General features: G+C 41.1%; 3 protein-coding genes, 1 long non-coding RNA gene and 1 other non-coding gene across 13 annotated transcripts; 4 read left to right on the forward strand and 1 right to left on the reverse strand.

Moving 5' to 3' along the window:
* The first annotated feature begins 67,791 nt into the window (after positions 1-67,791).
* Positions 67,792-199,849, forward strand: LDAH (lipid droplet associated hydrolase). 7 transcript variants are annotated; one of them, XM_068937072.1, is made up of 8 exons: positions 67,792-67,948; positions 84,846-84,998; positions 99,520-99,680; positions 104,888-105,022; positions 128,644-128,813; positions 159,280-159,520; positions 182,955-183,037; positions 196,527-199,849. In XM_068937072.1, exons 3-8 carry the CDS (start codon positions 99,545-99,547, stop codon positions 196,716-196,718), a joined length of 957 nt encoding a protein of 318 aa, XP_068793173.1. In that variant the 5' UTR covers positions 67,792-67,948; positions 84,846-84,998; positions 99,520-99,544; the 3' UTR covers positions 196,719-199,849. The 7 variants fall into 7 exon arrangements, with proteins under 7 accessions (XP_068793173.1, XP_068793172.1, XP_068793176.1 ...); XM_068937071.1 differs by having other exon boundaries at positions 67,794-67,948; positions 99,511-99,680; XM_068937074.1 differs by lacking the exon at positions 67,792-67,948 and adding an exon at positions 68,136-68,401.
* Positions 199,850-212,565: 12,716 nt separating this feature from the next.
* Positions 212,566-216,027, reverse strand: GDF7 (growth differentiation factor 7). The gene is made up of 2 exons (XM_068936431.1): positions 215,691-216,027; positions 212,566-213,529 (listed from the first exon to the last, which is right to left on the reverse strand). Exons 1-2 carry the CDS (start codon positions 216,025-216,027, stop codon positions 212,607-212,609), a joined length of 1,260 nt encoding a protein of 419 aa, XP_068792532.1. The 3' UTR covers positions 212,566-212,606.
* An 8,223-nt stretch (positions 216,028-224,250) lies between these two features.
* LOC138066546 (uncharacterized) lies at positions 224,251-229,544 on the forward strand. The gene is made up of 3 exons (XR_011139857.1): positions 224,251-224,311; positions 228,044-228,108; positions 229,453-229,544. It is a non-coding gene; the product is annotated as an uncharacterized lncRNA (long non-coding RNA).
* A 7,415-nt stretch (positions 229,545-236,959) lies between these two features.
* Positions 236,960-237,041, forward strand: TRNAS-AGA (transfer RNA serine (anticodon AGA)). Its single transcript has one exon. It is a non-coding gene; the product is annotated as a tRNA-Ser (tRNA).
* Positions 237,042-237,111: 70 nt separating this feature from the next.
* Positions 237,112-285,794, forward strand: HS1BP3 (HCLS1 binding protein 3). Of its 3 annotated transcripts, XM_068937078.1 has the most exons (8): positions 237,153-237,272; positions 237,689-237,867; positions 243,652-243,817; positions 252,344-252,551; positions 254,484-254,694; positions 274,866-275,017; positions 275,515-275,650; positions 284,459-285,794. In XM_068937078.1, exons 3-8 carry the CDS (start codon positions 243,722-243,724, stop codon positions 284,688-284,690), a joined length of 1,035 nt encoding a protein of 344 aa, XP_068793179.1. In that variant the 5' UTR covers positions 237,153-237,272; positions 237,689-237,867; positions 243,652-243,721; the 3' UTR covers positions 284,691-285,794. The 3 variants fall into 3 exon arrangements, with proteins under 3 accessions (XP_068793181.1, XP_068793178.1, XP_068793179.1); XM_068937080.1 differs by lacking the exons at positions 237,689-237,867; positions 284,459-285,794 and adding an exon at positions 283,895-284,024 and having other exon boundaries at positions 237,112-237,272; XM_068937077.1 differs by lacking the exon at positions 237,689-237,867 and having other exon boundaries at positions 237,114-237,272.
* The last annotated feature ends 2,564 nt before the right edge of the window (positions 285,795-288,358 follow it).

Raw genomic sequence — 288,358 nt, forward strand, 5'->3', positions numbered from 1 at the left:
TAGCCTTCCATAGCGACCTGCAAAGAATGTAGCCTTTGAAATAGCTTCACTAGAATTAGTAGCCTTTCAGGAAATATTACTATTGTTCTGAATTCCACTTGAAAATTTAATTTGCCCCCTGTTATTTTCAGGCAAATTCCAGCAGAGCTTTATTCTATGAAATCTGCGTAGGTGCATAAGGAACACCGTCTTGGCTCAGGAAATTCATATTCCTTCATTTGCAGAATGAACTATTTATCATGTGTTTATTTGCTCATGAAGAGAGAGCTTTTGCAGATATAACACACATTTAGGTATGTGCGTTATGTATTGAAATCACATGCATTCTGTAACTACGTTGTGTTATACTATGAAACGGCTAATTAACTAGCAAGTCTTGAAATGTGAAACTTCAAAGTTTGAGCTTAAAAATATGCATAATACCAACAGTGCAGTATAGAAAAAAACCATGACACTATGCAGCTTTCATATAGGCAGCATGTCAAAAAAACAATTGCCTACTGACTAGAATTTAGCCTTTAATTTTGAATGGGCTTGCTTTCAGGAGATTAAATAGGTACCTCTGAGCTACCTTCATCTGTGGCTAAGACATCGTTAGCCAGACGTGATGTAGGCACGGCTCTGTGTCCTTCCAGCATTATGCCAGAAAGCAGAAAGTCTGGCTGGCAACTGGTCTGACAATCGAAGTCAGTACGGCAATCAAAAAGTGTGGCTGACCTGCAGAGACCTGCTCAAGCTCATTTCGGTAGCTGCTCGCCGGGGTAGGAGGGCTGACGTGGCCCCCGTGAGCTGCAATGCAGGCGGCCCTTGCTGCTGGGAAGCCAGGGAGCACGGGGTCACGTCAGCTCTGGAGCACGTCCCCCTTGCTGGGATCACGTCCCCAAACTGCAGTGAGGACCCAGCCGGGTTTTCAAAGCCAGTTGTTTTATCTGATTTAAATGAAGGGCTTATGCGTGCACTACTAGTTTGCAGTGGTCGTGGTTGCAGATGATGTGTTGTTTTACTTGACTCAGATATTCCCTGAGCTCAAAGGGAAAAAAACCCAAAACTGGATTTGTAACTCATTAGCAGCCATCTATTAAAGACTATTTATTTAGCTTATGAAGTTGACCTCTTTTAATACTATGAAAAATGTATGATGTATGTTAAACACACAGATTATAATTTGGGAAAAAAACTGTTTTATCTCTGCATTGACGGATGCTACTATTCAATTAAATGTGTCCATAAAAATGACGGTCTAAGCATCTGGATCATCTGTTTCATTCTGAATCTTACTATTTTACTTCAAAAATATAAAACCGATTCTGGATTTAATTCTGATGACATCAGTTAAACAGTCAAATTTGTCACTATAGCTAAAATTAAAAGTGATGATAGGATCTTCTATTTAGTCTGTTTCGATGCAGTATTTATTGTTCATTTCTTTTCTCCAGAGAAATACGCAGCAAACATCATTTTGTTCAAAGTCATCATCTAATCTTAATTAGTGGATTTTTATTTTAGGGTCATAATGACTTATCTTTTTGCTATCTGAAGTAATCTTCAAAAGGAAATATGAAAAAGAGTCTGTTCTAGCCTGTTGTATAACTTTTCAAATTGCAATTGGCTGCCCAAAATCATGTTGTGTTATTTCATAATGCCATGTCTGGCAAACTGTAACAAAATATGGCAGAATACAACACGTGTCAGAAATCCAGGAGCTCAAATACACATTTCTGAAAAAAGAAATACCAGTTTTCTCCAAAATCTGTCCAAACGTGACCAACTACTTAGCAGCTATTTTACATAGACCACTTCCTTCCCTGCCTGTACAATTAGTGGGTGAGAGGGGTCTGTCCAGAGGGGAAGAAAAATGTGAAACTAAGGGCAAGAAAGTCTGTAAGAGTTGCCTACATGGCCTTAATTTTGTTTTGGGTTTTGTTTTTGTTTGTTTCCTTTTCCTTTTGACTAGATAAATTAATAGCACATGGCATTTTTTTTCTGTGAAAAATGCAGGTCCAGAGAGACTGGATATTTGACGACTTCTGCTCTATTTCAACAAATTGTTCATTAACAAAAAAGAGCAGGAAAATACCTAGAGGTTGAAAGATTTCTGGTTTCCCATTTGAAGTGACTTTTAGCTTTGAAATGTATTTCAAACATATTTTTTAAAATGTCAAAATGTAAAATGTGCTAGAAATCAAAATAATTAATTTTAAGTGAAATAAAGCATCTTTTGCATCAAAATATTTTCAAATTTTCTAACTGAATAAAAATCAAAATAATTCAAACTGCCTTCATGCAAAATTATTTCCCTCACATGTTTTCTGATGTGCCAAGCTAAAAAAAACCTACCATTTTCACAGCAATGTATTAATATATGCATTAATGTATATGGCTTTTTGTTGGATGGCTGTCAGGAGAAGGAGGTAACTAGAGGTTAGAAACCTCTAGTTTCTAGGTAGAAACTCAAAGCCAGTCTCTAAATGAAAGCAATCTAAGTGGAGGTCAACAGTTATCTTTAGTAGATAATATACATGAACTTTGGGGAGCATAACTTGGAAAAGAGCTTTTCCTCAAAAAAGCTTGTTAGAATTATAGATAGCAATGCTAGAAAAAAGCAGAGCACTAAAGCAGAATTAAGAACTTCTTTTTATGATTGGATCAGAAAAAAAAACAAAATGGCAATATGTTAGAAAGCATCGTACGTGTCGGTGGGTGTGGGTGTGTGTCTTAGCTACACCCCAATTTTAATTTCTACTAAGTTTGACTCTAGCACAACTACAGGGCAAATTTCCAGACACCTGGGGAATCATGCTTAGCCTTCTCTCTTTCTCTTGTAATAAGGTCATTATTCACTCGTCACTACAACAATACTGCTATAATTGCAAGAGAAATAATACATTAAATCTTGTATAATCAGAGTAGACAAAAAACAAAAGGTAATTTTTAATAACTTGTATTTTCATTTACTTCACTGATAGAGAGCATATTTACAAGTTCAACCATGGTTAAGTCTCCTACCTGAAGATGAGTCCTGCAGCTTGTCAAAACTATGAAGAATTTTTAATAGTGAAACTTTTCAGTTTCTGATATTTGTGTATAACTGATCAATTTTCATTCTGAGGTTTGTGGCAGAACAGGTATGATGTGTGCATGTACAGTCTAGTCATAGTTAGTTTGATAATAACCAATAGAGTTACCATCTACCAATAGAGTTTTCAAGACCAACTTCCCACTGACTTTGGGATCCATGCTAACCTTAGGACATGTCTTCCTTATGCAGTAGGCGACAAGATAGAAGTCTCCAGAGTGTGGTAGTTCCAGCAGCAGTTTAGTAGTGTCAGGCCAGTGCTATGCACATGCAGGTGAGCCCTGAATATCAGGGGCAGAAACACACAGAGCTCTAATACACTCTAATCTGCTGCCATTGGGTCTGATCTGTTTGATTTGCATGGCACTATGTATGATGCACACATAGCAGACGGCATAGGTGCTAGCTTGGGTGTCTGCACATTGCTCCAGTGTCTTTATACATGCCCCGTGTGAGACAACTTCAGTTCTTTTACCTAGCTTCCTCTTCTCGTGGGCTTTGCTGCTGATCAGAAAAGAGCATCCTTTTTCTCTGTGTGCCGTAGTGCTGCAGAGACACAAAAGTTAATGCTGACCCCGAATGCTTCATGTATGCAGCCCACTTCCACCATGCAGGCATACTAGCCCATTCCTAAAAGCAGTGGGGCTGTATCTGTGCTGCTCTCTGTCCCAGCTCCCTCTCAGTCATGTATATGAGCTCCCTTGTAGCACCAGGATGTTATGGTGAGGCTGCTTCCAGTTGGCCTGAGTCGTAGCAATGCCAGAGGCCATGTAACACTTTGGCAGTATGGACATCCCAGTTCCAGCCCCCAGAAATGTTCCTTAACACTGATTAATTTCCTAGTACGGACGGAGCCAGGGAGTTCAACGTGCTGTAGTTTTGCGGCACTTACACAGGCAATCTAACACATCGAATCCATTAGACAAATGTGAAGTGAATTTGTATATCTGCAGTGGCCATTTGCTCAGGATATCTGAGTACAGGGCAGCTTCACTGGAGCTACTGCAGCTTCTCCAACAAGCCTGGCAATTGCCTGGAATTCCTAGACTAACGGCCAAAAAAGCAGCAGGACAGTAGATGATGTATAAAGATTTGCTGCCAAATGTGGTGGAGCTGGCACCTATGACTTTGGCTCAGTACTGTAGTTCTCACTGTGAAGATCAGTGATTATTGCTTTAGTAAGCAGTTCTTAAGTGAGGTACCTGATATCTGTTGTTGCAAGAACTGGAGTGCCAAAGAAACAGAAGATGGGGAAGTTACTAGAAAACTAATCCTTGGGCCTCACCATTCAATTTGCCTCACATTTTATTATCCTTAAAAACAAAAAATCTCTGAGTTGATTCCTCAAGAAACAATACACACAAAGAGATTTCTTAGTGGGTTGTTTATTGGGTGAAATTTAAAAAGTTGCCAAAAGCATCCAAATTTCTGAGCCCCATGTACAAAAACTGCAGACCAGTCTCCAAAACTTGATGCTAACCTGTTTGTAATAGCACAAGACTGTTCTCCAAAGGAAGATATCACCATGTGGGCAGTTCATAACTCACTGATGCCAGCAGGACTGAAAAGATTCTTATTCACATGCCTTCATTAAAGCCCACGTCTCTTTAAATATCAGAAGTGGACACCTATTTACATAAACCTATGATAAGTAGGTCAATTATGGCTAATGTGCTTGTAGTTGCTCTAAGTTACATCAATGTTAAGAGAAGAAGGATGAGGAAGACAATATAACTTTCATCAACAGGTAAGTTGTTTTGCAATTAGAACAGAAACATTAATTGGGCAGTTTGAAACTCAGCCAAATTAGTCCAGGTGTAATCAAAGAATCTCTGTCCTTGAAATTGTGTGCTTTGTTTTTGTGTAAATGTACCTTAGTGAAATATTTTACACAGGATTCAGAGTATAGTGACTGGCCACATATTCTTCAGTTAATATAGCTACAGCTATAACATCAAGCTTGGAGAAAAGCGTAAAAAGGTCTATGTTGTAAAAAACCTGGTCCTAAAAAGTGGGGGTTGGATCTCTCAAGATTATTCCAATTAAGGTCTCTTTCTGAAGCAAAGAAAGTCACATTCTGTAGTCAAGTGAAAGTTTCAGAATAATGTGACTTGTGGCCTATTCAACTATTATTCCCCGGCTCTGTTCAAAAGTCTTTAAAGAACGTTTTCATTACTAAATGGGGAGCAGAAGTTCACAAGCATAGGTCTTCTTAGGTTTACCAGCAGGTGGGGTAGAAACCAGGATCTTGATATACATCATTGTCAACATGCGTAAGGTTGTTTTCTGGAATAGCAGCACATGGCTGGTCTATCAGTGACATCTCAATTTATAATAAACCAAGTATGCAAGAGAGAAGTGGAGAGAGATTTTCATTCAAATCCAAGTGAGAAAACATACTTGAGAGGCTTGGAATCTGTGCTAAAATGGCTAGCACAATGTGGAAAAGGCAAGGAGAAGGACAAATAAAACTTCTTCCAGCCACAGGCAACTGACAGCCATGAAAGTGATGTATAAGACTAAAAACTACTTCCAGAGAAAGATAGCTTACGACAAAAAACACCGTGCCGAAGAATACATTGTCAGTGATTCTTGTTAGATATTGTTAAGTATTACAGCGAGGTTTTTCTCTGACTTATCTACATTAATAAATCCAATAACAAAAAAGTTACCTGAACAGTTTGGGAGTGAAAACTGTGAGAAGTTATGTAATGAAACCAAGAAGTACCAGAGATTTGAAACAAAGATTTACATTTCTCCTCCTTTCTGCTCCATTCATGGTGGTTCAGCTGTAGGTATAGATACTTCTTAACTAAAATAATAATGGAACAAAGAAGCTAATTGCTTCCACTTTCATGGAACGTATGAAACAAGACTCACCCTCTGACTGTTATATTTTGGAATGAGGACATTCCACGAGTCTTTACATTGGAAGAAGCTGTTCTGATTGCAGACCACAAACCTCGTTAATATTCTTGGAGCAGAAACTGATTATCTGGCTGATACGTTACAGAAGTGGACATTAAGGCAAACTTCTCATGATATCATGGCTAAGATATCTGAAAAACAAAGTAAAGTTGTGCTTTTCCTTTTGACTATTAGAGATGAAAAGCTTGCCTCAAAGAAGCCTTTCCCCATGATCCTCCCATCTCCCTCCCTCTTGGGGGAAGCGGGACCATGTACCTTAGAATGAATCACAGTGGAAATGGAAAAAATCTATCAATCAGCATGATTTCCTGCTGCCCTGCAGCTTGTGTAGGCTTTAAAATTTGGGCAAAGTAGGTGAGAAGTGTTGCCATCTGGACTGGTAGTTTTTACACTCACTTTGTACAGGTGCAAATGGTTACAAGGTGTTGGGCAGTGAAGAAGCAGGCATCTCCAATTCAGAAAGATTCAAGAATTTGTGCAGAAATGGGTCAAGCCATCCTGCTTACTGACAGGCTCACCGGGAACTCAGTCAGAGCCACCGCTGCATTATCTCCTTCCACATGTTCTGGTAAATAGGTAGGAGCAGGGCAGGGACAAACACAGAAGTCAGTGAATGCCCACCTTGGTACCAATTTTTCCACCTGAATGGAAATTTCTCTGACCAGCTAAAACTTGTACTTACTGTCTTCTTCCCAGGTGCTTTAACTGACCACAGGGAATGCATGCTGTCACTAGGCAGAGCAGTGAGCTCTTCTCTAAGTAAGTGGCATGTGGCAAAATCCAGGGGAAGACAAATCAGCTTGCCATTCTCAGGTGAGTTAGCTGGTTGTATTCAACATTATAGTGAAGACTTCAACATGGTCTGCTAAATCATGTTAAAACTACATGTCTCTCTGTTTTCACTCGCATTCTACTTGTAGTCTGGTGTTTCCCCCTCATGATAAAGCCTGGAGTGAACTGTTAGTTTGTTCTCTGTGATCAAAAGTCACACAGGCGCATAGGTGCCTACAACATTTGCACTGAAATCTGGAGCCTGCATAGGTGCTTTGTAAGCCTGGCAAGGCTCAGCAGTGGTCCTTTTCTGTTTGTCTAGCATTCAGCTTCTGCACTGGCCCAAGAAAGGCCTTGAACCAACAGGGTAAACACATAACATGACTCTCTCACACCTCTCCTCAAATGGGTTTCATAAATTAGATTTTTTTTCAGTGAGACTTACCTGCAGTGTTTAATCCAGAAGGATCAATATGGCTGTATCTATACTAGTTCCTTAAGCAGCACCAGGTCACAGGCATGGACAAAGGCACTCAATTAGCTGTCTTGTGAATTTATTAGAGCAGTCCCTGGCACATATCTTGCCGAGGCCAACTAGCCTTCTCCCAAATTCCTGGGCACAGTTCGGAAGTTAGCAGAAGCCAAGAAACATTCCCAACAGACAGTTTGCATTTGACCATCCCGTTTAATATGAGGACATAGCGAGACTGTGCCAGCTGGCCTGCAGGGCAATGAGCTGGCCCTAGAGCTGTTAAACTTACAAGCTGAGATGTAAGCTCAGAGCTCACCTACAAGACAGGAATCCAGTCAAAATATTGCAGATTAAAACTTTTCTTTAAAGAAGGACAGAGCGGAGGAACTCTTCTGTTCATATTCAATTGCACAGGGGCAAAAGCTCACATTCAGAGTATGGGAAATCTGGGCAAATTCCCTATTTACTAGGCTTTCAACTAACTTAGAGCAGTCACTTTTCCACATTGCATTTCTTCTGCAGAGAGTGAAGAAAAAATCTAAGTGTTGTGAGACTTTGAGAGCCATTAACTGGGTGTCAACACCTCCTCACATGCTTACATTTCCATGCACCAGGCACTAAAGAAAGACGATACAAAGATCCTCGGAGGACTGGAATCCAGGGCTCACCCGTATGCGACTGTAGGGGACAACGCTCACTTGTGGTCCTGCTTAGTATGAGAAAGCTTAATGTCCTGTATGCAAAGTAGCACAAATTAAACCATCCCCACTGCAGAACCCAGCACATGATTTTTTAAAGTTACTTTTCAGGGGAGGAGGAGCACGGATGTGAATCCCCTTGGATCTCCACTCTGCGGTGCTCTGCACTATGCACACATCTTTGTTTCCAAAGCAAAAGGAGAGCTCTTCTATTTTTTTACCAAAAAAAACCAAACCAAACCCAACCAAACCAAAACAAAAAAGAGGTATTTCAACAAAGAAAACCAAAGCATAGATCCTGAAGGAAGGGTTTTCTACAACTAATTTCAGAAACATCCAGGCATTCAGCATTTGACAAGCAAAAGCAGCTTAGAGTGCTGCATACAGGTGTCCTTATTGCTGTGCACCTACCTTCCCTCCAGCACCTTCCTAAAGCTATCGAACCTCTTCAGGATGCCAGGCTCCTGCAAGTGAGTTAAGCATAGCAGGACAGTGATGTGCTTTCGTGGACCTTAAGCCAACACTTTTTTGAGATGTACTCTTTTCTGCAAATACTGCCTATAAGCTCATTTGGATATTTTGCAGCTCCACATATTGCCATAATGCATCCTTTAAAAAATGACAGTCCTAGTCTTTTCTCATTTACGTGAGTATAAACCTTGCGCAATTGTGTGGAGGCCACTGAAACAAAAATATACATAAACAAAGGTAAAATCAGGCTCTGCATTTGTTGATTACAATTCTTATATGTGACAACTGATTCTGGGGGGTCTTACGTTGGAAGCACCTAGCTTGAAACAGCTTTTCAAACTGCAGTGCTTAATACTGTCTAAAGATCAGTCTTCTGCAGGGCACCCACAAATGAAGTTCCCAGCGTTGCAAGTCACTCTTTAAAATTTTGGCCATTTTTTCAAGGGATATGTCAGTATCTCAAACAGATGCAAAAGAAATGACCCCTCAAATAGTTTGCTGTTTACAGATTCATCAATCAAAAAGAAGCACTTTGATCACCTAACATGATTCAAACAACATACTTGATATCTGATACCAGACCAAGATCATACAGATCTAATAAACTTTTGGCTCCTGCAAATTTCTTTTAAAAAATATAAAAGAGGATCAGTTATAGAGAAGTTGATTAATATGCACTCTGCTCAAACAGCCTTGAACATCTGTGTATTAAATTCATTTATTAAATTATACCAATCTGTATTTTAATGAGTAAAAGATACTTATTCTGCCATCCATCAAAATAAACTCAGGAAATACTTAACATTATAATCATTTTTCTTGTTTGAACACGAGTTATGAAATATGAATCCCACACTAAGAATGCTGTACTTGCCATTATGATCAAATATGTTTTTACAGGTGCACCAAATATTCTGTTTTCATTTCATTCTCAAACTGTTGAAAATATAAACCATGTTTTATATTTCTTAGGTAGGTAATATTGCCTTTTTCCCCCCACATGGCACCCATTATTAGTGAGTTATTACCATGTCTTTTTTCAAACACACACTACATATCCTAAAGTTGCTTAGTAATGAAAATACAGATTTATGTAACATCTAGTATCAAATAACATTTAGGGTACACTTTGGTATTGAAAGGTTTGGGGCACTAATAACTTTCAAGTGCATGTTAATATTGCCAGATAAGGTGTATACAATCTGTCGGGTCAAGTTCAGCCTTTTACCACTCTGCCTTTTTTTTTGGCTGAGGAAGGTTAACTTTTAGGCATAAACATATAGCATTTAATATATGCAGGCATTGAATTTTTGCTTCTTATTGTTCTGATAGCTGTGATTTTTATTTCCATTTTCTTTGCCTCCTTTTATTAAAAAAAAAAAAAAAGAAGAGGAGGGGGGGAATCCTGGCAGACAGACAACAAGCCCAGCTGGGATAGCAGGTGAGCTAAGCTATAGACTTCTTCCTAGTATCAATTTGACACCGTATCAAAAACTAAGTACATTCATTTAAAAAATTCCTTCCTTCTATTTGTACAAACTGAATAGCTGGTTAAAGGCAGGGCTTAGCGCTGGAAACCAGATTCACAAAGAAAATATTTGGGGGAGTGCAATGAATAGAAGCAAGATATGACTGCAAGAGGCAGAGATTCTCAGCTGGTATTGAATCCACATGCTACTGGCAACTTCAGTGGGGCTACAGGTCCAACACCGAGATTTGGCACCAGGATTCTAATATATAGATAAAATTCACCATATTAGCAAGGGAGACTACAATACTACTTTCAGTAAAGAAATGGGAGCTTTTCCATTGATTTCAATGGAAATTTATGGTTCAAACCATAGAAGAGCATACGAGCAGTAGAGCCGGGACACTCTGAAAAGGGGGTCACATTCTGGAAAGCAAATGTAAGCACACATTCATCCATTTTTTTGTAAAACAAATGGAGAGGGTAGGAAATCACTTGGCATTTTATTGGTAAAGTGGAAAACCATTCAACAAAGCCACCAGTTCATACCACAAGTTACTGCCATGCCAAAATTACAGCTGAGGCAATGTCAACCCTTTTCTTGGGTACATGGAAAACAGCTGATATGAGGAAAGAGGAAAAAGGTGTATAGGAAAACCTGTAAACAGAAGTCCTGTGGTGAGAGAAAGAGAGCAGTAGCTCTGTCATAGCTGATTATGTCCAAAAATGAGCACTCACATTGGTAGAATTTAACACTTTTAACTTAAGGAGAGAATTTAGAAATCTAATTTTCTTTAAAGAGTCCTCATTATTGCCTCTGCATTTATGATTTTTAGTCACTGTTTTTCTGCTTCATCCATATAATGCATAATAATAATGCATAATATTTCTCTTGTTGAGAAACCCATTTTTTTCTCCTGTACCAACAGTCTGTTTAGATCTAGAAAGCCAAGAAAAAGTATTGTGATCATGTGGTCTGAACTCTTAAAATATGCAAGCCAAACTGTTTACCCTTAATGTACCATTCCTAGACAGATGTTCAGTCTCGTTGTTCAGTCTCGTCTGAAAGACTCATAATGATGCAAAAACCTTATCACACCCTAATCTGAGTTATTCCAAATATTATTTATCTGCATTTCATCATTTCCACCTTATTTTTAGGCACAATTAATCTCTCATTTTATTCCAAACATTAGATTCCCTTATGATCACTTACAAATCAGTCTTCAACTAGCAGAAAAAGAGATCATATCTGATATAAGGACATAGCCACCACATAGTCTACCAGAAGCAGCTGGAAATCTAGCAAGTCCTATCTATCGCACATCTACTCTAAAAAGTAGGCAAACCCCTCCAGTTGGAGAAGCCCACATCCTTTGTTGACTTTTCTATACTATACTGAGTAAAATAGGTGCATATATACATGCATCAAAAACCCACAAAGAATACTTTATTTAATCAGAGAAGGCATTTTTCCTGGCATAAAAGTCATATACTTCTTGACTTCATTATTTGAAAAGCACCTTTCTTACTTAGGTTCTACAGATAGGTTGGAAATATTTGAATTGTGACATTTATTAATCATTTGGGATGATCAGAAGAGATTCATACTTAAATTCAAATAAATTATTCATGGAATCTTCTCTCCATTTGACTATCTCCAATCAATACATCAAAAGGAAATATTTTACTATGAATCTAATCCTTCAGTGAACTTCTGTGGAATGACCCCTGCAACCCCACGATCCCAAATGATTTTAGGATGAATCCCTATCCATATAGAAATCAACCCTTAACAAAAATGAACAGGGCTTTAACAATCAAGATTCTTATAAACATTGAAAAGAATACACATATACAAAAACAAAACTGTATTCAATAGCAACTCAAAAAGTGAGCAAAGGTTGGGCACCTACCCAAGATAACATTTAGCTAAATGCTGAACAAAGTTATGTCAGAAGTCTTAAAGATGCTTTAAGTTAATTACTCAAGTCAGAGAATTTTTTGATGGAGTGTCCTTGACTGCAGGCTTCTCAGTGTTCATCTCCAGCTTTGATTATTTTTTTTTCATGGACTGCCAGATATATATATAAATATAGCAACTATTTTATGACAAGCAGGAACCTCACATGCCTCTATAAACTTGTGAAAGCTGGATTAGTTTGGTAATTATTTCTCTCCCTCGGTCCCCAGCCTGACTCATAAACCTACTAGCAAAAACATAATGTTTCAGGCTAAACCAGTAGAAGATTCAGTGAACTATTCTTGGACTGTTTCTTACCTGGCCAAAACCTGGAAGTTAAATTATCTGCCTGTTCCTAAGGGGATTGTTCAACCTTCTGCCATCATAAGGAAATTCAGGTGGAGGAAAGTTGTACTTCTGAGTGTTGGTGGCTATGCTGTTCATATGAAAAATTGGCAAAAATTTTTATTCTTTTACTCAGGAGGAAGTCAGATGGCTGCAAAAGATTTTTCATGGGAAGAATTTGTCAATTGAATTAATTTTTAAGACAATAAAATAAGAGGAGGAAATAGCAGGGTATTTATCAGTGCTCCACAGAAGTAGTAACTTCAACATCTACGTGCAGAGGAATGCCATCAGGCCAGAACTCATAGACCGAAACACTCAGACACATCATCCCCACTCAAGAACTCAGTTAACAGTCTTCAGAATCAAAAATGTGACTCCTTTATTGTAAATTGAATGGTTTGCATCCTTAATGATATTTTGAAAACATCATAAAACTGCATTTATTGTCCTATCACTTTCAAACTCCTCCTTTCCATCCTCTTCCTCCTCCCCTTTCAGGCTATCATAGGTATCTGGGAGACTTTGTCCGTTCTGGTATCATGAAGTAAATATAAGTTTTGAGTACAGAGAAAACACAAGCTAAGATTTGAAGTGAATTGCCTGCCACCATACTATTACATACTTGGGGGGTTGTGTTTTTTGTATATATTTTTCTGCTTTTTACTTTTTTTAAAGTTTGAAGATCCTATTTATTTCTTTTTGAAAGACAATTTAACTCCCCTATTCCCCAACATATGCTTTGCCAGATTTCCATTATTTGTGTACCTTTTTTCAACAGCTATTGCAGGTCTTCAGTAAGCAATATTTTACTGAAATTTTCTAAGCATCATATTAAATATCAATTTTTTAAAGCCTCTCTGAACATAAGTAATTAACACAAGGGTATTGTGGAAAAGGAGAATCATGCTAAAATATAAATTCAGCATAAGGCAGAGATATTAGTTCAGATTAAGGAAGATACCTAGCAAGTAGTAATCTTCAAAGACCTTCAATCTTCAAAGATCTTCAATCTTCTTAGTATGATAAAGGAATGAAAATATAATGCAAGTTTACAAAGTTATATGGCTGTAGAATTGGCAAATATAAGGAATTTTCTTTTGCCTTTTATCTCCTCGAGTTTTCCATGGTCTTAGCTACCTTGGTCCTTGGAACTTACTGAAAAATTGGAAGGAGTTCATAGGAATGTAAGTAAATTAGCCAAGTTTTTATAGTAGTTGATTTAAAATGAATGTGTGAAGAACGTTAAAAGGTATAGCGCTTAGCAGAGAGGACATAATAACATCATATAAACATTTGAAAGTCCTAAACATTGAAGTTGTAACAGAATTATTTAGGATGATATGAATAGTTTGAGTGGAGGAGCAGGATGGCAGTAAGAGAGTAGGAATTCAGGCCAAATTAACTGAGACCTTATTTAAACATGGAATAATTTACAAGAGAAATTACAAGAAGCTTCAAGACTCAGAACTTTTAAACAGGCCAGCACAATCTATTCAAAGTTAATTTTTCAGAGAATAACTTCATTTTTGCAAGGAAATAAACTAGATCACTGGTATCCAACCATTCAGGCTGGGTAAGTCACATGTCTTCTTTCAGCAACATTAGGAGAGACGTATGCCTTATCATATAACAAGATTTATTTCACATGTTAAACGTTTATATGTGTAGGTCCAGAGCTCCCAGAAAGCAGCATATCTGTTAATCATTTGAACCATGCATGTGTTACCGCATACTTGGATCCTACGGTTATGCTGGTCTTGGAACCAGGAGACTTATTGCATTGTACCTTACTCAGCATAAGTGCACACGAAAGTCCCTGGGATCTCCTAGTTAGTAACTGAAGATGGTATTTGGGAGTGCATTACTTCTACTATGAACAGCAACACAGACTATTCCTGGTTGCTTTTTTTTTCCCAAGGTAACTTGGGAGTATATATGCTTTGGTGGCAACCTCAACTTCTTCCTGGCCATCACGTTTTTTTCAAGAAATATCTTATCACACCATCTCTAGGGAGAGAAACATTGCTACTACTGGAGTAGATAATATAAACATTTCCATATTTATTTTTGTTTGTAATGTCTATCATATTTTCATACATATAACTCACAGGACATACATTGTAATATGTAGCAGCTAATGAAGCCATTATCCCTTATTTTCTGTATTTTGTCTTTTTTATTTACTACACAGTGAAAAGCAATTACAGAGCAGTAGACGGACAGCAAAGATAATGCAACACTAGAGAAGACAGTCATAATGGATAGATATTATTTACCAATTTGCCCTAAATTTTTTTAAGTGAAATATCAACTGAAATTTGTCTTAGGGATAGTTGAAAATAGTCCCTTAAGACAAAGGAGTAAGAGATTGTTTATAAGAGCTGGTTCTCAGCAGAGGTTTTGGGAAGGAAATAAGCATTCTTCACCAGTTGCACAGTATATTGCCTTAGGCAAAGTACATTGATACTAAAACAGTTTGTCTTATTATTCATCTCTATTCACTTCTGCAGTTGGTTTTGGTGTTGACATGAAAATAAATGAATAACAGAGTATCTAAACAAATGTTTTGTCTAATGGAGAACTTATAAATGACACGCCAGTTACATAAAATGTCAGATTCTCTTCTGTCGCTGTGTTTTGCATCAAAACAGAGTATGTGATTTATGAGGAAAACAATTAAATACAACCCAAAGAGCATGGAAGGACTCTCCCTAAATTCCACAGAGCTTCAAAATGGATTTTTTTGTGAAGAAATAAAAGTTACTGACATAAACATTTTAACCTCAGAAGGCACATGGGGATATTAAGAAACTTACACTACTCTGAAAAGAAAGACCTAATGGAAGCTCCACCAAGCATTTAAAGAGGGGGATGGCAAAGCAAGGAACTCCAAAAAAAGATACTTAGAGTAGTACTCTAGTATCTAGAAGTAGATACTTTGAGTATTTAGATGTTCTTCAGTAATGTAATCCATTAATATGCTGAACACAAGAGCAGGGTACCCCAAAACAGACAATTATAGTTATGAAAAGCTTTTAAGTAGACAGTATTTCTATCACCTAACTTACTTAAAGATACCTGACATAGTCACCAGCCAGACTACTCCAAAGAATGTTTAAAAGCACCTAAATTAGATTTCTGCCCTGAATTTTTCGGCGAAGTGTAGAGAGACTTGGGCAAGAGTGGATTTGCAATGCCTAATCTTATGTATCTATACTGTTTGCTATCATTCAGAGAGTGAGCCCCAAAGGCTTCTGGTATTGGCTGCTGAACATCTGTTGGATGCTTTTAACTTCAAATTTTCAGTAGGCTTGAAATCAAATGCTATAAATTCCCTTACTGTGTCTTGTTTACTGCTCTTCCCAGGTCTGTTTTGCCCACTGGTCACCAGTTGTTCCCACCAGCCAGCGTGGACATCACAGATACTCCCAGCATCCTATTCCACTGTGCCAGCCCACGGTGCTACATATCCATCGATCCATAAATCACTGCTTCAGAAGGCGTTTCTAATTCTTGCTCTTCCAGGGACTTAGGCTTGCCCAGACACATGATTTAGCTGAACAGTGAATTTATTACATAACATTTCACAGAGCTTGGTGCCTACAGTTACGTGGCCTGAATTCCCGCTGTGAGACCAAAAAGGAAATGTTTTTGTCTGACAGAACCATGACACCTACAGATTCATTCAATTTATGCCACTCAAGATGAAGTATGCATTTCGTTCTGATCTGTTCCCCTCAGCTTTTCAAAGGGAAGATGACATCTGTCCCCCCAGATTGCAAACATTTGATGACTTCCACAAGCCTATGAAAATGTTCTGGAACAAGTCTGGAAGTGAGGTCAAGCGGCTGGATGCTGAGAACTCCTCTTGGGATGAAGCAAAGATTTTGGAGCAACACATTTGTTGGAGCACATATCTTAGGTTCAAATGTGACTCAGTTTTAGGCATTTGGTGTTAGGGCCCTGAATGCACTAATAGGCCTTAATAGCCCTGACTGGCTTCATCCGGGGCTTCCACCCACACCCTCTGCTCATGGGCCCAGGAGCCCTATTTCAGCTCAGTACAGAGCCTTCAGTTCAGCCCTAAGCTGTTGTAGATGTACCTGTCTTCAACTCCAGCCCTGCCCATGCCTGGCCATTGGCCCCGTTTATCTTGACTCTCACCTGCAGACTGATCTCCTAGCCTGACTTTGGACCTGGCTTGTCACTATGGACCTGCCTGTAGATCCCTGGACTGTGTCTGACCCTGGTTACCACTACCAGACCTGATCCTGATCTTGCTTCGCTGACTTACACTCCTGGCTTGAACTTGGACCTGCCCCATCACCATGGACTTGCCTGGTGAACTGGACTCCTGGTTGACCCCAGCTGCCAGCCCCCGACCTGCCCTGCTCCCTCACTGGGGACGGTGGAATTGGATAGGCCTGGCGTGGTATCCCTCTTGGCCTCTAGCCCCCTGCCCCTTAGGGAGCAGCTAGCTCTTGCTGCTCCCTGACATCTCACCTCAGAAGACTGATCCAGTCTTCTTATCCTAAACGCCTAAGTTACATTTAATTCAGGCCCCACTGAAGATCTTAAAAGAGAAATCTTCTGCCCAACTTGTTCAACAGTGGCAGTATTGTTCTCCACTAGCCTTTACACCCTGCTCCCATACACATAATTACCTCTTGCACAGAAAACTTGCTCCTATTTTTAACCTGAGGGGGCTTGAAGTCTAATTTCCTATGTTTCCAGAGAACTCCCCGTTAAGCAGATTGTTGGGAATTTTCCATGCCTCCTGCTGGAGCTGAGTCAATGTACAAGCAGAAATGCAAAAGTCACAAGGTCAGCAGAGCAGAGGAGAGGAAGACTATCTCTCCCCTCGGAAGAGGCACATCTGGCATCTCAGACCCAGTTCCCCAGGTCATCTCTGGATAAAAAAGGGAAGCAGTCCAGAGATCAGACATCTTCTGTGCTCCGCATTCTATTCGTGTCCTAATAGCTAGATGAAAATAACAGTACCTTTTGCCTCTTTTTTCTTCATTTTTAAGACATTTGCATTCATAACTACACTGCTGGCCAGTTGTTCACATTTCTTCACTCTCAGAAAGAAATCTTTTACTCCCAGGTGAGTTCCCGAAGCAGTACCATGTTATGCAGAAGACTCGCCAGTGACTTGGGTAGAGTTTGAGTACCTCCATTCTACGAAGGGTTAACTTGCTTATTTTAAGATAGATACTTTTCAGAAACTACAGAGCAGAATTAATAATTAATTTATAAGTAACACGTTAATTTAATAAACGGAATAACTGGAGAAAAATGAGTGAAGAAAATGTTACACTAACTCTGCACAGTGCTTTTGTAACTATAAACTGTATTTACATTCAAAGACACATAAAAACTGTATTACAAAAATGTACTGCTGGAAAAAAACCCACATACTTGCAATAGCTGAAAGAAAAAAGAAGCTTCAAATAATGGTGAGATTTATAAACTGATGTGTTGCCAGCTGTTTTAAAATTTGATCAAATAATTGAAAAGCTATATCAAACTAAGATTAGAGTAACGTACTGCTAGCAGTTATACCTACCAGTGAGTTTAAGAAAAGCAAAACAGAACGAAAATCAGAATTGAAAATAATTTTTAATCAGGAAGAATATAATATGGACTTGTTTACCTGGGAAAACTGAGGTGTAGGCTACTATAATCGTTCCACATTAATTCTACTTATGCATTTTCTATTCTTGAAAGGTGGTGATTTTATTCTCAAGTAACTTCTAAGTAGATTCATTTATTCTAGAATTATATTCACCAAAGGTCTTTAACTAAATTATCACTGAGCAGCTACAAAAGAATAATACATTCTAAATAACTATGCTGAGCATGCAGAGGCAAAACCTTACAATAACTGTGGGCTTTTGTGTCTACAGGAGGAAATCCACGGTGATGTATTCTTATCATCTAAGAACGTATATTGGAAATTATTTAAATAGTTTAAGTTCCTAATATTTGATCATGAGATTTCCCTTTGAGTGAAATATTTATGAGATCACTGATAGTCCCATAAATTCTAAATACTTTAAAAAAGCTGCTGGCAAACTGAATAACAATTCGGATGGAAGAAGACAGATTTTAAGTTTCATCTTGATATGAAAATTGTTCCTTTAGAATTCTACAAAAATAGAATAAATATACCATTGAGCTCTGATGCTTTAAGGAATTGATTTACTAAGAGATATGTCACAGACAAAAAAAATCTTTATTTTACTTTACATTGTTTTTATTTATCTTTAAATTCTACTTTGAATTCATGTAGCTCCAATATACTTAAGCTGAAACGCAAGTAAAAATTCAAGAAATTCATAAGAAACATGTTATGGATAATTGCCTAATTAAAATCCCGAAGCAGTATGGGTTTTTTGTACTGCATTTACCTTAATATTCTCACATGCACGTGTGTTCATTAATCTTGTTTTATTTGATTCTGCAGTTTCTCTCTTTTTATGGGTTATATATTGCGAAAACAATTTTGCTAGTGCTCATGTACATAGACAGAATATACTGTATTCCCATGATTTGTGCATTTCTCTTCTCTAGCTTGATGAGGTTATTAAAATTATAGGCCTGAACATGGCATGATGATTGGTGAAGAGTACTTTCAGAATGACTGTGTGCTAGTTAGAACTGAAATTACCATTTGTTTCAAAATGTTCCAGGGAACGATTGCCCACTGAGATAATGCAAGTTAAGTAAAGAAAACTTCAAACGGAGTTTAACGATGAGGTTGCATTATGTGTATTTAAGGGAAATTCGACGTATTTAATATAGTGCCCTATGTTGCAGAGTGCAATATTAGTTTTTAAAAAGCTTTTTCTTCCCATTTTTTAACTGTAACATAAAAAATCATGGTTACAATTCATCATTCCGAATAGTCAAAGCTAGTATTTTATAGAAGCACAATTATAAGAAACGGATATGTTATAGAAATAATAAAATCCCGGTGTAAAGGTCCAGCTATGTGAAGTAGAAAGCTTATATTAAAGAACCTGTGGTTCTGATCTAGAGACCCTCAAACTCATTATGATCGCCCTTACCTCTGCTAAAATGAAATGGACAGGTAAAGAAATATATTTTAATATCTTGAGCACAACTTTTACTTAGAATGCATTCCTGAAAGATCAAATCGTAACAACATAATGGGAACGTGTACCAAAAATCAGTATTTATGAATAACAACTGCAACCTCTCTCTCTCCCAATTAATGTTATTCTTTGTGCTTTCAGTCCTTTATTTTTGAGAAGGATTTGAGGCAACATTTAGTTTAGTCCTTAAACTATTGAGACAAATTCAGTCTGGATTAACCTTTCTATATACTGTCACTACAGCAGATAGAATGTGCAACTTTGTCAAAATGAACATGATAAAACCATATAAACCACGATAACTGGAACAAAATCCTAGTGTTAGACAAGAGATGATAAGTAAATGGTCCCAAAAGACAGAGAGCATAAAGTAAGAGTGAGATGATTATGGTCAGAAATTGCTCAGTGATTGTTCATATTGGATTTGCAAAACAGTGTGTGATCAAAAAAAAAAAAAAAGATACATATGTGTATTTGAAGATATCAAAAGACCACAAATGAACATAATTCTCTGACTACAAAAGACAACTCATTGACAGTTTAGCATATGTTCTGTATGATCTTCCCACCTTTCCTGGGTGACACCTGGGAAGGATGACATCATCTGTCAATTTCTATGCAAAGTATTTTCAGATTTCTTTTCTTTGCTATTATTTTAACTCCATTTGTTTCCAGGTAAAAGCCAAGGGAAAAATATTTGCAAATTTTAACTGTAAAATCTAAGACACTTATAACAGAGAAGTGTAATTTAAACATGACATAAAATGCTGGATGAGGTGGAAGCGCACAAATAAGTGTGTAACTGTGAACTTGCAGTCACTTTTTTGTTAAGCTCTTGAAAAAGCAATATTGTTTAGGAAGTCAGCTTGTCTTCACTGAAACGCATGTTGATCTATTATGGATGTGGAAAACTCTAAGGCTGGGCTTTTTCACTATTGCCTAAAAGGTTCAACTGTTAATGAAATGAATGGGAATGTCTCGTTTTCATAAATGGATTTCATTTCAGAGTGCATTGCTCTAAATGTACTTTTCAACTAGAAATATCAAGCATTACTATGACACAGAATGGAAATCTTTCCACGTTCTTCTCTAGGACTCTTAAGAGAATGTCATTCCATGTTCTCCACTTTTCCATATCCACTTTATCCTTCCTCTCCATGCATAGAAGCTCTTTTTCAGCATAACCTCAATTTTTTTCCCTAACTTTCTATATTTCCCCCATCTTTTCAGCTCTATTGCTTATTTTATTTATTAGCAGGTGAGCATATGTTTTTATTGAACATGCGTGTATAAAAAATAATGTGAAAAGAACATTTTTAAGTCCCACATTCAACAGTGAGAGCATGCCAGAAATAACCTTGCCCATGCAACCTCAGTTCATTTATCTTGGGTATATACATTTTGATACAGCCTTTAATTACATGATCACAAAGTATGTTTTCCATAGCACCCCAACCGCTTTCAGTGCCCAGATTAGATGGTGCTTACTTAATGAACAGCTGTTCAATATTTAGTTCATTGTTCAATGCATGGTCCCATTGTTCAATGCATGGCCCCATGCCATCTTTGTTGCATGCTCGTCAAACCCTTCTGTAAAGACATTTAGCTTCCCCATGAGTTTTCTTTTATGATGCTCATCAATATAGTTTTGAAAGCTTTACAAATATTAATTATGTCCACAATACCCTTGTGAGATGATGGGTTTTATGACCATCCTACAAGTACGGAAGTGAAGCACAGGGAGATTAAGGTTAACAACATCCATGAATTTTTAGTATCCAGTTTGAAACGCCTTGGGTTTGATTTACAGCTCCCATTGACCTAAGTTGCAGCTGGGAGTCTTCAGCACTTCTTCAAATTTGTTTCCACAATCTCAGGCTGGGCACCAAGCAAATGAGGTGCATTCTATTATCAGCAATCTATGAAAAGTTTGTTCTAAGCTACTTTCTCAGTATCACATATCTGGGGCTGAGCAATTCAATTGTCTAGCTGAGCATTCGCATGCCTTCATTATGAGGCTGCACCATTCTTATTGAAATTTCTTGCTCCAGCTTTACATTCCTTCCCACTTCTGCAACAAATGGGTGATGAAGACAAACTTTGCTGTAATACAAATCCCAAGGAGATAATCTGTCCTCTCTCCTCTGAGGCGGACAGAGATCTCCAGAAGAAAAAGCTACAGAGATATGTACTTAAAAATTGTGCCATGATACATAAGTATTTCCTTAAAAAGGAAATTTCCAACTCTTTGAAGCCCTACATTTTCAATCTTAATAACATCTCACTTCCGACCTGCAGTTTCCCCTGTTAGTCTTAGTTCTAGACTCTTTGCCCAGGTAATCTCAATTTCCTCCTTCCAGTTTCCTCTGTTTCCTTCAGCTCTGCCTTTCACTCCTGAGTCCTTGTTTCCCTAGATACATCATTTCAGGCCAGTCCTTACTCATAGATTCAGCTTTTGATTCCACTGCATTTGAACACGCAGTTCCTCCTTCAACTTTTTGTGCTAGAAGAAAGGTTGCAGTGAAAAACAGAATTGTCATAATGAGCACAATGCAAGACCTGTTCCCTGCTCTCCTTTTAGTGTCCATATAAGCTAGAAAGTACATCTTTGCACACTCGATCACTTGGCGAAGGATGGTGCCTATGGAGAGAGTAAAATGTAGGAACATTCAGATGCCTGAGCACGCTTTAGAAGTTTAATCCGTAAAACTCAAGGCTTTTTAACTGCATCTTCACTGAAGCAGCAAAATAACCCCTTGAAGGTCTATCTTCTCTTGCCTATCTACCTCACTGAGAAATTTCACTTTTCTCTCCTCCGGTTTGGGAGCATGGGTACATTTCAAAGTAAAGTTTTCAAGAACTTTAGTGACATGGGCAAAAATATATATTTTTAACTTGCATCATTCCTAGAAATGGCTGAACTGTTTTAGCTGGAGTTTTCCAGAAAAGTACAGCCTGAGACAGCTACTTGGCATGGAAAACTTCAGTCAAAACAGTTACAGTGTGGCACTATTATAAGTAGATGAAATCAAGGTTTCATAATAGGAAGCATTAGGTAATTTTAATAATAGGCAGTTCTATCACCTATAAAACCTTAAAACATAACACAACATTATGTGTGTAAAAAACATTAAAATAGTCCTATTAAAAAGTGTCTCAATAACATGAAAAGGAGAAAAAATACCCAAACGTGCAAAAATATGAAATATCACATCCTGACCCTGAAAAATAAACACCTTAACATAGCAAGTATAGCTTTCTTCACTTCAGTCCAAAAACAGAATAACAGAAAACATAGCTTACATTTGCTTCAGCCGGGAAAAAAAGAAAAGTAAACATTATGATAGAATCCTTGAGCCTCCCCAATCTTCCTTGCTTCCCTGTACTAAAGCATGGTTATAGTCTAGGTTTAGCCTTTGACATTCCTTTGGCTGCTTTAAGGTAACATAATGAATCTGCAGATAATCTCTTTTCCTTTTCTCTTTCTGTATTACAATCTGGTGAAGCCTCCTTATTCTCTCTCTCTCTCTCTCTCATTTTCCCATCCGATTGATGCCCAACATATGGAAGCACATCTGAATCCCCTGGATTGCAATCTCATGGGCCAAGACTTAGCTCGGAACTTCAAAATATCTTTTGCTGATTTTTTATCAACTTTATTATGAAACACTATCCTGGAACGATATACGGTAGTAGTATTCAAAGAAAATCAGTCTCCTGTAGTGTCTAAGGTAGTTAAAAATCACATTTATTCAATAGTTCTTACTTTTTAAAGAAAAAGAAGGTTCTATCACTGCCCAATCTGACTTGCATAACACTGCCAATGTTCAACAGTAATTCCTGCATTATTGACATAATTTTTTATTTACTACAGAACATCGTTCAGAATCATATTCACACTTGATTCAAAGTCTTCACGTGATGGCAAATATACCATGCCTTTGGAAAGGTGGATTTAGCCATGAAAAACACAATCAAATATTAGTCCTCCACTGAAAGAAAACCCACAGACTCCTTTCTGTTGTACTGAATGCAGTGAAGAACTGAGTTGAATAAAACCGATCACAGAGTAATGAAGAGTTCAGAATTTGAATCACCAGCAGAAAATCCCAAGAAGGAAGGAAGAGTTACCTAAATTAAAGGGTAATATAGATATTTACAATGCAATATAACTAGTAAATATTGCTTCTATTGTTTACCATAATCCTAGGCCATACATTCACAGGGCCTTGCTGCTTTAAATAAAATGCAAGAAGGAACTGACTGAAGGATACATTTTAATAGCCCTCTGTCAGAGAGAGTTAACACACTTGCACCTCTAACAACAGCATTTTTATTAAATCTTTATTATGTTGTATTAAAAAAAGAGTCCCCTTAGCCCTCAGGTAGTTGGTTGATGCTGACTTTTCAAATGAAATATTTATGAAGTTCTTTATTTAGAAGTTTAATTGTATCTTTAAATGACTTTCATATGTTTATATGCTTTACCCTCCAATATAAATGCCATATGATGCTCTATCATACTGTCCGGAATAGTCATTACGCATTTCACCATCACAACTGTTACATAACAATAAGCAGAAAAAAAGGACAAAAGGATAACTAAGTTAAACCAGATCCTATACATACTTATTTTGTTGGTAACACAGATCACATCTCCAGCAAAATGTGCTTCCAATCATGTACCATAGCATAGTACTGTAATACTTTCCATATTTAAACTCTCAGTCAATGTGTAATACTATAAAAGATGCTAAAATGTACTCTGCAATGACCTTTCAATTTCTTGCTGGGGGGGGGGGGGGAGGAGAAGACTCAGGGATAAAGAACAGGGGTAGAAGGAGAAGACCTAGGTTCTATTCCTTAAATGAAATTCAGATAGATTTCCTTTTAAGGGTTGTAGAGATATATTATTTTTCTGATATAACATTCAAAGGAAAAGAGCAATTTTCAAGATTTATTATCTTTCCAAGTAATGGATGACAGTTTCGAAACCACCTAGCTGATTTTGGAGCAAAAGCGACATTTCAAAAAGGAATGAAAGTTAGAGATCTCTGTCACTTCATGTGAAAAAGGGTGCTACACTAGCTCTGACCTGACTGTCTTCTACAAGGCCCTTCAGCTGTCTCTTGTAAAGAAGATTTTGGACATCTGTTTCAGGCAGTCTCTACAGTTAGCCTTCAAGGGGTTTAAGCCAGTTAGATGACACAACAGGAGATCCCAACCACATTTCTCTATAGTTTCACATGAAGATACGCTCCCATGTGCCAAGCACCCCTCTTCTGACCCACAGCTAATAGTACCATGATATTATCTGAATATTGCTGCACAAACTGACACCTTTCTCCATATGTTAGGCAGGCTGGCAAGTACTGAGGGACTAAGAACATAGAAGAGAAAAACATATGAGGCAAACTTGAAAGAATAAAGGAAAGACTAGATTCAGTAGATATAAAAGGTAGGGTACTGGATTCGGACGTCACCGGGGGGACAGCGAAGGATATGATATCTATGGCTTATATTAACCATATATGCAATTATATTAGCCATATATATATACACCATATAACCATTATACTACTATAGATACTAATCCAATAGGTTAGATCATGATGTTACTTGAATACACTCTGCAGATTTTTGATTTGTTCTTCAAGCACCTACAATAAAACCCTTCAAGAGGAGTATCAGTTCACAAGCCAGGAAAACTATTAGTGTTTTAGAAAAACGTTGATAATAGAAGATTGTACGCAGCATTTTTCTACAAAAATTTGACATGCAGTTTTATAAAAATATTTCACCAATTTCAGTAACTATTCAGTTAGATGTATCACATACAAAACAGAGCTTTTTTTCCTATTTTCTTCTCATACTAAGGCTGGATCTTATTCTATTCTCATTGATATAATTCTATTTATTTCACAGTCATTGCTTATTAACACCAGTGGGAAGAGAAACAGATCCATTAAATCAGTTTCCTACTTGATGCAACCTGATGCTTTTTGGTTTACCGTGGAACAGTTGCATGGTGAGAGCAACAGATTTTTTGTGTGTTTTTAATAATATATTCTCTTTAGAGAGAACCAATATGTACCCCTCCTAGTCTGGCTGGCTTCACTCAAAAACCCTTTATTTCTGGTTAAAGAAGATTGGCGATGGTAAAGAACACACTCATTAGCTCATTGCTGCCACTGGAAACATGTGACTGAATGGGTCATCCGTTCTGTCACAGGGAATTATATCATGTAATTCCTTCTGCGAAGTGAACATGTTCTACCCTAAAACTAAGTGGGATCCTTTACTTCTTCTAGGAGGTCATCCAAGAATGTGATGCTTAAAACCCTTCCAATTCTCAGTGTCAGATTTCATGATCATTTCATCTCCATTTGCTCTTGTGCCAACACTGTCCAATAGTTTAGATAGTTATGTTCCTTGTCCGCATTCATCCCTTTCTGATACACTATTAGACAGCAAACGTGCACTCTGCCTGTTTCCTATACTGGATAAGCCTTGTACGTCCATCTCATCTGATAAGAACTTCACTCCATTTATCGTCCTGGTCTTTTCTGCTTTCTTGAAAATGGTTAGCAGAACAGTACACACTATTCCAGATAAGGTCTTATCAGAGTGCTGTATCAGGACAAATAGCCTATCTTTATGGACGAACTGTTTTGGAAGTATTTCAGTTGAAACTTAATGAAAATACCATTAAGCTTTGTTTAGCTTTGTAAAAGGTGACATGAAATACTCTGAAGCAGCGCAGCTGAAAAAATACAGTCCTCAGTGATGCTCACTGAGAAAACAGAATTCCCTTCTGAGAGGACTTGGCTAATTATTTTGCTTATTTGTGTCACAAAATGAAAAGAAAAAGCCAAAAGCACTGTCATTACTCATTATGTACACAATTTACCACAGAATAATACAGTTCTGTCCTTTGCTTATTTAGCCTCTCGCAGACATTCTTTTGTGTTCTGGGCTTCTGAAAAATCCTTCAGTAAACCTGGGGCTACCTAACTGAATCACTGTAGTCTTCTGCAAGCCTTTGAGCTCACTGCTATTTTCCAGCCAGTGTATCAAGGCTCATTTGAGATTTTAAATATTTCATTCGGAGCTTGAAACAAAAGAACATTATTCATGCATCATGTGTTTTACTGCCTTTTTATTATGAAATCAAAATAAAAGTATTTTAATAATTTGTACTTCTTATTATATATAGGTCATTGCATTTGGGCAGAAGGGGACTTCCCTGCTGACCTGGTATCTGCCAGTGCAGTCTTCGTTTAGTGGAATATTACACATGAATGGGCGAGCAAATGTAACACATTCAAATGCAAAGGATTGCTTGGCTTTTTCTTTTTTTCCCTTTAGGATTTACCAGGGCAATTGCAGTCCTCTGCTACTCCAGTAGCGTGTAGGTCTGTTGGAAAGCTCCAGGTGGGTTGTGTTGATATTAGCTGGAGAGACAAAGGCTAATTGCCCGGTCATCCTTGGGAAACCATCGGGGCAGGGGGGAGTTAGAATCGGCAGTCAGCACGGAGTGCAGCACGGGAACAAGCCTCAAGGGTTTTGCAAAGGGGAGAGCAGCCAGAGAGGGAGTTCACAGCTGTACAGCAGGGAGGCTCTGTTATTGCTCTTGTTCTTTCTTCTGCTGGAAAAAGAGTATTATTCCTCTATAACTTTTGTGCTTTAAATAAATCAGTCAGCCACGCTAGCCTTTTGGTTCATCTCGGATTGTTACGCTCGAGCTCTGTGCAGAAAACAAGGCTGTGATTTTCAAAAAGCCTAAGGAATCTGGACACCCGGAACTCAATTAAAAGCTGTGATATTTCAGCTCAGCATCTGTTGAGTGGTTTTCACATCCTTGTAAATGAAACACAGCCTGAGTTTGCAGTCAGCGATAGACAAGTTCGCATCCCCTTTCCTCTGCCCTACTTCTCCTTTACACTGCAGAGAATAAACAGAAGGGAAGGGCTAAGCTGTGTTGCATCAAGTAATGTTTGTTTTCACTCTTGTGCTTGTCCCTCCCTTTTTCCTGCCATTCCAAGAGTGAAAGGGAACCTCTTCCTAATGCCACTTCCAGGGTGCAACGGTGATAATGCAGTTTTTGCTCATGGTTGACGTGAAAGGTTCAGTTTATTTTTTAATTTGCAATTAGTTAAACGCAGTTCTCCAGAGTGACAAATCAGCAAGTCGGAGGCCTAGATCACGGGTGTGGAACAGCTCAATCAGCCTTATCGGCTTTTCTCACCCCCAACTCCTTGGGCATGCCCCAGTGGCCGGGCCACAGGAGCCCTACTCAGTGGCTCAGCCCTGCAAAGCGGTACAGTTCTGCCAGATCATGCCTGTATTTCTTCAGGAACAGCTTTGTATGAATGAATCTTGGCATTTGCCCCTGAACAGACTAGCACTAGATAGAAGAGGTGGTATCAGGTACTAGTGAACTGCTTTTAGCAGCAGTAAATAAAATCTAAATATAAATAGCTTTGCTTTGCAGGGCATCTGTCTATTGTGATAATTTTTGCTGGGTGTAAGCATGCAGATGCTGCATTAGATTCCCCCATGCAAAGTGACACTGACCCCGGAGGCAGCTAGTAAGGGCTATTCTATTTCTAGCTTCTTAGCAAGAAGGTAATGAACTTTCCTCGTTAAATTTTTCCTCTCATTGTTGTAAGCCTCAAGCCTCCCTCCCCCCCGGCTCTAATCTTTTTTTATTCGGGAAAACAAGAAAAAAATAGAGAGGAAGAATACCTTTCTGATGGCCTTGTATGGTTAAACATCATAAGCAGGAAAGAACTCTACATACTAAGGTTCCAACAGAAACAGAAACTTGGCTGACTTCTGTAATCTGAACTTTGCATTAATTAAGTGTTTTGAATTTGATTAGAATGAATTAGCCATCTCATTTGGTCCAGCATTTGCCCCTTTCCAGCCATTTTAAAAAACATATGCAAGATTCCAGGCTCCTAATAGAGAATGAAGGGGGAGAGGGGAGGATGGGGAATCAAGGAGAGGAAGAGAAACAGGGATTGAACAGAAAAAATAGTTGCCATCTGCTGGCTTTTGCATTCGGATTGCCTTTCCCTATTTTGTGTCTGTCTTACCTTGTGAGAGCTGTACTGACAACACTCCCAACTTAATACTGAATTCACATGATACCTTACACATGTATTTTTTCATTGAAACATTTTATGAGCCTAAGAAACATCAAATAAACATGGTAACAATTATCAGTGCTTTGTTCCTGCTTTTGTTGGATCTTTGAGAGGCACTTGACAACTCAGACCAGGGCTACTTTTACAATGTTTGAAGAACCAGTTCAGCCATAGGTTGATGTCAACTACACTAATCAAAACCCTATCAGTCCGTAACTGTATTCATATGTTGCATTACACCACTCAGAAATGCATGGCAGGCTCCACTGGACACACAGGCTCTTCTACACTGGCTTTCTTTTCTAGAGAATTTATTTCACAGAATCACAGAATCACAGAATCGTTTAGGTTGGAAGGGACCTCTGGAGATCATCTAGTCCAACCTCCCTGCTCAACCAGGGTCACCTAGAGCATATTGCCCAGGATCACATCCAGACGGGTTTGAATATCTTCAGTGAAGGAGACTCCACTACCTCTTCGGGCAACCTATTCTAATGCTCTGTCACCCTCACAGTGAAGAAGTTTTTTCTCAGGTTCAGATGGAACTTCCTGTGGTTCAGTTTCTGCCCGTTGCCTCTTGTACTGTCGCTGGGCACCACGGAGAAGAGGCTGGCCTCATCCTCTTGACACTCCCCCTTCAGATACTTACAGATACTCCCCCTTCAGATACAGATATTTTGAAAATATCAATTCAGTTGTGATGTCACTCCAACTTTCCCTTCAAGTACAGATTCACCCATTTCTGATAATCCACGTATAAACACGACTGGCTCATTCTTTTTGAAGCAGGCACCTCAAAGAAGAGTTCATTTTATAGTCAGAGACTATAGCCTCGTAATGAGAGCGCAGAGGCAGGCAGAACGTACCTGGCGTTCAGTTCCCACTCCAGCTAAAGAAAGTCTGAATCCACAGGGCTCTGAGCAGCAGGCTATGCACCATGCTTTGTTTGTGCAAGCATGCAAGTACGTAGGCACAGAGGAGAGGGGGAAGGTGTTGAAATCTGCTCGGTGACGCAGCCAGGAATTCAAGATTCATGGGGCCAGACAGACGCTTAACCAAGTGTGATTGTGTAATCTGCTGGGCCCAGGCCTGGGAAGTAGAAGCAGAAGCTGCTGATTTCAATTCCCTGTCTTCTCCCTCAACCTCTTATTTTAAATGTAGCTGTGACTGTTATGACCCATATTGGATTAACATTGTCTTTACGCATCAGGCAGCTCCGGTACCACAAGCTATTTACCTGTAAGAATGCTTCCTCTGGAAAGGAGGATCCTTCTTGGACCATGGTTTCAAGGGTTTCATGGTTTCACTCTGCTGCAGCAAAGGCTGCCTCCTAGCGCATGCTGCAACAGAACTTCAGGGCCCCCACGTATTTAGGAACCTGTAGCAATGTGGGTACCTAAGCATTTTATCAGGATTTATTTGACCATTCGTGGATTTAGCTGTTCCACCTGCGTTGCATTCTGGGCAACTTAGAGTTATTTTGGATCTCATCTTAGTCACCTATACCTGAACAGACCTTTAGGTCCACATGCAGACGCTCCTGTTGTTAACTCCTACAGTACCCCAGTTTTAGGTTTTCTGCTGAGTTGTGCTGAGAGACTTCTGAGCTGAATACAGCAGTTTCTCTGTGGTGCCACTTAGGAAGTATGCGGTGCCTGTATTCACATAGGAATTTAAACACTGAAAGGAATAAAATTAGGTACGTTGCAATATTTCACTTCGCTTTCAGACATTCAGAATGTTTTTCCAAATGTTATCCATAGCTCAGAAAAGTAATTTTAAGCTAAAAAATGCTGCTTTTTTAAATGTAGAGGTGAAATATAGAACCTGCAAATGGTTTCCTTTCCAAAAAAGTGCATTGTCTAAAAATGCTATTCAGCAGCTGTTGGATCTTAGTTCTGTGGAGCTTTATCCCCTTCACGATCCATCTCATGGGAAGCAAAAGACCCACAGAATAGGGTACACTGAGCAGAAACTGGTAATCACATGGCTGTTGCTGTGGCAGCAGGAGTTGCTACCCCTGCCCCTCCAACTCTGTTGTCAGGGCAGTGGCAGCAGAAGAAAGACACGCTCTCCAGGTTCCTGACTCAGCCATGTCCCTTTCTCCTCTGCAATAAGTTCCTGAGATGGGTAGGGCCTAGGTCTGGTTCACCCTCCTGTAGTAGTTGCTCTTGAATTACACAGGAGGGTTTGGCAAGGTTTGTTAAGTTACCTTCTGTTATTTCCTTGGGATACCCTAGCATTCTCATGCATGACAAATATAGAAAGCTTGAAATTATTACTGCCTTGGAAAGCCTTAGGCTCGGTTCATGCCTCAATAGCAAAGGTAGATTGCTGTAAACCTAATTTATGTCCAGTACGTTTTGTGTAGTCTTCTGAGCCAAGACAATCCTTAGAATCCAGAAAGGGCTGAGCACAGCAAACGGATCCACCTGAACTCTGCACGTCACCATCCATGCAGTGCACAGTCCTCAGTACACAGACAGTGAGGTCAATATATCCAGCACTGGACCTGCTGCACGTCCTGGTTGTTACATTCCCTCTCAACATAAAAGAGAACGCATGCAGTTTTATTTCTATAAATTATCTACATTTACTATTATATATTAAAATACAATTACTATGTCATGCGTACGACATGACATGGCCCTAATTAAGGTCCTTGTCCTGGCCCAAGGCTTTCAGCAAAGCTACATTTTATTCAGTAAGCCTTATTCTAGTGTGTCTCAGAATGCCAAAAACGCCAGAACTGTGTTTGCAAGACAAAGCTCACAATCCCAGTGTTCTATTAAGTTCTATTAAGTTACTCGTCCCATTGCTACACAATGAGGAAACATGGTATCAGTACTTTTTAAATGGATTGCTCTACAATTGTAACAGACCACAAAAAGATTTTGAACACCCTGTTTATAATAATAAACAAGAGTTTTGTTTCCAACCACTATTTTCCATGATGTCTACTAAACACTCAACGATAGTGAGCATGCTAGAGTGCTGAGATCACTATTTGTCATAATGACCAAAATTATTTCATAGTTTCCCTGTGCTCCTCCATTTCTCTATATCTGTTCTCTCTTGCCTTATATCAAGACTGTAAACTCCTTCGAGCAGATATTGTCTTGCTGATTTTATAGCATTTAGCACAAGAGGGTCCCAAGTATCTTAGACATTATGGCAATACTGCCACTAATAATGAAATCTTCTGTGTTCAATCCAGTGTGTTTTATTTACAAGGCTGTAAAGCTAGGTAAAGAAAAGAATTATCCTTATAGTTCATATTTTCCACCTCCTTTTAATACTGTTTACATAGTTCATATTATTAGGGTTGGGTTGTCCGGGAAGTCAGACCAACGGTACAGTTTTCTCTAGCTGTTGCCTGCTATACAAAGCTGGGCTCAACAGTAATTATCAGGGATGATACAGGCTTTGGCATCTCCTGCTTCTCTAGTTAAACTGTAACTTTTTTTTTAAATTTACCTCATTGAGAACACCCACTCATCATAAATCAACTCCAGTAATTCCTCTGTTTGAACTAAGGATCCTCTTCAGTACCACAAGTATGAGGTTACACCACCTGATCTACCAGAAAGCATCCATGAACTGGATTTCCACACTGAATAGCCACAAGCAAAGGTAAATGATCTCTTCTACTGCAGAATAAATCTCTCCCCTCTCAGACACAAAATATGCTTAAGTATGGAGAATCCAGAAGAGTTCTAGGTTACACCCAGGGAGGAATAAGAAGTACAAATGTCATTTCTGTAACGTCAGAATATAGCCATACCACTTCCGCTGCGTCATTGACCATACTGGTGGACCATAAAACTATTGGAAAACACATTTGGAATGGCTTCTGTTATAGAAAAGGAAAAGAAAGCAGCCTCTGAGGTAATATTTTGGCAATTGGTTGAAGAAGTAGGAATGATTTTTGAAGTCACAATGAAGAAAGCAATGACAATAATCTGTAGATGGAAAATAAGAACAATATCCATCACATGAGTACAGGCATCAGTGAGCAGGTGCTATTCCAGGTGCTGACAGGTGGGAAGGAAAGTGAACGGTTAGGTTTGTGCTGATTTTACTGTAAGGATGAAATGTTTAGCTGTATGAGTCAAAAAAGAAGTGGGATGAAAGGAGGGAGATGGCCAAGTAAGAGCAAGCTTGAAGCATATTGCACTGAGAACCAGAAGGCAGAACAAGGGGAGGAAAAAGGGGAAGGGCAGAGGAGGAAAAGGAGAGGGAGAAAGAGGAAAAGCGGAAGGAGGAAGAGAAAGGAAGGGAAGGGAAGGGAAGGGAAGGGAAGGGAAGGGAAGGGAAGGGAAGGGAAGGGAAAGGAAGGGAGGGGAAGGAAAGAGGGGAAAGGGGGTAGCGCTGAAAAGCATACAGGGAAATTTGTAGATATCATCAGTGCACCGATCCGTAACATCAGTAGCCTCAGGAACTTGCTATTAAAAATCTTTCCTGCAGATGGAAAGAACTGAAGAAAAAGCTAAACAAGCTTCTCATTTTAGGTTTGCTTCCCTATTTTTCGGTCAGATTTTCTTCCATATTTTTTTCCATATGTCCAACATGGGTTTCTTAAATTACTCTGTTTAGAAATAAACATATGGAAACAATAAACATTTAGGACATTAGCTTGCATATTTCCTTAATGTATGCATATTTCTCTGCGATTTTCCACATGAAATGAGACTAATTCACTTAAATTTCTTGGGATCCACCCTTTGTTAAATTTTCCATGATTTCAGGGTTAGCTCAGTAGTTGATTAATACCTTTGAGAGGTAATATGTGGAGTTGTGGAGTTAAAAATTCCAAAAATCAGCTGCTCAGCTTGTGCATAGCAGAGTATTTACATGGAATTCAGCTGACCTATGTCAATTTACACATACGAAAATTGGCCTAATATTTCTTTTTCTTATCATGAAGAAATAAGGAGAATACTATCCCTGCAGAAGTTACTCATTATAAAGGAATACAATCAAGATTTTCTCAAATATTTTTCCACCTTGGGGTAATTTGTGCCACATCTACTATAAATTCTTACGTAAGTTAAGTCTGGTGGTTCATATGCTGCACTCATTTACAAGGGTAAATTAAGCTGCCTCTACTGATTTTGAAGGACTCTCTCTAGATTTATACTGAAAGCAGAATTTTCAATTAGTTTTTCCTCACTATTTTTCTTTTGCATCCCTGGATGCAAAAAACTTGTCCTCAGACCATCTCACCCAGTATTCTGTCTCGGACAGTGGATGGATGTGACTGTGAAGGAGATGAATGGGAAAGCACGTGATCCTGGCCACTTCTTGGAAGTACATTCCCCTTAAAATCTCCCATCACCCACAACCACCATATGAGGGATGCTAGAGAAGACTTACCTGTCTGGTCCTTTTAATACCTTTTTATAGATAGACCTGTTATCCATTAATTTGTCTAATCTCTTTTTTGAACACGCTGACACTGCCTGCCTCCATAGCCTCCTGGGGCAGCAAGTTTCAGAAGTTTATTACCCTTTTTATAAAGAATAACATTTTCTGGTCTGTTTTCCCATTTTTCATTTTTATGCCCGGTGACAGTTCAGATTCCGTATAGGTGACTCGTGCCAAATTCCCACTGATAACCTGTATGAATTAGCAGACCAAATTCAACCCAGAGAGATTATGGCTTGTTTTGCTTTTAATGTTTTAGTGACAACAGATTCCCTGGTTGGAAGGAGAGCCTGACCTGGTCATCAGAAGGTAAAGGGAGAACCCGTGAGGAGAGCACGAAGCATTCCGGGTACCATGATCTAAAAGAGTAGGTCATGGGCAGTAGAGAAAAGCTATTGGTATATTAAATTATTCTCAAGGACTAGTTTAATATATGGTTGGGGTCAAGCAAAGACAAAAAGACCCAGAATTAGAGAGTCCTTCTCCTGTCACTTATATTTTCACAGAGTTCTTGATATTACAGAAAAAGATTTTACGCTGTTGTAATACAGTGGTCTCCATCCATTACTGGCCCATATGCAACAAGACTGATTAGAAACAACTTTGCGTGCACAACCTGTTTCGGACTTACTGTCTGACTGAATTTAAATGTCTTAATGTCCTGCAAGCATGAACAATATCTGAAGATAATGAATCCATCATATTCCAAAGCATGGCATTAAGATTTCTGCTATAAACTGTTCTGTTGAATAGCACAGACCACATATCTCACAACAAGAATTCTGGAGCACCAGATACGTTTACCAAGCCCCATAACTTAGCAATGGGCAGAGCTTATCTGTGAGAAAGACTTCCATTATTTATTTATTTAACATGATGTCAAATCCATTGCAGTCCTCACTGTGCAACACTCTCTGTGAATTGCATCGCTGCGAAAATCATGCAGCATACTTCCAATCTTATTTTTTCTGGTCTTCAAATTCCAAGCTATTGTATCATTTTATCCTTTTCTTTGTTACACTGAAGAATACTGGAATATTAAATATATTGTTCTCTGCACGCACAGATGTGTGTCTTATTTGTGAAATCTTGAATCACTCTTTTGGCTCTTCTTAAATGTTTCAGCTTTATAAAATATGGACATGCAGAGTGGGCAGGTATGCCAAAAGTGCCTGTGTTAATGCAGAAGCTACATGAGCAATATAAAGAAAATATACATCCCCACTTCTGCCCAATGTTTGGCAGAATATATTTGTCTTCTCCATGCCACCTAAGGGTGTGCAACGCTGCATGTCAGCCCTCCCTGGGATATGTTACTGCTTGTTGCTATGGATTCATCATTATGTATACAACCTCTTCAGCAATGATCTTCTATGTAGGAGATTCCCATTGATGTTTATTTTTAGGCATTAAGTTTATTTTCTTATGCTCAGTTTAAACTAGCATTTTCTTCACATGATACCTTCTTTTTCTGTGATCAACTGCCAGTGGTCCTCCCATAGAATCTTATCTCTCTACTCCACCATACCCTTAAAGGTTGTTTCATGTGAAGGCTATAAAAATGTCAACATGGATTAGCTACATTCATATTTTAATTATCCAATCATTTGTGAAGGACCTGCTTTCAAATGAATGGCTTTGCAATTGCTTCATTCCCTTCACTCATTTCTTTTATTAAAAACAACACACTATGCAGGCTGTTTGACAGCCACACACTAATCACGCAAAGAGCAGACAATGAGCTGACAGTGTTTCGCCCAGGTGTTTTGACATCATCCCGTCATATGCACATCTTTGGAATACACAGTTATGACTTCTAGGCCTACTGCAGTATAATCAAATCTGTCAGATCACATTTCTTTTCCTGCTCCTGCTTGTATACTCTCATAAATGGAAAAGAGATTTGTTCTGTTTAAGATTTACTTAGTGAATTTGAATACAGACAGATAATACTTTCCTGTAACTGAGCTACAGCTGAACTTACGAGAATGATCCCACCCCATTTTTATGATTTCTATAACTTTTAATTTGCTAGTTATCATTCTTAATGTCTCAAAAGTTAATATTTCAAAAGTTCCCAAGTTCCAAAGTCAAAAGGGAACACTTAAAACCACAAACTATGTTAATAGGTAGGTAAGCTCTTTTTTGACAACATACCTACAAATAAGCACAAGCTGAGGTCAGAAAATTCAAATTAGAAAAAAGTGCTCATTTTTAACAAGAAGAACAAGTATTCACTGGAATAAATTACACAGCAAAATTATCTATTTTTTTCACTTAGTATCTTCAGATCAGGACTTTTCCTGTAGCCATAACTAACCACAAGGTATCAGACTCAAGAAACAGGCTCCTGAAAGAGTAACTGGGAGAAATTCACCAGATACATTCTACATAATAAAATTATATTTAATAATTTAACAGATTATTCTGGCCATGAACTCGGTCACCCTGGAACCAGAAGGTACTATTGCAATTTATGATAATAACAATTCATTTATTTTGAACTTCATATGTCATTCTGGTGAAACTATACTTAAGAAGGACAAGCACAGTAAACCATGAACTTCACTTGCTGGGGGAAAATATTCCTTCTTGACACACTTTAATGATATTGTGCCAAGATGTTAAGGTCAAAAATATTCCAGGTGGGCAGAGGCGCAGGAAATATTCTCAGGTGAAAATCTGCTTCTACGATATGCAAAGTTGAATCTCAGCTGAGGAGAAGAGAAGAGAAGGCAGGAGGCAATAAGGGCTGCATTCCTATGTATGTCTCAAGGGAACAGCTTACAAAGGAACAATGCTTACAAAGGTCTGATAAATTGCAATGAGCAGAGGATCGGGGAGGAGGGGACAGACAGTGAATGATCTTTAACCACCTTCCCACAAATGTAAGCATCTCCTATTCCACAATTACAGAACTGGAACCCGCCCAGCCCAGTGGTTGTGGAGAAGGTACACACAATCAGACTTACTCCATTCATTCTATGTGAAAAGTGCATGAGACGGTATTGTTATCTTCCCTTCTCACTTCCAGCTGGCTGTTTCCTTTACTGTTAGCACATCATGTTTTGTTTTGGTATTCTCGTGATTACATATTTCCTCTGAAATGAAAGCTGGAAATCAACTTTAGATACCTTGAAATTAGTCTCTTAGCAAACAATCCCTCCTAGCCCTTTCATACTCAAAAGTAAATGTTGGAGTTAAAGTAGAATTCTTCAGCTCCACAGATTCAATACAAAACAGATTGTAATCTATAGTTTGTATTTTTGCTGGTAATGTGTAGTAAGATACTTGGTATCTTAATGAGCAGCCATTCTCAAAACAGAGTCAGGAACAACAGATTTCAGACAGACGGTAGGCTAGCGTTCTGTAAGCATCAGTAAGCGTAGTATCTATTCATGCAGTTTGTTTTCCCTTTCAAACAGGCAACATGCAAATGGATTTTTTAGGGCCTTCTCTGAAGGCAATGTGGCTCAGGAACTTCAGTTATATCACTTTGCAGAAAGCACATTAGTGGCTACATTTACAGCAGAAACTAAAATGAACCATGGAACATTCTCTGGCCAACTGACATGGCACAGCTTTTATCCATACGACTAAATTCTCTTACTCCAAAAACCAGGTGACTACCTCCATACTGCCTTCTGGACAGCACCTCTGGAATACGCCATTACTCAGTCTCTCTTTAAGCATCATCTGGAAGAGAAGTTGTTAGCACAGCTGAAAAGCAGGCCAGGGACTATGCTGACAAACAGTATGGATGACCATGCGGCAATGCCTGGGCCCACGCCAGCCCTAATTATTTCATTAGCAGAGATGGAGACAATGTATCTAGCTGTAATCCTGTAGTCATGAGAGCCCAGCTTGGGCTACCTTCAGTTCTACATTTGGGTGCCTTCTCTTCTAAGCTTCCAAAAAGTAATACTGCAACGAATGCATAGCAAAATGTCTAGGATGAGACCAGTTTATCAGAGTGAATGGCCAGGGGAGATGGGCTTCCAGTAGTTTTTGTTGTTATAGCTAAACCCAGTGGAGCAGTATTGGTCAAACAGCCCATCCATCCAGCGTGCTGTAGAGAAAAGAGACTCAGATGTCTTTTGTCCATGGCAATAATTCTTCCACGGTAATACAATGTAGTTGAATGGGTGCTATCCAAATACATTCTACACTACTCTTACAGGCCTGGAGAGCTTTTATTTATCTGTGCACAATGCTTGTTTTTTAATTGGACATTATGGAAACTCTGACAGCAAAGTAAAAGATGATTAGCAATAAAACAAAATATAAACCAATGGCTTCTAAATTTAATAATAGGCTAAATGTCTACATTCAGACATGGTTAATCAAAACCAGTTTGTAAACTTCATTTTATTCAGGTCAGCCAGTCAACAGTACATGTAAGGCATACTATAAAACTGATTTAGGGTTTTTGGACAACCAAGCATCTACATAAACCAAGCAAGGATTAACTAGGTCTGTCTACTCATAAATTACAGCACATTGTTTTTAAGTGAACAGGATAAAAAGCAACATGCAGTGAACCATCTACATCATGCTTTTTTCTCCTTTGACCAATTTCCCAGTTACTCTCTCAAATTATCACTCCAGTTCCTTCTTTGTTCATCCTTGTATTGTTTCCATATAACTGTCCAAACCCGCCTGCAAGGCAACTAATCAAAAAAGGCTGAAGCAAAAGAACATTGACCACTTGATAGTTTGCCCAGCTTATTAAAAATATGAGTTTGACATCGTGCAGCATGTTTTAACAATTCATTTGCAAATTACAGCACGGCTAAATACAATTAAGTTCATTCCATTGTACACAATAACTATTTAACATATGCTGTGAATCTTGTACACAGATCAGAACTCTGTAGTGTTTTTTCTACAGCTGTTAGTCAAATTTTGTTGTCTTGTGCTACAGTCCCATCAGATCTCATAACATAAACAGGCTTGGGCTGGGTCATAGCTTGGTTGGGATTTTAACAAAACAATAACAAAAAAAGCAAACAAAAAAATCAAAAACTCATTCAGACGTTTTAGGAAGTGGTGATGGTCTTCCCTAGGCAATGCTCTTCACTTCTCTGCACCCAGTGAAATTCAGCCCTGGGCTAAGTCAGCTCTGTTTTTGTAAAGATGAACCAGCTCTACCAATTGGACTAGATCCTTGCCCTCCTCTTTAAACATCTGAACACATGCAGAGCTGTAAGCACTTATCGCTTATTCCAATTGCAGATTTTACCTAAGTTCACGGTCCTTTTCCTCCCCTTTCAGATAGGTTGAACCTGTATAGTATATATTTTAACCAGTGCAATATATATGGTAATACATTGGCTCACGTGAACTAACATGATATAGTACCTGTCACACAGAGATATTACATGCCATTCCATATGTACCGTCTCTGAGAAGCATGTGACATACAACTCTCAGGGGACATGAAACACATGTGGGTCTGATTCGCCACTTTGTTAACCCAACTGTACACCCTTGCAACTCTAATGAAGTTACACCGGTGTAAAACTGTTGCATTGAAGAGGAGGATTAAACCCATATGTCTTTCTATATGTGCCAAATTTATGGGACAAAGTTATTCAAATAAATTCAGTAAACATTCAGACTTCTTCAGAGTCCTCTACCTGTTTAGTCCACAGACAGCACTTTTTCTGCTTCAAGAAAAACTTTATATTAAAGAAAGCAACTGCTATTTGTTAAAAGGATGTCAGCAACAATCCCAATTATTAAAAAAAAGCAAAAAGAACAAGATTTGTGATCTACAGAACACTTAAAACAAGATGGCATTTCCTCAGACTCACTCAGCCAAGATTAAAACCCCTTTGTGCCTGCTTACATGTATGCCTCTTTGTGTAATTAAAAGCACGACCCATCATCATTTGCAAATTCTTGTGATTTCACTGTGCAAGTTTTCAAGTATTTTTTCTGGCTTCTTTCCATCTAGTACACCTGCATATTACTTAGCAATATTTTACTTCAACTGAATATTAACTAATTCTGTTTGATTTGGATTTGTGTAAAATTCTGAGAACTTATAAGCTATATGTTTATATACTAAGACATATTTATCCACCAATGTAGGACTGGTTCTTGTAATGTGACATTTAGAAACATGGATCTATGTTAGAACTATGCGGGTTAATTCAGTTCAATGGACAAAATAAACAAACAAAAAATTAATTCCACATATATTTCTTTGGAACATTTCACAGCATTCAAAAAGTCAAAATTTCTTTCTTGCTGAAAAAAATGATTCATTTAGCCCCAAGAAGTCAGGCTTAATTTCATTTCACAGTATTGTTTATTGCTTTTTAAGCTATGTATAAAATATTGACATAAATTTAATACTACTAATAATAACTTCTGTGAAAGACATGATAAAAGGTGTAGTAACTTTTTCTATTTTAAATATATTTCACAAGTCACAAAAAATAATTATACTTCCAAAATCTTTCTGTCAATTAAATTCTACATTCAGAGAAAGTAATAGCTTTTCTGGAAAAAAAAATCCAGCTCCAGTCCCACTGTGTTCAATTCCAATACTACTGAACTCAACTTGATTACTTGATGAGTAATTTTTGTCATGTACTTGATGACTACAGGATCATTTCATTTATATCATCTTCTGAGAAGTTTTACTATTAAAAAAATTCAGAGATATTGTTTCAGTGTCAATTAAATCCTTCTAAAATAATGATGTAATAAAACAATCCTTATGTATTATTATTATTATGTATTTTAATTTCAAAAAGTTAAAGCCCAATTCTGGCTATATGTTATAAATTATTTTAATTTATATTTTTATTTCTGCAGTTCTCTTTGATAAAGGCTCTTGTTCATTTGTTTTGATGATCTTTGATTTAAAAAAGTATGAAATTAAAATACTCTGGTTCATATTTTTACATTCACACATAAGGGATAGACTCATATTCTTGACTAGTATCTTTCATTTTGACAGATCAGTTCCAAATAGGAACAAATATGCATAATTGCAAAATATGCTACATATACACCTATTTATATCTGTAATGTGATTAGGTATGATAATTTCTGAAGATCTGCATATCTGAACAATTTTCTTTTATCAATAAACAGTACTGACTTCACTGGTTGAGAAAAATAAATAATATCTCCTAGAAATATTATTTATGAAGTAAGTACAACAGAACTAGAAGGGGATACCCAAATGCCATAATATGATATGCCATCATCCATGATATGAAAACCGTAGTCAAAATAAAAATTTCAACCAAAAATACTTTTCTGTTTTTTAAAGAATTAGAAGTCCTACTACTTACTTACGGTGTCATTCCCCTCACCTAATTTTAATATTCTAAAGGTCAGGGAGTTGATTCAGTCACTTAAATTCAGGTGTCCTATACTTAAGAATAGGTGTTGGACACCTAAGGTACACTAGGGGACCCAATATATCCATGCAGAGCTGGCAGCTCCAATGTACAGTTTACACTCTTCTGGAGCAGCAGCTGGAGGCTGGGCAGGATAGAATTAAATTCCCATTAAAACCAACGGATTGCATTATAATCTGAATTCCCAGTATAGTCGGTTGAGTTTGATTTGTACAGTCAGTGATACTGAGAGAGCAGTTCAGCTCACCCTAAACACCTAGAGTAGGATTCAATTACCTCAACAAAGGCATCTGCTGCCATTTGGGATGCCTGAGAGTCCTTTGAGAGTCCTATTCATCTCATCCTAATAGAGACAGGTAAAATAGCACAGACGAAGTGACCATTGCTCTCCACTGAAAATAAAAGAGACTTTCATAAAGCCAGATCAGATGCTGACGCCTGGGGTTCTATTCATTTGCCTACACATAGGTGTCTGGCGTCTGTTTGAGATTCCCCTTTGCGTCTGAGATGGCCACATGATGCTGGAAATTATGACCTAAGATTTAGGGGGGGGACATAAGCCTTCTGCAGCAGGAGCTAGACAGCAACTGAATCAAGATCTTATGGAGGGATCCAGGCGTTAGGAACAATTTTAGATGCCATTGTAGATATCTGAAGCATCTGCATGCGGCTGACAGATATCAAACAGAAGCTATGGAAAACCCACATCTTTCAGCAGCTGAAAACCAGGTGGGATCTCACCTATGACACCTCAGATACCTCTGTTGATGCACCTGAACTATTCCCCTAAAGTCAGATGAACTGAATGATCTGGACCTCATCCATATAATCTAACACCATTCTTCCATCGCTACTTGGGATTTGATCCAAAATCCATTAGCCAGTGGAAACACCAGGACTGCTGGCAGGAGCTTTGCCATATGGGAATCTATTCTACATATTTGACCAACAAACCCATTTCACCTCCTCCCTAGTCTCCTCTATGCTCTCACTGGGATCATTCCTATTTCTAGCAGAGTTCCCACAGCTCTCGGGAGGATGACCGGTCACTTCACATGTGCTGCTGTGTTTCTCAGAATATCAGTCTCACTAGCTGCTCTTTTGCAGTATTATGTTCCCATGGATGAAATCTTACAACTCATGCTACCAGAAATGAATTTTGTGCAGTTTCTCCTTTAAGTAGAAATAAATTTTGTGTCGTTTCCCTTTTAAGATCTGCAGACATTAAGCCCAAGATTTTTTTTCTGCATTTCTGAGGCTTCTAATTTTTTATATAACATGATTAAGCACCACTAGAAGTATTCCAAACCTAACATATTACAGAAATAGGTAAAGATGGCAAACCTTTCCTAGCCCCAAAGATCTAGAAAAATGGAAGGAAATACTGTGATATATTTCACAGAATATGGAGATCTGAACTGAAATAATTTCTTTTTGAAGGAGATTTATGTTATAAGTACTTTTAATAATACTACATACAGCATGAGGCAGCACAAAATACGAAAGTCTTTGTGAAGCTTTGGAAAAGCAAGCAGAATTTAAATGAGATAGAAACCAGACATCTTTTAATCCTTCCTCAAGTTGTGTCCCTTCTTTTCTTCTTGTTCACGGCTTGACTCAAGAGGGGCAGATCCTCACCTGATATAAAACAGTCAGTCTAGTTTTATCAACGTCAGAGGAGCTACACTCACACCAAAGAAAAGTCTGGCATGGTGCATCTCAACTCCAGATATAACATTAACCGTGACTAATTGTAAATGTAGTAGATATTTCCTTCCTACGCACATTTATGTCTTTACCTGAATATCTTTCTGTTTTTTATTATTAGGCTTAAATAGGACATCAAAGGTAATATTTTTTTAAATCTGTAGAGGAAAATGTCTCTCATTTCCATAAGACTTTCTAAACTTCTCTTTCTTACTTTAATTTGCTTTTGAGGACTTCAAAACATCTTATTGTCCGAAGTAGAAGAAACATCTGTTGAAGTCATACTTAGTTTATTGGCTGGGATCAGTGATAAAAGACAGCATAGACACTCACCAAAACATTTCATTGCTATCAGTTTAAAACAAAACAAAAAATTACAAAAAGAAAGCACTTTTTTAATAAAAGAAACATGGAGAAAATTTTGCAAGCCAAATAGACAAGAAAAACTGTGACTTTAATTCATCAAGCCTCACACGACTGGATATTGTATGCCAACCAGCTAATGCCTAACTGCACTGCAAAAAATGTTCTTTAATTAGCCCAGAAAGAGAAACAATCTATGTACAATGGTACATCTCTCTACAGGATTTCGTTTCTTTCTACAGTTTAGAAGAATTGCTTTCCATCCTAGAATTGATTTTGCTGTTTCTGTCTACTGATCAGTTTTACCACTTGCCTGATATTAATTACTAATCTTTTTTTTTTTTTTCAGAAAATAATAACAAGGACCCAATGTCATTTTTCAGATCTAACCCAGCCTCCTTTTCCCCTTCTTTCATAGGAAGTGAACAGTACACACCGTGAATGTAGCCCTGTTGTATACTTCCCCTTTTCATCAGTTTTTGCCAATGCAACACCTCTCTGTGTTAGGCACAGAGAATATGTGGAAGAGGACTGCCTGGCAGGCTTACTTAAATCTGACTTTCTTACTGGCATTGCCATACAAAGGCAAATGATTTGCATAAAACCTTGAGTAAAGAGGAGGAAGAATTGCAAGGCTACTTCTGAAACTTTATTTTATAAGTTACACTTCACTGGGAGGTGCAACAGTGACTGAGTCAGATTCTTAGCAGCTCTGGCCCCATTCAGATATTCTGCCAATTGGATAAGTTTGTCTATATAATTGCCATCTACTTAGGGATCTTCAAGTGAGTTCTAGTTCTAATGCTACTGCTCACTTATTCTTTATTCTTCTGTATTTTGACTTTCCATTTCTTTTCTAATGGCACCTTAGGGTTTTTTTTTGCTTTTCTCTTCTATTAACCCTCAGAAAATTCAGTTCTGTCCCTATTATCCATTCTCCCCTTTTCCTTTTTGCAGATTCTCTCTACTTTGCATCATCTTACTTATTCCCGTGCATCATTCTGTCTAATTCTTTTTTTCACCTTCCTCACCCTCCTATGTTTTCTCCTTCTCTATTAGCACTCCCTATCCTATTTTCCTTTTCTTCACATTCTTTTTTCTCTACGTTCTTTTTTTTATTTTATTTTTTCTTTCATGCCTTTTTTTTCAGACCATTCACTCTGCCTTTTACTTTACACATGGGCACTAGGCAGTGTGGAATAAAGAAATGAATGAAACAAAGCATACTGGTCAAGGCATTGCGGATCTGGCTCTCTCTCACACCCTTCTTCTACACATTCCTCATCAAGTTGACAATCTCTATTCTTTGGTGTCCTTCACACTTTCCCAATAGCACTAGTTGTTTCTGCTTGAGGTAAGCCCTGTTTATTCAACTAAAAGTGTTTTGCTTCTGCATATACAATTGTGGAAAAGGCACAACTATTAACTATGGATGAACAAATAGGCTTTGCCTTTGTGTGCCAGATTTCTTAATTCCAAAGTTCAGAGGTTTATGACTTGTTTCTTGTAGTTCCAGATTTGCGGTCAGGATGCCCTAGCATTCAGCTGGCAGGATCTATGGCTTCTTTAAATATTTTTGTATTTCTGCTATTTCAGACAACTCTGTAACATTTATGTCAAATACAGATATTTTAATAAACCTGTAGGAGCCATGAAGCTCTTCTTTATAACCTTTTTTGTAAAATAAGTAGGCATTCTGCCTCTTTCAACGAAGCATCAGAATATCACAACGATACTAGATAGAGAAGGAAAAGCAAATGACCATGACTAAGGATATGCAGGCTCTTTACCAAATAGTATTTAACAAGGTAAGAAGTGATATGGTATAGGTATCTGCAAAATGAAAAGCATAATCTGTAGTAAACAGCCATTGCTACTTGCTCCTACTTCTACTCAGAAAAGTTTATTTCTGAGCTTAGATGCATCCAGACATGCTAGAAACGGCATGGAATGTCTGTTTCTATACCTATGTTCCTAACCTCTTTCCATAGTCATGGAGAAGAAAAAAGTCTTAAGATACTATGTATTTAAACATCATGAGATTATATTCCTCTGCAGAAGATGCATACTTTAATGGAGCTTGTGTTTTACGATGCTTATGGATTATGTGACTTGATGAGCAGAAGGCAAAGAGATACTATCAAGACTGATGGCGTTAGAGAATACAACCGTATTGTAACTTTGCAATGAGTTATTTTAAACTACATTACTGTTCGTTCTTTTTAAAAATGTGTCGATTCTCTAAGCAGTGTGGCATATTTTGTAGTGTAACATCTTGCTGAATTTCTGTAGATGAACTACCGAGAGGTATGCTAACCAAACTAAGTAACCACGCAATCTTCTTTCTGTAGCCTCAGTCTTCTTTATTACAAGTCCCTTGGAGCATAGACCTATCTTTTACATAGATACAAGCGTTCAAAAGGTCAGCTAAAGCAATGTACCCATCTGATGCTGCAATAGAGAGACATATTTTTGCTGAAGAAACCAGAATCTTGAAGGGATTGCATAAATACAATAGTAATGGAATAAGTTGTTTTGAAATACTGATATATTAAATGCTGCATTTTTAAAAAAAATTAGGATAATTTTACCAGAGCTAAGGAGGCCTGTGGAAGTATAAGCTAAGCAATTTGTGGCTGCTGCTTGACAGTTTTTCTGTAGCCTATGTAAAATGGAAAAGTAGAGTTAGTCCTCTTCTAAGCACTGTAGACCATAACATTTCATTTTGTGTTAAAAATACTCTTTTCATAGAAACTAAAGGTGTGATTTGTCTCATCCAGCTCTATGGCTCAATTTAGTTGCCCATATATAGGAGTCCAGTCTCATTTTGCTATGTCTTGCGGCATCCATCTAGCCTCTAGCTGGGTCTACTGTACATTCCAGGCTGCTCCAGGAAGGTGTCTGTCTCAGACACCGTAGACCATCGGCAATTGACACCTATGTTTAGGCAACTGAATAGTTACCTAAATCTTCACTGACTACCACGAAAGCTTAGACACCCCAATTACAAGCAGATGCCTAATGTACTGACATCCATTAAAGTTTAGGCTCTGAATTTGAAATTTGGTTCTGAATTTAAAGCTGAATTTCAGTCCCTAAATTAAGGAGGATTAATCCCATCCATAAAGTTATTCACTAGCATTTACATTTTATAATGTTAGACATTTTAGCTATAAATAAATAGCTATTGCTATCCAGGCACTAGTCTGCAGCCTCTGCAGTTCAATTCAGTTGCCTAAACATACACACTGGAGATGGCCTAGGGTATCTGGGATACTCACATGGCACTGGTCGCCGAGGGTATCTGGGATACTCCCATGGCACTGGCAGAGATGGCTCAGAAGACAGAGGAGGTCCATGCATTTCTGAGGTGCCAGTTTCAGGTCACATGGGTATCTCAAATAGCACCACACGGTGGGAGATCTGAACTGGGCTCAGAGAATGATTACCTCACTCCAGAGAGCGGTTCTGCAAGGTCAGAGATGAGGCATGCTAATATGGAAATGCCTAATGGTGTTTATGATGCATTTACTCAATAAAAGGATGACCTGAACAAGCATAGTTGCAAGGTTTCTCAAAATTGAATAAAAAGTAGGCTACAACAGGAAGGAAGAGTTAACGTCCTCTGGGTTCAAGATGTGTTAAAAGAGTAAAAGTAGTGGACAGAATTGTATTCAAGGTTATGTTCTTTCATTTGTTCCCTAAATTATTCTCCATATCTTTGCTCCAAAAGTGCTGATATTTTTCAAGTAACTGTGGCTGATCTTCAGGGCCTGCAGCCTTTGCAAAGTTGGTGGCCTCCACTAATTCTTTGGTTATGTAGACCTAAAATGTCAAATATCATAAAAGGCACATTATTTTTATTACAGAATGATGGAAGTGAACTCTTATGGAAGTTTCAGTGGGATATACTGCCAATAAAACAGTTCAGAAAAGGTAAGATAAAACTTCCAAAATTTTGGAACCATTGATCTAACAAGCTCCATATGTATGTCAAAATATGATGAGAAGGTTGGCAGATGATAATGTGGAAAGGCACTCAGTTATGTTTAGTTGCATCATAAAATGCTAGTTCAAAGAATTAATAGTAACAGTTGCTGTGCTTGATCCAGCACTGGTAGCCAAAAAGGAAGATTTGCTTATGTTGCTCTTAAGTCAAAGCCTTACCATATTTCAATTACTTAAATCAATAAGTCATTGATTCTGCTAGGGCCAGAATTATGCCTTTTTTCATGAAGATTTATTATCAGTGGTTCCTTGATTATCAACAGTTGCCTGTAACAATGGGACTATCACAGGTACAGCAGTCCATATTTTTGTGTTTAAACAAGTTAATGATCTCTTCTATGAAGAAAGGCTGAGAGAGCTGGGACTGTTTAGCCTGGAGAAGAGAAGACTGAGAGGAGATGTCATCAATGTCTACAAGTACCTGAAGGGAGTGTGTCAGGAGGATGGGGCCAGCCTCTTCTCCGTGGTGCCCAGTGACAGGACAAAAGGCAATGGGCAGAAACTGAACCACAGGAAGTTCCACCTAAACCTGAGAAAAAACTTCTTGACTGTGAGCGTGACACAGCCCTGGAACAGGTTGCCCAGAGAGGTAGTGGAGTCTCCTTCCCTGGAGATATTCAAAACCCGTCTGGATGCGATCCTGGGCAATATGCTTTAGCAGGGGGGTTGGACTAGATGATCTCCAGAGGTCCCTTCCAACCTCAGCCATTCTGTCATTCTGTGATTCCAGTGCCTTATGCGACACTGTGCAACAAATTAGTAAAACTTGCTTTTTCTGGTAAATGAATTGTAGTCAAAGTATTATAGATATTTCTATTTGTTTTGATTTTTTGATAGAAATTTTCTTTGAGCTCATATAAATGGCATTAATTAAATAACAGAGGCTCATCTATTTAAGGGCATGCCTCAATATTCATTACCCTCACAAGTAATCACTGGAATACTCAGAGCTCAAGGTGCAATATAGGATAGATATAATTCACTGAATTTAGTATCTCTTGTTTTGGTTAGCCTGGACCTGTTTTAAAGACTACCCTGAACTGACCGTTCACTTTATCAGGATTATTTGCTTTCTGGTAGTGTCAAAGAGGTCAGCGTATGGACTGAAACCCCATTAAGGCAGCCACTGTGTCTTCCTTCCTTCAAGAGAGAGAGGATCTCTGCAACACTGCTTCTAGAAAGCGACATCATTTAACTCTTCTTGTAAAATAGGCCAAAGTCCACCCAGAGAGTGTAAAAACATGTAAGATTGGATAAAAACTGACAAGATCTTCAGATGTACCGTAGGTAGGGAAAGAACTCTGACAATATGAAATACGTGACTGAGAGTGGAGCCCATAAAATGCTGCAGTTTTGCCGACATAACTTTCTCCCACAAACCTGGAAACATGCAGGAAATTTAAATACGATAGAACAAAGCTAGGGTAAAATGAACCCCCTAAAATCACGATTTTATGCACTTTATGGTGAATTATATATTTAGGATCAATCTAACTGACAAGTTTCCAAGATTATACAATGAAAGGGTTCCTACTTAATTCAAGTACTTAATTGGCCAAATCAAAGAGAAGTTAGTCAAACTCCTGACTCTGAATTTTTCCAAGAGCTGGACAGCAAATAAATCAATAAATATTCATTCAAGCATAACGTTTGTAATTTGGAACTGCAGAGTATTTGAACTGCAGTAGTTGGTGAATTGTAGAAGGATGAAGGGTCAAGAAGGGTCCAGTATAGGGAATTCACTGATGCTCCCATTCCACAACAAGCTGCATGCTGCAAGAGCTTCACTGACTCCACAGGAAAGGGAGGGGAGAAGAAAGTAAAGGGTCTCATGAAGGTGAAAGATCTCATCAGCATGAGGTTTATTACACGACTGGCAATTATTTCCACTCAGTGTGGAGAAAGGAAGGAGAACGTAATGCAAGAACGGTAACTAAAAGTCTGACAAACAATTTCTTGAAAACTCTGTAATATGAGTAGTATGTAGAAGTTCTTCCTTATCCTGGTGAAGAGGAATTAGTCAAGCTAGCAAACCAGATAAGTTATTTCAAAGTTCTTCCAGTTTGGAATGCTGTTTCCATACTTCTAGGCCACAGTCTCTGCTTTTAGTCCTGTTTTCTGATACTAAGTAGTGATTTTCTTTGCATTAGTAGTTCCCACAGAGTCCCAACCACAAGTGAGCTCACACTCCCACTTGTGCAAATGTAAATGGATTTGTAACCTTGGGAGTGGGCTTTTACACAAAAAAAAAGTTTGGAACCTCTACTTTGGTCTGGAATCCATTCAAGTGCCACAGAGGATAAACATTTTGCCATCCAAAAGGAGGTTGGGGGGGGAGGGGGGCAGCAAAAAAAAATCTTTGCTTTGATGCCCTGTACCTCAAATCATTCTCTTCAAGAACTTGGCTTACCCTATTGTTAATGTAGACTGTTTGGTCACTGTTTTGGATTTCTTGCTATCCACAAGACGTTTTCTCACTATTTTTTGTAAACTCTTCCAAGAATTAATCTGGCAGGGTGCTGACCATTCTGGCCTGATCCAGAAAAACACTTAAGCCTGTCTTTAAGCACCAGAGTAGTTCTAACCAGATTGAGCTCATAATACTATTGTTTTACAAGATGGTGAAATATCTGTTTACTCATTAAAGTCTGAATATTAAGATTCAAGATTGCTCGTGATATCCATTACAGATGTTTTCTCCTCATAAATGACAATCAAAATTTCATTTGTTTGATGTTTATATCTTTGTTCAGTCCTCTACTCTATTGGATAACTCACAGTGAAAAATTCCAGGCTCTTCTTGAACAATTTATTGTTCTTTTCTCTTTCTTCATTATTATTAATGGGAAATTCCAAACTTTGCAGATAAGATTTATACAGTCTTTCAAATGGGTCAGAACAAGGGAATATCAGAAATGTTAAAAAGCCTGTTTTGCAATTTATGGCTTTATTAAAAAACCCAAAAGTTTCAATTGCTTTCAGAAGTATAAAATTGCCAAAACCTCTGAGATTGATGCACCACAAAGGCATCTGTCTTGCAAACATTTATGTGCCCAATTAATTTTAAGCACGAGTAGTACCCTATTGTATACTTTCATTAATGACATAATAGAAGACAGAACATGATTATTTTGTTTTCAGATGACACCATGAGAGAAGGGGAAATAATAATATCATGTTGTAATAAAAAGTTATTCTTTACATTTCTTGCATAATAATAGATTTATTTCAGTATTAAAGGGAACTTTCTACTTTTAAATTAAATGTACTTAAATTGGGGACCACAATGATTTCTCAACATGGAAAAACTCAAAATGAGTATTTTTGAACAGCTCACACCACATTTTAGCAAAAATCAATTAATCTGAGAAATCCTGTTCAGCCCTAACCTTCAACGATTATTACTCTTTTCAGCTGAGCAGAGTTCACCTCCCATCCTTATTCTCTGTCAGGATCAAAGTCTGCATGGTCTTGACTGATACTAGATATTGTGGTGCAATGATATTGTGGTGATAGCAATAAGGCGGTTTTTTTCTGCCTCTTGCAAGATTTTTCTGACTATTTCTCTAAATATTAGATTATTCATGATTATTCATAACTTCTTATCTAGAAATTAAACTGCTGTTTAATTTTGAATAGTATTAAGACCACTTTCAAGTTCCATGTCATGAACTTATGTCGCATCTTTTGAGATTTCAAGACTAGAAGGAACATCCTGAGTCACCCCAATCAGCTGCCTGGTTGATACCAGTGGAATATCACCAATTCCTTCTGTAAAATTTTTGAAATGCGGAACAGCAGAAGTTAGCTTATTTATCCTAACTACCTGCAATCTTGAAGACTGCTCTGTATTCTTGACTCTTGCAATGGGCCAGGAACCTCTTTTTAATGCCCAGCCTATGTTTAATCATGGTTTGTTTATATCCAGTTGTCTTTATGCTATTCTTTAGCTTAATTAGTTCTTTTCTCTCTTTGGTCATCACTTTATTGATATAAGATAGCAATCATGCCCTTTTCCAGTCTCTTTAGTTGCTCCTGTAATTTATCATCTTCTCATCTTATTACTGTGCCTGCATTCCTAATTGTTCTTATTTTTGTTAAACATACATGACTAGAGCTGTATAGTGTTCCAAGTAAGTCAACTGTTTTTTTCTGTATGTTATTCTGATTATCCTCTTTACTCAGGACACTTCTCAGCTTTGTGTCAGTTATTAGACATTTCCATGTATTTGTCCTGTATTCACCAATCTTTTTTTTTTTTTTTCCCCTCCTTGGAGAGTCAATTTAGCCAAGGGATGATTCATTAAATGATTTTTTTTCTGGGTCCTCTGGTTAATTTTTTTCTCCCGGAAGAATTGGAGGTGTTGGCTTTCAGATACAAAACAAACTATGGCTTCCGTCCTATAAAGCTGATGGATATTATCTCTCTTCAAAAAGATATTATAATAGTCCATCTTGGTTGCACTGGATAACATTACAGCATAGAGATTAAAACATTAGAGTCTATCAGCAGTATGATATCCTCAGTGGTATCCTAGGATTCTTCATCTTTTGTTTACTGACATTTGGGACAGAGCATGACTCTTCTTAAGAGTGAAACTTCTATACAAAAGACTGCTACTACTCCATCAGATGATACATGGGGAGCTTAGGATACTAAAATCTTCCTGAGTCCTGACTAAGGAAATCTGAATCAAACCGTAACTAGATGTTTACTGTCATAGGCCAGTGCTCTCAGGCTTTGTGGTGAGTTATAAGCTTACAAATCAGTTAAGTTTTTTGAAAAATTGTTCTCTACTGAACGTATATACTACACCAAAGAAACTAATAGTTCAAGCATCAGTCATAAGTAAATGATATAGGAAATATGTGTATATATAATTACAGTTTGTGTCCTGCAAAGATAATCTCTGTTATGGAACAGTGAAAACAAACATAGAATCAAAACCACAAAAAAACAGAACAGGCCAGAGAGGAAGAGATAACAAGTAAGATTAATGTAATCTGCAGTACATTAGTCTACCATCTGATACTCAACCTGAGAGTATGTTCTGTAACACTAAGCTATGAATGGCTGGCATATCCCATGACTAGACTGATCTGATTGGAGTAAGTGGGTCAAACAGTCAGTTCGTGACAGAAAGAGCAGCCATAACCGGTCTTACACGTTCGACTTATTTACACTGAACTGGTCTTCTCGTGTACAAAGCTTCTGGTAGAAAACCTTAACTTTTGATCATAAGAAGGTATTATTTTGATCGTATCTGCATCATATATGTGAATATTCTTCACAATCAGGAAAGTAAAATAAAAAGACTAATCGGTGTTTCATTTTTTTCTTCTGTAGGTATCACTAACGCTCTTGTAACATAACATTTTACAGAAAATATTTATCTTTTTTAGCTGTTAACTTTTCCTTACTCAAGAATATTTGTCAAAACATGTCTGGCTAAAGACAAAAGACCAAGGGTATCGTTTTCCGAAAGTGCTGTGTTGTACAGCTGTTTGGAAACAGCTCAAGAATCTCTAATACGGCGCTGTGAGATAAAAGACAAAAACTTTAGCCTAGAAGTGCAACATCACCTTTGAAAACAGGACTCAAATCTACTTGCTGGTTCCACTAGAGCCACTAGTAGATTTTTTTTTTAATTGAAATCTATAGGGCAGCTATTGATTCCTTCAGTAGACAGATCTGTTATTTTACTAGAATATTAGCTACATTTCACAGCTTCCAACTCTTAACTCTCAGTCTAACTAGTAGGCATCGTGGCATGGCTCTCCTGAGGACCTCAGATATTTTTCTCTATATGGAACACTTTAATTAGTTAGAAGTAATCTTTCATACTATGCTCAGGTTTTGAGGGGAGACTCTATGCCTTTGTTTGCAAACTGGGACTGCTTTAATAATGAAAACATTCATGTTTATGTAAGCATTAGGGACTGGATTCAGTTGCCCACATACAAGCAACTAGTGCCAAATTAGCTGTAATAGGGTCTACTGTCTGGTATGCAGATGCTGTCCGGGTAAGGCATGTGCTTTCCCTATACTTTGTCACACCTGCCAGCCTCTGGTAGTTGTCTCAGATATCCTAAAGTATCTCAAATAGCAATATATAGGCATTTAGGCAACTGACTGAAGCTCAAGCAATGGGATTTAGATTCAGACATCTCAGCTTAGGTGTCTACCATGTAAAGATCTACAAGCGAGTTGGATGTCTAAGTGCCTATCATAGCCAGTGGAGACGTGCCCTGTACAGCCACTGCAACTGGAGTAGTCTCCCCTTGGAGTGGCCACCTCTCTGCTTGGCAGCTGGCTCAGTTGCCCATGCACCGGCACCACTTGGGATGACCAAGGCTATTCCACCCAGCACCAGCCCCCTCCCCAGCTGGTCAAGGGTCTCCCATCACTCCTCTGTCATAGTCGTCAGTTAGGTGCCCTTAGGCACCAGTTAGGTGACCTGAGGGCATGTCAAATGGCCACGCACACCTCAGTGTGGAAAACCAAATCAAGCCTCTGTATTTTGTAGTTAGATATCTAGGTCATACATAGACACCTATGTTGTAGACATTTAAATTGAGATGCCTGTGTCTGAATTTGAAACCCATTTGGAGGTTTTGGCTTGGCATCACTAGCAGCTCATCTAATATTAGTAGGGATTAATCTCCACAACTAGCAAGAAAGTATTTTCCAAGACAATTTAACCACAACTACAAAAAGCTTAAAAGGGAATCAATAAATTTTTACTAGATACCCAGAACTAGATACCTAGAAGCTTTCAAAAATCCAGTTACGTGCATATCTATGTCTTTTGGTCCTTAGGTACATTAAATGATGAGGTCAAATGACTGCGCAAATGAGAGTATGCAAGGGCAGGACTCAAAATATCTCCTGCATTCTGAATAAAATAAGCTTTAAAAAGGAAATGCATTGGCATGAGTAGATGATTTTGGTGAAATACTTTGGAATTTATAAGCAAGAATACTGACATGATGACTACACAGTATCATTACTATACAGTGCAATTGCATATAAGAATTTTTTTTTTGCATCTCAGTCATTATACTAAAATAGCACATTTTCTCTTATATCTATTTAATATGTAAATTTTTAATTTGTTAACTCTTTCTTTCTGTACATCAAATTATTCCAGAAAATGCTTGGTAACATTTGGAAGAACCAAAAATTTATTTCATATTGAAAAATTGCTTCCATATTTTAGGAAAATAATTCCTTTTATTAACTGTGTTTCAGAGTAACTAAACCTAGTAAGGAGAAAACTGAGGTTCTTCCTCACATGTCTATAGTTGGCCAAAATTTTGGTTTTCAGAGCAGAAAAGCTCTAGCTGAAACTAACAGGAGACTGTGCTCATAAATGAAAAATAAAAGCTAGCATGAGAACGGAGAAGGTAGCCTACTGGTGTTTTGGGATTTTTTTTAATAGGCCTCTGCGACGATTTTTCATTTTGGAAGTTCAGTATTTAATCTTTTTTTTTTTTTAATCAAACATACTTTAAACAAAACCACCATGATTTTCAGCAGTCTATTTATTGTATTACACATTACAATTAGCAATTTAGAAAAATTAACAGTTTCTCCAGAACATATTATCAAAGAATAAGTGTAACTCTTATTTACCAAAGGGATTTTTTCTCCCACAAAATCAACTGATGCACATCCAAGCAACCCCTGGATAGAGCCTGCTGAAGATCTTTTGCACTTCATGTATAAGACCTACTCAATTCAAGTAATGTGTGCAACACTGAACCTAAAAGGCATTAATGCCAGAAACAACAACTGCACTATATCAAACCCAGGAAAAAGTAATGGGACTAGAAGGGGAGATTTTCCAAAAATCAGAGTTTTTATTTCATCTGTAATATCGTTGATAAATTGAAACGCTACCATGCAAAATCTCAGCACTTTTTTGGCTGGAAAGGCTCTCATGCTAATATAATGAGTCTGGATTACAGCAGTTTGCCAAGCTTAGATCATGTATAGATTAATAACGATGTCTTTTAATGTCTTAATGATCTCTTAATGAAATACATTTATAATGCTATGATTTGGAGAGAACTCACTAAACGTTTTTCATATCAGAACATGATGTTCAAAGCTAGTTTCTTAATAATAATTAGCATATGTACTGTGCTTTTTTTTCTTCAAAGTGCTCTAGGAACCTTAGTAATTATTTAAAAACTCATGCGCTGAGTGTACGCTATCTGTTTAGGCTCTAAGAGGCCCATAACAATCAGACTGGAGCTAGTCAGGAAAGTTCAAGCAGGAAAAATAATTTCTTCTGTGCTCTGAAGAATTTTAAATTAACGGAGGAAGGACACGCCACAGGATAAATTAAATGCAGGTGTCAGCCACTTCATACAAATACTTGTACCTAAATAATACAGACATAGACTATACTTTTAAAATGTATACAGAACATTATACCTTAATTAAGTTCTTCTCTAAGGAAGTGAAGGAAAAGCCTTAGAAACAGAAGACTCTCCCCAACACCATCTGACACCTCTTACTTTGCTAATTTCTGATCTCAGCACCTAAAGTGAACATTTTGACATACGCAGTCAGAGGCTTGTGTGCTAATCTGAAACTTCCTAATACTCAGTATCTGCAACCTACAACCAGGCCATATAGAAGCCATACTCATTTGCTCCTGTGGCTGATAGCTGGCAGTTCAGAGACTTTTTTCTATTCCTGGAAATATCACAGAAATTTGATTTTCACAAATAATTCAAGTATACCTTTGAAAACTCCTGTAAAAATCAGCTGTGCATAAAAATCTGGTCTTTTCTGGTCGGGCTGGATCTTTAAGGTTCTTTCAATACCTAAAGTAGTTACTGTGCCTCTGTTTTCTTTCTACGTAGAGACGAGAGCAATGTTTGCCTTCACAGGGATGTTGTGAAGATAAACATTAAAGATTCATCAATAATAGGGTTATATGCCTAAAATAAATCTGTAGCTAGATTTACTCATCTGAGATTGTGAAAGATCTGGTTGTCTGCTCATTATCTCAATTTCAGGAAAAAAAAAACTGTAAATAAATATTCCTAAAGTTTTGTGCTGAGTTTGAATATCAGCAGTTCAAAAAAGTGTTAATTATTGCTAGTTCTAATTTTCCTTGCCATTTTCCATCAATGCAAGATTTTAAATAAACACAAGAGATACTGCAAGCTTAGTTAATATGAAGCCTTATGAAAAAATTCTTATATTGAAAACCACTATGTTTTGGCAAAATATACATTTTTTGTCTCTTTTATTTGACCAAGGGGAGAGAGGAATTTGGTGATCAAAGGAATGGCGTAAGATATTCAAATAATAAAAAACTGGTTGTAACACAGGAAACACCTTTAGTAAAGGGCAGAAGCTGAAAGTGTGCTGATTATTTACACATTGCACTCACTTGGACTTCTTCCAGCCCAGTACTGGAATTTCACTTTATCTTATGCTAATTTCTTGGCAAATGACAGTGTGGCACTTGTGAGGACTTGAGAAATCTGACCTAGAAAAAGCTGATACCAAATTCTTGAACACCCATGATCTATTTAGGTTATACACGTGATACAATCAAAATAAAAGGGAGGGGGAGAAGGGTGAAAACTCCAGAGCAAGGCTGTCAAATCTCAAGCTGCTGACTTCTGAGTTGAAGAAAGAAGTGACCAATTTCCATTCTTTTTCTTGGAAGCCTCAGCAAGGCCAAGTTTCATGGAACAAGCTTTGCCCTACCTTAGCCATCTCCCTTCTGTCTACTGACGAATAAGTCCACCCAATAAGGCAAGAAATTCCAATAGACCTCTGCAATCTGAGGCAGGAAATTCCTTTCAGCGCAGCTTTCAGCAGTGGAACGGACTGTCAAAACATCTTCCCAGAGGATTACAGAGCTCCTCCCCATGAATTGGTAGAGCAAGTTCGGCACTTGTATTAGTACAAAACATCCAGCTCCACTGCACGCTGAACAAGCACAGCTTTAATGTACGTTTACGCTGAGGCTACTTAACACTTCCAAATTCAGCGCAACAGTGTCACTCTTGTACTACAGGCTATTAAGAACTTCAAGAAATGTATCAAATGTAAGAAAATGCTTTCTCCTGTCAGAAGCACAATCTAGTGTGTGTCCTTCCCAGCTCGTAAATGGAATTAAATGTTTTCTTAATTAAAAATGCAGTCTTTTTAATTTCTGTCCCATGTCTTACCTGATTTTATTAAAGACCTCTTCATAGTCTTCCAAAAAAATCCAACACATATGCAACCACATTCTGCATGTACAAGTGTCAGGGAGCATGAGGATGTGTGTATATACCCGTCTCCTACTCTCTTTTCCCCATAGTAATGTATTGTCCAATAATATATAAAATAACTTACTGTCCAATTCTGAACAATTTTTAATTCTAGAGGCTTTCTTATTTCAATTCATAATATGTTGCTGCTCTTTGGAATTTACTTAATGATGGCTGATGGCCAGGATATGAATCAGTTACATAAACATATGGGCAAGTGCTAACTGCGATGTCCTAGGGTACGCCCCTAGTGTCGCTTAGATGCCCAGATACCAGCTGCCAGTCCAGAAAGGAGTGAGACCCCACAAGTCCTGTTTCACCTTTGCCAGATCCCTGCAGTTGTCTAGATACACAAGAACATCTCAGACAGTACTAGATGCCTAAGTTTAGGCAGCCGAATGTAGTTTCTGATGATGTGACAAATATAACGAACAGCATTACTGCGACAACAGCAAAGAAGCTGACAGCTGAATAGCTGTGGTAACAGTCTAACCCTGCTATTTCAAAAAATCATTGTGTCTTGAAAATAACTATGTGAAGCACACCAAGCAACCCTTCCCCTCCAAGGTTCCCAAAGACTATAACAGAAAGTACCTTAGAACTTTAACGTGTATTACTGAAAAGGAATTTCCCATTTTTATTTTCTCAGTATACCTTATTACTTAACAGGAGTTTCTTTATAATCTGAAGACAGCAAGCCGTAGACTAATATTTATATATTTGTTACGTTTTTCTCTTTTAAAATAGACATGTATCCCAGAGCAAAACCCAGTCACCCCTGCCACACACCCTCTCAAATCAAAAAGCCAGAAGGAAAGCCTGCCATCTTTTGAAGTTTGTCAAGAAGAAACAGCAGTAATGTTAGAGAGAGTAAGGTGGAAAAGATGGAGCAACTAATCCTAGAAACCACTTCCAGACACTTGACGGACAAGGTGATCAGGAGTAGTCAGTATGGATTTACAAAGGAGAAATCATGCTTCGCCAATCTGATAGCCTTCCACAATGAGATGATTGTCCCGGTGGAGGAGAGGAGAGCAGTGAACGTTGTTTATGTTGACTTTAGTATGGCTTTTGACACTGTCTCCCAAAACATCCTCATAGACAAGCTGATGAAGTGTGGGCTAGATCAGTGGTCAGTGACGTGGACTGAAAACTGGCTGAACTGTCAGGCTCAGTGGGTTGTTATCACCCCACTGCACCAAGTCCAGCTGGAGTCCAGTCACTAGCAGTGTCCCCCAGGGGTGGATCCTGGGGCCAATACTGTTTAACCTCTTTGTTAATGATCTGAATGATGAGATAGACTGCACCCTCAGCAAGTTTGCTGATGACTGGGAGAAGCGGGACATCAGAGGGACCTTGACAGGCTAGAAAAACGGGCATAGGGGAACCTCATGAAGTTCAACAAAGGTAAGTTCAAAGTCCTGCACTGGGAAGAAATAACCCCATGCACTTGTGCGAGCTGGGGACTGACTAGCTGGAGAGCAGCTTTGCAGAGAAGGACCTAGGGATCCTGGGGAACACCAAATTGAACAAGAGCCAGCAACGTGCCCTTGTGGCAAAGGTGGCCAACAGCATCCGGGGATGCATTAGGAAGACCGTTGCCAGCAGGGAGGTGATCCTTCCCTTCTACTCAGCCCTGGTGGGGCCACATCTGTAGTGCTAGGTCCAGTGCTGGGCTCCCCAATACAAGAGAGACATGGACATACCGGAGCGAGTGCAGCAAAGGGCTGCAAAGATGACTAAGGGACCGGAGCATCTCTCATATGAGAGAGCTGGGACTGCTCAGCCTGGAGAAAAGAAGGCTTCAGGGAATCCTTATCAATGTGTACAAAGATCTGATGGGAGGGTGTAAGGAAGATGGAGCCAGACTCTCTTCAGTGATATACAGTGAAAGAACGAGAGGAAATGGGCAAAACTGACATACAGGAAATTCTACTTAAACATAAGAAAAAACTGTGAGGGTGGTCAAACACTGGAACAGGTTCCCCAGACAAGTTGTGGAGTCTCCGTCCTTGAAGATGTTTAAAAGCCATCTGGATAAAGCCCTGAGCAACCTGCTCTAGCTGACCCTGCTTTGAGCTGGAGGGTTGTAGTAGACAATCTCCAGAGGCCCCTTCCGACTTCAGTCATTCTGTGAGTCTGTGACTCAGAAAGTGTAGTTTTCAAGGCAGTTTGAAAAAATGAAAAACAAATATTTTGCTTTGTCTGTCCTGTGCTTAACCTTAAGAGGAAAATGGTATCTATCAATGTACACTCATCCATACACTATATTCAACATCTGTGCAACATTCAGAAATGGACAGGTTGACCTACTTTTCCTGTGTCTGTCTAAACTTCATATTTGCTTTGGAACTATGTATATTTCCTAAATTAAACAAGGAAACAGAAAATCAATGTCACCAACTCTGCCCTATAAAGTACTGCATCAATATAATGGTAGCATGGAACGGAGAAAGAGGATTTGTAACTGCATTAAAACTTTCATGCAACATCTTTCATACTGATGTTTTTAAAGTGAAAATTATCAGATATCACAAAACTAAACCGCAGTGGCCACAGGTTTCCACCAATGAAATGCAATTTTAGAGTACAAAGGCCATACGTTACCATATGACATCCCTATACAAAAGCAGTATGGGCAAGAAACCTAGTGCAAACTTTTTTATCTGTCTTTTAGATAAAAGCTACATTTTTATTTTTACTGTGTCTTCTTTCTATTTGATTTATAATTATTAATTTAAATATACCAGTTGATATAATTACTACATTATTACCTATGACAGACAAAAAATACATAGCTTTTGCAGGGGGTTAACCTAGGAAAACTTGTGCAAAACCTCTTGTAGTACAGAATAATTTGATTTTTTTTTTAAATTGCTGGAGCAGAGAGAGAGTATTTTAACTGACTACCTACTGAGGAACTTGAACCAAAACATCATCACAGTAGGTCTTTGCTGCATATTATCCTCAAGGGAAAAGTAGTTGGTCCTGTCAATAACAAGAATGAAAAAAGTGAATAAAGGTGTTTGGAACATTCATTACTTATTAGAACTTTAGACTTTCAGGGTTTCCCTTTGATTCTGTACATGGTTCTGTGATTGCTTCCTGGGAGTCTTATCTTCCTATGTCGATGTACAGTAAACCATAGATAACTGTTCAGAATAAAGTTCACTACTACGCAAAGGCTAAACATGAAGTGATTCCTAGGGCTTAGGCAATGCTTAGGGCTAGACCTGACTTTCTGAACAGAATACATTCAAAATCTGAGCTGAAATCTGCACTTTCTGAAACATCAGAAAATCTCTGATGAAGACTCTTGGCCAAACCCTCATGTGATTTATGACTTATGGTTCTCATGGTCAGTTTTAGATAGCAGCAAGGCAAAGCAAGGAAAAAAATAATTATTTGACTAGTTCTCAAATGTATTTATAACCAGAAAGTATTTTCATGAAATTCAGTGTTTTATTTCATATTACAGTTTGCAGCTATTAAATATGAGACAGTTGATGTGTGAGTTGTTCCAGTACACACAGCTGCATTAACAACTAACTACAAATACATTTTACACCATTTGGTACTTTTAAGAACCAAATGTCCCTTCAGGAAGATTTACTAGCAACTTTTTTCACAAATTCACCTAGTTCCAGCTAATTGTGTATGTTACTATCCACATATGTGCACTTTTCTTTTCTTTCTTCACTGTTTGAAAACTAATTTCCACTCATCTATGGGGCAAGATTAACAAAGACACTACCATCTGCTCGTAGACAGGGTTTGCTATCATGTAACTGTTGACATGTAAAGGGTATTTTACATTTTCCTTGGACATTAATTGTGCTTTCTTTGGATTAAGTATTTTAAACTGAACTATGAAAATAGAGCTAAATATATAGGTCATAGCAATTATTGTGTTATTTACTTTACCAAACAAGTATGCAGCAGATGGCCTCCAGGGCCCTGGCCAGAAGAATCTATCTCCTGTAGATTTATTTGGTGTTTTGAGATACTACCAACTAAGTTCTAAACCCTTTTTGAATGCCATTGTGCCGATGGTTTGCTGCCAGGAACAATATTCCAGGCTCGTTTGTTTCAACACCAATATTTCTCAAGACTTTCCTGGTATCTGAGAACATAAAACTTCCATACTTGGGCCTTGTCACAGTGGCTATGCCCCTACTGTTAAATGAAATAGCACCCGGGACCATTACCTAGACAAGGGGCTAAATGACACACAAGGCTATATCTGTACTTCATAGTAATTGGCTCTGGTCTCCTCTTGGACCCAGGTCGTACCTCTGTGGCCTTAAGACATAACTATTGCATGGTGTGTGTGGGGGGGGTGGGGGGAGGTGGTTCCTTTTAAAGTGCCTGAAAAATAGGAAGGCTGTGATGCAGCCGTCCAGCGTAATGTTTTCATTTCATGAAACTGAGGGTGTATGCAGCATGAGAGCATGTGATGGTGGTTGAGAGCGCAAAGCCTGCTAGGATAGGCTTTTGGAAGACTACATGCAGTGGAAGATGCCAAGTTTGGAGCAGTCTCGTCCATATTTCCAGTTCTGGATGATTTTTGGTGCACACTGTGCCCTGAACTGTGGCCAGGATTGTTTAAGCAAGTGCTTAAAGACACAGGCCAAAACCACGCCAAAGAACAAGCTAACAGTTAACTAGTTTGGACAATCAATGGTCAAGTGCTCAAACTCACCCACTGAGCCTGTTTTATTTAGAGGTAAAAACATAACCAGGGAGTCATGCAAAATACTCAGGAATACTGGGCCTTATAAAGCACTATCCCAAACTTCCATGACGTTAAGTTCATACTTTTTTCTACCCTGGAGTTAAACAGGTCTTTAAATGTACTTGTTCAATTCAACCCCGGTCCAGCAAAATATTTATGCTTGCAACCTCCTCTAAGCCCATAGCTTCAATAGGGCTGTTTGCAAGTCTATGCATGCTTGGCAGCTTTGGGACCATTGTTTTACGTGAGACTATTCACATGCTCAAAGTTTTGTACATTGGCCGCGCTCTAACTTTATATGCTTCGAAAAGAACACGCACATGAAAGCAATGCTATATACGGCATACATAAGAATACATAACCTTCCATTTCAAAATGCTTGCACTTAATTCTTTAGCATACATACTAAAATATTATTGCTGCCATTCGCACGACATGAACTTACCCACTCAAATGCATACCCCAGTGTTCTCCTCTGTCCAAACATAAGAGCAGGGTAAGCCAATCAGCGCTGTGTCAAGTCCATTTTTCTCTATAGTGATATGGAATAATAAGCCTTTCCTACTTAATATTTCACTTCTTACTTTAACTATCCGTAAAGCTAGTTTAGTCCTCGGAAGAATTTTATTCATTTACAATCTCTGTCTCAGCTGTTTTGGAAACTCATGAAGCAACTATTTTTAAAACATTTCACTGCCTCTAGTACTTAGTTTTCTAACTTATCATTTCCAAACACAATGCCTTTCTATCTGTTCTGAAATTAAAAAAAAAAAAAAGGAAAACTTGCTACTAGGAAAAATTGTAAGAAATCTGTAACAAATTATGTAGACCAAATTAGCATACACAAAATAGCTGAACTGTTACCGTGAAATTTACTGCCATGAACAACTAAATATTTATATGATCCACATATACTTTTAACATCTTAATTTTAAGCTCTTGGTTATACAGAGAGTCAAGATATTTAATTCTGGGCTTATGAGTAGTTCCACTGAAAGTCTCTTCAGGATCAAAATGTTACAATCTATTGTTTTGCTTCCCTGTGCAGTCAAATTAGTCTATTTAGCTAGTGCAGGGTGTTTTCACAGAACAACAGGAAAGATAATTAACTTTTTAAGGAAAACATTATTGTATATAAACAAAAACTGGCAAGAAAGCTAAACAGAAAGATGTAAAGAAACTCTTTTTTCACATTGATTAAGCAGGTAGTTTAAAATGTTAGCAACAGTTTGGACACATGGGCTTCTTTAAATAGATTTGTATCAGTGTCCTGAAACAGACGCTACTTACGTTTACTGTAACTCTAACTTTAGTAAAAATATGAGAATCCTCACAATCCAATAGATAAATTGTCTCCAAAAGCACTATGCTAAAGCAACATGACAGCTGATGTTTCAACTGTAAAAGAATCACTGAATTCTTTGTCTTGTCTCTAGGCTCTTCTCATAGCATCACCTTTCTCTCTGTCACTCTTAATGTACTGTATTCATTTATGTATGTGCATCAAAGAGGAGCCACACACCAGAAACATCTTTCCATTGCATTCAAGGCACCAGAGAACAGAAGAAACGAATGGCTATAAAGGCATTTATATAATTTGGTGAATATTCAAGTTAGACTGCTTTTTCATATTTACAGAAAATGCACTGAAAATAATAAATCGTAATGTGAGTTTTATTGATAAGTGTGGACGCATACATACTCTTTTTCACTTTAGCAGTAAACTTATAAATTACACAAAAAGAAATAAGCAATGATTTGTGACCTTCCCCGAGAATATGTTCTCCAAATTGAATCAGGATGCCCAAACACTGCAAAGACAGCAAATAACTGTACATAATACGTAGAATTTTGGCCCTGTGTACACGTGGACAACAACCCCCCAATTATAAGGCTTAAGTGAGAGCTGAGTGTGAGGATTTGACAGTGGAATTTGGCTTAAGGAATAAGTTCATAAACTGAAGAACAGATGCTTCTAAGGGTTTTTTCCCCTTACATGAGGATATAAGTGATGAAAATACATATCAAAGAATCAATTAGGAGGAAGAAAGGAATGACTGCCTAATAGCACAGGTGACTGTACAGTGGCTAGGCAAGGGATAAGCTGAGATGATGAGCTGTTATGCAAAACATATGTTGCCCTCAAAACATGCACTTCATTAGCTTTATTTACTTCTTACATCCTGCCATTAGATTACTGATTCTTTAGCGCAGAGATTGTTTTGATTGACCTTTATTATTGTTATTTGTTTACTACCTATTAAAACACCCAGACCAACTAAAGGTCTGTAATCCGCAAAGTTAATGTGTCATAAATAATTGTTAATTTAAAGAACACCAATAAAAAATGGTACATTAAAATATCAACACAGAAAAAAAGACAAATCAACAAATAACTGCCCTACATTGAATTACTCTTATTATTAATAATAAGGGTAATGAGGCATATGAGCAATGCAAATGGCTCACAGGACCCTGTTTGAATAAAATTCATGTGTAAAATCCACGACAGAACCGAGGAGTCCTGACTCCTTTGCAAGCCCATTCAAAACAGACCAGAACAAACTTCACTCAGTCTTTTACAAAATTCAAGAAAATAATTTCTGTGACTTCACTGCAGGAACTTATCAGGTTCAGTTGCTACAAAATCCAGTGTACACTGTCATGTGCTTACTTTCTGCTGATAAACAAGTTTTATAAACAGTGGAATAAAATTTGGTACGCTGATCAACAGTATCTTAAGTGCCTAGATCGCCCTTTGGTTCTTTAAACACATATTAGATGAAGTGAGTTCTGGAATAAAAAATTGCCTTGACATGGCAAGACTTGATGTGGATATCAGAAAGAGCAATGTAACTCAGTATCAGTTGTAACTACGAACATTAAAATAACCTTATCAAATCCAACCAAAAGTCCATCCTTCTTCTGACTGCATGCGACAGCAGATACCAAGGAAAGGGCAAACACCCTGGGATATTTCTCTGGTACACTCAACCTTCAAAAGACTGATGGCTCATGGGGCTTCCCGAGCCTTCAAGCAGTATCTTCATGTGTAATAGCCCCTGGGGGATTTCTCTTCCCTAAATTTGCCTTATCTTTTTTTCAAACCCCAGTAAACTACTGGGGATCTATGACATTCCCAATGCACTCCATGTTTAAGAATACGTTGAAATAACTTTTGTTAGGTTTGAAATTGTTACCTACTTGTTTAATTTCCTTTCCACAGTTTTTGCATCAGAAAAGACAATGAGCAATCCAACTAAGTTTCACCCTTCATTGTACAGACTTCTGTCATATTTCCCCAACCTCCTTCTCTCATCACCTTGTCTTCAAAAGGGTTACTTTGCGTTTACGTTTCTTTATATGGAAGAACTTCATACTTCTGAAAATTTTTGTCACATTTTTCTATACCTTTTGTAGCTTCACTATATTCTTTTTGAGAGGAGGCGGCTGGAACTGCACTCCACGTTCAAGAAGCGAGTGTATCACAGTCATGCAGAGAGAATTAATTATGGGCTTTGTTTCCAAACGGTTACTAACTCTTATTTGTTTTTTGACCACTACTGTCCACAAAGCACTGAGATTTCATAGAACGTTTACTATAATTCCAGGGTCTCTTGAGCAGCAATAAATGGTTAAGAGTCTGTTATTCTGTCTAAACATTCAGACTCTTTTATCTTATTTATCGGCATTAATCAGTCACAGAATCACAGAATCGTTTAGGTTGGAAGGGACCTCCTGAGATCATCTAGTCCAACCCCCCTGCTCAAGCAGGGACCTCTAGAGCATATTGCCCAGGATCGCATCCAGACGGGTTTTGAATATCTCCAGCGAAGGAGACTCCACCACCTCTCTGGGCAACCTGTTCCAAAGCTCTGTCACATTACTGCTGTGTCAATTAGAATTCAGAAGTCCTTCTGCATTTCACAATTATTTTTACTAACTAAATAACGCAATATCAACAACAAATTTTGCTACCACGCTACCCACCTCCCTTTTCAGAGTATTTCTCAGCATGTTGAAGAGCACTGACCTTTGCACAAATTCCTGTACAACCCTACTGGTTCAGCCATTTCACCAAAAAAAAAAGGTAATTTATTCCTACCTTCTGCCTCCTTTCTTTTCACCAGCTACTACTCATGTGAAGATCTTATCTCTTATCCCACAACAGTTTAGTTTTTAAGAGCCTTTGATGAAAACTCTTAAACGTCAAATGTCTTGGAAATTCAGGTAAAGTACATCAACCAGGCTTTCCTTGTCCACAGGGTCATGTGGCTCCTCCAAAAGATTGTACAGGCATGACATCCCTTCATAAAAATGATTACTTTTCTCCAATGTATCATCTTTATTCATCTTCCACTCGTTCTAGTCTTCATTATTCTTTCCACCAGTTTGTTCAACATATGCCTCAAACTTACTGGTTTTTCGTTCTCCAGATTCCTCCCGGAACCATTTAAATTCCTGTCACATATGGTGCTCTCAGTCTTCCAGTACTAAGCCTGTCTTAAGGAAGCGGTTATATAGCACGGTTAGTAGTTCAACTACTTCATATTTGAATTTCTCTATAACTCTTGGATAAACACCATCTGATCTTGCCAACTTCTTATTACTCAATTTAGTCATTTTGTTAACTTCTCTACCACAACTTCAATTTGAGACAGCTCTTCCAACACATTTCTCAAAAGCAGCAGCATTCTAGCATGAAAACCTCCCTGAGTTCATCTTTGACAAGACAAACATGGAAGTAAAAAACTGCATTTAGTCTTTACGTTATAGCCCTGTCTTTCCCGAGCCCCTTTCATACCTTGAGCATTTACCAGACACAGAGCCTCTAGCAGGATCTTGAGGTGTTCGAGAAAGGATTTATTGCTACTTATGTCTTGTGCAAGCTGATCCCCGAAACCGTTTTTCTGGGCCGCTTTACTGCAAATTTACGTTCCACGTTTACGTCCCGATTTTCCCCATGCGGCTGCAAGTTTGAACTTTTCGAAGGACGCCTCCTTGTTTCTGGTGCCCCTTTCTCTACCTTTGCAGCGCGCCAGCTTATTCTGCGCTTTCTAAATTCGTTTATATATATATATTTGTATATATATATATATATATATTTTTTTTTTCTTTCTAGAAGTGCAGAAGCGCACTAGGACACTGAGGGTACCGCCAGGGAGGGTCGACCCCCGAACTGGAAGACATCCCGCCCGACCGCTGTGGCGGGCTCCTGTTTGCCTCCACCCCGCCCGCCGCGGGCTCCTGCCCAGGCGGGCGCGGGCCGCCGCCGCCGGCCTCGGCCGAGCGGGCACCTGCCGCGGCCAGGGCGGCGCCGGCGAGGCGGGAGGCCGCGGGCGCCTCAGCCTCAGCCTCAGCCGCAGCTCCCGAGGCGGCGGGCGGGGCTGCCTCGGCTGGGCCCGCCCCGCCCCGCGCGGCCCAGGCGGAAGGAGCGGCGCCCGCCCGCTCTCCTCCCTGCCGCCGCCGCCTGCTTCCGCCCGGCTTGGGCAGCCGTTGCTGGCGCCGGCTGTTACCTCGCCGCCGCCGCCGCCGCGATGCTGGCTGCCGGGGAGCCCGTGCGGGCGGAAGGTAGGTGCCTCCGCGGGGCTCCCGCCTGCCGGGGCGGCCCCCTGCCGGCGGGGCGCTGAGCGGAGCGGGGGCAGCGCGGAGGGCTGCGGGGCCGCCGCTGCCGCCCCGGCGGGACGGGTGCTGCCGGCCGGGCCCCGGCGGCGGCTGGCGGGGGAGGGAGGGGAGGAGGGAGGCGGAGAGGGGTGTCGGGGGGCGGGGGAGCCTCGCGCAATGAGGCGCTGGGCGCCCGGGGCCGCCTCCGCCCTGCCGCCAGGCGCCGGTTCCTGCCCGCGCCGCGCCGCGATGGCTGACGGAGCCCGGCCGCGAACCTGGCTGAGCCGCGGCGCTGCGCCCCTGCGCAGCGGCCGGGCGGAAGGCGCGCTCGCGGGGTCGCGTTCCCGTGGATAACGTTGGGAAGCGAGGGTCGTGCCCAGGGCTGAGGCTGGGATAGCGCGGCCCGTGCAGTCATGCTCCGTATGTCCTCCTTTCGTTTTGTTTTGATTTTTTTTTTGCCCCCCCCCCCCCCCCCCGCTTTGGATTGTGATGAAACTTCAAGGAACAGTTCCTAAGCAGCGTTTCTGTTTCCGCAAAATAACTGCAGTAGAGCAGAAATGCTACTTGTGGTGTTTTTTATGTGCCGGTGCTTGTCCCTGTGAAGCATCTCTTGCTGCGGGTCGCTGATCCTTGTCTAAGCAGCGAGTTGTAAAGCAGGTAGGGTGGAAAAGTCTGTGGCCTGGAGGGCCTATAAACGAAGAAAATGAGGTTAAAAACCCTTAAAAACTACAAGCAAGGCGAGATGTATACGGGGAAAGAAGTATCTTTTATGAGAATGGCTGATGGGATTTGGAAGAGCAGAGAAGCCAGCAGGTATATGCACGGCCTGCCTGTCGGTGCTGGTGGTGGTATCAGCCCCAAAGCAGCATCGTTGTCGGTAACTGTAAGCTTGAAGGTAGCTGATGCAAAAGAGAAGAAATGCTTGCGCCAGGCAGGAGGTGAGCGGCAGGTCCAGGATGCAGCGTAAATGATGATACGGAAATGCAAAAGGAAATGAAGATGATGATGATGAAGCATCGTTGAGATATGACAGTTGTTGAGGGCTTTCTTCCTGGGACTTTTTTGGTGGTATTCGCAAAAATAGCGAAACAGCTTCTTCTTTTGCAGGTTAAGTATAATATTGAAGCTATGTCATTGAAAGACTTGAACTACTTAAGTGATTCAGGCCCTTTTTCTTTAAGATGCGACACACCCTCAGGGCCTTGATGATGTGCAGTTAAGGTCTGAGAGGCCATCTGCGTTGACCTGTTGCAGAGTCTGGATATGAATTTGTGTCTTGTGTGGCTCAGAGACTTATAAGCCTTCAATTATTAATTAAGATGACTGCAGTTCTTTATTAGCTTAGTGTTATTTTCTTGAGGTGCTTGCTTATGATGCCAGCGAAGGAAATACAAAACTGCAAAACTTGCTAAGTCATAGCACTGACGTGTAATATAGTCCATCTCATGGAATTATTGCAAAGAATCGAAAAAGCAATCGAAGTTAGGGGTCTGTCAAGAATCTTATCTTTAACAATGCCCTAAGCAGGTGTTTCTGTGAAAGAGGCAAACGTGCCTGTTTTTGCTTCATGTGCCCCCACCCGCTAAGTATCCACTCTGCTTCCGACACCTACAACCCAGGAACTCTCTGGAACAGATGTACTACAGACATCGAATTTCCCAGTAGATTTCTTCTTCATGAATTTCTTCTCTCCTTGCACCAGTGTAAACCCATGTTCACAGCAGCCAACGTCAAGGAGCTACATGGGTCAAATACCTCTTTCTGTTTTGAACTCACCTCCTCCTACTTGTATCTGATATTTCCCGCTTCTTATATTGGAAGAGACACTGATCAGTTATTACCTACTCATCTACTCCATGTGATTCATGAAGGCAATTCCAAAAATTGTGTACGGGCAATCGTAAAACAAATTTTCCAATATGACTGTCAAGCCGAAAGTTTTGCTAGTAAAGTTGACAAGATTTAGTCTAAAGCTTCCCAGCGCTGATCTTACCATTAGTTTTGTTGATACCTTTGTATTGTTTCTTCCCCCCCCCCCATTATTATTATAGGTCCCTTTTTTGGAAAAAGGGGAGGTTCCACATTTTGCATAGTGTCTAGGTTATATGTGCCAAGCATTAGGAACAAAATTTCAAGGTTTGTGTTTCGGTGGTATTTTGCGTACATTTTTACAGACTACGTATATGCAGGATGTGAAGGTTAGTTAGTATTTGCTTATATAAATCACGCACACAGTTAATAGTGGTATAACTGTGTATTTCCTGACTTTGACAGTCTGCTGTGTAATATTGTGAGTTTTCATTAAAACGCTTGACGAAGTTTGATTGCAGTTTGCACTTTGAACGATAATGTTTAGGTGCGCGCTCAGGTTCGTAAGCAGGTTATGGCGGGGGGAAGTCATTCCTTTCGGTGAAAGAATGTTTATAACGGAAAACGAGTGTGTAATTTGAAAGGACTGACCTTCACAGGATTGTAACGTTGAAACAAATCTGGAGTTTCACTCTGAAATACTGGCCTGAATGTGCGGTGGACTAGTGAAATGAATGAGAGAACTGTTTATTTCCCTAGCTAGGGTTGCACAACCACCTAACATAGCTGTGCATCGTGCAGTAGGTGCTTTTTTTTCCTATGTTGGGTAATTCTGATGTGCCAGAACAATGTTTAACTAGAGATACTATAAGTCTTAAGTATGGCAGGATGTCTTCTGAAGGGAAAGACTGCATAATTTACGTTTGTAGCTTAATATGAACAGCCTGAATGACAAGTCAGCATAAAGCAAAATATAATTTAGCAGTGGGCTGCTGAAAAGAAGGAAATGCAAACTTGGTCACAACAACAACAAAAGAATAATGACTAGAGAAGGTGAGAGTAAATCGAATTGAAGTACCTAGACTTCCTTCAATATCCTCTCTTCCTACTGTTTCGTCTTCTGCTCCTAATAACCCTTCTGTTCTTTTGGTCCTTTCGTTTTTCTGTCTCATCCCCTGCCTCTGTTTAGAATCTGTTCCTCTTTCTTTTGTTTAGACAGATCCTTCACTCAAATCTCTTATTGAATTTTTTGTGGAAATCCAGTCTCCTCTTCACCCTCACCCCGCATGTTACCTTTCAAGAAATTAGAGCGCTACTTGGAATTACAACAGTTGTCAGATGATGAGAACTGGATCGTTCTTTGAGTTTATGAAGAACAAAAGCTTTGTATACATATTTGTATTTAGTCTTGTGTTGTCAGACTTTGCCGGGGTTATTTTAGTGAGAGAGTCTAGGTCCTTGTGCGAAACAGGGATGTTTCAGGGGTTACTCTTGTTTTGGGGAACAAGTTATTGCTGGAGTTGCAGTGCCTTCATGGTGAGTTGGCTGGGATCTTCCCTTGGTACCAGAACTGTAAGTCTGCATGTCAGAGCACTGGCATGTGCAGGTCTTCCTGTGGCACTGGTGGCATTTTTGAGCTACTTTTCAGTAACTGCTCCGCTTTTTTCAACCTGTCTGTTCAAATCTGGTCTCTATCCCTTCTACCGGATCAGCAGAATGATCAACTTCACCATCATGTGTTATAAGGCCTGGAATCCAAGTCCTTCGCAGTATCAACAGTGCAGATAATTGTATTGTAGTGGCTCAGAAAGAGATCAAATATTATCTGATGTTATTCTTTGTAGTTTCTTGCTTGTTATGTCTCGTGTTCATTGATTCTCCTGTTTGTTCTTCCAGCCTTTGCTCAGAGCTCCCTCCCTGTGGCCTATTTGCTTTCATGTCTCTGACTGCTCCTTGTGCCTTCGTAGCCTGTTTATCTTAATAAATGAACATCAGGCTATACAGCTGCTGCAGTAAACATAGAAAGGAGGTGGTAAGCAGCAAATAAAGGTTGAAAGGTAACTGGAGAATGTTGTTGAAACTAGTAAGTTGGTCCACTGTAAATAGAAGGTATCTTGACTAGTTCTTTATGACCCTGTCAGAAAGCATGGCTACCAGCAGTACCTAGATAGGGGGCATCAGTGAAGATGAAGGCCAGAGAAGCAGTTGGTATAAGAAGTCATGCAAGTTGAAAGAACAAAACAGGTAGAAAAGAAAGCCTGCAATGTGAGCTAGCTAAACCTGCTTTGATATAAGAGGCAATGCTGGGCTGAGAGAGAACAAGTAATGTGAAAATGTGGAAGAAACATGTAGCAGTAAAGGTAGATACATGTAGAAATAGAGGAAGGTTGACAGCATAGCAGAGGATTGGGGAACCCAGTCAAGGAAAGCTTACTGCTAATTGGATGGCCATATGGCCTTTTGACTTTGTTATCTGCTTCCAGCTAGGGCTCCTTATGCTCTTTGAGCTTTACTTTATTTAACAAGGACAAAGGAAGAATGCTCCCCTCCATTAAGCAGTGAGCCTTGTTCCAATAAGTGGTGGACAAGGAGTTATTTGACATTAGATGAAGCAGCAACTGCTTTTTCTTCTTTTACCTGTCATTAGCACTGCTGAAAGATGGAAATTTCTTTAAAGGTTCACAACTTTTGGATGCTATGGTTTGCATGCATACATAGCTTACCAATGCTTTCTTCATGCTTGAATGTTTTCTGAATTGCCTGTATGACTTAAACAGCTGTCCAACAAAAATATGGATCTTGCAAGTTGTTTGATATAGTAAAGAAATAAAAAGTATAGCATGTATAGAACAGAGACAAGACTTTTTTTGACTTGATCTAGTTTTTTGTTTTTGTTTTTTAAAGATTGTGCAAAGTTCTTTTTTCCCTAGATACGGTAGAAATGAAACAGCAAAAAGCACCACTTTTATTTAGTGAGCAAGCTTTTGTTCCCAAATCCTTAGACCACAAGTGTACCTGCTTGCACATTCGTTCTCTCTCTCACATGCACGTACTCGCTCTCTGACTGTCTATTTTCCTTAATGCCAATGTCACTTCTTTCTAAAGTCTATGTCCTAAATTTTCTGCTGTTTCACTTCTTCTGCAGTATGTTCTGCTATTTTTTCTCTCTCTGATATGGAAGTAGTACCCTTTGCTTCAATACTTGGAGAAGACCCATGCCAGCTCTTCTCCCACATAGTTCACATGACTGTTCAGCTTCAGACATGCTTTCTTTTGAGTAGTCATATGTGCTGGTATTTGAAGGCCATTAATATTTCATTTTTCTACATTGAAAAATGAGCTTAAGGGATTTTTGCAACTCCTTTCATGAATTGTAGCATTCCTACCTCTAACTTCAGTGAGATTGTAAGCCAGTCTGTAATCATGGTGTTTCATCTTAGTTTTGCCCAGCAGTTCCCAAAATGTTAATGCTCTGTCCAACGCAATTGATACAGAAATGAATAATTAAACAAATTACAGACTTTGGAGACTTTGCCATTTTTGTGATTTTCTTATTTTTCATGCTATCCACTCCAAAATATGATTTGTTTCCCTTTGGCTTTCTATAGTAGAATTTTTGGTTTTTTTTTTTTTTTTACTTGATTTTCTTGCAGGCAGCTGGGAAAGCTCATTTACAACATGCTCTTGACATAAGTCTGCTCTTTCTGTAAAATGTTTTGCTCAGATGAGACCTGGCATAGTTTCCTCCCTAGAAACCTTCTCTACTGTGAAGACATCGCACTTCAGCTCCAGCTTTTTGCATTCTGTCATGTAGAAATACTGTCTACTTGATTGAGTTTTTTTGCTAAGATTGCAGCCTAATCCCAGATCATATATTTAACATGTATTTATTAGGTGCACTGGTTACTTACCTCTCTACCTTCTGTTTATTCCTTAGGCGGACTTCAGTTTTAAAAGCCAAGATTTTCCTCTGGGGCCAGAATACTCTTAAAGAGATATTCAGAGAGAAAGATAGCTTTGAAAGTGACTTCATCTGTCCAGTAGTGTGTGTGCTTGTTTCTTTAAGCAACTAATTTATTATTTGTTTGTTTTTAGTTCATCAACGTTATTAGCTTTAGCATCAGGCTTGCCTATTAACTGGGAAATGAGGGAGCTGCTAGGAATATAGCTACTGCTTTTTTGTAATCTATGAGATTTTTCCCACTTAATGATGCTTATAAAGTAAATACGTCTGTTTTTGATAAAACAAAAAGAGTTTGTGATGTTTTAACCCTTTTGAAAAGGTATTTTCAAATGGAGGTTACCATGTGGGTATGATTTAGCAGACTGGTTGGGCATCGCACGTAGAGCCTCTTCCACTGTAAATGCATCAGATAAGCCAAGTTCCAGTTAAAATTTTTTTTTTAATAGCTATGGGTCTGTTTATAGTTGCTAGCACTATATGGGGTCTCAAGGGACCCTCAGGACCCACAGCAGGGTAACTTATCATAATTTCCTTGGCAGCTACCTGGGCTCGCTGCTGTGCAAACACTTGGTAGTAAGACTGCGGTGCTAAAGGGAGGGCCATGTGGTCTACCCAGTTACAGGGTACAGCAGCTGTGCTGTTTGAGCACTGTGCAGGCATAACTGGCTTTTTGAGACCTCTGTAAAAAGAATGTCAGCACAGAAATACCTGAGGTGTGTGATTACCAAAGGAGAAATGAGATCATAAGTAAAAATCAATGTCTCATTTGCAGAAATACAAAAAGTGAGATTCCTTTCCTTATTGTGTAGAGTGCTATAGCCCAACAGTTGATGCTTTCACAACTATGACTGCTCTCATAAGAGTTGTGATTGTGCCTGATTATCTCAAGTCTTTCATTGGCTCTTTCCTCCTCTTGAGAGTAGTGTGGAAATCAAGACTGTATGTGTTATAATAGCTGGATTATAGTCTATTTATGGTAATTAAGAAGAACTTAATTTGATTTTTCTATGGTCACTATCACATTCTAAATTTTTTTTTAAGCCAAAATTATCTATGAGATCCAAAAGTTGATAAGTTATGGTAGGCCTTCTAATCCATTTCCTCAGGGTGCTGGTTACTCTCTTCATTGCTAGTTTTGTATTGGACCAAGGTAGGCTTGTATCATTGTGGGGTCTGAAAATGTTTTCCGATTTCTTGATTACTTGCCCCCCAAACTCTCCTGAACCGTTTATATCGCTGTGAAGTACCTTGCTGGAGCAAGGTTGTTGGGGGATGTTAGGGAAGCAGTTTTTTTTGTTTTTTGTTTTTTTTGCAGTTGCTCTGTACCACTACTTTCATCACTGGTCCACATTTGCAGCCGTTGATCCCCACTTTTCTCTTTACTGCTTGTCAAAAACATTAAACAGATCCATCTGTTCCTCATTTGAATCTACATAATCTGGATCTTTTCAATGTAAGACTTCTTCAGTTCTTGGGTACTACTCTGCTTTGCTGAAAAGTTATCTCAGTAATTGGTGGTATTACAGTTTTTGGCACTAACAAGGGACCATTTGTCCAGTACAAAATTAATACCCAGAAATTCTTCTCCTCCCTGCTACCCTTTCTCCAGGGGAGTGCACTTTTTTTTTTTTTTTTGGTGTTCATCATATGGTTATTAACCTTAAAGAACTACAAATTTTATGATGTTATTGTAGGTCCAGTTCTAAAAGGAGGTTTCATACTTCTTAGCTCTATCCATGGTCCCCTGTACAGGATTCAGAACTGAGAACTGCTTCCAGTTTTCATTCTGCATTTCTTTAGCTTTTTTTTAATCATTACAGCTCTAACTGTGAGTAACTTGTAGCCTGTACCCCATTCCCACACGTTTCACAGATACTTTTGCCATCACCAGTGAAACGTCCTTAGCTGTTTTACTGCTCAGAGGACGGGTGGGGACAGGAGCAAAACTAACTGAAAGCATCAGATTGCTAGATCACTGAGCAGTCCCTGAATATGAGGCCTCCTAGTTATTTTACTTGTTTTAGATAAATGCAGCCTACTGTTATGAGCTGTCTTAGCTATGCAAGTTTGTTTTTTATGGCATTTTAAAGGACCTTTCATGTAACTACGTTGCTTCATTTGTTTTTTCTACAGTGTTAATTTTGTAGTTTTGCTTGCGTTTGCATATAACGCTTCTCAGTTTTTAATGCTTCAGAACTGGCTCGCAATGGACTAGTGTGTCCTTTCCATCATATGTCTGACACAAATTTGTAGTTTAGAGCATGAAGAAGTGTTTCTGTTTTATCTGCTACTGGCTCACGCTGCTTTTCTCATGCAGAATGGTTCAAGATTTGTGACCAGTGTCACAACAGCTTGCAGATTCTTTGGCCTACGTTTACTGTTTTTCTGTCAGAAATCTGGCATTCACTGTTTATATTTTGTCCAAAGAAATCCTTGATGGCAGGTATTCATCTTCCCTTCCCCCCTGCCCCTTATTCATCTTTGAAGGTTTTCAACCAAATCAGTCCATCTCTTCCTTCTACTTTCTAGTTCTTAGCTATGAGCAGATTAGTTCCAGTCTACAAACTAAAGACCTTTTCAGGTCTGGATGTTCTGTTCAGGGGAAAACGTTTTGGAAATTGTTAGAGCTCAGCATCTAGCAGTTAGCTGGAGGAATCTCGCTTTCCGTATATTTTTCCAGTAATTCATTTGCATTGTGGTGTTGATTTGAATCAAATAAGCTCCCCAGTTAGGGTGTTGTTTTTTTTTTTTTAAACTGATGCAGTTAATCTGTGGAATACAAGTACTTTGATTTCCTGGTTTTCTGGTCTGATTTTGATCACATTTGTTTTCTGATCTATATATAGTTATTGTTATCTACTGTAGTCCTGAAGACCTCTGCTGCCTTTGCTAAGGGACTAGAAAAATTAGCTGAGATCCTTGTTGCAGCTCACCTTTGATCCTTTCTGGTATTTTAGGGACATAAGAGTTGTAAAGCATTGGTTTAAGGAAACTTCTAGATAAAATTGAGTCCAACCTTCTGCTTAGACCAGAACTATTGCTTTGTCCAGCTGAGTCTTGAAAACCTCCAAAAATAGAGATTCCGCCACCTCTCTGAGATTTATCTTCCAGAGCTACTTTATCGTCCTAGCAGAGAAATTGTTTGTAATGTGTGAACCTCTCAAGGTATAACTTATGGCCCTTGCTTCTTATTTTACCATCTGATATTACTGAAGAAAAGTTTGGCTCTTCTGTCTTTTGGTTCTCCTTCAAGTAGTAATAGGTTGCTATGAAATTACCCCTTATCCTCCTCTTTGCCAGCTTAAAAAAGTGCAGTTCCCTCAGCTTTTCCTGAGAGGTCATTTGCTCTAGGCTGCTGACCATTGTGATAATCCTCTGCTTGACCAGTCCCATTTTCCCAGTATCCTTCTTGAACTGGGGAGTGGGGAAGACAGGACAAAACTAGACTCAGTATAGCAGGTATGTCCTCGTTACTGCTGAATAGAAAGGAAGAGTATCTTCCCTCAAATTCCTGGCCATGCTTCTCCTGATTCAGTCTGATATACAGCTTGCCTTATTTCTGTTGAGAGCGCATTGTTGTTTTTCATTCAGTTTGGCATCCGTCAAGACAAACGTCTTTTTCAGCTGGGCTACTGCTCAGCCAGTTGCTTCCTAGCTGCTACTGAAGCACGACGCTCTGGACCAGGTGCAGATCTTTTTACTTCTTCCCATTGAGCTTCATAAGGGATTTTTTGGCCCAGTCCTTAAGTTTCTCGAGGAAACTTAACCCTCTGAATTGAAGCTCTTCTCTGGCCTCATCAGCTGTCCCAGCTGAGGTAGCATTGTTTGCTGAGGCTTCATTTTTGTCTCATCATCCAATTTTTTGGGGAAGGTGTTGAGCTATATAGGCCCCAGTGTTGACATGAGCGTGCTCCGCTGGTTTGACATCTAGCTGACCACCAGTAATTGACTACAACTTTTTAAGCCTGTTGATTCAGCTAGTTTTCAACCTATATAAGTCAGTTTATTTAGCCTATATTTTCTTAACCTGCAAATGAGAAGTGGGAGGTGCTGTCAAAAGTCTTAATAAGTCAGTGTGCGTTACATCTATTTCTTCCGTTCATGTAGCCAGTCATCTTTTTGTAAAAGGCAAACACATTAGTTGAGCATGATTTGCTATTGATAAGTCTGTTCCTTATTCTTTTCCATCAGGTGGTTAGAAAAATACATGCTCCGGTGACCTTTTCCAAGACTGAGCTGAATCAGACAAGCCTGTAGTGCCTGGGTGTTTCTCTTTAGTTTCTTTTTCAATCAAGAAAGGCAAAGTTATGGCCTGTTGTTTTGTTTCCGTAACCATCAAGAACCTCCTCTGTTTGCCATAATTATTTGATAAACAGCAGCCTTGCAAATACATCAATCAGGTTTTTCTTGGCACGCTCCACTGTATTTTGTCCAGTCTCGTGAATACATTCATCTTCTATAAGTCATCCCTAAACTGTTGTTCCCACTGTTGCCTGCCGCTCCCCTCCTCTAGCAATACTAGCGCACATGGAGGTTGGGATGCAGGCTTGGTCTGTAAAGACTGCCAACAAAAATGGTGATGACCACTTCAGCCTTTTCCTCATCTTTTGAACGGTTGACTCTCCCATTAATCAGCAGACTTACATAGTCTGTAAACGTTCTTTTGCTTAGGCCAAGTGTAGAATCCCTCTGTGTTATCCTGTGTCCCTAGCTAATTGCTCCAGCTGCGCCTTGCCTTCCTAATTTTATCCCTAACGAGGAGAGTAACAGCACTGCTTATTTACTTACCCTGTGCTTGTTTCTCCATTTTTATATGCACTCTTCTCCTATTTTAGTTAAGAAGCACCTCTCTTTAACTCAGTGGGGTTCCTGCTGATTTTCATCCTCTTCCAGCCCAACAGGATGGTTTCTTTTTGAGGATTCAGTATTATTTCTTTAAAAATCAACCAGTTGTCCTGGGTACCTTTTCTTCTCTGGCAGCTTCCCAAGGGGATTTCGTCTAAATAAGCCAAAGTCCTTTCTCCTTAAGTTCCTAGTCCTGACTGCTGCTTATCATCCACACCTTCCTCTGGATCCTGAACTTCAAGATTAACTCATGGCTGCTGCACCCCAAGTTGTCCTCTGTGACATGTTCACCAAGTTTCACAACTTAATTATCTTTTCCTGGACATGTCATGTTGTCTGAAAAAAATAAAAAAAAGAAATTATTAAATCCTTTCATCTGTCTTTCATGTGACTATCTCCTTGTATATTGGCCTGAATAGACGTTGTAGATCAGACCAAAGAGCTCAAGTGAACAGAGATGCCATTAAAGATTTGTCATTGTTAGGTAACACTTAACATAATCTAGATTAGAAGGGGGTCTCTGGAGGTCCAACTGGTTGCTTAGCTAGGTCAGGTTGCTGAAGGCCAGTCAAGCATTGAATATCTCCAAGGCTGGAGATTCCATAACCTCTCTGGGCAACTTCTTTCAGGGTTTAACCCCCCCTCCTCCCCACACAATGGGTGGAGCAGGGAAGAGAAATTGGAATTTCCATTGCTATAACTTGTGACTGCTAGTCCTTGTTCTTTTGATTGAATATCTCTAGGAAGGGTGTCTCTGTCTTTACATTCCCATTAAGTAGTGGAAGACTGCAGTAGGATCCCCACTGAGCCTTCTCTTCTTAAGCCTGAACTAATGCTGCTGCTTCAACCTCTCCTCATATATCACATGCTCCAGCATCCTCGCCATTTCCTTGACTCTCTCTAGCATGAAAATGTTTTGCTTGTACTGGGGAGCCCCAAACTGGACACAGTACTCCAGATGCAGTCCCTGAAATCCCGCACAGAGGGCAATAACCGTGTCCTTCAACTTGGCCTTCACTGTTCCAAGGGCACACTACTGACTCTTGCTCAACTTGTCTGCCGATGGCTTTCCTGCAAACCAGTTTTTTAGCCAGTCAGCCCCCAGCCTATACTGCTACGTGGGATTATTGCATCCCAGGTACAGGATTTGCCATTTGCCTTTGAATTTCATGGGTTCTTGTCAGTCTGTTTTTCCAGTCTGTTAAGGCCCATCTGAATAGCAGCCCTACCCTCCAGTGTTTCAGCTGGTATCTCTTCCTCCTCCTCCCAGTTTGGTATCATACACAAACCTCCTGAGAGTGCACTCTGTCCCATTGACCAGGATTTTAATAGTATGACCCAATATCGATCCTTGAGGGACACTGCTAGTAAGTTAAATTTTGAAATTGCTGATCACAACCCTCTGAGCCCAATAGTCCGGTCAGTTTTCCACCCACCATACAGCCCATTTACGTAGTCCGTATCTCAGCAGTTTGGCTACAAGAATGCTATGGGAGACAGTGCTGAAAGCCTTGCTCAAATTAATGTAAACAGCGTGTGGTGTTCTCCCTTCATCTGCCGAACCATTCATCTCATCATAGCAGGCGATACTGTGCCCTTGCTGAATCTATGCTGGGTTCTCCCAGTCTTTCATGTCTTTCATATGCGTGGGAGAAACTTCCAGGAGGATTTTCTTTGATATTTTCCTAGGAACTGAGATGAGGCTGACTGGCCTGTAGCTCCCTGTATCCTCCATCTTGAACGTGAGCATAATGTTTGCCTTTTTGCGGCTTTCAGGCACTGCCCTGACTCATCATGACCTTTCAAAGAAGATAGAGAGACTCCTAACAATAAAATGGGCGAGCTTCCTTGGCACCCTAGGATGCATCTCATACGGTCTTGTGGACTTGCATTTGACAAATTTTCTTCAGTATTCTCTTCTTCTTTATTTTGGTTCCACAGCTATTTGGTCTAACTTATCTTCTCCCTTGTGATACCACTACATCTATGACCTAAACATCATCCCCCTGACAACGTGCACCAACCTGTTTGTCCTGTTTTGTGACTGGATTGTTTGTAGGCCAAATTTTAATTCACCATCTGGAAAATGTGCCCACACCAGCAATATAAATACCTCATTCAGATTACATTACAAACTTAGTTAACACTGCATAATAATTCTTCCATTAAATACTATTTTGGATACATATCAAGAACTTTGTGATTTCCAAATGTTCTTTCAAGTTAAGCCTGAGTCCAAGTAATACTGTAGGACAGAGCAGTTGATACGCTGCCGGGACTGCTGCATAAATAATTAAGCCCCATGTGTGCAAAGGAAGGTTGACTTTACTATTACTTTGGAGCAGCGTGAAACAAGGATGTATACCAAGAGCCTAGTCATATGGCAGAAGTAACCTGCTCCTTATGGATAACTGTTTCCAGAATATTGTCATCTGAAACAATGACAGTAGGTGGAATCCAGAACAGTCATAAGACACTTAAATGTTAGTGTGTAAATGCCTGTATGTCAGAGGTGTGTGTCTGAGTTCTCATTATAGGCTTTATCGACGGTGATTTGTCTCATCCTGAGGTCGAAACCTAGGGGCTGATCCCATGGATTGCTCACAAATCAGACCATCTACTGTAGCCTAGATTTCTGTATCCTGGAGCAGGAGCTTACCCTTAGGTCGACCTCTACATTAAGAGTGTGTTAATCTAGAGCTAAGGCCCTAACCAGTAACTTGTGGTTATGTATTATAGCAGAAGTTTGAGCCATGTCTGTCTTTACTAGGCCTTTCTTGTAATATTTTTCCATTGTTTAATGAGTTTATGGGGCAGGGCTTGTAGAGAAGGGGGAAAACATGCTATGGGAACTAAAGGGGCCTGATTTCCTACAGTCGCATCTTTCTCTAGCTCTGTTCCCTTCCTCTGTGATAACCCTGGTGAAACTCCCACCGGTCAAGACTGACTCACTGTTACTGAAATGGAATCTGTGATTCTGAGTTCTCCTTAACTTTCTTTCAACAGAGGCGTGGACTGTGGCCTCTTTACTAGCTGGCTAAAGTTGCAGGAACTTCCTCTCTTGAGACCTCAGTCTGTTAAATACGTTTGGAAATTGATAGGCCATCCTAAGATATTTCCAGGGACATAGAGGCAATTCATGCCAAAGGTAGGTGCCTGTAGTGGAAATATTGTTATTCAAAGCATCACTTATGAAGGAATAGGCATTATAGGGGTATCATTCACTTTCTCTTAAAATAGGTCTGATGAGTTGTACTCTACAAATGCCTTCACTGTCTTCTCTCCGTGTTTTTCTCTATTTGTGTTACCAAAGGCAAAAAATACAAATAAACTCCCCCACAATAAATAAATAAAGCACCCTCAGCTACTGCATGGAGTTGACACTGGGAAACTTTGAGATTATCTCAAGAGGGCAGTTTCCTTCAGAAACTTGGTAAACATATATTTGCAAGTTTTTTAACTCTTCAGCATTTTCCCATTGGAGTTCTTCAGTGAAATCAATCTCAAATGAGACTTTGTAACTGATTTTATTGGTCCATGATCAGAAACTTCATGTGAAACCTGCCTTTGTAAATAAAGACTTACAGATTTTGCATCCTGGCTTGTAAACACCTCAGAAAAGGGCTGACAGATTAAATATGTACATTAGTTGTTGGCATAACTGGGTTTTTCTGTCAGGGATGTTCTTGACTTCTTTCAGCTTTAAGTAATGAAGAATTAAATAAAGCAGGAATAATGCATTGCAAAATATACCTTATTCTAGTTTGACAACATTTGCTTCAATTATTTATCTTCTAGTCACTGTAAGCTAAAAAAAAAAAAAAAAGGTAACATGGACAATAATGAAGCAATAAAGATGTCTCCTATGCAATTAAAAGAGCTTTTTTGGAGGGGGATGGAGAAAGGAGAGAGATGAAAAAAGGCTTCATCCAGATAGTTATGCTATAATTGAGAGTATTAAACTCCCTTCCCTCCAGAAGCATTCTCCTTTTGAATTGTACTCACTTTTTTCCAAGGGCCTTGAAGCTTTGTTTTAAATCAACAAAAGCTGGCTCCTCTGTATCATCTGTTTTTTAGCTCCTACCTTTCAAAACTTCAAATGCAAACTGAGGGAAGAAAGGAAACGTTATTTCAACAAGTGCAATTTTTAGGTAGTTGAGCATCATTACATGCAGCTTCATTCAGGTCTGCCCCTGTAGCACCAACAAGTTTCCGGTACCACTGCCCTCCTCCCATAGCTGCTCCTGGAAACTTTGGCTGTACAAGCAGTAGAGATGCTTTGAGAGTTTCTGTTTAAAGTGTGGTGTTTCAGTACAACGGTTGAGTAGACTTGTTATCAGTAACACTTTGTACTTATTGTTCAATTTTCATGCCCAAAACTTCACAGAGCAATTAGGAAATAGAACTTGGATTCTTGCACTCAAAAATGAACGGCCCTTTTTTCATTTAGCAAAGAAATTTGAAAGGGCTAACATTATCCTTAGCTAGATATTTTTGATGCTTTAACGATTATGGTACACAATAATATTATCCAGTTTTTTGCAAAATTATTTTCTCTTGCACGCCATTTGATCATATTCTTATCTTGTCTGAATTCTGTCTCAGAATTCCATGTGGTTATGCATCGCTCCCATATAAATCATAAACTAAGCAGTGGGTTTTGGACTCAAGGAAGATAGCAGTCTTCTCCTTAACTAACATTAAGGTGATTGTACTTCCGTCTGCTCGTTTCAAAATTAGGCTTAGGAATAAGTTTTCCTGCAGTGGCTGCATGTGAAGACCTTGAGAGTTACCCTTGCTGGTCTATAATTTAGTGGTTTTTTGTTTGTTTGTTTTTTTGCTTATTACCTTGTTCCATTTTTATCTTTATATAGCATGTATGTTTCATTCCACTTTAATGTCTTTACCCAGTACACCCTGAAAGTTAGGCTTAATCATTTTTATCATTTATATGTGATTTGAATTCAGGTTGAATTAAATCAGAAACAGATAGTTAAATTGGACAGCCTGTTTGTTTATAGATGGTCAGTATAGATGGTGTAGATGGCTAATTTTAGATTAAAGTGCATAGCCATTCCTGTAAAATTTAACCAAGCTCTTCAGCTCTGTTTTAAGCTAGACCTGTTTCTGTCAGAAGCCTGAAATATGGCTCTTGTCAGATTAGAGGTATTTTATAGAAGTTAAAACCCTTGAAGTTGTTATGAAAAGCTTTGCTGACTTACCGAGCACCAGTCTCGGGTGCAAGTGGAGCACGTGAGTAATCGTGCAGAAACAAGGGCAGGCTTCTGACTCTTTGTTTGCTAGCTGCAACTGCTACCCTTCGGCCTTCGGTAAATGCTTATTTTAGCAGATGCTTGTGTGTGTCATGGCTTATCTTGATGGCATTTTAATTCACAGCTAGTCACCTGAGGAAGAGCCTTTTTTTTTTTTTTTTTTTTTTTTTTACTAAAGGGATGATGAGGGAGTTTGGTTAATTAGCCAGTTCCAAAGTGATATCCTAGCAGGACATGAGCGTTTCGTGTGTGATAAATATATGAACTGATGAATCTCCATTGTTTTTCTTTCTTTTTTTAATACTGTAGTGTACTGTTTTATTTCCCAGCACTACAATTGGGGCAACCAAATAATTTACGAAGAGCGATAAGGATAGACATAAAAATATGCCTGAGTTGATCAAATCCTGTTTAGCTTTAACTGTCAGAGACTCTTCTTTTAATCCTTTGCAAATTTCTAGGGAAGTAAGTTATGCTGGAATTAAGTCAGAACTCCCACCTGCAGCTGGGAGACAACCTAGTGACTAGCACACTTGCCTGTGGCCTCAGACCTTTGTTGTTGTTCGTTAAGGTACTGTGCTCCCATCATTGGGGCACGCAGCGCTTGCGAAGCCACTTGTGCCGTAGTTGTGCTTTTCGCTTCTTCTTTGCTTTCAAATCATTTTCAATTGGATCTTTTCACTAGACGGAGTAAATAAGAAATATAAAATTACTTCATTGCCACGTATTTCTGTGAGAAAATACAAAAAATGCTTCCCCTCACATAGACATTTATATATGGCACTACCACAGCCTATTAAAAGCGTCAAATATTGAATTAGGCTTCTGTTTACAAGGGATGAGAGCTGCTGTGGGGACAGTTCTGGTCTTTGCAACTGTTCTGTGGTTAAATGGAGGAAGGTGTAATGATAGTAGAGTAAGCTATGTAAATATTTGCCGGTACATTATAATATTATCTTACTCTGTCTAACAGCAAACATGAAGTCAGAAGAGCCAGTCCCATTACATGAAGAATTCATTTACTGTTGTGGAGCTGCTACCCATGTCTTAAAGTGTGGGCCCTGGAAGGACCTCTCAAAAGATGAAAGTAAAAATCTACCCAGGCTATTATTCATGATTATTCCTGGTAAGTGGGTTTTTTTTTCATGTTTTTGTTTGTTTTTAAGAAGTTTGGAAATGTGATGAAGTGGAATGGGAATGCTCAATTTCAATGTGTTTAAAAAAAAAAAAAAAAAAACTAGATAAATTGTAAAATTTGGCAGATGGGTATGCCTAGAAACCAGTTGCCTTGTAATGATGAGATTTCTTTGTTATATTTGATTACTACTGTTATCTGTACCGGTGCCTTAAGTTAATAAAGCTGAGAAATTAGGATATCTCATTTGTTTGCTCTGTGGTGTTTGTTCACAGACAGCCTCACGTTCTCCACTGCGGTCTCTTTCCTTTATCTCTTGTACATTAAAGTGAAACTGCAGCGTCAGCCTTATGCCTACTTGAAGATGAAAGCTGCGATATTTTAGAGAGAATTTTGGGTAATTTTTTTAAAGTACAGTAAATGGTTATTAACTTAAATTGTTGCACCTGAATTTCCATGATAAGCCTTTTAAAATCAATGAGTGTCATATGCTTCTGAGTTGCATTTAAATTTTATCATCTTAATCTGGAAGTTCTAAATTTTCGTATACCATAGGTTGAAATTAATGGGGAAGTCCTGAATTCATTGAAGTCTGTAGGAGTTCTGCCGTTAGCCAAAGTAGGCTTGAGCCTAGCCAAAGCACAGATATCCTGAGTATTTCACGGGCTTAGAGTTTATAGATTTCTAACGCTTCATTTCTGATTCAATAGTTTAGATATTCTTGTTAATTGCCCAAGAATTAGTGGTGCAATAAATGCTTTTCTGGTTATCCACATCTTTGGCTTGTTGTTTATATTTCAGTATATTCTGTTGTTGTATATAGGCTGCAGTATATGGGCTGATCCTTGTTTAGTGGCAAAAGGGTGCACAGGTTCTGTTTTTCAGTTCTTTTACACGGTTTTGGAAGCCCCGTGTAATTCGTTGTTTGTTGTTTTGTGCACAATTGTATTATGCCCTTACCCCCTGGAGTTGGCTGATATTGTAATTTTTAACACAGTTGACAGTGAACTTTAAATTCTTTCCCTGAAGAAGAAATATGACTCCTTCCAAGAGAAGACTACATCTTGCTATTGTTCTATGGGAATAGCTTTCTAAGCCAAATACCACATAGCATAACTTTTCAGCAGAAAGACTGTCCGTGTGGATCCAAATTGTCAGAAGCACTTTCCAGAGGTATAAGACTATTCTGATGCTTTTTGTTCACTGCTTTCTTTCAGTTCAGGCGTTTCTGGAAGGCTTAAGTGAACTGCTAAATTAAGTAGTGATTTCTTTTTTTCTTGAGTTGTGGAACCTTAGTCAGTCTTCAGGTTGTGATGTACCTGTGTTTGAGCTTGTGGTAGAGCCTGTAAGCAGGATAAATCTGTAACTTTTGGAAAAGCTGATATACGTTAGTGGAAAGACTTGTAGAGGAAGAGTGCAGGAGTCAAACCTATTCCCGGTAAGACGAGGTATCTCTGCAAGACGTGTAAGCGTGTTCTGCTTGAAATGTTCCGGGATGCATGAACCTTAAAAGCTATATACGTTCATCACAGGAAACTTTTAGCATATAAGAAACTGTAGCGGTAGCACTACATGGATCGTGTTGATGATATGTTATATTAACTAGATGGATATCCAGAAATAAACATCAGGGAAATGTTCATAGTGCTTCTGTCCCTGTAGTCTGGAACCTTTAGAAAACAGCTGATTCATGTTTTTGCTTTTATTTTCAGAATTATGTTGGTAACAAATTAGAAGTTCTCTGATTGAGAAAACAGTTAGAGAAGCTCAACAGCAACAAAACCCCTAAACTGCTAAGAAACTAGGTTAGGAAATAATGAACAGTGGTGAAGGTACTTTCTGGCAGGCAGTAACCAACTAGAGTAGCTGAAGCCTCTTGGCTTTCCCCCAGCGCTTAACAACCATTTAGTTTAAGGGACTAGTAACAGGAGATTGTTGTTGCTAGCATAAACCAGAAAACAGAAAATCAAATAAATTCTTGCGTGTAAAAGTAATAAGTTGAGTGACGCTATTGTGGACACAGTGTTTTATTTACAGTGCTTGTCCTTGTCTAGCAACTATGGATTGAGTAGAGAACAAAGATGTCATTTTAACCGTTCATTTACTGATTATATAATAAGTAGGTATTTTCTTTCCCACTGAGAGCTAAAAGCTTTTCTTTTAAGGAAAAAGAATTCTGCCTCCAGGGGCTGGATTTGCAAGAAAAAAAGAAAGCCCCACCAAATACTGTGAAATGTATTAAAAACTAATTTGTGGCAACATTGCTCTAAAATCTGAAATGCCTATAGCTTTCTGGTACAACTGTGCATACTTTCTTTAATGTCATTTTCCTTTTGAAATGGCAATAATGACCTGGGGTTGTCTGCCTGAAAGGCCTGCCTTCCACTCCAGTATCCGTGCCTGCCACCTAAGGTTTGCTTTGGCGTACAAAAGATTAGGCAAGAATTTATTCTGTCCCAAGAGAGTATCTTTGTGTGGCCTGAACATCCTTGAAGGAAGAACTCTTAAAAGCCACTGAAGCAGGCAGAGCATTTGACTTGACTTCTAATTTTTTTTATTGGTTAATACTTAAAACCACTCAAAGAGGGTATGTGGTGAAGTTTGGAAGAGATACCGCTATTGTTCTGAAGGAAGCTTCTATTAGCTGACCCATGTAATTGTTGTTTTTATTTCTGATTCCTCATCTTTTCTGCTTTTTCCCCGCTTGCAATTTGTTGAGGGTTCTAGTTGTGTCATTTCAGACTAGGCCATAAGCCTTTTTAGGATAGAGGCTGCATCTTGCATACAGGCTCCTCATCCTGATCAGGAAGAACTGAAATAGCACTGGCAACAATGAATTGATGGAAAGCATAAGGAAAAGAATTTAGAGCATTAAAATGTATTCCTGGGAACCATGTTTCTCTCTTTTATGTTTTCTTCCATTTATTTGCTAACAATATGTAAATACTAGAAGCTTTTTAAAGCTCTTGACTTGGGTCATTAAGGTTAGGGTTTTTTCCTCTCTTTGCATCTTTGCTGTTCTGTTTCATTTACTGGCATGTTTTTGGAAAAATCCATATACTGTGTCTGCAATACACTTCACTTTTATAGATGAGTTATCTAGTAATATATATTATTACTGGTTGATATTTAATTTCAAAACTGTATCAAGAGAGTTGGCTCTTTTATTTTATTTTTATTGTTTAAGGTATTTGCCTGGAATGACTTGTATTAAGCTCTTTATTCTTATGTCTTACTGTGAGATGACTGCCAAGTCACTTACAGTTGCAATGTCTCAGTTCCTTATTAGAAAAGCAAGCCCAAACCCCCTCTTATCTCAAAAGTGTGCTGAACATAAAACCACGACATTGCAATTTGCATTGTAGATATCCAAATTCATGAGTGAATCAAGTCAAACATAAGACCCAAGCACCTCGCTTTTACTTGCGGTGAGTTAACTGGGAACTGGCATAAAATACTGCAATTTTGCTTCTCATAAATCAAATGCTTATGCCTCTCTCTTTTTTTTTTTTTTTCTTCTTTGGTGTATGTCTCATTTCTAGCCTTTAGGCAAGACTTTTATCAGCTGGACGCAGCCCTAGGAGAGATCTGGACGTTTGGGTTATCTGGCAACATATTCTTATACCTAAATTGTAAGAATTAGATAGCATTCCCCTCATGCTTTTCTGACTTCTTGAATATGAAATGCAGAGTCCTTCTAGAGTAAGGCAATTTTCACACTTGAAAGGCATGTATTCCTGGTCATAGTTCTTTGTGAAATGAACTAGAGAAGGGTAAAAAGATAGCTCCATACAGGTCAATAGCAGAAGAATCCAGACTAGGACAACTCTCCCTCAAAAAGGAGACTGTGGGCAGCCAAGTATTGACTGGTCTGAACTGAGCATGGTTAGTCCTACTGTATGCCATGGGCTATTCTGCTTATTAAAGTGATCTAGTACATTTTTTTCCAGTCTTAAGGAAGTTCATGAACATGATTTTCTTTACATACAATGATACAGTGGTGCTGGGGAGGGTCAAAGAAGGGAAAAGTAGTAAAAGTCTCTGCTTCTGCTGGTATCTAATTGTTACAAGAAACTTGAGAAGATCTTCTGTGTATTTGTGTGCTTTTCATTGTTTAGTCAAATTTGTTCATAATGGGAGAGATTTTTTGTTTCGTTTTTTATAAACCAGAGCAGAAAAAAGTGGCGGCTCCAAAACGTTCTCTGACTTGGAAACTGATGGCAAAATTTCCATTGACTTTAAATGAGACAGGATGCTACCTCCTGAGAACTGATAGCTGACTATGCCTGATGCAACTAAAATGCAGAAAGTTCAGTGGAGTTTAGTCTCATTTAGCTACAGCAAGCTAACATCTTTTTTTATATATATGGCTGTCTCTGTATACACTTACAATAAAATTTTACTCAAATGGTGTTAGTTAAAATCTGCTTAGTGTGCGTTTTTTGGCTTAGTAACTTTTTTCCTGTGTAAGCAAAATCTCTGCATGTTTGGAGTGGTAATGTGTTTACTAATTAATTACTGTGTAAAAGGCATGGTTTGTCCTCAGTCCTGAATACATGTATATACTTACCTGTCTTTACTAATACAAATTCTTTTCTGTTATGACAAATGAGATTTATTCATGAGAGTAAAATTAAATGTATGCAGTTGAAGGATCAGGTCCATGGTTTTCTGGAAATGTAGGCGTTACGGAAAGGACAGGTATTACTTTTTTCCCCTTATGTCATAAAGGTTTATTTTTTCCTTTTGCAATGTTTGCTTAGGGTAAAATTAGCAGTGAAGTATAAAATCTACTACAGCAGTGTTTAAAACTGCTTGGGTTCTTTGGAAACCAGGATCCACAGAGCGTAATGGAATTTTTTTGTACTGTTTTAAGAGTATCTGTGTATTTGTGTCTGTGTATTTATGAAACATTTAACTTTGTAAATAAATATAGTACAAATTTTAAAACCACTGTGCTGTTTAGCTAAACCGTCACAAAGTTTTTCTTGCATTTCATTGCGGGAGTGCATTGCAATACCATCCTTCCAGACATCATAATTTTTGCTTCTATTACTGTAAAGTGTGCAATTTTGTTATAAACAGTCTTTGTACTCAGGAAGCTCAGTTCATGGTTGATCACGTGCAACGTAAATAACTTTTTTTTGTGGTAAAGCATGCTACACGAGTTTAGTTCATCAATATAGAGAAATCTTTTCAGAATTTAGTTCTTTGGCATGCATGCAGAGTGTTCCCGGTGCATGCCAAGTTTCTTGATCTGCCTACTTGCAGTTGGATTGCTGCGGGGTTATTGGATCATTGTACTGTTTTACCAACTCATGCAGTGACTTGATGTTTTAGTCCTCATAGTCTTTAAGCACGCTTTTTTTTTTTTTTTTTTTTAAATACAAAGATTTAATCTCATGAGCTAATCTTGAGTCACTTATGTTTTTCTGCACAACAGAAGCTTGTAAGTCACTGCAGCTGTCTTTTGGGACTTGGATTCTCATCTTCTCCTAGTTACATGTATTTCAGCAGAACTACTGTCGCTTGAAGACTACTTAGCTGTCTTTCAACAGTGAAAATATTGCAAACAATTTGCCCAAATTATGGCAAGTATCTTTAATGTGTCCTCCTTTGAAGACTTCCTGCTTGCTTTAAAGTCTTTGAAGTTCTGTTTTTGGCTATAATGTAAGGACTCTGAAAAATTGTTGATACATTATCTGGCTTTTTTTTCCACCTGCTGTTTTGATCTTTTAACAATCATCTGCATCAGCATATGCACAAGAAGAGCTGAATCAGTGTATAATAATATTTTACATTAAAACTAATTTCATAGCCCTGAAGCTGAAGACTCAGGGATTTGCTTATTAATAGAAGGTTTTGTTGCCTGATTCTACAAACCGCACAGTGCATGCATTTACTCTGTATTCTTTCTTAAGGAAGGCTTTAGGACATGCTTTAATTTAAACAGAATTAATGTGCTTAAATGTGCTTGTTTATATGTAATCTGTGTATTGTAACTATTTGTCCGCAAGGACTGCATTGGATCTAGTAAGGGGTTGTAGTATCAGTAAATTGGGTTGCAGTATCTAGCTTCTGGATACCTTGACCAGAATGTAATCTAGAATCCTGTATGTTGAATGTTGGTACCTAATGCATGAGCAAACCAACAAGAAGAAAAAAGAGCAGAACTGTGTATGTAAAGTGTAATCTGATTTTGGAGTAGAGACCATTGAGTCACTTGAGGAAGGTGTACCTCCATTCTCTTAGACTCTAGTTTTTAAACCAGGTGCCATTACATCCCCCCCAAAGCAGAGCAGCATTCACCATTTGCTTTTAAAATACACCTGGAGGAAGGAGGAACGCTACTGGCAATGAATAGAGTGAGTAAGAGGAAAGATGACTTTTTACTTCCTAGGCACAGGAGTTCTGGGTTCTGGCTCCTGTTCTAGTGCTGCATATGCTTCATGCTACCAGTCACTCAGGAAAATATAGAAACAGTTTTGTAAGGAAAAATAAGAACCTGGTAAGAACACTATTCTCCCTGAATGCGTTAGGCAGTAAAAGCTTTAATTGCACAGTGGCAGAGCATCAGCGCCTCTCCACCTTCACCTGTACCTTTGCAGTTCTGGCTGTGAAAGTTGTGGGGGTGTCTTTTGAATGATCAGGCTGGGTCCCTGTCACCTTGCCCAGAAAGGGACTCTAAGGCCATTTCATCCAGCCTAGTGTTAGACACTTAGCTAATACACTGAAGTAGGGAGGATAAACCCCTTGGTGCCTTGTGTGGTCAGTCGGAAGGGATGGGAGCTGCCACAGAATGATCCTGTCTAGAGAGGAGTCTGACTCATGGGCTGGCCTTTCAGGCTCCCTGTCCAGGCAGGGATTCTGATCTTGAGTGATTTTTGGGGTGCCCTCAAAAGGTAGTGTTAAAATATGGATGTTCTTAGGTAAGTACTTGAATAGATCTATCTGCTCTTTCACAAGCTGTAATTTAAGTTGCTCTCTTTCTTTTGCCTTCATAGGTATACTGCATGGTAAGTACCTCAACAATGAAATTACGTTTGGGTAGTTAGGTACCAAACAGAACTACAAATCGATAAAGAATGAAGTATGGTGCATGTAATATGGAAAGAGTATGCCAGAAGATGGAGCTGTTTTAAAGATTTGAATGAATGTAATATTGTCTTTGGAAGTTTTTTTTTGCTGTAGTAGCCAGCTATATGATGTAGTAGGCAGGCTTCAGGTGTTATCTGAAAGCATAAGTAATCATTAACTCTTTCTCTACTGTATGTATATCATGAAAAAATAGCAGTTTTGTAAGGTCTTTCATGTGACTGAATGATTAACTGGTTCTATTGGTTGCTGAGGGTTATAAAAATGCTTTTTACTTCTGTCATAGGTAGTGAAATATAGGAAGTTCAATTAGAGAGTATAAGGGCTGGAATGCTGGGGTCTGTTCCTAGCCTTGCTACTGGGTTGCTTTTCAACAGATGTGCCTTAGCTATTCTCAAATTTTGTACCAAACCACCAAACGGAAATCTTCTTTATTCACATTTGCCAAGTGTATCTAATTTATTACCTAACTCTCTAAGCTGGCATTCAATAACAAATAAATGGCACTGAGTAAATAGCAATAAAAGCATAACTCAGTGAAGTGAAACAACAAGTACTTCCTCTCCTAGAATGTTTAAATCATTGACCGACTCTATGGGCAGCTCTACTGTATTTCCGCTTTTGTGAAATTCTCGTGCCAGGACCTACATCGTCTTTTGTTTATGCAGCACTAAATATACAAAGGACATTAAGAAAAATAACTCATCACACTTAAGTACTTCATCTCTTTATTATGCAAAATTGGAGTAATGCTTTTCCCTCCTTGGCTCCTGGTGGCTTAAATTAACTAATGTTTTTAGATGCATTGAGAATTTTCAGGTGATAGTTGAGCATAACTGAACTGTTCCTGATGTTGATGCAGGTTGCACGTATCTTCTGTAGATGGGCAAATTTGCACTCTGTTCTGCTTAGATCCTGTGCCATGTAGGAATGATGACCTGAAGCTGACACTAAGAAATTTTTCTATATGTATGTGTATTTTCAATCATATTAACACTATGCTCTATATATTTATCTTAACTGATCTCCATTAGTATAACTTACAAGGAGTTGCATGCACATTCCGTTACCTATGCTTATTTTTGCCATACCTTTCCAAGTAGTGCGATGCTGCTATTATAAATCCTGAATTGAGGAAATGAGATGGAGAGGCAGGGGAACTTATGTGTTCAGAAATTAAGGTGATGTTATTTAATGCACCTGGTCCAGGGAATCAACTGGAGAACCTTGTTATGGTGAAGTCTTGGCTTCCTTGACAGGTTGTGAGGAATTAAGCAGCTCAGAATAGCAGCTAATCAAGCTGGCACACTTAAGTTGTATGCGGAGCTAATCGGCAGGAAACAGAGAAGAAAGTCTTGTATCTAGAATCCTCTCCGGAGGGGAGAGAAGTCTCCTGAAGGGAGACGTCCTCTCCTGAGGGGAGACATTCTCTCCCGAAGGGACATGTCTGTGCTCAAAGAACTGAGCAGAATCTCCTCTTGTGTGTGTGCACAGGTGGTGTTTTGGTCCTGCATAGCTATATCAATGACTTGATGCCTGAATGTATTACTTTTCTGCTGGGCTACTCTTCAGGATGGCTCTGGGGAAGCTAGCTGCTATTCCTAAAACTATTAAGGGCATCTTTTCCTATATCCCACCTAATGATCTTGGGGGATCAACATTAAGCAGTCAAGTCCTTCCTGACAAGTTTCTGCCATTCCTTGTTATATTAGCAAGCGCGACTTTTAAGTAGTTGAACCTCCGCTGGGGTTCATGCAGCCTGTAAGGAGAACGTGGGTGGGTGGCAGGACTCGGGTATTGACAGAGCTCTTGCCTTCAGATAATTTCTAGAACCATCAGCTAAGCTGTAAAGTAGACATCACTGAGTCTGCAGTAGTGTGGAAGTCAGAAACTATTTGTATATGAAGTGTATATTAAGACCCACCAGGCACTGGAAATCTAAAAGCCAAATGCTTGGAGCACTTGGAGAACTTCCTTAGGCCATAATTTCACAATCTAAACTATTTGTCAACAATACTGGCCTAAGGTATTCCTGTTCCCACCACAGTGTGCCACTCCACCCCTCGGCTATGCCAGAACAATAGTTGGAGAGATCATGCTGTGAATTAAATACATACATTTATTTCTGGGGTCTTTCTTAAGCTGTAAGAGTTCCCTGTTTGGGTTCATAGCACGGCCCCACAGGGTTGTGGCAGGGTGATTCATGAGCTGTAGAGCCATGGTAGGGGGGTGGGAATGACAATCAAGGAAGAAGGTGGGAGTTCCTTCAACGGGACTTATTACAGAGCTTTGTGTTGTTGAATTATGGTTTCAGTCCACAACGTGCAGACCATGTGTGTGTGCTCACATGCTCAGTCCTGAGACTCCTCTGGAAGGAGCTGGTACCCCACCAGTCACACCAGGTGGTAGTAATTCACCAAGAATGCCTCTCTCTTGTGGCTTCTGCTTTCGTTTACACTATGGCTCTGGATGAAGAAACTAATTCTTTGGATTTGACTCTGAGTTCTCAGATTTTGACATGGGGAATTTGTATTTCGCATTGCTTTAGAAAGTTGTTGCCTAAATTAAAAAGTTGACAGTGGGAAAGAGGATTTTCTTACCCTCTGGTACCAGATATATGTGATGAAAAAGCAATCAATGAGAACAGATTTCATAGTTCACATTGTGTAGCAAGCCAGGTAAAATGGTGTATCAAGTTAACATGTTTTTTCCCTTTCCCTACAGTAACAGATCTATAAAGCAAATACAGTGATAAGAACACGGCCTTCTTTTACAGTGAGATATAAATATAGCAGAACACTTTTGATTGACATACTTGTATGGGATGTATGTTGCACATGACCACATTTTATAAATTTGCTGTTGAACATGAGCAAAAATCATCAACTCCCTCCACTTTCCTAATGCTTCCAAATCCCCTCTTCCAGCTTTCCTAGACACTTATTTATCACTAATGCCCTTATTCATGACTCTGGGCTTAATTACGTGACCAGTCATTTTTTTAGGTGCCCATGCAATGTACTTTCTCAGATGACAGTGCGTATAAGGTACTGTTAACTTTCTGTCATTCTAATTTCACCCAGGCTGTTTTGGCAGACCTCAGTAAGTGGAGTTGCTAGTGGTTTGTGATGCTTTAACTTTCATGTATAGACTATTTTGTCTGTTCATTATTTCTGTTTTCTCCTTTTTCTAAAATGAGAATAATGAAATCTTCCTATGTCAAGTGCTTGAGGAATCGTCAATGAGATGTGCTATCTGGACTTGACCCAAAGATGCCATTTATTTCAACGAGCTAAATCGTTTGACTTCCTGAGAAAACTATTCTTGGGAGGTAACTTTGATAGGTATGTGCCTATCGGGTTTCTACTTTTAATCCCCATAAGACTTTGAACACATCGGTCAATATTAGCCAAATCTTGCTGAGAGAAGGGGGACTCAAAGACTTTTTTAAAAAAATAAGAGTTTGGGTAGAAGATAGATACAGTGACAGAGTACTTTCTGAAGGTGGGGTGTACCACTATGCCATATTAGATATCAGAAAATGCAGTTTTTAAGGTATTGGACTCCATTATTTTTGTTGCTTATGGGTTACTTGTTTGCGGGTAATGTTTTAAAATACGCTGACAGTTGTTGTGCTTTGTTTACTGGGTCAGCTCACCAGTTTCCATTGTCTTTGGAAAAGAAAAAAAAATGTTTCATTAAAAATAAAAACTTCCTCATGCGAAGAGCAGCCTGTATGTCAGATCCAGGCTTGGGATATGCCACTTTTGTTGAATTTCCTAGTGCTCCAGAAGTACCTCTGATGAGGCCTTGGCACACTTGAGGTTGTCAAGTTTGAGGAGGCAGAGTAATGACAGGATGGCTGAGGATCCAGCTATGCTTGACAGTATTTGCCTCTACTAAATCTGGGTGGCAGATGTTATACGTGAAGTGACTTACTGAAATTTCTCAGTCTATAATCTTCTCTCAATGTCGTCTTCCTCTTAATGAGGTGCTCTTTTTATACTGGGAGAATTCTCTGGAAACAGCAATCCTTTTGGCTTAACTGGGCCACACAGCATCGTCAGGACAGGAAATAATCCCTCTCCTGTAATATTCAAAGCTTGAGTTGTCTTGAGTTATGGAAATATTATGTTATAGGGTATGTAGTTTCATTTGGCTTTTTTAAAAAGGATAAATTTCTAATCATGTGAGGTCTAAGGCAGAAGGGAAGAAGGACCTGCTAAAGGACCTGTCTGTGAGGGGAAATTCAGTTTTGCCATGTGCATTATGTACAAGTAATTCAACTAAAATTTTTAAAGCAGTATATCATGTACTTCCTTCCTTCCTGCTAGTTACTGATAGAAGTGCCTGAGCTGATACCAATTTGTAATGATATTAAATACTTTCACCGAGTGATCTCTTTAAGGTTCACAAAAAGTCAATACCTCCTTTGAGGTCTAGTTAGCATGCAGACTCCTTTACATCCTGAGAGTAGCCCCTATGCATCACTGAAGTTATATCAGAGATGGACCCATTGCGTTCAATATCTAGGTTAGGACAAAATAGTACAGGTAGAAATTTGGTAAGTCATAGCTGTTGATGTGTAGTTTTCTTGTACATGTGTGCTGTAGTATTTTGATCGTTGTACTGGTTTCCATTTAATCTTTGGCCATTCCTGATGGACTCAAAAGCTCCCGTAATATGTGGGAAAAATATGTGCTTACGTAATGCCTTTCTACCTTTAAGCTTTAGATCTTTAATTACCTGTTATCACAACCTTCTCTTTTGAGGCAGAGGCTCTTCACGGTAGGCCTTAAAGGGCTAAACATCCATGCTTGTGAACAATGACATACTCTTCTTGTGTTTATGAAGCAGGAAACAAAGTGAGTTGAAAAAGACTTCGCAGAATATCTGCTCGGGACCAGTCCAGATATCCTTGTTGCCAGTTCTTTTTCCTCAATGAAAAGTACGGTGATGTTAACGCTAAGAATTTTTTTCTGAGTTTTGTGGATTAGTAAGTCTTGGGTTTACTGCTTGTTTTATCATATATTCTCTTACTATTTCTGAAGACTGATAACAAATGCAAAATCACCTTAAACTCTTCTTTTCAAATGTTGCATTTTCTTGACGTTCTTGACCCACGCAAGGAAACCTTTTCTTTCTGCAAAAATTGCAGGAATATATTTTCAGACCTTTTTTCTGATATTAACTGTATTCATATTCTCCGTAGCTTTCTTTACTGTTTGTAAAATATTTAGATTAAAATCTGTCTCAAAAACAAACAAACAAAAAAACCCCATAGTCTCAAACGTATTTTTTTTTAGTACCCCTGACCAATGGTACAGGGTAGACAAATTTCTAACATAGGTTTGCAATTGTAACTTTTGGTGCCTTTTGAATTTGTTTGCTGCCTACTTGTATATTATTCAAGAGTGATAGAATCTGCAGAGTTATTTATCTGCGCAAAACAAATAATTTGTGGTTATCTTATTTTTGCATTGTTTATTTTTCTCCTCTGTGTCTTTCCTGCTGATGTTGCCTCATCAGGGTTTTATTCTGTTTTTTCGGATGTTTCAGAGGCTTCGTTGTGAACCCATTTGACACCAACTCCCATATCCCTGTTCTGTGCTTTTCCTTTGTTCTGCAGTTTTCTTTCACGAGAAACTTGTTCTCTCTTGGTTCAGTTCTGCTTCTACTGAAGTCGACTACAAATTTCCCCCTGGGCCTCACTGCAGCCTCTTCACGAAGATCAGTTGTAGTACCTCTTGGATCAGACAGGCCAACTGCATCTAGGGATGTTAAGAACAGTTAAATCTGTTTTCATCTGCATAAACAGATACTTAAGAGACTTTGCATGGGGAGATGTGCACCAGGAGATCTAATTAAATGTTTTAAGTTTTCGTCTCCTTTGGAGAAAATGGAAGCATAATCTTAACTCTCTTCCACAAACCAGTAGTTTACAGGAATATTAAAAAGGTATTAATAAAACTAGGTTGTTTCTGTGTTTGTGTATGCATCTTACCTGGTTGAGATGCATTAGAGGGTAAATATTGAAATATGTCTGTGTATTTTATAACTGCATTACACCATTGTAATATTACTTAACCGCAGTCAAAGTCCAGCAGGTCTGCAGTGGCAAAATCAGGATTTCAAACTTTACTCCGTCTAGATAGATGCTCTTAATCTTTCACATGAGAAATTAGATATGTGCAGCCCTGTCAGGATTTCTAGCTGGGAATTTTTGTTCACAGTCTTCCAGCGCAATTGTCACTTTGGTGCGAGCAACTGTGGTGTTAGTTTAGTTCAGGTTTATTAGGTCCTGAAAGGTAGAACAGTACGCAATGGAGAACAGCAGGAAAGATGTTTTGTTCTGTAAAATGTATTTAAAGAATGTATATTATAAAATCCTATATGCAAGCTTTATAGCTCTATCAGACTAAAACCTACAGATATAGTGGGAAAAAATGAGATCTCTCCTTGGAAAAAACACTGTAATAAGCTATGTTACAGCAGGCACCTGGTTGAATCCTTCTGAGAGTCCCTGTTTTCACAATTCAAGCAAATATATTAAGGCTCTTTCCAGCCAAATTCATTATTCCAAAGTTACAGAGGATCAAACAGAAGTTTAACATATGGTTCTGCATAAGGTCCTTGTAACTGTTTGCTCTTTGGCTGATGTTGTTCCTCTGGTGTACAGCCTATAAACAGAATGCACAACGAAGAATTTCAGTCCCTGAGATGTGCAAACAGGTGAAAGTTTAATTGACGTGAGTTTATCACGATCATTCAAATGCTATTTGACATGTTTTATTTGAAATTCCTTGACCCCGCATGTCATGGAAACCTGCATGTTTCCTTTTAAGGCCTGATCATCAGCTGTGGTGTCAGTTTCTGCAAGTTTTTCCCAAGTGTGAGAACATCATTGTGTTTTGTGCTTGCTCCGTTTAAATCCTTCTGACATCTGCATGGGCTGCTTTCCATTCATTAACGTAGGGGAGTTGCATCTTCTTCCATGGTGGCTGGTCAGAAGCCAAAGACGGATTAAGTTTCCTTGAGCAAGGAACTTGTCATTTAGATTCTTCAAGTTGGAGTTGGAAGCTTTGGCAGCTCTGCGAAGAGGCAGTTAGAGTTATTGCCACAAAAATGATTTTTTTTGTGTGGTCCTGCTGGGCGCCCCTAGATTTCGAGCTTGATTTATTTATTTAAAAAAAAAAGTCTGCATTTGGTTTTATTGCAGCAGATTGTCGTGTAAATACTGTTGCGTACGTATTTAATTCTGAAACTGTGGATTATTTCTAAAATTACACTCATGGTAATTGCTGGCATATTTTCCAGTTCCTCAAAGTTCTCTGTAAACCCACTATTGGCTGTGTATTTTCCTTCTTCTATTCATGTAGCTCTTTGTGTTCTTTATGATCTTGCTGAGGTCCCAAAGGAGACAGAAAGCAACTGTTAGAGCCATGCATGAAGCACCACAGCTGAATGCCAGCTACTGCTGCTGCAGATGGTCAGACTTCTGGAGACACGACCGAAGACCCTGGGGAATGTCTCACAGGAGGAGAGTGCAGAAAACCCAACAGCCTGATTTTCAAGAAGGTGCAAGAAACCTCGTAGTTAGTTGCTTGGGGTGATTTAGCTACATGTAATTTCTTTTCCTTTATCCCCTTCCCCCCTTAGTCGTCACTGTACACTGCTTAAATCCTTTTCCTTTTAGACATCCTGTCCAGAACTTCTAAGACTTATTTTCATTTTGTGTTTTAGTCTCTATTTCATTTAATTAAGATATATGGGGGTGTGTATGTGTTTATATGTGGTACATATATACACACACACACATATGTATACATATATTTATGATCTAACCCTGCCTCGGGGGGGGGAGAGGGGGAAGCGACAGGTTCCTGTGTATTTTGATGTGTAACTTGATTTCTAGCCTGAAGAGTTTCACAGTTGTGGTTTACACTATACATTCCTCAGTAAATCTGGGGTGTTTTTTTTTAGCATAAGATTATTTCATACTAGTGCTCTCTCAATTAAAGTTTACATTTTACGTTAATATTTTCTGTTGCAAAAGAATTCAAAGTGCTTTAGAACTTGTAAGCCACAAAAGCTGTCATTGCTCTGTGGATTATTTATGGTCTATGACTTTTTAATGAGCATTACGTATTTGTTGTTTTGCATTAAGAAATGCACAGTTAGATTAAATTGCATTGATGGCATACTGTATTTAAGTTTATGTTTTCTGAGTGCAGATAGCTTCTTTTTTTGGAAATGCAGCAGCTCACATACTAATATACATTCCATCTTAAAAATGGACCTAGTTTGTTTTTATGACGCTTTCTAGAGGAAATCATGTGAAATCGGGGAAAAAAAGTTACCATTTATCAATCATATCCTGTGTCAGATGCTTATTTCGTACAGATTGTCATCTCTCCACCGCTATCTGTCTTCGTGAGAAAGAAGTGGTGGGTGTTTAAAATCTCAGTTTAATGCAGGAAGACCTAACAAGAAACTATTTGAAAGTGAGAACTAGTCAAATTCATGTTATGTTCCCATTTTTAGCTGTGCGAAATAATTAACCACAGATTTCCATTTCTTAGTATCTTCAAACTAAAAGCAGAATGGCTTTGGGATTAATGCAGAGAACTGCATGAAATGGCTTATGCTCTTTGGGAAAGCAGAGAAGATGAAAGGAGTTTTTTGAATCCTGAAATTTATAAGTACACCAAACAAAGTGCCCCGGTGTTTTCTGATTCACTGTAGATTCTTCACTGCCCGTTTAACTTAGTCTTCACATGAAATGCTTAGAAGTCTTTTGCAAATTAAGATAATACAATAAACTGTGTATTTGTCTTTTGTGTTCTCTACTTACAGCTATTGTTTAAAAGATTCCTGAGCAACATAAACACAGTTTAAAATTAAGCATATTTGAGGGTAACTGCTTAAGATGGGCTTCTTGGTTCAGATGACTCTTTGCAACTTGAGATTTGCTGGCATGCGTGAATGATTCTGGTGCCCTGAGGTGCCTGAGGATTGTTCTGGTATTCAAACAACTGAAGTAGCCTGAAGGCTACCCTTGCATTTGCTTATGGTTCCAGTTTTTGACACTTAGTTGCTGAGTGGAAGAACATTGTCTTGTTGTACTGGGAGGTCCTTAAAAAGCACAAAGCAGCACTGGAGCACAGCCTCTGTGATGAACCTGGTAGTTCTTTTCCTTTAAAAATAAAATAAATTTGTTTAATTGAACACTATTTTGATTGCAATAGACAAGTGCAAATTATTGTTGATCATAGACAACTGTAGAATTATTTGAATTTTAATATGCAATAGTTACTATTGCAATAGGAAAAAATCTTTTTTCTCTTTTGTTTTTTTCTTTGCTCCACTTAAAGTCTTTCAGCAGAGAACAACTAAAGTAACATCATATAAAACAACTGAATTTGCAGAGATACAAGTTTGAACTATATTAGTAGGTAAACATTCTCCACATAGATACAGGCTTTTGAAGAACAGGGACCATTATGCTGCATTTGCTTAAGTCAGTGCAAATCTGGAACAACTCCACTGAAATTGGAAATTCAATAAGAAATGAATTTATAGGTGCTGGTAATTTTTTTTTATAAAATCTTTACTTTTAAAACCTTTATGTTGTTGTTGTTGTTTCCTATTTGTGTCAGTGGTTCTCGGTCATACCTCTTCAAGGCATTTTAAAGTATCATTAGCCATTCCAGCAGTTGACTCCTCAGAACATCATTTACTCGGATCAGATGCTTATAAAGAGTGAGAGGAAGAAGTTTGTTTTGCATTTATGGATCTCCTCTTTTACCTGTTTAAAGTATACCTCCTATTTATCAGAGGATAAAAGTATCCTTTCCTCAAAAAATATTAGAGTGGTTTGAGCTACATATAGCAGTTGATATCAACTACCTGTGCAGCTTTGTAAGGACTTCTTACTTTCACAGTGCCTCAGCTGATGACTGAATCATGAGACTAGTTGTATTATTAGGTAAATCTAGCTGAAGATGGGAAAGAGAACCCTGAAACGCGAAAGATAACTGTTGCTCTTTGTTTTGCATTATTTAAAAAAAAAAAAGATTGAAAATGAATACAGGAAAAATGTAAAGAAAAAAGTCAGTTTTGAGATTAACATGATTCCTTGATCTCAGAACACCTAATTGCATTGTATTTCAGGAATGAGATAGTGCCAAAACATCATAACCAGCTATACTACAAAAGACGTACTTTCTTTTGGGTTGCTGCTACTTCTATCTTCTACCTTAGTGAAAGACAGGTGTCTTTATCTAACATCAATTCAAGGAGCTTGCCAAATGATATCTAGATTTTTTTTTTCTGTGTGTGGAGATCTGTATATGATATATTTTTGAAGTACTAAAATGAAAAAAATGGAAATGAGAGGGAAGTTTTTATGAATATATGTTAAAAAGGGGGGATGTTATGAAACATAACTGTATGATCTCTGTGTGTTTTAAATTGTTCTTCTGGAAATCAACTTGCAAAAACTTAATTGTGCATTCTTGTGTTAGTATATACAACAGTTTTATTTTATTCTCTGATTTCAAGCTTGCAAAGAGATGCTTTCAAACATGAAATAACTGATACTATTCACTTTTTTTTTTCAAAATCTATATACTTCAGTGTAAAAAAAAAAAAAAAAAACCATTACTTTAAGAACAGGAATTTAATTAAGGTCTAGGAACCATCAGATGCAACACAAACACTGTTACATATGACGAATGAGGCATGCATAATGTATTATCTAGAGTGGAAGGCTTCCCTATTCTTCATATGTATCACCATTACTGTCAGCAGTGGCATCAGCTTGAGGTTGGAAGGGACCTCTGGAGATCATCTGGTCCAACCTCTCTGGGTCACCTAGAGCAGATTATCCAGGACTGTGTCCAGCTGGGTTTTCAACATCTCCAAGAATGGAGACTCTGCAACCTCTCTAGGCAACCTGTTCCAGTGTTTGACCACCCTCACAGTGAAGAAGTATTTTCTGAAGTTCAAGTGGAGTTTCCTGTTTTTCAGTTTGTGCCTGTTGCCTCTTGTCCTGTCAGAAGAGTCTGGCTTTGTCGTCTTTACACCCTCCCATCAGATATTTATACACACTGATGATACCCCCGAGCCTTCTCTTCTCCAGGCTGAACAGTCCCAGCTCTCTCAGCCTCTCCTTGTGTGAGAGATGCTCTAGACCCTTAATCATCTTTTGTGGTTCTTTGCTGTACTCGCTCCAGTAGGTCAATGCTTAGCCTCTGTTATTGTTATAATCATGCTGATACAAAGGAGCCTAAGGAGTCTACATAATTTTAGGAGATTTTTTTTGTTTTTCGTGTATGCATATATATATATATATATATATACACACACACACATATATATATATATACACACACACACATATATATATATATACACACACACACATATATATATATACACACACACACTCTGTTAGTAATACATCTGTATTCTTTTTGGATGTCTTTGTCTTTAAAAACTGAATGCATTTTCACATGATACAGCTCTTGCTTCTGCTGCTGCTGATATCCAAACTAAGAATTGTCTGGTGTGCAAATGAAAGACAAGAAACTGAGCAATTCTAATAACGATGGTGGGCTTTTCTGATATCTGTGTGATTATTGAGAAATCAATAGGATTTTTTTCTTGAAAAAGGAATAAGCAAACAGAAATTGTGGGGGATTTTTTATTTGATTGATTTATTTTATTTTTTAATTTTTTTACATATAGGTGGAATTCTTAAGCATCCTGAGGGTATCAGGAACCAAAGTCAGCTTCATCTACATTGATATTTATTCTTCAAATTCAAGTCCTTTGGTATTTTGCCACTGCTGATATCCAAAGGAAAAAAGTAAAAGGAGAAAGAGATTGAAGTTTTGCTTGGAAGTCTTAGAATTCCTACCATGTATATATTTTGATCTTTAACCTGTGACATAATATGTCAGTTTCCACTTCAGCGGGGGTACCAGACGATAAATATTATGTCACTGTTGCGTAATGGATTTATAGCAAGTTGGCCAACTCTTTCAGGGCAAGCCAACTTTGAAGAAGCCTCTACGTTGAGAAGTTCTCAGTAAAGCTGATGAGATGCCGTAGGAAGGCCAAATTCTGTAATGGATTCTAGAGCAGAAGGGTTGACAGGAGAGAGTATCTAAAGAGGCTTGGAATAGGGTAGAGAGAATATTCTCTTGCTTGTCGAAAAACTCAGTTTAGCTTAGCAAGTTTGAGGGGAGTGAGGGGGAAAGCATCCTCTTTTTTGGGTCAGTAAAGACTTTTTATTGACAGTTTACCACATACTGATTTTAAAGTGGTGAAGCTGGTATGTTCTAGAGGACTGAGTATTTGAAGGACAGCTACCTAGCTCAAGTGGGGAACATAATACTTTTTTTAAATAAAACTTGTGGCTTTCTTTATATCTGATTAATTTTCATGAATTTGTAACGTGTTACAATTAATATAACCTGCTGGGATAGATAAGCTTGAGCTGTAATGGGAAAAGACAATTTCTTTTGTACTGGGCTTCAATTGTAGCTTCTGTAATTTCAAAGTAATTCTGTAACGTGCTTGTCTTAGGTGCCATTGATCAATGGAATTAAAACAGTTCAGCAGTACAACCCCTAAAATTGGGAGAATAAAAATTAGAAGCATATTAGAGAAAAATAAATTTAAGAGATTTATGAATAATGCTATTTAGTTTGCTTTGAAATATATTGCTTCCTGTTGAATAGTTAATATTGACTGCGCTTATGTGTTTCTTTTGGCAGGTAACCCTGGATTGGCGGGTTACTACAGGACCTTTATTCAGGCCTTATATTGTGGACTAAATCAGCAGTATCCAGTTTGGGTTGTGAGCCATGCCGGACACTGTAAGCCTCCTAGTGGTATGGAAATGATAGAAGGTACAATACTGCAGCTTATAACTCTCAAACCTTTGTAAAACCCCTGATTTCTCAAGCAGAACTTTTGACTATTAAAAACAGAATGTTTTTTTTTTTTTAAATGCCTACAAATATTTCCACAAAACAATTTTATGAGAAGAGAAGGTACTAAGGACAAGAGCATTTTTAGATGCCTTAGATTTACCAGTCAAAGATGGGCTAGTAAGAGAACAGGTGGGTTTGCTGATTCGTATCTTGAGAGGCAAATTATAAAGAAGGTCTAGAATATATATATGTTGAGAAGAGTAGATTAGAAAAGGAATCTTTTTTAAAATAAAATGACCAATTCAGAGATTGATTACTTGAAGAGAAACTTATTGTCTCTGAATTTCAAAATAATTGTACTAAATTAGTGAATTTTTAGGAAGCAAGTAAATTTCTGAGAGTGAGTAAGTTTCTGAGAGTGAGGCTTTTATGGGTCTTGGAGGGGGAGGGATTGCTTATGTTGAGAGCCTTTTGAAGTGCCAACCATGAGCAACACATGATAGCCAGCTCTTAAGGGGATATTGTTAACAGTCAATTTTCAACATTGTAAGATGGGGGGAGCCAATAGTGAATCCATCCTTAAAGCTGCTTAATATGAGAAGACCTCTGAACTTTGTCAAGTTGTGGAGATGTTGCAGAAAATCAGTACAGTTTCTTAGGAGCAAAAGGTTCAGCAATATGAAGCAACCTGAAAATGCTGAAGAAGAAACCTTTCAGCTGTTCAGTGTAATTTTCTTCCAGTAACCTTTGCACCTGAGCTTTGTGAGCTTTTGCATTGGTTTATTTAATTCCTAGGTTGAAACACGAAACTTGTATTTTTATGGGTCAAACTCTTTTCAGTCATTTCAGTCAAGCATCAAATGGGCCAGTGCTCACACTTTTTCCCTGAGACATGAGAAGTCCCTAGGCTTCTAATTTCTGGTATGGTATTAAACACGGGATGCAGGTAGCAGTCCAGCAACTAAGTGGGTCTACTTAGTTTATTGCACTGAATGGTTATGTTGCCCTGTGGTCAAGTCCGTACATGTTTATTCAGTGCAAAGAGCTCCTGGCAGTGACAGATGCTTTTGGTGGCTTTTTTGGTGGCTGAACTAGAGGAGGTAAGTAAAACGGAGACGCTTACAGATGAGGCCAACAGGGATGTTGCAGAACAGTCCCACTTCTGCTGTGGTGGATCTTGTGCTGCTAAGTAGAGTGTTAATCTGGGGGAAGGAAGGCATCCAGTGGGAAAGAGGGAGCTAAGTTGAAACCAAACCCCCAGCTGCCTTCATGGTGTCCTTTCTCACTGAGAGATCCCCTCTCCTGTGAGAGAGAGGATTCTCAAGGATGGTTCATTTATTAAATGTACAGATATCTGGACTTAAGATGCCTTGAGGACTGCACGTCTGACCAATGCAAAGGCAGCAGACCTCACAAGGGAGTGGAGGATGGGGATCTAATAATCCTAGTAAAAGCCCGAAGAAACAAACAAATAAAAAAACCAAAAAAGGAGCAATCCAAAAGGCAAGAAGCCTTCTAGCAGCATGCATGCTCTTTTTTTTTAAAAAAAAAAAAAAAAGAAAAAAAGAAAAGAAAAAAAGAGAAAGAAAAAGAAACAAACCCCCAAACCTGCATTAAAAGTGCACGTAATATGTTTGCCAAAGTTCAAAGGAAATCCAACCTGTCAAAACCAAACCAAAACATATATGACTCAATAGAAAATCTTAGGAGGCTGTCAGAGGAAAAAATTGAAAACTTGCCCGGATGAGAAAAACAGGAAAACCCGTAAAAGTGGTAAATCAAATTTGAGCAAGATGTTAAGAGGGCTAATTTGAAGAGTTAATTGGAAAGGTAGTTCAAGCTTGTCATACAAAGTTATTCAAAAGCACGCAAAGCTGGGAATCAGTGAGATTGCTTGATAATAAGCAAGCGTAAGAGTGGCATTTGCAGTGACAGTACCATAAATAAGCTCAATAAATTCTTTGTATTGATCTTTACTGTAGGATATTTCCATACCCAGGGCATTCTTTATGATAAGTAGGTCAGAGGAGACCAGTTTAAAGTAAATATGCAGGATGTGTTTGAGTCTGATTTCTATGCTTGGTGCAATGGTAAGAGTCTGTATCACAGAAGGATCACCTAGCACTTGAACAAACACAGTGTCTTGGGAAAGAGCGGCTTCTGCAAAGAGAAATCAAACCTCACTTACCTTCTGGAGAGCCTAAGACTGTTAATAAGAACATGGATAAGGGTTCCAGGGGACATAAAATATCTAGAGTTTCAAAAAGCATTTGAGAAAGTTCCTCACAAAAGGCTACTGAAGAAATAAATTGCTGTAAAATTGGAAGAAAAGTCCTTTTATTACTTGAAAGCTGTTTACAGGATTGGAAGCAAAGGGTAGTGTTTCACGGTAGTATTTTAGAATGGAGAAGTCAGGAGTGGAGTACCCCAGGGACTGGTGCTGAGACAAATTTTATTCCCCGTCTTCATCTGTGATCTGGAGGATGAGAGTACACAGTGAAGTGTCTCAGTTTGTGGCTGATACTGCACAGCGTTGGATTACTGGGAAGATAGTAGATGGCAAGGAGCTCCAGAAGCACCTGACAAAACAGAATGAGTGGGCAAAAAGGAGGCAGATGAATGTCAGTATAGATAAGTCTGAGTGAATGCATCTGACAAAAAAAAAAAAAAAAACTCCTCAAACTGTTCCTGCATGATCTTGAGCTTGAAACTTGCTCTTAAAATTCAAGAAAGATCTTAGTATCATCACTGATAGCTCTCTAACGTCATCTCTTATTGCACAGTTGCAGATAAGTGTTGCACATAACTTGTCTTATTTGTAATGCTGATTATTTTATTACTATGTAAGACGATGGTGGACCCACGTTTCGAATGTTAGAGTTTAGTTCTGGTGTTAGAATATCTGAATGTTTGAGTGCAGACTCAAGGACAACACATCAGAAGTGAAATTAATGAACGTATGGAGAAAGGCAGCTAAAACCAAGGGGATGAAGCAACTTCCTTACTAGGAGAGATTAAAATGCTTGGGACTCTTCTGTTCTGAGAGCAAAATACTGAGAAGGATCATGACTGAGATTTACAAATCATGAAGACAGTACCTAAGGTAAATGCAAAATAAAATTCACCAGAGTCTGTAACAAAACTAATGGATGCTTAATGATTGTCGTCGGTTTAAAACAGCTAAAGTATTTCTTTATGCAGCAGGTAACAAACTTCTGGAACTTGCTGCTGAAATTTTGTAGGCAAATAGTATGAACAGACTCGAAGCAATTAAAAAATTCATGGACAATTGGTCCATAAACAGCTGGAAGAAGTAGGTTCTTTGTTTTGTAAGTGCTTAGCCCCTGTTACTTTGGATGCTCAGGCTCTCCGCATTTGCTGCTTCTGATCCCAGTGCCATCTTGTGGCAGGGTTGGGACCCTGGGAGGTTGAATATGAGAGGAATAGATGCAGAAGGTGGCCAGGCTTGTGTTTCCTCACTAAATAGTGCTACTTTTGCCACTGTTAGGCTTGGTGGGCCAATATATATAAAAAAAAAAAATGCTTGTTAAAAACACGTCTCAATGAACAGTTCTTGAAATTATTCATTACTAATTTGATATTGATTGCTAGTTCAGTGCTATATTATGAATATCCCATTTTAAAATGAGGCCTGAAAGACTGGATCATGTCCTGAATTTCTTTAAAAGTCCTAGAAAAGGTAAGATTAATATGGAACCCTTGAAACTCAGTCCTCCTAACACATACCTTTTCAGCACTCTGGTCTGCTTTCATTTTAACCCTGGTTTTGCCAGTAAAGGCTGTATAGTCATCAGATGACCACAGCCATGTATTAGAGTAGAGTAGTTCTGTGAACTTTTGCTGTGGTTTAATGAGAAGTAGTAAATACAAGATCTCAGACCAGAGTAAGAGTAGAAGACCACAAGTTTGGGTGCATTTGTCCTCAAGACCCCCAATATACTTTTCTTTGTAGCAATGTAAGACTGAGAAGTAAAGTGAAATGAGATCACAATGATTTACTGATTATTGCTAATATTCTGTGTATGCCAAATTCTATAGAAATATGAAACAGAGTGATTCATAGCTTAATTGAATAAAGCAACACAGTTAATGTATAAAAATATTATATACCTCATCAATAAAATGACTGGTGATCAGCCATGTGTTAATAATACATATGTGGGTCGCAGGATAATTTGTATTAAAGATAAATCTGTATGATTTTCTAAACTATATAGTCAAGTATTGAGCTATACAAAATCATAATACTTTTTTTTTTTTCTTTTGTCAAAGTGCAGTTATCCTTTGGAACAGAATTTTCTGCCTTTTTCTTTCTGGATCAGTATTAGATAACTTCTGTATGGCAGAGAAGCTTGAGTAAAATTCTTAAGACAGAAGTTACAAGATCAATTTCTAATTGATCTTTCACATTCCATGGGCTGTAGAAGATAATACTGTGTCTTTGTGTCCTTAAAATAGTTAATTTATAGCCCACTGAAAGATTGATTTCATTGCTTTCTCTTTATGTGGGGAAGAGTAGAGTCTTTGCACACCATTCCAGAATTGGGCTATATCCTTAAGAAGCAATATGGACAAGAAGCACAGAAAAGGTGGAGGGATATTAAATAATCTATGAAGACATTCATTATGCAATCCAAAAATGTTGATGTGCTGCCAGTGTGCAGTATTGATATTATTTTGCATCTAAAAAACCCATTTCTAATGTTACGGGGAAATTTGGAAGCCACGTGCTGCATGATTTTTATTTAATTAATTGCATCTTAGCTATGTTCTTTTAGTGGTACTCTTCAACTGAATGGAGCTTGCTTTTCCAGTCCCCTGACTTGTAATGAAACTGCAAAATTGACTTTAAGTGAGATTCTCTGTCCAGCTACGATGATGTAAATCTACAGAAGTGATGACTGAAATCATTTGGGTAACACCAAACTTACACTTGAGCAAGCTAATCACCTCATTGGTTGTATAATATTCTAGATAGTTGTCCATCAAATGACAGACTTGAGTGTGGGCATGATTACCAGCAATGAGCCATAAATTTCTATAACCATATGATCTGCTGGGCTGTTAGGAAAGAAGCTAAAATAGTAGCCTGAGTAAGACAGGGAACATGGTGTGCTATAATGAAAGGGTTATGTGTTATTTAGGACAGTGATTTCCAAACTGTGGTCTGTGGGCCACTCATGGTTCCCAGGACACTTGCTTGTGGTTCATGAAGAGCTGGCTGATCAGATGGAGTTGGCTCTCTCACTAGTTTCCACTTGCTCAGCTGAATTAATGGCAGCTAAGAATATATTTCTAATAATACTTTTTTTTGTGTAAGCATTTGCTGTGGTGGTCTTACCACCATAAATGGGAATGAGATTGTGGTCTGCACTGCTGCAAACAGGCGAGGAGATCATGCAAGGCAGATTCTCTTAAGAACTGGGGTCCTAAAAGGAGTGACTTATCTTTAGCTAATGTCCTCAGTATTCTGTATAAGGCCAGAAGAGAGAACTTTGCACAAAGGTTTGGGGAGTCAATATTCATTTGGTCATTTTAGCTATCTTGTGGCTCTCATTTATTTTTAGTAGTACAGATATTTTTAATGATTGCTGATTTTGAATAATATCTATGCTGCTTCTTTAAGGTGACCGAGAGCTGTTAGCAATCTGTTCAGCTGGTATTACCTCAACGTTAATGTCTTCAATCAGTGAACCCTTATCCAGGCTTCAGCACTGTTTGATTAGATATCAAACAGGATTGTGGTAGTAATATTAGGTATCTGGACAGATGCAGAGGTCAAAACAAAACAAAGGTACACGGTGATAATTACTGTGTATAAAAGATGTTTACATCTTGTATTATGCAAGCAAAGGGAAAAAAGCAGAGAAAAGGCAATCAAAATGGCATCTTAAACACAATTTAAGCTATGCTATATATGCACACACATTCCTTTAACGTTAATTTATATTTTTAACAATGTAATCTACTTCCGAGGCATAAGCAGTAAAATATCTGGGAATTGTTGAAAGCTGGATAAATTTATTCATACCTTGCTTTTAATATAAGTTGTTTCCAGGTTTAGTCAGTTGCGCAGAAGTATTACTGACTCCGAGGACTCTGTAATCGTGTGCGTGTTCCAGAACGCTTAGCACTGCTTAGTGTAGGACTACATGGCAAGATGTCTCTCTGTCCAAAAGTGTTATGCCGTAGATGCGTTAAGAAAACAAGTTACAACCATGTCATCTAGGTAGAATTAAGCTAGTTGCATGTTAATTGTAGGCTTTAAATTTATAGAGAGGAGAAACTTCCTGTTTACGTAGCTGGCCTCTGCATTGATAAATCATATTGCGCTCTTCATGTGGTGTTCTTCAGCAGTGAGATATCCCGAATCAGAGTGTATGTGGAGGAACAGGTGATTTTCCCAAAACAGGGTAGTCAGTGCTGAGTAGTCTTGCTGCCTCTGCTGATGCAGCAATTGCTGCTGCCCAGGGACTTTATTCCTTCCTTGTCTTTGGAAGAGGCAGCTTAACGAAGGAAGTGTGCATGCGTGTGCACAGGTAAGCAGAAGATGTGGTGAGGCATTAGTATTGATATAAAAGCTGGCGTTTTTGTCATTGCCTGCTAAGACCTGTATTTCACTGCATGGTTTTAGTGCTTCACTGCATGGTTTTAGTGCTGGGTGTCTATTTTAAGCAAACGAATGAATGATGCATGTTGTGACCCCACTGGAATGTTTTAAAACTAAATTTGTGAAAAGCAAATAGTGCTCGTGATGCTGCAGTGTTCTGTTTACTGTAACACTTCTTTCCGTTGAGCCGCATTTGGTTAATTATTCATAGAGGCCCCATAATCATGCAAATAGATCCTTTGAGTGAAATCTTGTCATATCTGTTGACTTTATCAGTACTTTTTAATTTTAATCGTGTTTAAAAATCTTATTCAGTTCAAAATAAAAAAGGGAAATAAAATTTTGCCATATGCAAAGTATTTCTAAGTTACCCTATTATTTCTTTTTCTGGCCATCCAAAACCAGAAATTTTAACAGCTGATAGCATCATACCTTAATAGCAATGTATTTATTGATAAGGTTCACTTAAACACTATTAAGCAGATTCTGGACCCACTGAATGCTGAGCTCTGTATTCCGTTGACTTCAGTGGAGTTTTGACCAGCTTGTGCTGATGTTACCAAGAATCTGATTTTGCCCTTACTTTTGGTATAGCTGTATGAAAAATAGGTTCCCTATATTCTCTGCTTCTCTCAAGGTTTTTCCCTCTCATTATAATATCTATAGGCATTTTATTAACGAATGTCCATCAATAGCTTTTTAATCCAGTCTACTATTTCATTTGACTAATCTCCTTGTTAAAAGAATGGGAATTTTTAATTTCTATCTACAGATAAAGTAAATAGAGAGAGTTAATTGAGACCTGCATGGATGAGCAAGGAGCTCCTGGCAAAGTTCCAATAGAAGAAGGAAGTCTACAGAATGTGGAAAAGGGGACAGGCCACTTGGGAGGAATATAGGGACGTTGTCAGAGTGTGCAGGGATGCGACAAGGAAGGCTAAGGCCCAGTTGGAATGAAATCTGGCAAGGGATGTCAAGGACAACAAGAAGGGGTTCTTCAAATACATCAAGAGCAAAAGGAAGACTAGGGAAAATGTGGGCCCGCTGCTGAATGGAGTGGGTGCCCTGGTAACGAAGGATACAGAGAAGGCAGAGTTATTGAATGCCTTCTTTGCTTCAGTCTTGACTGCTAAGGCCATTCCTCAGGAATTCCAGACCCTGGGGACACGAGAGGAAGTCTGGGGAAAGGAAGACTCTCCCTTGGTTGAGAAGGATCAGGTTAGAGATCATGTGTGCAAACTTGACATCCACAAATCCATGGGCCCTGATGGGATGCACCCACGAGTGCTGAGGGAGCTGGCGGATGTTATCGCTAGGCCCCTCTCCATCATCTTGGAAAGGTCCTGGAGATCAGGAGAGGTGCCTGAGGACTGGAAGAAAGCCAGTGTCACCCCAGTCTTCCAAAAGGGCCAGAAGGAGGAGCCAGGAAACTACAGGCCTGTCAGCCTCCCCTCCATCCCAGGAAAGGGGATGGAACAGTTCATCTTGGAGGTCCTCACTAAGCACGTGGAGGACCAGAAGGTGATCAGGAGTAGTCAGCATGGATTCACCAAAGGGAAATCATGCTTGACCAATCTGATAGCCTTCTCTGATGGAATGAGTGGCTGGGTAGTTGAGGGCAGAGCAGTGGATGTTGTCTCCCTGGACTTCAGCAAGGCTTTTGACACTGTCTCCCATCACATCCTCCTAGGTAAGCTCAGGAAGTGTGGGTTGGATGAGTGGACAGTGAGATGGCTTGAGAACTGGCTGGATGGCCGAGCTCCGAGGGTTGTGGTCAGTGGTGCGGAGTCAAGTTGGAGGCCTGTGGCTAGCGGTGTCCCCCAGGGGTCAGTCCTGGGTCCAGTCTTGTTCGATATATTCATCAGTGACCTGGAGGAAGGGACAGAGTGCACCCTCAGCAAGTTTGCTGATGATACTAAACTGGGGGGAGTGGCTAACACACCAGAAGACTGTGCTGCCATTCAGAGGGACCTGGACAGGCTGGAGAGGTGGGCGGAGAGGAACCTGCTGAAGTTCAACCAAGGCAAGTGCAGGGTCCTGCCCCTGGGCAGGAATAATCCCATGCAGCAGGACAGGCTGGGGGTTGACCTGCTGGAAAGTAGCTCTGCCGAGAAGGACCTGGGAGTGCTGGTAGACAACAAGTTAAACATGAGCCAGCAGTGTGCCCTTGTGGCCAAGAAGGCCAGTGGTATCCTGGGGTGCATGAGGCAGAGTGTTGCCAGCAGGTGGAGGGAGGTGATCCTGCCCCTCTCCTCAGCCCTGGGGAGGCCTCACCTGGAGTACTGTGTCCAGTTCTGGGCTGCGCAGTACAAGAGAGACATGGCGGTACTGGAGAGAGTCCAGTGCAGGGCTACCAAGATGATTAGAGGGCTGGAGCACCTCTCCTATGAAGAAAGGCTGCAAGAGCTGGGCCTGTTCATTCTGGAGAAGAGAAGACTGAGGTGGGATCTCATCAACGTGTACAAGTATCTGAAGGGGGAGTGTCAAGAGGATGAGGCCAGCCTCTTCTCCGTGGTGCCCAGCGACAGGACGAGAGGCAACGGGCACAAACTGAACCACAAGAAGTTCCGTCTGAACCTGAGAAAAAACTTCTTGACTGTGAGGGTGTCAGAGCACTGGAACAGGTTGCCTCCACAGAGAGGTTGTGGAGTGCCCTTCGCTGGAGATATTCAAAAGCCGTCTGGATGTGATCCTGGGCAATATGCTCTAGAGGACCCTGGTTGAGCAGGGGGATTGGACTAGATGATCTCCAGAGGTCCCTTCCAATCTTGGCCATTCTGTGATCCTATAACAGAATTCTATTTTTAAAAATATAATTTAAAGTAATAACTTGAAACCTGTTAGAGGCTTCTGGATCTTTATCCAGAAAACAAGAGATTTAAGAAAACTTGACATTCATCCATTGGAGAATATAATGTCTTTGCTGCCTGCATTCCAGGAAATTTTGGATAGGTTTTAAGATTGTTTATGGATCATTTTCCGCCTTTCACCCCATGACATAGGTATTCTCCAGCTGATACCATCACTTCTAATTAGATGCAGATGGATGTTGGTAGGGAAAAAAGCATTCAAGAATTTGAACCTTATGAAGAGGTAACGTTTATATCTTTTGGTATCTTGACTTTAGAAGGCATGCCACAGTTGACTGAGATGAGCAGCTTTGTGATGTCTCAGTGTAACTTATTTGAATGTTTATCATACTATTGAATGCAAAGTAAAAATGTGAAGTAATTTAATAAGCAAAATGTTGAAATGATTCTGATTCCCCAGGGAGAATGCTTAAGAATCTTTTAATCCAAGTCAGTTTGAAAAAAACATTTACATCTGCCAACAGAATGAAAACAGCCTACCCCCATAGCAGGGAATAATCCCTTGTCTGAAGGTGTAACGGGTCTGATTTTATTTTGATGCTTGAATCAAAAAGTTTATTCACTGTGTAGGCTGGCTGTAGGAAGAAAACTGATCAATAGTTTTTATTTATTAATGGTAATTTCTTTCTAATCTAGACCTCAGATGACTTAATTTTGATGCCAATGAAGCCTGCAATAAATGGTACAGGTCAGTTCAGCAGTGCTTAATAGCAGTTTAGTTTTAATTCACTATTATTTACAGTCATAAGACTGAAAAAATACCAGCAATGTGCAACAAAATTCCAGATTTTAAATGTAATCTGGTTTGGAACGTGTCTATTTACATGTCTTCTATTTACTTTGTCTTTAGGAGTTTCCCTTTCTTTAAGTGACAGTGTAGGCATATGAAATGTAGAAAGATACGATAATACTCAGGAAGAGGTAACTGCTAGTGGGCTCATTCTTAGGTAATCAGTTTCATTTGTGACTTACTCTTCCCTCTAGTGCATCTAACTGGATCTCTTACCAAGATTAAAATTTGGCTATCTTCTTTGAGAAATGATAAAGGACAAAACGATAGCAGTGACATGGGCTCAGGCTGAATGAGGGAATCTCATTGCTGCTTGTTGGATGAAGAGATTTTTCCTTTTGCCTGCTTTTCATACTCCATAGACCACAGGCTGTTCCATAGACCATAGAATAGTCCACAGACTATTCTTTAGATTTGTTAGACGTATTCTTGTCTTTCTAAAGGTTTTGTTTTATGCTTTAATACATATATTAAAATACTCGTAGTTACTACAGCTATTAAATGACTTCCAATGTCCGGTGACTTTGCACAGTTGACAAATTAACCTCTGTTGGCTTCAGTGATAGAATAGACTACTGAAGTTCACTGGAAATGTCATTATCAGGTCATTTTTCCAGAATAAAAATGTATTTTTGAACATATTACCATTGACTCTTTGCTTTCTGAGAATCCATTGATCTCTGTAGTAGTGCTTAGGGGATTTGGAGGAAAAAGTTTGATCCTGCAATTAAACAGGAAGAGACCAACCTCAGTATTCTGAATGCACTTTAGGATATTTTAAATTCTGTGTGATCATATTTGGATCTCTTTATGTGCAGAGCGCGTGTTAAATTCAGTTGCAGTCTTTCTGTAGAAATTGAACTTTAAAGCCACAGGCAGTTTCCAGGAGTTTGTAATGAGCTATTACCCGGATGTCTACTGATATGAATAAATGAAAAAAATCTGCCGTTGCCTGACTATGACCCTAGCGCCGTTTGTGATTCATAGGTGAGTTGATTTGTTTCCTGTGTAGTACTTTTCACCTATGTAAAGTGAATACCAAAAAAATCCTTATTAATCTCTAATGAAAAATCAACTTTGCAACAGTAGCACTTTCATCTCTTTCAGCTATAATGCAAAACTCCGAGAAAAATAGGTCCATCACAGTATCTTTGGCATGTAGCCATACCTGCTATGCTATATCGTTCAGCAGAGCCTTCTGCATTTTCTTCATGAAGGTTAAGAATGAAACTGCAGTCTTGATAACAGGGAAGAAATCATCCAATTAGTTTTTAAATAATGTAATAGAACAGTGTAGAAGGGAAGATATAAATCATAAGTTGAAGTAATTAATTTGACAACACTGTGTTTCTTCCCCAAAGGTATATAGTTTGCACTATTCAGAGCATGCAGCTGGTTACAAAAGCATCACCAACCTACAGTATTTAAAGAAAGTACAAGATGAAATAAATACTAGTCCCTCTCCATAGTTTTCTCACTGATTTTAATAAATTCAGGCTTTTACACATGGTGCTGTCTTCACTTCTCTTTTGCCTTATGCTATGCATTAGTACAAGTAATGAAAAATGGAATATTAAATGCTCCTCAGTCAAAACAGTGGTCTTTTTCCACTGATTTTGTACAAGTGCAGGTGATGGCAAAACGTGAAACTCAGTGAAGAGTGTCGGACCAGAGCACTAGATTCTCTAGTCTTCTGAATTTGCTTTACGGCATGTGAGCCAGCAGCAAACCCCCTGGTGCTCTGACTTCCAGTGCAGGAGTCACTGAGTCACGACTGGTTCCATTTGCTGTCACTTTGCACTGCTTGTGCAAAGAGCAGACCACACAGTGACTCGTAATTAGGCTTTTCAGAAAGGTAATGATTAGATTCGGGGATTAAGCGCTGTGAGGTAGCATTGCAGTACTAAATATATTGCATACGTTTTACGCTCTGTAGCCCACAGTGCCAGTAACATGGGCTCGGATTCTCAGCTGGAATCCACTGCTATAGCTTTTCTGAAGCTAGCATTGTGGCACCAATTTACCGTATCAGGTAATCTAAGATATATTTTTGAAAACTTCTTCGACTCAATCAGTCTTGAAGGATACTGATTAAAGACAGAAAAATGTTAGGGTTTCAGATGTGGGTTGTGTACTCAAAAAGGATGCTAGACCGTATTGTTGTATAACTTGCACTTGTTTACTGCAGGTAGTTATTCTAGATATTATTCTAGAGCTTTTTAAAACATTTTTGTGGACAAATGAAGATGCAAACCTACTCTTTGCTGTACAGTTCTATTAACATAGTATCCTCCTGTGTGAATATTTAGGAAAGTAAGGAAAAAAAAGCCTTAAGTTGTACTGAATGCTATGCTAGTGCCATTATACTAGCTAGTTAAGTGGGAAGCACCTTAGTGTTATTTTAGCATCACTCTTAAGACTTTTCTACTTATTTAATGTTACAGTCTTTGTCCATTTCAAAGCTCTAAATATGATTTTGGGCTGAATTTTCAAGGAAAATCAGCACTGATCTAACAAATTAGGCCTTATCCTGAATTCAGTAGAAGTATCGAGCAATTCAGGAAGTATCTTCCATTGATCTATCCACTTATCTTCCTATTTATTGCTGTAACGAACAAGTGATATTGTTACTTGTGGTACTTACACGTGCCCATCTAGCTACTCTCTGAGCTGCTTGCTTTTTCCCTTTCGCCCCTCCCTACACTGTGGTGCACTCCTTGCCGTTTTCTCCCACTATTTATTATGATTCTTTTTACTCCCTGTCTGTAGAATAACATGGGTTGTCTTCCTTGGCCCACTGTCGTACTTCCCACCAAATCTGTACTCTCCTTTGTTTGCTCTCTCCCTCTCTCTCTCTCTCTCTCTCTATCTCCCTCCTTATATCTATTTAAACTTTTCACAGTTTCGAAGTGCTGTATTCAATAGGTGAGATGACTGGCCTTGCCTGCTGTGGCACAGTGCCTTATTTAACATGCAGCTGCTGAATCAGTTCCTGTGAAATTAAATTCATAGGGTTTTTTTGTTCATTTGAAGACCCATACGATTGCCACTCTCCTCTCTTTACTTCTTAATGTCATCTGCCCAATCTTGATTACGTGCAGAGCATCGTAATTTTGTTTTCCTTGCATTGTTAAACTGTACAAACATGAGTCTTTGTTTAAGTGGGCTACCTACTGAAGTTGTTCTTTTGTTACTTCGTTTAGTAACAAAGTTCTGTGTGTTAGTTTCAAGGCCGAAATTTCCCCTTGCTTTATTGGGAGGTGTTTTATCTGGTCAAACATGACGCGATACTGATACTAATATATACTTTTCACTCAGGAATTACCTTAAGGAACAATGTACTGTGTGTGTGATTCCTGGACAGAATCATTGATTGCATGCCTCAGGCTGATGGTGCATGATAATTTAAATACCAGGGAAACACGTTTGCCCTTGTGAAAGTGGATGATATTATTTCAGACTGTATGTGAACTGAGTATTCCTGAGAGAAACTCACAAGGTGGAAATTTGGAAGGATGCCACTTGCCAGTCAAACAAAGCAAGGGAAATATGACATTTTGGAAAGTAAATGTGAGATTTCAGAGACCTACATTCAGTGTTGCAGCCTACCCCTTCTGTGGAGTAAATTGAGCAAATCGGCAAGATAGAGAAAATCTTGCAATTTCCACTCTGTTGGTTGGGCGGACATTATTGGTACCGTAATAGCATCCAGAGGCTCAGGCTGAGGGTGGAACCCTTTTATGTAAACATGGTAATAGACTGTCTTTTTCTTGAAAAATCTTTTTATTGACTTCATTTCGTCAACCACCGTATTTTCAAGTAGTTGAGCTCTGCTTTTTATCATTATCTATAAAGTCAATGCCAGTGCAAAACTTTCATTGCTTTCTTCCAAATCTCTCTTTCTACCTTGTTTTTTTCTGCGATGCCTAAGAAGCGCACTTCACTTCAGCAGCTGATATGGAAAGGCTGGGACCTGTTGTGTTGACGGTTGTTGCCTTCGCATGTCTTTGCTACAGTTATCCTGGAATGTCCAGAGGTCTAAGCACCCCAATAAGGGCAATGTGTTCTGTGAGTCCCACTATATCGGTACCACTGTTTTGTTTTGTAGCTGTTTGCCTGAATGTAGTCCTTAGCGTTTCAGGCTGTGTTCGGTGATTCTTCCTTAATCAACCTCGGTAGAGTTTATTTTATGATAGCGTTTATTTTGGTATTACTGAAAGTGGAGAATCACTGGAAGATTTTGAAGGACTGTCTGCACCAAAATTACTTGTTATCAATTATTTTGCAAGTGTAAACATGCAAACCCAGACTTGACTGTAAAACTGGGTAAAAGCTTACCTTGGTAAAGCCCAGATAAAAGCCTAGGTTATGGTAAAGTCAGGACATAAAATTGTTTTCTTGTGCTCCTTCTTGTTATGAACGGTCTTTAGCAGTCCAAGTTGTGTGCTGATGTCAAAAGGAGTACTGCTTTGGAGCAGCATGTAAGTGAGAAAAGTATGAGATAAATAAAATCCTAATGAGTTTTATACTCCTGTTCCTATATATTTAGATATATCTGACTGTGGTAGTCTGCCTTAGCAAGGAAGTCTCTTCCAGTCTTGTTTGTGTGGGCAAATGATGAAGGGAATTCAGAATTCACTAGAATTCAGAATATCCAGAAGAAAAGAAGCTTATCGGAACAGTCCACTTCACTCCAACTCTTAGCTTTCACTTCTGGAGCTGATTCTACAATGGAAATTTAGATCTGGTTCTTCATAGTGATGGTTCTTTAACCCCTCCCCAGCCAAGCTTTTTCTTTATTAATGTTTTGTTTTGCTTTTCTTTTGGTTATGTTGTGTTAATTGAAAATTCTTGTAACTTGCACTTTCTGTAGTCATACAGCTTATTGACTGTAAAATGCAGTCATCCAGATATGGTAAAATTTTCCACCTATGTTATGTAAAACACTTATCTTAGATTTACTTTAAGCATATAAAAGTGATTATGCTGCACGTAGGATGGCTTAGATCTGCACCATAAAATCACCATCCAGTAGTGCTTGCCTTGCCATAATTGGGCACAACCACAAAGTTTTGTCTCAGAGCTTGTACTGTTATCTTACTATACCTTGTTAATAGTTGCCCTAATCTGTTAGCAGGAAGCAAGATTGGGGGAATGTGGAATAAAAATAAGTCTTTCTGAGGTCGTGACTTAAGAAGTTCAGGGTGCTCTTGTGTGTTTTTAATCAACAATTGTTTTTAGTATTTGTCATGTTTATTAGCTCATTCTGTCAGATTATGCCAGTAGTGATTTAATTGTAATGCAACTTCCTTTGAAAAACAGATTAGGTGTTAAATAAGTGTCCCAGAAATAGGAACATATATAGCAAAGGATATCAGTAGTTTAATGTGTAAATTAAGGTCTCGTGTTAGTTTTCTAATAAAGAAAATAATGCATATGGCCACTTCAGTTTCTTGAGTAAATGGTAATTTATTTGTGGAGGATACCTTTACAAAAAGTAATTACTCCAGTAAACACTAATGAGTGGTATGTTTATCTTAAAAGTTGCATGAACAGTTCCTGAGGGTACCAGGGCCAGATTAAGGTCTGGAGGTTAATCTAAAACACAATGCTTTAAGACCTGGTTCCTTGTGTCATAGGAGTTCTTCAATATTTATTGAACATTCTTTCATGATTTCCATCCCATTACTTTGTCATTTTATCACTTGCTGATACAAATTATCCAGGGCTCAAGAATCAGATGAAAGTTTGGGTGAAGCGTTTAGGCTTTAAGCAATATATCTTTAGGGTCTATACTTTCTAAATGATTTACCATCTTAGACGTGCAAACCTGAAAGCCCAGTTTTTAATTTTACAGTTCTATTTAAGCATTTTCATTTGGCGTCGTTCGGTGATACAGAATTACTATGTTTTGCTATAGAGCAAAAACAGATGGATTATTTAATTTATAGAATTAAACTTCTGACTCTGCAACCCAGTTCAGCAAGTGTTCCTTTTAAGTAATTTAGGTATGGGACTACTTTCTGCCTGTTGCTATGTGAAAGCAAAGATTAAATTTTCCACAGATTGCCTCATATAGAGAGTAGTTACTCAGTCACAATTGCTGCTTCTGTCACCAGTGTCGTATATAGGTACAGTGGAAAGAGAAGGTGGGGCATAAAGTCTACAATACTTGACCCTGTATGCTGGATGCACTTACGGTCTTTGGTGAGAGCACTGTGCACTTAACCTCGGATTAGCTCTCCTGAACTATTCAGTTGACCTTGCTTGATATCGTGTGCCTTACCCTCTCTTCCACTCACCACCTTTTGATAGCATCACTTACCTTTCAGTACCTTGCCTAATTTTGCTTTATTTCCTTTTGATATTTTCTCATGATGTTATTAGATTTTCATCTGTTAAAACTTGTTGCTTTCCTCACTGTTAGCATGAGGGGGTATGGTGATATATCATGCAGCTGAAATGAGTGGCATATTGAGAGAAAGAGGTGAGTCTCCTTCCAGTCCCTTCGTTCAGTCTCCAGATATTTACTTGTTTTTATCTTGTACAGGATTCAGTTCTGAAAATTCCTGACACACGATTTGTGTGCTAGGTTCATTAGAGTTTGTCATTTGCTATCCTGGCACTGCCTCCTCAGAGTAAATGACTTAGTGAAGGAGAAGATACATTGAAGGTACATTAAGGATTTTTTTTTTCTTCCCTTTCCTTCGTGACATATAATTGCAAGTCACCTTTTCACGCAGATCTTGATGCCAGCTTCATTGATGCTGTTCACTACTTTGATATGTCAGCTTCATGCCACCAGGCTGCATATAACATTTTCCTGCTGGAATGGGTATTTTTCTCTTTTCTTGGATTGTTTCCTTCATTGTAGACCACAAATCACGAAATGCCTAGTTTCAGATCTTGGAATCTTGTCGTGGCTGAGCTGTGACTCTTGAGTGTACTTAAAAGAATCCACAAAGGTTTATATGCTTCTTATGTAATAAAGAAGCTCCTTGGCTTTATTCAAGAGAGGCCACATCTCATTCCTGTGATCTGCAATGTATTGAGAGTCTAGCTAGCAATACGATTTTGGCATATGTAGCCTGTGACCATGGAACCCATGCCTTTTTCAGTGTAGTATGTCCACAGAAGCAAATTAAGAAATCTTTTTTCAGTAGTTTCCTGTTCATTCCCCCAGGTACTTGTCAGCATTCATGGAAAACTTAGCATCTGCCTTTCTCATTCATGCCTTTCTTTGTTGTCACATCTGGGCCATTTCCAGATGTCTTCAGATGTTGTTTCTGAGCAAGATATGGAGACTCGTGCCCAATGCAGAAATGATGTTCTCACTGTAATCAGCATTCTGCATCTGCATAGTTTGTGATGCCTGTCAGTGGTACCATTTAGAAACTTACATTCAAATGGAAATCCTTATCTTTTGTCCTCTTACTGTGCTCAGGGCAAGGATTCCAGATGTGCACCATGTATCTTTTTCTTTTTCCCGAGGGGGTCTTGACAATCCTAAAGTTTCCAAGGGGGACAGAAGCATTTAACAACTGAGCGTATTTGTTGTCTTGCAAAAGACAGTGTGTAATTACTGTACTTCCATTAATTCAGTCTTGGCCATAACAAACTTAACTAATGTGCTGTGTAGTTTTGTTTATTCATTGTATACTCACTAGATATCCTGCAACAATGACTTCATTTTTTTAATCCTTTGGTATTTTGTTAATGAGATGAAGACAGTGATGGAGATCCTTTTTTTAGAGGATACTAGCCCATTTGATTGGAAAACTGATGAGGCTGCCTTAAATTCATAGCTTTGTGCATGTGCTTTGGCACTTGTTAAACCTAAGCCAAGACGACAGGGGAGGGAGAGATTAATCTCCACATTCAGTTCCTGTGCATCAGAACATTAATATTTGGTTGAGAGAACTTTTGCCCCTTGCTTCTAAGGTGTTAAAACCCCAACACACAGACGTTGTTTCAACTAATACCACATCTCCAGTTCTGGTAAGCATGTGGCCTCACTGATATCCAGGTAAGATCCTAGAGACCTATTTTTCTGTGTGGGCACCTCTTCCCCTTCTGTCTTTGACCTTCCCTTTCTCATCTTTTGAAAATCATTAGCTTTCACTAACATATGATTCACTCTTTCCTCCAATAAGTAGGTTATCAAAATGTCTAGTCAAGATAATACTGTCCAGTTTTGCCTTTTTCTGCTCTCTTTTTTTGCCTTAATCCTTCTCCCCATTCCTTAAAAAAAAAAAAAAATGTATATATGCTTACAATCTTCTTAGCACTTTACCAAGGTCGTGTTTGTAATCGTGGCTCATTTCAAGAGAAGGAGGTGGGTGGCCTTTACATTTATTTATACAATTAGCTGTTAAGGGGCTCCTCAGGTACCCTGTTCGTTTAACAGCCTGAAGATAACATTCCAGGACCTTTGATTCATTAGGGGTTTCATGATGTACTGGGACAAGTCCACTCCTAATCTGAATTTATTGTTTTAGACCTTCTTTTCCAGGGCTAGTTTGCTTGTAATATCCCACCAGTGGCATAGGGAAAGCAGTCAACATCTTATTTTCCTTTCTCTGGTTAAATTAAATAATTTTTGGAAAGAGCAACACAACTGCACTATTCTCAGTGTAGTCTGTGTATCCCTAGCTGTGTTCCTAGCATCTCCAGGACACACTTTAAAGCTTCTAAAGTGGCTCTTGAGGTGATTCCTTTTTTAATGTATACATTAATTTATATAAATTATAAAAAATAAATTATATAACTTTTCAGTGTAATTTTATTGTTTTATATACTTTGAATATAGTATATATTCAAACATATTGCCACATTTTTATTTCCTTTTATAGCATGGTGGTATGATCTTTTGCTACCTTTCAAAATACTGAATTTCTTCCTAAATCAAGAACACGCTGTAGCATCTGTATTCTGCTAGAACAGATTTCTTGACTGGCATACAGGTATGACCACAAGGGAAACAATTCATAAAAGCCAGGCTATTGGACTGTAATAATAATGCACTATTATAAAGAGAGGTACTGTGCTGTCTTCAGAACCAGATATAAATCTAAATCCTACCATTTTGTCCCCTGTTTGCCCTATACAGTTATCATCCAGTCTGTGATTAATTTGTTATATAAAAACAAAGCCAAGAAAGTTAAACTTTCTTTTTTATTTGACGGCTTTGAATATGGAGGTCAGGAAGAGACATGAGACTGAGGTGAAAAGATCTGTGGATCGGACAGTTTTTCAGATTCGTGATAACCAATCCAACCCATTTTGTTAGGTTATTTCAAATGTAGTTTTAGTTGTTATTGATTTGTAATTAGTATATTCAGTTTACTTTAAACAGGGAAGATTTTTTTTCTGAAGAAGCTACCTGTAGCAGTGCATGTTTATAGTAAGTCGGTGATGCAGTTAGTCTCTGTCTTGCCACAAGAAGTGTTAAATACATTTGTGCTGAGAACAAAAAACAGGATTTTCTATTTTTCTTTTCTGCTCCACAGCTTGAAGGATGCTTGGTCTTCTTCCTTTTTTAAAAAAGCAAGTTGTGTATTACTTATTCATGAGCAATTTGTTGGCATTGTAGTATTTCTGTATAAAGGAGCGTATGGAGTGGGTGTCCTGGGACAGACTTTAGAATTACTCTGCAACAAATGCACACAAATGTCTGTATGCATCGCACTTAAACGTTCGGTCACCCAATGTGAGCAGGGTAGCTGGGAAGCTGGACACACAAGTGTTTTTTTGGGAAACTGAGGAAGGACAAAGGCATGCAGAAATTAGATGCACAAATTTGAGTAGTGTAGGCAAATCTGCCCCCATGCAGTATCTTTTTGAATCCTCAAGGTAAAAGGAATCTATGATTTTTGTAGAATTTTAAGGAAAGGCTAAATCTTCCTCAGTCTAAAGTCTGCTCATATAGCTGATGTTCTGGGTTTTTTTTTCCTGCTTAAGAATTTTACTTGCACACACATCAGAAAAACAAACAAACATAATTTTCTGTTATTTTCCTGAAAACCAGGGTCCTCTTTCCTAGCAAGATTAACATGTCGACTAATCTTAGAGCAAACACTTTATTTTAATCTATCATTGTTTTCTGACTGTGGGTTTAGCAGAGGTCAGAAAAAGAGATTCATTAAAGTGATTGCACATTTGTTTTTCTGAAAGCACATCAGAAGATTAATGCTTTGCCAAAGAAAATACAGAAATACAGTATTTCTTTTAATGGACATCAGCTAAATAGAGCCTTAAAATCACATGCCTGGGCCCAGATGGGGTGTTTGCAGCATAAGGTACAACTCTCATAATTTCTAATATCTGAAGGCTGCTTAAATGAGCTCTCTTTCAGCCATGCCATTCATTCCACACCTGAGGTGGAGTAACTCACCCTCTGCTCCCTTCTCTGATGTAGAGCCATTGGAGACCTAACTGCCAGTGTGTTTGTGCAAGTCTATTTGCTTATATAAAGATCCCATTTAAACTCCTCCACCCAAGAAATTCATGTTGATTTTGGACAATCCCTGGACGATTTTATTCCATAAAATAAATAAATAAATCTTTCAAACCTGTGACACAGCCCGGCTCTCACATATTTTGGACTATTATAAGTGTAACGTTTGTGTTGGGGAGATGTGAACTGACATGAGACATGGGCAATTTTATATTTGTCCAGAAATAAAATAGAATATGTATTTTTACATAGAATATGTCACATATGAGTTTCACTTGACCGAAGAGTGCTGGATGAGTCTATGATGAATAGAATTTAGCGTCTGGATCCCAGAACACTCCACCGTGTGCTTATCTTCCAGTGTGGCTTTTCCAGAAGTCTAACCAATATGATTTGATTTGGCAACACACCAGAAGTTGAGAAGGAAAGGAAAAGTTGCATTAAACTGCTGAAACAATTCTCTTGGGTCAGCATTGGCTGTCAGGACTTGCTTTCAATCTAAGAGAGATCATGTATGTATGTAAAACAGGCCAAAAGACTTGGGAATCTAAATAAGTAAGCTTTTTTGGAATGGTGCTGAGCAGGATTGTGCATAAGATGGTTTGGCCAATGCAATTGAACTGGTGTCTGTAATCATAATCATTCATAACTAAACTGGCTGTTTAAAAAACATTTCTAGCAAACTCTTTTCTCGCTAGAGATGGCAATGCCTGAGAAATAAAGAACGGAAATGACAGCAAATATTTACAAAGGAAAATTGACCTGCTCAACACAATATATGATGACATACATATACTCAACATGACATACCGCGTCACTTGTTGCTGTATCCACTGGGCCATTGTAATTCTAGTATTCTTTGTTTTATGTGGGTTATATATACCCTTAATTAGACTTGTGATTTAGACAGCCCACTCCTGCGTGACGTTAAGCTGCTGTACAAATAAATGAAAAGTAGGAAAGGCAGTTTTTGCTAAAAATAGAAGCTAAGATTAAAAGCAATGTTTTGGCCTTAGGCCTTTATTTAGGGTTTTGGAAAGCAGAACTAGCGTTTTTGTTTTCCATTACCTGTAGAAAACCTAATAGGCAAAATGCTACTTCTCATCTCATTTTGCGTTCCTTGAGTGTGTTTTATAATAAACCCCTTTTTCATTTAAAGTAAACTACTGTAAATTACACTGGAATGTGATCATCAGTGCTTTTAGTAGAAATATTGATTAGGTTGAAAAAAAAAACTTTCTGTGGTAATTGCTTAAGATTCAGAAAAAAGGCATCAGAACACATTCTTTAAAAATTATTTTGCTTCAAAACATTGTATTTTACACAGATGATCAAAAGGTAATATTTTTGCCAGCCCAGACTGCCAGTTAGTACTTTGGCTGCTATATCCCTGATAACTTCGGTACGTTAATATTAATAATTTTAGCATGTGAAGTTACTGACCCATTGCTATCAAATTCACTACCTGGACGTTCAAAGACTAGGTAGCATTAATAATACGATGCTCATAGTTACAGGAAGAAAGGTTTCTTTTAGCACTTTCTTCAAGCAGTCACAAAACCAGCTATATCTAAAATAGGCCTAGATAGCTGGCTAACTTTCTCTTGCAATAGTTTCTGAATGCCTTTCACACTCCTTAAATGCATCTTTACAGTATCTGCCTGATGGATGCTTTATTCCACCTCTGTTTTTCAGATGGGGAGCTAATGCACAGGACCTCGAAAGAAGCTGAGGAGGGAGTTAAGCGCCTAATACTTAGTGGGCCAGTTAGGGCTGTGTGTGTGCTAGACCCGTTAGCTGTTCCTGAGCTGTTAGAGGTGGGTGGCTCTTGTTAGGAACCTGTATGCTGTCTCAGGACCGGAGCTCAGCGATGAGCCAGTCCCCATCAGATGTCTGAATTTTGCTGCCAGGAGATTTGGCTCATTCCAGATAAAGCTGCATTGCAAGTCATCATGTAAGGAGTGTAACAGATTAGGGGTTTAAGTTCGAGTATGAAAATGACCCCCTGGATTTAAGAGACCAAGTAATATTAGTTCCAGTGCATCTCCTCTAAAAAAGCTAGAGGAATATGTTACTTTGTGATTGCTTTCTCTCTTTCATTCTTTTTTTTTTTTCAGTGTTTCTTCTTGTAGTCTTTTCCATACAGTGGTCCAACTTTAAAAGGAGGAATGGTATATCCCTCGTATAGCTTTTAGTTTAGTCGATAGAGCACTTTCCTAGGGGATGAAAGAGCTGTGAACCCTCTTACATCGAGGAAGTTTAGAGCCGTCACCCACTTAATGAGCTAAAGGTGCCCGAGTTCTCCGTAAGTTGTGCTCCAGTCACTCAATTGTCCTTGTCTTATTAGTTGGCCAGGAAGAGAGTAGTGAAGTTCTCATCATAAATTATTTACCCAAGTTTCTTTAGGAGGTCCCTGGCAAAACAGAAATGAGTTTGCACAGTAATGTGGAACCCTGAAGCTCTAACCTGATCTTGCTCTTCATGGCTGGATTGACAGTGATAAGTCCTGATGTCACAAGGTAACATTGCCTCTTTCGAAGAGGTTGGATTGGTTTAGGTTGATCCAATGCCTTTGAGGATTGAATGAAAGAGAACATAATGCTAGATGACGTGCTGTCAAGGTGCATGTATTTCCGTATCTTTCCCTGCTTCCCCAGTTAAATGTAAGGCTTCACGTCCTGAAGAGGTGATGCGTCAGTCTGTGTTTACCAGTGGTGCTAATATAAGATTAAAATTTATAGCTCGCTATTTATTTATTTATTTTGGAATTTTCCAAAGAAGTGAAGAAAAATGAAGTGCTTGACATTTCTAATATTAAAACACAGGATCTTTTTTTCTTTTATGTTTCAGACACAGATATTAAGGAACTAGAGGATGTTTTTGGACTTAATGGACAAGTAGAGCATAAGCTGAACTTCCTCAAAAAGAATGTGTCAAAAGATATAAAGCTGGTACTGATTGCTCATTCTATTGGTTGCTACATCACACTGGAAATGATGAAGCGAGCATCAGAACTTCAGGTACATCAACCTTACACCCTGAAAGTTGCATTATTAGCAGAGCAGAGTACGTGCCTAGCCTATGGGTAGTGCCATGTCTTTCCTGCGGGAGCTGTATTCTGCTATACAAAAACTTTTAAGTCTCAGTTCTCATTAAAGTAAGATAAAAAACATTAATGATTAACCTTAATAAAATATAGAAAAGTTATTTAATGTAAAGTTCTTATTGTGAATTTGGACCTCCAAATGCCATTATAATATAAAAGATTAACAATATAAAATAATATGGTAATATAAGAGATTGTAATATAAAATATTAATAATGGTGATGAATATATTCAGGACCTTCTTATTGTCTTCTCATCTTTAAATAATTTATAAAAAGATCACTAGATATTTGGTAATTATATTGTGTTACTGCACCAAAAGTGAAGAGTGGCTATGATTTTAATAGCATCTTCTTGCCTCAAGACAAGCAGATTATTAACTATATATGGGGATATATATGGAAAAGAATAGTAATATAGATTGTGGTGTGTAGTAGTATCAAGGATATTGTTTTTAAGATTTAATACATACGCATAGATCCTTGCTTCCGTAGATCAGCCTTGGTTTGTGTAATCTGAAGAGAATGCGAGGGGTTATTGCATGTTCTTGTTATTGTGCATCAACGTTTTTCTTTTCCCCTATGAAGCAATATGAAGGCTGAGGCAGAAGAGTGTCCTTGCAACTCTGGAAATAAGTACCAAACTCTTAGTGCTCAGTAATAATTTACTCTAGTAGTGGATGATGAATGAAGAATACTGAATTGTTGTTATTTTTTATTCCCTCTTTCTAAAGCACTGCCTCTTCTGTTACATTATACAGTCTGTGGTGGAAGGGAGTAGTACAGTGTTAGTGTAAGGTCTGCATTTAATATATTCATGAGTAGGTTCTTCCATTTCTTCATAACCATTTCCGCTGCCCGGCTAACTTTTTCTTTCCTTTAAAGGAAACGGCAACTAAAAAAGTGAAACATGAGATTAACCTGATCTATTACCACAGGCTTATTTAATTTTGTGATTATAAACAAGGGCCTTTTTGACAGAACTTTTATTACTATGTTTTATCTTTTCAATACGGAAGGTTCTAGAAAATATCATATGCAGTAATTTGTCCAAAAATACCAATTTTTCTCTGGTCAACATCTGTACAGTCTTTATTACACAAATGGTTTTATCTGGTTTCAATTAAACTATGAATTGTTGTGTAATTTTTTTACACCTGGTCCATTTGATGCTGGCAACATGATATTTGTCAATGTGTTGAAATTCAGGCATCTTTGGGACTCTCTTAGACGGCATGGTGCACTGCGCGCGTGAAGTTAACATATGACACGCTACATTTAAGATGCATTTAACAATAGAAAATATTTGTGTAAGCCAGAGTGTTGTGCAACCTTTGTCCCTTTGCCAAAAATAAGTTAACTGTTAGGCTTTATAACATATGAAGTGCGATAATAAGAAACTTGTGTTTCAATCCGTCCCTTTATTTTTACTGGAATATTTGATTCCCACAAGATTTTGAGCACATATGTGTATTTTAGTAGCTAGATCATTTGATTTTATTTTTGTGTAGTTCTTATGTGATGTATTTATTGTTCAAATAATTCAGTAAACGTTTATATCTGAAGTGTATGTTTAGCAAATTTGATTTTTTGGTACTCAGTTTAAAGCCCTTTCATAATCTAACCGAGTATAGACTAGATTGTCCCTCTCACGAGTGATGAGGGAACCTGACAAACTAGGCTCACAGGCGTGAAACGGAGAGAGTGCTATGTCCTCTTCTCTCCTTCCTGGTTGCTCTTCAGCTGTTATTTTGAATGGTGCTAATTTCTTGAGGCCTCCTATCTTCTGCAGATTAATTACGTACTGCATTTTGTTTTGTTTTTCTTAAAGTTTGTTTGCTACCTTTCTGTTACATACTACTTTATTCTTTTATTACAAGAGAAACGATGAATTGCCAATATACCCGTGGGATAAATTCAATTTTGGGCCCTATCCCTATTCTCCTACTGACTCTCAGAGAGAGTTTCTTCTGTTAATGGTTTCCGGAGACCCCTTAACAAAAACTTACTGTCTCATGTTGCCACCTTTAATTAAGTCTAATTAGTAGAGAAGCGCCACACGAGTTATGAGTATACTTTTAACTAACTGGGGCTACAGCATGGGTTTTAATACTGGTAAACAGCCAACTACGCAGTTAAACTCTTGGACTAGTCCCTAAGACGCTTCTGGCCCCAAACGGTGAGCTTCTCCCAAACAACACCCTAGCCTGACTCTGGGCTTAGCAGAGGCCAGAGGCCCATTCCCAATGGTTCATTTGGATGCAGACAACCTGTTTGGAAGGAGGTGGGTATTGTGAAGAGGGCCATGTGGACACAGGCCATCCCATGCCAATCTGCTTAATCTCAGGACCGGCAAATAGTCCCTGGCTATTCTATTTGCTGGTACAGATGTAATCTTGGAGACTTCTTAGTTACTGTGGTGGATATCCAAACCTGATTAGATTCACCTCTTCGTGGGAAGTGAAGCATCCAGAGTTTGTCAGACCCCTCAGAAATTTTCTCACTGGGAGACAGAAAAATGCAATGTACTCTTCAGCTTACTTAGTACTTGTTCTTAACCTCTTAATCTCCTTTGCTATTTATTCGCCTACTAGAACTGAGAAATGAAGCTAACTGACATATTGATTTTCTCCATTTTTGACACGGGGGCCTAAATCATAAGTAGGCTATATCGTCCGGGCGCTGACTTCCAAAATACAAATCCTTATTTGGAGCCTTTCTGTGTGCGTTGCTGGGGACACTGCTAAGTATTTTCTAAAGTACTCAGGTTGATCATTAATTCAGTCAGAAGACTGACATGTTACCTGCTAACGAAATTCAGTCTGTTACAGCATTCATTTGTGGTGTTGCTTTTGAAACACCCGCACCTTTGTGGGCATCCCAATTAACACTTGCTGATAAACCCATCATATGATGCAATAGTTCTTGTAAAACTCATTAACGAATAAGAGTGTAAAACCTCTGAGTATTTATAAGCTTAAGCAAGTAACATTTCTGTAACGTGCAATTCAGAATCATGCATTGTATCTGTGTCTCAGTGATACCAAAGAATACGGGATAATGCTAGAACTTGACTGATTTTAGACCTAGTAGCTAACAACATATGTGTTGGAATAGTTGTGTATAAGACCAGTTAACACCCTGGAAATCCCACCACATCATTTTGTGCTTTGTTCTTTTACATCTACCATCTCTCTCCTTCACCGTGTTCTCTCTCGTAAACAGAATTCCTTTTGGTCTATACCTTTCTTTTGAGGAGTATGATGAGCATAACAAAATACCATAGTTGACGTTTAATGATTCCAGAAATGTATACAGTGGCATAACCATGTATGTGTGTGTTTTTTTTTTTTAAATCTGTACACAAATTGCGTTCAGGACTTCCTCTTGAGGCGCTACAACTGTTTCAGGATTCAGTAATGTGTGTGGCTTAGAAAGTTTTTTCCATGCATCTTATTCTTCATAAAACGGTAGACTTTCACCCATCACAAGATTTTCCACTAACTGAGATATCCTGAGTTAAGCAAACATTTCTTCACTGCTAACTAATTGGAATTATTTATGCCATATAAAATGTTGGTGCTATTCATTCCCTTTTATAAATAAGTTAAAGATGCCTAGGAGGAGTTACTGCGCGTTTCTCTGTTAACCTTTTGCCATACTAACATTGCCTGTTTGTCCCTGCTGTTGATTTCTGTGTCCTTAACCGGTTTCGAATCCATATAAAAATACTTCTTTCACCCGTTGTTAGTATTATTAATGGTTTCATGGATTAAATGACCACAATGTGAGGCATTTTGCCAGAGCTGATTGGCGCATAAATGCATATTAAATATGTTATTTTAGGTGATGCTCCTATGTGTGCATGAAAGCTGTTTTTCTTTCTTCTTTTATACATTCTTCAAAATATTTAGTAAAAAAAAAAAGGAACTTTCCCCTATAAAAAAAACTATTACCATTATTTCTGATATTAGTAAAAAAAACCAGGAATATATTTTATCATTCTTTATTAAATTTAGCTGATACTAGAGTATTCTCTCTGTCCTGTCATTCCAAAGCTTCTGTTGCAGTATTGTTAATAATACGATTTTTCACTACCCTCTTTGCTCCCCTAAATCACACCTTTACTTTAACATATGTAGTCCTCATTTTCTGGTTTCATGCCTGAACCAAAAGACCATGTTCCATCTGTTGTGAACAGCTTGCTTAGAAACATTAATGGCCTACAGATACACAACAGAATGACAGATGTCACAGTCCTGTTAGCTTTTTTTTCCTTAGTCTAAGAGTCTACTTCTTCATGATTACCTGCAGCGCTTTGCAGCACATCTTAGTGGAAGGAGACATCTTTGCACGTGACCCTTCTGACAAAGATATTGGTTGGGATATAAGGTTTCAGAAACTCTACTCTGCCATCTCTTAGCCAGGAAATTACCTGTATATGTAGTCAGTCTGTTTTAAAAATGTTGTTTAAAATATTGGTTTAAAAAATATTGTCCAGGGTCATCCTCATGTAGCCTCCCCTCTCTCTCTTAACAGTGTATGTTGGTCTATCCATTAATACTGTTTTGCAGTTAGACAGTGAAGTTTAAATTGAAGTAGCTATTGCTGCATAAGTCATATAAGAACCTTCTGATTCTGAACTGAATACCTTTTTCTGATATACCTTGATCTATTTTCAAAATATATTAAGGTAACAGTTTTAAATGTATTCTAGATTGACTCTGGACTAAAGTATGCAGATATGGAGTTTTTCCTGTAGTATTTCCATGTGTAGATATTCTTTACTCAGGCTTTCATTTATCAAGTCTCTTGGTCAACATCAACTGTATAAGTTATCAGAATTTTCCAAAGTTTATTGGCAAAGACAATCTTCCTTTTCAGTTAAAGCTCCCTGAAGACAAAAGCTTCAAATAGTTGCCTTCCCCCCCTCCCCCCCCTGTTTTTTAGAGATGTTAGTTCTCATAAGAGCTGAGCTAGGCAAGGAGAAGTTATTTTGCTGATATTGGCAAATACGTAATTTGCCATCATAGCAAAGATATCCCATCTGCTAAATGAGCTCTTTTCCACATCGTTTTGGGTTGATTAGAATAGTGACTTACGAGGGAGAGAAGAGAAAGAGTGTCGCATGGTTTTGCAATGGTTTAAAATCTTACTTGGACAAGTATAAGAATCTCTCCTTCCTATATCTTTACGCCTTGAATGGAGTTGCTTCTTTTGTGTCTGGTTAATACCTAGTTCCTTTCTGCTGAAGTACTTAGAAAACTCCCCTCAGCTTCAGTTAAAGTCGAATTGGGCCATAAGAGAGACAAATATGTCAAAATTCCTCTGTCAAGTGATTTATTTTGATACAAAATTCAGTGACCCTTTCAGATTAGTAACTTAGTTTCAGTTGTTTTGAAAGCTTGATCATGAATTTGGGAAACACTTTTTTAATGACAGGAAAGAGAGAAGTCACCATAGTTTTAAACAAGGGTCCCCTACAAGAAAACAAAATTCTTCAGTATAGAAATACTGGAAATCCACAGAGACTATGAGATTAAAAGAGGGAGATTTATTAACAGTACAAGAACTGCTAGAACTATCCTTAAGCATGTCTGACCTTTGAGATGACAAGAATGTTTTCAGCTGCATTAACAGATGAGGGAAAAGACTGCATGAAAGCCATGACATTTATACAATATCTGTTTTGCTGTGATTAGTACCTAAATATGTTAATCAAGACAGGTGTCGTCATTACAAAAAACATGTTTTGAATGGACAGTAATTTATCAGATTTGGAAGTCTGTAAAAGTTATAGCACATTTTGGAAATAGAAAACAAATGAAAATCTGAAAGCACCTGAGATAAGCAGAAATATATATTTTGATTCTTTTTTGAGGGTTTCATTTAGCATTGTATCATCTAATGGAAATGTTGATTATCGTTTACCTAAATTACCTCTCACAGTACTTTCAGCAAACTCAGTTTGTGTTGCTGCTGTCGTGGTAAAATCATTTCTGATGAGCACCTGACTGACAATTTTAAAGTTTAAAATATGCTCACTGAACAAATATATTTTTTCTCACCTTGCACTTTTTCCCTTACAAAAGTAATCTTGCCTTAAATCTTTTGAAGAGCGTAGGGCGACTTCGTGAAGTCAGAAAATTACCCAAACGATTTATGAAGAGAGGTGGTATGTGTTCTCATATAGAGAAGTATGCGTTGTAGACCTGTGTCGTGTGTGGTGTGACCGACAGTACAGTAGAAGTGTGAATAAATGTCCTTGGCTTGTGGCAGCCTTGTTTTGATTTGTCCTCACTGAGAACTGCTTGTTGTTCTTATTTCGTTTATGGATTGCAGGGATAGGTGGGGTATGGATATGTGGTTATGTTTAGCAGCAGCCACTCATGATCTGGAGAAGCAGAGTGGAAATACAGTATTTTTATATAAATTTTGTGTTACTTGCCTGCTTAAATGATAAAGCCCCCCCTTCCCCCCCCCCCCCCCAAAAAAAAAAACCTATAAGAAAATAAAATTGGCAAAAGACTTACAGTAACACAAACCCAATGAGAACATGCACAAAATTATTACGGAGGGAAAAAAAATGGAAGGTTGTATTTAGCTTATCTCGCAAGGGAATTGATGCCTATTTCAAATAAATACATTTCTTTTGAAGAGAGCTGTGAATTGTTAGACTATAATATAAAGCTAAACTGTGTGGTGTATTTTTCTTCTACTTCAGTCTATCCATTCCAAGTAATTGAACTTTATATTAAAAAAATAAGCAAACTTAGTGTTCAGCTAATTTCATTTATTTTCATCCCCCTTTTACTGTTGAGAGTGTTAAAAAAAGACGGAATCAAACATCTTTTTCCACTGATTTAACCCGGAGTCTAAGTTCCACTGCCTTCATTAAGACTTTTGTGCTAATTTAGCTTTACGCATGTCTTAAGCTAGTCACTGAATCGGACTCTTTCTATAATATGTATTTTTGGCAGTTCTCTTCATCAATTCTTGGTAAATAGCAGGGCTTTGGGAGCATGTAAAAGGAGGCGCAGGTGGTCTAAGCCACCAATTAGACTTAAGTTTGCTTTAGTTGACAGTATACATATCGCAGGGGCTGCGTAATCTACCCTGGAACAGATGACAAAGTTCTGCGGAGTATCTTCTCTCAGTGAAGCCTCAGGCAATACCAGTAAATCTGGTGGAAAAGCCAGTAAAGCAGGCAACAGGAGCTTGGTGCATATGCTAAGATTATGCAGGTCTGTCATTTGGAAAAGGCAGGAAATAACATAGATGATTTATTAAACCTGACCAAATAGAATAAATAAGATAATATGTCTTTGAAGCATCAAGGGAATTTTTACAAAGATTTGAGGAGAGATCTACGGTTGGAGGGGAAAGAAAGAAAGGGAAAACAACCTTCATATGAAAGTCTAAAATCTTTTCTCTTTTAGGGAGGGGGAGGGGGATGCAAAGCAAAGAGCAATAATGGGTGAGTCCATGGCCAACAAAGATTTGTTAGAGAGATAATAACTTTTGGCTGAGAGACACTCATAAAAGCCCACCAGCCTGAACTTAACAGCTCAACAAAACTCCAGAACCTTATCAGCAAAAGGTCAATAACTATGTAACTGGTTTGAGAGTGTCAGCTCACCCCAGAGACCCCTAGCAACCATTATTTTTACTGGCCTGATGACAAACTCTGTAATCCTAATGGTCCCAGTAATATTCTTTTCTACCCCTCCCCGCCAAAGAAAAGCTTTAAAAATGTAAACTCCATAGAAAATGCAGCAATCAACTGGCAGACAGGATTTTTGTAGAAACCTCACTGGACACCACCTTTGTGAATAAGAGCAGACTGGATTGCCAGGTGCTGTGTATAGGTCTGCCTCAAATTACTCTTTGCTTCATAGACAAAGAAAATATTGCAATTTGCAGGAGGAAAGAATGTGAATTGTCTCACGTATACAAAAAAGTATAGGAGACTTGTAATGAGAAAAAAACTGTTGAAGCTGACATAGCTTCAAATGTAAAAATGCCTGAAGGCAAATTAAGGAGTCAAATCTGTGTCTTTTGCTTTCACTGGGGAGCAGTATATGCATCTTTCTTTGCAATAAGAATACCATTTTTATAATGGAGAATTGGCTTCAAGGCCAAAGTAGCATGATCTATTAATTGTCAGCAAGTAACTAAACCTATCAACAATGAAGATACCATCAAGAATTTCAGAAGAGCTTGCAGTCATACTCTATGAAGATACATGAACTTTGCGTTGTATCTGTCTGCTTTTTTACTTTCATGTCTTAAGCAGAGAAATTGGGTTTTATTCATACATTGTGTAGTCTCTTAGACTTGTACCAACTTCTGAATCTTATGTTGACAAAATATGTTATGATCGACAGGATATAACTGCCTGCTAGTTAATATTAGATTTCTTTATTAGACATACTTTAAAGTTACTAAAAGAGAGAGACATATTGATTTACTATTTCAGTTGTGGCAAACTATAGATCAGAGACTTTCAAAAAGGAAAAAAAAAAAAAAAAAAAGCATCTCCTTTTCCTTTAGTCAAGCACTTGGTTGCTCTTCATGGGCTTGTTTTCTATAAATGGTTGTTTCCAGACAGAACTACTGAGTCGCCCCATCTACCTGCTTCTGGAGAAAGGAATTTAAAAGTTTCTGTCTTTTAATGTTCATCTTTCTAGTTTATGCTCTCAGGTTTTCTTCCTCCAGGATTCCAAAGAAAATTAAAATTGATGTCTGGTGCAATTAAAAGACTGGTTTGGGAAAACTAGCAGTGGTATGTATATCCATCAGAACGTAATTACCTAGCATACGAATATAGGTTCCTGTGTAATGTTGATCACATTTTTAAGAGAGAGGATTTAGAGTCAATAATATGCTTGCTTTGGGGTTAACTTGTTTAGATCATGAGCATGTGATAAGTAGGCCTGAGGAAAAAGGGAAAAATGAGGTCCCAGAAGTTTCTGAGGAAAATCATGGTTAGTTCGTAACGTTCAACTTAAAGCTTTGGTCACCTTCCTAACATGTTTGGCATACTGCTTAATTGAGTACAGAAACAATACGGTAACCAAGTGTTTTGTCTGTGGTGATTCAAAGTAGGGAAACATAAAAACACTAATTTTGATTTGAAAAGGCTCTTGAATTTTTAAAAAAGCATTTCCATTTATTTCGTTACTAATGAAACGTCTGATTTCTTTTCAAATGTATGCAGTCAGAATTCAAATAAACCTATAACAAATATTTTTTCTAGGAAGTTAAAAGACACTAAAGTAGCCAAATGTACAAACAAAAAAGGAATAAAAATAAACTGAAAACCAGAATCTGTGATCATTCATCAAGAATCCAAAGTAAAACATGAGAATGAAGAGGAAATGAAGGACTAAAAATAAAAAGATGGCTAGAATGGTAAATAACAGAATAACAGGATTTATTAAGTACTGTGGATTTTTAAAGATTTGTTCATATAACTTTGTTATTTTGCATCTCCAAAAATTTGGTTTCATATTGTAATAGCTAAATTAAATGGTTCTATAAAAATGAGAGAATCATAAACACATAACATAACAAGAAGTGAATTTCAAAAACAATTAGGATTTATAGCTGATATTTTCAAAAGAGCTCAACACCCTTTTGAAAGCCGGATTTCCCAAAGAACTTTTTATGTAGGGTGGTAGGTCTTTTGAAATTCTGGCTGCAGATGTGTATGCAGAGAAATACTTGAAAATCAGACTCCCAGCTCCTAGGAAGAGTTGGACCAACTGATCAAAAGTCAATATCAAGATATGTTGCACATACCTTGCACTTGTTTGTTATTTTTCTCCTGCATTTAAGATGCTGCTATAGAATACAATAGAGCTGGAAGTGAGCAGTTTTCATGCTAATTTAATGTTGAATACAGAAAGGAGGAAAGCAATCAAGGCATTAAAGAATTATTCTTGAAAGGAGCATGTGAAGAGATTTTGTGGAGACCTTAAACACAGTTTTTATAAACACGCGGGTAAATTTTGAGTCTGGCCAGTATCTCTAATAGCTAATATCTGTTCCTAGAAGCTCTAGGTTAAACTGCAATTCCTCCTGCAATCCTGAGCCTTTAACAAAGAAGTCGAACTGCTGCTTCAACTCTTGCATTTCATCATGTGTAATACAATTACCGAAGCTGTGGAGAAGAGCTTAGTTTGAATCTTCTAGTGAGAAGAAATTGCCTAGGGTAGAGATAGTATTGTAATTAAAAACTACTGTGCTGTACTGTTACTTTTTTCATTCTTCATGGTTTACGGTGAAGTCTAGGGATTCTTACTTTGAAAGCGAAAGAGAACGTGGAAGAATATATTCCTCTGCCTTAGCTGTTATATTTGTTGAGAATGTTGTGTCCTGTTTGAAGAGTTTACTACAGGAGTAAAAGGAATCAGAAACAGGAATAAACTTTGCAGAAATCAGTTGTAGGACTTCTGAGCTTAGTGTGCAGCATTCACTGCATTTAGGGAAGTTCTAATATACTATTGAATAAAGTTTAACTAAATACTAGATTCTTTTCCTAGCTTGTTAGTTATTTCTTTTGTAACTGATTATTTTAGGGGATTTTTGCCAGTGCCAAAACTGGCACTCAGATATACCTGAGTATATGTCAAATATCTAAACACCTGTGTTTAGAGAACTGAGTCAAGGCCTAGATTTCTGGGTTGAACCACCTTCTTTCCCCTTTTGAGTGAGGTTATGATTCGTCTGCCTAAACAGAGGTCTGGTGCCATTTGAGACATGCTGTGTTATCTGAGGCAGCCGAATCTGGCAGATGTGGGAACACAACTTGTGGGATACCTGTGCTCTACAACCTGGAGCAACAGCTGGAGGCCAGGCAAGATGCTGTGGGTTGTCTAAAATGACGCTGGACACTGACATTTTAACATAACTAAGTCATGCCCTAGTTCTTCCTTGCCTCTAATGGGAGCGTAGCCACCTAGCTCACGCATGGACCCCTACGTTGCAGATGCTGAAAGTAGGAGTCTGACTCTGAAGCTGAGTTCAACCCTTGTTTTTTTTCCTCCTGCTTTCTTAAGCTCAGTATTTCTCAGAGGATTAGATGGAAAAAGTACAATTTCAGACTGAGGTGCCTGCATTTGTGTGGGAACTATGGATATGCTGGGCATTGTATTGTAGACTCTATAAGGGGAGTCCTGTGGGATTGCAGCTATGATACTGCAAGAGCAGGCAAAGGAAAACAACCAAGTGGCCGAGGTTTCTTAGGAGTGTTGCTAATTTATTATGTTTCTTTGAGATTCCTAGACATTTTTATCAATAAAAATAAGCAGTAAATAGGGATCTTCTAATTGAAATGCAATAAAGTCCATTTCCTTTTCCAGTAATTTCAGTCTATAAATATTTCAAATCTTGATTTCTGTTATTTGGAGGCAAGTCTACTGAACTGTGACACTTTGAAAAAAAATCATTGGAATTTGCCCTTTTATGTGGAATTCAGTATTAAATATACATTTAACTGGAAATCCAGAAACTATAAATGTATTTATTAAACTTGTTACCTTTGGAGTCTTGTAAGAAAGTTCAATTAATGATCATGAAAATGTGCTTCTAATAACTTTGTTACAACATTTCTAGTCAGTGGAAAATTGTAAGGACAATTCACTCCATTTCAGCTTCCAAAATGCAGAATAATTCTTTATAAGAAATAGAATTCACTGAGTCCTAAGTGTTTTTGAAAGCATTAGAGTGAATTTTTCCTCCTCTGGTATATTTTGAAGAGCTATATGACCACTGTAAGTGTATTTCACTGAATTGAAAAATAAAAAATCCAGATATGAATAAATACAATTTGAATTGTGACCTTTTTAGTGGCAGCTGGCAGAGTTTTGACTTTTTATCTGGCATTAGCGATTGAAAGGTATTCTCCATATTCATGCTCTCGGTTGCATTAAAGCTCTTTCTACCTGCTGAACAGTTGTATTTACTGATAAATTAAATACAATGTGTTTGCTCTCTTACTGTATTCCTACGCATATACTACTTGTCATAGTAATTAGTGCTAGGAGTAGTCTGTAACATGAAGTAATGAAGTTTGAATTTTGCCATATTATTTAAAATGCTTATAGTTCTAGGAAAATCAATGGTGTGATTGAAAAAGTAGTTGTCTAAGAGAATTCCTTGCTACTTCCCCTCTCTTTTTCTCTCTGATACTGTGACAATACCAATGTGTACAAGGTGTAAGTTCTGTCTTGAACCTCAATACCTTGTTTCTTTTCTTTCGTTGTTGAAAATACAAAGCAGATGGTTCTGCTTTCTACTCTTTTTCTTCCCAGTGTATAGTTTGTGGCTCACCGGTACTATTTTCACAGGCGAGAATTTGTTCTGCTCTTCTTACTCCACAGTAACATTTTTATTCATTTAAAATGATTAAGAGGAGTAATGGACTTCTTCTGACTTCTTCCAACAGAAAATCTCAGCTCATTTTTCCTTATCTGTCTGCTCTCCTCGCTGGTTGAGCAGAACTGTGGGTTTGGGGTGAATGCATGCTTTAGTGAGGCCTGACTTCAGTAAGTGGTGAAGTATACCTCTTCAGAGTTTGTCAAGTGGAACACTAAAAGACAGAAGTCCAAAAATCTTGAGGGACTTCTGGAAGATTATGACCTTCCTTTTTCATCAGCGGAGTGAGATTAAAATTGTGAGACTGGTTTCTCATTCACCTTGTTCCTCTTTTCCTTAAACTGAATACATTGTCACTGAGATTTGTTAGTAGGTATTGCTCTAAGCTAATGGCTGTGAAAGCAGTTGGTTCAAGACAGCAGAGAAACTGAATCTTAATATTTTTGTTATGATGAGCCATCTCTCCATTATACACCTTAAGAGCATGTTATTGATTCATCTTTAGTGGTAAATCTCCTAGATCAGGGTTCTCAGTGATCGAATTTACCAGTCCATGAACCATCAGCGTACCTGCAGATGCAGTGCAGTGATCTTATGGGAGAGCTACACTAAAAAAAAATCCCACCCTGTATTTCCAAAATGAAAGTGGAAAGAATTTCTCCTGGAAAGTGGCAGCTGCTTTCTGACATACATGTAATGGGAGCAACTGAAAGCTTTATGGTGTGTAACTGTGACACTGCATTCCAACATAAGCTTCTCCCTGCCCTTCTTCCAACCAATAAACTATTCTTCCTTTCTTTTCACTCTCACCCCTCCTAATCTTCTTCTGTTTATATGCTTTAATCATAATAGCAACAAATCCATCCCTGCCGGTATTATCACGCTGTTGCAAGTTTTGGCTGTCTCCTTTGGCAATTCCCTGGTAGATGGAATGATACTGCCCACTTTGATGGAGCTTAATTCTGAATGTAAAATACTGCTCTGTCAATGAACATTTTCTCTATTAAACTATTTTCAGTCCAACAATAAGATACAGATTTTTAGGAGAACAGTTTTCTCATTATTACCTTAACCCATAAAAAGGCTTTTCCTTTTTTTTTTCTTTTTTTTTTTTTTAAACTTTTTGGGCAAGTCTTCAGTTACCCAAATATTTGTAGTACAGAGTAATTTGCATTTCAATCCTGTGAGACTTGTAAATGTAATGAACAGTCTATTTTTAATATTTTTAAATATTTTTAATAATCCACAAATAGTTTAGTATGTGTAGCTGACCTGTACAGAAGTATTTTTTAGTATCTGTAGAGTACAATACTGAGTTCGAGTCTTTTGTATGCCTAGCAGAATTCTGGAGTTCATCTGGAAAAAGCGGAGGAATACTTTGTTTTAGAAAACGGCAGATTTTTTTTCCTGTGCCGTGACCCATTTGTAAGGTGTTGTAAGGTGATTCTTCTCCTGTTGCCATTAGCCAGGTTTTAGCACTGTAAGATGGTGTAATAACAGGTACTGACAACCTTTTGAAAGGGACCTGCAACCAAGAAACCATGGTATGATTGAAAGCCTGTTGATTTCAAAGGGAATAATCAAAGGTCTCAATTTACTTCTCAATCCAAGATGATCTCCTAGAACTACTGTGACAAGTGTTTTACAGCAGACTTGGTCTTCATGTATTTATTCTTTGAGAGCTGAGAATATTGTGTCTTTGGTGAAATCTACATTGACTGTAAACTATTAATATGTGATAAATAAAGCCTTTAATCAGAATTTGTTTGTCGGGCAGAATTAAGCCCCGTTACATTGATGGAAATTTTACCACTAGTTTAAAAAGGAGCAAGCTCACATTCAGCCTTACCATAGCTGGGAACACACAGGACCAGAAGCATTCGGGAGTCTATCAGATATGCTATACCTTCAATTAGGGCTCTCCTTTTCAGTTACTCTGCTGTGACCAGCCACACTGCTAGCAAAAGTAATTTCTTACAATTAGCAGCTGAAGTTAGGTAATATTAAGGTTTCCATGCCCCTGACTTTCTTCCTACTGAAAGATGCCTCCTGAGTTATTTTCATTTCATTCTAGATCTTCTGTGATTAAACTCTACAGAACAAGGTTTAGTATACTTTTAATAATACTACGCAGATTGAAAATTAGTACTGTAGAAGCCTGATTCTGATTCACATTTTAAAAGGACTCTTCGTATGCCTGGTGCAATGAGTTGGGTCTCAGGATTCCAATACAGAGGACCCAGATTTATAGCAAGTCAGTGAAAAGTGGCCTTAAAGCAGACATAAATTTGGTCACAGCTTGGTGCAAGTGACACTCAGGCTTGCATACCTTCAGATGTAATCATTGTATGCATTGCTGTGCTCATCATTACCCTGAAGACTACAGTTTGAAATACAGATACATCAAAAAAAAAAAAAAAAAAAAAAGCTAGTCCTTGAATTACATGTCCATCCAGGTGAAACTGCCAGGAAGCACTGGAGCCTTGAGGCATAAAAGACATACTTCAAATAAAATTGAATAATATATGGTAAATAAGGAGGGTGCCAGGATGTGGAAAACCTTATGATCGCTGTAGAGTATTTTAAACAGACGAGAATATTTCCTACTATTTATATCATCAGGTAGATTCTGAAAGGAAATAGCACAAAAATAAGCTCAAGTTTTGCAGTCATTAGAAAAATGTTATATGACATGTATTTGAACAAAATGGGTCAAATTCAGATGTCCAAGGTGGTGTAGTAATTTATACTGTAATACTGAATATATTGAATGTAAGGGAGTATGAGTAATACAGTGAAGAACTAGGAGAAAATATAAATGTAAAAGAGGTATGGAACCCCTTGTTGTCATCTACAAAGTTTTCTGTATTTTAAGGAACACTGTATGCACCGCCAGTGTCGCTTATCTACCTGCAATCAATATTTGCTGTTTTGAAGGAAGGTGATCAAGGCTGCACAATTTAGACCTTGAGTTAGGGAAAGAAATATTTCTTGGACAATGGGAAAGTCCACAAACAAGAGCCTGGGTACTAAAATGTAAGATATATTATGTACTAATAAATAAATTTCAATTCCAAAAATTATACAAAAAGTACAGTATAGTATAAATATATATCTGCATACATACAATTACGCATGATGCAAAAACTATAGCAAGCCTTTCAAAACATAGTCTTGCAGTCTTATCACTTTTTGCAGCCTATTTCATGAACTCAAATTTCATGAACTAAAAACAATGTAGTTTCCTTATTCCTAATTATTTGGAGGATTATTCCAGACTTAATTTTTTCAGGTCTAGCAACTGGATTCTAATTTCTGTCTAAATGTATTTATATCCATCTAATCCTGCATAAGTATTACCTTTTAAGCCAAACTATTTCTCTGGTATTTATTCTTTGTAACCTTAATAAAAGGTACTCATATGCTCATTGTCTGTTTCATGAGCCAAGATATCCTTAGCTCCTCCCTTAATTTTCTTGCCTCATTACGTGCCCAGGTTTTCCCTCTACCCGTTTCAGTCTGAATTCCTCTTTTTTGAGCGTAGTTGGCTAGGAATTGCCTCTTACTCCAAAAAAGCTTTAATAAGCCCTTGTACAATAGCACTATCACTTTTTTGTCCTATAAACTGTATTATGCCTAGCTAAAATTAGGGTGAGTTCGTTCCATAGTGACATTTGGCACTGGTCTTTTTAAGCTCATGGATGGAGAGCCTTAGCCTTTACTGTACACTTTGTTACTCCACAGATACAGTGAGAAAAGCAGGCTTTTCTTAAACCTTAATGCTGCAGATATGACTCATGAGATGCGTGAGAAGTGGCAAATATGCAGAATATGAAGATACCAGGGTTTTTTTAGTCTCTTTCCTGCACACCCAGTCTTTTAATTCTTATGATAAGTGTACAATGGACTAGGCTCTCTCTGTCAGTGCTGTGCTGACATCGTTGTCTTCACAACCTTCACACTGTTGTTCCTTGGCTAGGTTGTCACTCAGAGGTCAAACTAGTGCACAGTCAGCAAGAGCTGAAGCAGGGGAGAAGTGGTAGCCAAGCTCCAGTCAATGTCTCCTCTAGAGATCTGCAAAGCAAAGCAACTAGAAATTCATAACATACTTTAACAAAACAATATTGCTTTCATATTGTGTTGCATCACATCCTAAGCTCAGGTTGGCTGGGTGACAAGGGTTGTTTCCTGTTTGAGTGCTGTTTTCCGTTTATCTTTGTCTGATGTCAGGGATGTCTGTTTCTTGGCTTCTGATATATTCTCCTTGTCCATTATTAACTTCACGTTTTTACAGTTAGAGTTACTTTTATCATAATCTAATAGATTAGGCTAGAGTTTGAATTCAATTCCTGTTTTGAATTTGAACAAAACGGGCGCAATGAGAATTATCCAAGCGTGAGAGACAGAGACCGCTCTTGTCTCTCTGCGAGCACAGGTAATGCGGGATCGCCTCTCACCTCTATAAAACTTCACAACCACACAGACCTTAAAGGGAGCTGGTTAATTTATATCAGGTATGTCTCTACTGCTTTGAATTGCAGAAGTGAGACTTCTAACTTTGGAGAATTTTGTCCTGAATTTTTTGTCCTGCCTATTATTGCAACAGGCTGGATTCAGGGTAACATACATTCAAACAAGCATATATCCACAGTTTTTTAACTAAGTCTCTCTCAACAGGCACATGTTGAAATACAAGCTGTATTCTTCAGGAAATAGTATACCTATACATATACATTCCCTAGAAGGCTTCTCTAAGAAACAGTATGCATACCAATCTTCTTGCAAACCACAAAATATATCATTTTTGAATATTCCACCAGCGTTAACCTTCTCCGGGAGACAGGCTAGGGAGAGATACAGGGCACACTGATATTTGTCTTGTGAAGTCATGCACAGTCTTCACAACTTCACAGTCTTCTATATGTGAAATTAACTGTTGTAAAATATAGGGACATATTAAGATTTTTTTTAAAGGAAAGATGAAACATATGTATGGATAATATTGTCCTCAGTGATATTAGACCACATCATTGTTTGTAAATGGCACATTTGTTGACATATGTGAACCAAGGAACAGTTGAAGAGATTTAGGGGGAAGATTTCTTTTTGAATATGCTTTTCCCATGATTTTCCCAGCCATCAGACTTCTTGAACCTTCCCTTTGAAGCTGTCAAATGTAATGCAATGAATTACACAAACCCATTTTTCCTTCTCCCCACCCTACAGTCTGATTTGCTGTGCCAAATCCTTTCCTAACTTTTCATGGTTTAGTCAGAGAAATATTATTAGAAAAAACTTAAGGAGCATGAACAGCTTTCATATTGTATCCCCGGTATATTCTTTGCCCAAGGTACGTCACCATTTCTGGGAGAACTTAGCCTAAAGCATTCTTTCAGCGGCAATCCAAACGCTAGCTAGGAATAGCCCTAATATTCCTTAGCAATGAAATACAGAACCAAAATGAATATACCATCGTACCTTGTAGGCAGCTGACCTGCAGTGTACTTTTACATGCTGTCCTGAAAAAGGGAGACAGAAGTAATTTAAGGTATGAGTCGATGTTAAACCTTTAGCTGATGCTATTCAGTGACTGCAAAAATGGACAAACTCAACTTCCTAGCTGATGTAAAATGTCACAGTTCCATGTAAACGCACAGAACTATGACAGCCTTTGTCAGCAGTAGAGATTCTCTTCAATTCAGCTGGTTATCTAGCATAGTTTAGGTTCTGCTCTATGTAGTAAAAAGAGAAAAAAGCAGAAAAAGCAATCAGTAGGATGCCTTAAAAATTCAATGTACTTCATGTGGTGACCTTTTACACAAAAGGAGGGAAGAAAGGAAGGAAGAAAATGCCATTTTAGGTCAGTGCATTTACTTTTCATTCTTCCTGACATACTAGTTTAGTCAGTGTATGTAATATGCGGTTGTCCCAGGAGAGTGCAGTTCACAAGAAATGAATGTATAAATAACGTTATCAGGCCTTATGTTAACTTTTTCTACAGCTTCCTTATACAGTGTTCTGGTTTTGCAAATCAGAGATTGTTCTGTCACATCTCTATCAGAGTGTTAAGATGGCATTTTCCTCTCTTGCACCATTCCTATTGATGAGTAGTCTGCTCCTGGAACCTGATAGTTTTGTGCATTGTAAAAGGACAGAATTCTGATGCCCAGGTTAAGATTTGAATTTGTTAATTTCTTTCTGTCACAGGTAGTTATGTCGCTTGTCCTACCCAAAATATTATTGCTTATCCTTCACTTTACACCCATGAAATATTTGTGTAGTTACGGTTCTCCACCCTGTTCCCTCTTTGCTCCTTCTTTGCCAAGCTATTAATATTCCTCTCTCTATATATGAATTTCTTAACAAATGTAATCCTCCAAACCCTTTGTTAATTTTATGCTTTATTTGTGGATGGCTGTTGATTGAAAATTTTCATTTTAGGATGTACAGAATAGAGTGCAATCTCCATAGTCTCCTAGGTAAACAGAAATTCCTCTGGAATTTGCAATGTATTTCCTTTCTCTATGTAACATTAATCTGCAGAACTTATCTCTTGCTCATTCTCTCCACCGTATCGTATTGCAGACTTACCTATCATTTGCTGATCACCATCACCCATGCATCCTTTCAGCTATATTACTTTCCAAGTTTTTTCCCACTCATTCATACTTTAGATTATTTTTCCTGGGCATATTTAAAGATAATAGTAGCTTCTGAGTTGGTTCCATGAGCTGAGTGATTAAAATACCAAATCTAACTTAACAAAACCTCATTATGGTACCTCTTTTTTCAGTTTTTTGATATACTTCCTCTTGGAAAAATTGCCTTTAGCATCTTGATCCAGGTTGGATCTCAGAAAGCTGGTTTGGTATTTACAACCAATGGAAGTACTACATTTGTTGGAAACTGAAATCTGGCTACAGAAGCTATTATGAAATTCTTCTGTCTTATCTTCTTCTACTCCCTATCAGTAATTTGCAGACCATGTCTGCAAACATTGACCAAATGCAGAATATGTCTCTGATTTTTAAGCAGACCAGTGTCAAGGTTCTTTGGTGCAAATGCATACATTGCTTGACTAAAATGTAATAGGAAAGCACTACACAACTTTTTCCATATTTGACAGTGAAGTTATGCTACGGCTTTTCTACTTCAATGGCAGAAATAGCCTGGAGCTGAGAGACTACGCAGAAATTCAAATGAAATGAAATACAGTTGCAGATGTGGTGCACTGATGTCAATAGTACTAAATGCATTTTTTATGTTGGCATACACTTTATATAGACACTGTAGATGTCGTATGAAATGATGTTTAATGGTTCTGAACCATTCAAGACCAGATCCTGGGAATTAATTAGTATCTTCAGCTTTTACAGAAGTAATTTCTAAATTCAGATCTTTATACATTGCCATGTTAAGTCACATCAGTAAATTTACACGGCGTTTTCACAATAGAGTGCTTTAAATGAGCCTTTTTAGAGAGCACTTACTCGATAATGCTTTACTGTAGCATAGTAGTCAGCACGGATTCACCAAAGGGAAATCATGCTTGACCAATGTGATAGCCTTCTCTGATGGAATGAGTGGCTGGGTAGATGAGGGGAAAGCAGTGGCTGTTGTCTACCTTGACCTCAGCAAGGCTTTGGACACTGTGTCCCATCACATCCTCATACGGAAACTCAGGAAGTGTGGGTTGGATGAGCGGACAGTGAGGTGGATTGAGAACTGGCTGAATGGCAGAGCTCAGAGAGTTGTGATCAGTAGCACAGTCTAGTTGGAGGCCTGTAGCTAGCTCTTAGAGAAGGCAACTGTAGCCAACTTAGCTTAGCTTAGCATAAGTCTTACTCTTGCTTAGCGTAAGTTCCTAAAGTAGGTGAAGCCTGCAGGCCGCAGGACTGAACTGTAACCTGAAGAACATTGCTGACGATGCGACTGCAAAATCAGCTAGAACCAGCCCTCAAGGATACGGAACAGTGACCCGAATGAACAGAGGTAACAGCTGACCTTTGGATAGGATAAGGTACTCTGCAGCAGGAACACAGCAACCATCTAGCAACCGTCCTGGGATATAGACGTGAACCAGTCAGAGACCACCGACTCAGTAAAGAAGATTGGAAGAGACTTTCACTGGCAGGCAGAGAAATAAGACTGTAAAAAGTGTAAGTACTTAAGAATTCTTTTGTTCTGGATCTCTCCCCAGAGGCACCCAGCTCGAGCTGTTACTTTATCGTACCATGATTTAAATAAATAAATAATTTAGCTGTTGTACCTGTGTGAGACTCTGCTCCACGGAAACCTAGGGTCGAACTGTTTCCACAACACTAGCAGTGTCCCCCACGGGTCAATACTGGGTCCAGTCTTGTTCAATTTATTCATTGACCTGGATGAAGGGACACAGTGCACCCTCAGCAACTTTGCTGATGGTACAAAACCAAGAGTGGCTGACGCACCAGAAGGCTGTGCTGCCATTCAGAGAGACCTGGACAGGCTGAAGAGTTGGGCAGAGAGGAACCTCCTGAAGTTCAACAGAGGCAAGTGCAGGGCCCTGCAGCTGGGACAGGTTGGGGGTTGACCTGCTACAAAGTAGCTCTGCCGTGAAGGACCTGGCAGTGCTGGTGGACAACAATTTGACCATGAATCAGCAACGTGCCCTTGTGGCCAAGAAGGCCAGTGGTATCCTGGGGTGCATTAGGCAGAGTGTTGGCAGCAGGTCGAGGGAGGTGATCCTCTCCCTCTACTCAGCCCTGGTGAGGCCTCATCTGGAGTACTGTGTCCAGTTCTGGGCTCCGCAGTACAAGAGAGACAGGGCCCTACTGGAGAGAGTCCAGCGGAGGGCTACAAAGATGATGAGGAGACTGGAGCACCTCTCCTAGGAAGAAAGGCTGCGAGAGCTGGAGCCTGGAGAAGAGAAGACTGAGGGGAAATCTCATCAACGTGTACAAGTATCTGAAGGGAGGGTGTCAAGAGGATGGGGTCAGAGTATTTTCAGTGGTTCCCAGTGACAGGACGAGAGGCAACAGGCACAAACTGAACCACAAGAAGTTCCGCCTGAACCTGAGGAAAAACTTCTTGACTGTCAGTGTGACAGAGCATTGGACCAGGTTGCCCAGAGAGGTGGTGGAGTCTCCTTCGCTGGAGATATTCAAAACCCGCCTGGACGCGATCCTGGGCAATATACCTTAGGTGACCCTGCTTGAGCAGGGAGGTTCGACTAGATGATCTCCAGAGGTCCCTTCCAACCTCAGCCATTCTGTAATTCTGTGATTTTCTTCCTGAAAAGTACCCGATGAAACGTATGCTCCGCTGCTTCTGCTGTGGAAAGGTCTGACTTGCTTCTGTGTCGTGAAGCACCTAATCAGAAGTCTCGGGCCCGAATAGCTAGTGGGAAGCAGAAAACTCTCCTAGAAAGTGATTTCATTTCATCTGACATCTTCCAAGTATCTGTCTGTGACTGTTCATGAACTGACTTCAGTTGGGAGTCTCAGATGATTTAGGCGTAGGGGCCAGGAGTGAAGTTGAATGAAACTGAACCAAACTTAACTCTGAATAGGGGGAAGGTTTATTCTTATTCATTTTCCTTGGGTTTAATGATGGGATTTCAGCAGCTTTTGTTAACGATATAAATATAAATATATGTGAAGTTCGTGGCTGGATGTTCTTTTCTGGCTGTGCCTCTAGTGGAAGTTCTCTTGATAACAGAAAGGGAGATCTCTGTGTAATGGCCATAAATGTAATCCAGTGTGTTAGAATCTCACCTAGACAAAATCAATTATTAAATCCCTCTGAATGATTGGAGGTATTTCTGATTAAATGAATTAAATATCCTAAGACTAATGTTTAAAACTTTTATTCTGTGCTAATAAATAGAACAAGCCAGGGCCCATTCTGAGGCTTTTGATGACAAGGAGCAAAATGCAGCCTACATTCAAATAGTAAAGCCTTCTCCTTTCCCCCTTGCCCAAAACAAAATTGCCTTATGCATAGCGTCTATTAAGAAGACTCCCTGGCCTGTGCTTTTTTCTAAACTGTGCCTAGGCATTGTCTGGGAGGGTGCTAGCTGGCCTTGGCCAAAATCATCCCAGAGAGCATGCAGAAAAGTGTCAGTTCTGGAGCCTAAGTCCTAGCCCGGTTTAGTTTACCAGTACTAAGGGTACGATGCAAAGTGGGAGCCATAATAGGCAATGAAAAATTCATTGCCATAGGCAGTGAAAAATTTTCCGCTAGTTTCTATTTACAGAAGGGGATGCATGGGGGAAAATTATGCTTGGTTAACAATAATTAGGGCCTTGGATGTGGCAAATCTTATCTTATTTCTCTAATGATGCCATGAAGAAAACTGTCATACTCTTGCTTTGGCCAGCAGCTCAACTCTATGTATATAAGCTTACTTAGCTGTGTTTAATTATAAATTTGAATTTTTACTGTAAGCTGTCATTAATATTCATGTAACCAGTGTGCTAGATGGAGGTCTCTAGATTTTAGTACGTTTATTCAGCGTAGAATTAAAAGCATGTACCTGAGTTGTGCATGTCTGTGTGTGTGTTGGACTTGGCAGGTGCCCAAGATGATGACTAGGCCTAATGCCTTACAGCGAACAACACAGAAGTTGTCAAGCAAACTTCAGTCCAAAGTTTATTTGGTAAATGGGTCTTGTGAGCTGCTTGCAAGGCAATTATGCTTAGTCCTTAAAGTACAGTTGATATGTGTATATTAATGATTCCTATCTTAGGCACTGTTGTTTGGATTCATATGTTTATATATTTAAAAGCAAAAAATCTTGACTTTGTAAATAACGTTCGTCTTTGAACACACTCCTCTATGCTGTTATCTTGTTGCACTCATACTACTCTTGCTTACCGATAACTGCTGACTTGGTCATTGTTTTCTGTACGGATGGCATCTAAACAGTTCTGCTCAGCTGAACCGTACATTCCTCAGGTACTCTGCAAGACGTTCTGCCTTTGAGGATCTATGCATCCTCCATTTGCCTTCAGAGCCGTGAGTGTGTCTGTTCACTTGAAGGAACTTAAACCTCATCAGTATCCTGAGTATGACTACGAAAACTCTACCAGAAGGCCCTATGATCAAGAATATTGATACAATCTATGAAATTATGAAAACTTGAATACCCTTTTACTAAAATGAAGGAGCTGGCAAATGTTGCCATGATGCTGATAATGGCACTCAGAAAGTTTGTTTTTCTAGGGAGCAAGAATTCCTTGAGCCCATCAGAAGAAATCTGAAGTGTATCATTTACAGTTTTAACAGGACGTTCCCAGAGAGTTGCTTATGTTCACTCTGCCTTTGTTGGGAAACAAATCATACTCTGCAGGGGGGCAAATTATGCTTCTCATATTCCAAGGATTTTCTTAGAAAATTCAAACAAAATCCTTCTTTCTGTCACTTAGTCATTCACACAGAGTATATGTAACACAACCAGAGATCTAGAAGAAAAGATGGATTTGGTGCCAAAATGGAAATTTGGTACTAATAAATAGAAAGTGCGGAAAACTTAAATTCAGAGTGTGAAGTCAAGTTCATTATATCAGAAGTGCCACTGCCTCACAGCAGCATCTTGGGAGGGGACTATGCATGGTAATAGAAGGCTCTTTTGAACCAAGCAGCTACTAAGCCCCCAGTGGCATTCACGTTAAAAAAGTATACAAACCCTTCTACAAAAGTCTGGTCGTTTGCACGTTACCCCATTGATTGTTTTACAGAAACAATTTGGTAGCCCAGAGAAGTAAGTTTTTGATTAGAGCAGAATGAGTTGCTATACAGTTGTTTTACATCCTTAATAGTGTATATGTTTATGTGGAGTCATTTCCCTTTCTAAATTTCACTTTACTCACCCATAAAATAAGTATAGTAAGACTTCTGTGTGGGGCTTAATTTTCATAAACCACTTCAAAATTCTCAGTTAAAAAATTCTCTGTTAACTGTGTTTGCGATATTTGTTCTGTCACACGTATAATAATATTCAACAAATAGCCAAAACATTCATGTAGGGTCACAAAAGATCCATAGGGAAAAAAGAAGAAAGTGCACACTTCGTATATTATTACTGCACACCAGCAGTGAAAGAATTTTTTGTATCTTGTGTTCATTCTGTAGTTCTTTTCCTGTTACAAAATCTTTTGGGGTTTGCATATATTGAGTTGTGATAAAGAGCTAGCTGATAAAGCATACAAAATAGCATCTTACACTGAATGGACAGTTGAGGAGAAAATCATTAGAGATTTTAAAACAGACCTCATTGTTAATGTGCGCAGACAAAAAAACCCCAAAATGTTGGAGTGTGTTTACAATAGCGACGAAGCAAACAAATGGCAAGTCTAGAAAGTCTTGCTTTGGTGAGAGGAAAGCATAAGCAAATGCTGTCTGTTTTGTCATGTGCGTTTTCTTGGAAAACGTCTCAGCACAGCTGTGTTAATAAACCAGGGTATACTTGCATGACCCTGGTTGTTTTGCCTGCAGGTTTCTGCATACTGAGTAAAAGAAATTGTGATTAATGTGGCACTCCGTGTCAAGGGTAGACCGTAGATTACCATTAAGTGCATCATTATGTTATCTTTGAAAAATTTACTGGGTTTCACCTGACAGATAATAGCTTTTCCTCTGCCAACACAACAGATGAATAATAAACTAATAAATGGGATGAACTAAAATATATCAATATAAGTGTTACTTTTGACAGAAAAACAGCTTTTGCTTTTCAGAGGTTTTTGAAGGAATCAGCGGTCTATTTAAAATAAAGCTTCCTCATTCATTTTCTTTCCAACCCTGTGATCTGAAATTATGCCTTCTTCCCACATACTAGTGGTGTTGATACAGCTCAAGGATGCGTGTCTGCATGGAGCTGCATGTGAGTTTTAGAATTGTGCGTGGACACTTCTTTGCTTAACATGGGTCAGTGTAATGGATCAGTTATAAAAAGTAATAGATGGCTTCCTGTTTCTGCCAGCTGATTTGATCTCTGGATCTCTGTTATGACGTGTGAGTTACGTGTCTGGTGTGGGATCGAAATCTCACATTCTTGTTGTTGGTGCTTGTTGTGTTAACCATTTGTACACCTCCAATGATTAAGAACAGATTATTCAGCAAGAGGGAATACTTTCCAAAATATTTCCCACTCGAAAGTGGAAGTGAACCACCAGCAACCATTGACTCTGTCATAAGAGCAGAATGAGCCAGCAAGTCATTTCTGATCTAGTTTTACTTTCTTGCCGTGTAGGAGGGATATTTTTATCCACGTCTTAGAGTATTGTTGTTTTACAATTTCAGTAGAAAGATCTAAATGCCTGGGAGGTATCGTGAGCAGGGATGATCTGTCTGTTGAGAGTGAAGGTATGCGACCATAACTAATGAATTCATCTATTTTGGATCTCTTCTGAAAAAAATCTTTAAAATAGCTCCCATGCATTTCTTTGGTTCAGTATCTGTCTTTTCCTTTCCTGCCTGCTTTTTTCTCCCGTTTGGTTTCTCTTATAAAATGTCGTTATATATTAAGAGCAAACAACAAGGCATCACAACTGCTGACTCTCATTTGAAATGGCTGTGTAATCTCAGGAAGTTATACCTGACATGCCTGAATTTGTAACTGGTTTTTCTTATGTGTAATCAAAATTCCTAATCTCAAAAATTTTGAGCTCCTATAGTTTTCATCACAGAGCTACTACCTCTGAGAATCATGTCACCCTTTTGAAGGCTGATTGTAGGTGGTAGCCAAGTTTGTAAGAATGGTGTTATATCCTCGGTATTATAGTTTATCAGTCCCTAAAATACGTAACAGTACCCACGCAAGCTTCAAATTGTAGCTGATACACATTTTCAGTTCTTCCAGTAGAAGACATTGGTGCATAATATCAGTGTTTTTTTGTCTTGATCTGATTTTCATACTTTTATGGGGTTTATATATAAATTATATAAACAATTTACAAAAATCCTTTGCTAGTGTGCTTGTGATTAATAAATTGTGCAGTGATAAACAAGTTTGTTGTAAATTTAATTGGCTTTTTGTTTTTGTCTCTCAGTTTAATCAAAACAAAATATTTCAGCTGTTTCTGCAAATCCAAAAACATGTTGAAATAACCATTTTGCAGTCAAAACTTGCACATACTCAGTTGTCACTGTAGACCCTGCTTTGGGCAGTGCCCTGAACTTCTGGAGGTGCTGACCCAAGTTCCTGCCCGTGATTCCATAATGAAAAATGTGTGTACTGGATCTAATAGGGCAGTTACCTGAATGTGGATCTCTTAGCCAGTGCCTCAAGTGCCCAATGTGAAAGAATCTATGGGTAGGACTTTTTCTTGTTGTACAAGTGTATGTTGGAATTTCAACTGGTTACCCCAGTGGAGAGAAGTAGAGAAAAGTAGATATCCTCTGTCTGTGACAGCTGTTAGCTTTCATACTGCCATCGCCTTTTAAGGTAGGTTAAGCTGGATAGAAAGCCAAGATACAGAAGAATATGTGTGTTCCTTATATATGTAGTTTGCAGGAAGCATTTGTTTTATTCTTTAGTGTTTATATGAAGCTGTGATCACATGAAGTGAATCATAATATTCACAGTGGTTCGTTTAGAGATCCTGCCTAAACAAAGCTCCTCACTCAATGCCATGCTGCCAGGGAATGGGCATTTAATATTCTTGGCCTTCAGGGCTCACTCTTTCTATTAAATAAGTAGTTTCTCTTCTCTCTATTTTGTAAAATTTACTGTGGAGATCATGAATACCTGAAGTTGATGAATCGACAGCTCTAGACACCAAAGTGCATAAACAGTGACAACTGAAACTCTGAAGGTTCCCACACCTCCCTGCTGGTGTGTGTACTGAACGCATGAAGGGTACGATATATTTGGGTTTTAGGCCAGTTTGTTCTCTGGGCATACGCAAAGGCTAGTATCTTGTTAATCTTTTTGGTGTTATGTAAGCACCTGAGCTGCCCTGGGGCCAGAACTGCGTTATGTGACGAGCTTGCAGGTATCGTTAGCTTTCTGTTGTTACCAGGGTCCAAAACACTAAAATGTGCAAGACTCTGCGTCCTATTGCAATCACTTGAACCCTTCCGTTCTTGAGCCCTGCGTAATTTAGAGAGTTAAAAGTTTATAATGAAGATACGAGAGGCTGCCTTTGTGACAAACTACAAGAGAAAATGCACTTTATACATTTAATTTTAATTGTAAATGTATGCATCACCTTGAGTGTTGAAATCTTGCAATGTAATAGCATGTTAATTAAATAGCTATTAAAGAAGGTAAATAAGTTAAGTAGCTATTCTACAAATATTGCTTATTGTCACAACAGTTCACTATAACGTAAGAAATATTCATACTGGTTTTTAGCAGGTTGACCAAAGTACAGAAAGGGTAAGTGGTATAACCTAAAACGCTCAGATAATCATTAGCATGGGGCACGTTTGCCTTCAGTAGATTCACTGACGAACATTCAGAAGTCCCCAAATCCTCTTAAGTCTCTGCAACTAGTGTTTCTAGCTAGCCAGCTCTCTACCCTCCTAAGTGCTTAACCAATCAGAATCACTAGGCTTTGAATTAGGGGTAATTCAAATCAGGTGAATCTGGATGTGACATTTTTGGGGTTTTGGCTGATCATTATCAGAAGAAATTTGTATCATAACGTGTGGGAAGGATATACATACGTACACAAAGGGGTAATTAGCCTTTAAACATTACTTAATGATATATACAGTGGCATTCATAACAGTGACAATACCTAATGCTTTATAACATGTAATGTTGTCCATCTTCAGACTGACCAGTTTTAAAATATTTATACAAGTTGCAGCCTGAATACACGTCTGGGCCATCTAAGTGATTTCAGCTAGTGTAAATTGCGTATAGATGAAGCTGTGGCATGCAACAGGCAAAAATTACTAGCTGAGGTTAGCTGTTTGAACCTCATAGATTTCCTTTGTTATACCTGTGTGTTTCCAATTCACTTGTTTCTAGGCACAAATATGACATGCTACTTTAAAGAACATGTGTATCATTCTACTAAAATACTTTAAAACTGCTGTATCCACAGCGGTATTGCAAAGAAGCTGAACTACATCTTTAAGCAATTCTGCAGGCAAATGCACATTTCAAAATCCTGGCTCTGCAATCTAGCAGTAAACTAAAAAATAGTTGATGGGTGTTTGAAAAATGTATGTTTTACATTTCTCTTTTATTATCTGCAAAAGATTAAATGAAGAAAGAAAGTAAATTAAGTTTTCCTCCATCTTACCATCATTTTTTAAACTTGTGTGCCATGATATTTTTTTAAAAATGCAGGAACGCAAGGGACGTTATAACAGCTTTCTTGGTTTGTCCTTCTTTTGCCTTCAAGGTTTAGCAACTTCCCCCAGTGGTTAGTACAGCACTCCAAGCAACTAATCCTGTATCTATAAACTGTAATGTCAAAGGATTAATGTGTGCCTGGGAATGCAGGTCAAATCTGCTTTAGATCACAAGAGTCTGAGTTCGGCTTCTAGCTGAAATATCACGAAACTACCATATAATTCAGTGGAAGTCTTGCATTCCTATGCTTCAGCTGGTGGTTTTCTTTCATAAAAAGGGGCCCAGGACTGATCTCTCTGCGAATGAATTTTTCTTTGTCCAAAACCAAAGCAGTATCAGCTGGAAAGTGGTGGGATTTCTTAAAATAGTTCCGTCTTTGATATAAATAGCACTTTCAACAAAGCCTGCTTTTAAAATATTGTAGAAAATACAGTATGGCAAGTTACTGATATTTCCTGTATTTCTTCTGTGTGCTACATTATAATGCCCAAAGCTTGTAAGAATCTGTTCATGGCCTGCCCAGGTTTCTACCTGAATACCTGCTGAGACCAGTGGAGCTACACACAGATGCAGTGACATTCATTTGCTGAGTCTAATTTGACAGCAACAACAATTATTTTTAAATCTAAAAAAAATTAATAAGCTACTTCAGGCAGTACATAGAATAATATGTGCAGTAAGCAGCAGCTATGACTGCCTCTTATTTTCTTTATGCTGAGTTGTCGACAAAGCATAGTCATTTGCACCTAATTATCTGCAACTGTAATATCCAGAATATCTCTTTCTTTGCTTTCTTGATATTTCTGCCAGCTACTGTAGTCATGTATCTTTGAGGGCTTTTCCTATATGGATTCTTGTAATATGCTTTTAAATGCCAGGCAGAGGTGGCAGGTATTCTTCAGGAGCGTTTGCTTGTGCTTATCGTTGAAGTACAATTGAGGGTAGACATGTTGTTTCACTTGGGGTTATTGTGAGTTTTTTATTCATTTCGTTTTACTTTAAAGCTAATGTGTGTGCTGTTATCGCATAGTATACATGTGATAACATAAACGTTTTATGTTATAACGTAAAATAATTACCAGCTTTAAAACACGTCTATATTATTATAACATATAAAGGGCAATATTGTGGAGCGCTGCACAAATCCTAGTGAATGGGCTGTGTGCCTGTGCTCCTCTTCTGACCGGGTATATATCTACATTGAACTGCCGATTGAAAAACCTGTGTGTCGTCAGACTGGAAAGACACTAATGTACTGGCTGAAGTTTTAAAAGGGGTTTTACTTAGAGAAAGCAGTTTACCGGGTGAAAGGAAAATGCAGGTACTTTTGCTGACAGAACGAAGCCGCATAGAACTGCAGTGACTATTTCTGCATGCTGCCCTCTTGTGGGATCACCACCTTCGTGTCACAGTTAGCTGCGGGCGCGTTGCCGGGCGCTCGTTTCCAACTCCGGCTCTGGGGTCTCGCTGGGAGAGCTGAACGTTTTGTTATCAGGTTCTTACTAGCTTCCTCTTTTAAAAAATAAAATAAAAAGCGATCCGGGCATTCCCCAAAGCCCGTCCGCGCGTGTGAGATGCGGTGCGGCTGACCAGCCGAACCTGGTTTCGAGGGGAGACTGGCTGAAGAACTCAGGCTGGCAGGTGGGGATGCTGCGCTGCGGCGCCCGGGGACTTTCCGTGACGCTCCTGTGCTCATGCCCTCGCAGGTTCTCCGCTCGGTGCTGCTGTTCCCAACCATCGAGCGTATCGCTCAGTCCCCGCAAGGAAAACTCATGACGCCTTTGCTCTGCAAACTTCGTTACATTCTCTACATGCCCGTCTACCTGCTGTCGTTTCTACCGGAGGGAGTCAAAGCGTCCCTGGTGCGGTTTGCCCTGCGAGGAATGAAGTCCTGTGATGAATCCTCTATAACAACCTCCGTGAATCTCTTCAGCGTGGATTGCATTGGTGAGCGCTTTTGTTTTGTTTTTAATTAAACCGACTTTAGTATTTTTCTCATTTGGCAAACGATGATGTAATTTTGTAGACAAAAGCTTAATACTGAAACGTGGTGGATATGTTTTTAAGGAGGGAGGGGTCCAGTATTTTCTCAAATTATGACTGTAGGTACAGGAAAATTTAAAATCAGTCAATCTTTAAGAAGAAAAAATCTTAATGGGGAAATAACAACTGAAACATTTTCCCAAAGAATGTATATATATCCATTAATAAAACTCTGACCTGTACTACTAATGATGTCTGAGGTGATTGAAAGCGTTTTGCATTCTAATTTATGTCACTTGCGATTCCTTACTTTTTGCATTTCATTCATACTGGATAATGAAAGTGTGTCAGTAATCAGTTTCACAGAGCATTCTTCGCATCCTCTCTTTTTCTTTTTGTCTATGATTTAGCCAACTGTATAGATTTCATAATATGCATTTGAATATTGATAAATTTAGAAGAGGGCCATAGGCTTGTAAAGGCATGCAGAAGTTACTTTATGCACAGGAAAAAAATCAGTGGTTCTTTGGACATACAAATAAAAACAGAAAATTAAAGTTCTTCCAGTGATAAGGCACACTGCATGCCTATTTTGCATGTTCCAGCAACAGAAACAGCTTTAAGACAGGGAACAACTTCAGATAAATTATGCTAGATGTAAAAGGAAAACCAGGATAGGGATTGTGCTATACTCCAGGTATTTTACTTAAGTCAGCAGTCGAACACAATTTGGAGTACAAATTGAGATGCTAACATAGTAATAACAAGAAGAAGAAAGTTTTGATTACACTAATAGTAGTAAAAACACATTCCTAGATTTCCAGTTGTGTTCTGTCTTCTCTCAGTTAATTCTACTTACTAATCGTCCAAACAGATGTGCCACAGTAACTCTGTGATTGTACTGAGTTCCTTTAGCTTCAGTGGCTATCTGTGAATGTGTTAGTCTGTATTGGAGACTCATTTGTAGGACTGTGCAGAGACTGTAGGCAGGATGGGCAGTGAGTGTTTTTATTGTCAAACCTGGACAGTGCTTTTTATGTTGTACAAATTCACCGTAATATTGGTTGTTCCATTGCAATTCTCTGTACCCTGACAAAATCAGGCTCCTGGCTGATAATTTAAGCACCTGATGCAAGTCATATTGTCTGCTACTTGAGTTTCTATTGATATATTGGAGTTTTATGATGACTTTGAAAAAATATGCATATAGTCATATGTACTTTGACAATTCGGTCTTGGAGAAAGTTACATGAAGACCTGCGAGATCGCAGCTATACAAGTCAAGAATCATTCTTTGGTCCACACAGACAAACTCTTACTTCCCAAAACAGGTTAGCCCCATCCAGGCTTGTATTGGAAATGGTCCTTGGTCTGCATTAACCTCCAAAAAAGCATGGCCAGGCATTTTTCGTGAGTGCTGTTTGTCCTAGACCACAACAGTGCCAAGAGTACTTCAGCACATAGATTGTGTGTGCTGGTATTCAAGTCTGAGTCTTCAACCTGTTTAGTCCCCTAGCGTAGGTGTATCTTGTTCGTCTGTGTGTCAGCCTGTTGTAATTTTCTGTGTGCAGCAGTGTCTGATCTGCGGCCAAGATATTAAGTAAACTGAAGCAAGAAAGCAGGCTGAAGGGTCTCCTACGATGTGATCTCTGTCTATGTTCAATTTATTGACTGAATTCATTATACAGGAATGAGAATTCCTATGAGTCTATGTCTTGTAAAACTTGCATAAATAGGCCTTACTGGTTCCTTTGGGCTTGTGATATCATCTGTTTTAAGCAGGATTCCTCTTCGGTTTCATCTTTGGAAACTGATGATATTTTACAGCCCAGTGACTCAGGACCACATGCATGGATTAATAATCTTAGGGCTCTCCAGATATTGCCTGTTAACCTTCTCTTCTGTTCTGTTTAGACAATAGAAAATGTAACCGTTCAGCAAAAGTTGCTAAACCTCGCACAGCAACCGAGACTGTTTTATGGAACTGCTCAGCTGTGAGTTAGGGAAGCCTATGAACTTGTGGTAAACATTGTTCTGATTGATTCCTTGTCCCATAATAAACTACTAGCTGTGGATCAGAAATGTTGAGCAAATGAAGTTGTTCCTCCTCTCCAGGAAGGTTGCATGTCAACTCATTAAAAATACACGTATTGCCTTTGGCATGTACATCTGTTGCATTACTGTAATTGTAATAAAAGCTGTGATTAAGGGCAGAAAAGATGGTAAAAGTTTCCTTAAAACTAGTATGTCCGTTAAAGCAGACCAACCTGCCAGGGATTTGTTACCACATCCAAAGCTTAGTCACAACAATATGTTTTCTCTCCTCTGAAAGGAAATGAGATTTGAAAACTTAATTATAGTGGGACTGTAAGACCTAGTGCTACTCCCATTGAAATGAAAAAGCTGCACTCGATGGGAACAGAATCAGGCCCTTAATTAGGAGAGTCAGTCAGAGAGGTTAGTGTGTTCTGAAGGAAGAATTATATTACTTCGGTGTCCCCCTGGTACTTCCAATTTTGTTTGTTCCTGCTTATTACCCAAAATAATCTTTCCATTGTCCTAACGCTGTAACTGATGCTATGTGGAAGCCCCAGTCAAGCAGCAGAACCCATTGTGGTGACATTGTACAAAAAGGTCACAATATAAAACCCTGTCCCTGAGGGGAAGTAATACAGAGGCCTGAAGAGGGACTGTAGTGACTGAAGAAAACTGAGGGTAAGGAAGGACAGGAAGGCATAGTATTAAAAAAAAAAAAAAGGGGAGCTATTAGAAGCAAGTAAAGGGGTCTGAAGACGATTTGATTACCTGGATTAAACTTCTAGCAAAGATATCTTTGGGCAGCAAAAGTATTACAGCTAGCAAACTAGTGTTTGGATACTTGTGTTCATGAACCTATGAGATGAATAGACAGCAAAATGAGACGTTAGTGACGTTGAATTGTCTAAAACACAGTCATTCTCTTTGTTCAGCCTGTGAGAGGAAGGTATTCCTATCTAGTGCAGTAATGGCTATTCTAAAAATTGTGTATAGTCCTTTAATACGCGAATACTTTGGCACTGCAGCATGTTGAAATCTATAAACATTCCTTCAATGACAGATGCCAGTAGCAGACATACAGTGACAGTAAACCATTCTATCTACATAGGACAGGATTTATTGTCCACCAGTTTGACTGGCAAACTTCCTCCATTTGTTTCTGTAAAATTTCCACAAAAGCACAGACATTACATAATAGGTAAACACCGCAAGGCTTTTTCGAGAGGCAGGCTCATGGGTCAGAGGTTAACGTCTGGATGACAGTGAAGATACAGATAAGCACAATAGCAAGAAAAACCTCCAACTGGCCCAAACGCGGCCGTCCTTTGTGATCTTGAACCTGTGACTTCCCTGGAGGAATCTCCCTGTTTGTTTAACCTCTTCACAGAGCAGGGGAATACTGAAGTCTCTGGGGGCCGGGGGAGAAGGTCTGCACTGTGGAATTTAGACAGGTTGGGAGGGAGGGAGAGAACTCAAAAACTGGAAAAAGAGGGTTTCAGATGGGTTTAAAACGTCATACAAACGAAAGCTAGAGACAGTAGATTTCCTTTATATTTTAAGAATCCAAGAGATGTTGTAAGAAAACGAACTAAGCCTGCACTTTAGAACTTGGATTCAAATTTTATCTTGTTCTAAATGAGGAGACATTTGGGTTCTGTGTTTAGATTTCACTCATTTTGCACAAAAAACAGTGTTAAGACCGTTTGAGGCGTTCTGCTCTGATACCTAGGTCAGGAAGCTGTGTACAGTCTGCAGTAGTGTATAGGAAGAGGTAGACTCCCACTGGCGGTATTGGGGCTTGTTTCCCAGCAACAGCCACTTCTCTCCGTTGGCTGTATGGGATGTCAAACATAATACGTCAAGTGACACAGGGAAATAGCTCTGTTGTAGGATAAAATTTTCAGAAGTGTCAAACAGCATTTGGGAGACTAATTTGTATTGAAAGTCGCTACAACTTAGGCTTCCAGTTGCTGCTGCTAGCTATGACAATGGAACATAAAGTTTTGAGTTAACTAAGCTATTTTAGAATTTCATCTCCAGAGAGCTAACTGAAAAATTTCATTCTCGATCTGAATTTTCCCATCCTTGGGAGTTGTCATGTCCTATATCTCTGCTTCAGTTCTCTTTCTTGAACAAAGAGATGTTAAATATGACATTATGGGTGGGTGGTCTTGGTCCACATGCAGACATCATACTGTCCAAATAGTTGGCATCTAAAGCAGGTCAGATGAATCATACTCTACAGATGACTGTTTCTCTCTGCTGACCACAAATGAAGCCTATCTCTACTAGATATCTAAAATTAGAGGAGTTAAATCCCACTGTATTTATCTACTGGCAGTTCGTTTTGATGAAGACATCAGAACACAACATGAATCTGAGTTGCACATGCGGTCTTCACTCATGTTACTAGAAGAACAGCCAGAATATCCCATGCTTGGAGTGGATTACAATTTACAACTGCTGATTTATAGTGATAGGCCTGCCACTTGTTTCCTATTGAAAATACATTTCCTTATTTGAAAATACATTTCACATCTCCACTTCCATTTCCTGATGGGGAAAATGGGAAATATGGAGGGAATTCCTTTTTGGGACTAACATGCTGTAGACGTACCCATCTAACTGAAATGCTCGGATTAGGACAGTGCACGGTGTTATTTTCCTGGCACTCAACAGCTGCCCCTCCTGTTTGACTGATATTTTTCAGAATGTAAAATGTTTTTGAAAAATATTAAGTAAGCAATTCATAAAGAAATTTACCTGAAATGGTGAAGTAGGAGTGCTTTGCCCCCATGAAGAGTACTCTAAAAAGCTATGTAAGCACATAGCTAAAATTTAGCTTAGTTTTCTTTCTTTATTTTGAAATTAAAATGCTGTTCCTTTCTTTACTGAAATTAAAATCTAATTCCTAAAGATTAATGTAAGTTATAAAGAGCATCTCTAATTTCAGCACAGAAGGTAGAGCTCTTTCTATATTAGTTTTATGGAACTGAGTCTCTCCATTTATGCATGTCAGGTTAAGGGGACATTGCGCCTTATTCTGACGATATTTTTTATAATGATTAGGGAACTGTGCTTTTTATTTACTCTTAGTTTCTGCAATATTAGACAAGTTTATTTGCTTGTATTACATTAGTCTTCTCAATCCTACTCCCAGTCCTATTGTTTCAAACACTATACTAGCACATTGTAAACAAAGAACTTAACATTCAAGATGAGCAATGAGGAGAGAGAACAAAAAACACAGGAATATAAAGTGGATTCCTCATCATCCATAGCTGATCAGCAGCAGAACTGTACATAGACCTACATCCGAGAGCAATAGTTTGTCTATTGAACCTGCTCAACCATTAGTTTAACCTTATATATATGTGTTAGTCAGGAGCAACTTCCACAAAGCATGTTGCTTAGACAGGCTGAAGTACATGCAGTGCATTTTTAAGTAGAGACAGAAACTACTATCACAGAGGATTTCAAGAAGCACTTTGCAAACCGCCACCTATGTTTTTCATAGTGAGCACGGGAATAAAAGCTTCCCCCCCGCACCCCGAATAGCTGTGCAGATCTTTGAACCTAAACTAGTAAATTTTCAAGTTGATTTTCCAATCTCACTCAAATCAAAGCCCTGGAAATAAAAGCTGATTTACTTTATTTCTTCAAATGATAAGTGTAAGTTTTAAATCATTTCTAGTTATAACGTAGAAATCATTCCAAAGCTATTTTTCTACCTTTATAACTTAACATACAGAATTTCAGAGATGATGTTTAGCTAGACAAAATGACATGGAAATGACATGGAAAACAGAAATTAAGTGCATAGTTAGCAAATTGTGTCTACATAAACTAAACAATGTTAATTCTAGACAGTACAATGTAGTATATCACAGGTGGGCAGAGGATGAAACTCAGCAGGTCTCTTCTCTTCTTCCTGTATGCGTCCTTTAATACTCAAGCCAGTATTGTCACATTTATTTATTTATTGTCACTACCCGAGACAAACAGGGCATGAAGAGGTCAGAATGGTCCAGCAGCAAATTTCCCTCCCTGTCACTAGCTTGTGCTACCTCTCGCTAGCTTCTAACCAACTTTGAGAGGAAAAGCCTTTCCTGGAATCAGGCAAACTCTGCAGCTGTCTTTTACAAGATGTTTGTTGCCTGTCTCTGAATTTGCTACTGCCAGATATTGCTAGGGGTCAGCGGGCAGCGCTGGGTAGCCCACTGCCGTGGCCCGGTGTGCTGAGTCCTCGCCTGCTGCAGAGCTTCTCTGCAGGCTCCTGCGCGCTGTCACAGCTGAGTCCTGTCCACCGCTGACGTTTTAAGCGATGATCGTAATATGTGTTTCGGCAAAGTGTTTAAGAGAGTGTTTCCTTACCTGTGGAAACAGTAATATTTTATCACCTGCCTTGCAGGAAAATGGGCCAAAGAATAACAGCCTTTAATATTTTCATGTTTCCTCTGCTACTGTTTATTTTCCTGTACGATGCCTGACTGAAATGTTTGGTTAATGTTGTCGGACAAAGTCACCTTACCAAGACAGCACTTAAACTGATGGAAAAGTCTCACATCTGATTTATTCTTTTTGTGAGTGAACTAATGTTTTCCTTATTTAAGAGTAGGATGATCATATTAAATTACTGGAGGAAGGCAATGACGTTTATGTATTTATGTTCCTGTTTATTTTTCAAAGTCAATTTGCTTCATAATTTACCCCATTTCCAAAAGAAAGAAAGAAAAAAGTTTAACAAGGGCTTTTATTACTTGCAAAAGCTTTTACTTTCCTGTGAAAGCCTTGTGAAAATAATATTAATAATGTGGAAATTTCTCAATGGGTTTATTTCTCTTACATACTCTTTTTTTTTTTTCTTGGGGAAAAACCCAACATAAAAGACTCCCATCATAAATATTACTCATAAGGCGTGAATGTTTTGATAGCAGAATTGCTGATCATTTCCATGAAATGTGAGGCACACTTGGGATTTGTTTGGAGGCAGGGAGGGATTTTTATTCACCTCTGCTGGGGTTTCATCTCCAGGGATATTATTTACTCCCACAAACTTGCAATGAGTCTAACGATGCATTGCAAATAGCATGAAAAAGGAAGGGATAATGTCAGCAAAGCAGAAAGGGTGTTGAAAATAGGTATGTGCCATTAAATGCTAGCAGCTATAGTTGCATTATGTGAGCCAGTGTCAGATGTAGTCATATGCTCATTGGGACTTAATTTGCCCTGAGCGCAGTACAAAGGCCACTGAATTCAGTGGAAAGGTTCCCTTCTGCGTTAGGATCGTGCCTTCCATCTCAGCTCCTCTAGGGAGTATCTCAAGCAGAGCTTGTGGCTCTGCCATAGTTTATGTTTACTGAATGAGAATTTAACCAGATTTGTCTAACTCCTTTGTCAAGTGAACACAGACCCTCTGCAAAAGTTTGTTCCAAGCAGTTCCAGCAAAGCACTTAAGCACGTACTGTATCAATAGCCGTGGTTTAGCTACAGGCATTTGTGTTTTGGAATGAAGTTTTTGGAGAGTAATATTTACAGAGGTGCTAACTAATGCAAAACCTGTCATTTCATACGAGTAGAGCAACACTAGTCTGGGTTGTGATATCTGCGCTCATCTAAAACAGTATTTCAGCCTGCTTTACTGCTGCTTCTTTCATGAAAATTTCCACCAGCTCTCATGATCTCCCTTGCTTAACTCTTTAACCTGATGGTACTGGAGAAAAGTCCTATAGAGCATTTATGCATCTGTGGGGGAAGTGCTGGCTTATCTTGAGCAAACCCAATGGTGCAGGAGATTGCTTAGTGCAATGGTCAAGTATATTTGAATTCAGCATTGAAAACAGTGGTTTTATGTTGAAGGAAATGGGACAAAGAATGGGATTACAGCTGTACAGAATGTAGGAATGGTTTTTGCAATAATGGATGGAGGGAGGTGTAAAGTTCACCTTTTGTGCCAATTACACGTACTCTGCCTGAGAGGGTATTCGCCCTCGTCAGCAGAGGTGATGGTCCAGGCATTGCGTTCCATCTGGGCTCCTCAAGTAAGGGTCAGTTTAGGCCTTAATCCAGAAAAGCACTTAAGCTGACTTCAGTAACGCTAGTCACATGCTTAAACACTTGGCTAGACAAGCACAGTAATTTATAGCAGAGTTCAGGCAGGAACTGTGGTGTGGAGGTGCTAAATCACTACACTCACTACCCGTCCTGGCAACTCCCCACAGGGCTGAGCACCACGTCTTTCACGTCAGACCCCTCCATGCCACTCCTGCAAAATAAGAGAGCAGACACTTTCCACTACCAAAACCCTGGACCCTACCAGAACTCCCATCATCAAGAACATCTGCCAGGGTATGTGGAAGTATAAGCCAGAGATGAATGTCTCCAGCTAAGGGATAACTCTGTCATTTGAAGATAATGGGAATTACTCACGAGTAACTTATGGCAGGGTTAAGTCCATAGACATTTCAGTTTCCCTCACACTCCTCACTTCACCTGGGCGTGCTTCAACACAGCGTGAAGTAGTATTATTCACACCTCTCAATAAAGTATGCGTTGTTTGTAAAGCATCTGGAAATAACTGTTGAATAACTTTTTCTTTGTTTTTGCCTTCAGCCCCTAGTATGCATTTTCAAGCGCAGCTGACTGATTTTCATGTGTAGTTCTGATCTTGCTGAAAGCAAGCAGACTGCAGAAATCCATCATAACAAGTGCCGCTATTTCTGCCTATTTGTGTTGATGATGATTGTATATTTATTAATATATTTTAATTCTAAATTCAAGTGTAAACTGGAGCTGAACCCAAAGTCAATGTTTGCATCTTGTAAACCCCTAAACATCAACATTTTTTCTAATGTGTATGTGCATGTGTGTAACCACATGTTCCTACTTCAGTCATCTGCGATACTAAACATCTGTTTGATGTTGTAAACAATAAGTTATAAGATATTTCCAAGATTGCTGTTGGCAATAATTACCAATAGAAAATGTTTTCCCCATAGGAGATTATGCTGCTGTTTGGTATTATTACTTTTTACCACTGTGTTCTGAGTCTTTCTGAGGAATGACAGTGATTGCTTCCTCAAGAGCAAAGCATAAACTGGAAAGGAAACTTGTACACTCCTCTGAAGAACCTTACAATAAGATGGGCAACTTACCAGGAAGAAAATGAGGTGATAGTAGATTCCCTAAGGAAAACACATTTTCAAAAGTGAAATCTGCTTTTTACAGGGCAATTCAATGTAACCTGTGAGCTTAACCTAGAATGAATTAATAACCTTACAGTTTAAGTAATTTAGCTTTAGACATGAGAGGGCATTTGAAAGAAAGTCATATAACAGAATGTTAAAGTACAACTCTGTGGCTCGTGAAAATAGTGGCAGTAATCTTCCTGCTGAAATTAAATTATTTTCTTCTTCTTCTTCTTCTTCTCTGCCCTCTGCTTGTGTTCTCCCAAAAGGATAAACAAAACTTTGCATGCAGATCAGCAACTTGATGTTGTACAGTCGTGGATTTAGGAATGGCTTGTAAAACTTGGGGCAGAAAAGATGTTTTTCCTGATAGTTTGGATAGCCTCTGGCACACTGAAGCCAAACTCCTGACCTTTGGCACTCCCATACGGTACAGCTAATTCTTAGTAAGAAAAAGAATGCAATCAGGCAGTCTTGTATGGACTCTTCCCGTTTATTGTTACATTTACCAGCAAATTGTCAATTTACTTGTATATTGTTCAGCTTACCTTTAAAAAGACCAGGAATGGGAATTAAAACTTGCCAATGTTTTGCATATTTTAAAATATTTCTCAAGCATTTCATAATACCAGATTATTGTGAAATTGTTCTGCTGCCAGCCAGATTTACTAAGGGAGGCCTCAGCGAAGCATTCTGGGAGAGGAGGATGTAAGAATTTGTGCAGGTTCTGTGGCAGTCCCTTGTGTGACATAAGAAAGCGTCATTTCAGGCTTTTGTTTATGTACGACTGCCAGTACCTGACAAAACGTGTCCCCAGTCTTCGCTGTGGTCCTTAGCCAACGCAAATAATAATCTAAAGTAATAGCAGTTTTAGTAATTAAGTACCGAATGGTGAGCTAACATACACAGTCTGAGAAGAAATTAAGAGTAAATGGTAGTCTTCCAAAGCAGAGCATCAGAAGTGTCCTGGGAAACTGCACTGTCAAGGTGAGACAGCAAGCCGTATGGAAACAAACTGCAGCGAATGAGAGAGCCTGTGTTGCAGCTAATGACAGCAGGATGAAGTTGCTTAGTTTTACGGATCATAAGACATGGTTGTTAAAAGCACTCTGCTTCCTCCAAAGAATATTTCCAAGTATGCATGGGTGTGCAGAGATGAGATCGCTGTCCGTTGGAGTGACCACACGGGAGCTTTGGTCTCCTCAACAATGGGAAGGTGATTAATGACAAAGCATTTAGCAAAGAGGGCGTGAAACTGGATTTGCAGGGAAAGATGCCAGAACAACCTATGTAATTATGAGCTGAAGCGCCCCACTGAAGGAGTTAAAAATAAGGTAAACAGAGAATTCATAGCAGGGCTCAAAGGAATACTGGAAGAAAGACAGTAAATGAGCTAGATGATGTGCAGGTAATGTAACGTAAATGCTAAAAGTATGGAAAATAAAGTGGTCTTGCAAGTCTTTATAAACTACCAAAACGGTTAGTTAATTGGTATAACAGGCATAGGTGGGATAACTCACAAAATTGCAATATCAATGTGAAGGGTTATAACTTGTTCAGGAAGGAAGGGCAAGGAGAAAAGAGGAGGATGCATGTATTTTCTCTGACATCCAGATGTTAAAGTTAGGGAGACCTGCTGAATATTATGTCCACCAAATCAGGACGGTCCTATTCATGAACTTGTTCTGAGAAACTTCTGAGTCATCCAAAGTAGAGTATTTGGTCTGCTTTATGTCTGTAGAGGAAGGAATTGGGCAACATATAGACTGTTCAGCTAGTTCTTGTAATTTGTAAGTTCATTGCCAGCATTTTTATTTTGATCCAGAAAGTGGAGAAAGCAATTGGCAGACAGCAGTTTGATATAGAGAATTTGAAGGTGAAGGGGCAGATTGGCTGAATATATTCACAAAAAGGTAGCATTTGTGCTAACAGAAATACTTTACATGTCTAATACATAGATCTCTATTCATCTGGACTAGTCCTCTTAAAATCCTTTTATGTTCAGTGCATCTGTTTAGATGACTACTTGAGGGTGAGATGAATCGTGTTGTTTCTGCTGACTGTAAAGGCAGAAAAATTCAGCTTTAGACATATACATTTAATCAGGTGAATCCCACAACAGAAACCAAGAAACAATGACCTTCAAAGATAAATAAATTAGAATTGTTTAGACTAAAGAAGGGACAGCTGAAGGACATGGTAATAGTTTTCAAGAAAAAGAGAATAATTTAGTCTACATGTCCATGGTAGGCAAGATAATGCATAATGGAGCAGATTGCATCAAAGCTGATTCAGACTAGAGTTTAGTTAATGATAAGAATGGAATTTTTGACTGAATTTCCAGGAAAGATGATGAAACTTTCGTCATCAGAGGTTCTTAAGAACAGGATGGACAAGTATCTGCTAAAAATAGCACAATATCATTGGCATTCCTTAAGGCAAAAAGACCATCAGAGATCACTTCCAGCCCGGTGATTCCGTACGTTTTAATTAAAGATTCAAGAGTAACATCCAGAATTTCAGAGTTCTCAGAGGGGACAATTCAACACAGTGAGAACCAAGCAAAAGATGAACGCAGAGTACAATACAGAGTGTCACAGGAGACCAAAATATAGGCAAGAATGTCAAGCAATTGTTAAAGCAGATCTGAGGGTACAGAAAATGTCTGAATGCAGATATGAGTGAATCTGCATCTGTAGATTGAGTACTAGGAGCTGAGTACTACTAGATTGCTAGTGCTAGGAGCTGCCAAAGGTAGGTATGGTTACCTCTAGCAATATACTAAATGAGTGCAGGACTCACAAGGCAGCATTTTCTTATATGGTTTTGGCCTCCACCAGCTAGCATTCTCCCAAATATTCAAGCGTGGTTCCGGAGTTAGCATTGAGGAAGACCCAATAAACAGTGTGGTAGAAGAAATGTTTAGCTCTGTGAACTCAAGTCATGCTATTCGAGTCAGTCTCAGGGCCATAGAATGGTTCCTGGCTCCATTTAGTGTAATGTTACGCATATGTATGTGTATGTAGTGGCAGTTTGATTGCTGGAAAGCAATTATGAGAAAATTAACTGTGGATATTTGACTTGAGGATTATCAAGGGAGAAACTGAGAAATAGGTCAGACAAAGCAAAAGACAGTACACTGAATGTGTTCGGGAGTAAGATAGAGAAGGGTAGGCATTTTACAAAGTTCTCATCAGCAAAGAGAGGAAAGGCTACCAATAGCAAGCCAGCGTGGAAGTGCGTTAGTTGCGAAGAAGTGTTCAGAGAACAGTAGAGCAGATAGATTGTTCTATGATGAATGGATACTTAGTGATGAAATAGATACAGGCAGACAGTTAATGGTTATTTTCCAAACCATCAGGCCATTTCTGGAAGAACTTGCAGGATCTCAGAATATGCAAGAGAAGTGCAGGGAGTACCCCCAGCCTCACAGCCACTAGGAGATCACTGATCTCTGTGGACTACGTTGTGCTGAGACATTTATTAGGCTATAGACTGAGGAGAAAGGTACAGATACATATAGCTAATGAATAAATGCTTCCAGAAATATCCAACTGATCAGCCTGAGTATCCAGTGCTTCCAGGAACCTGGCAGTCTGGTGGGGCATGCAGTTCCAGCAAAGCTGCAGGTTCTTCTGAAGTCTTATACAAATTTACAAACCTCTCCAGTTCTAGCTAAAGAAAATTTCTTAATTTCTTGATGAAAAAAAGAAGACACTCTCCTATACAGTAACGTTAGTAAGACAGTAGAAGAAGTTTTTTTTTTTCCACTCTGTTCATCTGCTCACAGGGTAGGTCAAAATATAGTAAGAGACCAGTGGCACCAGATTTCCATTTGGGAAGCATGATGAAGGTAAGACTGTAGTCTCCTTTTCTGCTGAATCGTCCACTCTGGAAGACCATATAGTGTGTTCTTCCAAAGTTGCTTTAATGCTGTTCAAATTGCTCTTTCTGGACCCTGAAGTAAAAAATTGGCTTCATATGTCTCCTTGTACCCATTCCAGAGCGTAGCTCCTTCTAACTTACAAAATAGAGCAATATTTTGCTGTGTGGGACTTAATAAATTTACACCTACAGCCACAATCTTGTTGATAGAGTCAGCATAATGTGAAGCCAACAGCAGTAGGGAAATGAAATGGCCTTGGGTAATCCTTTGTAGTCCTATGTTTATTTTAGTCTGAGGGAGAAGCTATTAAAGAATATGCATGTGCATCCATTAAAGGATCCGGACTGGGGTTATCTTCATAATCACTCATTTTTGTTGGAAAAGAAACTGTTCTGATTATTTCCTTAACTATTTAGCTAATGAAGTTGGAAAATTTTTTCTGTATTGTCTCTGCTGTTTCGTAAGTATGGCATTTCTTTCTGTCTATTCCTTCAGTCACAGTAAATTCAGCTCTTTAGCCAAGCAAAGAATACAATGCTGTTCTTAAGTAATTAAGATATTGACTACAAAACAAGACTACATAGACAAGATCTAGTCATGGCACTAGTCTAGCGAAAGGAAAGTTGATTTTAACATAATTAAGGGCATGTATGTCTCTCAAGGTTTATCAGAGTTAAGTCTGAAATACTTAACCCTCTTTATATTTTATGGATATGGGTGACTATGTGTAGGTCACTTTTTTCTGTCCATATGGACGTATTTCAAACTCATCTTGAATTTCCAGAGACGGCATAATGTGACCCCTCAGTTTCCAGTGTGAGTTTACAATTAATCTAGCCTTAATCTAATCTTTTTCTTGCAAGCAAGCACATGTTCTTTGGATATTCAGTAGTCACACAAGAAGTTTAAAGACTTTAAGAAAAACACATATTTCAACCCAAGTACAGGAAATCTCTGTATGGCTTCAAGAATCAATTATAAGGAGAAAGTTTAGCTCTCGAGTTAGGATCACGTTTGTTCCCTGAAATTAGCACAGCTTTCCAAGTTCCAGCATAGATTTGTTAATATCTGTAGAGTCAAATGACAGCACATCAGTTCAGGATTTAGTTCTAAAATCTTTTAAAAGTAATAATAATGCTGCTAGCCATGTGTTTCTTCAAAAAGAGGAAATCTTCTGTTTCGTATTTTATTTGCTCAACTTCATTGTGAGCACATCAGTATATTTGAAATTCAGCTCAGTGGACACAGGTATTCATCTAAAAACTGGCTAATTGAATTGGTGGTTAAATAACCCTAAGTGCTGAAAAGCTTGATTGATTTCAGTCATTATTGTTTGTGAAAACTAATAATTTAGCTGAAGGATATTAAGTCTTTGCTGTGACACTTTGGGTTAAAGAGCTACCAATGATATAAAGCAGTCTTTTCTTTTCTGGATCCTTGATTTGAGCCCAATCAGGGTTCTTCTATCACAAAACCACCACAAATAAATCAAACACATTTTGGCACAGTTTGTCGTCTCCACTTAGCAAATGTATGAGACTAAACTGACACTGATCCTTAATCACCTTTAATCCGTGGAGGGAGAACGATCCTACCAGGGCAGGAGAAAGGTCATTGGCAGGATCATGGGGAGAAACTAACTTGGCAGTTAATTTCATAAACCTGACCTGGGAATAAATGAAGGGCTTCCATTTTCAGGTTACTCTGTGAAGCAACGTACATAAAAGATCTGCATATTAAAAGTTAGGATATTTTAAGAAGATATTTCTCTGTTAAAAGCATGATAAACATGATATTTCTCTGTTAAAACTTTGTTTTCACTTTTAAACTGAAACTTCTTAACTGTTTAGGATAATTATGTAATTAACGGTACATTTTTTTCATGACGAAACTCTAATGAGTTGCTTATGAATTACAAGGGTTAGGAGTAACTTGAAATGGAATAAAATGTATTTAAAATGATTTAGGTTCTACAGTTGTCTCAAATTACTTTGGCATGTTTCCGTAGGTTTGCAACGACATTTAATGAGAAGTGCTGGAGAAGGGCTTTCCCTTAGGTGAGAACTCTATATGAAAAAGCCTCATGAAATACTAAGGAGTATTTGCAGAGGCCCTCATCCTGCAAAGACGGATGTGGCATGCTTCACTTTCTGTGCTTTGGATTATCCTACTGACCCGGACAGACTCATAATGTCCTGCATACGCTTAAGTGCAGATTTGAAGGAATGGGACTAGACCGAGAAAGTGTAGAAGAAAAGTGCTAAAAATGGCTTTCAACCATTAAACTGGATTAACAAACAGAATAGGCAAAAATATATTGGCAGAAGAAGCTGAAGAACTGCTATATCTTCCTCTCGTAGTAATCCTAGACTGATTCAAGACTAGAGTTTCTAAAATCTTTGGGATCCTGCCTCTGTTAACAGGATCCAGAACTTAGAGGTACAGCGCTTTGACCATGCAGGCAGAGGGTAAGAAAAAAGTGAATTTTGTTCCTTTCTTCCCATGTATCTTCAGCAAAGGATTGCAGTTTCCATATCCTCAGTGGGTGGAGATACCTTCCTGGGCAAAATCTCTGTGAGCCAGGATTTAGGATTCAGCCTTGGTCTTGATATTTTAAACTGTGTGGTAAGTGAAGTGGTGTCAATTCATAGTGTTAGTTTCAGAAGAGGGTTCTGAAGTGCTCACTTTCGTCTTCATGAGAACTTAGTTCTTGTTTAGGGATCTGAGTATCCAGGTTACCAAAGGAACCGATATATTTGGTGTTCCTCTCATTTACAAATCTCATCATAGCAGTGCTGTTGTAGGTTTTGCTAAGCAATGAATGTTTTCACAACTTATCACTGGTTAAATTCCTCCATCAGAAAGGAGACAGAACTATCTTGCTTTCGGTAAACGAGTGGTGTCACCTTCTCATAAAGCTCATACAAACACTGATTTATATGCCTTTATTTTGTGATAAGATCAGCTTATTTCAGTTGAACCAAATAACAATTATGGATTGATTGAAGATATATCTAGGTCAAACTGCAGCAAGGTTCTGATCCTTCACATATTTAACATTGTCAATTTAAGTTGCTGATAAAAGCGAAGGGGGCAGTAGGTAATATGCAGAAGTGAATGTGTGTTCAGGATTGTGTCCTGACAGCTTTTTGCATTGGCTTCACTAAGCCAGTTTGAAGTAATATATTAAGTGTAACAAGTACAGTTTTCTCAAAGAAGAGCTCTGACTTTGGATACTTACAGTGTCGCCCTTAGCTCTCTTTCTAGTGTATTCTTCACAGGATAAATTTGAAGATTTTGCTATTTGCTTACTGTAAAATGCAGCTTTTAAGGTAATAATGGCCAATTCTAAAGGGCTATAGTAAATGCGTTGGGCTCTGTAAATTTAATTCTTGTTAAAGAAATATATTTTTCAAGTGCTAATTAATAATTCTTATCTTTACACAACGCTTTTCACTTCAAGTGTTTTCAAAACAATCTACAAACACTGCGTCATTGTTATAGCAGCCTGAAGGATGTTTTTAAAATGAGGAGATTGAGACATACAGATTTTGTAATTTGCACAGGATCTCAGGGGAATTCGGTGATGTTTCAGAAAAACTGCAGGCCTCCTGACCTTTCATCCCACGTTCGGTCTTGTCTTTCACATGTAATGATTTTTTAAGACTTATTTCGATTTTACTTTGCCTTTACTAAACACCCATAACTTCTCTCTTCACTAATTAGTGAGATGTAGCGGTGAATGTCAAACAGACTGGAGCTAGGTGTCTGCTCCTGACTCTAACTTCGGCGTGGACACCAAGGTCACAGCTATGATACAACTTCTGCACAGTCCCAAATGGGAAATCCCTCGTTTGCACTGGTGGGCCAGGGTCCTGCAGGCTCCTGGACATCCTTTATTTTGTGCACTGTGCTTTCGATGAGGTTCATGACGTTAAGTTTTTTGGGCTCTGTTTTGCGTTTTACATTGTACCTGAAATCAAGGCAGTCCACTAGTGAACAGTGTTCCAGGTTGTAGGATCCTTGATAATGATTCTGGCAACTAAAAGAGGCTTTCAGCTGAAGCGAGCGTTAGCACTTGTGTGAAGCCCTTCCAGAGGCTGTAACACCAGCTAAAACAAGCACTGCTAATGTCATCTCGCAGGACGTGCTTCCTCTGCCCAGCCGGATAAAAGATTTCAGTGGCCATTCATTTCGCATGTCTCAGCTTCTTGTTGCCCAGTTGGCAGCCTAATTTTCAGAGCTGCTGAAATGCTCAGAGTAGCAGTCCCTGGGAGCCCATTGAAAGGAGCCCTTCTAATCATGCACAAAAAGGGAGCAAATTCTTCCGAGTTACTTTCTTTGAAAAAGCAGATCAATATTCACAAAATATGGAAACAGAACAACTTTTTTTGAAAAGGAAAGAATGAAATATTCAAAAAATGCCGAGGTTGCCAGAGTATAGCATTAGGAAATAGCAGAAAGATTTCTCCCTGAACTTGTGACTTAGCTTTTGAGCAAATTATCTTTTCTGAAGAAGCCCAGTTTGATGCACCATAGCAACAAGAGAAAAGAAAGTCACTGTTCCTGGTCTGTAATGGTATCTCTTTCAGTATAGCTTTCTACATGCATTAAACATTTTACGATGTAATGTGGATTAAAGTGAAGCGGTAGACTTGGGATTTCTTGACTTTAAAAAACATTCTTACACTGTATCCCATGATATGCTTAAAAAGAAGTTTCAGAAATGTGGCATACCTGAAATTATTTTTGGAGAGATCTGTGACTGTTTGGAAAATGGGATTCAGGGAGATTTCTGAAGCTGGAAAGATGTAGCTAGTGGGGTTTTGTAACAGTCTTATCTTCATTCCTTTACTATGCAATAGTTTTGTTACGGATGTGGCTGATGGAATACAGTGTGTGTGTTTACTCAGTTTACAGATAATAACCATGCTAGAATATGCTGCAAATATGCTGTAGATCAGAATTCAAAGTGACCTTCACAACATAGAGAAATGGTCGAGCGGGGATGAGCAGGGTGAGAAAAATGTATCATTCCTTAAAGAGCAGTGTTGTTCTTGACATAACATTTCTTAAATAGAGGATGGTAATTAACTGGTTAAGTAGCAGTTCTGCAGAAAAAGATCCTGGGATTATAGTGGATCACAAGCTGATGTGGGTTTAAATGTCGTGTTGTAAAGCGATAGATATGATCTTGATATGTATAAAGAGGTGCATGTTCCTGAAAGAGTTCTAGCATTGAAGAGAGATCCACTCGCCAGTATAAGCTGAAATAATGGTGTCAGTAAAATTCAAGAGGTGTATGAAGCACTGGAAGTATCCAGAGGAAACCAGGCAAGAATGGGTGTAGAGGACCTAGAAAATAGTACCTCTGAGGAAGGATTGCTGGAAGTATAACTTATCTGGCCTTCACAGGTATTTGCCCTAAGATTAATTATATTAACTGTGTTCACTATTAGGGGAGCTTAGGACAACGTGCTTAGATGTGAATGCGTACATGGCAAGTACATATGCTTATCAGTTTCCTGTGGCAATAAAGTTCATAGTTAATTGCATATGACACTTAAAAAGTACTTCCTTTTATTGTTTTGCATTTTAATGTATTGTGCTGTAAAACAGGGACAAACAATGTATCGTAAAATATCATAAACATGATGGTAGCAATAGCTCTTTCCTCCTACTTCTTGGATTGTTTTCACACCATTCTCAATTTTGCAATATCCCACAGAGGCTGTGACTGTTATTATGTACAGTACTTCAGATCTTGTCACATTATGTGATTTATATAATGGCATTTCAGAATTCTTTATTATCACCCTCCTTTATGCAACATAGTAACCTGATTCGATTCTATTTTTGTCTAGATATGCACGGTGAGCAACAGTTAGCTTAAGGGTTTCTGGGTTTCTGAGTCCCTTCTCTGTGTTGATTTAGAAGCTTGTAAAGGAAAAAAAAATAATATTTTTTGCATGTGTATGTTGCTTACCATTTCTTGAATTTGAATTTCATTTGCTAGTGCATTGGTTTTTTACCTCTCCTCTTTAGGTCTCTCTCACATTTCTCACTGCCTGGTCCTTACTAGCCACCTAGCGCTGTGTCATGCACCAATTTTGTTAATTAGCTACTCATGCCTTGATCGGATCAATAAGAAGTAAATCACTCATCACTTTCATATGAAGCTCAGCTAGCATCTCAGGCCAGGATTCGTCCTATGTCATTTTAGGGATCTAGTTCAAGTTGGGCTAAAGATTGCTTGTATTGTCAGTGAAAAGAGAGTCACCTTCAGAGGTGATTTGACTCACCTCAGAAACGACTGAATCACCAAGTGTTTTCAGTGACTATTTACAGGTGTTAATAATAACCAGTTCTGACTCAAAAAATATTTGTGATGAATCTAGATGTTATTCCTTGCTATGATGAAAACCAACTGTTCTAATCTAATGCTGATCTATTTTCTTTGCTTCGAGGCCAGTCTTTAGTCCATTGCAACCTTTAATTTTACAACTGTTACCTTAAACTAAAGTTTATTGTTTGAAAACTTAGCAGAGCTTTAAGATTTTCCAGTAAATGTTGTTATTTGCTTATGTTTAATTGAAATGTTCAAGAAATTACAGATTGGTAAAATGTTCTTTTCCTTTGAAAAATCAATGCGAATTGTATTGAGTCAGTATTTCCTACTTCGCAAGCCTCTGGAAGGGGTGGTTCTTACGTAATAAGATTGTTATCAACTCAGCAATTCTATATTTAAAGTTCTTTACAACTTTTAAATGTACCTTCTAGCTCTGATTCCTCTAGTATATTCTCTATGCTCCAGCATTAATACCTCACTACCTGAAGATAAAATATTTGTATTGCCAGAAGATGAATGCAGAAGGTAGAAACCTCCTGCATGTTTTGAACAAGAAAGATGGATGCAAAAAACTTTGGCTTCCAAACAATGCAGTTATCTTCTTCAGCTACTCCCTTAGCCCATGGTTATCTGTTAGACTCCCCATTCTGTTGTAGGCCTCTTGCTTCTCAGAAACTTAAATATTTTGTTGTTTATTTTTCAATCTTTTAATGTTTGTTCTTGGGAACTTGCTATTGCTCTTTGCAATTTCCTCTTACTTAACGCCTGCTGAAGTTTAAGTTCCTGTTTATTGGCTTCCCTAGGATCATGTTTCCAAAATTTGAAGGATTTCTGTTTGGTTGAAACAGATTCTTGAACCTCGCCATTCATCCGGTTTAGCTTAATCCTGCCTTCCTGGTTCCCTTCCTTGCACAGTCCACAGACATGGCTCCTTTTAAAGTAGCTTTATTATTGCCTTCTTATAGTTTTACTTTTAGGCTTTTTGTGACTAATTTAAGTTTACTAAGTCTGTGAATTCCACTTCATTTCTTATTTTGTGCTACAAAAACCACAGTAGCAACTCCAAGCTATAACTAGAACCCACCAAGAACACAAGGTAAGACAGAGAGACTACTAAGATGGGACAAGGGGAGAATAGGACAAGTTCCTGTTCCATTTTGCCCGTAGTCCCGTTTTTGCTGTATGATTGAATTGAAAATGGAGAGCTGCATGCAGAATCCCAGTAAAATTGCATAAATAGATACGTGTCAGGTTCTTCACTGAGGGCCACTAGTATTTTCGTCTCTGCCTGCCATCCACTGCTGTTGCTGGAAGGTAATGGCAAAAGCTCTACTGACTGCAGGCGCGCTAGCCACCATACCTGACTAACAGGAACCTCATTCTGGAATGGAAATTAAAGAGCCTGGCATGCCGGAATCCACCCAATGGATTTGGAGATGCGAGCGCTATTGCTGCAGGTACCATGCCAAATCCAGGCTCTTGCACTTAGTGCTTTGTGGAATCTTGTCTAGCCCAAGTAGACCAGACCTATCACCTGAAGGACCAGCACCAAGGGTAGCCAGGGCTGTTCTCCATGTACTATCTTTCCTTCTGACACTGAGCAGTGCTTTGACAGCCAGATAGCTTCATTTACAGGTGGGATTTTTCAGCATTAAAGTCATACTGTTCACATTAGAAACAGGAATGGATCTGGAGTTGATGAAATACCTAGGGAATTCTTCACTGTCTTTCATGCCTCTCATTTAAGTTTTCCTAAACAATTTTGAAAGGTGTATTCTTCTAAAGATGTGTGCTCTTCTAAAAACAAATGTGTATAATGCGTATATGAGCGTTGTCTGGAGCTGAACTGAGAAAAAGAAGACCAATGTCAGCACTTGACCTCAGCGGTGCTGTAGATGGACAAACTTTTGCCAGATGTACCTATCCCACAGGATTAGATGACCTGGTTGCTAGATACAAACTGCATGCAGACCCCTTGGTCCAGTAGAGTAGGATCAGACCAGCATATTTTTGCAGGATTTGCTGAATTGTCCAAGTAGTGTCACATCTGCAACCCTTTTTTGTCTGGTAAAGGGAGAACCTTGCACTAGCTGTATTTGATGTTTAATTGAAAAAGACAGAGCTCAGCAGGCATATGACTAACAGAACTGCATCTTCTTTGGCTGGCTCAGAAGCAGATAGTACTTTCTAGGATTTTTTTTCACTTGAGAGCACTGGTTTTGTCTTTTAACATTTGCTCTCTGGAGCCATCACTCATCTCTCCAGCGGCGTTCTGTTTCCTTAGAGCACTGCTGGAATTTAGCCAACTTCATGTTTTGGTCACCACCACAGACCTATGTGATTGCCATTTCCTCCCCTATCACACATTGTGAGAATGTATTACTCTTGTCCCATTAGCAGTATCAGGTCCAACACCATCATTAACTCTTTGTGTGCAAAACTTCATTGGTTCAGATTTAAAAATTGGGAGAGCCTTTCTATTTTTCAGGAGATAAATCAGTATTTTAGAATATTTCAGGCAGTCTAGGACCTAGAAATTGAAATACTTTTGAGAGAATGACTGTTCACGTTCTCTACTGTTTTTGCAAATTCATGAGAAACCAGGCATAGGGTATTGTCCTTCATTCCCACCTGTATATTATGAATATCTCTGTGATCCAACAAGCATAGAGGCTTCAGATTCTAAGGAGAGGCATGGTCATCTTCTTCACAAGTGAGACGGCTGGGCAGGAAAGAGGGCAAAGGAATTGCTTTTGGATAGTGATATCTGAACATTTCCTCAGCAAAGCACTGAGATCAGGAGTGGATGGTCCCTATTAAAACTTGGTAAGTCTGTGAACGTCCTTGAAGGACCTCTCTCTACCTGTGGACACAGTGCAACACTGATTGTCGTCTAGCAGCTCTTCATTCTGCAGTTGAACATATGTGGAGCTCATTCTAGCAGTAAAACTTACAACCTAATAGGTATGTGCTAGTTCAAGCCCAAGTTATGGGCCATGCACTGAAATGCCTGGCTGAGCCTTCACAGGCTTTACTGTAACAGAAGTCAGGCTAGATGGAAACCCTTTTGATCCTGCTGGGTCTAAATGTCTAAAGATATGAATATTTAGGCATCCAGACAAAATGACCCCCTTTTCAAAACTGCTTCGTTCGCACTGCTGTCTAACGTACGTGGCCGCTGCCAGAACTCAGCACATTTCTAAAATCAGACTACTTTTAATTTTGGTGCCCAAATGTTGGACTGAATCATTTATGTTTCTGAGAGGTTATCATTCAGACCAACTCACGATAAATTGCACTGAACCATTTGTAATACATTGCATTCCAGCAAGGTAAGACTTACACGACTGGTTTCCAATCCTGTCTGAGTAAGTACCATCAATATTATGTGGGACTGTAGGTCTTAATGATTTGTATTTGCCATTACTATTATTATTTGTCACGTTCAATATTTGAATAATTTGTATATTAAAATGTCAGTAATAATGATTAATCATTTCTTTTAATGAATGCTTTATACTTCAGAACCCACTCTTGCAAACATTTTATGTGTGATTTGTCATGATTATCTTTACCTGTCTGAAAATACGTGGTGTTAGGTAGTTACCGAAGTTCCTTCTGTAGTCAGTGGAAAGAGAGAGGCGACACAAGGGGCTGATTCAAGGATGTGTAAGACAGATGGATAAAATCATATTCCAAAGGTGTCTTTCTCTTGCCATGAACTATGCACGGAGCATGGGTGACTTAATTTAGTCTGCCTGGCTTTGATGATTAAATTAGATGAGATAAGTTCTGCCATTTCTGCCACTGATTCTTTTCAGTGGAATTGTCAGGATGATGAGTGCTGTAATTGCATTCCTTGTTTGCAGGATTGGGTCCATAGAGTTTGTAAAAGATTTGCTGTGTATTTACATTATTGCATGTTTCCTTTTTTTGCAGCAAATATCTTGTATATGGCAAGCCAAGAAATGATGAAAGTTGTGGAGAGAGACAGTACAACCATAAAGCAAAATTTAAAGAAGGTAACTATTTAATCTTCAGAGTTTTCATGGGAAGCCCAGTTACATGGGGAGAAATATTACATACAGTTCTGTTAGTGCAAAACCAGAATTTCTGCAGACTCGATTCTGATTTTATGTTAGTGTCCTTCTGTTGGCTTTGGAGAAGCCATTAAAGGAGTCACTGATCATTAAGCCATTAAAGGAGTCACTGATCTGTACCTTTATAGATGCAGTATTCACCACTGTGCTATCCGTAGCTCATACTATATCCCAGTAGCCTCTGTCTTACAGCATTACTGCTTTCCTCCCTGAGTCCCTGCTTGTGTGGCATCCTTGGTGGAGGAGGAGGAGCAGCGTATGTTCTGGCTAATCCTGAGATGTGTTTCCCGGTGAGGCCAGTAGTTACATGGGTTCTGGTCGGACAGCCAGATGGCCAGCCAGGGCATAAGTGCACGCTGATTGATTCACCAAATCCTATCGCTTGGATGCCAGGCAGGTCAAACAGAGTATTCTGCTTCTTAATTCCTGGGCTGACACACCGTCATGTGGAGGTGCCACATGTACCATCTGTGTTGTATGGTGTGCAGGTCTGCTCTAGGTTTAGGCCTCTGTGACTGAGAGCAGAATCTGATCCATATTCTTAACCTGTCATCACTTGACCATGGGAATCTGCTGGCCCTTGATTTTTTGTGGCGTCAAAGCATAATAGGGAGGAGTCAGCAAAATGATTATGACTCCATAGTTTCAGCTGTTAAACCCTAGTATATGATAAAGGTATAAAAAGCATTCTTAGGAGATTGTGGCTATTGCTGTATTGCTGAACTAAACAATTCCAGGGACCGGTTCCTCCAGCCCTGGTCTTGAACGTCTGTACAGATTGATTGTTGGAGCAGATCCTGGAACGGTTTTGGTGAGGACCAACTAGCATTTTCCCAATGAATTCTCAGGCACGGTTTTGGAGTTGGCACAGGCCAGGACCATTCCTAATTGGAAGCTTTGATGCGGTCACCCTGTTTCGGAGGCTGAGAAAGTTTTATAATATGGATGTGGTCAGACCATTCCATATGTCCTAAGCCAGAAAACAGTCACATTTAACATACTACTATTGATGTAGCCTCTATGAACAGGTAGTAAGCACATAACGTGTATGATTCTGCTCTGTTCCCTGCCTTCCCTCCATTCTTTGTATCATCCCTATCTTTTTACTGGGAGAATGATTCCGGCACTTTACACTGACAGAGATTTTCCTTGGAGAATGGAGTTTTCAAGGACAGAGGTCCTAGATCTCTCTAAGATTACTTTGTGCCTTTTAAATAGATGCAGAACAAAGTCCGCTCAATAAATTATTCATCCTTCTTTTGGCTGAACATGGGTTTATTTTTACTTAACCCATTTGCCTGCTCTGCAATTCTAAAGGTATGTTCAGATGTACCTAGCTTGTGAGGGATTAAAAAAAAAAAATTAAAAAGCCCTCCCTACAGGCAGTTCATGGTGTGGGTTTAGTGCTGTTTGCCGGTATTTTAGCACAGTTGCTCTTCTCAGTTGTTTGGATATTATAAGTTAAAACTTCAAATCATAAAAACATGTTTCAGTTCAAATTTTCTAAAAGGAGTTTAAGTAACGAACACGAGCACTGCACAGCACTAGGCATGCATAGTTTTTTACATTTTTGTTGCAGAACAAAGTTCTTCTCCACTTAAGGAGGAATCTCAGCAAAGAAAATGAAGGGCAGATCTTCTCTTAAATAAAACTTTCCCATGCTTTTTGGACAACGTGGGTCGAAAGTCCATCCAGGTGACGTGGCCAAAGACATGACAGGAGGCAAGCTACAACTAGGGGTCCACCCAGGAGACAGTCTACCTACAATGTAGGTCAGAGGTATGCTTAGGAGGCAGGGCTGGAGACAGATGCTCTGTCAACATAGCTCAGGCAGGCTGAAACGGGGTCCTGGGCCTGGGGTGGGGGGAGGGAGGGGGAAGCCCCAGGGAAGCCCCTGGGAAGGCCAGTAAGTCCTGGTAGTGCCCTTGGGGCCCTGACGCTCAGTGTAAGACTGCGGGTTACCATGCGATTAGACAGGCCACTAAAGTGGAGTGAGTAACAGTTTGCAGCATCAGGACTCCAGGTTCTTTTGGAAATTTTACTTTAATCACCAGCACATATGCCTAAAGTTAAGCTTTAATGCTTTGCTGGATCAGGACAATAGTGCTGGCAGTTGGGTATAGTTCCAGTGACTTCAGAAGGACTAGTCAGATGCTTCAGCTTACAGACATGCTTATTTCTTCCACTGAATTAAGGCAAATAGCCAGATGTGAGAGTTTGCAGGTGTCTTAGTCTGCTTCATCTGTGCTTTTCTTGACTCTGTCAATCTAAGCATGGCCTTGGCACACGGGATCTTTTTAAAACCTGTGTTAACTTTGTTTTATTGATTCTTCTATGTCCTCATACTTCTAAAGTGGCAAACATACTCAAGAAAACAAAAAGCTGAAATGAGCTTATAAGCAGTTGGCTAACTGAAGAAAAAGCAGATAAAAAAGTGAAGTTAAATGCTTCTCTTTTTTCATTCTTCCAGTAATTTCTGGGAATGTAAGAATTAAGGAAAAATTTTTGAGTTGGCATTATGTTAAATTTGAAGTGCATCGACGATAAAAATGGGCTTAACTTATAAAGGTTGGAAGTTTATAAAAACAGGAACTATAGTCCAAGTTGCTATAGAGCTGGCAAGTTGTCACTTCAAAAAATTTAGACTGTTTAGTAGTCACTGTGATCATATGCTAAAAGCCAATCTTAACACCTGACTTTGCCAGCTGCTGTGGAATAGAAAAGTTATTTCTGGATCATATTTGCATTCTGTGATCTGAAGAAGAAGGGACAGTAAATTACTCTAATTTTTCCACATCCAGGTTTAACTATATTTAGGGAAAAATAGAAATTTGATCTTCAGATCCCAGATTCTTAATGTAACGATGCTAATTGCTCAGATTTATCCTGAAAGAATGGGAGCTGGAATATAATTTGGATATTTAATTGAGGTTTTTCACTTATGGCCTTTTAGAGACAGAAGCTGTGCGCATTAAATAACAATGAAATTGTATGAAGAAAAGAGAGAGCTTTCTTCTGACAGAATAACATGACATAGAGCATTTAAAATATGGATTCTAAAGCTATTAGTCTAGATCAAGTAGTACATGAATGTAGGCTCCTTATGGTAATAACGCAGAGAGTAGTGATGAATCACAAAATCCAAATAAATAAGGTAGGGGATATTGATATAAGACTTACTCAGCTAATGATGGTTAATTATCATTAGCTGACTATGTCTAAGCCAGCTGAGTTATGTTCTTTAATTGTAATAACACCAAGTCCTTTTCCTAACAGATACGGTGGCAAAGATACTACTGTGCTGAAGGAAGTGTGATTCTTGCACAAAAGGAAGTGGTTGTTACTCAGTATTCATAAAAGATAGATCAGCGCTGAGCATCACAAACCTTGTACAAATGGAATAAAAATAAAAAAGAAAGGGAAAATGCCTATGTCAGGCTTTCACTAGTGTGCCCATGATGGACAGTGATATTTCCATATAGGAGCTTCATACAGTATTTAACTTTTTAAGTCTTTATCATGCCACATTCATTGCCTTATTTTAAGACTTAGCCTTACTGACTCTTTTTCTAGCAAGTAAAATTGTAATCCTGTTGTAATCAAGAGACTGTTGGATTAAAAGCTAACAGTAGGGAACTTAAAATGGAAATTTTGTTAAAAAAAATGTTATGTTTATTGCAACCTATTTTGTTCATTGCTTCGTGTATAATGCACAGCAGTCCTATTTTTAAGTGTAGGATCTGCTCCAAAGCCCGTCTAAATCGATGGAAAAGCTCACATAGCCTTCAGCAAGTCTTGGATCAGTGTTGCAGTGAATTCTCTTTATTTGTTCATAATTTCATTCATGTTCGTAAGACCATAAATCATTTCCTCCAAAGACTGAAAATTGTTACTCTTTTGGTTAGCGTGTTAAAACGAACAAAAATAAGTTTATGTGGTTCTTCGATTTAGTTTTGCCAGTGATCTTGTGTAGCGAGAACATCAATTGTGTAAAGAAAAAGATAGGAACTATCTGAAGTAAAGATACAAAAATGAAAAGTATCTGAGAAGGGTGATTTTAACCAAATGGGAAAAAATATATACTGGAAGCTTTAGGGACAGGTGAAACTATTTGCTCTTATATCAAGGAATTCTATGTTGCAGGTGGCTTACAACTTGGGCTATAGATGGCTGAGTGGAAAAGAAATTCTCTTTCAAAAAAATGGAAATGAATGGACTGCATATTTACCACTTCCTGCTTATTTCAGTGGTGAATTTAGAATTTAAAGTACTGTAAGTTTATATCTTGGCAATAATACCACTAAAAATGTGTTATCCCATAGCATCAAATAAGCAATGATGCAATGAGATTTAAAGTCAAACTTGCAGAAATGAATTTTTTTTCACAGAAAATGGAGTGCTAGGTTTTTCTTCTTAAAAATTGTTATCTTTACTAAAGAAAATTTAAAAACTTGAGCAACCAAGAGCTATTTTGATGCCTGAAACAGCTATTTTGATATTCCCAGTGGTTTTTTTGCCAGTATCTGTAGACAACCACAGGGGTTTAGTAATTATTCCCAACGAGAGGATCATGATCTGAAGATAACATGGTTAAAAAAATACTACAAATACTTTGCCTGCCCACAGCCGGAGTGAGTTAGTTGCCTACATTTGTGGAAAACCTTCCAAGCACTCTTTCTGAATAGGTGCAAAGTGCTCTCTTGAGCCAAGAACACCTCTTTTTTGGCTGGCTTCACATCCTTTTTGGCCTGCGCTCCCTGGAGGTGCAGAGTTGAAGTTGGGGAAGTTACACAAGTGCTTGGGGATTTTGGTGCATGTGTCATTTAACCGCAAAAAAACAACCTTCTCTTTGAAGCACCCAGAATACCTAATCAGACACCAGCAGTTTCTCTCCTCAGTGGAAAAGGATCCCAGTGAGCGCTCAAAGGGGTCCGGTGGACCTGGTACACTTTCCTGTGGTATTTCATTTGTCGTATAGAAGAGCTCCCCTTACCGTGGTTCGTGCTTTGTGGTGCTCCACTCAAGAAGCAATTGCATGGATTTCTAGGATTTTCTGGAGGGTATAAGATGTGTGGTGCTCAAAACGAGCAAAGATAGCAATATTTCCTTACCGTTCTGAAGAATGCTTAAGAAGGAAGTTACCATCCAGCCCTTTCTATCCCTTAATTACCTATCCCTTAACTACTGAGGGAGATGCTAAGCTGCGTTGTGACCTTCCCACACTCTGCTGCAGAGCTCATTGCACTGAAGCGGGCAGACTTGCCATCCACGGGCAGATGCCAACCTTGTTGTTGCAAGAGCGGTCTGCCGGATTCACCTTAGATAAAGCTCCACTGGGGGTGGAGAGTGTCAGACTCATTTTCGGAGGGCAGCACTATTTGCAGTAAATAATAGAATCTCTTAAATAGCGGTTTCAGGTCTGTTTTTATTTTGATATTTACGTAGGCTTCTGAAATGCTCATGTTGCTGACACTTCTAAATGTATATCCTCAAAATATTTATAACTCTTTAAAAGTAACATAGGTAATATAAATGGGTTAGCCTCCCTGATATGTTAGTAAATCTTACGTACCTTTTTAAAAAGCATTTTTAAAAAACATGAAAAAACATTTTTACCTTGCATTGAGTTTGACCCTCTGTTGTCAGTGAGAAAGTGGAAATACAAGTGGCCTTGTTCAGTCTCTTTGGTCTACGTGCAGGGCTAGCAGAAATTACGCGTGTGGTCAAACTGAAGCAAAGTTAAAGGGAATCCCTTTTCCCTACCTCTGTTCACTCCGTTTCCAGTTAACACTGACAGAGGCGTGGACATGGAGAGTCTGTACTTGGCCTGTTTCATAGGACACCGTAAGTGACACCAAGGAGGGGACTAACACATTTTGAGTCATGCGCAGAGCAGCCCCTCCATCCGGCTATGTCTCAGGATTTACACCTTAATTTCGCTGAACGTAAGATGTTTCTCCGCTCCCCTTCCTGACGGTGAAGCTGGGTTTTTTTATTATTTATGTTGGTTTAACAAAACAGGTCATGTTCTTCATGTTAAAAAAAAAATGCTCACAAATACTCAAACTGCCCATAGCACCTTTACTACAACCCCTACAGGTCAGCATCGAAAAATAGCATTATGTACCTCAAATTGTCAACTGCCTCCTCTCAAAATGACCCAACAGAAATAGTTTGGCTTTGCACTGTGCTTTGAAAGTTGAGAAATCCCAGTTCTGGTAAAACAAGCCAAGAAGCAAGTTCCAAAGCCTTTGCCATCGAAGTGGCTGCTCTCAACCGCAGCAGGGTCACGAGGGGAGAGAGACGGTGTCTCCGAGAAGCAGATCCCAAACCATTTAGGGCTTCCTAGGGTAAAGCCGGCACTGAATTCCTCTCAGCAACTGATTAGTAAAGCCGAAGCACAACTGAAACAAGTCCAAAAACAAAGCGTGTCCCAAACCAGTCTGCTCCTATGTCATTTACACTATTCTTTCAGCAGGGTAAAGTAGAAGCAATTTCATAATTCTAGAGAAGTTAAGTCTTTTTTTATAAATCTTGACTGAAACTGAAACTGCTTCTGGGCTAATGCCTTTTAAACCAGTTTTCATCCAAGAGCAAAAGAAACTATTCGCTAGTTACTGTGGAGAGATCTCACCTGGAGAGAAGCACTGTCTCGTCCAGTGAACGCAAATGGGAGTAATAATGAGAAAAGTCAGAGTTTCTGACACAAGTATTTCAGCAAGGACACTGGTACAAGCTTACTTGCCATTGCATACGGGCCATTAGTTTACATCCACAACGATCAATCCTTCACCCTTTGCCATGAGTTGGAGTGGTGCCTGCCTAAGTAACAAGATTCTGAAGTTGTTATAACATGCAGCAAATTCCAGAGAGATAGAAGAAACTCAATTAATATTTTTTAACTTTTCAGATTTGTTGTTCAGGGTTGACCCATAACAGCCACAGAAGAGGCATAAAAGAAATTTCTCTGTAGTTTATAATTCTGTGAACTGTCATACATACTAAAAGAAGTGCCAATAGAGTCAACTGCAGGAAATCTTTATTATTTTCTTAGAAACCCTTTAAAATGTAAACATCCTGTTGATACAAATCTCAGATTCTTCTGCTGTTTACACAGCAGCTGCCATCGTTGTGCAGTGTCCGAATACACATACCATATTACATGGTACACGAGCTGACAGTGCTGTACTCTGGCTTGTGTTTTATTTTACAGAAGCTAAGGCTGAAAATACTTTTGAGTAATTTAATAGTAAAACAGCTTATGAGAATATCATTGTTATTTTAAAACTATTTGTAACATGGGAATTGTATAACTGTTTAAAACATAGTATTGAAAAGGGCAGAAAAGGTAACCCACATCACCTGTACTCTGCCCCTTAGTCAGATCCTGAAAGACTGAACACTTTAGTCACTCATAGCAAACAGGATATCGCATGAAGGATCATATAGAGTCTGTGTCATGCCCAGATGTTTTCCTTTTGAGTCAGGAGTATCTGGAAGTCTCAGCTTTCATTATCGTGAAATAATAAAAAATAATCTTTTCACCTCATGGCTGAAAAGTTAAAAAATGCAAACCTTAAAAACTTCAAGCCAGAAGACAAATGAAAAGAAAAGAACTTTCTATTTATTGTCTTGTAAAGCTGATTATTTTTAAGCCAGTCTCATTATTCTGGGGACCTGACTCATCACTTTTGAATGCTTAGGTTGGCAGCGGTTTTTCATTGCTGGTACAGTGGTTGTGCTGACTCAGGATGTCTTTACAGCCATGCACAGTCCACAGGAAAATATGTACTTTAAAGAGCCATGCAAATCATCTCTTGAATGCCAGTGTTTCCTACTCTTAATGAAGATTCCATGTGCCTCTGGTTACACGTGGTTCGTTAATTATGTCTGCCTATGGGCTGCAATAGCAAGCTGCCGATGTTAAAATGAGGATGAGAATGTTTGGCTTTTGGATAAATATTTTTGTTTAAATATGTTTAATGAATCTTCTCTTAATGTATTAAGAAAATAGAAAACATCCTAACATCTCTCGATTTCTTGACCGTGTTCAGTGTAGGCAAAGAAAATAGATATTTTGTCATTCAAAGAAAGACTTCATGCCAGAAATGTCACTTAGGTATCTGTTGGTTTTAATAGGCACATTAGCACCATCTGGGTCACTGAAAATTTTCACCCTAATTACTGTCCTGCTTTTAGTCCATTTTTACAGTCCATTAATAGGGAAGTGTTTTACAGTCCATTAATAGGGAAGTGTTTTGAAAAGAATTCTGATTTTGGGGGCAGTTTCTAATTAAGAAATATGTATACTTCAGTTTTAGATTTGCAGGCATACACCCATGCACACGCATAATGCGCACACCAACTTCTGCATACAGAGTCAGCAGACAAAGTAACTGCAGCATCAAACAAAATGTCCAAACACTTCCTGTTCTACGACTATCATTAGTTAGCTGGTTATAATGTACCAAAACTTTAATTACACGTGACACACAAATGCCTTCCCTATATTCATTATTTATTTTTTTAATTCAGTACAAAAGGCTTTACAATATTTACAGTAAGGCCTAGAGAAAAATACGTTATTTTCTCATGCTAGAAATTCTTGGCTGGAGGAAGGAAACTGTTCATTCCAGTGCAGAAAATACGTGTGCTGCACTAGTACTAAGGGAACTAGTGAGTGAGGGGATAGAGAAATGAGATGGAGGAAAAAGGAAGAAAGCAAAAGGTCATGTGGCCAAAATGTCGGTTTCTAGCACCGACATGGTATCAAATGGTGTATTTGAGATACCCATACAAGACTCACAGAGGTGACACAGGAGCTTTCTGCAGCAGCAGCTGGAGGCCAGATGAGGCTGCCCTAGCTTACCCATCTTAAATTGCATGAGATACTGGTGTGTGCACCCCTGAATTGAGCCTGATGAGTTTACGTGTAGGAATCTGGCGTTGCGGTAGGTGTCAAAGATGACCCCGATTATAGTCAATAGAAATCTAGTAAAGAAGTCAAGTTGAGATTCAGTTGCCTTGAAGAAAGACATGTGGTATCATTTGGGGCACTGTGGAATATCGCCATCTGGCCTCCAGCTGCTCTTCCAAAAGGGAGCGAGTCTCCTGTGAAATCTTTGTCATGCCTGCCAGTCTCATGCAGATGTGTTAGATACCTAGAGCATCTCAAATGGCGCAAGGTACCTACACTTAGACAACTGAGTTCAGCCGTCAGTGGAACCTGGAGTGCTATTATTTCACTCATTTTACAGTAGACACCTGCTGTTTCAGCGGAATAGCTTTCTAAGCACCGCTGACTTTATTCAGTGAATCTTCCCTGTCTGTGATGAAGTTCAGATACCTAGTACACATGTAAACACCACAATATAGTCACCTGAATTTGGATGTTTTTATCTTGAACTAAATTCCCACCCTGAGACTAAGAGCAACTGGCGATTTCAGAGAAAATTGCTGGGTAAGGCTGGGAACAAAAGATTTAGACTAACCCCAAAAATGGAGTATTAATAGACAAAAAAATAGGGATGGAATTAAGACTCAGAATGGGTTGGAGACACCAGAAGACTAAAATTTGGACTTTCAGGACAAGAATTTGGGACTGGAATAAGAAGTTGAAGTTGTGAAAATTGGAATTGACCACATAAGGAGAATAGAACTGTGACAATGAGTCAAAGAGGGGTAGAGCAGTTCTGGGACTAGAAAGGTTGGATGGAACAAGACAGAAAAAGTCATATTTGGAAAGTCTGGACTAAAGACTGGACAACACAGCCTGTAGTTGGTAAACATACTGTCCTTTTCTACTTGAAATAGAACATAAGTTTCCAAAGTCTTAACGGTTCTTTGTTCTCAGCAGATATCTTTTATGTTTATGGTAAGAACAGGAGCAGCACAATAGAAGAGAATTTGTACAGCAGAAGAGTAAGTTTTGAGGACCTAATGTAATATAGGCATCTCAGAGGATTAGTACTTCAGCCTGGTGTTGTCTGGTCCCATGCACTGAATGACTGAAGTTCCCTAGGTGGGAACCTGGAGGGCATCTTTTGACTTAGTTTCAGCAACCAGAGTTCAATTCGTGCACTCTGAGACTACTCTGCAATATGAACCAAAGCATGGTAAATGAGGACAGATGAGGGATTTGCTTCAAAAGCACAAGACAGATCCAGACTAAATCACTGACTTCTGTGTTAGGCACGCCCTGTGTGGCATCCCGTAGGAAGCAGTCCTATGTTCCTGCCTAGAGGCTCACAGTGCTACTTCTTTCAGTTACACCACTCCCTCAAAGGACAGAGGCCTAAAGCAGCAGATCTAGAAGTGTCAGTACTGCTGCCAGCACATTTAGATTCCACACGTAAAATATCTACTTTTCAGTTTCCCTCTTTGAATTCTAGCAGTTTATTTACAAAGACTATACTAAAAACAGTTTATACTGCATTACCAAGCATTTCAAAGTTAGGGGGTGCAAACCTTGATTCAGCCTCATTGTGTGTATGCATTAAGACATGGTCTTTCATTAAACATCGATTTTCCTTTCTCCACAAAATACCTACCTCTTTCATTAACCAAAAGAGTTGTGTAATGAAGGAGAGAGCAGTCTGCAGAACTCTTACCTCATTTGTAGCACAAGCTGTAAAATGCATGGTGAAAGAAACAGAGAACTATATGAAAAGAACAGGTAGCTTCGTGGTTAAGGTACTTGAATCTTCCAAGAATGGGCTATCAGTGAAGTCATTTATATTTTTTAAGGATAATCACAGTTTGTAGGTTCTCACGTTTCTGAGTACCTGATTTAAGACCGCAAAATCTCTTTTACAGACAGATACCCAGTGTTTTGGAGCACCCACAAATAAGGTCCGTGGGTGCTATTCTTTAAACGTAGTAAATGCTGTATAATCCTGTGAAATGCTATGCACACTGGAAAATCAGTTCCTATGTATTTCAGACTACACATTCAAATTAATACATGTAGTTTGTTATCAACCTTATTGCTTCCCACCTGCAAAATGGAGATAAAAATGACCACTAAGATGTTGCAAAAATAAATTAATAAATATGAGCATCCAAATACTGTAGTGGTGCGTGCCAGAGGAATGCATATACGAAAATTCTGTCTGTCGACTACGAAACATGTAGTAAATAGATCCTCAGACCACACACACAATTTAAAAAGAAAATAAACATACCAAATAGCGGCTCATCCAACGAATGTCATTCTTTCAGAAGACTGAATGAGTCAAGGATCCTTTGGATCATGTAATGAAAGATTAAACCGTCATGCAGATATACCAGAGGCAAGTCAAAAATGCACCTAAGTCTTTTGTTTAGGCATTTCCAAATCTGTGAGTTCTCAAGTTTACAGTCCTACCTGGAGAACAGCCCATTCCTCAGTTCATGAAAGCCAAGCCAAGCATTTTATCCACCTTTTTAAGTGTAAATGACTTTTCATCTTTTTCTAAATGGTCATCTGATGAGATTCTAGGACTAGTTATCGAAGTACTTAATCATTTAAAGGACATTAAAGGACTACTCCATTAAACTAGAGTTGCTCCAATATATTTTCTTTGTTCTTTTCTTTTCTTTGGATTTTGTGTTTCTTGGTAGCTGAGCCCAGGGTCAAACATAATGCTGTCGAATGTTTGGCTTTCAAAAGACCTGAATGCAGCTGGCCGTTTTACATTGACTTTTTGGAACAATTTTTGATAGTGTGACATCCTGTGATTTATGAATAGTCACTATCCAAGGCAAAATCAAAGGAAAATTTCTGCTAAAGCAAACTATATATCTTATTTCCAGCAATTAATTAGTGATAACCAAACGAGTGATGTTTATTAACACGGACTGGTTTATGTTTTGTGCACATATACTTAGATGTGTCACTTGGGTTAGTTTATGTCCGACTGAGATGTTGTATTTTCAATCCAGTCAATAATCAAATAATGTCCAAGATTTTGGTGTGCTTCAGAAAGAGAAAAGTAAGAAAGACAAAAACTTGTAACGTGAAATGCAGTCTGGGCTGTTCGCCAACCTCTACCCCAGTGGACGGGTTGGGTGCATTTATTTATATTTCACATGGCTACAAAAATGAATGGAATTGCAGACCTTTGTGATGAAAGGAGAACTTCTTGTCTCCTAATTTATGTTAGTGTTGCGCAATTATGCACTGAAGTTCAGAAATGAAATATGAAACAAATGAGAGTAATGGAATTGGACCAAGCTGTGTGTGTGTCATATGTTGAGCAATCCTGCTGGTACCTGCATTAAACATTTTAATATAAAGAATCCTCGTCATTAATCTTGTTCCTGTATAGTTTTAAATCTGTAGGTTTTAACTTTCTCCCAGACAGCCATCTTCTCTTGAATTACATTATGAAAACGGAAAGATAGAGCTACAGCATGCAAATTTGAGATGAAAACGGGATAGAATGATGACTCGGGAAAGAGAGATGTTCATTGTCCCTAACAGGGAGAAAAGGCATTTTATTGATTATGACATTAGCCTGGAACTTGGGACTTCTGTGTTTAAGCAGGTCCTGTAGCACCTCCTTCGTGTTTGTCTTTGAACAAGGCTGTTACGGCAACGTATGAGAAAAGGACGATGGTAGAATTTTAGTTCCGCATTAGAACCCAACAGAAAATTGCTCATTCATCTCCAGAAGGTGCCTGTGCTCTTCAGGTGCAGCACAAACTTTGCAAAGGTAAAATTCTGCAAGCAAACAAAGCTTTGCTTCTGAGAATGACTGTAACTGTCATTATTCTAAAAAAGCTGAGTGATTGAGCTCTACTTTGCATCTAACACTGAGATTAAGAAAATAGGTGTTCCTCCCGCTAAGGCCCCAACCAGGCAAGCGTTTTGAGGTCACACCTAACAGATGCCAGTGAGACTGAGCTGCTCACAAATGCAGAGGAACCTTCTGCTTTCTCTTAGTTTATAACCAGAAAGAAACAGCATAGTGGTTAGTCCATTCAGCTAGACATAGCCTCAAGTTAACTGGTAATTTTGTTATTTGATTAAACAGTTAGAGAGCTAACATAGAAAACAAAGAATAGCTAGTGAGAACACAACAGCTTGCCTGGGTAGGGTTGGAGTCCATGGACAACCAGGTGTTTTGTTCCATAATAATACATTGCTTAAGACAGTTGGACTTTTCATCAGCAGATCTCTGTTTACAGAGATAGGCCCTTATTGTGCTCCACTGTTTTACAACTGCGAACACTAAGTAATAGAGCATTTAATTAACTTTACCATAATTGCAGACTTGGAAACAACCCAGAACAACCAACTTGCTGTTCTTCATGGTATACGTTGGGTCATGAAGCATCGTTTATCTCCAAAGAATTCGGTGCTGTTTGGATATTGGTTGCTTCATCAGTAGCCTTTCAAATTAATGATTTGCTATGCTTTGATTTCTAGCTGATTTTTTACTATGGAATTGGAGACAGCTGGTGTCCGCAACACTACTACGACGAGATCAAAATGGATTTTCCAGATGGGGACATTCGACTTTGTGAGAAAGGACTCCGTCATGCCTTTGTGCTAGATGCCAGCAATGAGATGGCTTCCATGATTACAGACTGGTTACAGGATGATCTGACCAAATTATAAACAATGATTCACTGATTAACAAGAAAATGATGTAATTATTTTGTCAATGTGTAATTTTTTTGTGAGAGAGTCTGTCCTACTTTTCTCTGTTGATTATAGATTATGGCTTGTTTTCTACCAAGATGTTTTAGAGAAAGTTAAAGAGAGTATGGCTGGTCCAAAGTATAGTTTTATCAATTTAATGGTCATGAACCTGCATGCTGTGTCTTCAGTACTCTGCAGGACTTGGCAAAGTATGGAACATTTATCATCTTCTAGCAGTCTAGACCACCCTGATAGTAGACTCACTGGCTACAAGTGCGCCTGAGTTAAGTTACTACCATATCACTTACCTGCTGAAGGGATCATTTTGGCACAGCCCAACTGGTCTGCCTTAGAAAGAAATATCAGTCTGCTCTATATGATATGGATAAAATCCCACTGTGGCAATGGATCCTGGTCTGCTGTGAAAGGCCTGACCTTCTCCTCCTGTCTTATCTGTCCAGGTAGCCCCATCATATGAGCGATGGACAGCCAGAGCAGCCCAAGGCCCCAGGACAACCCTGGCGTTGTCAGCTACAGGTCAGATGGGTTTTGGAGGCAATCTGAGGTCAGGCTGAGCTCAGGCTTTTTGCAAGGGAAATGTGAACATGAGGTGTGTAGCTTCTCCAAGTCTCAGGAGTTTAGGGCACTGCCAGCACTCCGCAGCCTAGCAAGTATAGCGTAAGGTAAGTGTGGCTGCTCAGCTATGGAATACGTTTGGAGCACATGTCTGGAACATGGTCAAGTGTTTTATTTTCAGATTCACTGTAGAGAAGATAAAGAGCCCTTGTCAAAAGTGCCAATATTAAAAGGTTACAATTGATAGCAGAATCCATATATAACTACCTATAAGTGCCCTAGCTCTCTGAGCTCAGATTCTCCTAATGAAGCCCGGGGGAACACTGTTTGCTCAGCAGCTTTGAAAAATTAAACCAATTTTGATACATGCCTAAATTGCAGTTTCTTGTTGTAAGGACTGAAGTATGAAATTTTCTGCCAAGCCACAAATTAGATAACTATATCGTGAGAAAATGGCTATTACTTCTTCCATGGTTGCACCCATGAAATCCCATGAAATGATAATATTTAGAACCTTGCTGTAGCACATCATTGCTAACAAGTATGCTGCTCCTCACAGTTGCTCATCCCTCTCCTTTTTAGATAGCAAAAAACCAGCAAAAAGAAACATCCTACCAGTTGTGATAACACAAGAACTTATAGCCTAAAGCTAGAAATGAAAACAATGTAAGTAAGGGGAATAGAGCCAAGTGTAATCAGGAAAAGCTTTCTAGCCATGAACCTGTGAAATAGTTTCCCAGTGGAGACATTTATAAATAAACAAAACACTACATAATATAGTCAGAGGCGGTCCTGTCCAAGCAAGTAGATGAATTTAGCTGATGCATTAGGTATCTAACTTACATTATTTATTAACAGTTGGGGTACTACTGAGGATGATATTGGAGAAAGTTCTCTGTGATGCAGAAAGACTGAACAAGTAATTTTTCCTCACTTTTCTTGCATGATTATATACACACCTTCCACTTCTCTCTACATACTCCTTTAGTCTTTCCCTGATATTTAGAGCAATTTGTAATAGAATTCAGTTTCTGGATATTTTTGGAGTAGTTTTAGAACCTGCAGACAGCCAGGGGGTTTCAGTGACCTTTTTTGCACCATAAACTAGTTTACCTTTTGAGACTAGCCAGTGAATTTTCAGATTATACTGCCATATAAAGAATGATGCTTGAGGCAGAAGTGTTGAGACTTCTGTTGCTGCAGCATAGGAAGGAGCCAGATATGTTCAAGGCAAAGGGACTGTGCCTGTACCACTAACTAATTTTGTATTGGAGAGTCATGGAAACTTCCTTTTTCTTTACAGGTCCATATTCAGCCGTGATCAAAACAATTGTTGCACTCACTTTTGAAATCCACAGTTGTGTGTGTGTGTGTGTGTGTCACAACAGCCCCCATATGTTGAGATGCAGTTATGGTGGGTGTTCTTTTTACGGCAGATGCTAAACACATCCATTGGCCTATGTGCTCCCTGTGACAGCATAAGGGGGTGGTGCGTGCATATATATGTGTGCGTGCATATATGTGTGTGTGTGTGTGTGTGTGTGTATACACACACACACAAATGTATGCACGTGTGTGTTAGCAATGAATAAAAATGCAGTTCAGTTGGTTGTTGTGGTTTACACCTTGATACAGTTGAATAAAACATTGGTTCTTTGAAGTTTATGGAATCAGATAATTGAGATGGAATCAGTCTGTCGAAGTTCAGCTGTTAGAGTTGATCTTCTGAGAACAGAAAAAACCTTGCATTAACCAAAGATGACAGGCAACTATAAAAGCTAGAAACTGAAATACCTATGAGAAACAGTTGTTTACAGTGCATTATTCGTATACTTTGTATAAGAAATTAATTTAGCAATACTTGTACTTGACTTGTGTATTCCTTTTATACCAATGTTATTCCATTATAATAAATCCTACCTACTGCGTTATGACCTAAACTGAGATTAGATCTCGTCAGCAATGACCAGGTCTTCTACTGCAAGATAATGCCTTACAATTTTCTTAAATGAATTTCCTCTAAAGTTAACAAAAACCTAGTAATTCAATCGCTTCCGTCCTCCTAGAAGCTGTTACCGTAAGGCTAAGATCTGAAAATCTGCTGCTCTGCTCATTGCAAAAAAAAAAAAAAAAAAAAAAAAGTCTCGTTTTCACAGTTGTGTTTCCTAAGAGAGGCAGATCTCACATGATGAAAATCTAGCTCCTCTGAAGCCAGTAGTGGTGTTAACCATGACCCAAGGCAAAGAGTGTCAAAAGCGCTTATGGTCCAAATGCACCAACTTACCATAAAACACGGTGTTCACTTGCTGTTTTAGTGTTCTTGGGAAACCTATTGCAAATGACTTGACTGTATGCAGTAGCACCTGATCTGTCATTCACGTTTGTGCTTAATTCTCACCAAGCAAGTAAGTGTTCCTGCTAGCTTCAATGAGACTTTGGCTCATGCTCAAGTGTTTTGCTAGATCAATACCTTTTATGAAAAAGTGCACAAATACAATAACAAAAATAAAAGTATTTATTGTAAAATGTAATTTGATGCTTTATTTTGACCATTTGTTTAATCTGAATTCACCTTCATTACGTTCTTCTGAGTTCACCTTCTTGCACGCAAAATTTTCAAAACCACCTGCTAAGACTCAAATTTCACGTACGATTTAGACATCTACTAAGCTCAGAGAAAGTCAGTGGGATGTAGGCATCTAACTCATAAACATTTTTAGCCGCAGCCACTCCAAAATAATCAGTGTTTCCTCTTGCTCTCTTTAGCTAAGCGCTCGCTGCTTTGAATGAGCTATAGAGAATGTAGAGCAGTAAGGTTTGTCCTTACAGGGGGGTTGACAAGTACTTGTCTCATGTTTATGGTGGAGAGTTTGAAGTTGGACTTCAAGCCAAACAAAGATTTCTTAAGTCATAGGAGCCAGATTACATACATGAGCCATAGCAGATGATCTCCTCTATGCAGTTGAGGTCATTTAACTACTTATGTTGCAGAAAATCAGTTTATTCATGCATCCCTCCCCATCCCTTTCTTTGGTCTACTTAGTTGCCAGCAAAGACTTTAAACAAGAGATGAAGTGCTATCATTAATATTAAAAAGTTGTTCCAAGTATTACTGAATTTGGATGAACTTGGTAGGCCCAAGAGAATGTTATTTTACTCTGTGTCACAGGTCATGCTCAGACTCTCAACGACAGTAAGTTCCTGAGGCTCTTTCTTGTAGGCAAACATGCTCTTTTTTTGGCGCGTTCACAAAATAAGAATCCAGAGAGAGTTTGTGAGTGACCAGAAACTATTAAAACAGCATATATTTCTGAAACAGCTGATGGGGCTTTAGTAAAAGTGAGATGCAGCAGTAATAGCACAGCCCAGCTGCCAGAAGTGATAGCTGCTCTCAGTAGCATCACACAGAAATTACAAAACAGGACAACACGTGCACTCAGATGGGACAGGAGAGGAGAGACTTTAATTAGAGACTGTTTTCAAGGGTTTAAGCTGATAGTAAACGGACTAGGTTTTTCCATTCCACATATTGCAAGAACATGCTTGCAGGAAAGTAATTGTATTGTGGTATTTTTCTACCAGCTTGTGGAAGCTAATGGGATGCAGGATGTTGTTTAAAAAGATCTAACTCACTCCTTAGTGTAGTGTATGCAAGTCAGATACTTATAGGAGATCTTTTGTCATGAGTGCCCCTCATTTTCTGTATTTATGAACATCTTGAGCAAGCTCACTTTAAAGCCCCCAAGCTCTAAAATACACTGTGTTTCCTTTTTTTTTTTTTAAGAGAGATCCTTGCATATGAAGGCCAGATGGCTTTGAATTGGGAAAAATAGGCTTTCCCAGTGCCAGGACTCCGCTACCCCTTTTCCCTAACAGGCACCGTTAATATTTGTTAAGGATCCATTGTTCCAATCTCACATGTTAGAAAAGGAATAGCATTTACGGAATAAGCATGTTTTGAAGTGTTAACATCATCTGCTGTCATTATGCAAGGGGTACTGAAAGCCACCAGTGTTCATTAGTGAAGAACCTATGTTTTCACCCACAAAATATCAAAATTTTAAGCATCCAGGATGAAATGGACTATGTAACTCCAAATGCAGCCCCAGTACAGTCTCAAGAAAGTCAATAGGATTGCACACATGCTTAGAGGGAGCCATGTGAGTAAATGAGAAGAGAACAATATAGGTGGAATTTTGAAATGCGAGTCTCTCAGCTTTAGTCATGGCTGACATGGGCAAAGAGTTTCAGTACAAAGTAAACTGTGGTATTACCCGCAAGATGGGAAGGTTTTTTTTTTTAATCCTCATATCCCTTCCGGCTTGTACGAAAATAGGACAGTCCAATGTAGGAGGATTCCTGTGGAACTAGCACTTTGTGATAATGAGGATTTAAGTTTTTGTAGTAGTGAAAATATGCCCACATAATACTCAGTTACTGAAAATGAGCCGGAATTGTTGTACAGTAATTCTCAGAACTGCAGCTGAGCCTCACAGCAAATACCTGTCCCAGTGATTCCCCTCCGGGCATCTCCTGAAACGTACTGCATTACAGAGAAATGCATGGGATATTTCGTGAGACACTTCAGGTCAATCTCTAGCAGATGCTAGATCCTGATCCAAAATCTACTGAAGTTGAAGCGTGCATTAAAATTAACATCACTGGCTCAGGGCCTAAGAGGAAAACTGGTGCTCCAAGCAAGGTAGACCTAGCTCATCTAACTCACCTGCAATTAATGAGGTAGCACGTCCAAAATAAATGCCTAAATATTCTGTTTAGTCTAAGTAGGCATCTAAACTTTGAGGCACCAGATCTCCCTCTGGAGATCTCCCCCTGGAGGTCCTGGCAGGCACCAGCTTCTTTTCTGTCCATCTAAGGGACTCAGTCATTTACTTCAGGATTAAGTCATCAGGTACTCAAGTCAGATTACATCCCGTTTTAGGAACGGTCTGCATGCTCTTCCACTGTATCGGTGTGTGACCTCGGGCATCTTACCTGTCTTTGCTGTGCCTTTAATTTCTCTCAGCTATGAACTGACCACGACAGTGCTTGGTTTTCAGAGTATATATAATGACTCATTAGTTAATGTTGTAAATCACCCGAATAGTCTGAACTGCTAAATTAGTACTATGGAGTGAAGGGAGCCAGGCACTCCGAGAGGCTGCCAGATACGAAGTGCTTCAATCCAGACATTTGAGTCCAGCCTGAAAGTGGAATTTCCAAGAGTGCTGATGGGCGCTGGATGCCCAGCTCTAACTGAACTCAGGCCCTTCTCCTCCTTTCCTCCACCCTTATCCAACCAGCAAAGAGCACACCTGAAACATGATCCCTGAGCGGCCTATGCTCCAGTAGGAGGAGGCAGGCTATCTATGGTCATAAACATGAGGTGAGAGGGCGATGTTCTTCACCCCAGCTGTTGTATTTGCCCTTCTAATTTAATATTTCTGAGCCTCTAAGGCTTCCTATTCAAGTCAATGGAGAGAATCCTGTTTAGTTGGCTGGAGCTGGAGAGCTACAAGGCAGGTGAACTATTATCTACAGCACATTCAGAAACATGGAGAAAAGATGTAGTTTTTGCTGATAAGTCCATAGCAAACACTTGCTGTTCTGCATCCTTTTTTCCTAGGAAAAAAAATGAGGTTGTCAAGGAAGGCAGTGTAAAATGAACAGCTTTTTCATTTTTGCTTTTAACTTCCCAAGTAAACTAGGAAGCACTTATGACTTATGAAAGATGCTCTGAAATGGGCTGTCTGGTTTTGCTACACATGCACAAGTCTTCAAAAGAAAAATCTTGAGGACAGCTATTTATCAATAAAATATTTAATAAACTTATCTGTACAAAATATTAAAAAGGTTATTGAAGAGTATACAAGAATACTTATTTAACAAATATATACTGCTATATAATATATTCAAGAAAATATAGATTGCTGTTTACAGTTCATTTACAATCCAATATGTACAATCTATTTAAACTTTAGAATACATACAAACAATGCATTTACACCATCACTTACAGAGCTATCATCTTCTTTAGAGCTATTTCACACACTCAGATGTGAAAAAGCTGAACAAATACATGGATAGTTTAGAGGCACACACAGGGATATGAGTATTGCTTTAAAAAATTAACTACTACAGATATGGATATTGGAAACACGAGTTGTTTTTGGTTTTTGATATTTTCCTTTCTAATCAAAGAAAAGAATATATAAATAAAACCGTGACTGACCAGCAGAGAGGCTCGTTTTGCCAAGAGAGCTCCAGAGAGCCTTGACTTGACTTCAGAAAAAGAACAAGCGATGATAGGATGCGTAGTAACGTAGCAAACTGGCTAAACGAACAGGATGGACATTGCTCCTGGCTGCACTGAAAATGGGAGCCCCGAGAACGGAGCCAGTGTTTCCGGCAGAGAAACGGGTTCAGCTCTCACAAGCAGACGCTGCCCCCAGCTTTTGCAGGGAGCAGCTGTCGTGCGACAGGCGGCCAGTGACTCCAGATGGGCAAGGCTTGAGGTAAGACCCCTGAACCTCTTCTGGGCTGGTAGGAGCTGGATTTTCAAAGGCACTGCACGCTCGTGGCTTTGAGGCTCATGGGAGCACGGGATACTCAGCACTTTAGAAACTCACACCCCTCTTTCTAGGTGCTATTTAAAAGCCCACAGATTGATCTACTTACAGCAAACAGTGTGAATATAAGCAGTGTCATTCCACAGGCACAGACCTTTGTGACAGGATTTCATCTCAATGAATTTAGGCAGAAAAAGGTGAGCCATCCCCCTGGGCGCTCACCCTCTTCCCCACGACGCCTGGCCCGGGATGGGACAAATTGCCTTAAACTTAGCTCTTCTTTCTTTCTTTCTTCCTGCACCTTCTCCTTTTCTAAGGTAGGATGGAGCAAGCGAATGAAACACCTTGGAGACCACCACCGTCTTTCCATAGCCTGAGACCAAAGCCAACGCCACGGCTCCCAGGGGTGCTGGGTTGTACCCATGCTCTTGTACTCATCATTCCTGTTGATGGAGACCTGGGCAACTAGTACAGATTTATACCACCGTAAAATAGAGGGGAGATCAGGAGCTAACACACCAACCGTCAACCAGAAAAGCACTTCAATTCACCGTAAGTGAATCCTTTACTCCCTCTGACTTCAAACTAGCTAGCTATAACCCACGTAGTTGGCTGCGTGAGGCCACAGTCACTGCCCTGGACTCACCCTGCTCAGACTCAGCATTTCCTTCCTCTCGCCCTTCCTCCCTCCTCATGTATCAATCAATCATGTAAGTCTGAATGCCCCCTATTGTGAAAACTCAAAATATAGACACAAATATAAAAGCATAAATATGAACTCACAAAACATAAAACTGAACTTGTAAGTGGTGATGAGAGAGTGGTGAAGAGCAAAACCCAGACACTGAAAAATGGCTAGCTTTCACCTCAGGCCATTTCTAAAATTAAGCTTTGGTTTAAGATTTTCAGTACCATCTACTTGAAAATGTTCTGCTGTCCAACACTGGTCCTAGCCTATTCCACTCAGCCAAAGTGAAACATAAGTACATACAGCCAGCATGACCGTGATGTCTTCCCACCACCGTGTAAAGCAGACTCCTCTCCAGCATAACAAATTAAGGAGGATTGCTGTAATACTGGTGCCAGTAAAAGGAAAAAGCTGTCTCAGAATCTATACATGTTTTGAGGTGCAAAGCTGTAAAATATCCTTAGAGATGTTGGGTTGGGTCCTTGGCTGTGGTGACTTACACCAGCAGAAGTTCCAACTTTTGGTCTTTTCCATAAGGTCCAGGACACATGCCGAAACATCATGCCTGAATATCAGAGATATCTGTGCATTTCTGTGTACCTAACAATATGCTATATTATGAATAAAGAGCATTAAAAGACTGAATGCAGCTGTTCTGTCATGGAAGACAGAAAGCAGCTCAAGACCAATTCTAAAGTGTCACATACACCGATCCGTTAAAACATCCTAATCTTTTACCGATGCGTTAAAATATCCTAATCTTTTACCGATGATTAATTTAAAGACAGGAAGGCCAGAAGAACACGCCCCCCCACCACCCTTGCACACCAGCTCCCGTCCATCAGTAGCACCCCATCCACGGGAGATTTATTCCCCAACTCTCCTCCGTGTCGGTTTGCACAAGGACATGGCCCCTGGCGGTAGGGATGATGCTGCAGCGTTGCTGCTGCTGCTCCCACCACGGGGCAACCTCCCGCTGGACCTCACGCTGCTGCAAGTGCCTCCCCGGGGAGGTGCTCTGCCTGATCGCAGTGGGACACTTGTGGCCTCTTCATCTTTTCCATCTTGGTGAGCTAAAGAAAAACAGCATTACTCCTCTCACTCAGCGTGTGAAGTTCAGTTTTGCCCATGCATGTTTTTGGTGCCTGCACACCTTACTAGAGGGTGATGGGCTACTGAAAAGGCAGAAAGACACACTGCAAATGTGACCCTCGGCAGGGTCAAGTAATTTGGTGTAATTGCCTATCCGAGGGGTCCGGTAGGCTTTCCAATCCAGCCTGTGACTCACTTAGGGAATTTGCAAAGAATTGGTTTAGCAGGCGTTTGGCAGCATGGCCCCCGTTAGGGTAACAGTCCGAGGTTACTGCTGCGCGATAGTTGTCAGGCTCTCACTGTCATCCCCACGCTCAGCATTTTTTCTCCTCAACACACGGCCATGCTGCTCCAATGCAGATAAAAGAACAGGCCTCGTTATTTCAGGGCTGCCGACATGCTCGGCAGGAAGCCAGTACGTTTCCCACAAGGTTCACTCCAACATAAGGATATATTAGTAAGCTTGTCAGTAGATTGGTATTTCTGACACACATGTATTTTTTGCAGTGATATGAATAACTGTAGCTGTTGCACACAACAAGCAGGTCAGCCTGCAGCGGATGATCAAACTCTTGCTGAGTTTGGCAAGCGAGGCCACGTGCAACCCCCTCGTGCTCCAGGGTGCTCCAGCTGTAATCCCGTGGGACCAGCACCCCCAAGGCTTTCCCAGCGGTGCCTCAGCCTCTCTCATCGGCTCCCTGCAAGATCCCTGCCCTGCAAACAGCTATGCAGAGGTCTGCCCTTAGGTAGGAGCCCACGTGGGTGGGTATCACTAAACACATGCTTTAGGGTTTGTGGGATTAGGGGCCTAAAATTGTCAACAGTAACAGTAGCTGCTTGTTTTGCAAAGGGAGTGTGACCAATACATCACTGCAGACCTGCACAGTTTTCCTCAGTAACGAGAGCCTGGGCAATCAAGACGTGAGTTAAAATCCTTACGGTGCAAACATGCATAGAGCTATTTGGCACTCAGAGTTGAGCAGAAGGCTTTGCTGGTTTTGCTTTTAATCTAAAGGGGTACATTTCCCATCTTTTCCTTAGGGGCATGCCAGGCATCATCAAACAGCCACAGAGGCCACAGCTCCATCCGCCGGCGCTGACCGGCGGTAAGGCCCCCGAGGTCAACACAGCTGGGAAGGGTAAAGCTGCTGCGAGGCCGAAGCAACCCCTCGTCCCTCCGAACATCCTTCTCTGTGCCAGAGACTAGGCGTTTCCCTTCTGTCACTGGATTTGAAGTCTTAGCTAAAAAGTTGGGGGGGGGGGGCTATAGGACCCTGTTATTTTAAGAGAATTTAAAAATATTCTTAAAAAGAAAGGATAAGAGCTCTGTTTCTGGGGAATTCTTTTTTTTTTTTTTAATGGCCAAAAATCAACATGATGATCAAGTAGTTAAATTGGGCAAAAAAACGTTTTTCTTTTGACTGTCCCTGCTTCGGGATGCCCCAGGACAGGGGGCCTCTGGGCCACAACGCGGGCGGTGGCTTCAGCGCGCCCTTTGGTTGTACAGCCCGCGATAAGCCTAACGCAAGGCACACGCACCAGTCTGGTCCCAGCCGTGCGTGCCTCCCCCAGGCATAGCCCTAATGCTCGTGTATCAAGAGGGCTCACTGCACGCTTCCCCGCTCCTAAGCAATCGCATTCCCATGTAAGAGAGGACAGAGCCAGCTAAGCATAAATACACAGTCCTTTTCAAATGCTTAATATTCCTGCCTGCACTGTAATTATATCCTGCAGATAAAAATGGTGCTAAAGGTCAAACAAATCCTCCAGGAGAATATTCTCCGCATGGAAACTGTGTTTTTTACTGGAAAGGCTGTATAAACACTGCAGATTGAGAACCTATAATTATCCATTAAAATCACTCTGCATCTACTGAATTCACAGTTGTCCACGTCCGACCTCCAGTCTCCTATTTATAATGCTTAAAGGTGCCCAAGAATCAGCTTGGGCAAGAGGCGTCCGGTGAGAAATACATTTTGGGGACTGCTCCTGCGGCTTTACAGGGTGTTGCCGTGAGCGGGGCCAGCCCCGGCGCTGGCCACGGGCGCCCTGCGCACCCAGGGGCACAGCATGTAGTCTCCCTGCCCCTCTGCTCCGCGTCCGGGAACCGAGATGAACGGCACTACGGCTACAGCCACAAAGAAGCGGGAGCGAAACCCGCCAGCGAGGCTGCCTGGCTCGCTACGGCTACAAATCCCGGCGGAAAGCCGCGGCGGTGCGGGTGCCGATGCCGGCTCGCCTGCCCCCCAGGCAGGACTCGGTGGTCTCTGCAGCGGTGCCGCGGCTCCCGGCCCTGCGCCCCCGAGGCCACCTCTGCTCGGGGAGCTCTGGCGGGGCGCCGCCGCCGGGCAGCAGCCCCCGACCTCGGCGGCTCCTCAGCCCTGGGAACCCCTCCATCGCCTCTGAGACCCGGCAAGCTTGTCACACCTAACGCCCCGCGGGCCCCGGGCAGGACGGCTGCCGTTTCAGAGCCAGATCTGCCCGGCGATGGAGGAGCAGCCTTCGCAGCCGGCATGCAGGCGCTCGTGAGGAAGGACTGGTGGCTTTTGCTCTGGAAATAACCCTCTGGGAGCGATGGGAGCAACGGAGCCTGCGGGGCGCCGCTGGCCAACACGCCTTCCCCGGAGGGCGGTTGCACATGCGCAGCGTAAGCGTACAAGCCCGCTCCCCTCCAGCCTCCTCTTCCTCCTCATACACATCCCCCCGGCAGAGCACGGATCCGACCCTGGGGATCTGCTTCTTCCTCGGTCCCCTCACAGTGGTGTCTCACTGGGACAAGCGCAAGATGCCGCCCTTCGCCCCCCGGTTGCCATCAGGAGGGTTTTTTGCAGGGTGAGGGAGTAGGTGCTCCCTTAAAAGAGGGGTGCGAGCGGCAGTGGCAGCGCTCGGCAGCCCAGGGACCCCCACCCAGCCAGGAGAGTTCGCTCGATCGCGCCCAGAGGTCCCCTGTCCTGCCTCGTGCCTTCTGCCGTGCTCGAGCGTTTCTGCCGATAACGTCCGGGCCAGCTACGCGGAGCAGGAAAACAGGCTTCCCGCTGCCGAAACACGCTGCAAGCGCTCGTGCCGCTGGCGGAGAGCAAAGGGGAAACCGGCCCCTGCCTCGAGAGCAGCACTCGAAAGGGTAGATGTGCCTCCGTCCCGCTCCGGGCCGCTGCTGCTCCGATGTGGCTCTCCTGCATTCGGCAGGCAGGGCGAGGGCGGCGGCCGCTCTCCTCGGCCGGACCTTCGGACCCTCGGCCGAAACCACGCGTGCCTATTTAGAGAGAGGCGACCGCGGCCCGGAGAACGGTTCACGCGCAGGCAAAAACCACAGGCGGCATCTCAGCCAGCACAGGCCTCTCTGCCATCCCCGAAAACCCGCACGCTCCTGTTTATTTTAGTGATCCAGGCTGCAAAACGGCAGCCAGGAAGCCCCGTCCTTGCCCAGGGCCAGCACAGCTGCCGCAGGCGTTCGGCAGCGTCCCCGCAGCGCGCGCGCCCGGGGGCCACAGATATCAGGGAAGCGGCGCTTGACCCAACCCGGCGTCCTGGTCCCCACCAGCCACATCCAGACCTGAGGGTACTCCTGTCCCCAGGGCCTGTCCGGTCCCAGCCGCTGCCGCTGGCAGCCCTGGCAGCCGCGGGCTCTGCTGCTTCGACGCCTCCTCCCACACGGTCCTTCGCCCCACAGGAACGCGTCGCGGGCCACCAACGTGGCCAACAGGCTCACCAAGAGCCACCAGCTAGCGGCGGCTGCCAGGAGCTGTGCGTCTTGCCTAGATCTGAACCACCCATGAACCTCCACCACGAATATCTGGAGGAAGGAGAGGGGGTTAGAGAAAGAAAACGTTAAAAAAAAAGAATTGTCTAAGCAATGAGAAAAACTATCAAGCAACCAACAGAGACAGAAAAATTAGGTACTTAAACAGTTCGGTAATATTATAAATGACACAATATTTCCAGAACAAATTGCTCCGGAGCTGCTCAAGCCAACCTCCCTTCGCATTAAAAGCCTGTTCTCACTTTTATCTGCGCTACAGCTGAAAATGGAAACAAAGCTGGGAGGGCTGCTGCCGCCCCCCTCTCACCCGCTTGTTACACCTCGTCCTTGCGAGATGCCCGGCACCGGCTGCCTTCCTCAGCAGCCGCCGACCACAGGGAGCCAGGCGCAACTGGAAAAACCACAGTCGCAAAAATAGAAATACCAAGAGCGAGAAAAACCCACTGGCGTGGAATCGCGCCTTCCTCTCCTCCGCTAACCTCCGGCTCAGAATAACCCCTGCGCGAGGAGACGTCACACTTCATACGTATTTACCTTCACGGCGAGCAAGGGAGCCAAATTTCCCTCTCCGATATACTGCTGGGGAGCCCGAGTAGCTCCACGTGAGCCACGGGGGTCACCCCGGAGTCATCGGTCCCCGCGCTCGCCTCCCCGAGCCGTCGCCTGCCAGAGCGCAAGGGACCTCAGCCGCTGCGAGGACGGGGGAAGCATCGCCCAGGGCCTGGGTCGTTATTATTAACGTTGCAAGGTTTTCTCTCTGCTGATGTATTATCTTCTCAGGGGGGCTGGCACGGTTGGAGTTGGACCTTCACCGAGACTTTTCTGAGCTTTGAAATCATCTGGGTCTGGGTAGGGCTCTATGAGGTTACCCCTCTCTAATTGCTCGGCTCAGACCCCCACATCCGAACCCCTCTGAGCTGGAGAAAGACCGGTTTCACTGCCAAACCCAAACTTTTCCAGCAGTGATTTATCTCCCCAAAAAGCAAACTACCGTAGCTACTGATGTTTATTTGGCAACAGCTTGACTGCCAGTGAAAAACAAGTGGCGTTGGGGGGGAGGATCTATTAAATCATCAAAAGAAAAGTCTGTGCAAATGAATCTCTGATCTAAGCAAACCAAGCTACAAACCCAAAGTTCGGTACCAAACGCTGCCTAGGTGGAACAGAGACACCGCTGATTGCTGGAGTCCAAAACACACCTTTGCACCAAGGCAAAGCTTCTCTCATTTAAAGGATATATGTATACTCAGCTCCTGAGTTACTAAAATTGCTTAGATCTTCCCGCATAGTACAAAGTGCCCTTGCTTTAGTCTTTAGAAATGGCATTTCTTCACGTTAGTCCCTGACAGCAGGGCTCAGCCGTTTGCAAGTGAAATGTCTGCTCTCGGCCGATCCAGGCTCCCTTAACAGAGAGCCGGGAGAGGGACAGCAACGGATCTCACTCTAAAATCGGTGCCAAAGGAAGGTAGGGTGGAGCTTAGCAGTTTTATAGAGAGATTATTTGGAAGAATAAGAAATCACGTTAAACGCCTCTTCCCTGGGGGACTCTGAAACTTTGCGTCTTTCCAGATAAGCGGAAGATGGATGTTTGCGATCGCTGTGCGTGCGGGTGTCAGCCGCGAGGCACTCACGGAAAATGGGGGTTTGTGTCTACAGCGGGAAAGCGAGGGGACCCGCGGGACCCCGCAGAGCCCAGGGCAGGCACCGCACACGGCAGCCTCCCGCCTGGCCGTGTCTCCTACGGCACGTCGGCAAGGACCCGACAGCCACGCTTCAGACCGCGTGAAGCCACTGACCCCTTGCAGTGTTTCGTTACCTCCTCTATCAAGAACGTGAGCTCTGTTTCTGAGCTGAATCCAGCTGCAGCCTCCAGTTACGGGACCTTTTCTCCTGTCCCCAAGGACAGGTTCAAATATCTCTCCCACGAGCTGCAAACAGGCCCTGATCGAACGATTTTAAGCCCTCACAGCTGAACCAGGCAGCCCTTGCTCTATAAGCCAGGTTTCCCATCCCACAGATCATTTCTGGAGCTCTTTTCAGCACCTTTCCTCAAAAATGCCACTTCCAGGTCCTGGAAAGCTGCTGCCGCCCGGCCACCCCATGGTAGCGGGATCCAGCCCCGCAGCGAGTCACCGGGAGCGAGATCAGGCTCGGGGGGGATGTTTTGTCCCCTAATCCTTCGAGCAGGTTCCTGACGCTCCACATTCCTCCAGGTCTCCCAGGAAGCCGCAAACTTTTGCTCCCGGTTATGACAGCTCCCGGGTGGATAACAGAGGCGAGGGGCTTCCTCAGATGAGTCACCCTCTCACTTTTGGGGCCAGGCAGCGGATCTGCCCTGGGCTGAGCAGACCAAGCACAGTGCCTCCCCGTTAGCAAATGGGATTTGCGGACAGCCAGAAAAATTGCCCAGTCCTTTTACACTCAGAGAAGAGAGTTCCCACCTCCCCTCCGCCCCACGGCCAAAGGCGGAGGGCGATGCTGACCCGAGCCCTCAGCCACAGCCACCGCTCCGTCCACCCAGGCCTTCCCCCCCAGCAAAGGCAATTTTGCAAAAAAATCCCCAAACCTTTGAGAAAGAAGGTCTCAGCTCAGCTCGGCCAAATGAGGGGGATCCGACAGCTGGGACGCTGAGCGGGCATCTCCTGGGACCTGTCCCAGGCTGTTTCTCGTCCCCTCCCCATGGCAGGAGCGGACGAGGCAGGGAGACAGGGGCAGCGCCAAGCAGGGAGCCCCTGGAAACCTGGCGCGGGTGGCCGGGTGGCGGGGTCCCTCTTTCTTTGGGAGGACCCGGGCGGGGGGGGATCTACAGCTTTGCTGTCTATGGGAAGGGTTAGCAGTGCCCAGATGCTGCTGCCAGCTCTGCTTTTGCCTGAAGGCTGCATGCGCTGTTTAGAGACAGAGGCAGCATTGGGCTCCCCCATCCCTCTCAGGCTTGGTCGCATGGCTAGGGTGGCCCTGGGAAGGCAGGGGACACCTGCTCTTAGCTCGGCTTTTGGCAAGGCACACACCAAAATGTGTGTGTGTGTGTGTGTGTGTGTGTGTGTATGTGTATATAAATATATATATATATAAAAAAATCTTATATATATATATATATTTATATATATTAATATTTTTATATATAAAATGGGGCTGGGCTGTTAGAGAGAGTGTGGGGAGGGCAAGAGCCGCAGAAATTGCTACCTGCAGCCACAGGTCTCCACGACCATGTCCTCGTACTGTTTGTAAACCACATTGTTGCCGGAGTCTATGTAGAGGATGCTGATGGGGCTGAGCTTGGAAGGCACGCAGCAGCTCGGGGGGGTGGACTCGGGGTCCATGGAGTTCATCAGCGTCTGGATGATGGCATGGTTGGTGGGCTCCAGGTGGGAGCGCAGGGGGAAGTCGCACACCCCTTCGCAGTGATACGCCTCGTAATCCAGGGGGGCGATTATCCAGTCGTCCCAGCCCAGCTCCTTGAAATTCACGTGCAGGGGCTTCCGGCTGCAGCGGGTCTTCGCCTTCTTCCCGTGGCCTCTGCCCCCAGAGCGGGCGGCGATGGTGGTCCGTCTCCTCCTCCGCTTGGAGTGCATCTCCTGGCCGGGATCGGGGGGCTCCAGGAACGGGGGGCTGCCCAGGGCCTTGATCTTATCCCGGATCTCCTTGAAGAGGTTTTCCTTCCTCTGGGTGCGGGAGAAGGTGACGAGCAGGGCTCTCTCATGGGGTTGCGGCCGGGGCTTGCTGAAGCCCAGCTGCCGCGGGGGCAGGAGCCGCCCCGACTGATCCGACACGATCCGCAGCACGAAGCATAACAGCTTGCCCGAGGGCCATTTCTCCCTCCGATCCCGCAGGGCTTCCCACACATCAAACACCTCCCATCTGGAGGAGCCGGCATCCAAAACGTCCACAGCCCTGGAGTCCAGCAGCCGGGGCTCCTCGCCGTCCCGGCTGGGGCAGATGGAGAGCAGGAGGTGGTGCAGGGTGCCTTCAGGGGACAGAGCCAAGCTCCTGTTCTCGGGGAGGGTACGCAGGACCCGCAGCTCCGCGCCCGTCACCTCCTCTACCTCGGGTAGGCTGGAGATGTCGAAGAGGTACCTCTGCTCGGCTGCAGAGGGGGAGGCATCTGGCAGAGATAAAACAAAAACAACAAAAAAAAAAGAAAAGAAAGAATAAAAACCCAGCAAGCTGAAGCCAAGCTCTCGTTACAGAGGCGCACAGGACACAGAGCTAATGGGGGAGATCATCGCCTTGCAGCGGGGTGCATTGAGCATCCCAGTGGGGACAAGCAGTCTGCCTGCGCCCAGGTAGTGTCACCCCAGCTGGAGACACGGGAAAAAAAAAAAAGAGAGGGGAAGCGGGGGGAACAGCGTTGGGGGGAATCACTCTAAGCAAGTGGCTTCTTAACGCTCTGCCCTGTGTCCTGAAGGTGGTTTTTCTCCCTCCTCCTGGGTGTTTCTGTGCCCCCAGCTGCAGGGGCACATTGCTATGCTGCATCGCTGTTCTGGCATGGAAAGCCGCAGACAAAACTGCACTCTGCACTCCCATTCCCACTGAGCAGATTGTCACTGATTTCTTCTGCGCTTCGCTTTTCTCTCCCCCCCAACCCAACCTTCCAAGTAAAACGCTGCAAAAAATCTTGTACTCCCTGGCAGGCAGATGCGGGAACACACATCACATCGGGGACGCACACACTGCCCTAGGGGTATCTGACTAAGACACTCTTCAAAGAAGCGATCCACTATTTTTGGTGGATCCAAAGCCCAAACTGAAACACAAGCAGTTTCTGGCAGTAATTAAATATACTAGCTGTGAATTAAAACCTAAAAAAAGGGGAGGCGGAGATGAATGAGTTCTGGGAAGGTGGTTCTTTATTTTCCCCTCTCTAACAAGAAATTTGATCTGGGAATGCTGCAAATTTTGCAGCATTTACCCCGACATGCGAACAGCAGCAACCACTCCCGATGCCCCTCCAACCTAAGTCCCTTCCTGGGGCAACCTCCAGTCGCGGAGCCCTCACCACCTTCCTGCTGGGAAATATTTTTCTCCATGTCATTTATTACTTTTATTATTATTGTTGTTGTTATTATTTTTAAAGTAGATCTAAAATTCCTGCGAGGGGCAGATAAGGAGATCCCTTTGAAGAGCTCATCTGGTTTCGTTTTGCTCTCAAACTCCCAGCGCCCGTGCGCAGTTTTTCTCAACGCTCCCAAGCCGGGCAGTGCCCAGCTTCCCGTCGGGGCACCCCCTCCCAGGTTTGAAGCGGTCCCGGGCCGTTTTCCACCACGGTGCAGAGACCCTCCCCATCTCTGTGCCCACGCTGCCGGCGGGACACGGCCCCGGGAGCGCAGCCCTCCCGCGAGCGCGGCGGGGCCCGGGGTTGCGGGGGGCTCCCCCGCCGGCCGCGGCTCTTCGCTCCGCGACGGCCGGCGGGGGACGGGAGCCTCTTTTCTCTTTACTTTTTCATTTTATTCGATGGATTTTTTTTTTCTTTTTCTTTTTTTTTTTCCCGCAGCCGAGGTAACTTCGCCGGGAGCATTCAACGTGCATCTATCATATGTATGTTGATAGGCATTTTATCGTTCTGTACATATATGTGCATGCATGTTTATTTCAGATCGGCGGATACGAAGCGGGGAAAGAAGAGGCAGCCGCGGGGCCGCTCTGCTGCCCCGGTGCGCCGCGGCGGAGCCAGGCGCGCCCGCGCAGCGCTGTGCCGGCCCGGGCTTCCCCGCACCGCCGCCCGCGGCCCCTCGCAGCGCTTCTCCCGGCCCCTCCGCGCTGCCGGCCGCGGGAGCGCGGCGGCCAGGGCGATCCGCCGCCCCCCGCGCCTCCCAGCGCGGCCGGCAGCGCATCGGGCGGCGGGAGCCGCTCGCAGCCCAGCCGCAACCCCTGTCCCCATGCCCAAGCCCGGCTCCGCGCGCAGCCCCCTTCCCAGCGCCAGCCCCAAGCCCACCCTCACGCTCAGCTCCGGGCACAGAGCAGCCCCAACTTCAACTCCAGCCTCAACTCCATCCCCACGCGCAACCCCGTTGCCGTCCCCGTCGCCACCCCTGGCCCCACGCCCCATCCCAGCGCCAGCCCCATCCCCACGGACAGCCCCAGCCCCATCACTGCCCCTCTCTCCAAACCCATGCCCACCTCCACGCGCAGCCCCATGCCCATGCCCAAACCCACGCCCAGCCCCACGGCCGTCCCGTCCGTCCCCTCGCCGCCGCGGCCGGCAGCCCCGCGGCCGGAGGCGGCGGGCGGTGCCCGGCGCTGCGCACGGCGCGACCCGCACTCACCGCTGCGCGCCCGCTCCGCGAAGCCCGTCACCGTGTCGGCGCGGCGGCCGGCGCCGCGGCGGGCGGCCAGGCGCTGGTAGAGGGCCACCATGTAGTGGTGCGGCACCACGGTGCCGTTGCGGAGAGCCCCGTCCCTCCGCGGCGGGGAGGAGAAGGGGGAGGCGGCGGCGGAGGAGGAGGAGGAGGAGGCGGAGGAGGAGGAAGGCGCGGCTGCCGAGGGTCGCTGGGGAGCGGCCGCCGGCGGGCCGCGCACGGCGGCGGCCTCCAGCCCGCGGCGGAGGCGGCAGGCGCCGAGGAGGCAGAGGCAGAGGGCGGCGGCGGCGGCGCGGAGGCGCATGGCGGCGGCGCGGTGCTCGGCGCTGTGCTGCGCCGCCCGCTCCCCGCCCGCTTTTGAACATCGTCTTCGCCCGCCGCCGCCGCCGCCGCCGCCGCCGCTGCCGCCCGCCGCCGCCCGCCGCCGCCGCCGCCGCCGCGCAGCGCCCCCTGCCGGCCGAGGCGCCCCCGCGCCAGCCGCCGCCGCCCCCCCCCCCCGCAGCCTCCCCCCTGGGCCTTTGGGGGGGGGGGCCCTGTCCCCCGGGGAGCACCCCCACCCCTATTTCGGGAGGTGGGCTCTCGTCCCCTCGGGCACACCCCCACCCCTATTTCGGGAGGTGGGCTCTCGTCCCCTGGGGGGCACCCCCACCCCTATTGCGGGAGGCGGTCTCGTCCCCTGGGGGGCACCCCCACCCCTATTTCGGAAGGTGGGGTCTCGACTCCTAGGGACGCCCCCACCCCTATTTCGGAGGGTGGGGTCTCGTCCCCTGGGGGGCATCCCCACCCCTATTTCGGGAGGTAGGGTCTCGTCCCCTGGGGGGCACCCCCACCCCTATTTCGGAAGGCGGTCTCGTCCTCTAGGGGCCCCCCACCCCTATTTCGGGAGGGGGCGTCTCGTCCCCTAGGGGCACCCCCACTCCTTTTTCGGAGGGTGGGGTCTCGTCCCCTGGGGGGCACCCCCACCCCTATTTCGGGAGGGGACGCCTCGACTCCTAGGACACCCCCACCCCTATTTCGGAAGGTGGGTTCTCCTCCCCTGGGGGGACCCGCACCCCTATTTCGGAAGGTAGGGTCTCGTCCCCTGGGGGGCATCCCCACCCCTATTTCGGAAGGGGGATCTCGTCCCCCGAATGACACCCCTACCCCTGTTTCGGGAGGGAGGATCTCGACTCCTGGGGGCACCCTCACCCCTATTTCGGAAGGGGGGTCCGGTTCCCTGGGGGGCAACTCCACCCCTATTCGGGGGGGAGAGAACTCCCTCCCGTATTGGAGGGGAGACCCACATTGCAGTGGCCACCCCCGTCCCTCATTTCGGAAGTGGGGGGGGGGGGGGGAGGACCTCCTCAGTCCTATCTGGGGAGAGCAGACGTTCCCATACTGGAAGGGGGGGAGAACTCCATCCTCATTTTGGAGGGGGGTTACCCCTACTTCGGTTTTGGATGGCAGACCCCCAGCTCCTATAGGAGAGAGGGTGCCTCCCCCTCTGTTTTGGAGGGAGGGGTCGCTAGCGCATATTGCAGAGGGAGCACCCCCACATCTAGTTGGGAGGGGAGACCCCCACCCCATGTTCTAGAGAGGGAAACCCTCCAACCCATATTGGAGGAGGAAACCTCCACCCCATATTTTGGAGAGGGGGAAATCCCACCCCTAATGTGAGGGGAGACCTCCACCCTATATTTTGCAGAGGGGGAATCCCCATCCCCCTCCCCCCCCATTGGAGGGGGGACACTCCCACCCCTGATTTGGAGGGGACACCACCATCCCACAGTGGAAGCGGGGACACCCCTGACCTCCTTATTTTGCGGGGGAGGGGGGGTCCGCCCGCCGCTATTTCGGAGGCGGCCCCCGCCCCGTGTTGGACGGCAGCGGGGCCGGCGCGGAGCGGCGCGGAGCGGCGCGGAGCGGAGCGGCCGGGCGGAGCGAGCCCCGCAGCGGGGCGGCCGGGGGGCTCCGCGCTGCCCCGCGCCAGCCCGGCCCCTCCGCGCCCAGCGCCGCTATCTGCCCCGGTAATTCCTCCTCGGGAGACCGAAACCGAAGGAAAACAAAGCCCCGGCCGGGCTGCGGGCTAATGTTTTCCCTTGCACGGAGGGTTTCCTTGGTAAAATTCAGATGTTTCCTTGGGTCTCGATTAAAATAACAAAGTGGGGTATTTACTAGGATGTTATTTCAAGTCTCTTAAGTCCCTGGTTATGTCTGTTGCGATTTCTCCGCAAATACAAAAACAAGTGCTGTGATGATTTATTTGAAGGAATGTAGGTGTTTGGCCAAAACAAACACGGCTTTTTTTCCTCTTCCCCCCCAAACAATCGCTTCTCACGAGCATTTGTCACTGCAGCCTCTTGGATTTCTTTCTGCTGTAATTTTACAGGTGCTTTGTCACAGTATCGCAAGCGGGTTTTTAATGCCAGCCAGCGGATTTGCTGGGTACGTACACATAGCACAAAGCAACGGAGACAGCTCCCGTAACAACGTCCCAGGGAAATCACTGTCCGTGCCTCCTGCCGTGCAGGATCTCCTTGCCCTGGGCCATTTGCACGCCTTGCTCACTCGCTCGGCGCCTTGCACAGCATTTGCACGGCATTTGCATGCCTTGTGCCGTTTGTACAGTGTTTGCCCAGCGTTTGCACGGTGTTTGCACAGGGTCCTGCACAGGGCTGCTTGCACTGCCCGTCCAGCAACTCATGACCATCAGGAGCTTTCGCCTGGCCTGCCCATGAGGCAGAGGAAGGGAAGGCAAAGGAAGACTTCATTAACTGTTTTTCTTCTGTCATCTCCTCATTAAATCCAGATAGCCTAATGCTTAAGGTCACCCAGAAAAGCATCTGCCAAGATATCCCACCCCCTGGTATCCCTGTCCCCCTCAGAGCAGGGTGCTGGGACCCCAGCTGGGTGCTGCACAGCACTGGGGCAGGCTGCACCAGGGCTGAGCATGCAGGGCGTCCTGAGTATGGCAGGGATGCACCGAGACCTCCAGGGCTGGGGCCAGCAGATGGGCAACTGAGAAATCTCTTGCATTCTCTCATCTTTCCCATCTCCATGTCCCTTGATGGGCCCCGGAGCCAGAGCCCACCCTACAGACGGGGGGCTCGCTGCTTCCTTCATGCCCCGCTACAGGCTAGGGCAGTGCTTCCTTCCCATTGTTTCTGATGGCACGGAGTGAAAAGGTCCATGGTTGGAAGGACTGATGGGATGGGACGGATGCTGGGCTTTAGAAAACAGGCAGACAAGCCCATCCATAAGCCCCTGGGCTTCTCGCAAAGGTTTCTTCTGCCTTGGATGCCTCTGGCACAGCCCTTCCACCCTTCCACGGGGAACAGTCAAAGGAGCAAACTTCAAAGTTGACATCAAAAGGAGTCACTGCCTGGACTGCCCTGTGGCCACCGGGGTCTCTGTGCAAGTACATCCTCACTCATGTTGACTGACCCCAGGCTCCTTCACATTTAAGGAGACTGAAAGTCAGTCACTGCTTTTTTTTCCTTATATGTTTTGAAAAGTTAAAATGATATGGAAACAACAAATAGCCAGGCTGCATCCTGTTTTCTCTTTTCCTCAACTTTCTCAAAGCCCCCGGTTTCAGCAGACGGCATCAGGGCCATGCCCCTGTATGCTGCAACCTGACGGAGCTGAGCAGTATGTTCCTCCATGGCGGTTTGCACCACGTCGTCCTCTTCCCTGTGCAGTCTCCCTCACGGTGGAGCTGTACGCTACCACGTAATGAGAGCCAGATCCACAGCCGAACAGTTTTTACGAAGACGCAAAAACAGGCGCACACGCACGCGCGCACGCACACACACACACACACACACACACACACACACAATCCAAGCGACACGCACATTCAGGTCTCACCAGGCACACATGGCCACACCAGCACATTTCTGCCTTGGTGCACACACACACGTGCACGCAAACCCACGAAACAATCCTGCCTGGTTATGCCAAAGGGAGACGCGAAATCCTGCAGCCCATCCCCTCTCTCACAGGCTGTTGAGGTGCATGAGCGCAGCGTTTCCCATCTGTTCTACATTGCAGCTTCGTCTAAAACCTTTTGGGTTTTCTTGGATTTCCATCAGCCCAGCCCAGTCCAGCTGCAGGACCTTCCCAAGCTGCCGTAAACCTGAGGAGCCCAGAGAGACGCCTCCTGCCCCTGGAGCCCTTTCCTGCTCCAAGGACAGGCTCCCTTCACCCCAAGCGCAAACCTTTTGCGCCTAATTTCACGTTGGCAAAGCGCCACCTTCTACCAGCCCCCTTCCAAAACCAAATTAGCACGCTGCTGCAGCAGCAGAAATTGGAGAGGAAAGGCTGCAGTTTTATTTTACAACTCAATTAGCGAGTTTATACAGAAAAAACACCCATTTAAGCAAGGGAGATTTTATGTCCGTTTGACTTCATCAGCAAAGGGACTTGTTCCACTTGAGGGCGCTCCCCATTGCCACGGGTGCAGTGATGTGTTCTTGCGCCTGGTGGCCCCCTCCCAATGCGGCAACGCTGACTCCGGCCTCACTTACTAACCCCTCCTCTCCTTCCTCTTACGCTTGTACGTCCTCCTGATAACTCTAGCACAGACTGAAAAATACAGCCCTGAGACTCTCCCATTGCCCTGCTCACAAGGTATTTAATGAGCCGAAAGGTCTGCTGGAGCCTAAGGTGAAGATAAAGGGCCACATTTGCCTCTGTATTTTCCCTAAAAACCTGTCCCTAACACCATGCAGCCAATGGTCTTATGCCAAAGACGGATCCTAACTCCATGATTTAGCCCCATTTAACAACCTTGACAGATTACACTGTGTCTAACCATGATCTCTCACTTCATCAAGAGGTGCTCTGGCCAGGTTTTTGGAAGGAGGGGCACTCAGCTCACTAAGCCTGTATTTTTAGTGGGAATATTTTAGGACGTTGGTTCCTTTATCGGGAAGGAATTGCCCCCACCTAGCTGATGTCCTCTCCATTGCAGGCTCCCTCCCCTCTGCTGCCTTTCCTGGCCCCCTGAACTCCCCTACTGAGCAGTCTTTCATCACTTGTGGCAGGTCAGGGAGCGTGGAGTAGATCCTCGTTTCACTTCTAGGGCTCCATGGCTGAGTCCTGGGTAGGGTGGACTCTCCTACCATGGCTACAACCCCTTTTACAACTGTGGGCAACTTTCTGATGGAAGAAAAATAAACTACAGGGACAACAACTCCTCCGTGCCTTGAAAACTGAGGTGTTGTGGGCTGTTTCCATCAGTGGGGCTCAGTAAATTTGCAATTCTCCAGAAAGTTCATGGTGGTGACAATTTTGATGCTACTGGTTATTTGGAAGAATATGTTTTCATGTAATGACCACACAGGAAGCCTCCCGTGGCTTCACTTAAAAAAAAAAAAAATCTTCTAGCTAGATGGCTACAAGTGACAGCAAGGCCAGCTCAGCTAGTAACCAAGCAACAGCATAATTTTCTTTCCAAATCTTCCAGCAACTCCTTCCAACACTTACTTAAACTGAAGCCAAGCTGAATTCTTTCTGATTGTCTGCACGGGGATAGTCAGGGAAGATAAGAGAAATCAAGGTACAAAGTCAAAGCATGTAACATCAGATGCATTCAAAATCCATAGGGCTGCCTTCCTTCAGGCCTGGAGACCTTACATCACTGTAGTCTTGACGTCGAAAGCTATGCTCGTCTTACATCACTTTCTACTTGAATGATGTACGCTAGCTAAGGGACAGGAGACTTATGGAAATGCTTTGCTGAGAGAGTTCAACCCTCCTGGAAACATAAAAGCTTCTTAGATTAGACTTTCCAATCCCCTCAGGGATAGTCGTCCTGTTCAGCAGCTGGTCTACAAGGCTTGGCATAAGCTACCTCAAGATAACAAGTCAAAACAGAGTTGAGTGCTCAGTCAATTTAAAAAAGCCTGTCTGCTTTTCAGAAAGTGCAGGGCCAGCAGATAATTTGTCAGTGCACCGAACCACAGACACCAAATCAGAGCGATGACTTACCTGAAGTATCATTATGGTGGTAGACTAGACTAGCATCAGGTTGGAGCAAGGTAGAATTCCCCTTATTTCATTTTGGCTTATTCCTTGGTCTAACCAATCACCTTCCTCCTATTTATAATTAATGGAGAGAGAGTGACACTTCCAGAAAGTGATTCCTACAGCTTTAACCAAATAGCCTAGCTCAGAGAGCTGTTAAAACAGTTTTTGGCCTTCCTACAGTAGAAAGCATCTCAGCTGCCTCCCCATCTCCAGCTGTCCTAGGTGAGACATGCCACTGGGAAAAGTGCTCTCCTACCACTCCAGCATGCAAGAGTGTATGAGCACAGGGATGGCCATAGCAGTTCAGACTAGCCCCCCCCGCCCCCTACCCCAGCCCAGTGTCACCCAGAAACAGCCCAGTCCAACTCGGCCAAGCCATTGCACTGAGAGGCGAGAGTTTGGTGGGAAAGATGTGGCAACTGCAGACCTCTTCCTGTTCCCTCGTCCTGTTATGTGTCCAGGTAGAGCACTGCTGGAGGGCATCCCTTAGCTCCTGGGATGCTGTCAGGAGCACTGCGTGCTCTTGGGACTCCTCCCCTCAGTGGTTCCTTATTTTAATCTATTTCACTGTTGACTTTGACCCCTGTCCCTTTTTCAGTTTGCTGGCTCCCAAGATTATTGCATTGCTCCCTGATTTTTGTTCTCCAGCCCCCTGCCCTTTGTGGAGGCTCCTCAGGCTTGTTGAGGGGTATCAGGCAGACCTGTCTGGAATCGTATCTGCCAGCGAGTACCCAAGGCAGCGTAAGAAAGAGACATTATACACGGTACTTCCCCCCATCTTTCCCAGTTTCCAGGTATTTCTGCCAGATCTCTGCTTTTCCCTCTCCCCCGCCTTCCCAAACTAGCAGTGCTCACAGCCGTCATGTTAGTCTCAGTTCTTTGTTCTTGGAGACAGTGAATTTCTCCCTTACATAATCAAGTCCTTTGCTCTATGTCCCAATACAAAGTCTAACCAATAAGCCCAGTTCTGGCTCACTCCTAACATTCAGGATACAGATAGACATAGCTATGAACATGGGAGGGAGGTAATATTTTGCTTTAAGTGTATTTTCACATCTTTTGGCATTGTTTATTCTATGTCAGACAGCTACTTTTTCTCTTTCATTCACTCCAGTTCTCTTAATCCTACGCTCTTATTTTCAGCTGAAGAGCAGCTGAATGGAGTTACATCAGCTAAACCTTAAAGTCCTCAAGGTCAGCCCAATAATTCTGCACAATGACAGGGATCTGGCAAAGAAAGCTTTATTCCTGAGAACTGATTTCCCTCCTTTCTGCTAATAACATCTTAGGAAGGAATCAGCAGGTGGATCGACCCTATCTGAGTGCAGATAAGGAAACAAGATACCTAGTCAGAGGTATTGACTTTGGTTTCTTCAATGGTTACTCTGGGGACGTTAAAGAGACATGATGGTAAGTGACCTGAAGGCACCCAGAAAGCCAGAGCAGACCTGCCAACCCCTCTGCCCCAGGCCAGTACTCATCCTTCTGCTCCTCCCTATCTGCAGCTATTCTGGGCTCTGATAAGGAGGAGGAGATGTGGAGGAAGATGGGGGTCTAGGTGGGAAAAAGATATGGTCCAAAGTCCTAATTGCTTGGAGCTTACCATGGTCTGGACCACTTCTATCAAAGATGTTGTCTCATCAACCTTCTTGCCAGAGCAGCATGTCTGAGCAGCTCAGTAAACTACTTTTTACTGTCATGACATCTTCTGCCCTCCTGCCCAGCTTTGTATTTCAACCCCATGACTTCTGCTTTCCTTTTTCTTTTCCTTTTTCTTTTCTTTTCTCTTTTCTCTTTTCTTTTCTTTTCTTTTCTTTTCTTTTCTTTTCTTTTCTTTTCTTTTCTTTTCTTTTCTTTTCTCTTTTCTCTTCTCTTCTCTTCTCTTCTCTTCTCTTCTCTTCTCTTCTCTTCTCTTCTCTTCTCTTCTCTTCTCCTCTCCTCTCCTCTCCTCTCCTCTCCTCTCCTCTCCTCTCCTCCTCTCCTCTCCTCCTCTCCTCTCCTCTCCTCTCCTCTCCTCTCCTCTCCTCTCCTCTCCTCTCCTCTCCTCTCCTCTCCTCTCCTCTCCTTTCTTTTCTTTTCTTTTCTTTTCTTTTCTTTTCTTTTCTTTTCTTTTCTTTTCTTTTCTTTTCTTTTCTTTTCTTTTCTTTTCTTTTCTTTTCTTTTCTTTTCTTTTCTTTTCTTTTCTTTTCTTTTCTTTTCTTTTCTTTTCTTTTCTTTTCTTTTCTTTTCTTCTTTCGACATGTCATGCCCTGAGTCTCTTTCTCCTTCAGAGAAGATTAGATGAGGAGAAACCTTCCCACAGGGCCATCCCCACCTCACCTCAACAGACCTGCTGTGTTGCTCTGTGGGACCGAGAACCAGCAGAAGCTCCAGAGCATCGGGCAGTGCCTAGGCTCCCACGCAGGGCTAACTCTAGCTAACTCCCAGGGCAGGAGCACCATCTCCTGGTGAAGGGCTTTATAGCCGCCAGCCTCCGGTACAAGGTGTCTTTCTCCAGTGCGCAGGCGAAACGTGGAAGGCACTAGCACACTGGAAGACACTCACCGGTTTCTCTTCCCCTAGGCTGTGAAACACAGGTAAGGTAGCCCAGTGCAGGGATGTACTGTATATGACAGAGGGAGATGGAAAATAGGCGACTAATTCGTAATAATATGTTTTGTGGTACATCTCTTTTGTGGCATGCTGTCAGAGGAAGTTTTGAACACGTAAGGACTGCAGGAACAGCCATTACATAGCTTTCTCTATAGCAATGTCAAATGGGTCTCCACCTTCTTTTGTATTTCTCTGTCTCCGCCTCAAAGAGCTCTCAAGGTAATAAAAATAACAACTTACATCCCTCTTAAGGCTCTTTTATACAGTCAATTTTACTCTGTAAGTCAGAATAAGTTTTTCTGCCCCTATATCTCTGTCTAAGTAGATGTAATGGATATTATGCAGAGATATATGCAATGTATTGAGTCCTTTAGATACTGCACATTCAGTGCTCTGACTTGTGAGTTAAAGGCAGGTCTCTGGGCAGTGACAGCTGTGTGTACAAATAAACAGATATCCATCACTGGATGCAAGGTCAAATGCCATATTAGCAGTGACCGACCTCTCCCCAAAATATATAGTGACACATATACACAACTGAAAATCTACAGCTTTTTGTAGAGATTGTGAATTAGTGTGGGCTGTTTTGACATCGGTACTGAGACAACAGTAATTTCTACCTCTCATATTTGATGCAGGCAAAATGCTCACTTTGCCTTCCCGGCATGCTTGCTGCTAACCCCCTGAACACTCACGTGCAGGTTCAGATACCTGAGAACAACTCAGCGGCTTAAATATGGGCATCTGGTGAAACCCTTGTACAGTCCATGTCCACTGGTTCCTGATGGAGTCTAAGTCCATCTAGTCCAACCCCCCTGCTCAAGCAGGCACCTCTAGAGCATATTGCCCAGGATCACATCCAGACGGGTTTTGAAGATCTCCAGCGAAGGAGACTCCACTACCTCTCTGGGCAACCTGTTCCAATGCTCTGTCACCCTCACAGTCAAGAAGTTTTTCCTCAGGTTTAGGTGGAACTTCCTGTGTTTCAGTTTCTGCCCGTTGCCTCTTGTACTGTCGCTGGGCACCATGGAGAAGAGACTGGCCTCATCCTCTTGACACTCCCCCTTCAGATACTTGTACACGTTGATCGATCGCCTCTCAGTCTTGCCTTGTCCAGGCTGAACAGGCCCAGCTCTCTCAGTCTTTCTTCCTAGGAGAGGTGCTCCAGTCTCCTCATCATCTTTGTAGCCCTCTGCTGGACTCTCTCCAGTACTGCCAAGTCTCTCTTGTACTGTGCAGCCCAGAATTGGACACAGCAGTCCAGATGTGGCCTCCCCAGGGCTGAGTAGAGGGGCAGGATCACCTCCCTCCACCTGCTGCCAACACTCTGCCTAATGCACCCCAGGATACCACTGGCCTTCTTGGCCACAAGGGCACACTGCTGGCTCATGTTTAACTTGTTGTCCGCCAGCACTCCCAGGTCCTTCTCTGCAGAGCTACTTTCCAGCAGGTCAACCCCCAGCCTGTCCTGGTGCATGGGATTATTTCTCCCCAGGTGCAGGACCTTGCACTTGCCTTGGTTGAACTTCAGGAGATTCCTCTCTGCCCAGCTCTCCAGCCTGTCCAGGTCCCTCTGAATGGCAGCACAGTCTTCTGGTGTGTTAGCCATTCCTCCAAGCTTAGTATCATCAGCAAATTTGCTGAGGGTGCACTCTGTCCCTGCCTCCAGGTCACTGATGAATACATTGAACAAGACTGGACCCAGGACTGACCCCTGGGGGACACCGCTAGCTACAGGCCTCCAACTTGACTCCGCACCACTGACCACAACCCTCGGAGCTCGGCCATCCAGCCAGTTCTCAAGCCACCTCACTGTCCACTCATCCAACCCACACTTCCTAAGTTTCCCTACAAGGATGTGATGGCAGACAGTGTCAAAAGCCTTGCTGAAGTCCAGGGAGATGACATCCACTGCTCTCCCCTCATCTACCCAGCCACTCATTCCATCAGAGAAGGCTATCACATTGGTCAAGCATGATTTCCCTTTGGTGAATCCATGCTGACTACTCCTGATCACCTTCCTGTCCTCCACGTGCTTAGTGAGGACCTCCAGGAGGAGGTGTTCCATCCCCTTTCCCGGGATGGAGGGGAGGCTGACAGGCCTGGAGTTCCCTGGCTCCTCCTTCTGGCCCTTTTGGAAGACTGGCGTGACATTGGCTTTCTTCCAGTCCTCAGGCACCTCTCCTGATCTCCAGGACCTTTCCAAGATGATGGAGAGGGGCCTAGCGATAACATCCGCCAGCTCCCTCAGCACTCGTGGGTGCATCCCGTCAGGGCCCATGGATTTATGGATGTCAGGTTTGGACAAAAGATCTCTAACCTGATCCTCCTCCACCAAGGGAGAGTCTTCCTTTCTCCAGCCTTCCTCTCGTGTCCCCAGGGTCTGGAATTCCTGAGGAATGGCCTTAGCAGTGAAGACTGAAGCAAAGAAGGCATTCAATAACTCTGCCTTCTCTGTATCCTTCATCACCAGGGCACCCGCCCCATTCAGCAGCGGGCCCACATTTTCCCTAGTCTTCCTTTTGCTCTTGATGTATTTGAAGAAGCCCTTCTTGTTGTCCTTGACATCCCTTGCCAGATTTCATTCCAACTGGGCCTTAGCCTTCCTTGTCGCATCCCTGCACACTCTGACAACGTCCCTATATTCCTCTCAAGTGGCCTGTCCCCTTCTCCACATTCTGTACACTTCCTTCTTCTGTTGGAGTTTTGCCAGGAGTTCCTAGCTCATCCATGCAGGTCTCCTGCCTGCTTTGCCGGGTTTCTTACTCAGAGGGATGCACTGCTCTTCAGCCTGGAGGAGGTGATGCTTGAATATTAATCAGCTTTCTTGGACCCCTCTTCCTTCTAGGGCCCTACCCCACGAGATTCCCCTAAGTAGGTCCCTGAAGAGGCCAAAGTCAGCTCTCCTGAAGTCCAGCGTTGCAATCCTACTCATTGCCCTGCTCCCTCCTCCTAGGATCCTGAACTCCACCATCTCATGGTCACTGCAGCCAAGGCTGCCCCCAACCTTCACATCTCCAGCTAGACCTTCTTTGTTTGTTAGTACAAGGTCTAGCATTGCACGTCTCCTCGTTGGCGTCTCCACCACCTGAGTCAAGAAATTATCATCAGTGCTTTGCAGGAACCTCTTTGACTGTTTGTGCCTAGCTGTGCTGTCTTCCCAGCAGATGTCAGGGTGGTTGAAGTCTCCCATGAGAACCAGGGCCTGTGATCGTGAGGCTACTTCCAGCTGTCTGTAGAAGGCCTCCTCAACAACTTCCTCCTGGTCAGGTGGCCTGTAGTAGACCCCCACAGCAGTGTCACCCATGTTAGCCTGCCCTTTCATCCTTACCCATAGGCTCTCAACTTGCTCTTCATCCACCCCGAGGCAGAGCTCCACACGTTCTAGTTGCTCCCTCACATAAAGAGCAACTCCACCACCTCGCCTTCCTGGCCTGTCTTTCCTAAAAAGCACGTCCATGACAGTATGGATGTCTTCTCCCTTTGAACTTCCCAGGTAAGCACAGCCCAGTTTACCTTAGTGTGTAATGCTTGGGTAGCATTTATCATTGTGCTTTTGTAATTGCTGCTTTGAACATCCAGCTGCCTGCTTTCAGCAGAGGCTCCAGACATATGAAGGGAGAGTGGATACGGCTGGTTGTAGGACTAGCTAGTAATGTCATCTCTCAAAGAAACTTCTTTTCCATTCTTCTTAGTTTGATTGTTTCTCTCACCAGATGGCAGTTGCTTGTGCTTGCACCAGGGAAATCTGAACACTTGGCTTATGAGACAAATATCCAAGGTGTGGGGTATGACATTTTATCATAAATGGCTACATCTATCCCTAGAGCTGTATTTGTCCCTGTCTTTCTGAAGTATAACCATCCCTTTCTACAAAACGTCTAACACCCATATTGTATCCTCTAGTGGTTACTGTTTTGCAGTGAATGTGACAAGGAAGCTATTAGGGTCAATTCATGTCTACAATGTAAGCGTGAGATTGGTAGACACCATCAGATGTAACACCCTTAGCTCCAGTGGCTGTGCTGATGTGGTTTTCAACTACTGTAATAGGTGCTTATGTATCTAATGCATGTGTGGGCACCAGCACGATGGCATGAATTGCAATCCTTTTGGCTTGACTCAGTTGCCTACCTATAGACATTGTAAATTGAGATGTACTAGGGATCCAAGAAATCAGCCTGGAGATGGCAGACATGACGCAGGATCAACTGGAGACCCATAGTCCTCTAAGGCAGCAGGAGGTGTCTCCAATGGCACTAGACCATAGGCGAACAGCTGAATTGAGGTCTGAACACCTGAGCTAGTTGCTGGACTCCTTTTATAGCCACTGGAGGAAAACAGGCACTTTAAGGGCACAATTCATCTTATCTTAAAGTGAGTTTTTGAAACAGGTCAGAATAATTTTGTCCCAGAAACACTCTTTTCTCCATTGACTACAAAGTAAGTCTACCTGATCAGCTCAGGGGAAGATGCTGAGGGCTCAATATTTAATGTTACAGCAGATTAATCACACTCTTTGTAACTACATAGGAAAACTGTTATTGCTTTATAACACCTTTACTATTTTAATCAGAAATATCCTCATTAATAACACTGATAACAGAAGCTCATGAGTGCGACCCTCTGTCCCTAGGGGAATCAAGAGTCATTGCCAGCCACTTTTAAGTGAGAGTTGGAACGTGCGAGCAGATGAACTTAGAAATATCTACTGCAAAAAATCTATGGACAAAACTCAGCCTCTGGATCAAACACCGTTGACCTAGAGAGACATAAACCTACCTATTACTGCTGTGTAGGAGAGACCGGTTGACAAGGCAGGCTGCACCGCTCACTCTGTGAGACAGAGGCATACCTACAGAACTCCATGGACAGCTGGGTAACTCCATGCTCGCTCCCTGTCACCAAGAAACAGTTGGGTGATTGTAATCTCCCTCTCCTAGTATTTAGCAAATTAGTCAACTGAAATTCAGAACAGAGAAGCAGAGCTAATGTAATCCAGTTTGTGAAAAATGTGATCTACATCCTTTATACTTCCCATGACAGTAACCCCAACTCCGTCTTTGCATCTTGCTTCAGAAATGCTTCAAGTCCTTCCCATGTTCCCTGCTTTCTCCCCCTGCAGCAAGTCTCCACCTCTGCATCCCCTTCCTACAAGCTGGACAACAGGCAGCATGTGTCGTGTCTGCACAGAGGAGGCACACAACCAGCTCCTTGGCCCACCGGCAAGCCAAACCAAACAGGTATCTGCTGAGTTTATATTTCAGTCTTTCCCTTAGTGGGGCACAAATACCACTCTCGTCTACCCAGCTGCCAGTTTTTACAATACTTGGAGGAGCTGCAAGTCATCAGAAGGCTGCTTCTCCTCTTCCGTGGTATTTGGCTAAAATTGGCCACAGGTTATTTTAACATTTTTAGTTGGGAAGTGGACAGATGGGCTGACAGACACATGGAATGTGTCTAGGCAGACAGAGCAATTGCACAGATCTTCTTTTGTTAGGAAGAGATGCTGAAGAGTAACCTACAAACGCTCGCTCGCCTCTCTCCCCCTTCCTATTTTTCTTGTTAATTTAAAATGTTGAAATTGTTCCATTTGGGAGAATTTCAGTCAGGTCCAGAATCACTCGCAGAGTGGAGGAAGTGTTCCAGCAATGTCCCTGAAAAGTAACCTAATTTTAAGAAGAAATCCGGGAACAAAATCTGGGGCCAGCTCTAGCTCCAGCTCAAACTTCACTGGGATGGGTAAGTTCAGGAGAAGAGCCCCAGACTCCATGAGCCTGGATCTTTTCCCACTCTCACTCACACAGGCAGGATCTTTGCAAGTGGGTTCATCTCCACACTTCACACAGGTGATGAGCATCTAGGACTCAGCACCAAAGCCAACCAGTCCAGGGCAGGAGCTTTCCTCCAGCACCGCCATACTCATGTTGATCAGTCCACACCGGTGATGTATTTTTCCCCATGTGCCTGGCAGCTTAGCTCCTCGTTCTTCTTGTGGCATGTGTGAGGAGTCTTTCCAAAACTCTGCCAGCTGCTGCAGAACTTATTGGCCCGTTGAGAAAGACCAAAGGAATGGTGCTGGGAGGCTGTCTGTGTCCAGGTTGTCCATTCAGCTATGAAGCTGGTGGGGTCCATTCACAGTGTAAACAGACCTTGGACTCTTGCTTTTCTTCAGCCAAATAAAGTAGTATGGGCAAAAACACCTCCAGAGCTTATTCAGCGGGATTGAGGGAAACCAAGGTAAAGCCCTGGGGAACAGTCTAGGTCAGGCGTGTGCTGTGTACTTGAAAAACTTGGTGAAGTACTTGGGAGACTACCTGGAAAGTTCTGTGGTTGCTGACTGTCCTTTCACTTTTCCTTGACCTGGGGAAATTACCCTTTCACTGTACCCATATAAAGACCTAATTGTCCCACTTTTGGGATCCAATTATCCTACTTTGTCTATGGAAATAAAGTCCACCTGTTGTAGATGTGTTTGTGAGTAATAAATCATTTGCTGTATTGTAAGGCTTGCTTTTATTAAACTGGGAAAAACATGAAATTTCATTTTTTATTCTTCACAGGCTACTGTGAGATTTATCCACGATTTACATAGGATCCCCGAACTTAAGAGAGATGTAGAATTTTAATTCCAGGACTACACCAGGGAAAGAGATAGGTCTAACTTTCAACAGGGATTATCTATGGTTTCTACTAGATTAATCCTGGTATGTGGCTCATCCTATTACAGGCTAATTGTTTAAAGGGGGAACAAGTATGAAGCATAATGCAGAACAGCAATATAGCTCTCCTCCCTTCTCCCTAGAAAAAATCTACCTTTGAGTTTAGGAGCTGTGTAGATTAAAAAGTTGCCTTGACAGGCCATCAACAGCCTTACCACATCATATAACAAGAGTGAACTTTACATCTACCAATCTGGCCACCTTTGAAACTCACAGAGAACCCCAGGCCTAATACAAAATCTCCTAGTGATTCACATCTGGGTTCTGTAATTGTCACCTGAAAAGAAATAGGGGTAGAAATGATAAAGTGATTGGTCTTCTCACTGGAATATTATTACCCTAGTGCAGCCTTTTTCAGTAATTAAATAATATTATACTTCTCCCAATATGATCTAGGTCTAAAAAATGTTCATGTTCAGCTTTTAAACTGTGTTTTCATAGCCAATTTATTTTGTTTTTAAACATGTTCCTATGTCCCTGTGTTTTTCTCCATTTTATTTACTACACCCTAAGTAGGGCTCTGATTTCTTCACATCCCACCATGATTATGAGCAGAGTCCTTTGCCAGGGTTTCAAAATGTGGTGGACAATTCCCCCTGGGCTTGTGAACTCACTGTTGTTTGCCTGCTAGCTTGGGAGAGATGAAAAACGAATCTGAGAGCTGCCAAGAATCACACACAGCCCATGCCGGACTCTGGTATCCTGCCTGCTGCAAAAACCAGGCCCTGCACTGCAGCCAAGAGATAAACGCAACCCATGGGATGAGATCCTGGGGTCAAACCTCTGCCCCGATGGAGATCCCCTCTGTCCCCGCGTTCTCTCACATTGCTGTCAGGCTGTAGTCCATTTACCTTGCACTGAACAAACAGACCTGGCCTCCAATCGCTCAAGGTTTCAACGGGCTTTGGGAGGCTTTTCTTCCCTGCTTTAACCCTTTGCAGGAAGGGTTCATGGGAAGGTCTGTCGCCCTGCGCTACCGCTGCCCTCAATGCACTACTCATGCTGCCCAGGGCTCCCGTTGCCTGCTGACCCAACCAGCGTCCGATCTGGCACCATCAGTTGCCAAGGAGGCCATGCTCCATTTGTTAGCTATCTCACAGGCCTATAACCATGCTCTCTGCAGCCTACTGCTGGCCCCCAGGCCATGTGAGCTTTCCGAAATCCTTGCAAATTTCTGTAACATATTTTTAAGTTGCTGCAGCAAGGGCCAAGGTGAAAGCTTTGGAATCATGTCCGGCAAAAGAAAGCAAACGTGTTTGTGCCCCTTTCTGAGCACTGGGGGGGGAGGGGGGAGGGTTGTGTCTCCATTCTTCTCCTCTGTATTTCCTCCTCTGTCCTGCCCCAGCCTGGTGGCGGGGGTACAACCTACTTGCTGGCAGAAAAGCCCTGTGCTAGTACAGGGAGGCGTCACTGAGAAAACAAGCTGTAGGCTACTGATTTCCAAACTTTGGTATGTCTTTCCTCTCTGCCTTTTCTACCTCACTCCCACTTTGGTGCCCATCAATCCTTTTCTCATTGAGGCAGGTAGCTGAGGGAACTCCTTTGGGTTATGTTTCATTGAAATGCTCTTAGTCGAGCTCTTGAGAGTACAAAAAAATTATTCATGCATATGAACAGCAAATACAAATGTCAGCCCTAACTGCAAATGCAGTCATATCATTGTCTGGTGTCAGCTTTGTAGAAAACCTCAGGGTAACTGAACCCAGAGTCATGTTTTGAACGTGAACTGAGGGTTAGACTGGAGTCAGTGGGATTGCCCATGCAAGTAAACTGTTCCCAGATATGAGTTCAGGATGGACGTTGGCTCCCAAAGGGTCAGACACAGTGAGGGAATTGCAAAAGTGGCTGTTCGCTCCAGCAACCTGTCTCTGGTTTATGGGTTGTATTTGAGTGCTCTCTAGCGGACAGAAAAATTAATTCAGCGGCAAGGAGAGCTAATCCTCACTCCTCCTGAGCCAAATCACCCTTATCTAGGTATCTAATGCATTTGGGTCTGTAATAGCTATGCACCATGGTCCTGTGCTGTGCATCTGGGAGTGGGGTTTTGGAAAGTGGTTTAAAGCAGAATGTCTCTCATGTGTGACAAGCCCTGCATGCCAGGGCTTTGAGGGTCGTGGGGCATGCACACCTCACTAGACGCCTCTGATAAAAGCACAAGGTGCACTGTAACAGCCTGGACCCTTATTCGTCACATGGCCCATGGCAGTACTTCACTCAGCGTTGAAGGAAACGTGCAAGCCCTGTTCCTGGGTGTGTAGTCAGGAGGCAGAGAAGCAGATGGGTACTATGGAATGAGAGTAGAAACAACTTTTTAGTCCCTACGAGGGATTTAGTAAGGAGGTGGGGAAGAATGAGAATAATTCATTTAGCACCCACTGCTGAGCCTCTGGGACCCCTCTGCTCTGAGATAGCCCACCAGAGCCAGACACTGTTGCTCTGAGCCAAAAAGTGCTTGTTTCATAGCATGGTAACCCACTAGACATATTGGGAACTTAAATTACTTTAATTTGATGAAAAGGTTTTTATCACTTGGAAGTCAGCTCAGGATGCAGGTCGTCATGCAGTTTCCTGGAGGGTGCACCTAGATTTCCAGAACCACATTATCGAGAACTAAATGTTCAAAAGTGTCCCAAAATCATTTAGTTTATAAAATTACTGTATTGTAATCGGGATATATCTACACTAGGGGTCTGAGTTTTGCGTTCTAAGAATAACTCATCACATTTTCCTTTTATTTCTATGCAATAACGACAGCTAAAAGATTGTGGGTGATGATGATGATGACAGGTGAAATAGTCACTTGACGGCTGAAAAGTGCTATACCAGGTATAGAGGTTACATGAATCTCTCCATATGTTCCTTGTTTAAAATCTGGCTTCTCTGTCACACCTCTGTTCTGGAAAGCTGCTATTTTAGGTTTTCAGGTTGAGTCCATCCGTCAGCAAGAGCCCCTTTTATATGGACACTTTCTAATGCTAAGACATCTTGAAACTTCCACATATGAAGCTCCTTGAACCGTCTGCTGAGCTTGATTTACTTGTCATGCATTCACTCTTCTCTCCCACTTTCTAGAGACATTTGACTGAAATTGTACGGGCCTCCTTTTCTTCGAACGCCTTCTTCAACTCGTCACAGTCATCTCTGACCCATGTTAGCATGAATCTGGTCCAACCTCAGCTAGTCAGAAATCACTGAGGCTCTACCAAGTACCATGCATTTCTGCATTAAAAATTACTGAATTGTGTCTGGGCAGTTACTCCCAGTTACTAAGAGTTTTCTGACAGAGATGCAGCAGCTATGTATAATTTAGTCTACTGAAAGTTGACTGCATGAATATGTTTCCATTTGGTAAGGGTCCAGAAAGGAAGAGCAAGCAGGGGAAAAAAAGAATGTATTAAAGTAAACAACTTCAGACAAAATCTGAGAGTTAAGAGGCAGGAAAAAGGCCACTAGTCCCAAAGAAAAGAGTCCTGGAGGTTTAGAGAGTCCTTTTCTCTCTCTTCAACTCATACACAACTGGGTTGAGCCAAGAGAGATGCATATGGGTGAAAGAAGCAACTGAGGGTAACCCAAATATTGGCAGGGAATCATAACTTTATTAGTGATGTTACACAACAGTAGCATTGGTTCTCAGATTTGCTATGCATCCCCCACGTACCTTCCCCTGGCATATCTCCAAAAGATGATCAGATCTGCAAAGGAGTCCCTCTGCCACCACATCTGACAGCCTGGGTGCAGAGTATCTGACCAACACTCATAGGCTGTTCTTTTCTACTGGCAAGAAAAAAGGAAAAAAAAAATGGTCCAGTGGAATAAATTTTCCAAGTAGTATCCAAAACAACATGGAAATCTTATTCCACATATTCTCAGGTGCTGCTTTTGGAAGAGGCAAGACTGTTACTCAGCTGTCACCGGGTCCACCAGGCAGCTCTATCTGCATATTGCACTTTGCTTCTGACAGGTTTGATTTTTCTATACCTTTTATGCCGAGATTCCATCAGAAACACTCTCTTCACAGTTACCACCTGATCAAAGACTCTGCTTTTACCCCATGGATTAATCAACTCATTATTTTCTGATCTTCAGAAGTTAGCAACACTGAGAGATTCATCCTATTTTCCAAACAGGTGATGATTTTTAAGTAATTGTGTGATGTGGGCTATGGGTTTATAAAAAAATGCCATGTATGATGAGACAAACGTGATTTTGTGATTTGACAAATCTGATTTGTGAGCAAATCACCAAAATGGGCAACATTGGGACATCATATGCACGCTAATACAGTGCACTCAGTCTTGCGAGGTCAAAGGCAGAGCCTAGCAGCAGTGCTGGAGGGGAGCAGAGACTTCGGTGTGGGGAGAAGAGCCCCAGATTTTGAACCATCCAACCAGCGGCCTTCACACGCACCCAGCCGAAGGCTGGAGGGATGCAGCTTGGCAACTGCCACAAGAACTGCCTCAGTAGGTGTTTGCCCTTCAAAGTTTCAGCCTGCTCTCTTTTCACTGTCTCAGGTGGCAAACTGCCTGCTACTTTTTCCTTGTTACCATCTGAACAAACTGGATTTTTCCGTAAGTGAATTAGGGATAAAAATGCCATTAAAGAAGTAATTTGTTTAAGCATATAACTGTTAAGGATATACTCATGCTTTGGGTAACTCCAGTCTGGGCCTTTTTAACCCTCACCACGCAGAGCAGTAGCTACATGAGAACAATTCACATTTCGCAAGTGGAGTGTTTTCCAGCTGGTGGTAGATCGTGGCGTTGCTGGCAATTGTAATGCCTATGTCAGAAAAGTTGTAGCTGAAGAGGCAGCTGGGTCGTGGTATTTACTCTCTATCTAACAAAAGATATCCATTGGCAATAGCAAATGAGAGAAAACAACTAGAATTTAGGAAAGAACACCTCTGTGTTGTACAAAGTCTCCCCTTTGTGTTTGTTTTGACTCTGAGAAGTCACGAGAATCTGAAGCTCCTCACTTCTTGCTTCATGAGAAACAGTGAATAATTGGTCTGTATTCACCACCTTCATGCCTCCCATGACTTTATAGGCTTCCAGCACGTTCCCAGCCCCTTCAGCTGTTTCTTCCCGAGATGAAAAGTCCTAATCTAGTTACTCGGTCCTCATTTGGAAGCTGCTCCAGGTCTGGGGCATCCTGGGGAGTCACGGTGTGGGCACAGCACTCCCTGGACGTTGGCATGCACACATAAAATGATAGCTGCTGGTTTGTTTTCTGTTCCTTTTCTACTGTTCCCAAGCATTTCCTTAGATGTTTGCTTGGATATTGAGCTGCGAGCAGTAAATAGCAGGAAGCTGTGCCCAGGGTGAAGCTTTTTTTCTCAGCGTAGAAGAACCTGCAGCCACAAGCGCGAAAATGGACCTAGTTCCCCACAGTGGCTGTTGGTGCTGTGCAGGGCCGCAGAGGGAGCAGCTGTGTGCGAAAGGTGCTTTCCTTTCAAAATAAAGGTTTGAGCACGCATTACCACTTCTGAGTAACCTGATTACTAGGGTTACGGGGTTTTGTGTTACTGCCAAGTGGAAGCGCAGCCAGGCCAGAAGCAAGGGCTGGCTCCAGGGCAGAGCTGCCCCTCCAGTGGCAGGGGGCAAAGGTCTGCCCTCTGCTTTGCTGGAAAGACACTACTGTTACCGTGAACAAGGCACCCAGCAACCAGAACGGAACTGGATTATTTTTTATTAAAGTTAATGCTATACAACAGTCTTGCAGTAATTATTTCGGGCAAGTACAACAGGGGAATTGGTGCAGCCTATTTCCACATAGGAGGAGAGCATATGTTTTTATGGAGACTTAGAGCAAATGTTTTTATCTGTTAATAATAAAGGGGAGAGAAAAAAAATGAATAGGGGAAAGGAAAAAATTCTGGAGCTCCCTTGCCAAGGTCTTTCCCCCAGCGGTGTAGTCGTGGCCGAGTGGTTAAGGCGATGGACTAGAAATCCATTGGGGTCTCCCCGCGCAGGTTCGAATCCTGCCGACTACGACCGGGCCTTCCCTTTTTTTTTATTTTTATTTTTTCTTCCTCTGCGCTTCCCCGCGATCCTTTTTAGCCCAAACCGCCCCGAAGGCAAACATCCGGCGGACGGACCGCGGCCGGGCCGGGCCGGGGGAGGGAAGGAAGGAAGGCGGGACGCCGTGACGGCCGCCCGGGTGCCGGCGGGCCGCGGGGCACCATGCAGCACAGCCCGGCGCCCGCCGTGCTGGTCACCACCAGGTAAGGCGGAGGGGCGGCCCTGCCTCCCTCCTTCCGCGGGGCAGGACCCGCCGCTGCCCGGCCTGGCCGCAGCCGTCCCCGCGGCGCTGGTGGCGGCGGCCGCTCACGGCAGCGGCGGGAAGGCTGAGGAGAAGCGGCGGCGAGCACGGCCGGGTCGGCCCGACCTGACCCGACGCCGCAGCCCTCCCGGGGCCGGGCGAGTCTCCCTCCCCGCCGGGGCGCCGCCGCCCGCCCCGTCCTTCCCGCCCCCGGGGCGCGGACGGAGCGGGAGCCGCGGCCTGGCGTGGGCCGCCGCCGCCGCCCCGGCAGAAGCAGCGTGTTTTGGGGCCAGACAGCGGGGGGGGGGGGGGGAGGAAATACTGCTCACGACCTTTCCCTTCGTGTGTTTTTGTTTCTGGTTTTTTTTTTTTTTTAAGGTATGCGTAACAAAGTCGTGAGTTTGGCAGCATGCGGGGGAAAAGGGTGGCGGGCCTCGTTTCGTCGCTGGCCTGGGCGGCGCGGAATGGCGGCGGCGGCGGCGAGCCGCCCCCGGCCCCTGCCCCTTCCTGCCGCCGCGAGACTGCACGGGGTGGAAAACAGGCTTGAAATCAGCGGGGTATGGGCAAAATAATTTTTTTTTTTCTTTCTCTCTGATTTCAGGGGGTTCCTAAAACCCTGACCAGAGGTACCAGATGCGCTTTTGGGTGCCTGCAAAACACTGGTTTCAGTTGTTTTTTAAAACCTATATATTTTCCTACAGGTGCCGAATGAACCCAGGGCCTCTAGAAGAGAGCCCTTGTGGTGATTTTTATACAGAAATGATAGAGATCTCTCCCCCCCCCCCGATATTTGGGACCAGATGATGCCTATCAGCTGTAATGTAAAAAACTGTTAAGGTGGATTCAGGAAGGTCTTGAGTCGCGTCCCTAACTCCTAGGACATAAGTAGAGCGAAAACTGTCTCAATCACGTTAATGTGCCGTTAACTGCAAAGCCTTTACTTTCATCCTTAAATGCTTCTCTGTATGGAAGTACAGTGCCTCTGGAAGAACGGCCCTGAACCTTCAAGCGCGCCTGACTTGACTCGCGCGCGCGCGCTGTGTACGGCTGACTGTGTATTAGGTTCTCGCCCGGGCAATGGAGATCTGTGCTTTACAAGCTGCAAAATTGTCCCACCAGTACTGGAAAGCTTCCCGTGATAAAATTAGGTGTTTGTGTGTCTGCAGGTTTAAGGCTTTGGCAAGTGAATATGTTGTTCTAGTTTGTGACACAGGATAGCTGCATAGTTGTGACATTTTACACTCTCTTGCAGAGATTTTGGTCTGGGAATAGATTCCTAGTTATTATGGTAATGTAAATAAAAATCTGTATACTTGCAGTTAGACTCTACAGAGAAATAAAAATGGTTACTGGCTAGTTCAAGCCCATCGTTTCCCCTTCTTTTAGGTATACCACGAGGCATGCAACTCTTTCCTCCTTTTACTATGGCCTGAGAAGTTGGAATTTGGTCGGCTTTGGGTTGTCCGAGGCAGGAGGAGAACTTGTTGGAAGTGGGCGCTGCTGGTGGAGCTGTCTGTATCAGGACAGAGAGTACAGGGACTGTTTTTCTTGCACACACAACGGTGAAATAGGGATTTCTTCGGTCACTGCGCTTGCATCCATTACTTTGGTTTCCCTGTTAGCAGTGGCTGCCTTCCTTTCGCTCCCATCTTGCCCACTCAGCACAGAAAGCAGCTTAATTAAAATACAAAGACCCCACATTATATACAAATCAGAAGACAGGATGGAAAACTGAGAGTCTTCCATGAAGTGTGGAATTTGTTTCCGTTCAGCTGCCCTGCGCATAAACCCCTTCCTCTTTCCCGTGCTGACCCTACATGCTCTGATTGTGCAAACATGCCTGTTCTTCAGTGTAACTCCTATGAATGGCTTCATTGTATTCAGGTGAAGTGATTAAAAGAGGAGAGTTACCACGTGCCTCAGTATCCCCTGAACTATCTGTACTGTAGATCAAAGTGTAACTTAGAGATATACAAACTAGATTTGAATGAGTTGGAGCCATAAACCCCTGTGTCCAAGATCAATACCCAGCTTTCTCTTTTATTTTATTTTTTTCCTTTTTTAAAGCTACAAAGGTAGAAGTAATTGTATGTGATGTGAGAAGTACAGTGAAACGATATTCTGTCTTGGCATTTGTAGCTGCTGCTTCCGTTTGAATAAGAACAATAGTGTAGAATGGATTAAAACTCTAGGGGTTTCTTAGGGGCTTATTTTGTAACTAAGGCATTACAAGAACTAGAGTGTGCTTTCGATATTATGCTGTATCTGACTGAGCTTCCTTGCTGATTTCTGTTGCTTGAGAATCATGATTTCCTATTTAAATAAAAATCATACTCCTGTTGCTATGGAAGAGATGGGAGTGGTGGACTTGGTGTGAAGGCAATGATAATGAAACCGATCAGGAGGCATAAAGCAAACAAAAAAAACGTAGCTCTTCCTCCTCCCTCTGTTCTCTTCCCATTTCAGATGTTTTAGCTGAGACTTAACAACTTCAAGATAAAAAGCCCAGGCATAGGTAAGGCACTTAACTTCATGACATTTTTAGAACTCTAATACAGCAGCACTTACAATAAAGTCGTGTGGTCTCTGTACATATGCGCATGGCTGATGTTTTAAGCTAAGTAAGGCTGTCAGGTTGCTTCATTTCCTCTAAAGAAAATAAACATTTTGTGGAAGTAGGAGGCCAGAAAGGATGGCTGACTGGTAGTTTTTCCTTGTATGTATTTCAGAGGTGGAAAGGAGATGAATTTGTCGTTTGCGCTCTGTGGCAGTGTTCACGGGAATGACAGTCACTCCTGACTACCAGCTGGCAGACTTGTTCACTGACTGTCGTAGCTGCAGTCACAACTTCTGAGTGACTAAACGTCTGGAGAGCTTTTTGCCTGCTATAGATATATTCTGAATAACCCCAGATCCAGCTATCCTATTGGCAGGTGTCCTTTTAGCCTGCATTTTAGCTGCCGCTGAAGGAGGCGACTGCTATTTATTTATGGGTTCAACAGGCCCTTGTGCAAAACAGGCCGTATGGCCTATATGTTCTGAAGATACCGGTGTATTTGTGCATATGCGCTATCGACTCTGCTCTTCTGTCCTGGCAGTGTGTAACTGGGAAGAAAATGTGCTTTGTTAGTGCAAAGATAAGTCTGTGGTTGGCCAGAAATGAGGACAGAGTTTGAGCAAGACAGAATGACGTTTAGGTACCTAGTATAAAATCTTGGCAACAGTAAAGCTCTTGTTAGAGCCCTAATGTTTTAAACATGGCTTGCAAAGAGGATTGGGTAAAAAATTGGGCCCGTGCCCTTGTTTGTTGCTATTTGATTTATAGACAGCTCTCTGGATATTCTGTTAAAAATGACACTTTTTACTTAGTTTTGCATTGAAGATTCAGAGGTTGCCTCCTTGGGAAAACTCAAGTTTCAAAAGAACTTGTCCGATTTTGACATGATGAGAAATGTCTTTTGAAACTTCATACTTTGTTTGAAACTAGATTTTTTTTAAACCTCTTTAAAGTGTATTTTGAGCCCATATGCCTAGTGTGTCCTAAGGTGAGAGGATGCCTGTGTTAATGACTGTAAACTTCCTAAATAAGATGTAGGAATTTGAAAAGGTACCCCTGCGATCCACAGAAAGTCCAGGGAAGATGGCATTTGACATTCCCAATAAATCAAAGGTTAAAAAAAATAAGGAGAAAAAGGTTTAATGAAAGGGAAATTGATTTTTCAACGGTCCCTTCTGATTTCATTAAAAATCGTTCACTCACACGTAGGAAGGAAATGCTTAAAGATATATTCAGAGAATATTTAATGCTCTGGATGAGAAACTTCTTTCTGCTTCTGGTGGAGTTATTGGTGCCACTAATAGCACTAGTAAATGTGCTGTGGTTTGGCGTGGGCATAACTCTGGGGAAAACATCACAAATCAGTTTTGGTTTCCACTGCCCTGAAACAGTTTATTTCATTAAACATATTGTTCTCTTCTACTACAAAAGCAACTGCTCAATGATACTCACGGTTGCTTGAGTAGTATAATATGAACTTGGCGTTCCTCTTTCAAAAATGTCATCAATCCAGGGGAAGGTGAAACCACAGTTTAGTGGATCTAAAGGTGTCAGGAGAAGAAAATGCATTGAGAGTATCTCAGTGAGCCTGCTCTTTGTGTATGTCTTGTCGGCCTCTTAAAGCACACTGAGAAAGTTTGCGTGTGAAACAGAGCGTGTGTATTTTAACTTTCCGCGGCCAGTCCTTGGGAAGCTAGTGAAGGACGTATGGTGTTCTGCACAGAAACAGTCCACAAGTGTGAGCATTTGCTTGTAGTTTATAGCTGCGTGAAGTTTTATTCTTCTGGCTCTTTCACAGGCAGGTTTATAGCTGGATTCTCTTGCTCCTGTAGAAAATTGAAATGGTAACCATACCGCTCCGTACAGGACCATTATTCTGTTGATTAAGGTTTCTAAATCAAAAAAAAAAAAAAAAGGCTTAACTGTGCACTAGAAATATAGTCTTCGTTTAATAGTATCATTTATTTAGCTTTCTTGTTTCTGTGACGTGATCCTTTTTTTGATTAATTTGTAATATGGTAGGTAGAAGTATGCTGTTGAATTTGAGTACTGAGAGATCATTCTTCCATTTTCATGTTTGCTTGGAGATGTTGCTGTCTTGTCTAATCCTTTTACTTTCAATTCTAAAATTCCTTTAGGGGAAAAAAAAATCCTATTTTAAACCCAGCCCTTGGCTACCTGTACTGTATTGGTGCAGGTAGCAGCATTTTGGAAGGTCTGTTACTTGAAAGCCAGCTTGCAGTACAGGACCCTGTTCAAAGCTTGTATAAGCGGGTGGTGAAACCTTGCAAGAGTACAGTGAGCTGCACCAGGACAGACCCAGCACTGTCAGTCTCCTTTCCCTCCGTGCATGGGACTGGAGACACTGCAGGTGTTCCTGAATGCAGGGTGCAATGCTGGTGTCAAATGGAGCATATTTTCTGTCTGGAACGGTGACTGTTCCTATTTCCTTTTGAAATAGTAATAGTTTCAGCTAGATTTCAGTAGATAATTTCAGCTTGACCTGAATATTGTTTCAGTTGCATATTGGAGATATCAGGAATAATCCCAATTAAGTTTTGAGGGAGTCTCTAGCTTGATCTTACTAGTTTTTTCATCTTACCTATCCAGTTCACTTCCGACTTCCATCCAGCACTACTCCAGAGACCACAGGGAGCCGTTGAATATTTGGGTACTTGATTTTGGAAAAGGGAATCCTTGGAAGGAACAAGAATCTCACTTGCAGTACTTAAAATAAAGGCAGGGCAACTGCTTGTGTGCAGTATCAAGTTCTACTGCAAGCCCAAGCTCTCTGAGTTCCCATAGAGGATGATAGAATAGCTTTGCCACCTGGCAACCGAGGTTTTGTCTTAATTTCTCAAAAGCTAGGGCTATTTTACTGGAGCGAAGTAAAGCTCACTAACTCTCTTTGTGCTTGAAGTTTTGTCTAGTTTCCTGGTTGGCTCTTACAAACCCCAGGTTGTCCCTGCATCCGGGCTGGCTCCTTTCTCCTTTCCTTGCTATTCCCTCTGCCATTCCTGCAGATTTCTTACGACAAAAGAGAGGTCAGTGGTGTGAATTGTAGTGAACAGAGCTTTGCTTCGTAGGAAGCCGTTAAGAGAGATTATTGTGATGTTCTAGTCTGGCCTGCTGGGTAGTACAGAATCCAGAATTTCTGTGAATGAATTCCTCCTTTCTTCAAGAAAACCACCCCTTTTTCTGCTCTCGGAGATGGTGAGTTCATGGCATTCTGTCCGCCGTAGACACAGTTTTGTCCACAGTGGCAGATGCTTTGGAACAGAGTATAGGGAGCAGGCCGAGTCCTTTCCTGTGTTTTATCTTCCTGACGGCCAGCCCTTAGTTCCACTTTTGATACCTCAGTACCTTTGAAAACATCATCACCAACAGCAGTCTCGGAGTGGGATTGTTTCTGGAGTCCCCAATTAAACATGAATTAAGCCCCAATTAAGCCCCCAATTAAACATGAATTAAGTCTATTTTTCAGTTTTCGTGGCTGAAGTGGATGAGGTTTGTAAAAACAATATGCTTAAACTGAATGTATTAATTGGAACTATAAGTATGCAAAACCAATACACGTTATTTCTTTCATATTGCAGTAGGTGATGTCTGTGCAAACTTGTATCCTCCCAGAACAGGAACAGTATCGTGGTAGGGCCTGTCCTGTGTCCTCTTGAAGTGGGAGTCTTTGCATTGACTTTCTGGAGCTTTGAATTGGATGCTCTGAGAGGGTCAGTTAAAAGCCTTTGTGTCCATGCCTGAACTCTGCCTATATTTTCCGCCCTAGGCAAATTCAAAATACTCACACGGGGCTGGATTTGTCAGTGCCAGAATACCAGGAAATCCATGGGAAGTTGATGTCTGGCCACGTAGAGTACCACATTGTCGTCGTTACCCGACTGGCTGCCTTCAAATCAGCAAAGCACAAGCCTGAGGATGTGGTTCAATTTATGGTAAGTGTTTAATCAGTGCTGTGTTAGAGATCAGTTTTTTTTCTTTCTTTCTTAATCAGCTTTGATTATTTTGGTCCTGATGTAACAGGTACTTTGTCATCACAGCCTCCCTGTTTCAAGGTCCTTGATAGGGCAATGCAATCTGTACCATTCCTGCAATAGCAATATTATACATCTGTTAATTGAACTTTTCATTCCAGGAGCTCAAAGAGGCATTGACTATTTGTTATTGCCTTTAAGGCTTTTTGCATTATGGGTGCAACAAATCGAAACCGATTAAGGTTTTTAGAAGCCCTGCTAGAAAATTACTTTCTCTAATGTATGCATAAGAAGTAGGCCTTAGTACATAAAAATGAAATGTGAAATAAATATGTAATAGTTTACTTGGATGGAAAGAGAGTCCCATGGGGTAATAAAAGGAATTAACCTTGCAGTAGCTTCATATGTGAGGCTTGACGTGGTTTTTAAACTCATTAATAAGAGTGGTCTACAAGTGTCAAACATCAGTGAATTGGATTATCTTTTTCATGATACCTGCAAACTAAATGTTTGAAAATGTGGTGCATGAGATTCGTCTCACCTGGTTTACGTAATCTACAGCATGTACGCATCCATTTGAGCTGTCTCACCCTGGGCTGTCTGTTGAGTTGATGGGAAGAGGTGCACTCAGAGTCCGTTTCATTGATCTGCTTTAGATGTGCACTGTAGACTGGAGCTGAATCGTTCCGTAGAAGTGCCTTTTTCTGCACGTTGGCTATAAAGGGACTGTGAGGTGCTGGACCCTCCTGTATGCTGTGAGCTTCTACACTTGTCAGATGTTTTGGTGATAACTGCCATGTTGGAGTGATGAGTGTGGTTACCTGGTTGACACAACAGGCTGTTAGCCCTAGTGTAACTCACAGCCACTAGGGCATAGTTCATAAGTGGATATGTAAACAGCCTACTTTGCCACTAAAATAACATCTGTTAATGTTGTGTAGAGATACACAAAGAGAAGAGAATCTCTGACCTTTGTTCTCGCTCCCCCAGAGCTTCCTTCTTTGTGCCTGTTCTAGTTGTCATGTGGCCTTTCTGCAAAGTGAGCTGAGGAACTGGTCCTGGCTAAAAATGGGCATTTGGGGGTTTGCTACCTGATTCTGATTTATACCAGTTTCTTGCGTGTTGTGCAGCTGCATTAGTTTCTGCTGGCACAGGGGATGGGTCAGAGATGGACAGATGAGTAGGGCATGTGGGATCACTTTCTTTTGCAGCTGTGCCTGCTTATACTATCTCCATGCAGCTCTGGAGGAAAGAACCTGACTAAAAACCAGGTACTTAACTGGCCTATTGTCATCTAAGAGAAACAGTAGGTAAAATCGTCTCTTCTATAAAGAGGGGAAAGAGACTTCCTACTGTGGCCCCCCTGCTTGCTGAGGCTGTCCATTCCCACGTCTCTTTTATCTGTAAGGAGATCTTCTGCATTTAGTTGCTCTTCTCAAGTGAAACGAACTTTTCTGGTTTCTTTTCTGGTCAGACCTCCTGACATTTCACTCTTTCTGAAGCAGCAAATTGTGCTGTAGTCTGACAGGAATAACGTTTGTCTCATCAGATATGTTTTGTTCAGCTGACTAAGTCTGGTATGTTAAATAGTTTGGGTATATGAGAGTAATGTAAAACCCTGAACTGGGAGGTTGGAGGATGGATGCTTTGCATCGGTTCATTCCATTGAGTCTTTTATATATGTGTTACTGGGAGGAATGGAGGCGTTCACCTGTCCTAATTTATCTCTCTAAGTTGGATATTTTAATCAGAGTCTGTCACTACTTTTATGGTCAGTGGGAAGAAAGGGAATGAGGTGACTCATCCTTTGAAAATGCCTCTCTTCTTCTTTAACTGTAAAGGGAGCAGCAGTCTAAATTTTAGACGGCTGGGGTGAGGGAGCTCCAACTCCAGGCTCAAATGCTTAAGGCTCAATTGAGTTGTGCAAAGCTAGCTGTCTAGGCTATCCGAGGTGCCCTGGGGTTTTCCACGTAGCTTTCAGAAGGTTGTGGGTGTCCTACAGGTCCTGTGTGATAGCTGCCTGCCTCATGCAAGTGCCTTGGATACGCCAAGGCATCTCAAATGGCATCAGATGCCTGTGTTTAGGCCAATGAATCTGGTCTCTGCGATTAGATACCTATATCTGCTGCAGATGCCTAAGCTCCCATCCCAGTCAGTGCAGTACTGTTGAGAAGGGTGTAGCTGAGCAACTATGGTATAGGGGAATTCAGTTTGCTACACATAGGTGTCTTGTACCATTCGAGAAGCCCTAAGTGATCCCAGATGCTTGCACAGGCCTGGCAGATAAGGCACAGGACATAAAGACACTGGCACCGTTCTGGAAGACAGCCAGGTGAGGTACCCTGCGCCATCCGAGATACCTCTAGTGTATATGTTTAGGCAGCGGAATCCCCCAGGTGCCTATTTTTGGGTTAGATCTGACTATAATGAGAGCTGAGATGCCTAAAATGTAAGCAGACACGTACATTTAGGCGGCTGTCTGAATCTGGAGATAAATCCCCACTCTGTGGCCAGATGAGGTGAATTTTACCCATTGCACTTAGTGTCTGACTTTGCGTAGTGTCCCACTGTACTGCGTGTGCTGGCGGCTCAAACAAGCAGTGAGACCGTCCGCAAAGAGTTTACTGGGTGAGCATAAGAGAACAAGGCAACCGGGGGAGTACCAGAGAGGGATGAGGTAACATTGGCAGCAGGTCTAACATGTGAAATTTGTATGGAAAAGGCAAGTTAGTGAGATGAGACATCTTGAGGAGGAAAAGAAACCACACTATGGATGTTCTGCCTTTGCAAGCACGTGAGCAGAATGGGAGAGAGCATGGGTTTTGCTGCTGTTGCAACTATAAAATCTAGGAGGTCAGAAGAAGAAGTCAGTGTCACGCTGCTGAGATAACAGGTAGGTTAGAGATGATCGGTAGGTAGGGTAGGGTTTTCATTGGCTCTGTGTAGGAGAATCCAGTTTTGATGGCCTCAGGAACCAGATATATGTCTTTTGGAAGCCTCTGCTTTTCTTTTTCTTCCTCCTGCTTTCCCTCTTTCTCAACCAGAAACATTAGCTAAACTCATTTTCCATACCTAGCTGCTCTTTCCCCTGCAGCCAGTTGAAGTCACTGCCCTCTGCACTCTTGTGCCCTAGGTGGCAGCAGTGAAACTGGCTTTCTGCATGCTCAGGTATGAGCAGCTGCAGGCAGTATTTATTGCTCAAACAGCTTTTTTACATCCCCTGGAAAAAGATGATGAGTGAAACAGGGGGATCCTCTAAGCTAGCTATGATCTCTGGGCTGCCACGTAGACCTTACTGGAACAAGATATGTTAAGGGCCTATGACCAAAACTAGATGAACAGCAAAAACAGCCTTCCCATCTGACTTGTGGAATTACTAGCCTTTACTGTGGGTTTGAGCAATCCAGTGTTCCTTGTTCCACGACCATAATGGGGCTATGCAAAATCAGTATGAGAGCATTTACAGCTGAAGTATTTGAGGTATTGACAGAAGAGGAAATCACTCTGATGACCTTCAGATCTAAATTCTTAGAAACTGGAGGGATTTTTTTTTAATTAAAAAATGTCATTTGTAAAATACAGCAGGTGGGTTGTAGGACTGTTTAACCTTGAGGTTCTATTTGATAACTAAAGGAAAAGTCAGCTTTGTTTCTTTCAAAGGTCAGAATCCTCTTGCTCCATTGAAACAATGGAATTGGTTTTATCTGTCATACCACATTAGAGGTACCACTGCAAAGGTAACGTTTAATTATTGCCTGTAGGTCTGCCGTTTTCTTTACGAGAGGAAAATAAAGACTTTGTTTATCCTAAATGTATTTCTTCTAGTCACGCTTCATATTTTTGGTAATTAACTTTCCTTTCTTCCCAGCCTTATTAGCAATCCACACATCCTACAGTGCCTTCTCTTTCTATGTGTGCCCAATATAATTACTTCTTTTTTAAAAGTTACGTTTGTTAATCAAGCTTTTTCTTTTTCAGAACTGGACCTCTACCACTGTTGTTTGACAGACACAGCAAATTTTTAGGAGGGTTTTACTGTGAGCCTTGCTTCCTCTCATAAAATTAGGGAGTGTATGCATGTGGCTGTGTTTACATCTAAGTTTTGATCATATGTTCACCTTCTTTCTTTGGGCCTCAAAATCTGTCTGTGAGTTGGGATTGCTATTTCCTAACTGTACAGGTGAAGATAAGTTCCTTCTCATTCCAACCATCCAGTCCTGTACAGGAAAAGTAGTCTGTGACGTGAAGGGGTCGGGGGGGAATCCCTGTACCACGTAGCAATGGATTCAGAAGCTGCTAAGAATTCATGTTAATTAAAAAGAAATATTAGAGTGTTTGCTCTTCTGCTGGGCAAAACAGGTGGGGAGAACAGCACGTGGTCATGTAATTAAAATCAACCACAGTACATCCCCACAAGGTCACCAAGGAACGTTAGTTAGTTCTGGTAGAGCTTAACTGAGGAGTAAACAAGTGAAAGCTTGGTTTGCATTCTCTGTGAGAAGGGGTACTTTTTATTCCTGTATCCAAAGCTGATAGGTGTTTTAAAGGATAATGCTGCTGTAGCTCCATTTTCTGACAGTCTTGAGAAGTTAAGGAGACCGCAGTAGCCGTCTGCATTTTGTGAAATGCTATAAAACGAAGTGTGTTCTTCACTGCTGTGCATTGACTGGCCAAAGGGGTTGAGTTAGCTTTAGCTAAGGCCTCCACTTAACTGAACTCCTTGCTGTAAATAAAAAGCATATGCAGGCAAGTTTGAGGTCAGAAATGGGGCACTGAACAGAGGCATTAGATCCCATTAATGCTAAGCAGGATCAAATTCTCTTATGGACATTTGAGAGTCCCAGGCTCATATCCTACAGGCGTTTTGGTGTGTGTACTTTATGCATGGGGCTTTCATGAAAAAGGATGTAAGGCACATGCCTGAGATTTGAGGGATTAACAGCAAACTTCGGGCTTTCACTTTGAACTTCCTGGTGGTTTTCTTAACCTTCTAGCTATTTTTGATCATGTTCAACTTACTTATCTGTTCCTAGTACAAAATACTTTCAACCCACCCCTGACTCTCTTTCAATTCCATGTTGAATGTTAATTGTTAAAGGCAAATAGGGTCTTGACCTGGCAAATACACACATACTTTGCTGTATCTGCATGATTACTTCTTTTGAAATTAAGTAGATGGAGCCTTAGATATTATGACTTGGCAGAACTCCCTCGAAGTCAGTACGCTCAGGTTGTCTTGCAGCAGGTGAGGATTTAGATCAGTTAGTATTCCTGTGAGTTCAGTTAGAGGCATGGAGGGGTGTGAAAAATTGCAGGATCAAGACCTAGAGGAATTACAAATAGCATAAGAGAAAATATTTGAATAATAATAAAATGGGATTTTATTTACTTAATAAGACTGATAAAATATTTTTAGAGCAACAGATTTTTTTTGTTTTTTTGTTTTTTTTTTTTACCTGTGGTCTTAGACCATAGAATCCACGGACTGTTTTCAAAGGCTTGGGAATGGCAACCAGGAAAAGCAAGATTTAATTCTGCTATGTGCTGATCTGCCTTTCTCCTGGGAATTTGTTAGAGAGCATCAAATTGGAAGTGTCGAAAATTGCCACGGTAGAGCATTGCTTCATGACTGGAAAGAAGTGAGACTGCTCTGGATGAGGAGTGGAACTAGGCCCAAGAAAGTACACTCTCTGGGACTTGGCTGGCTCTGTGAAGGCCACTAAGGTGCATCTGTTTTGCTTCCTTGAAATGGGAAGAGCCAAATGCATCTGGAATGAGGCAACTGGATTCAACCAGCCTTATTACCTTGGTTTTGGTCCTGGTAATGCAGCAAAAATGCCAGTAGCACTGCCGAGCAAAGGTGAAGAGGAGGCAGTGGTAGCTGGGAACTGAGGCAGAGGGACAGCAGGCAAGGAGCTGGACCCAGCAAGGGTTTATTCGGGCCAGCTTGGGGCTTAGGTAAGTGGGGAATGGCCTGGTCTGGAGGTTTAGTATCTTGAAGAGGTAGGTTATCCCAGCAGAGGGCATCCCTGCACTATTGCATGACATGTCTCAGGCTTTTGGGTAGCGTATTGGTATGCTTGGGATATAGTATTAGCACACGTTGTATGCTGGATACTGTGTTAGGGTTGGTGGTTGTTGTTCAAAGCCTACGCAGATTCACAGTGGCTCAATTAGTGATAGGATGCGAGGGTGTGCATTTACTTTAGAGTCAATGGTGTAATTAGATGTAAATTAAGACTTATGAATGTTTTGCAGCATTTGATAGAGGAGGAATGAAAATTGAGAGGCAAAAGAAATAAGTTTGTGTCTCTCAGTTCGGCATTCCTTTTCGACTATTTTAAAACTGTTCTGGCATAGTTTTGTTGATTGGCTGCTGACTTATAATGCTTTCAGACATCAACTTGTTATTTATTATTGCAATTAATTACATGTTAAACATTTTTCGCAAATAAGACTTGATTATTTTTCTGGACAGGGAGTAATATTATTTATTCTTTTGAAAAAGAGTGAGTAAATTCCTCATTGCTCTTATAGTCATGCTCAGTTTGTTTGGGAGGGGCTCTGGTATCATACCCTGTTCAGGGTGCTATTGGGACCTAGCAAACTAGAAACGTGTAGCAGTTCAGAAATTGCAGGATTGCTGTATGTCTTGTGGGCCTTTCAAAAGGAAGATTGTCTTGTTCTGGGAGTATCTGTTTCTTTCCATCTCTTTGGTGCTTGACTGCTGCATTGCGTTTCAGATCCTGCATGCAGAGCAGAGTGTTGCTTACAGGAGGCAAGTCTAAAATTCTTGTTGCTCATTCTCCTGTCAAGTCTAGTTTGTTTCTGTTCTTCAGATCTTTCTGATAGAGCTGCTTACTGTTCTTTATGGCTGTGTCTAGTTTAGCAAATTAGTCTAGGTGTGCCTGTTAATGTCAGGACCTGTTCTCTGGCCTGGAGGCCGGTTAGCACAATCTGGCTGTATCTGTGTTATTAAACTCTCTTACCCATCCACAAGTGGCAGTACCCAAGCTGGCTACTGAATGATCTCTGCACTGGGCTGAATCCTGAACTGGAAAGTTACTTGGAAAAGTGCCAGTTGCCCAGACCAAAACAGTGCCAGTGACAGGTTCAGGTTGGATCATGTTCCAGCGTGACGTGATAGTGTCGACACTATCACGTTCCAGTGCTTGGAAATATGCCCTAACATTATGTAGTTTGCTAGTATAGGCGTAGCTTGTGCGTTCTGGATTAATTCATTTTCTCCTCTGTTTCTGTGCTTTTGGTTTGGTTGACTTGCTTTTGTCACTGTGTTGGTGGAAGTATTCTGCTTTCTTCCATCCCAAAATGTGCTGCTTGAGTCTATCTCATGTGTTTCACTGTTAATTAGAAGTCATTCCACTAAAGTTCACCAACACATGTTGCAGAAGAAGGGTTGGACCATAGTAAAAGATCTGTTTCGTAAGCACGCTGAAGCCTTTTTTTTTGGTTGTTTTTTTTAAATCTAACTCAGTGTTTATTTAAACACATTAATAGATTTGGGGGCCATAGGGGGCCTATGTATAGTGCACGATCACAGAGCATGACAGTCGCTCTCCATTATGCCTGTAATGTCAGTTAAAGGTAGTGTTTTGTTTCTATTTTTTTATTTTTCTTATTAAGGTGTCCAGTCTTGAATTCAAAACTTAATGTGGCATAGACTCCACCCTGTTTCTAGACAGTGTTCCTGTGGTTATTGCTTTCCTTGTAGTATCTTGGGCCACATTTCTTCTCAAACTGCCCATATTTGTCTGCAAAAGGAATGGCTCTATGCGCTGCTGGCATCTGCTCCCTGTATAAGAATCTGGGGACCACAGCCAAGTTGTTAGTTTGTTGGGGTTTTTTTGTTATTTTTTTCCCCCTTCATGGCTAAACTAAACAGTCAGGGCTCAGCTGAGGTCTCTGTCCTAGTTTCTGTGTTAGGTGCTAGCAGGGCAGCAAATGTGGCCATTGATCAGGCCTCAAGAGCCAGAAGTGCACAGCGGCCCACCAGGGCTGAAAAATTTGTCTTCTGGCACAGTGGTGAAAAGATTCCTGCTGCTTTCTCAGTCGCATACCTACTTGGCTAGGCTTCTCTTCCCCTCCCGTCTTTTGGGGCTAGGCATCAAATAGCTCATTTTTAGTGGACAAGAATTTTTGCTATCAGAAAGAAGTATCTGGAGCTCTGATCTTCCCTTTATTAGCTGATGACTCAGACAAATGGACTCTAGGTATCTGGCAATTAAATTCTATTTCATTAGAGGAGCAGATCTTTATAGCAGAATTAGAAGACAGGCAACAGTACCTGGAGATGCACTCTGTAGATAACAAGCTTTTACCAGGCCATATATAAAGCTCGTTGGTAATACGTGTTCTTCCACTTCAGTGTCCTGGTTTAATGTTTCACAGTGCTTAAACTGCTGCTTGATGCCTATGTCTTCCCCTTGCCTGTAAAGAAACTTACCCAGGTAGTGTATTTTGTTGCAGGTTTCCAAGAAGTACAGCGAGATAGAAGAGCTCTACCACAGGCTGGCAGCACGATATCCACAGGCTTCTCTTCCACTGTTACCTAGAAAAGTTATCTTCGTGGGGGAATCTGACATTTGTGAGCGAAGAGCAACATTCAATGATATTATGAAATTCATCTCAAAAGATGAGGAGCTAGCAACAAGTCCTGAGTTACTGGAATTCTTAGGTAACTAAAAGATGTGAGTGTCCCCTCTCCCTTGAGGGTGCTTAATAAAAGCATGATTAAGTTCTTGACAAGGGTAGTCAAAAAACTAGAGAATGCCAGAATAAAGGCTGTCACTGGAAACAGTCCCTTGTACTTCTGCACAGTCATGGTTGCTGTTATTTTCCCCTCCTCCTCCTCAGAGGGCACATGCCTCATTCAGATGCATCAGTGCTGTGATGCTCACTTTGAAGGTATCCACCCTTGGTGGCATCTCTAATTTCTGTTAGGCATATACCTAAGCTGTGATTCAGAACACCAAACTTTAGAAGTCTAAATAGTCATCTGTCGTCAGTGGAGAGGTGGGTGAACCCTAAAGGGACAGTGCAGGGGCTCCCTTAGTGAACAACTGTTCCGTTTTGCTTGCTTTTTTGTTCCTAATAAGACTGCTAGGCCTTGCTGAAGAGGGTCCTGAAGCAAATTTTTGACCTAGAAAAAGATGTGAATAACAGTCTGATGCTTTACTAATTAAACCCATTCTCTGGCCTCTTAAGCTCTTTTTTTCCTTGACCTCATTTTCGACTCCTGTTGCCTCTTCTAATGATTGCGATAGTTTCTTTGTGTTCTTTGGGCATAGGGGGGAGTCACTGAGTGAAGGGAACAGATGAGCTCTCTGCTCTTAATTCAGCTGTATAAGGTGTAGATATCTACAGCTGAGTTAGTCTGGACTGTGTGTATAGTACAAGTAATGTGACCTGTTCATGAAAATGTGCTATAGAGTAATATGAATCTTGCCCTACAAACCAGATGGAATTCATCTCACCTAATTACATGTGAGGATGCATACACTGTAGATCCTCAAGCTCATTGTATAGACTTTCCTTACAGACACTGGAGGTGTAGTCAATATATTCCAGGGTGTTTAGGGAGAATACACGTTGTAAAATGTAGGTGTCTACATGAGGGTAAGATGTAAAGTGTCCTAATCTCCACTGTGTTACCTGATCAGCGCTCCATGTCTGTAAGGGAGCATAGGCTCACTTGCTCAGGGTAGATGCCTGCATTTAGTCAGTGAATTCCACCCTAGGTGACTAGGCAGATGCAAGCATGTAAAGTTGTGTGAAATGAGTTTCCCACACAGTGACACCTTAAGTCAAATGGATGAAACCATGAATTTTTTCCATTGTGGTTCTCACTAGCCTATTTTTAGCTAGTCTCATCGTTTTAAATTGCTTTCTTAAACATTCAGAGGCCCCAGAGCAAGGAATGGTTGTATTCTTTATTCTTCTGGGCTTTGCATATAACAAATACGGTAAGAAGACTTAGCCAAAGCAAATCTTTTCACTTTTCTCCAAAGTTGATGGTTCTTGCATACTGAAGAGAGTTAAAACTTTGTGCTTCATGTGGGAGTGTATGTTGAAGAGCTGCCATGGAAGCTACTTTTCATGCTATCCAGTGCTGTACTTTTAGCTCAAATGAATTAGATTAGTAATGAAAGGTGGGCTTCATCTCAACTACCTATATAAAAGTTAGCTACCTATATCTAAGCATAGTATTTAGGCCTTGTCTGTAGCCAGTGGAAAGAAACAGGCACTTCCAGAGGGAAACTCCTTCTCGTCTTTGGATGAGATGAGTAACCATCTGGAAATTTTCTTGTTTCCATTGACTGTAGAAGGAATGTGAATAAGCAGTTCAGACATACGCTGATATATTTTAGATAAAGTTCATTTCCTCTATCTTTCTCTACTTAAATACTTCAAATTAGCAAACAAATCAGGCATATAATAATGCATCAGTGGATGGAAGGGACAGTCAGGAATGTTGCGTGAGTTTCACAGAAGCTGATCATATAGTTTATTCCGTGAACAAAATAATGAGGAACATGTGCAAGATACTAAGTAAAACATGGCTGTTATCCTGTATGCTCAGTATTGCATTCGTGGTTGTATTTTACAGGAACAAAATCTACTAATGTTATTGACTTCAAGGGTAAAAATATTCCTGATGACAAGGGAGAAGATGAAGACAATGAAGCGTTGGATTTCTTCAAAGAGGAGAAGACGCTTGACTTAATCTCACAGCTTGCATCAGTGGAAAATGCCAAGACGGGGCAGAAAGAAGAAGAGGAAGAGGAGGAAGAAGTTTTAGACCCTCTTGGTATAATCAGGTGCGGCTGACAGTGCCTTTGTTATTTAGTTTTAAGCCTGATTTTCTAAATAAGCAAGGCTATTCCCTATCACTCTCCCCTCGTCCTGACACTTTCAAACAACAACCAATTTCAGCTGAATTTCACAGAGGAGGAAGGACCTCCAATACTATGTTCCTATCCAGTTCACGATGGAGGTATCTCGATAGAGGAAAGGGACTTCATAGTGACTCTTTGGTGTATTCATCAGGAAATCTAAAGAGAGAGACGCTATGCATGTCTCAGTAGTCTCAGCTGCACTGCATGCTTTTCTAGACACTGAAAGACCCAATCGCAAAACATAAAGCTGCTGAACTTGTTTGGATCTGCTGCTGTGGAGCACACCAGTGTGTATGCTGTGTCTGAAACTCCTTCCGAGTTGGCTTGCATCTAGAAGGAGGTGAAGTTACAGCAGCGTAAAGACCGGATGAGCAGTGTTTCAGTTATGACATCCACATGTAGGCTTTCCTTTTCTTCTTCCTGTATCTGAAGAGATCACCTGCCAAATGCCTCTAAGGCATAAGCAATAATACCTTGAGAAACAGAGTAATTGAATGAAACCTTGGCAAAGTTAGTATCTGGCTTTGCTAACCTGTCCGGTAGTTATCGGACAGTTATTTTCTCCACTTCTAGATGGAATTCTTCAATTAGTTCCCCAAACCCCTTTTAAGTACTGAAGCCTGGAAACAAATTTAGTTTCTCAGTGGCTGGGATCATGAGTAGTGACTACATTTTTTTTAGGGTGCCCTAGGCTTAGATGACCAAATAACAAAGGCTTAACTATTCCTGATCTTCACCAAGCACTAACTGACTCAGCTGAATTGGTTCAGCCCCCTAGAATCATGAGCCGCTACTGAATTTTTCTTGTCTTGGACCCCTTCGGTGCTTTTAACCTGCTCCTTCGTAGTTATAGCCAGTTACTGATAGTAACGAGCCGGAAGCCTGTCTTGGTGTTTGCCAGTTACCTTGAATCGCTTCTGGAGTGATCATTCACTCAAGGTTGTTTCTAAGCCTGAGTCTCTCGCAATAAATTGGGTCAGCCTGCAATGATTAATACTGGAAGCACCATTTGGACTTTGTTTATGCTGTTACAATCGCATATAATTGTTGACTTCCAGATATCATCTTTTTAACTTAAGGTATTTCATCCTTTCCATGTCACCAGAAAACTTTAAATATTATTCTTTTGACAAAGCACTTGCTTAATTACTCAACATCAAAATTATTCCTTTGTTGGAGAAGAGTTTAAAGAAGTTAAATAACTATTTACAGTGAGAAGATAGATAAAGCAGTACTTCCCGCAAAGTGGTCCTTAGTTGGTAAGTGTACAGGAGAAGCTGTCCTTTTTTGGATAGGAAAATGATCTATTGGGTTAGAAAATGCAGTGTTGTATTTTCCCACTCACAACAAGTATAAGCTGTAAAGAATTTGCCATGCCAAAAAAAGCAAGAAGTTTGCTTTTCTGCTCTGCACAGTTTGACATAGCACTTGAAAGTCTGATTATTTTGGTCTTTTAATGCAGTGAAGGATGAAAAGATCTGGTATTTAATCCTCATTTAGTTTATTGTTTCCATTGCTTCTGAGAACAGAATTCATACTGAATCAGAATAACCTGGTTTAAATAAGAAGAAATACAGTCCTTAGTGATAGAGAGTTGCGGTATGATGTCATGCAGGCAGATTTTTTTTTCACTCTAAACCTGTGTTTGTCTATGTGTTTAAAAAAAAATTATGTATTTGTAGTATTTTTGTAAATCTCACATGTACAGTGTTGAGGCAGAAATGTGAAAGTGGAAGTGGGAATCCTGAATCTGATTTTACATTGTCTCTATACTCATCTAATTCACCCAGCTTTCATGGAAGATGGGCCATCAATGGAGACTGGATAGGACTTAAACATCATATCCCAGCTTTATGCTATCTAGTAATAGGTGTTAAGGTGGGAGGCCAAAGATAGGTGCCTAGCCATCAGTGGATGGGCATCTCTGGGGTGACCATTTTAGGGTGTCTTCCATGCCCGTTAAAATCTTAGGTACTGACATGCGCTGAAGAGGGACCTTAACAGTACTCACAGATTTTAGGGCTTCAGACTTGCTTGAAGGTAGTTTGGGATGTGGAGAATAAAAAGGAGTTGACGCAAGCTAGATAAAGATGTTTAGTAGTAAACGCCTCCCTAACGCCTCCCTGACCAGGTGTTCCGAAGGTTCGTAGTGTAGCACCCTTCTAAAAAAGTCATTCAGCTGGAGAAAAAAACAAAGAAAAACCCTTCTACCAACCCTTTTCTTCTTTGAAAAATATTTGAAAAGATGTAACAAGCCAGTCCATTCCAAGCAGCATCAGTGTCTAAGGTGTTTTGAGCAGGAGAGCTCTGACCTAAATTGAATCATGTGTTTGGCAGAATCTTAGAGGACTTTTTTCCTTCTGGATGAAGATGAAAACTGCTCCAGTAGCACAGGCCTCCATATGTTGACAGCACACCTCATTGGGTAACAACTTTTTCTCCTGGACTGTGAGAGCTATGACTTGGATTTGGCCCAGCACTGCCACGGTGCTGCTGAACCACTAGATATACAGTTAAATATATTGGCTTTAGGGATAAAATGCTAAACTAGGGTCTTTTTTTGTATTGCTGGTGATCATCCAGGTAGAAGCTGATGATGGCCTGGTGCTTTCTGCCTGGAAGAGATATCCCAGTTGTTCTGATTCCCTTCCTCACGTTCGAGGCTGTGTCTGAGTTGCTCTTGCATGTCTGGTGGGTGACTCACTTGCCAATTCTGTGCTCTTTGGCTTTTGTGGGTAAAAATGAAGGCCTGCAAACCCACTGTGTTTCTCTGCTACGTGATTCTCATGCTCAAAAGCTTTCCTTCTGTATTTGCAGACTAATCTTGAGGCATATCTGAGATTTTTAGCAACAGAAAGGTTTTTTTGTTTGTCCCTTCCCGAAACCAGGGACACTTCCAAAATCACAATACATATTTGTGATGAACTTTGCAGCTCCCCTGCCTGTGGACTTCCCCCCCCTCCCCCCCGCCCCCAAGACATGCTCCTGCCCAGAATGGAAGGAAGGTGCTCAAAATTAGGTCGATGGGATTCAGTGGTGTAATTCAACTGACTCTGGTGTATTGTCACCAGTTGCTTTGCAAGTTTTCCTGGACATCTGAAGAAATCCTTCCAGCTTTGGACAGAATGTACAGGTCCTAGACGAACAACCACTGCTAATGCTCAGTAACCTGGTCCTTTGACATCAGCTGTGCGATAGAGAATGAATGTAGTGTAGTCCTTTTTATTGCAGTGGCATATTTTTAGGTCTGTTTCATTTTTCTGTGCAGTGTAAACATACAGTTACTTATAAGTCACAATGTCTCTCTCAGTCAAAGTTTTTTTTTTGTTTTGTTTTAAATAGTTGTCATCTCCTCTTTTTCTGGTGAGCCAGAATCCTTTGAATATCCCTTTGATAAAAAATTTTAATTCCTTTATAGTGGGAGATCAGTTACATATTTCACCCCAGAACACAGGTAAATAACATTAAGTATATTGATTCATTTTTTTTCTCCTCTATTTTAGTCCTTAATGTGAATGCAATACTGCTGTTTACCAGTCTTTTTAAAACCATATATCTTAACATTTGCCTATATGTATTTTTAAGCGCTCACCAGGCTACTATAGCACTTTAACAATATACCTGGGTTTTTAAAGGCACAATGTCTTTTAATGGTGCTGTCTCTTAAAGGACTTTCCTGGCAATTTATTACAGTGTGGCTGGTCAAAATTGCAAGGGGTTCTTCAACTGGAATACCCTCAAGGATGAAAAAAGCAAGAGTGGTATGTCCAAAAGAGGCTCACCCTCCGAAGGGAGACGCATCAAAGACAGTCACAAGATGGAGGAGCTATTTTGTCTGCAGCCAGGATAGTCTCGATGATACTTCCAAAAATTCTGCAGTGGAAAAGGGTGTAATTTGGCAGCGGTTTGAGGAAAGATTTGCATGCAGCGCGGAGAGGCGTATGAAAAAAGATTCTTGAGTGGTATCAGTGCTTGTACACTAACCAGTGTCAGGGCCTGTTCTCTGAGGCCGACCAGGCCCTCTGTGGCCATGTCTAGACCGGTATGTTCCCCTGCCCTCCAAATTAGGTTTGCTACATCCAGACTGCCCACTGGAAGTGGCTGCTGGCCCATGCGGGCCGCTGGGCTGTGGTTAGGATGTTTTAGGAGGAGGCTGGCTGGCCCGTCCCAGGAGAGCACCAGCAGCTGTTCTAACAGCTGATCTGTAGAACTGAGCTCCTGTGCTCAGGCCCAGGGCGTGAAATAATTGCTTAAATAAATAGTGTAGCTGGGGCCCTGAGTCCTCTTCTGTCCGCAGGGGCTTGCTTCTCCCTACCACCATGTTTGCTCTCTGTCTGCCTTCAGAGATCTCTAGGGTTTTGCTTTCTGTAGGGAATTTAGACAGCCAGTTGTGGATTTTCTTCTGTACTCTGTATTTTTGCTGGTGATAGGAAGGATGTTTGAGCATGACCAAGTACAACTTTCTAGCTCTGAATCTTATGGCAGCTTGATGGAAAAACACGTCACTGTAACTGAATGAACTGGGTTTTGTCTCTACCCTCTGTGGATGAACTATGCAGTTTTATTGTTTGTAGAGTCAGGCCAAGGTCTTCTGCATCTCTCTCCTCTCACTTCATTTGTTAAACCTACTGAATTTAGTACCTGTAATCAGTTTACGCCAATAAGCCTCAGATACTAGCTGAATAAAATGACTTGGAACCAGCTTCCCTGAACAAAGCAGCACTGATTTTGCAAAAGGAACATGAGTACCTAATAGGTTAAAGCAAGTAGCAGCCTTCTGCATGCGTTTCTTTAGCTAGGATAAACTTTTGAGGTAATTTGCGCTCACTGGCTTGAGAGAACCCACCTTTTCCTGTGCTTCCCTGCATCCATCAGCCCCTAGCACCCATCACAGCAGCCTCTCCTACACACACGGTTCCCTCCCTTCCGTCCTTTTTCCTTTGCTACCGTAAATCTTTGCAGTGACTGCATATCCTCCCTCAGTCCTATTTTTTTTTTTTCCTGGAAAACTGTACAGAGCGAAGAGGTTGATACTCCCCAGGCAAGAGTTCTTTTATCTCCTCATGGGTCCTTGACAGTTCTTGTCTCTGCTCTGTACCTTTGCTATTGTTTCAGCGGATTTCCCCTCACGGCTTATCCTCATCCAGTTTTGTGCACGTGGGTTGACTGAACCTTTCCATCTATTGTGTATAAACACAAATGCAGCTAACTCCTAACAACGGTTAGGAAAGGATGAGACCAGCGAGAGCAGACCTCTTGGAGGCCTGCTGCCAGAAGTATTTTTAAAAGCTGTGTAGCTAGCTTTTGCTGAGGTCAGGCTCAACCATTCTTGATGCCAAAGGTTTGCCATCACTGGGTTTAGTCATTGTAGAGATTAATGAAGAACTTGGGGCCTCTTCTGGCTGCAAAGTGGGTGATTGCTCTGAGCAATAGAGTGGTGGGGAGGGAGCAGCCAGCTGGTCTTGGCCTTGCCAGAGCCCTGCAGAGCCAGGCAGGCTGCAGGAAGGGGTACATCAGGACACGAACCAGCGGTTAGTTCTGGGTAGCTATCCATTGGACAGATGGTCTGGAGCAAACTTGTCAAAATGTGTATTCAGCTGCTGTGCCTTCTGGTCTTTGGTCAGCAGTTGTACTCCTGAGCTGTCACTTTCACTCCTCATGCATGCTTCTGCTCCTCAGCCACTCATAAATTCACAACTCTTAGTCTGGCCAGGTAAGCGCGTGGCTTCTGCTCTGAATCCGGTGGGATTCATGTACAACAGCAGAAACACTTGCTTATCTGTCCTGATCAAATGAGAGACGGTGGAGGTGCCAGAATAGAGAAGATCCAGGTTGTGATTTCTTCAATGAATTTCAATACTTAAAACAATGAACAAGGGAAAAAAAGAAAGAGCCTTGTTTTCCTAGCATGCTGCTTTAGGGCACTCTGTGCATCCATGCTCACAGCTGTGAGGCCTTCAGAGATTTAAACAGGCAGACCTTTATTTTCTGTCAGTTGTTGAGTCACGCTTCTAGGTTGCAAGGCATGCTCGACTGTCGCTTCTGCCAAGTGACGCAAATATTTGTCGCAATTCCAGTCCAGCTGCTGTCAGATTGGCAACTTATGAAACCACAGTAAACAACCCTGTTGGTCTTCCACTGAAACATTTCTAGTAGTTGAAACTTTTCCCGAAAGCCAAGGGCATAGTCTCTTGTAGTGTTCCTCTTTATCAAAGAGAGGAAAAAGAAGAAAAAGCAAATAAAAGTATGCATTACCCATCCAATTAAAGGGTGAGCCGTGTTCATTTCCCACAGGAGTGGGACCTTGAGCCAGGGGGGTTGGACTAGGTGATCTCCAGAGGTCCCTTCTAACCTCAACCATTCTGTGATTCTGTGAGTGTCTGCTCTCAGCACTTTTTAGCGGCAGCCTTCCAGCATCTCCTTGGAGATGTTGTAACCTAGTGGATAGGGAATAAAGAAGGATAGCAGGGATGCGCTCTCTGCAGGAATTCAGTCCTTTTAGTTTGTCTGTCCTGACCGTTGTTTATATTTATGGGTGCCTTATAGAGTGTTCATTTCCCATATACAGATCATACAGGCTTTCCTTTTCCCTCTGTCTGCAGTTCCATCACCTTAACACAGCTTCTCACATTTCTTTGCTATCCCCCCCGCCCCCAGCCCCACAGATGAAAGGTTGAAGGTGACTGAAAGCAAACAATGGAAAATGAAACCATGTTGAGCTAATGAATCTCACAGCATCGTCCCTAGTTGTCTGGTGTTGTCTCTTCTGAGCGATTGCTATGGGGTCTGACAGGATGTTTTCCTTGGGAGGTTTCTACCGAAGCCTGAGTGGCTCAAGGTGATGGAACTGAGAACCAGCTTTCTAGCTGTGCTTTCCAACCAGGGGTATTGAGATGAATGTGAGAAGGACTCAGCCCTCTTCTCTCATTCCTGTCCTGCGGTATTTGCTAAGTTAGTGTATGTACACTCGGGAAAACTTGGGATTTTCTGGAACTGTTGGGTTTCTGGCTGAAGTCTCCATACATAAATGCTCCTTCAGGAGACCGTATTTGACAGGTGAATGCAAAAACCCCACTCTGACTACACTGGCAATTGGAAAGAAGTGTAACTGGTGAGTCAGAGCTAGACTGCTCAGACCGACAGACAGGTGTGGAGAGGAGTGGATGCCCGATGATCACGCAGAGATCTGAAATTGGCTGCTCTCATAATTTTCTTTCGTTTTGGACATAGTCACTTCCCTGACCCAAGGAAAACTTAGGAGAGTCCCTTTCTCCTCCATGGCAGTATTGTCCTTATCTGCTTTCCTATTTCCTGGTCTACTGTTAGATTTCGAGTCCTAAATGATTATGCAGTCATTATTACCCCCATTATTTACCTTGAAGCAGTTGCCTTGCTTAAACTTCAGTTGTGAGTTTCTTTCATGCCTGGCTCGAGTGATTCCAGTACGTACACAGCTGCAACCTGAGGATCCTCTGGGAAGGAATTTAAGTAATTATTTTAATGCGCTTCATTTTCTTTCTGATTAGAACACTGAATATATTTTAATGGGCTTTATGAATAGTGATTTTGTGTTTATACCATCATCTGAAACCCAAAGGATCGCGAATAGCTCTGTGTAGTGCTATAGCTGTGTATGCCTTCCAGCAGTGTTTTCACGCAGAACCCAAAGGTAACTACACCTAAGGTAAAATGCAGGAAGGACGCCATAGCTTAATGCAACACCTCATTGCAGCACCAGACAGTTAAGTGAAGAATGTATAATTCAGTTGGTAATACAGGGGCAATTGCACCAATGTAAATTTAAATACCCAGTTTAGAATTTGACCAGCTCAGTGAAGCAGAGTCTGCTTTTAAGAAAAATATCAGGGGATTGTTAATGGACCTAGTTCACTGTTGGCAATATATTAAAGCAATAAAACTTGCCACACACTTTTCTGTATATAGAAGAATTGTACAGCCAAGTAATGTCAGGGAAGTGGAATGAAATAACACTACCACTAGCTGGCACCAGCTTTCATATAATTGCCATAGTCCTTTAAGTGAACTCTCTGCTTTTGATTTTCCCATCCTGTTCAACAGGAGTGTGCGGTCATTTGTAGCAGTGTGAACGCCTGCAGCAGCTGCCATGAGCCATTCTGCAGGCACATTAAGTAAGTCCTTAGCTAACTGAGACAGATACATAGGAAGCAGCCAGTTCTTAGCGGGTACAGGATAAATTTACAACTACACAGAATCAAAAGTTTTCTTTCTTTTTTTTTTTTTTAAATCCTGCTTTTTGGAAGAGGATAGAGCATGACGTAATTGGGCAGATTTAAACATGCTTTGTTTCATGGACTTCAGAATAATAGGATGACTCAAGTCTTTAATTAGAATAAAAAAGCATTACCTCATCGATTAGCCTGCTCCTTTCACCAAGGCACGGGAAATCTTTAGTCAGTGGACCCAGGGAACTGTTTGTAGATGAGACAGACTGCTAATGAGGGACGGATTCAGAGCTGCCCTGTTTTTTTTTTTTTCCTGTTTGTTATGTTTAACAGAATTGCTTACTCTAGAAGAAGCTGTCTGTGGGTGAATGTATGCTCAGTTTAAATCAAGATGGGAGACTTGCTTTTCCTTTCATCTGATGCTGTCAAGTTCCCAACTAAGCAGACTTATTAAAGCCATTGTTGCCTCTTCCCCATGGACCTTGCTGCAGAAGTTTCTGTCTTGGTTTAAAAGGATCAAAGAATTAGCTTTTGGAAAACTATTTTTAGAAACGAACTATATAACCTTGCCAAAAATGCATGAATTGGCCATTGTTAACTGTGGACTGGTACTAATTAACACACCTGGGAGATCAGATCCCCTTGCTACCGCCCCTTGCAGCAATTAGTGGGATCTGGGAATGTCTAAAGTGTCAGCAGAAGGAGGATTGTTCTGAAGGACAGATATACAGCTGGGACTCGGCAGATCTTGGTTCTGCTCTCGAATTCTCACAAATGTTGCATCTTGGGTGCAGTATTTAGAAGTTAGATCTCTCTGTTATCCCTTTTGTAAAAGGAATAAAACTAATTTCATAAGTCTGCCTGTGCAAAAGTTCACTCTTGCTTAGAGATCTGAGGTCTTGTAGGGGAAGATCTGTTAGAAATGTGGCACTGAGGTCATTGATAATGGCAATTGTTATTGAAGTTAAAGAAATGCTTTCTATTACCTTCCATAGGTTTTGGACAAGTCTCCAAACCTTTCTTTTTATATTGCCTGAGATACCTGACATCAGCGTGTTCTGCCCAGGTCAGAAGGGGTAAGATTTATCATCACAGTGAACTGTGCAGCTGTAGGAGATGGTTTGACTGTGGCTTAACTAGTAAATAAAACTGGACAGGAACTGCAGTCTTGCTCTGTGCCAACTGGGATGACGTAGCTCTTGACCACACAGCTAAACCTTTTTGCTCCCCAGGGCAAGCTGACTGGGTCCAAAGTGGAAAAGGCCCTGAGTTTGTACTGATTCTTAAACTATGTCCAGGCATCATTTGGGAAAGCAATAATTAGCCTGGGCCAAATACATGCCAGGAAACATGCTAACAGCTCACAAGAAAGTCGTTGTGGGCAAGTATCTTAAGTCGAGGCCCTGACCGTGTTTATTTGCATGTATAGATGTTGGCTTTCCGTTGTCAACAAAAAGCCTGAAGGAGGAGCACGTTTAGGAGTGAGGACTGGAGCTGTTTGGGCCCCATAACAAGGCTTTTCTCTGTGCAGGCTGTGCTCAGTGTATGTCTAGCACTTCAGGATGCTCTGTGAGCATAAAACGCCAGGGATATTCTGCAACTTTTATCATCATTCAATTCAACTGTTGGCCAGGGAATTGCAAGGCTGGGAGAACTGGGTCCCTTTTGCCTCAACCTTAATCAGACCAGATGTATTTACTGAACACAGCCAAATAAATCAGGGCAATTAAAGGGCTATTTAAAACAACTGTCCAGTTCTTGGAGGACGTTTCTACACAAGCAGATTGCACAGGGCCAGGACAAGGGTCCAAGCATTGTCATCCGTATAGTTAAATAAGTAGCCTGGCTACAGTAGCTTGTTCCAGCCAGCAGTCTTTTAGACAGTGATGAGCAAAGTTTGGGAGTTAGCCTGGGACTGGACAGATGCAGCCAGCCTATTTTGGAGCCTGACACGAGTTCAGCTCTATGGGTGTCAGCTGGCATCAGGGCTATGGAAAGGTCCTGGCCTGGTTTATTTACTGGTTTAGGCTATTGCTCTGAGGTCTGTTCTCTGAACCATGATTTTCTGTAATAACTGCTACTGACTTGGCACGATGTACAAAGTGGTCAGCGTAGCTGGAATGGAAGATTTCCAAGGCTCTTCTCCGCCTTATTTTTCTGCCTATAATAGCGTCTTAGGCATTCTTAAAGGCATCGTTAAACACACAGCACAGTGTCTTGCCCTCAAAACCACCACCACAACATTATCTAGACCCATTTGCTAAAGATGTCTTGTTTTTCAGCTATATGATGGGTTATCTGGCAGCATAGGCTGCTCCTCTATGTAATAATCCCGTTGTGGAAGCTCTTGTTCCCAAGTCATGCTTGTTTCTTGTCTTGGCTATTAGCAACAGAGCCATGGCCTTGCAATTCCTGTAATATAATAAAAACAAATATGTTCTTAAGAGGCTCTTGAAGGCTAACCCTCCCTTGCTCCCTCAGGGGCTGTTACAGCAAACCCTCAACTCATTAGGGTTGTTTTTATTTGTTCAGTGATGGTGCCAGGAGACAGGGGCAGTTCCGCACCATTCAGGATGCTCAAACAGGAACGAGAAGAACATGGTCCCAAGTCACTGGCCAAGGTCTCTGGGGAATTAGTTTCAGTTCCCTGTTTCAAAGACTTCCTGTTCAGGCTTATAGGCAAGTCACTTCTGTTTTCCAGGTTAGCTCCCTATCTGTGAAAGTGGGGTATTGGCATTCCCTGCCATGTAGGGGTGCAGTGAGAGTGAATTTTGAAGGGTTGTGAGGCATTCAGGAGCCACCTAAGTATTGCAGTCTATTGGCAACAGGCATTATTTCAGTTGCGCTTTGGAGGTGGTGGGAGATGTAAGCAGGCCTGTCATATTCCTTACTCTCCCTGAGGAACTTGCTCAGTGTGCCAGGCTTCTGCCAGCTGTTACCAGCACAGCACCATCAGCACCACAGCACAGGGTGCAGAGGCATCGTTGTGCTGCCGTGTACTACAAGGTGGACTGTGAGTGTTACTGTTGGATGATAAGAAGGCTGTCAAGATATCCTTAAACCCTTTGGACAAAGGGACGGTATGGCTAAGGACAGTCTCCTTTCCTTCAGCATTAGCCCTTGTGCTCTCTGCTTGTCCATTCCCTCTGGGAGGCTCTGGGACTCACGACCCCTTGCAGGGGCCTTGTCCAAAAGGCAGCAAGGAGGAGACTGCATCAAGCTTGCCTCTGTATACAGTCCGCTAGCAGTATCGCATCAGGCTTGGCACCTTGCAAAACCGCCACATGCCTTCTTTCCATGCCCAAGGCATGTCACAAGCACCCTCCTTTTCAGGCTGTCACTTTGCTGGGCTCCGGCAGACCGCTCACGTTCTTTCAAGCGCTTTGAGCTGAAAATCAGCTGCAGAATGATAACTCCAGGAAAACCACATGGGGCCAGGGAAAACCTGAGGCCGAGTTTTATATAGTGTGGATGCAGCCCTGCTCCTGCGCTCTTTCATTCAGCAGCATAGCTGTATGTGCTGCTTCCTGTTTTTGTGGCACCTTCGCTGTGGGATTTGGCCAGCCGTGGGAAGGTGGGTAGCCTCCAAACCCTTCCCTTTCTTGGAGAGACCAGAGTCAGGTAGCAAAGACCTCGCTGTGGGGGGCTAAGGAGGGTGAGCTGAGACAGGAGTGAGGCCAGGAGATGCAGATAGGGGCTGGGTGGGCAATGCAGAGAGGCACAGCGAGTGGCACAAGGCAGCAGCATGGGCAATAAGAATCGGCGCCTGGCATTTTGGCAGTGTTTGATGTGCTATAAGCTTAGAGTCGCACTGATCCGGTGGTGTTGGTTCTCTCTCCTACCCGTGTGGCGTGTCAGAAGTCTGCCTTAGTGTTTCTCCTTGTGGACCCGGATGCTGAAATATCCTGTGTGTGTGTGTTTTCCTGTGGCACGTGAATCTTCAGCACGTCTAATCCATGCAGCCCCAAGGGGGGCAGCTGGTGATAACGGACAGTAGCGCATCATCAGGTCACTAACTGGGATCGCGGAGCAGAGTCTGTAATGGATTGGCTAGATGGATCTGCAGACTCGTGTGAAGTGGTAATTCTCGGGGGTGTGAGGCTATAGTTGGAGGTCTGACTGAGATCATCCATCTGCAGTCCCTGAAGAGGGCTGTGGGTGAGCTCTAGGTGAGCTGCGCTTTGAAGGATTTTTGTCAAGGGGAATTATTTTGGTTATGATTCCAGAAAGCCGTTGTGGTTGTTAAAGAAAACCGCCAGTCTGGATCTCGTGTGTGAAGCAGGACCCTTGTAAAGACTACTTTTTTTTTTCCTTCTTATTTTTGTCAGTGTTCACGGATTTCCTGTATTTACCAGATCGGTGCGATTTGGTTCTCTTCATTCAGCGCGTGACCTCACTGAGCTCTCTCAGCGCTTCCGAAGCTGAACCCTTTCGCTCCACGGAGCAGCCACAGCCAGCTGCTGGGTGTGTTGAGCTCAGTGCCCAGCCTCTGCAATAACTTGTTGCAGACGCTGGTGAGCTAAGAAGTTAGGCTAGTTGGTGATAAAAATGTAAATAGGAATCCAATTAAAAATTACAGAAAACTATGTCAGCTGTTTTTCTGCTTGCAGCAGAAAGAAGCTCCTTGGCAGATGCCTCTGCAGAGCCTCAGTGTTTCACACAGGGAGTTTTGTCTCTTCGGTGCTCCCTGCTGTGACTGTTCCTCCCGTCTGAACTCCAGCGACGTCTCCAACATCAGAAGCAGAATTCGCTTTGTGCAGTAGTCGTATCCATGGCCTGGGGAGTAATTTCACCCAGAGCAATTTTAACTACCCTCTTGAAAAATAAATACCTCAAGGCAGGAAAGTCACATTTTTGTTTTTATGGGAGCAGGTTTGATCTTGTGATCAGCGGGAGGAGAGAGCAGCCAGAGCAGGGGGTTCTGTGCGCAACAGCAGTGTCATTTAGCTCTGGCAACGGCTCACTGTGTCCTTCTCTATTTTACTTCCTGTGGAGCCATCTCTGTTTTGTGGCGATAGGTTTATTTTACTCACGGTGCCTCAGGCAGAACAGCAAAGAGGAAGAAGTGACCTCTGAGCAGTGAGCTGTGGGGGAGGGACCCTGGCTGAGGAGGGCGATGGAAAAACAGCCTCAACGGGTCTTCCTTCCTCAGGCTGTATCCTCAGCCAGTCAAGACGCTGCGCTTTTAAAGCAGTCTGCATCTGAGCACAAATTCTGCTTGGCTACTGCTGGAATCTGCCCACTGCCTTGGTAACCAGCCCTCCTCTGGCTTTTAGCAAGCTCTCTAGATGTAGTGTGACAGGTACGTCAGGCAAAATTTTAGATTGGAACATGATTTGTATTTTGCCTGAGGTTTTCCCAGACTCTGCAGGTACCAGGCAAAAAAAGAAGGGCGCTCTTGAGACAGTGTTTTCCACAGAGCCTCTAGAATTAGAGAGACCAGAGGCTTTTAGAAGCAAACATCCTCTGTTGTTATTTTATGTATTAGAGGCGTCTCTGTTCACAGGCAGCTAGAAATCAGAGCTCTGCTCATAGCCCTTGTTCTCGTATCCGTTTCCGCTTTTGGATGCGGTAAGGAGGGAATTCATTTGAGCGCAGCATCGTGGGAGTCCTCTTCTGCTGAGGAGCATAACATGAGGCCAGGAGATGTCAGTGGATGTGAGGGCATTCTGACTGTGAGGAGATGAAGATTAGGTAGCGTAAAGTTAAACTTTCACAAAGTAGTTGTAGAACAGTTGCCCGCTGCCCTTCCTTGGGAGGAAGCACCAAGCAGTTGCAGATCCTGTTGATTTGGCTTAAGAGGTGTAAGTTGCAACACTTCCCGTAAGATATTGGCTCGCAGCTAGTAGGTCTTCCACTCATCTTTATATTCAGACTCTTCCTTTCACGTTTTACCCAGTCGTAACATTCTGGAAAAAGACAGATGGGACAGTTAAAGGTCTCCAAATGTATGCACGTAGAGCAACAATTGCCTGAAATGTTGTAGTAAGAATTCTTACAACTAGAAGTTACAAGTGACAAATGCAAACAGCAACTATTTGGGAGAAAAGTGGCATCAACTAATCACATGTTCAAACATATTTGTCAATCCAATATTTTTCCAAAAATTATTCAGATGTGTCTAATGCAAAACTAAGTTATATGTTCACAGCGTGTATTTGGCTCTTTTCACCATTTCAGTGTTGAAGAAACCAGTCACTCTTCTCACCAGCCAATGGTTCTTGGTGTTGCACTTTTCTAACACTAGCTTTATTTTTAGCTCTCTGGAAAGAAACCTCCCTGAAATTCTAAAATGTGTGGAGTAGGTACATCCAGGGCGCAGAAGGATACTTGGCCAGTTTTTTCTGAAACATATTAGTACATGTTACATCATTTTGCATATTTGAAAACATGTATCATTAACATGAGTATTAGCATAAGAACTGTTGCATTGCCACCGGCAGCCCTGAAATTGCCGTTCTGCTTCTTTGCAGGCAATCCCTAAACTACTAGGGAATATTTTTGGCTTTTTTGCACCATTATTGGCAACTTTATTACACCTGTCTTGTTCTGGATCAGTGTCTTTGCCATGATTTAACTTAGTCATGATTATATTTTGAAACTTTTTTTTTGCCGTTGTTTCCGCACATCTCACATTCTGGTTTAGTCTAGAAAATCAAAGGAAAATGATAAAGAAATTTCCTACATGATAATATTTTTCCTATATGCTAAAGTTGTTTTGCAATCTACTGCGCAAGTCTTGTTTCTTGTTCCGTTGCTGATCATATTAGTGCCTGTGTATTTTATTCGGTGCTTAGGTGAAACCTTTTCAGGAAATAGTCCTATATTATGATTATTGCTAATGAGCTAGCTGTATATTAAACAAAAGTTGTCAGTCTGTGGTCTTGTTGTCTGTTTTTAAATTACATCGAAGGAGGATGTCATCAGAAAGTTTAAGGTCAGATTTTAAAACTGTTCAGCTTCGTTTAGGAATAAGAGGTACTCCTGAGTGCTGAGCCCTTTAGAAAACAGTCTTTCCACTAGAGCAGGTCCCTAGGTGGGAAATGAACTCTTGAAAGTCTGGTCCTTCATGCCACATTTCCATGTGTTCCATTGGAACAACTAATCTGGAGCTTGCAGCAGCAGAAAATTTCCCTGCAATTTAATGTTCTAATTTTAAATGATTTCTAATAGGTTTGTTCCATCTCTTATTCATTACCTTATTTTGGGGTATACCATGGCCATTTAAAACACTGTAAGCTACTGTGATGTCTGAGAAGACAAAGCTGACTGTGTGAGGTAAGGTATCCCTTTGGCCAGCACTTGTCTCTGAATGCTTAGGAGTCAAGACTGTGTTGAGCTGACTGGCTTAGATTTTTCTGTTCTGCATCCCTTGCCCAAAGCAGATGAGAATGACCCCTTTTGTTCTGCCTGTTATTATCAAACAGCTTTGGAAAATGAACACTGTTGAATGGAAAGAAAGCAGCAGATGACATTTCGTTTTCTGCATGAACTAGTGTATAGGATCTTTGTTTTTTCAGAAACACTTTTCAAGAAGATGTGCTAATATTATTGCTATATTGGTAATAGTTCTTTTACTCAAGCCAGAACGTACATGTGTTGTGGGAGTTGGGATGCATGTTTATATTAGTGAGCTCTTTCCTTGTAAAATCTTCTGAAATTTCCAAAAGAATGCGTGTGTATATTTTGAATAATTCTTTTCTATATTACTAGAACATTCTCTTCCTGGAGCATTTCCTAGAAGAAAAGAGATGATCATTTTTTCAGAATAATGAATGCTAAAATACTTGTCTGTCTGTGCACTGAGATTGCACTTACTCTGCATAATTACATAAACAAAAGTGAATATTTATTACATGTCTTTTAACCCAGTTGTGAGTATGGTTTAGGGACTGCTGTCTTACTGAATATGATAGATGAGCACTGTTGCAGAGCCTGGGCTCTTTGCTTTAAGCTATGTGTCACCCTGTGTTAGGTCTGGAGGTCCAACAGTTCAAAACACAGCTATCACACATACAGATCGGGAAATCTTATCCTCTGACTTTGGAGCGTCTTAGTCATCCCCGCTGCAGTTTTCTACAGCTGACCAAAAAGCTTTTCTGCGTTATTGATGTGCCAGTGAGCTATGGAGGCTTCCAAACAAGTGACCTACGTTATGTCTGCAGGCAGTAACAGGAGAACTGTTTTGCAGAATGGGCTAGTTTTGAAAATCATTGCTTCTGCATACAGGGTTTTATGGACATTTTTACAGGTGATTGAGAATCTTTTGGGAGCCAAGAATTTCCACTGGATTTTCAAGTGAACCAGCAGCCTGACTAGGCAAATTCATATTCCCTAATTTTTGGACGTCCAGTTTTGATCCGTGTCAGTTAGGAGGCTACTCTTCATTTTTACAGTCACTGATGGCTCCTTTTGGAATGACTCAGAGCAGAAGACTGTAGTGTTATTGGAGTCGTTCTCACAATGCCTCATGTATAGAAACCAGTGGATTCAGTTGGGTAGATAGATATGTTTCCAGAAATCTCTTCAGCTGAGCAAAGGATGCATCTGTTTTAGAGTTGGTATGTTTTTTTGGTAAGATTTTTAAAATTCACTGGAATGGTGCCTGAAAAGTCCACTTATTTCAGTTCCAGAAAAATAGCAATGACATGGGTTATCGTATGCCAGCCAGATACAGGTAGTTTCAAGATGTCAGATGCCAACATTGCAAGTGTGATGTTAGGAGATCTACTGCACGAAGAAAGTACTAATGGCTTCATGACCAGTTCATTTCAAGCTGAGTCCCTGGTGCTACTGAAAGTGGTTGTCCTTCCCTCTTTTGTCCCTGCATGTCCCTCTGTGCTTTTCCTCTGCGCTGGATCTAGTACTTGTGGGACCTCCTGCCAGATTGGTTCCTTGCTCGTGGGGAGGTGGCAAGGAACATGCAGAGAGGGGTTGAAGGGGCAGACAGAGCTACCTCTTTCAACAGAGTCTCAGGCCATCTGAAGCTGATTGCGAGACCAGAACCTCAGACAAACTCCAAAACTTCTTACATGCCCTTTCTCATCTCTTAACCTCTGTTCAGCAGTGCACAGCCTGAACCAGCACAGCTAAATACAGAACCGTGGGAATCCTGTTTCCCAGTTAGAGACTGACCTCAACAGAGTCCCTGTATGGATATGCTGGAATTACTTGGCAGTGTAACTGTGCCTTCCTTAGAAGGACAGTGAGGGGAAATGATTTGAAGGCAGAAAAACAACTTCTTCATGTTCCTACTGGTAGCCGTCAAACCCTGTGGGTTTGGCCCTGTGCCCTGGAACTGCCAATGGTGTTCCCTGGCAAAACAGAAAGCAAATCAGTGCAAGTGGGCTGGTTTGATGGTTAGACTAAACAGAGGTTTGTTACCAAGACCTTTCAGTTCAGTTCACTTTATTTTACATGCTGTTTGTTACGACATTGTTTTTATGGTTCTCTTCCCTTTGCTTGATGTTTGCCACCATTCTGCTACTCTTCGCAGCAGATATTTTAGCTAATAATACTAATAGTAATAGCTAATAAAACTAATAGTAAACCTCTTGTTAACTTCACTGGGGTGGAGAGCTGTTGCTTGGAGATGTGTTGGCTCATGAATAAGTTCCTGTGGTGTAACATGCCCTTGTGCATCAGGAGAGCTGTTGTAACTCTCTGGATGGACAGGGATCTTGTCGAAGGCTTTTGACGCTGTGGATTGGCAATCCGTATCTACATGCTGGTTCAGTTCTCCAAAGAATACTAGTACGCTGAAAGGCATGAATTCTGCAAATAAAGGTTGGTCCTTCCCCAATAGATCTTATTTATTTGTGTCTACTAATTCTATTTGCCAACTCTGTAAGACTGAGCCTTATTATACTTTTGTTCCTATCTTTTAAATAATGGCTCTCATTTATTACCATTTGTTGCCTGTTGTTCCTTCAATACTTAGGCTGGCTTGAGTGATAGATCACTAACTGCAGCTAATAAAGCAATAGCTTTGAGTCTGTGTTCAAAGCCTTGGTGAAAGCCATCTAGTTTGTATGTAGTGTTAGTTTAGATTTTGTCCGTTTGTGGAAGAAGCCTCTTTTATAAATGCCTCTGTTTGAGATCACTCCTCAGAGCTGACCATGCAAAACTAGCAGAAATGCAGAAGTCACTCCAGGCATATCCATAATGAGGACAAATGTGAAAAAACAAAGCCTTGGAAGTTTCTCCTGTTTTAAGAAGGAAGTTATTTGTTTCATAAGTAGTTCAGCAAACTGGTCAGTGACAACGGCAGATATCATGAGTGTATTGAATAGTGTATGTTTCTGAATAAAGCTGTATTTTAAGTTTTGCGTAAGGCTCTGAGGCCTCTGAAGTGCAGCATTTCCTGTTGCAAAGAGATGAAGTATTGGTAGCAAGGTATTATTGTACAGAAGTTCTATTTTGTTGATAATAAACTTGTGAAAATAATTGGAAGTAGCAGGTCTCTACGCTCTGTGCACAGCTGTCGTTTGAAGAGGTTCTTTAATGTAGTTGGAATGTATGTGTAATCTTTTGACCTTAGTTCTTAGTTTTTGATGACTACGGCATGTTAAGTGCTGATAATTGAGTTTGCCCTCGGCTGAAACCTGACCTGCTCTCTGCAAAAGAGAAGGTCGGATCTTCTATTGAAAGAGGTGTTCAAAGGGGCTGCCTTAATAATTGCCAAGCCATGCTTGGTAAGAGTAAAAATCTCTAAAATCTGGAGATTTCTTATGAAGGGCATGCTGTTCTAAGGAATTATTTTCTTTCTACTTAGTTTGAATTGGACTTTTCATCTGATGGCTTTTGTCCTGTGCTCTAATTTGATTTTTTTTGTGTGTGCGCGCCATCTGGCTTGACTTTCTGCCTTGTAACTCAAGCTGCCCTACTGTGAGAGCTGCCTTGTAGCTTCATCTCATGGAACATGACTCTTAAGGTATAAGACCATGAGACACATGCTTTTCTCTCTGTTCTAGGAAGGAGATTAATCTCTCCTAGTTTAAGGCATCTGCAAATGGCCTCTAATCCAAAATAGTTTTTAGCTTCCTTATCTAGTCAGTGGAGAGACATACAGAGAAATCTTCAGAGATTTATTGCATCCAGATATCAGCGTTCAAAATAGATGGGATTAATTGTCCTGTGGAGATATCTGTTCTCTTTCCATTGACTAGAGAAGCCTAAAAATTAACTTTGTCTCACTGTCAAACTTTTAGAAGGCTAAATTTAGAGCAAATTAATCCTACCCTTAGTTCCAGAAAGTACTGACTGACTTTTGTAAGTTCTGCGTGCTGTCTGTCCGACATAGTATCTACCAGTCCCTGCTCACTTCACCTTAAAGGTGCTGTAGACTTCATACCGTATCTCCTTTGGGGCATATGAGAGTGTTCTGATAAGCTAACACCTTTGTGCAGCACTCAAAAACTGCAGCAGTCACTGGCTAGGGAGTGGAACCAAATAAACCTTTTCAAACCCATCCAAAGGGATCAGTGCAGTGGTTCAGCCTACACTCTGTTTCTCAAGCCCTTCTTCTTCTGTCTGTCTGTAAAAGTCTTGCTGGAATGACCATTCTTTCTTGTTTTAAGCTTTCTGTGGGGGAGGAGTAAAACAGTTAAAAACAAATGTGATAGGTAGTTTTCACAGTACAGCGTTGTTAGCACTGCTCCTCCCGTTCCCACTGGGTTCCTTTATAGTTCTTAAGAATACAAAATGTGAGTACAGTTAGAGTACATCAGACCAAAAGTTCATCCAGTGACTGTAACAGATGCCTACGTACCTTTCGCTGATGCTTTCCCAGCCTCCCGTCTATTTTCAGTTTATGGGACTTTCTGAGCCATAAATCTTTCTTGTTAAATGCAGAATTGCAGCTGACTTTCTTGTCTGTTATGTTTTTAGAACTAAAAAAACAAAGAAGGTATCTGCTTCACTAGCCAAGAAAGAGAAGCCCAAATTAACCATTTTTGAAGAGGAAGTCGATCCAGAGGAAGGACTGTTTGGTCCAGAAAAAGATTTCTCATCACTTGGTCCCAGGAAGAAGATGAAAGAAAGTAAGCCTGTTCTCCATTTGTTTATATTCACAGATTGTTTTCTCTAAAGCATGTCTATAACTGAGCTTTTAAAATGTAATGATACAAGTTGGATGATGACTTGGGAATGTTAAGACAAATCTTTTACTGGGACAGAATCATCTAGAGGGAATAAATATGACCTGCACTTCCTATAGCTGTCCACTATTGAAATTTTGGGCTTAGATATTCTAGATCTGTGGGAGCTGGCCGTCCCACAGTCACTCATGACACTTCAACAAGAGTAATGTGACCTACTTTTGAGTGCAAGAAGGAAGCAGATTTACCAAGTCCTAAGAATGCAGTGTATCAGTGATGTGTTTCATGGCACTTTGTGGATTGGGAGTCCTTGCGTAAAAAGAATTTTCTACACGACCTTTTTTTTGCACCCCATCACCAGATTTTTTAGCTAGTGTTAATGCAGGTACTGTGTTATGTAGCATTATTTGACTATAGCTTCTTCTCATTCCCCTTTCTAGATCTGAAGTTATTTGAAGACCCAGACCTTGGTGGGGTGGTAAAACTGGGTGACTCACTACTGTTACCGGCCGCCGTTGAGAGCAGGGAGTTTGTGGTGAACAGGAGTCCCGAGGATGACGCTGAGGAACTGCTGAGGTACTCATCTCAAATCTGTCCTGTAGGATGAAGGTCACTTGAGGAGGGAGTTGTTTAGATCTGAAAACAGATGAATTTGAGGGCAAAGCTTAAATACTGTTGAATGCTAACTCTGGATCAGTACTTGTACTTACAAAGAACAGAGAAGATCTGTGTCATGAAGCTTGGCAATCAAGCACATTAAAAGGGAAAATTAGCAGGACCCTTTGTGAAGGGTAGGGTGCAGAATGTTATCCTGTAAGTCCAGGTGAAGGGTCTTGTACGCCCGAGACATGCCATCCAGTCCCAGGTGTTTAAAAGTCCCACTTTTGCTCTCTGCAAGTGATCTACAGGATGGTAGAGACTCACCTTCATTGTGAAAAGTGAGAAACTGAGGAGGGGCTGACAAAGTCCAGAAACAAAGACAAGTTCTATACTAATGCTCTGAAATGAGGAGTTTTTCGCTTTTGCCACTAGAGGAATGATTTTCTGCTGATGGCTTACAGATCTTCGTGCCCGCTTCCAGCAGGATTGCAGTGCATACGTCCACAGTCATAAAGGACTCGCATTAAAATCTCCATCACCCTGCATTTAATCTTTAATACAATGAATGGCAGGGCTGGAGCTCACAGTTTTAGGAGGGAATAATGTACTTGTTGTCAGACTTAACCTGCCCCCTTGTTACTGTAGGTCTGGAACATATCATTGCATGTTTTGTTCCCGATATCACTCTCACAAGGCTAGCTTGCGTGCACTGATAACGCTCATGAGATCAGATAGGGAGCCAGTACTCAGAGATCAGAATCACCAGGGAATCTGTGCTGCAGTGAAGGTCAGACTCGCACCTTCTGCATCTCAGACTGACATCTGAAAGATTAAGCCAACTTGTTTTAAGTGCTAATTCTTGCCAGACAACTCCTATTAGGATGCATGACTTTTAGCAACTGGTGCTGAACACAAGAGAGAGAATCTGTGTCTGGATTCCTCTTTTGAAGCAGGTAGTTTTGCAGCTATTGCTTTCTACCTGTGCGGAGGTGCTAACCTATCTCAGGAGTGATACCTGATGTAATTTAAACAGAGCTTAAACTGGATTAGATGCCCCCTCCCATTACAACCTGACAGCCTCATGATATTTGTAAAAGCCAGTGGTACATGACTTGATTTAGTGCTGTGGGAGCAAACATATATGTGCTTGCAGTATTTTCATGACCACTTTCTTCTGGCCTAGTAATCTCAGCATAAAGTGCTTGACCCAGATTGTTTATATGGCTAGAAAAGAAGTGCCTCTTTGAAATGCCTATTTGCATTATTATTCACCAGTGGAGAGAGCTTCTCCATCTGTCATGTTATTGTCGTTTGTATTATAGGATTTCCCTTCCTTCATTGCAGAGAAAGGTCTCTGAAGTCTTCTCTGAGACCAACAGACCATGCCTTCTGGTTAGTTTTGGGTCAGCAGTGTCAGCAGCACACCGAGATGGTAATGGAAAGCCATAGGAAAAGATTCCACTTCCTTTAAATTACAGTCATTTTCATTTCTTCTTGACTTGTCCCAATGCTTTCAGCAGTTGGCAAACGATCAAGATCCAAGTGGAGAAGAATATGTGTAACAAAGCAGAAAATCATGCCTGCAGTCCAATGGGAAAGTTGCTGTGGGATTCCAGAGCCAACTCATCGCTATGCCAGAGGTATAGGCAGATAGGTCAGGATCTGTCCAGTTGTGAAGGTGCCTAAGACCCTTTGAAATCCCTATAATAAACCTAGCCCACAGCTGCACATCTCTGAGAGCAGATAGACTGAATTGCAAGCAGACTGGGAGTACAGGAAAAGCTGTGAAAAGGGAGGAAGGGAAGAAAGAGTTCTGCTTTAACCTAGTAGAATGCTTCACCTCGCCTTTAGGTAAATTCATTGCAGTCATCTGGGACTGTCAGGTCTCATAGATATAGAGGCAACCTCTGAATCAGCTCCCACCTTCCCTCATCAGCAGGCTGGTATTGCATGTACTTGCGTGGCAGTGCCATAGTCACTTTCCCAGGCAGTGACCCTTTGTGGGGAGAAGAGCATGAGTTCATCCTCACTATCTGTCTGGCACAGGCGCTTAAGCAGATCTGGAGGTCTGAGAGTAAATCTAGCCTTTGCTATGTAGATGTCACAGTCCCTCTCGTCTCTCAAAGGGACTGAAGAACTCTCTCGCCAGCTCTCAGATCAACGTGGGAGCTGTGACAGCCCACTCTTCAGTGGGCTAGAGCTGGGTAGGCTTCTAGAGTAGGCTAGCAAATGCCTTGGTCCCTGTTTTACCACACAGAAAATTTACCTGTAGACATATTGTTGAGACTCACTACCAGCCCGAGCTATTATGTGCCAGCAGGAGTGTGGTAGGTCCAGAAATCTTAGATGAGTTCACTGTACATCATATATGGATTAGGTGAATAATGCAGATGTGGTAACTCTTGATGTATGTAGCATACATCAGCACTACTGCAGGTACCATGCAGTCTGCTCACATGCATGTGGTAGATCTGAGAAGTGTGTGACTTGCTGAAAACTGTACTACACAGAGCATCTCCCCAGATATTCTTTCCAGTGAATCACGAGCAGAGAGAGAGGAGCACTGCATAAGACAGTGATGGGTGGCACCTTCTCCAGGCAAAGGAGAGATAGGAACAAGGTGACGGTCAGAGGAGAGTGAAGAAGCAACCAAGTCCTTTGTGATCTTTGTGGTAACCAAGCAGTTACAGCAGCAGTAGCACCACAGCGTTGTTGGCACAGCAGTGAATCCCCTGCAGTGACTTGTAGCTCTGGAGGAAGAGATTGTTATGGAGACAAATGAGCCTGCAAAACGTGCGTGGGCTGTGCATGTCACAACATGAGGGAGAAGAAAATATGATAAATGCTCTCATTGCAAACTGTGAAGACTATGTTCTCCCTGGATGCCTGCTCAAATGAAATAAGAATTGCTATTTTAATGTGCTTCACATTAGCAAGTGTTCAACTTTAAGAAGGACCAAATGCTTTATCAGAGTAACATAATGTTTCTTTTTATGGCAAAACACCCATGTCTGCTCAAACAAGTATCTTTCCACTGCCTGTCCATTGACCAGCCTCTTACTGGTTCCTAATTTCTTGGCCTATGGCCAAAATCTAGTAGTGGTGATGGAGAAACTAGGTGAGCTACCTCTCTCTGACCTCTGGCATTGTAGCTCTAGGCACTTTTTCCTATCCCTTGGTCTGCCAAAATACTTCAGTGAGGTGCCTGTAGAGGATTGTACGTGCATGTTCTTACTGAGTGTGTGGAAAAGAGACATATTGCTGTGGTAGGAGCCAGCCAGATCAAGTCCCCTCATGTTGCCTTCAGGAAGAAGGAGCATCTGCCTTCGATGGGATATACTCTGAGAACGGGAATGATAGGTAGGCTGGTCTTTTGGCTAATCTCTTCACCATAGGGATACCAAGGAGGAACCCAGGCTTCTGGAAATCCTGGGTCCCATTGCGTTCTGCTCTTCAGAGGTGCAAGGTGGCTCATTGAAGTGAAATTTAAAAAGGCAACTGATCAACACCTTTCCCAGAAGTTAAAGGAATTGTCATTTTCTGGTCTGGTGCCACATCTGTAATGGTTCACTCTGGACCCTTTCCGCCTTTTACCTCCACTCTTGCAACTCCACTTCGGCTCTGAGTTCCATTTTAGGCTAGTGATAGGAGTCAAATGCTGCTGAAGTCAGTGCCCTGCGAACTCTCCCGTTCTAGACTCTCATGTCATCTTACTGCCTTGTCTCCATCCACCCAGTGGCCACAGATTTGCAAATTAAGTTTTCCTGCAGTGGGACTGCAGTTGACCTCTTCTGCCTCATTAATCTGAATCATGCCTGCCTGGTGTGATGGATCAAGCTTTTGTGGAAAAGCAATGCTAGAATTGATCCTGTGAATGTCACAGCGGGTCTGTGGGCCCACAGAATTACAGAAATTATCACGCATCCTAGGCTGAAATAATTACCTTGGTTGTATGAGTAGCCTTTCAGGAGAGATTTAATTAGTTTCACCTTTGATAATGAATAGGGAGTTGAGATAGAAGGAAGCAGCTGGCAGCATAAGATTTGTCTTTTTTCAATGCTGAGAAGAAGTGTCAGCAGCAGGGTCTCAGTTGTGCTGCACTATGATGATAGACCTGGTATTTTCTTACTAAGGCTTACTCTGATCTATGACAGAGTTGTGCTGCTCTCATTGAAAGGGACAGTCCAGCTTTTACCTCTCTGCTGCTGCCTCCTCCTGTCTATCCCCTTGCAAGATGAATTGTACCTGTATTTACAAGCTGATAAATATTTACAGTTGTGAGCTGTGCCATCAGTGATGCCAGTGATGACCCTTTCAGCAGCATTATGTTAGAGAGGCTGAAGCCATTCGTGAAACTGCATCCTAACAAAGGGCATTTGTAAGCACTCTTCAGTCCATACAGCTTCCTGAGGGGTTTGCTAGTTTCAAGTTTGCCAAGAGACCATTGCCACCTTTGAAGTGGAGAAAGTTCGTATGTTCTTCATTCAGCAGGCCGCTAGTGGCTGCCAAATTTAGAGAGCAACACTTCCATCTTCAGACTAGTTGAATGGGACAGCACCTCCAGCCCTACGTGCTGGAAGGTGCTTTCTCACTGTCCTGAGTGCGCTAGAGCAGCACCAAGGGTAGGGAAGGAGGTTTGAGAAACTCCAGAGGGTTTTTTGGAGGATGGGCAGGTGGACTGCTGAGAAGGCTGGAAAAACTGAGTCAGGAATTTCCTGACCACTCCCGGGCAGCTTCTCTTGCTTGTTGAGACCTGACTGTGGGGAAGGAGCCTTGATTTGACCGCTGTAGCTTTCACTAAATGACTAGCTATTCTTCCTCTGTTTAACTGGGGTGGGTTTTTTTTTTTTTTGTTTCTTTGTTTTTGTTTTGCTGCCCAAGAGGACTTTCCTTGATGTTCTTCAAGCGTTTATTTGGTTCATTTTGTTTTTCCTGTGATATATAGGGATGCTGTTACAAGCACCTGAAGAGTTACAAAGTAAACATGGCTAAGGCTTTTGCTAGGAAGATGAGAAACACAAATTCTTGCCCTGGTCTTAGGAAGATGTGTGGGTTGTATGGGAATATTGCAGGGAGGTTACCTAGAGTCTTTGTCTTTCCTGTCCTAGTGAGGGATCCTTTTGCTAGGCTTGAGCGTTATCAGATTTCAGCCTCCTTGCCCCAGTTTGTAGCATTTTGGACAGCCAAAACTCTCATCTTCTGCCTGCTCCCCCCTGCCCCGACTATGCCACTGCCTGGTGACTAGGGAACTCTGCGAGGAAGTACAGGACAGCGTTTTGAACGTACTCAGGCTGGGGAAGTGCTCCAGCCAGGAGGCTGTTATCCTCAGAGGGCTTCTTGTGGGCATATATGCACCTCGGACTCATCCGTACTGACGAACGTGCTCTCTGGCTCTCGGGCTAAACAACACCATCAGGCTGCATCCATGCTGTTAAACTCTCTTTGGCTCCAGAACAAGGTGGCTGTACCCCGCTGCCTGCTGCAAATGGTCTCTGTCCCATGTGAGCTCCTGAGTTGTGCCTGGGAGTTTTTTGGCAGAGGGCTATTCTGACCCGGACCAAAATTGTGCCAGGGGTTCTTCTAAACAGTTCAGCAATACAGACTCTCATCTTTCAGTGTCCAGACATATTTCCTGGCACTGTCTAAAGTACCAGTATGAATTTATCCAAAATGGATTGTAGGGGAAATCAGGGGCAGCAGGGGAGATACCCTGTGCTTTGCGCTCCCATACAGGCTCCAGCCTGTATAATTTCCATAGACCCTCGTTAGAAGCCTAGCTGTTTTTGTTGACCATTCCGCAAGTAATGGCCAACAGATACTTTGCAGAGCCTGCTATGCATTTTTAGGCGCATTACTTTTCCCAAGCCATATATGTGATATTACAGCTGTACCCAGCACTTCACTAAGGTGTATCTTGCTCTTGGAATCAATGCCAGACAAAATAAATGGTAATAAGGTAGGGAAAGAGCTGTTCTGCAAGAACTATCATGAGCTGCAAAACCTTGCTTCAAGCACAATCCTTTTGAATACTTAAGCAAATTACGGGAGTTTTTGTAGTACTCTTGTTTTCCTTACTGATTCTTCTTATTACAGTGTCCTCAGCAAGTAGAGGAGGCGACTGTCCCCATTGTGCTAAGTGCTGTACACACACATAGTCGTTCCTGTCCCACAGACCTTGTCCAGGTAGACAGGACAGAAGTCAGAGGAGTGGCATCTAAAAATTGTTATTCTGGTGGCAGCTGAGTCTTTTTCTCTGAATAAGAAATCTTTCACTCTCTTGAAGTCCACATCCGGGCCGTCATATCATAGGGCTTTGTGACAGGCTGTCTTTGATAGTAAATAGGGTCTTTAGGTTGCTTTCTACATCTGGAAACAATGAGATTTTCCACCGATATTGAGAGTCCATGAATCAGCACATTAGTATGTCAGGAATTTTAAACAACTGTGGTGCTACTTTTCCATTTCAGAAAAAGAAAGAGACTGATTAGAGAATGATTAATTACATGGATTCTGTGCCTGATTATCTTTAACAAGATGGGGGATGGGAAGGGGAAGGTTCTTTCTTTAATCTCCTTGTTACTTCAGAATAGCTGCTAGATTTTTTTTTTTCCTCCTCCTGGTGTAGAGTTAAATATGGTGGTAGTTATGCACTGTAACACTTCATTTGCTTCTCAAGAAATAGAAGTCCTTGTTTCCATCGCTGCCTGAGGCATTTTTGCATTTTACCTCTTCAGTTTTCCAAAGACAATTGCGTCTCATTTGATCAAACAGCAGTGGATCAAACAGTTTGCCTTGCACCACAGCAGGAAAAGCACATTTTGAGACAAAGACCACATGTTCTCTGCTGTGTTCTCTCTATAAAAGACCTTTCTCTAACCAAAGCCTTGCAAAAATCCAGGACAAAAAAAGAGAGCTTTACATGATCAGTTTCCAGACTTTGAAAAATCAGATCTCCTGTAGAATATTTGTCTTGAATACCCACTGCCAACAAAAAGCAACTACTGCACTGCATCTGTTCTATGAATGTGCTGAGAGTTCTTGTTGCTGAGGTTAGCCCAGAAATCAATGTAGAGCTGCACAAGTATAGAGAATTCAGGAAACTGCCGTGTCTGATCAGGTTGATGGTCGGTGTTTGCTACTGCCCCTGCTGGGCAGATCAGCTGCCCTCCTCAAGCACTGCGCCTAGTTCAGAATCATGCTTCTTCCATATGATCTGCATTATATATTTATGCCTTGTTCTTCTAGTGATTGTTTTCTGTTATTTATGATCAGAACTTTACTACATGGCCACTGACTCGTTCAGTATTTGTTTATACCAAGTAGGGAGGCACCAGATCAGCTAAAGAAAGCTAGGCTTTAGAAATACCAGCCCTAACATGTTTTGTTTATTACACAGCAAAGAGAACAAGGAACATGTCCTGGCAATGTGATCACTGGTGTGAGATCTCTGATTTGGAACTCACAATTTGCAGCAAAAAAAAAAAAAAAAAAAAGTGTCTGGGCTTAGGTTCAGTTAATTTCTTGTCCGTAGATGAAGTATTCGGAAGGAAGGAACACACTTACATTGTGTTAGGTGGGCTGTGATACCCACAGGTAATCATGGACCAGGAGACATCAGAAATATTATTATCTAAATAAAAAAAACCATAATGTCCAGAATTACTTGGGAGGATGAAATTTGAGATAACAGCAGGAGCTGCCCGCTGGAACACAAAGTGCACAGCGTAGAGTTCAAGGTGCAGAGTTCTGGGACATTGTCCCTGCTCTGTCCATCAGTTGGACTGTTTAGGTATTTCCTAGTTTTAGGCGCTTGATTTTAAAAGATTAGTCTTAGAACTGACTGATTAGTCAGTTAGGACTGACCCTTTTTACATTTCCTCATGGAAAGATCTGACTTCAAGCATGGTTTTACCTGCAATGACTGTGGCCTATAAACATGTCTCCAGCTATGCTAATTTTTACTCTGCCATTTCTGCCTTTTCTTCAAGAGATATGCTATATCACAAACTTCATTCCTTTTCCTTCACATACTCGCTTCCCAAAGGCAGCCACCTCTTGGAGCCTCTAGGCAATCTGTTAGAAGAACACTCTCAAAATCTGTTACAGCGCCAATGGGAGCAGAATGGGGCACACACAGCATGCTGTGTCTCATGACAAGGTCAAGCAATCCAGATAAAAAACATCCGTAACTTTTTTGGATCTTTTGGGTTGTTTCACTAGGAAGTAGGGAAAAAAGGTCACCAAAAAAAGAGTTGTTGAACATACTCGCAGATTGCAAAGCACCTTCAGTTTCTTGGAAGCAAGTGTGAACATCTTATTTCTGAAGCTATGAGATTTTCCAGTTTGTTATGATTGAGCGTGTCTGACTTGGGAGAGGAAGCAGAGGTAAGTGGGAAAAGATTTTTATTATTCCATGAAAATTTCTGAGTTCTTGGAAAAACAAACCATCCTGTCACAAATCAAAAGCATTTTTTCCCAAACTAAAATCAAGGTATTTTTATTTGGATAATTGCACATTGTTTTTAATTTAGATATTTGAAAACATGCTGTAAAATACATTCACTTACATAGTGAATTGAAAAATACCATAAACAAGCAGTTCTTATTTTGGTAGCATTGAAATTGTTTTTTTGCAAAACTCTTCCTAAAAGAAGTGCATTGAAGTTGATCCTTTTCTGCAGAAAGTTTCATTTTTGCTGAACTACGTTTTCTTACAAAACAAAAAACAGTGCAGAAATTCCCAAGCAGTGTCACTGAGAAGTTACTGGTATTCTTTTATTTCAGAGTTGAAGATGATTTAGAGAAACTCTTGAAAGTAACCTCGAAACCAAAACCTAAGGTACCGTCAAAACCACCATTACCTCAGAAGCCAGTAGCTGCCCCCAGGAACAACGCTAGTTCATCTCAACTGGCAAAGCCAAAGGAAGACAAGATTCAAAGAATGAATGAAGTGGACATTCTCCAGTATATCAAGGAAAATGAATCTATCGACAACGAAGATACAAGTCTCTTCTGAACATAAATATTTTTAAAAAGTAACGATGCCTTCTTGGTCCAAACTCCCGTTGAGCTCGAGTGATAGTAGCAAGAATTGGCCAGATCACTTTACTGTCACAGTGTCCGTTTATGTATCGTGATTCAGAGACCAGCAAGTTTGACTTGCACAAGCTCGAGCTGATGCTTTCAAAACAGCACAGCTGTGGTGCAACGCCTTAGATTTTCAGGGCTTTACAGGGGATGTGGACAACCACATGGCACTATCAGTTATGTCTAGTACAGTCACATGGCAAATCATTTTAGTATCAACAGCACAATTTTGGCTAGTTTAGTCTTAATTAAAAATAGCAAGCCTGCAGCACACGTGGCGAGTGCGGATAGTGTCCTGAAGCAGGACAGGATGCTGCTTCTGCCATTTTACACAATGTATTTCAGCTCACTGGAAGGGTTATTTTCATTTTCTCCTGTGCATTATTGTAGCAGCCATTTTCTCCCTGACTGGTATTTCAGTAATTTATAGCCTATAACTGTTAAGCATAGGTAACAACTCCTCTATAGTTCAGAGAAATACTGAAATCCCAGACCTTGCTGCTGGCTTTGTAGTTGCACAGCTGCCAACTTGCACGAGAGGTAGTAGGACTGCAAAGAGTAGGCGTTGGGCATCTGTAGCTCTTGGGGAAAACAGTGTATGACTGAAGATGGCTAAGAGCGCAGCTGCAAACATATGCGGAGATTGCAGCGAGTAGGAGATTTGGATGCTGGAGGGCTCTTGAGAGCATACTCAAGATTCACTAAGGCTAACTTTTGCCAGGCAAGCCTTCCTGGGCTTTTTCTGTAGACAGAGTTTTCTCCTGGAGGTGATTCAGTGTAGACATCCTAATTGAGGAGCTTGGAAGTGCTTTTTGGAGTCTCTCTCTCCGTCTCCCTCTCCCTCCCTTCTGTAACTTAAAGAAGGAGCCATGGTGATTAATTCCACGAAGCTAAAATGAGTTTTTTGGTAAAACACCTGTCTTCATTACTGTGGTAGTCCTTATAACAAGACAGGGGCAAATTTGGGATTAGCCAGAGGGAAAAAAGAAAAAAGGAAGGAAATATACTGGAGAAGTTTTAATATGCAGGAAAAGTAAGAAATACATGGTAGAACAGGCATCCTGGACTATTCGTCTTCTTCCTGGACTCAGACTCACTGGCTGAATGCGCTGAATTTACATGTAATGTGAGTTGGTAACTGCTGTCATGTAGAAAGAGACTCCTGAACTCCTGTCGCCTGTGATCTGTACAAGTGGGGAGAAAAGCTCCCCAGAGGGAATACACTAGTATATGTAAGCCATATTACTATCCCTAAATCTGCCTTTTTAATATAGAACAGAATGACTAGAAAGCCTTATATATATGCCTATATTTTTAATAATGAAATTATCTCTGTCAGTATTTTTGCTTTAAGCCAATGAAAAACATGGTAAAGGTATTTTGTGTTGATGGAACAAGTAAAATAAAACCATTGACTCTGCTTCATGTAAAATAGGTTTCAGTATAATAAAACATTTTGCTAACCTGCAGGTATTGTTGTTATTGTTACTTTCTAGGTTGTACATAGCAGCAGATCTGACTTAAAGGATGGATCCCGTTTAAGACATGAAGAGCATTACATGGTGTTAAAGTGCGAGCTCAGCTAAATCCCTATGTAAATACGTATCACACCAGGAACGTAGCTGAGGTCATATTGCCTTTGAGAGCAGCTAGAGGTAAAATTATATATGGGCAAAGGTGGTACCTGACCCTCTCACCGGTCTCAGCGTGTCCTGGTGCAGTTAGGAGGTTTGTTCATATCCGTTCTGCAAAAGGACAGCAAAGGCACTGAGGCGAAGATGAATGACTCGTCAGAGACCACACAGAGAAGAGCAGACAAGGAAGGTGAATTCAGGACACTCTTCCTGTTGCGCTACCTGTTGTCGTGAACAAACACAGTATATTTGGAATCTCGATCTCCCCTGTCTTCAGCACTGCTTGGGAGACTGTGTTTTGGTATTTTTGGCCTGCAGCCCAGCACATGGCCTGAGCACTACTAAAACGACCATTCCAAGGGTCAACTTGAATTTAATGATTAGCAGACTGACTGCAGATCTTCACCTTTAAACAGCAAGGGAAAATGACTAAAGTTCATTGGAATAAATTATAGAAGTAATAGGACAGAGCTGGAACAGACATGGGAAGACCTGTTTGTCCATGGTGGCTGAACACAGTTAGGCTGGAGCAATACCTGAGTATGGAAACTGAATTCATTTTGCAGTGGCTGTAATTATGCCGGCGTTATTTCTCCTAGATGTTTTTCTAAGCTGTCCTTAGAAGTTTGGCAGGCTGGAGTGCAGTGCTGGGGATGTCACAGCCTCTCTGGGTATGCTATTACGGTACTTTGCCATCCCGATTATTAGAAACATTTTTCTAATGTCTGACGTAACTGTTCCGTATTGCAGCTTAAGCTCATTACTTCTTGTCCTCACAGCCATGCACAGAGAGCAAAGTATCCCCTTCCTCCTCACGTTAGACTGAGACTTCTGAAGATCCTTGATATGTTCCTTTCAGTCTGAAGAGAGTTGTCTCAGACAACTCCCTGCAGTGAGGCAGGCAGCAAGACAGGTCAGGACATCACTGGGTTATCAGCTTCTCATAGCGTGGTGTCTCCTAGCTGTTTGTTGTCACCTTCTCTGTTTTAAAAAGAATTACTGGCTATCCACGTACCAATTTACCTGAGGGAATAAAGGATGCCAGTATCCCACATCCTTTCATTAACACCACTTGGTGCAGTAACACAGTTTGCAGCCTTTGTGCCAGCTGGGCCTATGTTCTTTCCCCGTTCCTCATAGCAATGACGTCTGTCTGCCTTCCGCTATCTCTTAAGTGCTCCGCTCAGAAATTGCTCATGCTTTCACAGAGCAGGAGGACAGGCATTGTATATTACCATCTCAACCATGGGAACATTCCCAATTCTGCTGATGTAGCAACAGTAGAGCTGTATCCATTTTGAATGGTCAAGGAATACTTTGCCCCTGGCTCTTTCCAGAATTGAAAAATTAGCTAGACAACACAAGGAAGGAAGAACCATTAATTGTTGCCTGAGGTAGATTTTTAAGATGATTTTAAGATCAGTGTTCTATGTCAGAAAAATCTATCTTTTCCTGTCAAGTAACTAACGTAAAAGGACCCTTCATAAATCCCAGCGTCATACATTTGTTTTACAATGCAAATGTCTAGCTCCAGTAATATTTATAGGCACTTAGAGGTGAGTTACAGTCCTCGAATAAATTATATATAATGAATCATTATTGTACAAGAGAAGAATGTCAGGCTAATGTAGCCCAGAAAAATTGAACATATTATTTGAAATGACATCGGGAAACCACACAACATACTTTGGATCCTGCCAGACGAGAGCTTTTTTTTTTTTTTAAATACATCACTCCTAGTAGCAACTATTTTATTAGCCTGCTCTTGACAACTCTTGAAATTCAATTACGGACTCTAATGTAGTTCTTGGCTGACAAGCATCACCTTTCAGGATCGGTAATAGCTAGCTCATCAGAAGATTTGAAAAGCAATGAATTTAAACCTATACAACAGATGGGTTTTTTGGAGATTAGAATTCATAATAGGTATCTGTACTACTTTAAAAGCTGCTTCGTGTTCTGC

Source organism: Struthio camelus, chromosome 3 (assembly GCF_040807025.1).
Source record: "Struthio camelus isolate bStrCam1 chromosome 3, bStrCam1.hap1, whole genome shotgun sequence".
In the NCBI taxonomy this organism is placed as follows: Eukaryota; Metazoa; Chordata; class Aves; order Struthioniformes; family Struthionidae; genus Struthio; species Struthio camelus.

Bases quoted from the DNA above. Each gene is read 5' to 3' on its own strand.
- GDF7 (XM_068936431.1), bottom strand. From the start codon at position 216,027: ATGCGCCTCCGCGCCGCCGCCGCCGCCCTCTGCCTCTGCCTCCTCGGC. The intron at 213,530-215,690 runs GTGAGTGCGGGT...TATCTCTGCCAG, and splicing joins CGCGGAGCGGGCGCGCAGCG to ATGCCTCCCCCTCTGCAGCC.
- HS1BP3 (XM_068937077.1), top strand. From the start codon at position 237,232: ATGCAGCACAGCCCGGCGCCCGCCGTGCTGGTCACCACCAG. The intron at 252,552-254,483 runs GTAACTAAAAGA...TGTATTTTACAG, and splicing joins TGAGTTACTGGAATTCTTAG to GAACAAAATCTACTAATGTT. The intron at 275,018-275,514 runs GTAAGCCTGTTC...TCCCCTTTCTAG, and splicing joins CAGGAAGAAGATGAAAGAAA to ATCTGAAGTTATTTGAAGAC.
- LDAH (XM_068937076.1), top strand. From the start codon at position 67,915: ATGCTGGCTGCCGGGGAGCCCGTGCGGGCGGAAG. The intron at 84,999-104,887 runs GTAAGTGGGTTT...TTCTTTTGGCAG, and splicing joins ATTATTCATGATTATTCCTG to GTAACCCTGGATTGGCGGGT. The intron at 128,814-159,279 runs GTACATCAACCT...ATGCCCTCGCAG, and splicing joins AGCGAGCATCAGAACTTCAG to GTTCTCCGCTCGGTGCTGCT.